The sequence below is a fragment of the Pseudonaja textilis genome, chromosome 15 (assembly GCF_049901715.1).
Source record: "Pseudonaja textilis isolate UNSWEBS1 chromosome 15, rPseTex1.2, whole genome shotgun sequence".
NCBI lineage: Eukaryota > Metazoa > Chordata > Lepidosauria > Squamata > Elapidae > Pseudonaja > Pseudonaja textilis.
In genome coordinates, this window is record NC_142004.1 from 10140827 (window position 1) to 10391714 (window position 250888).

The 250888-nt window shown below is 44.6% G+C and overlaps 1 protein-coding gene across 3 annotated transcripts; it reads right to left on the reverse strand.

Moving 5' to 3' along the window:
• Window positions 1–21158: 21158 nt before the first annotated feature.
• Window positions 21159–230678, reverse strand: LOC113446513 (transmembrane protein 132B). Of its 3 annotated transcripts, XM_087913473.1 has the most exons (9): window positions 230507–230678; window positions 168034–168943; window positions 145071–145217; window positions 77411–77597; window positions 45832–45975; window positions 32726–32931; window positions 27989–28262; window positions 25272–25463; window positions 21159–22902 (listed from the first exon to the last, which is right to left on the reverse strand). In XM_087913473.1, the coding sequence occupies exons 1-9, from the start codon at window positions 230640–230642 to the stop codon at window positions 21769–21771; spliced, it is 3330 nt and encodes a 1109-aa protein (XP_087769599.1). In that variant the 5' UTR covers window positions 230643–230678; the 3' UTR covers window positions 21159–21768. The 3 variants fall into 3 exon arrangements, with proteins under 3 accessions (XP_087769599.1, XP_087769600.1, XP_087769601.1); XM_087913474.1 differs by lacking the exons at window positions 45832–45975; window positions 77411–77597; window positions 145071–145217; window positions 168034–168943; window positions 230507–230678 and adding an exon at window positions 36235–36318; XM_087913475.1 differs by lacking the exons at window positions 45832–45975; window positions 77411–77597; window positions 145071–145217; window positions 168034–168943; window positions 230507–230678 and adding an exon at window positions 36027–36225.
• Between the last annotated feature and the right edge of the window lie 20210 nt (window positions 230679–250888).

The window sequence follows — 250888 nt, forward strand, 5'->3', positions numbered from 1 at the left end:
TAGGCCATTAATTCTCTGCCTGAGTGTAGAGCAAAGCCTTCTGGCATTCGTGGATGAAAGAACCGTATATCTGTGGAGAGTTCCCTTGGCATATCTTTTCATTCCAGCAACAGCAAAACAAAATATTACCACCTGAGCTTTAATTCCCCAACTAATCCAATAAAGAATGGAGAAGGCTGCTTTGCCCTCTACCAATGTTCGTTTTGGGGTGCATTGAAGTTTGCACGTTCCACCATTGATCCGTCATTTTCTTGATGGTCTCCTCTGCCGAGGTAGCCAAGAAAGTCTATCACCAAGAAAAGAAGACAATCTGAACAAGCTTTGGATGAGAAGACCATGGTTCACAAGGCTCAGCAGAATCTTATTGGTCTCTTCTGTTCAGTCACCACTTCCCAAATAGCTTCGGCACCCCGAGTTTCCACATCAACCTTTGATGTAGAATTCAAAGAACTCCAACAGTAGAAATAATAGAAGGATTCTTAGAAATTCTTCTCTGGAACGGCAATCGAGGTGGAAGTTTGTCAGGAGTTAATGATGTCATAATCCCTATTTACAAAGGAAGTAAATGTCTATCTCCTTAGATTCATAGGCCTAGTGGTGGAATTCAGCCAGTTCACACCACTTCAGGAGAACCGGTTAACTTTCTAAGCAGTTTGGTGTACTGGTTGCTGGAAGAAATCATTATGGCAGAGAACCAGTTGTTAAGTTATTTGAATCCTACCATTGCATAGGCCTCACTATCAAGAAAGCTATCTTCACCTGTAGTCCATACCACCTACAGTTTATATTTCAGAAGAGATTTTCAAACATCACAAGACAAGACAAGACAGCTAGATGTTTTGGGATAGGCAGGTTCTCAGGTCCTTGAAATCAGTAGAATTTAAACCCCAACCACTGTAAATGCTTTATATTCAGAGATTCTGAAATCAAAAATATGAGGTTAAAAAAAGTCAACAAATCTACAAAACAATGTTTGTGGAACCGTCTTTGACCAAATCATTAGGCTGAAGATCAATACTCCTCAAATTCTGTTGGATCCAAAGAGAAGCACAACAGTTGGTTGGTTGGTTGGTTGGTTGGTTGGTTGGTTGGTTGGTTGGTTGGTTAGTTGGTTAGTTGGTTAGTTGGTTAGTTGGTTAGTTGGTTGCTTGGTTAGTTTATGTATTGAGGATTGTTTCCTTGCCTTCCTTTGGGAGGCAACAGTAACTAAACCGAAGCAATAAAACTGCCATAGAACTAAACACTGAAGCTGGTGTGGTGATTTATGATAACTTTGCTCAGACTTCAAAACTTTGGAGAATGTATCATTTTCATCCTTGGTTCTTATCTCAGTCCAACTGTGGGGAAATTACCTTCCACTGTCATCCTTATAAAATATTCCCCCGGGGTCTTCTTATTTATCACCCATAGATGATCGCGATTGCAATTGTGTTAGTGTTGGGTTTAGTTAACTACTTGCCTGCCTTCAGAATTGTGTCACGAAAGGTTAGAAAGAAATGAGGACACCAAGCATGGAAAAAAAAATTTCCCTGTCTGCCACCAGTCCTCAGTTTGTTTCGTTTCGGGGTAGGGGCGAGGAAAGCATGCTTTTAAAAAAAAAAAACACAGTATTTTTAATGAACCAGTATTTATGGTTTGCTTTTTGAAGAACATGCATTCTGCCTTTAAAGTAAAACACCAGTAGGAAAAGCAGCTCCTGAAAAAGATTAAGATAACAGCATCGAAGTAAAATAAATCCTGAAAACAGCTTTTTAAAAGCATGCCATAAACTGGACAATTGCAACAGTTTCTAGACAGCAGAAATTAAAAAGGAGAAATAATGTTAATTAAACGTCTCCACTGAAGCATAGCAGAAGGTTAGCAGAATTGAGTGAATAAGAATACGTTGGCCTAGAGCGGGTTGGGTGGGAAATCCAATCATATATAAACCTGGAATGACATTTTGGGGAGGGTATTTCAGCTCTCAGTGGAGCATTATTGGGAAAACTTTTCCCCAATTACGCATCGTGAGAAGACAATTATCCTGACTAACATGAATATATGGGAATAGCATCCTAGGGGTGGAAAGGGACCTGGGGGAGGGGTCTACCTGGGGGAGGGGTCTATTCACTGAAGCCTACTCACCCTGTCCAACTCATGCAAGACAACTCGCCATGCAACAAGAGTTACACTGATATCAAAGAAATGGTGGGATACAATTATTAAAGAAAGGATGCGAAAGGAAGGATGACATGAAATGTGAACGACGAAAATTCAAATATTTTTAAAAATTATTTTAAATAATTACATTTAATTGCGGAATCTCCCACCACAAGTTGTCCCATGGTGAGTTGGCCATGGTGAGTTGGCTGCAGCGAATTTTTTTCATTCCAACCTTGGAAATCTTCTATTCCAACTCCATGCCCAAGGCAGTAGACCTTGTCCACCAAGGATAAGTGGTTGTCCAATCTTTTCTTGAAGACCTCTAGTGATGGAGCACACCCACAGCCTCTGGAGGCAAACCGTTCCATTGATTAATTGTTCTCATTGTTAGGAAATTTCTCCTTATTATCAGATACTAAATCTTCCCTTGATTGAGCTTCCATTCATTGTTTCTTGTTCTATGGAGAATAAACAAACACCCTCTTCTTTGTAGAGGTCCTTCAAAAATTGGAAGAGGACTGTGAAGTCTCCTCTAAACCTTTTCTTAAATAGGCTGAAGTGATCACCAAAAGATTACCAATTCCGCTGTTTCATATTTGATAGGCTGCATAATATTTGCTTTCCAGAAGTTATTATTAGCAGGAGCTTTGGTGAGGAATAGCCAAAGTTTGAATGTAAAGCTACTTTTGAAGGCAATTTAGATTTTGAGAAACATCAAGGTAAGGAGAGTTTTGGTAAACCTGAAGTGTTTTTTCAGAGAAGATCTAGAGGGATTGAACTGAAGTTGTGCCTGGGAGGAACTTTGGGTTCTCCCTTTTAGAGAATATTTTGTGTAATTTCTCTACTCCAGGTATTGATAGTGCTGCCTACAATTCTCAGAAGATTTCTGTACATTTTTGACACCTACATGAAATCTGAAGGAGGCATGAATATTATTCCTTAGGCCAAATATCCAAATAATGTTCAAGTAAAACTAGGGTACAAGTGAAATTAGTTAAATGTCTTGTGTATGTGTGTGTGTGGGGGGCGTGAATAGGAAGGTGAGAAAGGAAAGGAAAGAGAGGAGATGAGAGGAGAGAGAGGGGGCAGGGGGGAAGAAGAGAAGAGGAGGGAAAGAGAGAAGAGAAGAGAGAGAGAAGAGAAGAGAAGAGAAGAGAGAGAAGAGAAGAGAAGAGAAGAGAAGAAGAGAGAAGAGAGAAGAGAAGAGAAGAGAAGAGAAGAGGAAAGAGGAGATGAGAAGGGAAGGGAATAAGAAGAGAAGAGAAGGGAAGGGAAGGGAAGGGAAGGGAAGGGAAGAGAAGAGAAGAGAAGAGAAGAGAAGAGAAGAGAAGAGAAGAGAAGAGAAGAGAAGAGAAGAGAAGAGAAGAGAAGAGAAGAGGGAAACAAGGGAAGGGAGAGGAGAGGAGAGAGAGAAGAGGAGAGAGAGGAGGAAGAGGAGGGAAGGGGAAGGGAAAGAAGAGAAGAGAAGAGGAGGGAAAGAGGAGAGAAGAGGAGAAGAGAAGGGAATGAGAAGAGAAACAAGGGAGGGGAGAGGAGAGAGAGACAGGAGAGAGAAGAGAGGTGGGAGAGGAGAGGCGGGCAGGGGAAGGGAAAGGAAGGGAGAGGGAGAGGAGAAGGGAAATGAAGAGAGAATATCCAAATGGCTTTGCATTTCATGCTGGTATGTTTTACATTCTCCTAATCCTGCTTCCCCCCTCCCCAAACTCCATCTATCATCATTTCTTAAATGCTTCTTAATTTAAATTTCTTTCAAAGAACTACATTCATGAAACAATGGCTTGTGTGGCAAGCAGAGAAGGCATGTTTTAGGAAGATTAAAGGGGGCTGAAAAGCAACAACCATTGTTGCAATCTTGAGAAGCCCTGGCACTATCATGCCTCACTTATGAGAGGAACATGTGATGGTTCACCTATACATTTCCTTTAATGGTGGGTGGGCCACAATTAATACTGTTAATTTTTCATCTTGAACACTTGACAGAGTCAAATATCATTCCAATGTTTCTAGCCACACAAGATTGCTACTCAGGCCTTGAAAGTTGGAGGAGGAGAGAAGGCAAAGAAGAAAGAGGAAAAGGAGGAGGAGAAAGTATTCGTAATTAATCTCATTTATTACTCATTAATCATCACGAATCATTTGCAAAACAAAGGGCTGTCTTTCAGCAGAGCACCAAAGCCAACCTACTACAGTCTTCTAACTAAATCCTGGATTGAATAACGGAATAACGGAATTGGAAGGGACCTTGGAGGTCTTCTAGCTCCAACCTCCTACTCAAGCAGGAAACCCTAGACCATTTCAGACAAATGGTTGTCCAGTCGCTTCTTAAAAACTTTCAATGTTGGAGCACCTACAACTTCTGAAGGCAAGTTGTTCCACTGATTGTTCTCACTGTCAGGAAATGTCTCCATAATTCTAGGTTGGCTCTCTCTCCTTGATTAGTTTCCATCCATTCCTTCTTGTCCTGTCTTCAGGTGCTAAGCAGCCATTTAGACATCAATCCCATCTTTAGTGCAAGAATCCAAATGCCCAAGAACCCAAGATAGAGCTGTCCAGCTTCTCCCTGAGCTCATCTGTGAAGGAACCACATTAACTCCATGAGTAACAGAGACCATGATCTAACTGGCTTCATTCAAAGAATGTTCTTCTCTCAAATGATAGACCTGGGTTTCTCCACCTTGGCAGCTTGAAGATGGATGGATTTCATGCTGGCTAGGGAATTCTGGAATTTGAAGTCCACCCTTCTTCAAGATTGAGGAAAACTGATAGACCATATTGCTGGATCTTGTTCTGAAAACAGCACTTGACTAGGTCTCCCACGTCTTCTCCATTTTCAAACCTAAATGGACCTCATCTTTCCTTGTATAGTTTAGCTTTCAACCCCATCAATATCCTTTCACTTTTTTTTTTTTTTGAGTCCATTCCAGTTTGTCTGCCATCCAAGTCTTCCCAAAGCTTTAATGTTCTCCACCTGTTTTTGATTCGGTTCAGGGATGCTCATTCTTCAGAAAAGAATTGAGAATCACAGAATGATGTTTAATCATCTGCCGTAACAAGACTTTGATGTATGTGGATCGCGGATTGCAAAAGACTCTTTTGTGGTGCCTTCTTCTGGAGAGTCGACCAAAGAAGACAAATATCTCTTTGTCTTCCCTTAATAGCTTCTGAAAGAGCCAAAGGGAAATTAGAAAAAAGTTCACTGATTGAACCACTTGGGAAAGTTGTCCCCTCCTCCTCCTTCATCTTGGTTTAAATAAATTGCAAGGGAGATTGCAATAAGACGCAAACAAATCATCAAGGTCTCCTCATTACAGGAAACAATCTCTTTCATTACTCATCGATTCAAGATGCATTACTCTGTGACACAGGTAAGTTGAAGCTTGTTGCTTTTGCCCGATGGTTGCCTAGGACCATGGGAAATAAGGTCATTTGCAAGCATCCCCAAGAATCAGATGACTTTCCAGACAGGTAGAAAACCATTTCATCATGGCCTCATGCTTTGAGTTTTATTTCCATCTGGCCTGTCTTCCCTGGTAGAACTTAAATACACCGTTCTTTCTTAAGTCAGCCCTTTGAGGTGGGGTAGGTTGGGAAACAGGAATCACTAGGATTCTGGAAATATTTCTTAATATGTTCCTTCTCCATAGCACCTCTAAGCAGGAGAAGAAGCAAAGATTAGATTAGAATAGGAATAGGAATAGGAATAGGAATAGGAATAGGAATAGGAATAGGAATAGGAATAGGAGTAGAGTAGAGTAGAGTAGAGTAGAGTAGAGTAGAGTAGAGTAGAGTAGAGTAGAGTAGAATAGAATAGAATAGAATAGAATAGAATAGAATAGAATAGAATAACAGAAGGGACCTTGTAAGTCTCTTCTTGAAAGCTTCCAGTGATGAAGCTCCAACAACATCTGAAGGCAACTTCTGTTCCAAGGGTTGATTGTTCTCACGGTCAGAAAATTTCTCCTTATTTCCAGGTTGAACCTCTTCTTGGTCACTTTCCATCCATTACTCCTTGTCTGGCCTTCTGGTGCCTTGGAAAATAGCTTGACCCCAATGGGTGGAAGCTCATCAGGTGAAGATCCAACGTGGAACTAAGGAGGAATTTCCTGACAGTGAGAACAATGAATGAACGGAATAGCTTAGAATTGTGAGTGCTCCATCATTGGCTGTTATTAAAGAAAGATTGGACAATGATGTGTCTGGGATGGTTTGAGGACTCCTGCCAAGCCCTGTGATTCTATGATTCTATGTTCTGACCTAGACCTTCCCAAGATCATGAAGCCGGCTCCTCATCCCGATAAAACCCCTTTTATTTAGGTTAAAGGAAATTCATCTCCAGCAAAAACCCGGCAAACAGACTTTTATGAGATTTCACAACTACAGACCTTTATCAGGTTTGGAGTGTTGCCAGGCTGATATCTTCCATATGCCACGCTTGTAGCAGCAATTACTTGGCAAGAAGTCAGGAACTAATTAGGAACTTCGTCCTAATGAATTGAAACTGATTGCAAATACAACTCCCCCTTTCACTCCTCTTTTATTCCCTATGGGAGGGGCCATTGACTGTTCACCTGTTCCTTTACTCCCGAGATGACCCTTGTTCCTTAACTGTTCCCTTCTCCAGGCAGCTCTGCTCATGCGCACTTCGGGAACAGGCTCCAGCTGTTCTTCTGCCCCACTGATCTCCGACTCCAAAGGCAGCTAATAACTGTCAGGCAGAACCTTCCCCAGACTCCAGGACTGGCCCCTGTTCCTCCCCAGTCTCCTCACTGTCCAAGTCTGCCACCAGCTCCACTGGCCACTGGCGGCCACAACAGGTTCTGTGATTCTACATTAGGGTAGCATAACAGAATAAAGAAAGGCCCCTCTTTACCTCAACGTATACAGAACACAATCAAGGCGGCGTTGTTTCGAGTATGTTTTTCACCCTTTCTGCTTTCCCAAGGACCGAGATATCTTCTCTCTAATAGCTTTGGCATTTTCCCCTCCCTTCTCTGCTCAAACCATCATTATGATCAGCGCCTCCTATGCCTACAGGGAATGCCACGGGGAGACCTCAGCTAGTCATTAGGATGCCACACTGCTCTGTGCCAGCCTGCTCTGAAAGTAATAATTTATTCTCATCGCAATGTTATATAGGTTCTCCACCTGAGAAATGCCCTGACCATACTAAGCATTAATCTGACAACTGGTAGTGTTCTAGGGCAAATCATAGCATTTACCTTGTCAGGTAGAAATCAGGGAAATATTGATATTTTTCCTCTGTGGTCACCATTCTTATTCCCCCCATGAAGTTTTCCTTTTTAAAAAAAAAAATCAGGGTAGAAGATGTTGTCTCAAGTAAAACTCCACCCCTTAGCCGCCGGACAAGTCTTGAAAAGACAAAACCAATTAACAAACAGAAATAAATGAACTTCGGAAGATAAAAGGCGTAGAAGAATAGTGAAGAAGATGCTACTTAACCAACAAGTGCAAACAAGCCTGTTAGATTTGTTTGTTTGAAGTGGAGGAAGAAAGTGTAGGTTCTTTAGTGCACTGCCTGTAAAGAAAGATGGACTGCTACTAATTGCTGCTTAATCAGTGGGTTATAGTAATTATAATGTGTACTTCCTACTCTATAGTTTATTACTCTGAGTTGGTTTAGAGAAAATAAAAAGAAGCAGAAAAGCTTAATGCTGGCATATAATTTGTGGAGCCAATGTTAATTTACAGAGTTCTTCGTTGGAAATAGTTTTTGCTTTCTGAAATTACAGCCCACAACGGAGCCCAAAATTCTAAAGTGCTAAAGTGAGACGGTTGTGAGGTAAGTTTTGCCCCATTTATGACTTTTCTTGACACAGCTGTTAAGTGACTAACACGGTTGTTAAGCGAATCTGGCTTCCCCATTGTCTCTGCTTGTCAGAAGGTGTTCTGACCCCAACCCTTGTCCAATAAAAAAAAAAAAACACGCCATACTAAGGAGGCTGCACTATAATACAACTCCCAATTTGGAAGTGCCAGCCCTCCCTTGCTCTTCATATCCTGCATTGCCTTTAAATTTATTCTAGGTTTTTTCCCTTGCCAGATAAATTTTACAGTTATTTTATTAAGTTATTCCCCCCAAAAATTGTGTACTTTGATTGGGATCGTCTGAAATATATATAGGAATTTTGGAAGAATATTCATTTTAATAGCAGCAATCCTGCCTAATAATGAAAGTTGCAGCTTGCCCCATGTTTTTAAATCCTTCTTTGCCTGTTTCATCAATTTATCATAATTATTTTCCTTAAGTGTCTTACAATGTGCTGTCAACCATATTCCTAAGTATTTAGCTTTCTTTATCACTTGTATTCCCATAACTTCTTCTAGTTCTATTTTCTGTTTTTCTGTTAAATTTTTAGTCATTAATTTTGTTTTCTTCCTATTAATTTTAAGTCCTGCTACTGCTCCAAATTGTTCTAATTCATTCATCAATTTTTGTCCTCTTTCTATTGGTTCCTCAATGAAAAAAATCATATCATCCGCAAACGCTTGCAACTTATATTCTTCTTTCTTAACCTTTAATCCTTTTATGTCTGGGTTCTGTCTAATTGGCTTTTGCACAATGTGGGAAGCAGCCTCATGTTCCATCAGAGGAGATGATCATTCAAAAAATTTCAAGTTGTGCAGAAATGGACAAATTAACTTTGGCATTAAAAAATAAAGACACTTCAATATACTACAACAGCTGGAACTGCTGGTACAAATGGATAGACCAAAGATAGACTTCACACTAAAAGGCAAAAGAGGATAGGACAAATCCATAGTAGTGATACACAGATATTAGGTGTGTGTATATGGCATAAAATAAGGATAAAAAAGAGGTCTTACAAACTGTTGAAGATGAGAATGTTTTTAATTGTTTTCTATTTTTTTCTTTCTATTTTCTTCTCCCTTTCTTCTTTTTCTCTCTTTCATTTATGTATGTGTTGTTGGTTTGTTTTAATTGTAAAATCAATAAAATGTATTTAAAAATAAACAAAAAAGCCATGAACCAAAGGGAACCTTTTAATGATTCTTACAAATCCCCGGTTAAAAAGACTGCTGCAAACTAATTAACTTTGATAAGCACGAGCCTTGCCAAAACTGCGTGAGGCTGCCAAGAATAACAGATAAGAAATATTTTACGACACAAGAGTCTTCAAATACCAACTTAAGATACTGCAATGTCCACGAGACTGGAGTTTCAAAATGTTTTTGCTTTCTGCAAAGAACATCCAATTCACAGCTAGCTTTTATCCTCTTGAAGGAGGGGCCATTACCATGCAGCCTTACTCCTGAGTTGCCTGTGCAGCTGCTCTTTCCTGGGAGCAGCCCTGTGCACATGCGCGCTAGGCACAGGCTCCTCGGGAACCTCTTCATCGCTGCTGCCAGTCCCCACAATCTCTGAAGGCAGCAGTCCACTCCCTAATGGTCCTGGCCTCTCATCTGAGTCTTCGCTCTCCTCAGCTGTCCACACCTGCTGCCGGCTAACCACAACAGAAGGTCACAAAAGGGATCACGTAACTCTGGAATGCTGTAACCATCGTAAGTATGAGCCAGTTGCCAAACCATCTGAATTTTGATGACATGACTATGGGGATGCTGGAATAGTCAGATGTGTGAAAAATGGTCCTAAGTCACTTTTTTCAGTGTCGTTGTAACTTTGAACGGACACTAAATGCCTCCCAATGGTGTACGGTCTTCTGCTTAGGCGGAGGGTTGGACTAGATGACCTACTAGGTCCCTTCCCACTCTGATTATCCATAGAACTTATCTGAAAGAGACAAGTTGTTCCACTGATTAATTGTTGTCACTGTCAGGAAATTTCTCTTTAGTTCTAGGTTGCTTCTTTTCTTGATCAGTTTCTATTCGTTGCTTCTTATCCTACCTTCTCCAAGGCACTCGAAGACCAGACAAGAAGCAATGGATGGAAACTAACCAAGGAGAGAAGCAACCTGGAACTAAGAAGGAATTTCCTGACAGTCAGAAGAATCAATTAATGGAATGGGTTGCCTCCAGAATTTGTGGGTGCTCCATCACTGGAGGTTTTTAAGAAGAGACTGGACAACCGTTTGTCTGAAATGGTATAAGCTCTGTGGCCTGAGTAAGGGGTTGGACTAGAACAGGGGTCGCCAACCTTTTGGACCTCATAATTTTAAATCCCCGGGACCACTAATATGGGCAGGTGGGCCAAAACAGCAACAGACATAGAACCAGTTCTATGTATGCTCTCTGTTTGCTGCTTTTCATAGCAACCGGTTCTACAGAAGTGGACAGAACCGGTGGAATCCCAACCCTGGTTAGGAGACCTCTCCACCAGACTGAGACCCTTCACTTCCACTTCTGCCTGAACCCTGGGTGATTATTGATTTTCTTTTGCCCATTTTTTTTTAAAAAAACAGGAAAGCATCTTCTATTCTAAAGAGTCTCCCAAATATGTCATCCAGCTCTGTTCCCCTGACAAGCGATACGCAATTGCTATCTATTTATATCTCACCTGATGCCTCCATGTTTTCAAGAGAAGTGCTTAGAAGTTGGGCTGTCAGCAAAAGTCTCGTTGCCCCTCTTGTGATGAATCGCAATGAGTTTATTCTCAACTTGACAGAACAATCTCACGAAGGAAAGCAGAGAAGCGGGCGAGCAAGAAAAAAAGGAGGTAGAACAACGAAAAGTGTAAGATCTGAAACTTTGGAGTCCAATATACTGTAAAGGTAAAGGTTCCCCTCGCATATATGTGCTAGTCTTTTCCAGCTCTAGGGGGTGGTGCTCATCTCTGTTACAAAGCCGAAGAACCAGCGCTGTCCGAAGACGTCTCCGTGGTCATGTGGTCGGCAGGACTAAACGCCTTTCAAGGCGCATGGAACACTGTTCCCTTCCCACCAAAGTGATCCCTATTTTTTTACTCGCATTTTTTACATGCTTTCGAACTGCTAGGTTGGCAGAAGCTGGGACAAGGAACGGGAGCTCACTCTGTGGTGTGGCACTAGGGATTCGAACCACCAAATTGCTGAACTTTCTGATTGACAAGCCCAGCGTCTTAGCCACTGAGCACCGAGGATGGTCTAAATCAACTTTCTCTCTTGGACAGATTTGTTCAATTCTCTTGGCATTTTGTTCATACGTTAGGTTGCAACAACCAACAGTTGTCCCGTAAAGAATCTCTGGCCACTGGGGCTTCAGGAATTGGGTATATCTAGCCTAATGACAAGAAGAACTAAGCATGACATGATGCATTTCAGTGTTTAAAGAAGAGGGGGTCAAACCTATTCTCCAAAGCACCAGAAGGCAGGACAAGATGCAACCGATGGGAACTAATCAAGAAGAGAAGAAACCTGAAATTAAGGAGAAATTTCCTAACAGGAAACTTCCTAACAATTGACCAGTGGAACAGAAGTTGGCTCCAGAATTCGTGGGTGCTCCATCACTGGAAGTTTTTAAGAAGAAACAGGAGAGACGCTTGTCTGGAATGGCATAGGTTGGACTAGAAGACCTTCAAGGTCCCTTCCAACTCTTGTTATTCTGTTAAGAAGGGCTGGACCATTTCTAAACAAAATTTGGGGTTTTCAATGCTTCAGATTAAACTTGGTAATCCCAGGTCCATTATGATTAGAATAGAGTAGCGTAGCGTTGCATAGCGTTGCATAGCGTAGCATAGAATATCAGAATAGAAATAGAATAGAAAGCAGAATGGAATGGAATGGAATGGAATGGAATGGAATGGAATGGAATGGAATAGAATAGAATAGAATAGAATAGAATAGAATAGAATAGAATAGAATAGAATAGAATAGAATAGAATGTCAGCTTTGAAATTCAGCTGCCACATTTTTTTAAGAGACTTGGAGGAGTTGAAAAGTTCAAGGTTATTCTGTATGGCATATTGAGAAATTCCAGTGGCAGTTAATTGGTTCTCATGATTTATGAAGTGTAGAAGTGGGGGGAGAGAAGGGAGGACAGAAGGCGGATTCTGTGTAACGTGCGAAAAAATTTCACTTTGGGAAATTGCCTTTGACATGCCAGATCTGTTTCTTAATAAACCAATTGGAGAGAAAATGTCTCGGAGCGATTGATATCATGGATACTTTCTGGATGCCTTACATGGAATAGAATAGAATAGAATATCAGAATAGAAATAGAATAGAAAGCAGAATAGAATGGAATGGAATGGAATGGAATAGTTGGAAGGGACCTTGGAGGTCTTCTAGTCCAGCCCCTGCTCAAGTAGGAGAACCTATACCATCTCAGACAAGTGACTATCCAGTCTCTTCTTAAAAACCTTAAGTGATGGAATGCCCATGATTGGACTTACTAGCCCAACATTTCTGTTGTTAAGCGAGACATTTATTACATGAGCTTTGCCCCTTTTTATGATCTTTCTTGCCAGTTGTTAAGTGAATCCCTGCAGTTGATAAGTTAGTAACCCAGTTGTTAAGTGAATCTGTCTTCCTCCTTGACTTTGCTTATCAGAAGGTCTCAAAAGGGGCCCACATAACCTTGGGACACAGTGACAGTCATAAGTACGAGCCAGCTGCCCATTGTCTGAATTTTGATCGCATGATCAAAATTCTACAAAGGTCGTAAGTGTGAAAAATGGCCCCAAGTCATTTTTTTCAGTGCCATTGTAACTTTGAATGGTCACTAAATGAACTGTTGTAAGTCGAAAACTACCTGTATTTATCCTTTGACTATGCAAAACCTGTTTTAATTGGATCCAACTTGTGAATCCAAGATTTTTTGACCCAACACAGGCTTTGACCCTCTGCTCATTATTCAGGTCAAGTTTATTTCACAAAGTTATTAATATCCAGAGCAGAAAAGAAAAATGGGGATGTCCCTATGAATATGGGATAAAAATACCCTAAATTATATGAATGGTACTACTATTCCTGGTCCCTGTCTTTTATAAGCTTCTAAACTTTGAATAACAAAAAAATTATCACACCCTCTGGCGGTCTATAGGAGATGACTATAATTTTATTGGCATGGGAAATAGAGAAGGGCCCAGTCATGTTCCTGTTTGTCCCTCCACTGGTTATAAGAGCTTTATGTAACCACACCTAATTTATCCCTCTTTGGGTTCTCCCCACCCTCCAAAGTTTCAATCCAAAACCGAATTGAATTGCACCTCAAAAGCTCTGCGTGAAGGGATCGATCAACCAGACAAGAAGCTAAATTTTCATTAAGAGTTGACAAGATTCTCATCCAGCTCTGTAGAGAATGAAAAAGCTCTACAAAGAATCATTAAAACTGCCCAGAATATCATCAGGCTCCAGCTTCCAGCCCTGGACAACATCTTTGCATCTTGCTGTTTGAGGAAGCTGCACAACATTCTCAGAGACTCTTCCCATCCTGCTCACAATCTTTGTGAACTGTTGCCTTCTGGCACAAGATACAGAACAATGAAAACTCAGACCACACATTTTCTGAAGAGTTTTATCCCAGACCTATAATTTCACTTAACAATGAATGTAAGGACCACCATCAGTGAGCTGTTGGACAGTATTACTTGGTCTGTTGTGTGGATGCTTGTGTGTTTTTTGGGAGTGGGGCATTTTGGCAGGTGGCGGGGAGCATTTGGGGATTGTCATGTGTGTGTGCATGTTGGGTCTGGTCTCTGGGTATTATGTGAATTTTGTTGTATGTACTGTATACTGTTGTATACACGTACAATGACAATAAAGAATTCAAATTCAAATTCACTTGCTTCCAAGATGGCTTTTTTTGGCAGGAATATTTGGTTGGCCTTTCAATTCCTCCTCCATCTACAAATTCCAGTAAAGCTGTCATACTCAGAGCATTGTTTCCATATATAGCTTTTAAATATTTTTTTAAAAGCGGCAGGGAAACCAGAGTCCAGTCACACTCATTAATTTTTCACATGAGGTTCCCCGCTGCATAGTTGCTAATTAGCAAGTGCTTGTCATAATCTGAGGGTTGGAACACTCATTCCCTGAAATTTATCTTCAGGAATCAAGAGGTTTCTGTAGAAGGACAGGTGGGGGTGGAGTCAAGAGAGGAATCAGCCTGGAATCATTACGTTCCCTCAAACTAGCCTCCTTTGAATTCCAATAACTCTTATGTAGGACCAATTTATTGCTGACCATTAGTTGACTAGAGTCTTGTACATAGGCATGAACAATAAATCAACTTAACTGGGCAGATACGACCTCGTAGACCACCCTCACTCTGTCAAGGACTAGGAGTACTCATTTCAAAAGATCTAAGCCCCAGAGCACACTGTAACAGCATTGCCAAAAAGGCATTAAGAGTTGTTAACCTAATTTTGCAAAGCTGCTTCTTCAGTAACATTGAAAACCCAAGGTATACAACACCTTTGCCAGACCAATTCTCGAATACAGCTCATCTGCTGCCTGGAATCCACACTGTGTAACAGACATTAATACAATTGAACAAGTCCAGAGGATTTCACGAGAAGAGTCCTCCACTCCTCAGCTTGCAACAGAATACCTTATGCCACCAGGCTTGAAATTTTGGACTTGGACAACTTGGAACTACACTGCCTACGGTCTGACCTAGGCTTAGTACACAAAATCGTCTGCTACAACGTCCTACCTGTCAATAACTACTTCAGCTTCAACCACAATAACACATGGGCAAACAATAGATACAAACTCAAAGTAAACCACTCCAAATTCGATTGCAGCAAAATACGACTTCAGCAACAGAGGGGTCAATGCCTGGAACTCACTCCCTGACTCTGTTGTTATATCCACAAACCCGCAAAACTTTAACCTGAAACTGCCTACCGCGGACCTCGCTCCATTCCTAAGAGGTCTGTAAAGGGGCATGCATAAGCACACCAGCGTGCCTACCGTCCCTGTCGTACGGTTCCCATTTATTCGTACTGGTTTATTATGTATATACTTATATCCATTTATATGTTATGTTATACTTATATGTTTATATGTTATGTTCGTACGTACAATTGTTTTCTCATACATGCTTGACAAACTAAATAAAATAAATGAAATAAACAGGTGGTCCAGATTCCTCTTGCCTGACAGCTCCCTTCGTTACTTGTTCAACTTCCTTTCCATCACCCTTTCCATGTCTCCTTCACACACTTTGAAAACTGTCACGTTTATTCGCATCCACTATGTTGCAAAGTTGGGGGATCGACTCCCAAGCCCCATCCAGAATCTTAGAAGCACCAGGCCCGTTATATGGATGTTCAAACTTCCCTGTGCACCAATGGTTATGTCTTTTGATAGCCTTTTTCGAATATACTTGGATATGATTCTTTATTCTTTTTTTACTCTTTAAAAAATGATAAATCTGTCTCGGTGGCCATCCATTTTCTCTGCTGCTGAGCCTAAATTCCATCTGCTGGGCAATGGATCAATCCTTGTGAAGACCCCAGCTGTACCACTCGATGCAATCCTGTTGTCTTGCTGGGAAGTGTCTTGTGGGGGGGCTTAATTTCCACCTTTCTGCTATTTGGATGTGAATCTGGGGGCATTTTTATGGTGTGTGAAACCACTTTGAGCAAAAGGACCTCTCAAGAATTCAGCTTCTCCAGTTCTTCTCCTCTGTTCTAATGTACCAAAAGGGCTGAATCCCAAAGTAAAACCCGAGATACGAATTGGGGACAGGGCTTTTTATACAGCAAAATATCAACAGCCTCGTTCTGATTTCTAGTGAGTTGCGTTTTTTTCCTGGTATACTTCAAGTGTGCTCCTTTGAACTCCGTATGTAATACACCACTCCAAAAAGCGTTCTGATAGCTTTCCTAGGAATAGGTGTTTTTAGGAGAACAAAGCAACATAAAAGCTTTCTGCTTAGCTTCTTTTCAAGGCTTTGCTTTTTAAAAAATAAAATAAAAACCCCTTAATATACATGTTGCAATGGCTTCCCTGCAACTATGGTAGAAGGTGTTATCTCCTAGAGGAATCAAAAACAGTTAAGAGGACGGTCACAACTGTGGACTACTGCCCCCGCCATTAAAAGGGGGCAGGTGTTCTCTTGCATGGTTGGGGTCAACATCTGGATATATATTTTTTCACCTTCTGTTCGGTTTGCCAGCAACAGATGCGGACGGCTGAGGGCTCGGAGAATGAAGACTCAGAGGAGGGGCCTGTGTGTGATGCAGGGATGGGGCCAGGACCATCAGGGAGTGGGGTGCTGCCTTCGGAGATTGTGGAGGCTGGCAGCAATAATGAAGAGATCCCCGAGGAGCCTGTGCCCGGTGCGTGTGCACGCAGGGCTGCTCGAAGGAAAGAGCAGCTGCAGCAGCACGGGAGACTCAGGAGTAAGGCTGCAAGACCCCTCCCATAAGGGATAAAAGCCAGCTGAGAAACCACAGTTCTTTGCAGGAAGCAAAGAAGTTTTTGCACTCAAGCCTTGTTGATGTTCGGACTCTCTTACTTTGTGTTTGGAGACTCTTTGTGTTTGAAATATTTCTTGGCAACTTTATCTAGTGTTTTTGGCAGCCTTGCACAACCTTAGCATGGCTGGTTCTTATGAGAGACAGTTTGAAACAGCCTTTTAACCGGGAAGGATTGGAACTTCGAAAGAATCATTAAAAGGTTTTGCTGTTACCTCTGTCTGGTGTCTGTTTCCTTGGAACAAGGTTTGGGTCAGAACACCTTCTCTCTACAGAATCCTCACCCAATTGCAAACTTAGCTTCCTCTTAAAAGTCTTGTGAGTCTTTTGAGTTTGCACCAAGCCGATCTTCACCTGCCAACATGCACAGAGGTCATCAGAATGCAAACGTTCAATTCGTTTATGAAAAGTTGGTTTTATTCATAATCTCCAGGTGTCTCAGGAGGTTTTCAAAATGGAGTTAAAGCAATCTGGTAAACTTTTGGCCCCTACTTCATATATAACTGCTTAGCCAAGAATTAACTACCCCTTCCAAATTTTAACAATTGCGTGGCTGAAGGTTGCTTGAATGGGTTTGATTTGTCTTGCTTTTTAGGGGTGTGTGTGTATGTTGAGCTGTACGGGTCGCATGTTCCGTCTGAACCCCCAAACTGAATTAGGTCAGAAACCAGGTTCCAAGTGCTGTGTAAATGCAGATTTCAGAATCAAGTGTACTACGAGATTGATGGCTTGAACTAAAAAAAAATTTTTTTATCTCTGGCCGTTTTCAAAATACTACCAAATCATGACAAGACTAATTAAGCAGAATATTTGTAGCTCAGGATTGAAATGAGGAATCCTTGGTGCTCTCTGAGCTTGGTGGTTTTCTTGCAGACGTTTCATGTCTCAGCTAGGTAACTTCAGTTGCTAGTCTGATGATGTTACTTAGTTTTGGCAAGGAAACCACCAAACTCAGAAAGCACTAAAGATTTCTCATGAGAAGACTCAATAACCATGAGGGTTTGGGACCCATCCATGAGAGTCCCAAAGGTGCTTTTTCTGGAGGCAACTGGACTTCCCTGTTGTTGTTGTTGTTTTGAAGATGTTTTGCTCTCCATCCAAGAAGCTTCTTCAGCTCTGACTGGATGGTGGAGAATGGAAGGATTTACGCTCCTTGCAGACAGCTGGTCATTTGCATCCTTTTAGAGGGTTGTTGAGGCCACTTGGAGGTTTATCTGTGTCTTCAGGGTCACCTAAGCGGTGCAAATGGTTACTGTAGTCGGCAATTTCTTTTTTTTGTCTGGAAATTCATTCCAACTCCCATACTATTCCAAGGGTGTTTATCTTAAATTGTGTAGCTAAAAGTCTGCAGATATAATTTGGGATGAACACACTTGGAATGGTGTGGGAGTAGGAATGGATTTCCAGAGGGAAAAATTGCAGACCACAGGAACCATTTGCACCACTCAGGTGACCCTGAGGACACGGATAAACCTCCAAGTGGCCTCAACAACCCTCTCAAAGGATGCAAATGACCAGCTGTCTGCAAGGAGTATAAATCCTTCCATTCCCCATCATCCAGTCAGAGCTGAAGAAGCTTCTTGGATGAGAAGCAAAATGGCTTCAAAAGGAAAAGGAACCTTTGGGACAACTCTGACCCGGATGACTGAGAATCTCTACAGATCATCCATGAGAGGCAGGAGAGGGTCTAAAACCAAGATGGCAGCTGCAAACATGTGGTCAAACCCTGTGGTGCATGTAAAATGGAGCTGAGCCTTGATCCCATGAGCCAAGCCACCATCTTGTCATCACCTGTGTTTAGAGGGCTTGTGTGTAGCTATCCACCCCACCGTGGACCACAACCACTACGAAGCTTCAAAAGAATGCCCCGAAGGGCTGCTAAAATTCTCTTATATTCCCCCATCTTTTTATTGTATATACAGTTCCCTTGTAAGAACATAGATCTTAGGGTTTTTTTTCCCAAAGAAAGAAAATGAAGCAACATCAGGCAGCTACAAAACCAAACTCTGGAGAGAGAAAAAAAAGATACAAATCACGGTTGCTCATAATGCCTTGAAGACAGTGGTGGTCAACCTATGTTAGGAGTTTTCACGGATTCATTCGTGAATGAATTCCTTGCATCAATGTGCACACGGCTCAAAGGACGCTTGTTTTGAAGAAAATGAGGTGCTGCTGCTCTTTTGAATGGCTTAGGAAAGGCCTTCTTACCGAGTATTGGTGTTAAAGGAAAATTCTGAAGGAAAGACATTCACATCGTGTTGATGTGAGCACCTAGATGGGTGCTCCATCACTGGAGGTTTTCAAGTGAAGGTTGATTACAATCGGTCATCTAAGGATGGCATGAGGACTCCTGCCCCAAGAGGAGGAGGAAGGTGGATTAGAACAGGGGTCTCCAACCTTAGTAACTTTAAGACTTGTGGACTTCAACTCCCAGAATTCTGGGAATTCTGGGAATTGAAGTCCACAAACCTTAAAGTTGCCAAGGTTGGAGATCCCTGGATTAGAAGACTTCTTAAGTGTGATGCAAACTAATGAATGTCAGGTTAATAGAACCATTGTTTGGGAGAGATGGGTGCTTTGCTTGTATTGCTCTTGTACCCAGGTGCAACATCTGTGCAGGGTTCAAACTGAGAATAGAATAGAATAGAATAGAATAGAATAGAATAGAATAGAATAGAATAGAATAAGGGATAGGGATAGGGATAGGGATAGGGATAGAATAGAATAGAATAGAATAGAATAGAATAGAATAGAATAGAATAGAATAGAATAGAATAGAATAGGGATAGGGATAGGGATAGGGATAGGGATAAGAATAGAATAGAATAGAATAGAAGAGAATAGAATAGAAGAGAATAGAAGAGAAGAGAGAGAAGAGAAGAGAAGAGAAGAGAAGATAGGGATAGGGATAGGGATAGGGATAGGGATAGGGATAGGGATAGGGATAGGGATAAGAATAGAATGGAATGGAATGGAATAGAATAGAATAGAATAGAATAGAATAGAATAGAATAGAATAGAATAGAATAGAATAGAATAAGGGATAGGGATAGGGATAGGGATAGGGATAGGGATAGGGATAGGGATAGGGATAGGGATAGGGATAGAATAGAATAGAATAGAATAGAATAGAATAGAATAGAATAGAATAGAATAGAATAGAATAACAGATTTGGAAGGGACTTTAGTCCAACCCCCTGCTGAAGCAGGAGACTGTCAGAGTATATTCATGAACTGGAATCGAGCATGGTAACAAGGTCAGCCAATAAACAGGCATAGCAACTAAGTCAGCCAATGAGAACTGTTTGGAAACTGAAACTAGAATTAGCCTAGGCTGGAAACTGAAACTAGAAGTGGCCTAGGCGTGGCTCTATATTAAGCTCTGCAACTCTGAAGCTAGGTTAAGCTCGGAGTCTGTCTGTTAAAAACGAAACTGCTTCTCTCCTCTGCTTGCCTGATGAACTAAAGTGAAACTGGTGTCTGTTTCTGAGCTGCGGAAGTTACTGCTGAAACTCTGCATTTGTAACATGCCTGCTTCTGTCTGAGTTTGTTCCATGTTGGAGAAATCTACAACTGGTTTTGTAAAATCTACTTATTATCTTTATAAAGACATTAAATCAGCCATCTGTGTTTATATTTTTCTGCCGCTGAATTAATCCTCCAAAACTCTGAAGAGAGATCCTAGATATCCTGAATGGAATTAACCCAATGAGCTGCATTGGGGCACATTCCAGTCCTTGAGGGGCAGATCACAGACAAGGGGAGGAGTCAATCCAAAGCACCTGAGAGCAGGACAAGAAGTAACAGGTGGAAGATCATTAAAGAGAGATCCTATCTGGAACGAAGGAGGGATTTCCTGATAGTGAGAACGATTCATCCGTGGGACAGCTAGCCTCCCGAGCTCTGAGTGCTCCATCACTAGAGATTTTCAGAAATAAACTGGATGATCATTTGAGCAGGATGGTGTAAAGTTCCTACCTTGAGCAAGGGGTAGTCTAGAAGAACTCCAAAGACCTTTCCATCCCTAGGAGTCTATGCTCTGTATTATTTATCAGAGAGAGACTGTAGCCTCAGACCGGGCAAGTTCTACATCAGAGGTCTCCAAAGCTGGCAACTTTAAGATTGGTGGACTTCAAGCTGGCTGGAGAATTCTGAGAGTTGAAGTCCACAAGTCTTAAAAGTGGCCAAGTTTGGGGACCCCTGCTCTGCAAACTTACCTCTGCTCAAAATCTTACTCTGCTTTTTCACATATATAAACACCCCACATGCCAATCTTCATAGTCTCGCTCTCCTTTCTCCAGTTACCAAATGAGGAGGTGAGAAGGTCTCTACCAAAATGGAACACAGGTGTTTTATACAGACAAGCAATTTTTTTTCCACCGAAACAAACAAACAAACAAAAAACCCCTGCTGCTTATTCAATCGGGGCACATTTGTTGCTGCTCCCAGTGAATATATATATATATTTCTTTTCTTTTTATTATCAACTAAACATGGTGCTGTCTTCATAGGACTATATTGCAGGATACTTTGGCACAACCAAGATTGAAAAGTCTTCTCAAAAGAAAAGGCATATAATGTACCGGGAAACACACCCACCCTCCCAATCCCATCTCTTCTGTCCTCCCACCCAAAAATTTAAAAGAAAAAATTAAGAAAGCTCTTTAAACAATACTGCGAAACAAATGAACGGTATTAAAATGAAATTAAAAAGGGTAGATTGGCCTGTGTTGGCCATTTTGTTCTCTCTCTCTTTTTTCTTTTTTTTTTTACAAGGAGGGTTGATTCCGGCTACGAAGACAGAATCTCGACTGTGCTTCTACAAAGATTTTCTAGGGGGGAACAAATCAAAGAAATCAATCCCACCCCAACCCAGTCTCCAAAATGTTTTTTCCGACGTGTGAAGACGTAACGGACCAACCTATCTTCTTTGTCTCGAGCTTGAACAGGATTGGCTATCGCAAGTTTCCGGTGGTGTACAAAAAGAAAAAAAAAAGGTTCGTTGTGTTCCTCCGAGATATGTAGGTAGCTGTTTGGTATCCAAATGAAGGAGAAGACAGCCAGGGTTTCCATCTCACGACCATCGTGAGGCCCCCAGATCTCCCCAATCTGGAGAAGTGTTCCCCCATCATTGGCTGGGTTTCGCAGCTCCATCACCCATAAAACAGAAGGCATAAAGGTGAATACAAACATAAAAAGATAATTGTGTTTTGTTTTATATATATTTATAAATGTATAGGTGTGTCTCTGTGTGTTTGTCTTTGTCTGTCTGTCTGTGTGTGTGTTTACATATGGTCCTGAAGTCTTTCCATATAGTCTCTAAATTCCTGGGACTCGCCTAAGTTCATATCTTGGCATACCCATTTGATGTTGTCATCGCTGTCAAAAAGGATGGAGTTGGTGTAAGGGCCACCATCTTCGGGCAGGATGGTGGTGTAGGAGGTGAATTTAACCCTCTTCCGCTTGGGCGCGGGAGGGTTGATAGGTTCATTTCTGAAGTCCTTGTCACAATCATATTCAGAAGACCGAAGGATCTGGTTGTGGAAGCTCTTCTGAGAACTTCCATTGAGGAGGAAGTTGCTTTCTTCGAAAAGCATCCCACGGTCCAGGATGGTGGTGCATTCATCCGAGGGGAGAGAAATGTCCACGGGACTCTCCAACAGCTCAACCTCATTGCCCAGCCACACCCAGTCATGGGAATGGGGAATGTTCCCTTGCTCGCTGATGGTGAATCGCTTGTGACGGTACTTCCAGGCAAACGCCACACAGTTGATTAAGAAGACCAAGATGGCTAAGCAGAAGACGCAAAGAAGAGCATACATCCCAATCTCCAGGTCGGTTAAACCCCTGGAAACCAAGCTGAGATCACTGGGGTTGTTCTGCCTTGGGACAGCCTCTTGGGTGGGAAAGCTTGTAGAAGTAAGAGAATGGTTTTGAAGGTGTTCCTCTCCATGAGAATTAACTGGATGGATGGGAGACTTAGAGCTTGCATTTGGGTTGGCCAACTCATCCCGATTCATGGAAGCATCGTGCTTGGACCAATCCTGCCCTGCTCTCTCCCCTTCCAGGGAGTTTTCTATCAAATTGCTTTTAAGACCACTCTCTGCATCTTTGCCATTCTTGTGCTCGGATGTTTTTCGGCCAAATTTCACCTTGATGTTCCCTTTCCCAACAGCCAAACTGCTCTTCCGCTTGGACTTCTGGCATGCCTCGCTGATCACCAGTTCTATTTTAATCAACGGCCCTTGGCCTTCACCTTCGGACACCACGGTTGGCCAGTCATCTTCCTGGCTTTGATGGACAGACACCACCATTTCATCCAGTGAGGTGACCACCAGGGAGAAATCCTTCAGGTCGTAAATGTCTAAAGGGGTCACGGTTCCGTCGCTAAATAAAAGCCAAGTGCTGAGCACCGCTTCCTACAGTGAGAGAGAGAGAGAGAAAAGGAGCAGAGAAATGTGAGAGGGAAAGAGAATGGGTGACTCTACAACAGGAGTGTTAAACTCAAGATCCAGCCCACGAGGTACTTAGACCTGGCCCACAAGGATGCCCTGGAAACAGCAAAGGACTGGCCTGCGGTGCCCCTGCCAAAGAAATCAGGGGTCCCAAGGGCCACATGCAGCTCTCCCGAGCCCTGTTTTCGCTGGCGGAGGATTGCAGGAGGCTGTTGCAGCCAAAAATAGAGCTCGGGGGCCCGTTTCCACTGGCAGAGTGCTTAGGCCACCACGGACACCCCCAACGTGAGTAATGTCCAGCTGGCCACACCCACTCTGGCCCCCAACCACAACCCTGAGGCAGCCCTCAATGAAGTTGAGTTTTGACATCCCTGTTCTACACAATTTCATTCAGTTCAGTTCAATATAAATGAAGGGGAAAGAGTAAGGCAGAGTTAAAAGAGGAATCAGCCTAGAATCGCTACATAGTCACAAGCAAACTTAGTCCAACCTCCCTTGAATTCCATGGACCCTTATCTAACTCCTAGCTGGTGCTAACCATTAGTTGAGAAGGTTCCTGTACATAGTCTTTTAGCAATAAATAGATTTAATTAGTCCTTCACTTTTGATATTGACCCAACTTTCTTGTCGGGCAAATGGTTATGACTGAGATTAAGCTGGAAACAAGAGAACTGTGGTTGGATCTCTCGGGTTGGATCTCTTGGGTTGGATCTCTTGGGTTTGAGAAATAGCACCCATCACAAGGACACTGAACAGATTTGGGGTTGTGGGGACTCTCAGAGAGTTGGAAAAGCATTGGTGCCATTTGGGGTCTTCTAGACGACCCATTTGAAGGATCTGCTGTTTCTCCTCTTCAGGGAAATCATACAGTCTGCTTTCATTGCCAGTCAAACCACACAGAAGGGCAGGAAGTGAAGCAGTAATAAAACAGATTTTTGCAGTATGAACATTTTAATCAAATTGAAAGTATTCCTTCTTTTCTTCCCCACCTCTACAAAACTCAATGTGAAAGTCAATGTGGTGTTTTCATAGGATTGCAGATAACGTTTTGATTTTTATTCACTTGGGGAGGGGCGATTCCACTGATGATGGAGCAGAATGTTTGCAAAAAATGTGTACATTTGGAGAGGAAAAAAAAGAACCCTTTAGATTACATGGAATTTTGAAAAAAATACAGTATACAGATGCTAAAGTGGATAAGACAGTGATCCCGAAGAGCCTGCTACGCTGGCTTGTTTTTAAAACAACCAACTGGAAATTGCTTTGCACACAAGTGGCTTTTAAAAGAATGAATGCTCAATTTTAACATAATCTTTCCATCTGCATGTCTCAGAATGCATTTTGCCTCTAAGCTATTCCAACCACTTTAATAAACGAGGCATCCTGAAATCAATCTGACCTTTTTGCCTGAAATTACCTGCCCAAATGTTTTTCCTAAGCCTGCCTAATTCTTTGAAATAATGTACCTTTGGTTCCTCTCTTGATTTTTTTTTTGTTTTTGTTTGAGGCAATTATCTGAAAAACTGGGCAAACATTTTCCCATTGATCATCCTGGCTTGTTTCCAGTTTTCCAATCAGTGCACCTGATATACCAAAAATCCATATTCTTGTAGTTCTCACTCTATTTTATGGTCGAATATTGTCATTAGGGTAGAAGGGACAAGGGCTTAGCAGATTTTTTTTCCAACAACCTAATGCTTGAGATGGTTTCACCGCTGCTCTGAACATCTATCTCCTCACTTGTTTGTTAGTCGGAGCTATAAATTATAGATTAACCGAGTTGGAAGGGACCTTGTAGGTCATCTAGTCCAACCCCCTGCCCAAGCAGGAGACCCTACACCATTTCTGACAAATGGCAGTCCAGTCTCTTCTTGAAAGCTTCCAAGTGATGAAGATCTAAAAAGCAAGTTTGCAGAAATTTGGTTGAGAAGGTTTAGATGATACAGTAGTTTTAATTTTTTTAGATACCATTTTCTATTTCAACAGTTTGTTGTATACTGCTCAGAGATCCCTCTGCGATGGGCGGTTTAGAAATATGATAGATGATAGCTAGATAGCTAGATGGAGAGAGAGGGGGGGGGATGGATGGATGGATGGAAGGATACATAGGTAGGTAGGTAGGCAGGTAGGTAGGTAGGTAGATAATAGGCAGACAGGCAGGCAGGCATAGAGATAGATGATAGACAGACAGAATCCAGTCTGGACAATGTACAAGTTTGTCCTTTGCATTAATACACTGGTCACTTCAGGTGCTTATCTTACGATCTCGTTTTCAGAGAAATGTAACATTCCTCGGTGTTTCCAATGGATGATGATCCCTAAATCCTTCCTACCTGTTTAGCTGCATGAAGAATGTCCGAAGCAGAGGCTGTAGCAACCATCAATCTCTTATTCCCTTTATTGGTCTGGAGAGACAAGGACAGGCCCGCCACCAGTTGTACTCCAAGGTCCGTGATGGTCACTCTGTCCTCCAGTACAATCACGGTCTTCTCAGCCAGAATGGAATCGGACAGAGGAGAAAGGACCTTAAAATGTGAATTTGGGGGGGAAAAAAGGGTGAAAACTCACATTGCTCAACCTAAGACAGGCAGACAGTGATTTTTAAGCAAGAATTGGGGTCTTCAGAGCCATCATTCAGCTGGTCCACTGGAGGAAGAAGCAGATTTTTCTCCTCCCAATTAGTGGCCGTTGCAAAACTCAAACTCTCTCAAGTATTTCAACACTGCCCCAAACCTATCACAGGTTTAGCTTACAGAAAAGACTGTTAATCTAAAATCCTCACCTGTCCGCTTGGAAGTCTCACTTGGAAGCAAGAAGGTAGAATGTGGAGGCTTCCTTAGAACTTTTGAAAGTTGAGCATTTCTCACCGTTTTTTTTTTTTTTGAATGCCCAACCTATCTTCCAATTTCAGCCTTCAGCCTTATTACCTGCAAACCTGCTTCACTACCTCCACAGGATGCGATTTCTAAAATATCCCCCAAGTCAGCGGTGGGATTCTAATTTTTTTTTACTACAGGTTCTGTGGGCATGGCTAGGTGGGCGTGGCCAGGTGGGCCCTGCCAAGTGGGTGTGGCCAGTCGGTTGTGTGATTGGTTGGGCATGGCTATGTGGTCGTGTGACTGGGGGGGTCAAAAGTCTTTTTTTTCTTTTTTTCCCGTGCCCCATTTTTGTCCGATTGGGCCTCACGGAAGCTTCCTGGTTGCTGAATAAAGCATTTTGAAGCCTTCCGAGATAAGTACAACTGCAAGGGGGGGCGGATCAGCTGTGCCATGCAATTTAGATTAGCCAGAAAGCAAGAAATCCAATGATTTCCTGCTTTCTAGCGAATCTAAATCACGTGGCACAGCTGTTCCTCAAAAATATTGGTTGGCTGAACTGGTAGCATTTTTTTTAACTACCAGTTCAGGTGAACCAGGCCGAACCGGCAGCATTTCACCCCTGCCACAAGTTCACAGCTAATGTGTCTTCATGGAAACCATTGGTTTGATTCGGCCTTCTAAGCTGTCCTCAATATTCAGTAAGGTGTGGTCTATGTTCTGTCAAGGTTGGGTTTTAGTGTAGTGTATCCGAAGTTTTTCGCCCACGCTATCATCACTTTCTTTCCCCTGTTCATGTTCCATTTGGTAACTTAATCAATGATTATGTATTTTCTTTATTCATTTTTCATCCATCCCTCAAAATATCTGATCAAGTACTGTTGGCTCTTTACAGAATCCACGTATCTTTGCATCTTTCATATATCTTGTTGTATTTGCAAGTATGGCCACATCTATTCCTTGGTTTTGCAATTCCTGTGTCATTTTTAGTTCCCCATCTTCATTTAAGCGATCTTTGTATATTACAATTCTTTCTAAGTTAATAACATTTGGATGTATCAGTGCTTCCATTGTAGAAAGTCGGACTGGTATTTTCCTACAGTTTTTTCTTATTTTTTCCCACACTAAAAGTAATGCATTTCTTACATAATGTCTTTGAAAGTATCTGTGTATCTTTTATTCTTCTCATACCACAAAAAAGCATGTCACCCCAGCTGAAAATCATGTTCCTCCAATATTAATTATCTTCTATGTCTCAGATTTACCCACTCTTTCAGCCAGGTAAGTACCGATGCCTGATAATAATTTGCAGATGATACAACAGTGGTGGGACTCATCTCTGGGGGGTGGTGAGTCTGCCTATCGAGACGAGGTGGACCGGTTGCTTTCGTGGTGTGGAGACAATACCTTTGTCCTCAACACCCATAAGACCAAGGAGCCTATAGTGGACTATAGAAGGAAGAGATCAGACCTCCAGCCCTTGCTTATCCATGGAGACCGAGTGGAGCAAGCGGCCAGTTTTAAGTTTCTGGGTGTTACCCTAAAAGAGGACCTGACCTGGGATGCTCACATTGCAGCCCTGGTCAAAAGGGTCCATCAGAGATTATACTACCTGAGACTTCTCAGAAAACAACAACTGAATGAAAAACTGCTGGTGATCTTCTACCGCTGCACCATAGAGAGCATTTTAACTTACTGCACCTTTGTATGGTTTGCCAATTGCACAGTGGCAGATAGGACAGCATTCCAGAGGGTGGACATCATTGCCCAGAAGATCATGGGTTGCCTTCTCCCCTCTTTGGAAGAGCTTTACAGCTCTCTCTACCTTAAGAAAGTTCAAAACATTCTCAAAGATCCATCTCATCCTGGGAACCCTTTTTTTTTTTTTTTTTGCACAATTACCATCAGGCAGATGGTACGGGATAATAAAAACAAGGACAAATAGGCTGAAAAACAGCTTCTATCCCAGGGCAGTAGGTCTGTTGAATTCTACTGTATAGTGCAGTGTTGGTGTGGGGTCAGGCATTTTCAATTCAATGTGTGGAGTGTGAAAGTTGTGTGTTTGTGTTTATTTTCATGGTCATGATGTACACTGGAGATGGTGTTTGATTTCGTTGTACGAGGTGCAATGACAATCAAGTAAACTAAACTAAAAATAAAGCTTTCAATCTGGTAACCCAAAACCTCCGTTGTCTTTAGATTCTTGCAACAAGGTTGGGGTTTTGCATCATTACCTGGACAGTTGTAATCCCTTGATCCCGACCAATCAGAACTCGGCCCCCTTGTAGCTTGGCTACTTTGGGCTCTTCCACCTTCATGAAGTCAGCCACCAGGTCCGTGATGTCAAACTGCCACTCAGAGCTGAGCATGTAGGTCAGCTGTCCTCCGAGGTCAGAGGATTCTGCCACAAACTGAGTCAGGACACGCACCATGGCGTGCTGATACTGGAGGGTGCAACCTTTGCCCTTCTTCTCGTCATCCTCTTCCTCGTCGCTGTCACGGGTGGGCCTGTCAAGGTAGATGCGCACATCATGAGAAAGGTGTCAGTTATGTTGAAGAATGGCCTGATTTCGTTTTCCCCAGACAGATAGTCCTCGGCTTACGGCCACAATTTAGATCAAAAATTTCCATTGCTAAGTAAGGTAGTTATTAAATGAGTCATAGCCTGAATTGATCAGAATTTATTTGTCTATCACCTGTCTGTCTGTCTATCATCTATGTTTTTCTCTATATATCTGTCATTCTCTATCTATCTATCTGCCTTTCTCTCTATCATTGTCTATCATCTATCTATCTATCTATCTATCTATCTATCTATCTATCCTTCTATCTATCTGCCATTCTCTCTCAATCATTCTGTCTGTCTGCCTTTCTCTTTCTCTATCATTGTCATCATGTATGTATGTATGTATGTATGTATGTATGTATGTATCTGCCTTTCTCTCTCTCTCTATCATTATCTACCGTATCCTATCTATCTTTACCGCTCTCACTCTCTCTTAGTCTGTCTGTCTGTCTGTCTGTCTGTCTGTCTGTCTGTCTATCTATCTATCATCTTCCTCTCTCTCTCTCTCTCAATTCATCTATCTATCTATCTATCTATCTATCTATCTATCTATCTATCATCTATCTATCTATCTTCCCCCCTCTCTCAATTCATCTATCTATCTATCTATCTATCTATCTATCTATCTATCTATCTATCTATCATCTATCTATCTATGTATCTATCTATGTGAACCATGAGGTTGTTACATAAACCCAGCAACTCCAGCTCCTCCCATTGACTTTGCTTTTCAGAAGCTCTTTGGGCAGGTTGCAAATAGTGATCATGTGATCCAAGGATAGCGCAACTGTGATAAATACACGCCAGTTGCCAGCACCCCAATTTTGATAAGGGGACTATGAGGATGCTCCAAGGGTCATCATTGGGAGGACAGGTTGTAGTTCATTTTTTTGTTTTCAGTGCCATTGTAATTTGGATCAGTCGCTTAAAGAAGTGGTTGTAAGTTGACGCCTATCTCTACATCCAAAGGTTGAATTCTTCGACCAACGACTGGGCAGGGAAGAGCAATCTTGCATTGTTTTTTTTTTTTAAAAAAGAGTCAGGATTATCAAAATGTAAAGAGCGTAAAACTGGCTCATTAGCCAGCCCTTATCAAGTGCGAAGCGTTCCTTCTGTCATCTCAGCTCTTGGCCCTGCAAAGGTGATGCAGGAACTTTAACAAGGGAATAATTATCTTCTAGCCATGTAATGAATCAAAATAAATGTCCTTATACAGGCCATCAGTCTTAGCCTGCCTCACTCCCAACTCTGACTTGACTTTAATCTAAACGTATTCATTTCATTTGCTGTGACCAGGAGTGCTTCAGTTCAGAAGCCAGTTTTTCTCTTCGGTGCGCCCGTAGTACATTAATCCTGAGGAGAAACCTAACCAGAAACCAAATTTCCATCTGGGAGGCTACTTTTGCAGGAAATGAATCATAACAAGGCTGGGGGAAAAGTTGGTCGTGAGACGGATGGGACTAGTAAGGACTTCCCAATGTGAGAAGTTTTCAAGTGGGTCCCTGCGGTGGCCATTGCATCAACTAGATCAGTGTTTCTGCATCTCAGCACCTTTTAAGAGACATGAAGCTCAATTCACAGAATTCCCCAGCCAAAATTCTGGAAGTTGGAGTCTACACGTCTTAAAGTGGCCAGCTGGGGAATTCTAGGAGTGGAAATCCCTACATCTTAAAGTTGCTGAAAGATTCAGAAACACTACATTAAATGTCCCAAAGTTGTCAGAAAGACAACTGGACTTTCTTGGGATTGTTTTGTTGTTGTTGTTGTTGTTTTCTTCTTGAAAACATTTCACATCTCATCCAAGAAGTTTCTTCGGTTCTTCTTGGATGAGAAGCGAAACATTTTCAAAGAAAAAAAAAACAAGAAAGCCCAGTTGCCTTTTGGAAAAAGCATTTAATGTCAAATGCTGAAGAAATCAGGAGATTCGGACAGTTAAATGAGCATCAAGATTTATTGCAGGCTTAAGCTCTGTATAAGAATCTGCCCAACTAGCAGTTGGGGAAATGAGCCGGAGATAAGAGAGGCCTTCAAGATGGGCTGGACTTAGATCTCTTGCAGGTGCACAAGGACTCCTGACTTATGGCATGTTTGACCCCTCCCTCGGGCTCAGCCTGGTCATCTTCTAGACCTTTGGGACAACCATGATCTGGATGACTGAGAATCTCCACAGACCTTATACTAGATGTTCTCCAAGACCTCTTTCACCCTGACATTCTATGATTGCAACCCATTTGCTACAATCTGGGATCATTAGAAGTTTTTTTTTAATCCAGAATTATTTTAGGTATTGGAAGAAAGCTTTCCTATTTCCCAGGTTATTTGGGGGCAAGGTTAAATTTATTGAGTTCCCTCAATGCTTCTCTTGGTGCTAATCTCACTTCCCCAATCCTCTTGATCACCAAAATCTTTCTTCGTGTGCATTTCGAAACATCAAAACAGCTTATAGGGGTTCCTTTTTATATTTCTATTGAAGCTGCCCTATCTGGAGCTCCAGGAGTTTAAGTTCTGGACTGGTGCTGGTCTGTTTTGAAGACCTCCGTGTCTGAAATCCATTTATTTGGATTATTTACAATTAAAAGAACAAATTTCTGCAGGAGACCCTTAAAAAGAGAGCGACAGAGAGCGAGAGCAAGCTGGCAGACCACATTTAACTGTCATTTTCACACAACTCTTTCCCATCTCTGCTTTTTGCCTGAACGACAACAACAAAAACCCAAACTTGGCGAAAAGATGTGCCCTGTGGCTTGGCATTATTCGAAAAAACGGTTGGTGGGGACAGTTTACCGGCTTGCAAACAGCACAGCAAGTTTTCAGCTGGCTCGATCGATGCAAGCCAAAAGCCTCTTGGGGTTAAATTTTGAAAACGCGGCATCGTGTTGAAAGTTAGAACACTTGGCAGCCGAATTGCACGGGCAAGGCTGAGTTTATTCCTGCCTTGGCTATCTCGCCACAAATGGTCCAGTCAAACATTTGCAGATGCAAACTTGAAACAATGCGGCAGACGGGCATCTGACGTGATGTATCTTTTTCATCCGCCAAAGGATATATTTGTCTCTATTAAATTTTTGCCAGCCTCAACAATACGTGCTTGACTACATTTAATGTGTTGCATGGAAGGCTGGCGCTCATCTTGTTGACCTGTCTTTGAGGAGAAGAAGCGGAACTCAAAATAACTTTTGCACACGGATGGACCCAGGTTTAAAATCTGAAAGGATAAACAGATATGTGGTGTGTAGACTAGACTGTAGTCAAAAGAGACTACATTAGAGTGGGGGAAAGATCTAATTTGGCGAAGATGAACAAAATTAGGAAATAGATCTGAAGTGCAATGAGATTTTCAGCATCCAAATCAGCTGTTCCTATTTCAAAATTATTTCTGGATGTATTCTACAGACCTGGTCTAAAACAGGATATTAACTTTTTCTGCATCTTTCCATTTATTTTATAATTTCTGCATGCACAAATACATGACATCGCTACAGCTTAAAATGCAATTCCATGATTTGTGAAATACTGCCATTAAAAAAAGCCAATCATTTTCAACAATTTCTAGAGGGAAAACCCCAAATATGGATATGTTTCTTATGAAATCCTTTGCTCGGGCTGTTTTCTCAATGCACAGAAGCCTCTGGATGAAATGTAATTGATGGAATTACATTAACAATTTCTATAAGTAGATCTTTTGCATGCTTCTGCTGATAATATTTGTCCAGGGTAAGGAATTCAAGGGTGTGAAATATATTCAAGAAAAAAAGAAAAGATCAGGAATAATTGGAAACCAGCAAGTTACATAATAAGCATCTTGCTGGTTTTAGACTCTTGGAGATTAGCAAAAGAATTCTTCAAGATTTGTTGGAAGAAGACAATCCGTAGGACATTAAGCCCACTTCTTTAAACCAGGTTTGATTAGAGGTTGGTTCACCCAAGCCTGTCAACTATCTTTGTCCTTAGTTGAGTCAAGTGATGTAGTGGATAAATGGATCCTTCAATTGCCAGTGTCTTCGAGTCAATATGAATGTCCTTGTTAGATCCTAGTCATTTAATGCAAGAAGTTATTAAAACTATTTAAAGCCCACATCTGAACTCAGACTGGCCAATGATTTGGTAGGAATTTAAGTAGGAGATTAAAACACGAATCCATCTCTCTTTTTCTTTTCATTTTCCAATTAAACAAAGCCTGTGTGAAATATTCACTACGGGATGCCAAATTCCTTATTTCAACTGATAACACTTCCATCTACAAGAGGTTGGGGATTAACAGTCAGAGGAGAAGACAATCTTTAACAGGCAGAGCTTAGAAATTTCTGCAAGGCAACTGGTTGGTGGTGTTAGTTGATGGGATATTGCACCAGAAGAAGCATTGGCAGATTCCCAAGAGCCATTTTACAGGATGTTGTTCCCATACCTTTTGTTGGAGGTGACGGGAATTCTCCAACCTTTGATCTGGCTCAGTTCAGTATCAGAGATCTCAATTTGCAACGGGAGCCGTGGAACCCATACAGTGATTTCTAGCTGAGTGGTAAAATGCTGGTAGGTGAAGTTCACAATGGCGTCTACTTTGCTTTTCATTTCCTTCCCATTCACAAAGATGGCGTCGCAGTTGTCTGAGACCTGTTAAAGGAAGAACACAAGCAGACCCTGAAGTGAATAATGAATAAATCCAAGGGGAAGGGGGTTAGGGTTAACCCCACACCAGAAAATAACAGGATTTTAGAAGTCTCTCTTTGTCGGGAGAAGAAAAGCAAGAATAATGCATTTCCTTCAATATAAGAGCAAGCAACTCTGTGTCTTGGGGTTAAATCCTACCAGCCCTAGCCAACATGACTAAAGAATGGTTGGAGTATAGTCCAAAACATCTGGAAAAGACCAGGTTCAGATCTTGGTTGGATCAGTCATGTGGGTAGCTCCCAGCATTAACACATGACTTGCCATGATGACTTACAAATAATGAGTTAGATCAGAACTATCCACACTTGGCAACTTTAAGACTTGTGGACTTCAACTCCCAGAATTCCTCAGCCAGCCAGCCAACAATTCTAAGCTAATGACATGTTTGACTCCACCCCACCCCAGCTCTTCCTGCTTTCCTACAATTAGGTTGATATCCACTTTATATTTACAGCTCACTTAGAGAAAAATGCATATGCCGGCAGAGAAAGAAGAGAGATATTTTGATAATCCTCAAATAGAACAATCATCACTTTCTTTTGGTATGAGAAAAGAGGGTAGGGGTGGAAAAACCCAACTACCGAGAATCTTAGAACCATAACACCATTCATATATTCCTCTAGGCATGGAGGGGGCACATGTTTGAATTCTATTAGCGGGGATTGACTCTGAACTGATCTTGCTTATTAGACTTTTCTTTTAGACAAAAATTGAATCTGCATCGGATTTGTCATCCTGGACTGCATTTATTGGAAAACGAATCAGTCTGATTATCTTGCATTTTCAATTCATGCTGGGCTGATGAAAAAGAGAATTATTTTCCCTGTCCTCCATCTCTCCCTTTTCAAAGAAAGAGAAGATATTGGAGAAATTCTCAGTTTAGATTTTGTTTGTTTGTTTTTAATCTCACTGGAAATTTAGATTGTCTCTACTTGGGGGGAAAATACAATGGGAAAAAATTATTAGTAAGTTTCTCTCTGCTTAGCAATAGCACTTATATACCGCTTCACAGTCCTTCTCCTCTCTAAGCAGTTTACAGAGTCAGCCTCTTGCCCCCAACAATCTGGGTCCTCAGCCTCGGAAGGCTGAAAGGCTGAGTCAACCTTGAGCTGGTCAGGATCGATTAGAGGACAATAAGGCTGTCTCAAAGTCAAGACCCTTCCTTTACTGAGTAAGAGTGGCAAGGTCCTTGTAGGTCTTCTAGTCCAACCCCCTGCTCAATGAAGACCCTATATCATTCCAGGCAAATGGCTATCCAATCTCTTCTTCCCTTCCTTTACTGAGTAAGAGTGGCAAGGACCTTGTAGGTCTTCTAGTCCAACCCCCTGCTCAATGAAGACCCTATATCATTCCAGGCAAATGGCTATCCAATCTCTTCTTCCCTTCCTTTACCGAGTAAGAGTGGCAAGGACCTTGTAGGTCTTCTAGTCCAACCCCCTGCTCAATGAAGACCCTGTATCATTCCAGGCAAATGGCTATCCAATCTCTTCTTCCCTTCCTTTACCGAATAAGAGTGGCAAGGACCTTGTAGGTCTTCTAGTCCAACCCCCTGCTCAATGAAGACCCTGTATCATTCCAGGCAAATGGCTATCCAATCTCTTCTTCCCTTCCTTTACTGAGTAAGAGTGGCAAGGTCCTTGTAGGTCTTCTAGTCCAACCCCCTGCTCAATGAAGACCCTGTATCATTCCAGGCAAATGGCTATCCAATCTCTTCTTCCCTTCCTTTACCGAATAAGAGTGGCAAGGACCTTGTAGGTCTTCTAGTCCAACCCCCTGCTCAATGAAGACCCTGTATCATTCCAGGCAAATGACTATCCAATCTCTTCTTCCCTTCCTTTACTGAGTAAGAGTGGCAAGGTCCTTGTAGGTCTTCTAGTCCAACCCCCTGCTCAATGAAGACCCTACATCATTCTAGGCAAATGGCTATCCAATCTCTTCTTGAAATCCTCCAGTGATAGAGCACCCACAACTTTTGGAGGCAAGCCATTCCATTGGTTAATTGTCCTCACAATTAGGAACTTTCTAGATTGGATCTCTCTCTCTCTTTGATCTTTCACACATTGCTTTTTCTCCTGTTCTCAAGTGCTATAGAGGAAAGTCGGCCTCCTCTTCCCTGTGTCAACTCCTCTAATATTGAAAAGCTGCTATCATGTGACCCCTAGTCCTTCTCTTCATTAGACACACACAGTTCCTTGCTCATGTCCAGTTTAACATTTTTATTGGATTATAAGATAAAATAAGATTCAAAATACAAAAGTAAATAGGAAAGTGGTAGGGCGGAAGAAGGGAAAGAGAAATGAAGGAGGATAAGAAGAAGAAAAAACCACTGACTTCCAATTCTCACTATTGCAGTAAAATAAGGCATTAACATCAAATCCAAAACAAAAGTTCTTATATTTCTTTTCTTTAATTAAAATAGCCAATTTTGCCATTTCAGCCAACTCCATCAGCTTCTGCATCCATTCATCCATGGGAGGCATCAAAGTGTCTTTCCATTTTTGCGCATACAATAGTCTTGCTCCTGTTGACATGTATAGTAGAAAAGTTCCAATTTTTTTTTTCTCCAGGTCTTTTTCCATTAGACACAAAAGGAAAAGTTCTGGTTTCATCTTTATCTCTGTTTTCAAAAATTTTCCGTATTAAAATAAGAATCATACTCCAAAATGGTTTTGCTTTATCACAGGGGTGTCAAACTGGATTTCTTGGAGGGCCAGATCAGCACTGTAGTTGTCCCCCTTGATCTTGCTTTTCCCCCACCCCCACCCCTCTGGAAGTATCATCCAACAAAAAACATCCATTGTCAAGAGTCATCCATCATGCTCTCCAATTAGATTTTTGCAGGGCAGAACTTTCAGTCATCTAATCAGTCTCCGAGGAAAATATGAATGGAATGTACTTTCGATTCCACGCTGCTGCCTGGTCTTTGAAACTCCCCCCCCCCCACCTTCTTTCTGTTGTCAATTATCAAAAGTGTATACAAAATGTTTTATGAGTTGACAGTTATTGCAAAATCCCCATTCTCTCCCCACCTCACTAACCTGCTTTCCAGCTCCATTCTCCTGTGCAAGGCAACCAAAGAAGACAATGGGAGACAGAAGAGATGGGGGCAGAGCTAGTCAGAGGTGGGATTTGCCGGTTCTCCAAACTACTCAAAATTTCCGCTACCGGTTCTCCAGAACTGGTCAGAACCGGCTGAATACCACCTCTGATGACTACCATAGATGATAAAAAGCCCCTTTTCTTTACTTGTACACTTCCAACATTCATTTGACAGTTCCTTGCTCATGTTCAGCCATGTCACCCCCACACCCAGTTCCTTGCTCAAGACCAGGCCACCAATCATCCCAAGGTTAGCCAATCCTCACTTATATTTCAGAAGGAAACAGGGTTGAATAAAATCACCATTGTCATTATCCTCCTTCTCCTCCTCCTCCTCCTCCTCCTCATCATCATCATCATATCATCCCATCCGGATGTTTGGGTAGCCATTGAAAATGAACCGCAAAGACCAACTTGCTACTGGGAGCTAAGAGGGGATGAAGGGTACTTACTTCTCCTTTCATAAAGACCGCTGCTCACTCCAGACTAAGCGCTTTTGATCCTTCCACTTTTTACAGATTAAGCCTTACTGACAAGCATTAGCTTAAGTAAACATCTGCATGGCTCTTCATTAAGAGCAAGGGTCCCAGACGGGATTAAGCATTGTTTACCCAGCGAATCCCCCGTCAGATGGTGCAGCTTTATTTTCCATCAATTTTTAATTGCAAATCCCAGACCTGCTCTGGGGGAATCAGCATTTCATTAGGTGGAACTAGTACAAATGTTGTGTTGCTAAGGGTTGGTTGGTTGGGTTTTTTTTTTTTTTTTAAATGCCTGATTTCCCCTCTCCGCTCTCCCTATGACTGGCGCTCAGCAATGCCACAGGGTATACAGAATTACCAAGATAGTGCGAGTAAAGCTGTCTCAACTTAGAAGATTAGTAGGGGGGGGGTGGTCAGAGGTTGGTAACCCCAGCGTTTCTCATGGAGCATTAAAGAACCTGATCTAAAATGTTTCATCAGTCTACTATAAGCAAACGGCAAAAGTAATGATAGAGGGAGAGCTGACAGACTCTATTAATATAAGAAAAGGAACAAGACAAGGGTGCCCACTATCACCTTTGTTGTTTGTGTTAACTTTGGAAGTGTTAAACAGAAATATTAGAGATGAAAAGAATACAAAAGGAATGAAAATCAAAAAGGAAGAATTTAAGCTGCAAGCATTTGCGGATGATCTGGTTTTCATCTTAGAAGACCCTTTAGAAACAGCATCAAAATTGATAGAAAAGATAGAGACATATGGGAAGGTGGCTGGTTTGAAAATAAACAAAGATAAGACAAAGATTTCGACAAAGAATATGCTATTAAGACAAAAGGAAGAACAGGCAGACCTACTGAAAATTCAAGTCACGAATAAGATCAAGTATCTGGGGATATATTTGACAGCAAGATGTAGCACATTAAAAGAGAATAATCATATTAAACTTAAACAGCAGATAGTGCTAGATTTGGCGAAATGGGAAAACTTACAACTCTCACTAATAGGGAGAATCTCAACAATCAAGACGAATATATTACCCAGAATTTTATATCTGTTTCAAACAATTCCAATTAGGCTTGGAAAAGATTATTTTGAAGATTTAAATAAAATTGTGTTGAAATATATATGGCAAGGTAAGAAAGCGAGAATAAAGTTAAAACTTTTGCAAGATGCTAGAATTAGAGGAGGATTTGGTTTGCCTAATTAAGAATTGTACTACCAAGCTACAAATCTGAGGTGGGTTAAGGAATGGATAACTCTAAGAAATGCTAGATTGTTGACATTAGAAGGACATGATCTGTTGTTGGGGTGGCATGCTTTTTTATGGTACAAAGGAACTAAAACACAGGGGTATTTTAGAAGACATATACGGGAGTCTCTGTGGTTAAACTTGGAGAAGGTTAAAAGACAATGTTATTTGAAAATTCCAGTCTGGTTATCAACTATTGAAGCATTTTCATATCCTATAATATACAAAAAGGAACAAACAGTTAGATATGGTGAAATACTGAATGAAAAGGGTGAACTTAAATCTATGCAAAAATTAGAGGAACAAGGTATGAAGATGAATTGGTTTTCATATGCGCAAATACATTCAAGGTATGATAAAGTTTCTAAAACAGAAGGTTTCTATGATAAATTGACTGACTTAGATAAGATTTTGACAGGTACTGATGAAAAGGTGATTTAAAAATTCCATGGATATCTATTAGAAATTAAACTAGAAGAAGAACAAGTTAAAGAAACTATGATTGCTTGGGGGAAGAATTTTGGATATGGGATTGATTTAGAGAAATGGCAAAAATTGTGGTCTCAAAATTATAAAATGACAATGTCAACAGCATATAAAGAAAATTTGTATAAGAAGTTTTACAGGTAGCATTTTCCCCCGACAAGAATAGCAAGAATGTTCAAGAATAAATCCAAAAAATGTTGGAAATGTCATCAGACACCTGGCTCATTTTAACATATGTGGTGGACTTGTGCGGATGCCAAAAAATACTGGACTAAAAAATCCACATGTGTTTGGTGAAAATGACGAAAAAACATATAGACTTGAAACCAGAGATATTTTTATTGGGAATTTTACCTGAAATATATAGTAAAGACTTGAAATACTTGATTGTAAATGTATTAACAGCAGCTAGGATTGTATTTGCTAAAAACTGGAAAAATGAAAAGATACCATCACAGGAGGAAATCATTAAGAAAATATTGGAATGTGCTGAAATGAGTAGATTGACATTTGAAATTAGAGAACAAAGGATAAACAATTTTATAAAATTTGGGATCTTTTCTATCAATAGTTAGATAATAAAGTACAGTAATGAAATGTGTAGATTTCTAGAAAATAATTAATATATAAAGATGTACTTCTTTCTTATTATAACTACAAAATGATTTTAGGATAGATTTGGGATGATAATATGAACTGTTATATAATAAATTGAGTAAATTATGGTTATCTTGTAAAACATGAATGAACAAAAGTATAGTCAAATGATTGGTTAATAATGATACTAAGGTATTTAGTTTTTGATTGACAATATGAGATTATATGTAATGTAATTGTAATTGAAGACTGCAAAATGGAAGCACAAAACAATTTGTAAACCAACCGGCACACTGTATGTACACCTATGGAAGATAGCTTGATGTTTTTATGTTTTGTTTGTTTATGTTTGTTTTCAAAAACCAATAAAATTTAATAATAATAATAATAATAAAATGTTTCATCAGTCTGAGAGCTGAAGCTCTCCAGGCAGTTTACAATAAAACAAACTCGAAAATACAACCTGAGTAAAACAAAAACAGGTAAGACACTCGAATGGAATACAAAATTAAGTGTCACGTTTCTGTGAAGATTCTCAACCATGCAGGTCACGGTGGTTTTCCAAAATGGGGCTGTCTTAACAGCATTATGGACCCCGAGCAAAGCAGTGTACTGGGGCCCCTACAGCAACTACTCACAGGAATAAAAATGTAAATGGTCGATAAAATTGAACATATATTTGCATGTTAGTATATGTTCGGTGGCTCAGTGGCTAAGATGCCTGAGCTTGTCGTGAGAAAGGTCAGCAGTTCAGCAGTTCGAATCCCTAGCGCCACATAACGGAGTGAGCTCCCTTTCCTTGTCCCAGCTTCTGCCAACCTAGCAGTTCGAAAGCACTTTAAAAAATGCAAGTAGAAAAATAGCAACCACTTTGGTGGGAAGGGAACAGCGTTCCGTGCACCTTTGGTGTGTAGTGATGCTGGCCACATGACCATGGAGACGTCTTTGGACAGTGCTGTCTCTTCTTTGGCTTTGTAACAGAGATAAGAACCGCCCCTAGAGCTGGAAATGACTAGCACATATGTGCAAGGGGAACCTTTACCTTATTAAATAAAAAATGCAGTACAATGTAATAAATACGTTGCTGTATTTATATGATACAAGGTGCATTGAAGGGTTAACACACAGATATTAGTATGGGGGCCTTATGGCTGTGGGGCCCACGGGCAAGTGCCCGTGAGGCCCGTGCATTAAGACAGCCCTGGACTTTCTTGGGTTTTTCCTTGAAAATGTTTTGCTTCTCACCCAAGAAGCTTCTTCAGTTCTGGATTACCACGTAAAGTATTCAAAAGCAGGGAATTGGGAGCCAAGGACAAACTGGGATGTGTTACAACCCAAAACATCCTGAAGTTTAATTGTCTGCTTTATCTCTTGCTCAGTAGGGACAGCTGCAGCTGCCTTGGTATTTATCCACTCACACATCACAAGACCCAAGGATGTCTTTCACTTCTTATAAACTCTAGATTGGCACAACAGTTGCCAGTGAGCGGTTAAATGAGGAGACACAAACTCATTGGTAGCTTCAGACTGCAATGAACAGGGACATGCATTCAATTTCACAGCTACTACAATTGTTGGCGGAGCAGGACAAAAATAGCCAGAGAAATGATTGGAGCCTGAGAGAAGGGCCTCCTTATCAGTCAACAGGAGTGCTGATTTGTCATCAATTTATCAGGTACTTAAGGAGCTGAGGGTGTAGTAGCACCCTCAATCTATGACTTAATAGCCAGCCATCAACACCCTAATTAACAACTAAAAGTTACACACAACCAGGCACCATATAAATACAGTAATATGTAAAACAGTCCATTACACATATTCTGGAGAGACAGAAGTTCCCAAAAGCTTGGAATAATAAAACCTAAAGCCATCTCCAGTTAGATCCTTGCAACAATATTTGCACCTCATGGCAATCTTAGAGGTAGCTTGGCAAGTGTTTAAACCTCCTGCTGCACAATTTAGACAAAAGCGAATAGCAACAGGATCAGGAACCATAATTGTTATGACATATTCTCCACAACTTCTGCATCAGGAGGGGGTGGGGGGGAAATGGAATTGGGGATCTGTCAAAAGGAAAGAGCTTTTATGTCACATAAATTAGCCTCCGCTACTTCAGAATGACATCTTCTTGTCAGACTGATGGCTTGCTGTCGTCAGTGTCACTGATGTGTCCCCAGGGAGCACTTCACCAGCGGTATCACCCCAAAGCAGGTGTCGTAAATTAAGTCCTGAACACTTTCGCTCACGCAAAATTGAGGAGAATCTGATTAGAGCGCCGGTGTGCGGAGCAGAGGGAATCTCACGGTTGATTGCAGCTCCTTGGAAGAGCAGATCCAATAACTCCAGCTGCAACTTCCGGCACATTTGGAGGGCTGGGTCAAGTTAAACAATACAATGAGCTTAGGTGGGAGGAGTGACTCTTGGGAGCCGTAATTAGGGCGGAGTTAGGATTTGGCCATGGAGGGTTCTCAAAATATTAGTAGAAAATTCTTTTCTTTCTTTCATTCTTTTTCTTTCTTTCTTTCTTTCTTTCTTTCTTTCTTTCTTTCTTTCTTTCTTTCTTTCTTTCTTTCTTTCTTTCTTTCTTCCTTCCTTCCTTCCTTCCTTCCTTCCTTCCTTTCCTTTTCCCCTTTCTTCCTTCTTCTTTCCTTTCCCTTCCTTTCTTCTTTCCTCTGCTTTCCTTACTTCTTTCCTTTCCCGTCTTACCTTCTTCCTTTCCCGTCTTTCCTCCCTCCCTTCCTTTCCCTTCCTTCCTTCCCTCCCTCCCTTTCTTTTCTTTTCCCCTTCCTTCTGTCTTCCTTCCTTTCCTTTCCCATCCTTCCTTCTTTCCCCTGCCTTCCTTCCTTCCTTCTTTTCTTTTCCATCCTCCTTCCTTCCTTCCCTCCCTCCCTCCCTTTCTTTCCTCTTCCCCCTTCCTTCCTACTTGCTCCCTCCCTTTCCTTTCCCTTCCTTCTTTCTCCTGCTTTCCTTCCTTCCTTCCTTCCTTCCTTCTTTCCTTTCTTCCTTCCTTCCTTCTTTCCTTTCCCATCCTCCCTCCCTTCCTTTCCCTTCCTTCCTTCCCTCCCTCCCTTTCTTTTCTTTTCCCCTTCCTTCCGTCTTCCTTCCTTTCCTTTCCCATCCTTCCTTCTTTCCCCTGCCTTCCTTCCTTCCTTCTTTTCTTTTCCATCCTCCCTCCTTCCCTCCCTCCCTCCCTTTCTTTCCTCTTCCCCCTTCCTTCCTACTTGCTCCCTCCCTTTCCTTTCCCTTCCTTCTTTCTCCTGCTTTCCTTCCTTCCTTCCTTCCTTCCTTCCTTCCTTCCTTCCTTCCTTCCTTCCTTCCTTCCTACTTCCTTCCTCCCTTTCCTTTCCCTTCCTTCTTTCTCCTGCTTTCCTTCCTTCTTTCCTTTCTCATCCTCCCTCCCTTCCTTTCCCTTCCTTCCATCCCTCCTTCCTTTCCTTTCCCTTTCCCTTCCTCCCTTTTCTTTCTTTTTTCCTTCCTTCCTTCCTTTGTTCCTTCCTTCGTTTCTTTCTCCCTTCCCTTCCCCGCCCTCCTCCTCGTACTCTAGAAGCAAAGACACGCTTGCAAGGATTCCAATAGTTAACAGAGAAGAGCATTTGAATCTTGGCCCACTGAGGTGGACACAAGACAAGCCAATACATGGGCTGCTCTTCTGAGAAGTCAAGGAGGGCTGGCATCAGGATTTCCAGGCCCAGAGACAAATCCACTCGTCTCCTTTCCCAGAGGACAACCTCTTGGCTCCTTTCTGGAGCACCGTCTTCCAATCTACTTCATCAAGATCAACTAAGCAGGCATCAGAGGTCAAGAGCGCCACGCCATCCATTATGGGCGAGAGGACATGGCACATTTCAGTAATTAGAAAAGAACAACAAGGGATGAAATTAATGGGATAAACAAGCACGAAATTAGGCAATTATAGGCAGCTTCCCTGATGGGGCTTATCACCTCAACTTGCTTGGCAAGGGGTAGGAAAGGAAAAGACCAAACACTCCAGATGTAAAAATGAGAGCCAGGATTCGAACAGTTGCCTATAAAAATTGGGTCCTGGATTTTCAATTCCCCAGATAATTTCTTTCTTTCCCAGCTACCTTTCCTAGGTTTATCAACAGCCTTAAGGAACCCATAAGGAAGGTTCACTAAAACGGATAAGCAAATATTATTATTAATATAGGATCATTATTAATGTTATGAATATTATTATCATGGTGATTATTACTTCTTAAAACTAACTGTACCCAGATAACACACTGTTTACGTAGACATCGATCTTTTTCTGTTTAATTTTTTTAAAAAAACAGCCTTTTTTTTAAACTAAGGATCTCACTATTACACAGGTGTTCTTCGACTTATGGCCAGTTAGTGACTGTTCAAAGATATGATGGACCCCGTCCCCCCAAAAGATACTTACAAACTGGATTAAAAGTTCCAATGGCTGCCTTCCCCCCAAAAGTCACATGATTGCATTTTGAATGCTTGGCAACTAGCTCACATTTATGGCAGTTTGCGGTGTTATTTCCCCGCAATTTATGATGTTTTTGGCAGAAACTGATGTTTGCTTTCTGTGGATGGGGAAAAAATAACTCCAATCATTGCAGATAGTGTGTTTGCTTAACAAATGCATTACCACTAACTTGCTTAACAATCGCTGCAAAAAAAAGGGGGGGGTGGAAAGAGTCATAAACTCAAGTCACATAGGTGTCTCAGCTTACAGCCATCAGGACATAAGATGGAAAGTCTGGACTCCATTGTGGTTGTAAGTCAAGGACGACCTGTGTATGTTTTATACGCATGTTTCCAAATGTCCACAAAACATGTCTGTATTATTCAAAAACCCACATGGTAATGGTGGGATTCAATTTTTTACTACTGGTTCTGTGGGCGTGGCTTGGTGGGCGTGGCAGGGGAAGGATATACTGCAAAATCCCCATTCCCTCCCCACCCACTAACCTGCTTTGCAGCTCCATTCTCCTGTGCAGGGCAACCCAAAAAGATCCAGCCAATCAGCTGTGGGTGTGGCTTGGCTTGGTGGGTGTAGCAGGGGAAGGCCATACTGCAAAATCCCCATTCCCTCCCCACCCCACTAACCTGCTTTCCAGCTCTGTTCTCCTGTGCTGGGCAACCAAAGAAGACCCAGTCGATCTGCTGGGACTCAATGGGAGGCAGAGAAGAGATGGGCTTGGGGCCTGTCAAAGGTGATATTTGCCGGTCCTCCAAATTACTCAAAAATTCCACTACCAGTTCTCCAGAACCGGTCAGAACCGGCTGAATACCACCTCTGCTACATGCATGCGAACCAGACAGTTCCACAAGTCTAGAAACACAGCCATTCCCTTGTTTTGCAAAGGTAGTAATATGATCAGGCACCTAATTCTTTTTTAATAGCATTTCCCGAGATGTTTAAACTTGGTGCTCAGTCACACCTGAATAAGCCAGGTTTTTTTTAAAAAAAGGAATTAAAAACTCAATTAACACCACGAAAGGTCCACAGAACGTATCTTGACACGTCCCTCGTTGCCATAATGATGTGATGAGAGGAAGGGAGGAGAAATCCAAGCAAATCATAGAACTTGGGAGTGTGAAAGAAAGCGTTTTGGGTAAGAAGCAAAGATCAGCAGCTGAATCGTGCAGCAACGGAAGAAGTTGGAATGACATCTCCCACTCAGTTCAAGACCTCTTCATTCCCTATGTCAATTTGAATCAGATAATCACATAATTAACTGATCGGTCCCCCGTGGTGACAGACATCTACACTGGAGAGAAAGCCTGGATGAAAATAATAAGTTTTGTCACCATACCAGTGTCAACGCATGCACTTCTCTGTGTCAATGAAAAGAGGCATTAGTTGCTGTTATCATCTTACCTCATGAAGGAATGAGAACTTGGCATGTTTGCACACTATATTTAGACCTGGCTGGGATTAACAATGGTATTAAATTTGTTAGCTGATGTGACTTAGATGTTCAGGGGGGTGAATGGGTGACTCTTATACTACCAGGACATCCTTGGCTTCGATAAATGCACGTTGGTTTCAGTAAGAATGAGAGGAGAGGTAGCAACAAAGATAATGCCTGCAGAAACAGGATGGATGGATGGATGGACGGATGGGTGGATGGATAGATATATTCATACATGCTCTCATTAATACAGATATACCTGCAAAATGTATACAGTGGTACCTTGGTACTCAGCTGTTTTGAAACTCATCGAATTTATTATTCAAAACATTTATTACTCAAAACATTCTGAAGTGAGAATTTTGCCCCAGTACTCATCATTTATTTGATATTTAATACACAATGTAGAACTTGTCGGTGTTGGCTGCTTTATGACTCACTACATTATTCCTTGTGGGAAAAAATTATTTAGTACTCATCATTTTTGGTTCTCATCATGCCTCCTGGAACCAATTAGCATTGAGTGCAGATGTACCACTGTGGGTGAGTGGATGGATGGAGATGGATAAATAGATAGATAGATAGATAGATAGATAGATAGATAGATAGATAGATAGATAGATAGATAGATAGATGCAGAAGAGAGTAAGAGCGAGTGAGAGAGATGAATAGATAGATGGATGGATGGATAGTCAAATTGGAGCTATCCATTTTGGAATTCATATTGACTCTTCCTTGCCTGTGAGGTCCTTGATGCTTTCTGAACTTGCTTGTTTTCTTGTTGACATTTCATTACCCAACTAGGGAACATCATCAATGCTAATGTTGCTAATGTTAAGTATGATGGTGATAGCACTCCCTGCTAATTATATTTAAAAGCAGGAGAGAAGGTGTGTCCTCCATGAAGGTTCTAGAGATAGTGACATACATCATCCAGGGGTTGGTTAAGTAAATTGTTGATTTATAAGACAGTTTCAGCCTTTGATAAGCATCAGACTAAACCATCCCTGGGATGTTTCCAGTTTCAAGAAGCAGCCTTACCTTGAGGACATCTTCATCAGCCGATTTGCATTCAGTGGAGCTGGAGATGTCTCTGATGGATCCATCTTCTTCAATGGCAACCACTTTCACAGGGATGGACACTGGCTTGCCTGTCAGGATGGCTGTGTTGAGGATCTCTGTATCCTATTCAGGCATACAAAGAAGGAAACGAAAGTCCATAAAGGAAGCACCATCAGAAGAGTTAAGATGAAGCAGAGACATAGTTAAGGCCCCTCTATCCAATTTTCATCCTCACAATAAACTTGTAGAACACCTATTGTTCATAATGAAGGTGAGATTCAACCTCAGTATCGTTTGGTAGAAATCATAAAGATCTGGAGATCTTTCCTGCAAGATCTTTGCTAAGTCCAGCAGTGCCCTCAACAATCTGGGATTCTCAACACCACCAGAAAGGAATGGGTGAGATGTTTTTAAAAAACCTGTCGTGCCAGAATCAGAAACTAGGTGTTCGAAGTAACTTCTCCCAATTCTGCATCCATCCACTGATGGAAGGATGCAGAATTCCACTGAGCTGGACCATAGTCCTTTTAAGTCTCATCTCATGTAGAAATGGTCTTTCCCCTGTCATATTTCCACCACCCGGGCAAGCCTGAAGCTGATCTGGCTGTGGCCGGTCCCTTTTCGTGGGGGCTTTTGTTTCTTTCTTTTTTTATATAAAAATATCTTTATATTGTACATTTTTCTTGTAGTGCATTTTCACTCTTGCTGTATCCCATCCTTTTTAAATATACATCATGTTATACACCCTGGTTATAACCAATATTCTCTTAATCATACATTTATAGTCCCTTTTAAGTGCATACTGTTGTACGTCATAGTTATAACCTTTATTTTCATACTTTTGTATAATTATCTCACTCCTTTCCCCTCTCTACTTCCCTCTCTTTCCTTCTCCTCCCTTTTCCTCTTCTCCTCTCCCCCCTCTTCTCTCCTCTTCTCTCCTTCCCTCTCCTACTCCTCTCCTCCCCTCCATTTCCCTCTCTCCTTCCCTCTCCTTCCATTCTCCTTCCTTCTCCTTTTCCCTTGGCTTTTCTTCCTTCTTCTCTACCCCTTTCCACTCCACTCTACTTCCCTCTCTCCCTTCATCTTTTCATTTCCCTTTCCTTTCATCTTTTTATTTTCCTTATTTTATATAAATTTCCATTTCCAAATACAGGGTATTTTCCAGGTATCTCTCTTTCAAGAATGGGAGCTTTTGTTTCTGTCGGGGTTTATTCTCACATGGCTTCAAGTTGACCCAGTTTGGAGTTGAAGGGGGAGAGTAGAGAGTAAAGAGATGGAGTTTTACAGCCAGAACAACATAGCTCTCTTATGAGTCAGAGACATTCCAATGGCTGGCTGGCCAGAGGAGGAGGAGGAGGAAAGAAGTCACCAAGCAACCAGCCAGTATCCCGATTGGACAATGTGATATACTGTTTTGAGAAAACAAGAAACTTTTAATGTAGTAGAAAGCGTGGGAACCTTCAGTTCTGGCTTTCCACCAGTTTGTGCCAAGATGATGTGTCTGAATAAACCTGTTCTTTCAGGAACCAGATTGCCTCGAAGTTCTGTTTGTGATGGGTACATTAATTGGAACCTGACATTTGGAATATTGAAGTTATTGCGAGACTATGAATAATTCTCAAAAAAAAAATTAAATAGTAGTATTTAGGGACTATAAATACAGGGAGCAAAGAAATGTTATTTGTGTTTAAATGAATTAATGGGAAAATGAGAAATGGGTTACGAAAAGAGACTAACATAGTTGAAGTTGGAAGATTAGAATTACACATATTTTTGTATTATTACTGTTGTTTAAAAAAGATGTGACCCAGTCAATGCAATGCCCACAAAATATGTATGTTTATATTGAAAAATAAAAAAAAAACATATTTGAAAAAATAATAATTGGAACCTGACACACCATCCATGGACAATAATGCTAGTTTATTTCCCATATCAGTAGGATTCAGGATTACACAGGGCAGTTTCTCCAGGTTGCCTTTAAACCTAATCCTTGTGATTCTTTGGGACCAGATTATCTCTCAGCCTTAGATTGCTGAAATGGCAGAATGATCACTGGCTTCCTATCTCTCTTATTCTTTGATTTCTAAATTCCCCATTGCAGAAGTTTACCATCAAACTTTTCCCTTCTGTGCCGAAACAACAACTCAGCAAGCAAATCCCACATTCTCTTCTTCCAATCATTGTGGTACCAACAACAACACCGGGGATACCAATTACTAATTTAAAAACACATATATTTTCTGCTTCATCGACAAATGTCACTTGGAGATGTTCTCAGGGCCATGAAGTCATAGATATATATATTTTTCCTCCCAACGTTCTGAAAAGCTATCGATGCTTTTTCCTCGACACATTCTCAGATGCAGCCTGCTAATGAGTCCATTAACAGGGAATTCATTGACACATCACCATGGATGCGATTTGATTAATTACGGCAGCTCCCTGCTCTCATCAGGACGTAGGCAGAGGATGAGAGGTGCAAAATGAAGGACAAGAATCCTTGATAAAAACTTGAATTAAGGCATTTGATCCGGGAAAGCAATATTTGCAATTAAGGCACGGGAACTGGATCTCACGGGGACTAACGATTCTTTTGCAACTCGCTACAGCCCTATCGGTGGCTACAAAAAAAAGAAAAAAAAAGGAAGAACACTCTATTTCAAGTGCCATCTGCCACTGGAATGGGGGAATCAACCCATCCAGCCTATTAAAGTTGGAAAAGAAACAGCCTGGTTTATAAGAGCGCATTGACTCGCATGCCAAGCCGGGCTCCGTTGTGGCATGCGTTGCCACAACAAACAAGGTCCTTGACATGCATCGCTCTTCGGAATAGAAGTCTGGACCAAACATTTGCAAGAGATGCATCCAGAAAGAGGCTGACATTTTGAGGAGGAGGCCCACAAATAAAGACAAATTGCCAATACGTTTGGCAATCTTTTCCACGTATGAGCGCATAACTATATGTGGATGCCTATGTGTGTATATATATCACTGTAACGGCTATAGATATGTGCATCTATGTGTGCGGGTGTGCATATATTGGATTAGATTAACAGAATTATAGGTCATCTAGTATTAATTAATACAGTTGAGTGAGTCCAGAAGTATTTCACGAGAAGAGTCCTACACTCCTCTGCTCGCAACAGAATATCCTTCACCATTGGGCTTGAAATTTTAGGCTTGGGCAACCTAGAACTATGCCGCCTACGGTTAGACTTAAGCCTAGTACACAAAATTATCTGCTACAATATCCTACCAGGTAATGACTACTTCAGCTTCAACCGTAACATTACAAGAGCACACAACAGATACAAACTCAATGTAAACCACTCTAAACTTGATTGCAGAAAGTATGACTTCAGCAACTGAGTAGTCAATGCCTGGAATGCGCTACCTGTTACATCCTCAAACCCCCATTCCTTTAACCTCAAACTATCCACTATTGACCTCCCCCATTCCTAAGAGGTCTGTAAGGGTTGTGCATAACTGCACCATCCTGCCTACCATCCCTGTCCTATTGTCCCCATTTATTTGTACCTATTTCCTGTATTCTTTCCGCTACGGGTTCTCCAGAACTGGTCAGAACCTGCTGAATATCACCTCTGCTTCCTTTCCTTTTGTTCCTCTCTTCCTTCCTCTTTCCTTCCTCTCTTCCATTCCTTTCCTTCCTTTCTTCCTTCCCCTTTAGTGGTGGTATTCATTTTTTTTATTACTACCGGTTCTGTGGTTATGGCGTGGCTTGGTGGGCATGGCTTGGTGGGTGTGGTAGGGGAAGGATACTGCAAAATCTCCATTCCCTCCCTACCCCACTAACCTGCTTTCCAGCTCGGTTCTCCTGTGCAGGGCAACCAAAGAAGACCCAGCCAATCAGCTGGGACTCAGGAGGCAGAGAAGAGATGGGGGCGGGAACAGTCAGAGGTGGGATTTGCCAGTTCTCCGGACTACTCAACATTTCCGCTACCAGTTCTCCAGAACTTGTCAGAACTGGCTGAACACCACCTCTGCCCCAGTCACTGTGCGTTGTTTTGTTGGGCTGTTCTAGGAATACCTCTGTGGAAGACATTCAGGGAGATGCTTCCTAAATAGTCATAATTTCTGTAGCTCTAATGCTGTCCAGTTTACGATGTTCACATGACACATTAAACTTAAGTCTCCTGTTGACCCAGCTAAGCACATCCTCCGAACATAGATGCTACACAATAGCTTTATATCTTAGCTAGCAAATAAAAGGTCCACTTGGATCCTTGGTTCCTCCACTTTAAAGGGTTTAGGGAAGAGTTGCCAAGATGCTGGACACACGAATAGCTTCCTCTGTTGATCATATCCCGGGTTCTGCTACTCTGATCAACGGGAGCCCATTATCTTCACAGGCACTGAAACCCACATTTTGTGTTCCTTTCACGTGCGCTCCCTGCAATCTGCACATCATTTCCACCCCGCCCCATGCAGAAATATGTGGTTTAGCATTTGATTTCCAAAGGATTTAAACATCTGGCTCCAGGCTGCGGATAAATAGGGATGAGCTTTGAAAAGAAGAAGGGTACAAGAAAGGAAAACAAGGCATTCTTTGCTCCACATCGCGGAGGATGCGTACCAGATGTTTCGCGCCTCTTTTTGCTCTTCTCCACCCCACTCCCCAATGCATTATGTTCATCAGGACTTAGGGGGTTTATCCCTTCCCAGCTGACATCTGGCACAGAGAGGACAAGGTTTTTCTTTAAAAAGAAGACGAAGAATGCAAAAGAGGAAATGCCTTGCCATCAGTGGGATTGTTGTTCGCCCGTTTTAATATAGTGGCAGCACAATAAAGAAGTTAGATCTGCATTTCTGTAAAATATTAATATGTTTCATTATCCAGGCATCCAGAAAGCATCATATTTACTCCCCAAGCAGGTTGGTCTCCTTCCTTCCCTCCCTTCTACTTCCTCCATCCCTTCCTCCTTCCTTTCTCCTTCCTTCCTTCCTTCCTTCCCTCCCTCCTTCTTTCCCTTCCTCCCTCCTTCCCTCCGTCCCACTTCCTCCCTCCCTTCTCCTTCCTTCTTCCCTCCCTCCCTCCTTCCTTTCTCTCTCCCTCCCACCTTCCTCCCTCCCTCTGCTCCTTTCTTCCTCTCCTTCCTTCCTTCTTCCTTTGTTCCTTTGTTTCAATCTCTCTCCTTCTAACTCACACACTGTTTCTCATAGACACACACACACACACAAGTGGTATAGGGAGATAAGTAGTACAAATGGAAAGATTATATAGTTCTGCATTTGGCTCCACATGAAAATGGAAAAAGATTGGCTATGACTCATCCTCTCTTTTAAATGAAGTTCACAGAAGTTCTACCTAACTTACAAGACTCTCTCCAGACAGTCTGCCTTTCCCTGGGAACAACCAGGTTTCATGGAACTGCCTCTTGCTCAGGGACTCCAGGCTAGGTCCCCGCTTGACCTGGCTGGCAGTTTCCCGACAGGATTCCGCCAAGGTAAGGAAAGGGAGCTGCTTGTTAGAACACTTTCTTGAAATGCAGACATTTCTCTAAAAGCTTTCAGGGTTCGGACAGGGGAACATCCAGGCAAGAGGATATCATTGAACAAGCTTGGCGAGGATTCAAACCAGTTAGGAAGATGGATAATATGAGCAGCAGAGCTCTGAACAGCATGCGAGTCAGACTTTGAGATGCTGGAATCAAGTATCATGTCATCTCAGTAGGCCGACAGATTGTTTTTACCAACAAACAAACACAGCCTTGATCTGCAAATCTAGGAGAGAGAAAAGAGAGGGAGGGAGGGAGGAGAAGAGAGGAAGTGTGTTGGGGGACCTATGGTGGAATTAGAAATGAATGCAAAGATTTTACCAAATAGTCAAGTCAAAATATTATTTTTGGTCTCTTGGTCTGGGCAAGATTCAGTTGGACATTTCAGAAGCCTTGAATGGATCCATCTGTCCCAAGTTGAAATTTAATTCAAAGCATTTTAGAGACCTGCAAGGCAGCTAGTCCTCAACTTACTGTCAGCCTTGGAAGCCATTTTTCTTGGAAGCTTCGAGGCTGCCACATTCAGTGCCTGGGAATTTGGGAGGGGGGATTTCATAGAGAGGTGGAAGATTAGACTCAACAACATTCCTTTCTCAGAGAGTCAAGGACATGTTGCCCTGCAGCTGGAAGGGAGTGACTGGAGGGATGTCTCCAGTTGGGGTAAAGATTTGATTGGACCATGTGATGGGCTGATGGACACAGGGGGGTGGATCTTGGATTTCTCTTTTGGGAAGGGAAAACTCGGAACTCTCATATTTGGGTTTTCCCAGATGCGACAACTCTAATAAAATGGAACTTTAGGGAAATGTTTATCTTGGAGTTTATTGGTTTGGAGTCATTTAGTTGGAACGCTGACGCTTACGGCATATCATTGAACCCATAATCCTTGCTTGGCTTTGTTCTGTCTATCCTGGCCTATCTCCTAACCCAGTTACCAACCAGCTATAAGACTTCTAAGGGTCGTTTTCCACCCACAGAATGGATAATGTTGCAAGCCACAAGGCAGATATCGGGGAAAGACCAAGGTTCAGGAAGTGGCACATAAAGAACATTCATGCTCTTTGAAAATGATCGACAGAGGGAAAAAATTTGAAAAGAAAAAGAAAGCAAACAGCAGGGATGTCCCAAAGGTTTTTTTTTTTTCAAGAAGCAACTGGACTTTCTGCTTTTTTTTCTCGGAAGACGTTTCGCTTCTCATCCAAGAAGCTTCTTCGGCTCTGACTAGATGGTGGGGAACAGAAGGATTCTTAGAAGCTTCTTGGATGAGAAGCGAAATGTCTTCAAAGAAAAAAAAAGGAGAAATTCCAGATGCCTCTCGAAAAAACACCTTTGGGACAACTATGGCCTGGATGACGGAGAATCTCCATGTACAAACAGCAGGGATTTTTAATAGAATATATTTGAAACGGAAGTGGGACGGAGATTAAATTCATGCATCCAGACTTTGCAGAAGACATGTCCCATAGATAAGTTAGAAATCACAACGAAACTATGTGGTCGGGCTTAGTTATTGGGAAGGAAAATAAGGGGGAAAAAATTGTGCCTCTGCCCATCAGCATCCATCGGTATTCCTCTGGCTAGCGTCCTGTCAGTGTGTGAGAGAGTTGAGGGCTGTTTGGAAACTGAAAGAGTATTTGCTGTGTGAGCAAGGAGGAGACAGCAAGGAGCCTGGGCGTGGCTTAGCTCAACTGTTCTGGACTAAAGCTGCTTGGTGCTGTGAAACTGAGACTCCTCTCCTCTGCTTGTGTTTTGCATTTGGAAGAGATTTCTTTTCAGGTGGGGAGGGGGAGTAGAACTCCTTAGCATCAGAGCGTAATAATAATAATAATAATAATAATAATAATAATAATAATAATAATGGAAATATTAATGGTGTGATGGTCATTTCGAAAAATCCTTTCTTAGTGAGCACCTAGAAGCCAAGATGAACATGCGTGCCAAAATTTCCAGTTTGTAGGCTTTACAGTACTGGAGATTTTGTGATGATGTGTGAGGGGCATTTTGCTTTTATATATGTAGATTAAAAAGCACACTTTGAACATGAATGTATCCCCCAGTCAGAAGGGAGAGGACCAGCCCTGTCCCGCCATAGTAATGACCTCTCTGCTTATTCCTCATTCTTCCCCTGAATGGGGCTGGATTAGTGCTTCGCCGGCCTCTTCTTAATTACAACTGTAACCTGCTAATGATCTTCCTTTGTTGTCTGAAGTCACCTACTTCAGATTCATCCTGGGCTCCATTAAAATTTAATACAACAGCAGGTCACAACAGAACTCGGAAGCCAATGACAGCTGCTTAATTAAAACCTAAAGCTGATTAGACCACCGAGAGGAAAACTCTAGAGGAAGAATGGAGAGTCACCGCAGGGAATAATGGCTTTATTTAAGCCTTTATGGGCACCTGAAGATGAACTGACTGTCAGGTGGCTGCTGCGGTCAAATGGGGCCAGGAGGTTCCTCCTTCCCCCACCCCCCCAAAAAAGAAGCTTTGTTCAAAATCCAATCCAAATGTCGATTGCTTCTCTTCTTCTCCATTAACACAATGGACGGATCAGCCAAGAATCGGGATTACCCACAGTATCTAAACAGAACATTAATGAAGCTACTCTATTAAATCAGCAAGCGTGGCACCAGGCCCAAGTGATCAGGGTTTATCAAGCGCTACTGGACAAGGGGAATTCTGCAGGAACCGTACCGACAACAGGTGGACTAGTGGCTTTGTACAAAGCTGGCAAGATGGACCTCAACCTAACCCACAGCAACCAGGATTAGCTTTGGAGCAGTAAATCAAAATGGCATAGATGCAGAAGGACTAAGGGCCAAGTTCTGATACCTCCCCGCAAAAAACACTAGGAAGAAAAACACTCTATCAAATAAGATTAGATTACAGTAACAGAATTGGAAGGGACCTTGTAGGTCATCTAGTCCAACCCCCCCACCCAAGCAGGAGACCCTGCCCTACTCCATTTCTGACAAATGGCAGTCCAATATCTTCTTGAAAGCCTCCAGCGATGAAGGTCCTGTGACAATTGAGCATGGGGTTACTTCATAGTTCATTGTACTGAAACCGCGGGAAAAGATTTAGAATTGGTTTTCCATCGAAGCCGTGCCGATGTGAGGTACTCAGTGAAGATCTTTGAGAAGGAGCCCAGTCTCAAGTTCGTGATTTGCCTTGACAACTACCATACTTACAAAGACATCTCCTGGTGTGACAACTTGAAGAAGTCAATCAAATAGTGGTCTGATAAAAACCAGATAAAATTATTGCCAATCAAGAAAGAGAGCCGGAGACCTCTCCTATTTAGCCGGCAAATTCTACCACAACGTAAGATGGTGGGTTTTTTTTTTAACTTGAAATAGCTGGTGAAGAAGAGACCTAATGGATCTGGATTATTTATGTCTTACTCCTTAGAGAAAAATGGAATTCTTTCATGACTGTGACATCGACCTATTTCTGTTATGATGGGCCTTTCTTCTGTAAGGTGTGTGTCTAATGAAATGTAAATATGCTGTTTTGTCAACTCGCACAAATAATAGAGGAAGACATCCGTGTGCTTGTGTAGGGGGAGTGTGCGCTCAACTCCCTTCTTTTACTCGATTATTTCCTGCCCTCTGCTCCCCACTCCTGCACCCCTCACGTTCAAAGAGCAAAGCAACGTACATCTGTTAAAGAAGCTTAATATCTAAATTAGATGCTTTGCTAAAATGATAATAAGCCACCGTAATTTCTCTTTAGCGTACTTTCTCCTCTGGGCTGAATGGTGTTTTCAGGATTCAAATCAAACATATTAATGAAGGGCAATTTTGAGCAAAAAGTAAACACACAAAAAAAGCTATATTTATTTTTCTGCCACTCTGACCATTGTGAGCCGGAAGTGGTGTGTACACATTTTCAACTTGCCACTTTGGCCTCTGCGCTTAAACAATTTGCTCTCGCGTGCTGCCAAGATGCAGTTTAAAGGCTGCCACGTTTATTGCCAATAATTGGGGGAATTTATAAATGAGATTATGCATTCATGAAATGAAAAGAAACTTTTTTTTTCCCCCGTCCATGGTATGAAAGGGGAGGGGGGGCTATTTGGTTTAATTGCAAGGCATTAACTCTCGACGCACAGAGGCGACGAAGAAGCCAAAATTGAGTACCAACCAACAGGCTTGGCAGATTACCTACATGGCAACATCTATCTGACTTCAGCCAATTTTTGAAAACTCAGCAAACTCAGAATTGGTTAATACTTGAATGGAAGACCACTACAAAATCCTAGTTATGCAGGATAAACTAGGAACTCAAATAAAACCTGCCTGTGGAAGAGAATTAGAACACACCGTCAAGAAAACTAGAGATGTGTTCATGAAGTCATCAAGTGTTCAGATCGTTCTTTTCCAGAAAAAAAAAGAAAAAAAATATTGCAGAACCAGGATCCCTACTCAGGTGACCCTGAGGACACAGATAAACCTCCAAGTGGCCACAACAACCCTCTCAAAGGATGCCAATGACCGGCTGTCTGCAAATCCTTCCATTCCCCACCATCCAGTCAGAGCTGAAGAAGCTTCTAGGATGAGAAGCGAAGCGTCTTCAAAAGAAAGAAAAAATAAGAAAGTCCGATTGCCTCCTGAAAAAACACCTTTGGGACAACCATGACCTAGATAACTTAGACTCTCTACAGACTGTTGAGATCAGAATTAAGGACAAACCATCATTTTAATCATCTTTGTTTAGAAAAGATTTGATCTCCGAGATTGTTGAGACCTCTGGAAAGAATGACATGTCAGGGAGGGAGAGGAGAAAGCTTTGTTGTTTAAGTGTTCCCTTTATTTATTTATTTTTGAGCAGTGTATATTGGCCCTTAGAAGTGGTTAGGATTTTTTGAGGATAGAAACATCTTTCCAGAACTATTTTTGTCTACCTCCTCTTTAAGTTTCACTTCAACCCATTTGGAGTGGGGGAGCAGAGTGCAGTTCCCCCCAAAGTGCCAATTTCCCGGTTCAACACGTGGCTTTTTAGTTGCATTCTATACTGCAAAATTCCAAAATGTGCTGCTGGCTTGCGCAAACATCTCCCCCGTTATGAGAATTGCAGAAACATTTGGAATAGTTTTGTTCTCTATCCATCAGAATCGAGCTGGAAGGGGCCTTGGAGGTCTTCTAGTCCAGCCCCCTATACAATCTCAGACAAGTGGCTGTCCGGTCTCTTCTTAAAAACCTCCAGTGATGGAGCAGCCACAACTTCTGGTGGCAGGCTGTTCCACTGGTTGATTGTCCTCACTGTTAGGGAGTTTCTCCTTAATTCCAGGTTGCTTCTCTCCTTGGTTACTTTCCAACCACTGTTTCTTGTCCTGCCTTCTGGGCTTTGGAGAATAAGTTGCCCCCCCCCCTCTTCTTTGGGCAGCCCCTAAAACGTTGTAACGCTCCAATCATATCACTCCTAGTCCTTCTTTTCTCTAGAGTAGCCAAACCCAAAGCCTGCAACCGTTCTTCTATCAAACTTTTTCTTCTGTTTTGGGGTGACTCTGATCCTCTCATATTCTTTGCAAGAATCTCCCTCTTCCATCACCTTTATGGAGGAAGGTGGCCCAACCGTATTCTCTCTTTGCAGGCTTTATTTGCAGTGTAGGTTAATTGAGAGTATTCTGTGGCTAAATCAATTCCATTAGCCGGTGACTTCCACCTGAAATAATGCTGAAATAATGCTGCAATCTCCCGTTTGCTAGATCCACCTAAGGAAATATAATTGACCTCTCTCTTCTCTCTTTTTCTATCTTCTCTCTCTCGTGTCTCTATCTTCTCTCCCCTTTCTCTTTCTCCTTCTCTCTCTTACTTCTCTCTCCCTGACTCTCTTCTCCTTTTCTCTTCTCTCCTCTCTATTTTTCTCTCTTCTCTCTCTCTCCTGTCTCTCTCTTCTCTCCCCTCTTTCTTTCTTTCTTTCTTTCTTTTTCTTTCTTTCTTTCATTCATTCTCTTTCTCCTTCTCTCTCTCACTTCTCTCTCCCTATCTCTCTTCTCCTTTACTCTCTCTCTTTTCTCTCCTATTTTTCTCTCTTCTCTCTCTCTCCTGTCTCTCTCTTCTCTCCCCTTTCTTTCTTTCTTTCTCTTTCTCCTTCTCTCTCTCACTTCTCTCCCAGTCTCTCTTCTCCTTTTCTCTTCTCTCCTCTCTATTTTTCTCTCTTCTCTCTCTCTCTCCTGTCTCTCTCTTCTCTCCCCTCTTTCTTTCTTTCTCTTTCTCCTTCTCTCTCTCACTTCTCTCTCCCTATTTCTCTTCTCCTTTTCTCTCTCTTTTCTCTCCTCTACTTTTCTCTCTCTCTCTCTCTCCTGTCTCTCTTCTCTCCCCTTTCTTTCTCTTTCTCCTTCTCTCTCTCACTTCTCTCTCCCCATCTCTCTTCTCCTTTTCTCTCTCTCTCTTTTCTCTCTTTTCTCTCTTTCCTGTCTCTCTCTCTTTCTCTCTCCCCCTTCCTCTCTCCCTCCCTCTCTCTCTTGCTCTCAGTCTCTCTTTCTCTCTCCCTCCCTTCCTCTCTCTCTTGCTCTCATCTCTCTCTCTCCCTCCTTCTCTCTCTCTCCCTCCCTCTCTCTCTTGCTCTCAGTCTCTCCTCTCTCTCTCTCTCCTCCTCTCTTGCTCTCTCCCATTTAATATTAATCTTCTTCTTGCAAGATGAATCCTCCTCACCTGTTATACCCCAGAAGGTTCCCAATGGGAAGGCAAGTGGGGGAAATGTGACGCCAAGAAGGGCTGACCTTTCCTTGGGAAATTGTCACCTGCCGTATTTTGATGGTCCAATCTGTTGAAATGGAGCGCTCTCCATAATAACGCACCATTTGGACAAGCAAGTAAGCCAGGAAACCAGCAGGGAAGAAAACGCAGGAAGGTTGAGGTGGACCATCTGATCTCTTTTTAATTCGTCTTCTGTTCCACACACACACGCGCACACACCCCATAGTGAAACCTGTTTTGCTGAGTAAAAATGAAACGGGCAAATCTTTCGGTGGGCAGGTTTTGCCTTTACGCAGCTCCTTGAAACATTCGCTGCAAAAAAATGTGGACTATTTGTTTATTCAGTTTATAGGCCTCCTGAATCTCCCAGGGACCCTGGGCAGTTTCATAAAAAACAAGGAAACAGCATAAAAGATGTTTTAAAAGCGAAAATGGCAAAGATAAGAATCCTTCAGGACAAGAAAGAAGGTTTTAAAAGGTTTGCCAGAGGGAGAGAGAGAGAGAGCGAGAGAGAAGGAAGGAAGGAGAGAAGGAAGGAAGGAAGGAGAGAAGGAAGGAAGGAAGGAAGGAAGGAAGGAAGGAAGGAAGGAAGGTTGGTTAATGGAGGATGGAAGGAAAGAAGTTTAAAGAAAATGGTGAGAAAGAGAGGAGAGAGAGAATGAAGGAAAGAAAGGAAGGGACGGAAGGGAGAAAGAAAGAAAGAAAGAAAGAAAGAAAGAAAGAAAGAAAGAAAGAAAGAAAGAAAGAAAGAAAGAAAGAAAGAAAGAAAGAAAGAGGAGGGAGGGAAGGAAGGAAGGAAGGACAAGGAGGAGAAAGGGAGAAAGAAGGAAGGGAGGGAGGAAAGAAGGAAGGAAGGAGGGAAGGAGAAAGAGAGAAAGAGAAGGGAGGGAGGGAAGGCGGGAGAGAGGGAAGGAGGAAGGAAAGAAGGAAGGAGAAAGGGCAAAAGAGAAGGGAGAAAGAAGGGAGGGAGGAAGGGAGGGAGGGAGGAGGGAAGAAGAAAGAGAAAGAAGGTAGGAAGGGAGGGAGGGAGGAAGGAACTGGGAGCAAGATTCTGCCCTGTTACAATTGCGAGCTTAAACAAAACCAGCGCATCGCTTGGTCTCTCTCCGGATGGAGCCCCATAAAACCAGCGGGGAATATTGGCTGAGATGTTTTACTTGATCTCTCCTGCTGGTAGATGCTGTTATCAGGCCTTCCTTCACCCTCCCACCCACCCACCCCCGCTCTCTCTCTCTCTAATGCTAAACTAATCCAAAGTGAGAGGATGATCATGATAATTTGTTATTGATAGATATCTTGCTCTTCACGAGACAGATTCCCTAAGTGGTTTTTCCAAAAGCGGCACTGAAATGAAAACACGACCATCCCAATGTTGACAGGGCTGAAATAAGAAAAGGCGAAGGCCTGATAGGGAAATCAGTGTGGTGAGGGTTGGTGGGGGGCGAAAGTCCCCCCCCCCCCGGTTAAACCCTCTTCCTTTTTCATTCTCCCCCTCCCCTTCCAGCCTCCTGTGAACAAAATATTAATGTCAAAGCCTGGCTAACACGGAAGGTCAGGAAATCCTTCCAAAACCTGCTCTCTTTTTTTTGCTGCTGCTGCTGCTGCTGCACCAACTGGTTTTTATTTTATTTTTTCCTGGCTGAATGCATCTTTTTTTTACCTTTCTTTCTTTCCCCCGTCCCCTGTTTCTGGAGGCAGTTTATGAGAATCCTTTTTTTTAAAAAAAAAAAATTATATAATAATGATTATAATGATCCCGCCGGCGACATCCAGAGGGAAAAGCGCCAATGAAATCCAAAAGAATGCAGACGGTGCAAATTGACTTTGCAAGAATAGAGTGACTTTGCTCCCAGGGCAGATTTCGGATTGCATTATCCACCCCCGGAAACGACAGGTGTAAACACCGCCGCCCGCTTCTCAATCCCAGCCAGCCTTTTCCTTCCTCCTTTAGAACAGTCTTGCTTTCCATGGACATTTTCCTTTTTTCTCTTACTTACTTTCACTGCAAGTCTTCCACCTAATTGTTCAAGCCTATTTCTATGTTGGATTCCTTCCTTCCTTCCTCTCTTCCCTCCCTCCCTTTTCTTTCCTCCTCCCTCCCTTTCTTTCCTTTCCTTCCTTTCTTCCCCTCCTCCTCCCCCTTTCCTTTCCTTTCCTCCCTCCCTCCTTTCCTTTCCTTCCTTCCGTCCCTCCCTCTTTCTTTTTCCTTTCTTCCCCTTCCTTTCCTCCCCCTTCCGTCTCTCTCTTCCCTTTCCTTTCCTCCCCTCCCTCCCTCCCTCTCTCTTTCCCTTCCTTTCCTCCCCTCTTCTTTCTTTTCCTTTCCTCCCCATTCCTTTCCTCTCCTTTCCTTTCCTCCCCTCCCCTCCCTCTTTCTTTCCTGTCCTTTCTCCCTTCCTTTCTTTTTTTCCCCTTCTTTCCTTCTCTTTCTTTGCCTCCTCCCTTCTTTTCCTTTCCTTTCTTTCATTTACCTTCTTTCTTTCTCTCTCTCTTTCCCTCCCTCTCTCTTTTATGAAGGATAGCTTCTGTTCACTCCCAAGACTCAAGTTTATTATTATTATTATTTTCCTTACTGATTTTTTTTTCTCTGCAAAACATCAGTTATACTCATCCTGCTTCAGAGTTTGGTCTTCTGGACTTCCCTTCATTTATTTTTTTAAACCCAAGGATGAATTTGCACAATGGAATCAAGCAGAAGGCTTGCTTTTTCTGCATCCATCTCCATTTTTCTTTTAAAAGTGCATGCAATGTATATTCTATCCAAGATGATTGCATATAACTCGTTCCTAAGGTGTTATTGTTGATGTGTAAAGCGATACAATGCTTCAAAGGATGAAGCCTTGTGGCTTTCTCCAACGTGTTCAGCCCCCTCATTATCTTCGCTCCCTACACCAAGCTAAGCTTGGAAAGACAGGATGAAATAATTAAAAGGACGGGATGTGCTCTACACCAAACAGGCTTTGTGCCCAACACTGAAAAGCTATTCTATTGCCCAACTTCTTCCCTCGCTCTTTCCTCCAGCTACTTCAAACTCATGCTGGATCGTTGATAAAGCTAAAAAAATTAGCTCCCCCCCCCCCCACAAACACACACACAAACCCCCCTCGATGTGTGTTTCATCGATGATTAAACGAGGGCTTTTGGTTGTGTTGAATGCATCAAGGGGTAGATTGTCTTTTGTCTTTGAGCAAAACTTAAAAGCATGGGACAGAAAGCCACAGTCCAGAGAGGAAAACATGGGAGCCAGTCGGTTGAGTAAGACAAGGATGTATTCTGAGCCACGGTGGCGCAGTGGTTAGAGTGCAGTACTGCAGGGCTACTTCTGCTGCAGCCAGCTGCCTGCAATTTGGCGGTTCGAATCTCACCAGGCTCAAGGTCGACTCAGCCTTCCACCCTTCCAAGGTCAATAAAATGAGGACCCAGATTGTTGGGGGCAATAGGCTGACATTTGTAAACCACTTAGAGACAGCTGGAAAGCACTGTGAAGTGGTATATAAGTCTAAGTGCTATTGTTATTGTTCTTCCTTTCCTCCCTCCCTCCCTTCTTCCTTCTTTCCATGGTGGCTCAGCTGTTAAGAGTGCAGTACTGCAGACTACTTCTGCTGACTGCAATTTGGTATTCAAATCTCACCAGGCTCAAGGTTGACTCAGCCTTCCCTCCTTCCAAGGTGGGTAAAATAAATGAGGACCCAAATTACTGGGGGCAATATGCTGACTCCATAAACCACTTAGTGCTGTAAAGCACTGTAAAGCAGTATATAAGTCTAAGTGATATTACTATTCTCCGTCCTTATTTACTCAAACTAAATGATACACACACACACATACACACACATATATATATAATCAAAGGAAGCTTGTTTGGAAGAAAATGTATGTGCTATTAAAATTGGGAGTTAGACGTATCTATCATCTGTGCTGTGCTAATTGCACTATTCTGATGGAATGGAAGTGATTTGCAAACTTTAATAATGAGAGATGAGGAGCACAGTGGGAAAAAAATATGGGACTAATATAACGAAGGTCAAATTAGTGACAACAAGTATAGCAACCACCCTTAGAAAACTCTGGAGTGGTGAAGAGCATCTGCCTTTGATAATCAATGATCAACGTTCAAGATACTAGCAATCAAGAAATACGCTGCCAATTAGCGCATGGTAGGACAGCCATTAAGTCCTTGAGGGGGAAAATATTCATCTTCTGTGCTGCATTTATATCCAGACACATCAAAATGATGCAAGCAATGGTTTTCTCTGTGGCCTTCCATGAAATGGAAAGACAGAATTTGAAGGAACAAGGTAGGTGAACAATGATGTTGAGTATTCTTCTGGATGCCATAGACAACAAATGGATCGTAGATCTAATTGATCCGCCATTTTTATCTCCAAAGTCACTCTTTCAAGCTCCAAATGTAATCCTGAATCTAAATGGCCTAGCCCAAGCAAATAATACAGCCCTAGGAAGCCCCTCTTGCCATTCAGCTTATCACACATTCACGTTGTGGGGGTCCTTGGTGCCCTCTGAACTTAGTAGTTTTCTTGCTGGTGTTTAATTACCCAATCAAAGTAATGCCATCAGTACTAGAAGGGAGTGGGGTTTGCTCCCTCTTTGTATACTTTGCCCTTTCTGCCACTGATGATGTTACCTAGTTGGGTCATGAAAAGTCTGCAAGAAAACCCACCCAGCTCAGAGCACCAAGCACTCCTGTCAACAAACTCCATTCCCTTCCAGCACTGATGATATTATGTAGTTGAGTAGTGAAATATCTGCAAGAAAACAACCCTCAGGAAGCACCAAGGACCTCACAGGTCTCTTCCTCCTCCTCCTCCCTGCAAACCTCACTAGCACTGAGGATATTACCTAGTTGGGTAATGAAATGTAAGAAAACAAGCAAGCTTGGTGAACCAGGTCAGAAAGCACTAAGGACCCTAGGACAACTCGTAAAGCATTCCTATGCCTGTTTGAGAGCTGCCATAAACAGGGGGAGGGGAGGATATCTGAAGGAGCGGGGCAGCGGTTTAAAACCAGAAGTGCGTTCCACCATTATCTTAAAAAGATTGTATCTAAGCTACCGGATCTTCTGCCCCTGAAATCCTTAATTGGAGAACATGATTGATGACACCTAGCCCCGGTGCTTCATTGGAACATCTGATATATGATACACCCAGGGAGGATGGGAAAACAGGGTCACAGGTGACTGTAAATTACGTATGCCAGAGTTGGCTTCATAGAGGCTAAGGCCAGTCATATTGCTCTTAATAAATCTTCTGGATTCTGCTCAAGGCTCATTATTTAATTAGGGCAATCACCAGAAGGAGTTGTCCTCCTCCTCCCTGCATAACTCACTAGCACTGATGTTACCTAGTTGAATAATGAAATGTCTGTAAGAAAACAAACAAGCTTTGTGAACCAAGCTCACAAAATACTACGGACCCCACAGCTATCCTCTTCCTCCTCCTCCTCCTCCACCACCACCTCCTCCTCCTCCCTGCCTACTTAACTAGCAGTGATGATGTTATCTAGTTGGGTAATGAAACATCTGCAAGAAAACAACCAAGCTCAGAGAGCAATGACAACCTCACAGTTCAACCCAGAGCTATCAATATTCTCTCTTCTGTTGGTAACACACCGTAATTGTATGCAGGTAAGGCTGATGGATTTCAAGGAGGCCTATCAAATAAAACAGCGTTGGATTGCAATGCAAATCTGGGCATATTTATTCAGAAGTCTCGGGGCATAAGCTGATGTAAGCAAGTTTGGAGCTACAGCACTTGTCCATCCGAATAAACAGGAAGCTGCAGGAAAGAAGCCAAGAGATTCTTCATTCCTTGGGCATCGTCTGTCTTCTTTCTTAAGTAGAAGATGTTAAATGTTAACAGCATTTACTGGGGGTACTACAGATGGCTGAATTCACCCAGGATAAAATCCCAGAAGTCTTTGGGAAAATGTAACCCTTTTAGAAAGCTGTGTTTTGAAGTGCTTTCTAATACCAGCTGAAACAAGACATGAATAAATCCAAGAGAATAAGACAATAATGGCAGGCATGTCAACAACAGCTGGCTTACTGATGAAATTTAAATTCAACTCTGGTCCTATTGAGGGAGAAACCCAATACAGATCCTTAGAAAAGACCTAGAGAATTCAATAACAACCCTTGGGGGAATTATTCCTTGCCTATGTTCACCGATACATTGTTTGATCTCCTTATCTATCAGCATAAATGCTTTATCGTGTTGGAGATGTTAAAAGATCTTTTCCATTGCCAGATCTAAGGAGATTATCTAAAGCAGAGAGGTCAAAAACGCTGGTCAGGGAGTCAGATGCAGCTTAAAAGATCCTCCTTGATATATGACGTGTAGGTTCAATACAGACCAAAGCTCTAAACATGGTTTCTGGGCTTCAAATGGAGCGGCCAGATCTGCAGAGGATTTGGTGAAGGGACAAGAATCCAAGAGCTGGATGAAAGGAAAGAGAATTTCACTGAAACTTTAGGAGACAGAATCCAATAGAAAAAGCTCTTTCACTATGTAGGATCAAATTTCAGAGGGACAGGTGAAAATGTGTTATAGAAGTACCCCACTGGTCAGGTAGCTCTTGCCTTACAGATGCTGAGATTCCACCTTTTTCATCCATAAAACAAAGTAGAATAGGGTAACAGAGTTGGAAGGGACCTTGGAGGTCTTCTAGTCCAACCCCCTGCTTTGGCTGGAGACCCTACATCAATTCTGACAAATGGCAGTCCAGTCTCTTCTTGAAAGCTTCCAGTGATGAAGCTCCCACCACTTCCGAAGGCAACTTCTGTTCCACGGGTTGATTGTTCTCCCTGTCAGAAAAATTCTCCTTACTTCCAAGTTGAATCTTTCCTTGATCAGTCTCCAACCATTGTTCCTTGTTTGGCCTTTGGGTGTCTTGGAAAATAGCTTGACTTCTTCCTCCTCTCTGTGGCAGCCCCTCAAATATTGGAAAGCTGCTCTCCTGTCTCCCCTGGTCCTTCTCTTCCCTAGACTAGCCAGGCCCAGTTCCTGCAACCGTTCATCGTATGTTTTAGCCTCCAGTCCCCTCATCATCCTGGTTGCTCTTCTCTGCACTTTTTCCAGAGTCTCAATGTCTTTTTTACATTGTGGTGACCAAGACTAAAGACCAACCTTCCTTCCTTCCTTCCTTCCTTCCTTCCTTCCTTCCTTCCTTCCTTCCTTCCTTCCTTCCTTCCTTCCTTCCTTCCTTCCTTCCTTGAAAGAGGGTGACTTAAGACTCTGTTTTTTCCAATCTCTGTTTCAGTCGATGTTGCAGGGCAAAATGGCACTGTGGCAAATACCCTACTTACGGTCACTCACGCCCTAGTCACTTCCCATCTTGACTATTGCAAGGTGCTCTACATGGGCCTGCCCTTGAAGAGCATCCGGAAGATCCAGTTGGTGCAAAATGCAGCATGGTTTTGTGCAGACCCTGGTGTGCACATGTATTACCCCTCCTGCGGGAGCTGCATTCGTTGCTGATTTGCTTCCGGCTGCAATTCAAGATGTTGGTTGTCCCCTATAAAGCCCTTCATGGCTTGGGACCAGGTGATCTGAGAGAACATCTCCTGCCGTCACATCCACCCAACCCGTCAGAGCGGGGAGGCAGGGAATGTTACGGGTCCCATCCCCAAGGGAGATACACCTGATGGGACCCAGAAGGAGGGCCTTCTCCGTGGTGGCTCCGTCTCTCTGGAACATCATGCCGCAAGAAATTATTCTGGCCCCCACTCCACACACCCTTCCAGAAGGCACTGGAGATCTAGCTCTGCCAGCAAGCCTGGTGAAACCCAGAGTGGGATGGAGCCCATCAAATGGCTCATGTGATGTGTTGTCGCCAGGGTGAGGGGGCATGGGATTATTTTATGAATTTATTACATGTTTATTCGCTTCTATTGTTTTTATCGTTTTCTATATGAGGTTTTCATCTTCCTGCAAGCCACCTTGAGTCGCCCCATGCAAATAGGCGGCAATGTAAATTCCCTGAAATAAATGCATCAATGAATAAATAATAACAGAGCAAAAACAATAGCAAGCAGATTTTCCAAATACACAAACACACCCGCCCACCCACACAAACACACACACTTTAGCGTGGCCAGCGATTTGAAAAAAAAAAAAACAATCCAAAGACGCAGAAGCTCTTTGCTAAAACAGCAGCTTTGTTTATCTTCTGAGCTCGCTCGCTTCTCCTTACCGGCAAGTAAAGTGGGCCATGGGGAATTTAAAAGGCTTCCAAAATTCTATTTTTAACATCAGATTCATCAGCGTGTAATTTACCATCACATCATCCCTGTCTCTTGACACTTGTTATTTCTATTTTGTGTGCATATCCTGATGTTTGCTGTGAACATTTTTGATTCTACTTTTACTTGTATTAGATTCGGAGGGTGGGGCAGAGGAGGGGGGGGGAGAAGAAAAGACAGGAGTGATTGACGCTCAAAAATTTATTATCTTTATTCCTTAGATCGTAACCCCAGTTAATGATTCGTTGCATTGGTGTTCATATTCCCCCCACCCACCACGTCCCCTGGAAGCTCAGATCTCTTTTGCTCCTCAGAAAAAGAGGCCTCCAAAAATCTGAAAGATAGATTGGACTCAGAGATCTTTTCACAAGCTCTTCCGGGTACGTTTTACAGATAATTAAAGTTGGAAGGGAGCTTATAGGTCATCTAGTCCAGTGGTCACCCACCAGTGTGCCAGGGACCACTGGTGGTCCATGAGAAAATTTTGGTGGTCTGCAGAGAAATGTCATCCCTAAAGCATCCCCCCCAAACAATTAATGTGGAGCGTGAAGGATGTGTGTTTGCGTTTATTTTCATGGTCATGATGTGCACTGAAGATGGTGTTTGATTTTTTTTAAAGTTTTTTATTTTAACAACAAAACGACATAGACATACCACATAAAACATAAACACATCATCCTTCTTCATAAATTTACAAACAGTGCATCGGTTGGTTTACCACTTTTTTTGTGTGCATCCATTTCCTAGTCACTAATATAATTATATTACATAATAGCTCATATTATCAATCAATAATTGTATAACCTAATATCATCACTAAAAAAAACATTTATCTATAATTTTATTAATTCATACTTTATCGAGATAACTATAGTTTACTTAATTTATTTTGCAATAAATCATAAGATCATACCAAATCTTGATAATGTTTTATAAAGATAATATCAAAAAAAAGAAAAAAATGCTATATATGCTATATCTGGTGTTTGATTTTGTTGTACGAGGTGCAATGACAATAAAGTAAACTAACTAACTAATCCAGGCTGCATGGGAACACAAGGCCCATGGGAACACAAGGCTTGCGTCGCCTGCATGGCGAACCACACAAGGTAGCGAGGGGAGTGGGGAAGGGCAGGGAGGAGAACTTGCCCCACTCGCCCCACACATCTCACCTGGCCACCGGGCTGCTTCTTTCCGCTTCTTTCTTCTTCTGCTTTTGGCTACACGCAAGGAAAGCAGCAGAAGTCTTTCTTTCTCTCCCCCAAACTCCACCAGAAATGAGACTTGGGACCCTGCAAGGCCTCCTGCTCCAAGAGGCTGCGCCGACTCATTTCTGGTGGGGTTTGGGGGAGAAAAAGAAAGACTTCTGCTGCTTCTGCTGCTTTCCTTGCATGAAGCCAAAAGTCTCTCCCTCTCTCTCTCTATCCCGCTGAGAATGGAGCTGGAGATGGTATCCTGTGATCCCAAATAAAGAACAATCGATCAGTAGGAAAACAGGGTAGGGGATTTTCCTGCAGATTTTTTGGGGGGATTTTCCCAGGGTCTCTGGTCCGCGGGATTTAAAGTTATAAGTTTGGTGGTCCCTGAGGTCCAAAAGGTTGGCAACCCCTGATCTTGTCCAAATCCTCCCCCCTGCCCGCCTAAGCAAGAGACCCTACACCATTCTTTGAAATCCCAAACAAACTCACCCAATAACTACATCAAACCTAACATTAAAATATCCCTTCCAAAGCCAGAGTCGAGGTGGCAACTGGTCTGGAGAACAAGCCTTGAGCTGAAGTATTAAAGGATCTGAGGAGTTAAGAAAGAATTTCTTGACGGTGAAAACAATTAATCAGATGGGACAGATTGTCTCTCAGAGTTATGGCTGCTCCATCACTGAAGGTCATCCAGAAGAAACTGGACACCATTTGTCCCGGATGCAATAAGGTCTCCTGTCTTGGGCAAGGCGGGGACTAGAAGACCTCCAAAGTCCCTTCTGGCCCTATGATTCTATGATATGTTTCCAGGACTTCTGCATACGTTCAGTTACTTTTATCACCAGTTTCTGAGCTTGTCCAAGAGCGTATGAGGGATAGGATGTTTTAGAAGAACAAAATCTACCCCTCCCCTAGACACACACACACTCACACACATACCTCAGAAAAAAAAGACAAATGAATAAGGCATTAGAGGCATTAACCTTGGGCAACTGTTTGAAGACCCTGGATGGGGAAAGCTCTCCACTGGTCCCATATGTTCGAACAGCTGCTCTGATATTTTTAAGATAATTGTATTTGGCAATTTAATGATTTCGAAGGTAACTGTTCTAAAAATTTGACATATATATATATATGTATGTGTGCCAAATTTTTAGAACAGACGCACACACACACACAGACAGACACACACACACAGACACACACACACACAACTTCACAGCATCAATTTCAATGGCACCAAAACCCCAGCCACAGAATTATCAGAGAAGCCATAGAGATTGAAAAAAGACCTGAAAGCATGAATAGAAGAGATGACTCCACCAGACTGTCAATCATTTGGAAGCCTGCACTCACAAACAAAAAAATCTCCACACCACTAGCCAGGCAAACACCTGGGCACAAACAGATCCTGCCCCCCGATACCTCCAGCTCAAACACACCCCAACCAGGCACCCAGATGAAACCTAGCTTCCTAACAAATGATAGCCGTCCACTTACTACTCCAGACTCCATATAATAACTGCAGCAAGAATTGCCTATGCCCAGAATTGGAAATGTGATACTATTCCTTCTGACACCCTGATAATAAAAAAAGGTTTTAGAAAGTGCAGAGATCGATAGGCTATTGATGGAAGATCTGGAACCTATGATATAACTGATTAGAAAGTAGATGTAAAGTGGATAAACAAAAGAAAGGTAGGAGTTATGGTAAGATGAAATAATACTGTGTGAATAATTATGTAAATATATCAATATAAGCCTTAAACTGAATGCAGAAATAACTGTAACAATACTTAGTAATAACCTACATATTTAGGAATATGTCAGTGTGAGTGAACACTGTTATGAATACTCTGTAATGAGTGGAAATATGTTTTTAATTGTTAAAATATGATCAATAAAAAAAACTTATTTTTTTTTTTTAAAAAAAACCTTGGTTGTACCATCAAGCCTGACGGACCGTGGAATTATTGAAATGGTTCCCTTCTTATTAACCTCTATTTGTCTCATATTTTTGTTCTTGTTTAGCTTGGTTTTTCATGTGGAGTTTGCAGAGAGGAGGAGGACAGAACTGTTGGTATTCTTGATGTTTTCTGAGCTTGGTGGTTTTCCTTGCAGAGGTTTGGTTACCCAGCTACGGAATGTCATCAGTGCTATCAGATTACCCCTGCTCCCTGCTAGCACTGATGATGTTACCTAGCTGGGTCACGAAATGCCCGCAAGAAAACAGCCAAGCTCAGAGGGCACCAAGGACCTCTCATTTCAACCCTGAGCTATAAATATTCTCCTTTATGAATACGGGCTTGGTTTAAATGAATAGCTACTACGGTTTTATATGCATCAGTGTCAGAAGCTCTCTAACGCTTCCCATAAAAATCTCTGCACAAATCAATACTACGGGTGCATTTCCCCATATATGTAGCTTTTGTTTTATGCGAGTGCTGTGCATTCAGAAATGTAATAATGGAGAAATAGCTCTCTTCATCCTTTAATTTTGAAATGCAGAGGGAGACAATTAGCCCTTACTAATAAGGTTTACACACTGTCAGAGATAAGACAGAATTGTCATTTTTACTGTCTGGTCTGTTATTTTCCAAGCCGGATTTAATTCACAATAATGTCGTAATATCTGCAATTTCTTTGCCGGTTTACAAATAATACCCTTTTGACGAGACCTCGGGTTCAGATTTCTGCCCTTTGCTGCTAAGCCACAGAAGTGGAATGCCAAGCTAATTGGCAATAAAACTAAAAGCAACTGTCCAAAAATTGCGTAGGGAGAAATATTATCTACACAGCACCAGCCAAACTCTCGGCCAACTGTTAAGAAGTGCAAATACTTTGGAGGGGAAGGGGTGGCTGAGAAGAGCTAAAGTCTGGGCACTTAAATGCGGTTTTTCTTTACTTTTTCTTTACTTTGGACTGCTCATTTTGTTTTATTAAGTGACTGGGGCGCCTCTAATACAACAGAAATAATTTTCAGGTGAGGTAGCATGAGAACGAAGGGTAGCTTAGCCAGTCAAAAGAACGCCCCTCCACAAGAAGGTCAGCCAGCCAAAATTCCCCTTCAGAAGCCCGATGGGTCGGGTAATTGTATTCGCTTTACGGGCTGACCAACCCAATCAGGTGCAAAGTCGCACAAAGTCATTAAGGAGGACCAAAAGCAAAATATACTTTTCCCGGCTGGTTGGGAAAAAATGGGCCCAGAGGGAAATTAGAGACAATGAACTCACTGATCTGACGCTAGACAGCGCATCAAATGAGAATCTGGGCTGATGCCACAAGAGAGAGAATTGAAGGTGGGGACAATGTTTCAGACAGAGGGGGAGGGAGGGAGAGAGGGAGGGGGAGAGAGAGACAGAGACAGAGAGAGAAACAGAGAGAGGGAAACAGAGAGAGAGAGAGAGACTGAGACTGAGAGAAGAGACAGAGACAGAGAGAGACAGAGACAGAGAGAGAGAGAGAGAAAGAGAGACTTGATAAGCATATTTGTAGCTCAGGGTTGAACTATGAGGTCCTTGTGCTCTCTGAGCTTGGTAGTTTTCTTGCAGACGTTTCAGGACCCAACTAGGGAATATCATCAGTGATAGTGGGAGTGGGGTGTGCAGCAAGGAGGAGAAGGAGGCCTGTGAGGTACTTGGAGGAAGAGGAGAAGAAGGAGAAGAGGAAAAGGAGAAGGAGAAGGAGGTAGCCTGGGTCCTTGGATATTTTCTTGCAGACATTTCATGACCCAGCTAGAGAACAACATCAGTTCTAGAAGGGAGTGGAGGAGGAGAAAAGGATGAAGGAGAAGGAGATGGAGAAGGGAAAAGAGAAAGAGAAAGAAGGACTGGTGTTATCTGAACTTGGCTGTTTTCTTGCAGACGTTTCACGACCCAACCAGGTAGCATCATCAGAATTACAAAGGAACAAGGTTTGCTCCCTTAGAAAGACGACTTGGAAAGAATCTTTGAAAAAGGAGACACATTCCCACATTCCTGTTGTTCCCCAATGGGGCCAGGGGTAAGCTATGGGCGTGCCTAAGTCATCCTTTCTATCATTTTGAATAAACTGGATCAAACAAGGGAAGAGGGGGGAAAATGCTGCGATTAGGAACGTTGCAGAAATGAAAACAACTCTTCCTCGAGCAGTGGAAATTTCTCCGCTTTTTTTGGACCAAAGCCCGCCAGAGCTAGTAACCCCTTTTCATACTCACTCGGGCTATATATCATCAGTGAAAAATATTCTCCACGGGTTGCCTTACCCCCTGAGCAGCGATACCTGGAAGCATTTTGGCTACTTCTGCCCAAATATGCCGAAATTGATGTACTCAGCAATTTTTTTTCCCCCCTTCAGGCTTGAGTTATCGAGAAGGCGGCTTCTTTTAAGGGCCATTTTTCCTGGTTGTTCTTGTCAGCAGTTCAGCCTTTGGGCAGCTTAGAATGGAGTGGAGGGAGAAGGGCAGAACTACCCATTATTCAATTTCCCATTTAAAAGAAATCTTACTGGAGTATAGAAGACCATCCGCACTTCGAAGTGATTCACAATATTAGCCCGCCATTAATCAAAAGAGAGAGCGCATTTGTAGGGAGGGCGGGGGGAACAGGATTCCCAAAGAGAGGGATGAAAAGATTTATGGAGGATGGGTCATCTTCGACATATGACCACAGTCGGGACGAGAATTTCCCCATGTTAAGCAAAGCGGGCGTTCAGTCAGTCCTGCCTGATTTTTACGGCTCTTTTTGCCGGGGTTGTTAAGTGATTCACTGGAATCGTTAAGTGGATTGCCCATGGGTAAAGCTTCTCCCCTCAACTTCCTGTGTCAGAAACCAGCCAGGAAAGTCTCAAAAAGCAATCATGTGTAATGTGATGACCCAAAAGGGGCGTGGCACAAAGGCAACACAGTCAGATAAGCAACAAGAGTTCCTTTATTATCTCCAACTTGCCCCCCCAGCGTCCAGGTTACCTTCTGGCTGGAGAAAAACTCTCCCAGGAACAGCCTTTGACTGCAGAAAATTAAGTCCAAAACATGGTCAACACAAACTGTAACTTAAAATCCAAACAAGCCAAACTGAAGTAATTAGTTTGGCAGGGCAGGAACAAGAATTTCAAGCTTGAAAGCACGGCAAAACTCACATGGTTGGGAAGATGCCAGGAACACAGATAAGCCATGACAACACAGGATAAAGTCACATTTGTTCCCAGCAGCTGCCACACACAGCCTGCCTTTCTTATCAACTGTTTTCCCAGCTATGGCTAATGAAGGGAATCAGGGCCCTTTTCTCCCCCGTAAGCCAAGCAACCCACATTGCTCCCTTCTCCGTTCCTCCCTGCGTGCCCTAGGATGAAGAGGGGGCGGGCCTGGGTCTTCCTCTGAACTCCCTCTCCCTTGTTCTACCTCTTCCCTGCTCTGCCCAGCTTCCTCCATGGCCAACGGAGCGACACTCCCACTCCCTGTCAGCTGTCCGGCTTCCTCCTCAGATTCAGACTCTGACAGGGTCATGACATGCATAGATGCATCCAGCAAGACTGTCATGCAACATGCATGTAGAAATCCAGACTTGGAGTTCAAACGGTGTTTGTGAGTGTGCACGACACACTTGCCAGGAACATCTTAATGCAGGTGCATCTGCTCTTCACACTTTAGGTAGAAGTATAGCTTCGTTCCAATCCTCTGTCCTGAAACCATGGTTTTTACGCTGGATGATTTGAGGTTGACCATTAACATTTCTTCTAAAAATAAGTCAAGAAAGCTATTGGCTGCTGAAATATTGTCGGGCACAAAATTGCCCTTTTGCAGTCTATGGGATAATTGCTAGGCTGGGATATTGCAACTCCTTGGGAATTGATCGGTATGTAGGCCCCACACTAAGAAGATTGGAAAAGTGCTTAGTGTGTTAATAATGGCATATAAGTATCCGGCAGGAGGCAGCCCATTGAGCTGTTAACTCTTGGCTAGGCAATTCAGTGTCAGTTATTCTGCAGTTGAGCTATTTCTGCCAGGATTCAGCCCAATGAGAGTTAATTTCTCAAACAGGTGGTGAAAAACAGCAGGATGGGAGATCTGACAATTTGAAAAACAAAGGAGAGATGGAGACAGGCTCAAAAGAGAAGGCCAAACAACACAACATTACCGCTCGGTGGAGATTCTTCATTGTGTCACAACAGGAGCTGAAATTTCAGGCATTGGTTTGCTACCTTCTTTCAACAAGTATTACTTATCTCTAATTTCGGGATTGTTTTTTTTTTTTTATCAACTTAGTTCCTTCTGGCCTATGACATAAAGCTTGATGGAAGTTTTTGAACGGAAGACTTTTGAAATGCCAACTGGAAAGTTGGAGAACAGCCGACTGGATGGAACAAAGTCTACAACACGTTCAGGAGAAGTTTTAGCTCAGTGTTTCGATCTCTCACTTTCCAGGCAGCAGGTAACAGATAATTAGAGTTAGAAGGGACCTTGTAGGTCATCTAGTCCAACCCTCCACCCAAGCAGGAGATCCTACACCATTTCTGACAGATGGGAGTCCAGTTTCTTTTTGAAAGTCTCAAGTGATGGCGCTCCCACAACTTCCGAGGGCAACTTCTGTTCCATTGCTTGATTGTTCTCACTGTCAGAAAGTTTCTCCTTATTTCCAGGTTGAATCTCTCCTTGATCAGTTTCCATCCGTTATTCCTTCTCTGGCCTTCAGGTGACCCCCTCCTCCTCTCTGTGGCAGCCCCTCAAATATTGGAAAACTGCTCTCATGCCTCCCCTGGTCCTTCTCTTCCCTAATTAACCAGGCCCAGTTCCTGCAACCTTTCATTGTATGTTTGAGCCTCCATCCCCCTAATCATCCTGGTTGCTCTTCTCTGCACTCTTTCCAGAGTCTCAACATCTTTTTTTTTTATAGTGTGGTGACCAAAACCTGGTTTCAGGCTTAGTTCTCTGCACCTACAACTCAAGGTTTTGTTTGAACTATATGGACCAGAAACAGACTATCTTCACACCCTGAACTATTCCAACCACGCCAAAGCAAATAAAGATTATTAGAGGACTAGAGGCTAAAGTGTATGAAGAATGGTTGCAGGAATTGGGTATATCTAGTTTAATGAAAAGAAGGACTAGCGGGGGCATGACAGCAGGGTTCCAATATTTGAGGGGCTGCCACAAAGAAGAGGGAGGACAATCCATTTTCCAAAGTACAAAAAAGCAAGACAAGAAGCAACGGATGTTAACTAATTAAAGAGAGAAGCAACCTAGAACTAGGGAGAATTTTTTTGACAGAGGAAACAATTAACCAACGAAACGGGTTGCCTGCAGAAGCTGTGGGTGCTCCATCACTGGAGGTGTTTAAGAAGAGATTAAATGATCATTTGTCTCAAATGGTAGGGGGTCTCTTACTTGAGCAGGGGGTTGGATGAGAAGACCCCCAAAGTCCCTTCCAACTCTGTTTCTTCTGCCACTTGATGTTTGAAGAGCCAGATGCCGAGTTGAAAAGACCTCGAGAAACTCTGCACTTGACTCTTCCGGATACCAGTTGCTGCATTTGTTTAGACGACAATTAGCATTTGCTGGCACGCGAAGCCTTGCTTGAGATGGAAACGTCTGTTGCTCTGCTCCTGGGCAACTTCATTGCTTCTCTTTCTTGGCAGTCAACTGTCCCTAATAATTGATTCTTTCAACATCTGGTATGCAGATTAACATGTGAGGTCTAATGGTCCCAAAATGGAATGGCAATTCATTTTCATTGGGCTTAATAAAATAACCGAGAGAGGTAAGGGATCCGGAGTGTCAGGAACACTTTAAAAACCAGTTTTTCTCTCCTCCTATAAAGCAGCAAAGAACCCACTGACCACATTATGGATCATTACTTGGCCAAAAGAACTTGCTTCTCCAGAAAGATAATTAAATGTGTAGATAATTTTCTAGCGTATGAGCTCATGGGAAGCCAGGTTCTTACTTCCAGACTGATCTCTAATAAAACTCATTTCATTATGCTTGGTTTAATCCCTCAATGGGAGCCTGGTGCAATTTATCTCTCGCAACATCTATCCATTCACCTTTAGGACATCTGCCCAACATTGTGAAGATGGTTATGGGTCACCAGAATTCCTCTTTTTGATGTTCCTCACCATCAAGATGGCAGCTTTGGAAGCCATATTTCATTTAGAAGCTTCAAAGCTGCCACATTTAGTGCCTGGGAATTTGGGAGGGGGGATTTCATAGAGAGTAGAAGATTAGACTCAACATTCTTTCTCACATGTCAAGGACAAGTCACCCTGCACCTGGAGAGAAGGGCCTAGAGCAGTGGTGGCTAACCTTTATGGGGCCTGTGTCAAAAATTGTACACGCGCTTGCATGCACACACTCACATGCCAGCATCCAGAAGGCAATGTGTGTGCCCCCCATGCCCCCTGCACATGTGTGCACGATTCCCCCCCCGCCACCCCCTTACCTGCACTGGGCACCTCCCAGTTGATTTTCGGCCCATTTTTTGAGGCCTTTTTTGGCCTCCCACAGGCCACGAAATGGGCCCGTTTTGTCACTTCTGGTGACAAAACAAGCCTGTTTTTCAGCCTCCAAAGGCTGCAGAGGCTGCCCTCGAGTTCTGGGAGACCGAAATTAACTGGGAGATGTGCGCATGCACAGTGCAGATAAGTTTGTCTGTGGCTCACATGCCTGCACCAATGGCTCTGTGTGCCACCTGTGGCAGGCGTGTCATAGGTTCACCTTCATGGGTCTAAAAGAATGTCTCCATTTGGGACAAAGATTTGATTGGGCCATAGTGGGTGCAAGCAATGGATCTTTGATTTCTCCTTTGGGAAAGGAAAACCCGGAACTCCCGGATTCGGGTTTTCCCAGATATGCCGATATGACAACTCTAATAAAATGGAACTTGGAGAAAACGCCTGACTCGGAGTTTGTTGGTTTGGAGTTGGTTCGTTGGAATGCTGACATAAGACGTTCTTTGTCTCTAGAGCAGGGGTATCAAACTCAAAGCTGGCGGGCTGCTTCCAGCCCGTGGAGTGCTTATATCCAGCCCACGGGGCTAGCCTGGGTAAACAGCAAAGGACCCAGCCCCTTGGTGCCTCCGTGGGCCAAAACAGAGCTCAGGGAGGACACGCACGTCCCTCCCCTGCACCCCATTTTCAGCTGTGACCGTTTCCTGCAGCCTAAAAACAAAAGGAGAAATATTTCCCCCTTTGCATTGGAACCTGCAAGGAGGGACAGAAAGAGAAAGAGGAAAGACAAAGGGAAAGAAGGCAAGACGGTAAGAGAGCAAGGAAGGAACAAAAAAGAAGGAAAGAGGGGAAGGAAGAAGGAAGGAAGGAAGGAAGGAAGGAAGGAAGGAAGGAAGGAAGGAAGGAAGGAAGGAAGGAGGAAGGAGGAGGGGAGGAGGGAGGGAGGGAGGGAGGGAGGGAGGGAGGGAGGAGGGAGGGAGGGAGGAAGGAAGGAAGGAAGGAAGGAAGGAAGGAAGGAAGATCATAATGAAATTGAGTTTGACACCCCTGCTCTAGAGGAATAATGTTGAGGGAATGAAAGGGTCATGAATCTTCCTTGTTGTCCAAAAAGATAAGATCAATGTTGGGCAAACTCTAATCTGCCTCTAAGTCTGAAGTGCCAAGTGAAATGGACCAAGAGTCTAATTTGACTTACAACCATTTTTTTTTTCCTGAAGACCAAAGACTGGAATATATCACTTTTGTTGTTATTATTATTGTTGTTAGCCTGGCCAGTTGGGTCTGATAGTACTGAGATCCAACCATGAAGAAATTCACCCTTTCGAGATTCTGTCCCTGTAAACTTACAACTGGTTTCATTTCCTAACCAAGTAGCCTCACCAGAAGGGAAATTTGGCAGAAGGGAAATTTGGCGGAAACTTCACAAGGAAACTTTGTTTAAAACAAAACTCTTACCATCGCAAGTGGAACAATTCCCATGAACGTAGATTGGCTGACAAAGATCTCGGAGACCACCAGCTCACTCGCAGCCTCATCTCGAGGGTACTCAACCTGCCAGGTAATTTGTTGGGCTCCAGCCAACTCACTGCTGTTGTCGATTTCAAAATCCATTTGAAAGATCTCATAAGAAGTTATGTTGATCCTGGGAGGAGAAAAAGAAACAGAACAGTAGGACCTGTTTCTCTATTCTTTTTCTTTCTTTCTTTCTTTCTTTCTTTCTTTCTTTCTTTCTTTCTTTCTTTCTTTCTTTCTTTCTTTCTTTCTCTTTCTTCCTATCTATCTATATTTATCATCAGTCTGTCTCTATCTATCTCTGTCTTTATTCTATATCTATCTACCATCTGTCTGACTCTGTCTGTCTATCTATCTCATGGTTTAAGAAACTGAATTTTATAAAAGGACTTTTGTTATCATTATCGTTATCATTATTGGCTGTGATGTGGAGAAAAGGAGAAAAAAATTCAAGTCAAGCTCCCCCAAATGATGGCTTTAGAAAGGCTACTAGGAGAAAAAATAAGAAACATAACCGTATCTCTCTAGCATGCTTATAACAGAGGCAAATTCAAGAGCCTATAATGAAGAAAATTAAAGAGGTGAGGTGTTCCCAGCTAGAAGATCCAAAGGGACAGTTGGGGATAGATTCAGAGGTGGGATTCAGCAGGTTCTGACCAGTTCTGGAGAACCGGTAGCAGAAAATTTGAGTAGTTCGGAGAACCAGCATATCCCACCTCTGACTGGAGATTTTACAGTCTCCTTCCCCTGCCACGCCCCTTCAAGCCACGCCCACAGAACCCACAGGTAGTAAAAACAATTTGAATCCCAGCACTGGATAGATCTTCCTGGAGAAAGTCCATCTATGAGTTGACATGGACTTGGTAGAACAGCATCAACCAGAAGCAGTCATTATGTAAACACTGGAAATGAAGCATTGTGTGAGTCCTCCTCCCACCCCAGACCTCCCTTGAAATAGACACCTCAGCGTTCAGGATACTTTCCCGATACTTTTCCTTTTCAAGAGCACATCCCGTTAAGCCCAGCCGTGATACGGAAGAGAGTTGAAATCACAGGCCGTTCCCAACAGTATGCAAAGTGACCCAGATCAGGAGAAAAGGCTTTCCATGTTTTTCAGCACTCATTTGATGATTCTAGTGGAGGAAGAACAATAGCGATATACATTCCTGATGATTCCAGCTTTAAAGTGCTGGATTATCCGTGCCCTTCTCTCTTTCCCTCTGCAGCCAATTTGCACACATTAAGCACTGCTGGCATTAAAAAGAGAAAGAGAGGAGTTAGTGCAGCGCTTTTGTTCTAATCTCTCTCTCTCCCTCCTTCTCTTTCTCACTTTCCCTCTCTCTCCCTCTGTCTTTCTTCCTCTCTCTCTTCCTCTTTCTTTCTCTCTCTCCCATCTCAATCCCTCCCTCTCTCCCTTCTCTCTCTCTTTCTCTCTCTCTCTCCCTTCTGTCTCTTTCTCTCTCCCCTTTTTCTTCTCTCTCCCCCTTCCCTCTTTCTCTCCCTCTCCCCTTCTCTCTCTCCCACTCTCTTTCTCTCTTCCCCCTCTTTCTCTCTTTCTCTCTCTACCCCCTCTTCTCTCCCCTTCTGTCTGTCTGTCTGTCTCTCTCTCTCTCTCTCCCCACTTTCTTTCTCTCTCTCCCATCTCAATCCCTCTCTCTCTCCCTCTCTGTCTCTTTCTCTCTCTCCCCTTTTTCTTTCTCTCTCCCCCTTCCCTCTTTCTCTCTCCCTCTCCCTTTCTCTCTCTCCCGCTCTCTTTCTCTCTTCCCCCTCTTTCTCTCTTTTTCTCTCTACTCCCTCCTCTCTCCCCTCCTGTCTTTCTCTCTCTCTCTCCCCCGCTTTCTTTCTCTCTCTCCCACTCTCTCCCCATCTCCCTCCCTCCCTCCCTCACCCACTCTCTTTCCTGCTGCCAGGAAAGAGGGGGGAAGCTGCTTCACCTCTCAGAGCAATTCTCTCTAATTAGATATTGTGTGAGAGAATAACTGCCTCGCCCGACTGTTTTAAACCAGACACATGATTCACAGATTGAGCTGGCCTAAGAAGAGAAGCCTTGGTCACCGGAGGACGGACGGTCTTCCATCCAAGGCCATTGTTTCCACCTATCAATTATGCAAACCAATCATTTAGCCTAAGGATTCAGGAACTCCAACCACAACACACAAACAACACACAAACAAGAGGGAAATCAATCTGTGATCTTTGTTCCATATAGTTTCCCAGGTTGTGGCTATAAAAAAAAAACAAATGCTAAAAGCTTCTCAACGTTCTTTTTTTCCTTCCTTTCTCATACCCTATTCCTTCCTTCTTTCCTTCTTCTGTCTCCTTTTCTTTTCCTTCCTTCCTTCCTTCTTCCCTCCCTCCCTTCTTTCCTTCCTTTTTCCTCTCCCTCCTTCTTCTTTCCTTCTTGTGCTCTACGCCCTCCTTCCTTCCTTCTCCCTTTCTTCTCTTTCCTCCCTCCCTTCTTTCCTCATGCTCCCTTCTTTCCTTCCTTTTCCTTTCCCTCCTCCTTCCTTTCTTCCTTCTTGTGCTCTATGCCCTCCTTCCTTCCTCCTTCTCCCTTTCTTCTCCTTCCTCCCTCCCTCCCCTCCTCCCTCCCTCTCTGTCTTTCCCTCTGAAGCTTAGCTTGTTTTTAATGGCTACTTAGCTCTAACCATCACCCGTTGACTCAGGTCCTTTCTAGAGTATTACAAACGATGGCTCCTTCCAACTCTGTCTTGGTAGGTAATTAACTGTCAATTCAAGTCAGGCCTCTTATCAGCTCGCCTGGGAGCTCAGCAAAACCCCTGAATTCAAGAATGACCCAGAGAGGGAAAAATTGGGGGAAACTAAATTGCCTTTATTTTACTGTTCAAGGAAGGTGAAGAATGGCACTCACAGAAAGCTTCTTATGCCAGTAAATATGTTATTACAATCCACAAAAAGCTGAAAGTGTGTGTTCAGAGCCATCCTGGCATATGTCAGAGGAACAAAGGATGAATGTGATCTTCTTTGGTTGACCGGATCTTGTTCTTTCTCTCACAACCGCCCGAGTCAACTAAACTGCCAAATAAAGCATCGGCCACACGACCAAGAGAATCCAACAGTGGAAGACATGGATGAGACCCTCAAAGGAAAGGCCCAACCAATCCAGTCTACAGAACCTTCCCAACTAATTGACCTTCAGGACAGGGGAGGGGGGAGGTTGCACAGAGATGAACGGCGGAGATTCGATTCAAAGGCGATTTGATCGCATCTCTGAATCAAATGAACTTCTGGGATGAAATCAGCAAACCGATCTGATGCATAGAATCAATTCCATTGTCAACATTTACGAGTCAGATCACACTGAATCGAGGTGTCAAGCTTTTTGCTGTTGCAACTATTATCGCTGCTCAGCTTGGCAACGAACTCGTGGGTGAGGGCAGAAGAGGAGAGGGAGATAGAACTTAGGTTTCAGACCTCAAGAGGCCAAGCGTGAGAACCAAGGACGTTTTGACAGGTGTTTATCAGAGCCAGAAAGACTTTCTCATAACAATACCAGGAGATCCAATTGGACAATGTGACCTGCTCTAATTGGAGAGGGGCAGAATTTGAACTTTGACTGTGTGGGTTTTTCCACGGGAAATAGCCAGATCTGGTTTTGCCCTCATCGGTGCCAAAATGATGTACTCAATAAAGTTTTGCATTGAGAGATTGGATCATCTCCGACATCCTTACTTTGGTTGGGTTTGTCTGTCGGAACCTTGACACAAGATTCAAATCGCATTAAGGCCAATTCACACCCTCTTGAGAACAGACAACTTCTTCAGGAGTTAGGGTAGCTGAGACCACCAAACCTGAGCAACAGCTTCCTTCTACAGCAGGGGTGGGCAAACTACGGCCCGCGGGCCACATCCGGCCCGTTGGTCTTTTGAAACCGGCCCGCCAAAGATTGGTACAGAATTAAGGTTTGATGTGAACGATTGAATGATTGCATTCATTTGATTTTGACTTGTAATGACAGGCATTTCGACACCAGGTGGCGGCCCGTCTGTAAAATTTTAAAAGTCAATGAGGACCCCAAGCCAAAAAGTTTGCCCAACCCTGTTCTACAGCATAATAGGGCACATCTCATTCCGTTGGTGCTCTCCAGGGTCCTGATTCTTTTGGTTTCTCTATTGCAGTGGTGGCTAACCTTTTTGGGCTCCTGTGCTGAAAAATTGTGTGCGCTTGTGCGCACACTCTCGTGTGCCAGCACCCAGAAGGCAATGCACATGGCCCCCCATGCCCCCTGGGCATGCGCACGCAATTCCCCTCCCCCCAAAGCTGCCGCCCTCTTACCTGAACTGCACCTCGCAGCTGATTTTTGGCCTATTTGAGGCCTTTTTCGGACTGCCAGAGGCTTGAGGGAAGCCTCTACAGGCTGGAAAATGGGCCCATTTCGTCACTTCTGGTATTTCTGGTAAAAGGCCCGAAAATCAGTTGGGAGGCGTGCGCATGCGCAGTGAGGTAAGTTTGCCTGTGGCTCGTGTGCCCGCACAAATGGCTCTGTGTGTGTGACCTGTGGTTCACCATCACGGCTCTATTGCCTTCTTCCCAGAAAACCTTACTTTGACCTCATATGCAACATTCGATCTTTCTTGTGAGAACAGCGCAACATCTGAAGAGCTGTCAGCTTCAATGTATACCTTCTAGCTAGTAAAGAATTCTTAGCAGAATAACAGAACAGAATAACACAATAATATTGGATGGAATGTTCATGGGTGGAGTAGGGTGTTACCTGCATTGAGTAGGTGGCCAAGGGGGGTCAAAATACAAACATCCAACCAATCACTGTGCAAACTTTGTGCCATGGTCTTCCTGGCTTCCCAGTCTTCTACTCGACCCCAAGTCAACCCATGGACCTCACATGGACCTTTTCGAGAAGCAAACATTCAGAATAACTGAGTTAGAAGAGACCTTGGAGATCTTCTAACCCAACCTCCTGTTCAAGCAGGGGACCATTTCAGACAAATGGTTGTCCATTCTCTTCCTTAAAAGTGTTGGAGCACCCATAATATCCTGGAGGCAAGTTGTTCCAAAGATTAATTGTTCTCACTGTCAGGAAATTCCTCCTTAGTTCCAGGTTGCTTCCATCCTTGATTAGTTTCTACCTTTGCTTCTTGTCCTGCCCTCAGGTGCTTTAGAGAATAGCTTGACTCCCTCTTCTTTGGGGCAGCCCCTTAAATATTGGAAGACTCTATCATGTTCTCCCTTTACATTTATTATGCAAATCTTAGTTCCATTGTAAAACACTTTGTGAGCTTTCTCTGAGCTAGAGTAAATATTCTAAATAAATAGCAATATTCCAATATCTCAGGCGCTGCCCCAAAGCTATTCTCCAAAGCACCTGAAGGCAGAACAAGAAGCAACGGATGGAAACTAATCAAGGAGAGAAGCAACCTAGAACTAAGGAGGAATTTAGCTGACAGTTAGAACAATTAATCAGTGGAATGACTTCCCTCCAGAAGTTGTAAATGCTCCAACACTGGAAGTTTTTAAAAAGATGTTGGACAACCATTTGTCTGGGATGGTACGGGGTCTCCTGCCTGAGCAGGGGGTTGGACTAGAAGACCTCCAAGGTCCCTTCCAACTCTGTTGTTGTATTCTAAATGGGCTTCCAGTAGCTCCATCCACCAAAACAGGAAAAAAACAACAACCACAACCTGTTACTTTGAGTGTTGGGTCAAAGAAAAGCATGTTCCATCCACTCAAAAAGTCTTGCCAAGCATTTTTGCTAATCACAGGCCTCTTCCACCCTCCCTCTTCTGCAAACTTAGCAGAATCCAAGTGTCCTTTTGAGAAAGAGAGAGAGAGAGAGAAGAAAAAAAAAAGAAGACAAAACTTTGGTAGGGATAAAGAACCAAAATATCCACGTGCGCTCGGGCCCATTATTTCTTCCAAGCGATAGGATGCCTTGTAATTTCAGGCAGCTGGCATGCTTGCTAATAAGTCCATTTCTATGGAAATGAGTTCGTAACTATTAATTTCGCCTGCTCCTGATCTATTCTTGATGTGCTTTTCAAATTTAGAAAAGCGATTCATGATTCTCTCAATTTGGTAATTACTGACTCCCTTTGATAAATCCTATCCAGTGTTTCAGACATGAGACATTCATTAGACGTATTTCTTTCAAGGGAGGGGTGGACTGGGGGTGTGGGGGGGTGTGTGGAATAATAAAAAGGGCCACTTAGCTTTATTGCTTCCCCGCAGCCTTAAGTGAGCAGCTCCCGAAACAAAGCCCAGCCGTAGAATTGGATGCTCGATTGTAACTTTTCGTCCCGCTCCCTCACCTCCGAAAATTTCTGCAGAGTTGTTTGGTTTTTTTTGACAAAACTTGGGAGTCATCGAGGCAAACCTTTGCAAAGGCGTTAAGGAGGGAGTTGGAGGAACAACACACTTTGAGTGCCCTTCCAAAACAGGCGTAAATTCAAGAGAGATGGTGTTGGCCTGTGCCGCTCTTGAACACTTACAAATCTGGCTTTCCGAGGAGCCTGTGTTTGTGTCTTTTGTGTCGGTATCGCAACGGCAGCCAAGAACAGAAAAATTGCATTTGGCAAGAAACAGAGAGGTTCAAGCAATGCGGCGTTCAACACTTTGGCCTGCTGGCGACAACTCTGTGGGTATAACGCCGTTTCTTTCTGGACAGCCCATGGCAGCCCAGAACTGTTTTGCAGACTGACAGGTATCAAGCATTCTTAGCCACGTTTGGAAAGAATGCTCACATTCAAGGAAAAAGAATAGCTCACGGGGTGTGCCTCTTTGCAAGCTAAGGATGAAAAACCAGGGCAGTAGGACTTTAGATCTAATTTCAGAAAGGCGGTTTTTAAAAAGGCAGTAAGGCAATCCTGGGAAAAGACACGGCTGCTTTAAAGAGTTGGAGATAGGGGTTACATTTGTGTCTTGCTGGGGTAGGAAGGATTTTTTTCAGAATTGAATGCAAAGCATTGCACAGTCACTTGGATCCTGCCTGCATGCCTTTCTCTCCTTCCTTCCTTCGTTCCTTCCTTCATTCCTTCCTTCCTTCCTGCCTTCCTTCCTTCCTTACAGGATTAGGCCAGTAATTTCTTCTAACAACTGGTTCTCTGAACTGCTTAGAATGTTAACAACCGGTTCTAGCAAATAGGTGCAAACTGGTAGAATCCCACCCCTGCCAATACCTCAGCCACACATGTTCTTACGAAAAAGCCAGCCAATTTGCATCAACTCCATCAACCAATCAAGAAATGACAACACAGCCAACCTCCCCACCAGTATTTATAGGGAGACGGCAGCTCTGATCACGCTTTGCTCGCAGAAGCACGAAGCTGAAAGCACCAGACCTCGTCGAAACGTCGCCAAGATACCCTCAATCTTACACGGGAAAAGACCCGAACATGCCAAGACCTGCATACCTGTACCCGTGAAAATCTACGAAAACAATAGATATAGATATAGATATAGATATAGATATAGATATAGATATAGATATAGATATAGATATAGATATAGATATAGATATAGATATAGATATAGATATAGATATAGATATAGATATAGATGGTGTTCAGCTTTGTTCGGGTACTTTCCCACGTCATTATAGTTGTGCTTTTAAAGTTGTAGCAACGTTTCGCCGAATCTCATCTGCCATCATCAGGCTTGTGTATTGTGTTCGTCTGAATACCATACATATAAATACCCGTGAAAACTTAAGAAAACATATATAGATATAGATATATAGATATTCTAAAGTACTATTGCACAATGTTAGTTAATAAATTACTTTTGATACCAGAATAATACCAGCCTCCTGATATGATTAATAAAGGAACAGGATCTTACAAGAGGCAAAATCTGCTTCCCAAGCATCTGTCGTTAATAAACAAAAGAAATTTTAAAAAAAGGATGGAAAAAGACATCCGTTACAAATCTACTGAGGAGGAGAACAGTTGGCTTACGGCAACAATGACGAGAGAAAAAAAAAACCAAACTTGCAACAACTGTATATTCAAAGGATGAAGGTTGCATAGGCTTTCAAACAAAGGTAAATTGAATAAATGATTTACAACAAGGTGGTGAGGATATTATGGAGTAAAACAGAAATTTCTCGGTAGATTCTGTTTGGCCATTCTGCAAATGTTTTGAGAGCAAAGGAAGAAATAATTTCCCCTCCTTTTTGAAATTCATGGGGAAATCTGCAAAACTGAGTCACTACGCTTTAGAACAGGGGTGTCCAACCTTGGTAACGTTAAGCCTGGAGGACTTCAACTCCCAGGAATTCCTGGGAGTTGAAGTCCTCCAGGCTTAACGTTACCAAGGTTGGACACCCCTGCTTTAGAAGATGGTTCTTTCACCCATCCTTGATTCAAAGGGGGAAGGGGCAAATCTTATTTTTCTCCTCCCCAACAGCCTCACAAGAAGAATAGTTTGCAGCAATCCATCAATATTCTAACGTGGACATCCAGGTGGGAAACGCCATAGGAAGGGAGGATCTAATACATATTTTCTCAAGCTTGTCAAGATGTGTGGACTTCAACTCCCCAAATCCCAAGGCAACTGAGGAGAGAAGTTACTTAAGGATGCCTTGGTTTTAAAAAAACAAAAAAAACACATTCAGTTGGTCTGGACCAATGTTTCTTAGCGTTGGCAATGTGACGATGTGTGAACTTCAGCTCCCAGAATTCCAAGCTGGCTGAGGAACCCTGGGAGTTGAAGTCCATAGATCTTCAAATGAACAAAGTTGAGAAACACTGGCCTAGTAGCAGTGGTGGGATTAAAAAATTTTTTACTACTGGTTCTGTGGGCGTTGCTTGGTGGGCATGGCAGGGGAAGGATACTGTAAAATCCCCATTCCCTCCCCACCCCACTAACCTGCTTTCCAGCTCCATTCTCCGGTGCAGGGAAACCAAAGGAGACTCAGCCAGTCAACTGGGACTCAATGGGAGGCAGAGAATAGATGGGGTTGTTGGAGCCAGTCAGAGGTGGCATTTGCCAGTTCTCCTAATTTTTGCTACCGGTTCTCCACAACTGGTCCTAACTGGCTGAATACCACCTCTGCCTAGTAGGTCTTACAGCTTGAGGACAACAGCCAGGACATTTTTAAAATGTTTTTTGATTGGCTATTGGCTTTACCTCTACTGTATGCCCTGCTGTGATGTTTTGAAAATACCCTACACAAAGATTCTATGACCTGATTTTTGTGTAGGCCACCATATAGTCCCAGCCCAAGGACTTATTCTCAGTTGTATAGTATAGCTGCAAAACCAGACTTGTGACACCTGTTGTGTGCTCAGCTGATGAAAATAATAAACCTGGGTAATAAGAAAACATCGGAAGCACCCAGACTGGTTGGTGCTGCCAATTCGCTTCCATTTTTCTTGCTAACAACCGTACAAGAACTCCCCGTTTATTTGATTTTATCAGCCTCGTCGTGACAAGCCAAGAGGAAAGAAAGACAATTGCATCAATTATTTTTATTTGCTTCCTTCAAGGGGGTGGGATGGGGGGTGAGGAAACTGCTCTTGCTACCAGCATGAAGCCTCCAACGCCGTTAAACTTGAAAAGATGATTCCCAGAAGGAGACACGGAGAGATGGAATTCCCAGTGGGAAATTCTGGATAGAAGTCAGGATAGAAGAGTCAAGGGCAAGTCAGAAGAAAGAATGAAGGAGAACCTCAAAAGTCGAGGTCGGTCAAGGCTCCAGAAATCCAGAACAGCTCAGGATCACCCTGTGGGCTTCCTAAATCAGGAAGCCTTTGGCTGTCTCCTATTCAAGAGAAACGAGAGGACTACAACAGGCAGAATTGGTCCGACTTTTTAAAAGAAGTCAACATCTGAAATTCGGGCCCTCACCACCAGTGATCAGATGGCAGGTACTCCCAATCCATACAGGTACGCTATTGGGAGGGAGGGTGGGCAAAAAGACAGCAAAGTTAGGTTGAGTCCCAACTCTGCTACCGTGTTTCTCATATAATAAGGCCGGGTCTTATTTTTTTTGAGCCCCCCACAAAATGGCTAGGCCTCCTTTTCGGGGGTGACTTAATTCCGCCCCCTCCCTTGCATCTTCGGGTGGGTCGGCGGCGACGGCTTGGATGTTGACCTCGGTGTTGGTGGGGCATTTCGTATCGGGGTCAACGCAGGCAGCACCATATCCGGATGTGCAACAAAAGTACTTCCTAACGGCAAGCCCCCCCGCCATTCCCCCCCATTTCACATGTTTTAATATAGGCCTTAATTTGGGGGGAGGGGCTTCATTTCATTTCATGCCTATAAAGCATGCTGGGACTTCCTATTGGGGGAGGCTGTATTGTTGGAGAAACAGGGTAGAAGGGAGGGGAGACGAGAGGAGAGGAAGACGGACAGAGAGAAAGGGGGATAGGGAGGGAGGGAGCAGGAAGGAAGGAAGGAAGGAAGGAAGGAAGGAAGGAAGGAAGGAAGGAAGGAAGGAAGGAAGGAAGGAAGGAAGGAAGGAAGGAAGAAAGAAAGAAAGAAAGAAAGAAAGAAAGAAAGAAAGAAGAGAAAGAAAGAAAGAGAGAGAGAAAGAAAGAAAGAAAGAAAGAAAGAAAGAAAGAAAGAAAGTTAGTTCACAACAATGAAGAAATTCACAACAGGGAGAATTGTTCTAATCAGGTTAGATAACAACACACTTCAACAATTTTGTCAAAGGACAGATTCATAGCCTGCCATTTGATCCTAGCAAAAGTGACTTGGAAAGGGGGCATTTTGAGAGGAACCTATTTGGGGGGGTTTTAAAACACCGTATTTCTGTCTCTCTGTGTGTTTGTGCCTGTGTGTGTTTATACTGTAAGAACCTTGGCCAGGCCTCAAGTTAGATCCATGCCCAGGTGAGCTGCGGAACCCAGTCAGACAATCCAATTAGACAGGAAGCAAAAACCGGGAGCTCAGCAAAGCGCCAAGGACCCAATCAATAGCTTCCTCTTACAAAACTGGGCCTTTTGTTCTTTAAACTTTGACAAGCCCGCTGAACAGGGATGCCTGCAGGGGGCTTATGTTGATATTCCTGACCCCCACCTACTCTTCCCCCCAACCCAGATACCCTGAGGCTAAATGCTAAATGATGCAACAACCTGGAAAGGAGGAAGAAATTTTCCCTCTAGCGTTCATGTTACCAACGCTAGCTTGTTAGCACAGCGAAACAGGTCCTAGGCAAACCTAGGGAGACAGGAGATGCCAAGTTTATTTTTATTTTATTTTTTAAATGTATTGATGCTTAGATGCCACTCTGGCTGAGTGTGAAAACTTGGTGAGGGTGGTGAATTCAGTAGCTTCGGGAAAGCTTGCGATGCTACCACCCTCCTGCCTTATAGAAATCCATCACGGGGAGGGACTCTGCCTAGCGGAGAGAAATTATATATTCATTTCATTTTGGAGCCTTTTGTGCTTCTTCAGACAACATTTCCCATTCATCCTCCTGACCCTGGAGATGTGTTTCGTTTGGATTGGTTATTACAGAAAATGCTTACGCAAATGGAAACTCCAGAGTAAAATGGTTGGCTTTGTTTTGAAGACGCTAACCTTGCAAATTGCCTCCGGAGAAGAGGAGAAGCATTGAAATTTGGGTCAGAAATATTTAACAGGGAGACTTAAGAGTGTGTTGCCAAACAAGGCTCTCTCAAGGCCCGGCTTTTGTCCCAGCAGAGATGCACGTTGCGATGTTCAGCATGGTTTTTGCACTTTCAGTTGTTCTGCCGAGAGAATTGTGGGGCTGGGTGCCTTTCTAGAATGGAGGTGTTGTTGTGACAGTTATAGTCAAGGAAGGAAAAGATGGAAGGATCCTCCTTCAGACATGGGAGCGGGGAGGGAAGCAGAAAGCTAGTGTTTTTTCACACCGCAATCTATCAAGAATGTGCAAGGCACAGCCAAGGGCTGCGTGCAAACGCCCTGGAACCAGGGGTGGGCTGCAAGGGGTCACAGGGCTTCAGGAGAGCCCCCTAGCTAAGATTCTGCACAGTTTGGAGAACCCCAAATCCCATTCCTGACTTCCATAAGTATGTAAACCTTGTACCCCACCCTACCCCTTACCCAAAACCTCAAAAGATACTCTGAAAACATTGGATCTGCTCTTCCTTCTTCCTGGCCCCTCTAGGAAGTTTGCAAGCCCAGGCAATCCAAACCTCGCTCTCCCATCAATTAGCATTAAGGGTGAACAATGGAAGATTTCTAGTCCACATGAAACTCCAGGCCCCTTCTTGCCTGAGCCACTGATCCTCGGAGCCAATATTTGGAGCAGGAAACTAATGGGAAAACCTGGAAAAACCACATTCTCCTCTTGTGGATCTCCTTCTGACGTTAGGGAGCTGCCTGTTGCCTGCAGATGTAAGACCATCCTACCCAAGTGGTATAATCGTCTTGGCCACGACTTATGAACTAGAAGCCATAAAAAATTAGGAAAACAGGATGGGAAGAGAAGAGGAATGTGACAAGCCCAGGCAGCAGTTGGTGATGGTGCAGCAGTTCAAGTAGCAGAATGGCATAGTTGCTACCTGGGGATTCTTGCCTGCAGTGGTATTCAATTCAGATGGTCATCTGAATTAAATTCACCCATTCAGGTCCATTTGTGCCAACTCAGAAAGCTCAAACTGCCCAGGGAGCTGCTGGTCCAGTTCTATAGAGGAATTATTGAGTCTATCAACTGCACCTCTATAACTGTCCGGTTTGGTTCTGCAACCCAACAGGACAGCCACAGACTTCAGAGAGTAATTAGGACTGCAGAAAAAAACTATTACTACCAACTTGCCTTCCATGGAGGACCTGTATACTGCAAGAGTCAAAAAGAGGGCTGTGAAAATATCTACAGACCCCTCACATTCTGGATATAAACTGTTTCAACTCCTTCCCTCAAAACGACGCTATAGAGCCCTGCACACCAGAACAACTAGACACAAGGACAGTGAATGATGTGCCTCAGAGTCGGCTGCACCCAGGCAGTGCCGGACATGTTAACTCCCAATAAATCCTTTTGAAGTTTTGGAAGTTTGGCTCGAGACTCATGATTTAAATGGGGGTAATGTCAGGAATCCTGAGAAGACATCCATTTTGCCCTCTATAAGTTGGAGATGCTTGCTTCTTTCCAGGACAAGAAAAATGGAGGGAAGCAAGCATTTCTAACTTGGAGAAGACAAAATCCACCACAACTAGCTAGCCTTCTAGATCTCACTAGAATCGCACCTTCCTATCTGCTCAAGTTTTCAGGATCCGCTCATGGGCAGATTCTGCTCCCTCCCAGCATTAGGGGTTTTCTCACTTGGTGGTGGATTTCTGCAGATGATTCTTCCTTCCGTTACTCAAGAGTCCCATGTCCGAGCAAGCTCAGCCACCCAGGAATGTCATTAGCCCGGTCAATATTAAACCCTCCATTTCCCATTGAAATTCCTCTAGCGCTAGGTTAATTTTTTTTTTCCCTTTCCTTCTCTCTCTCTCTCTCTGCTTCCAAACCTCCCACCCCCACCCCAGCAGCATGATAAGACAATAGTTAAATGTCGCCTGATTGCAGTAATTGCATCCAACTCCGTGTTGGAAAAGTCTTGTATTGTATTTCTAATATGTCCTGATAAGTGCATTCACAACATGATTAACGGCCTGCAGACAAGAATGGCTATTATGTTTAACAGAGTGATTAATGAGTGACGGCACGGTGGAGGCAAACTCTACGCTGATGTAAATTGCCTCTTTTTAAAATTACATACACACACACACACACACACACACACACACACACACACATCTTTCCTTTCCCCCCCTTCCACTTGAATGCACAGTTCGGTTCAAGGAAGGTGGGGTTCCAAGACAAAAAAAAACCCTAAGCCAATGTTCATCGGGGCTCGGCAGGATGAGACATGCTCTGTTATTTCTTTTAATTGCCTCCATGCAATTAAGCCAACACATATTTTTTTTCCTCCCTAATTATGCCAGAACTGGTACAAGCAACAGATTTACAGCATGCTAAGGAGGAACGCTGCACAGAAGGATTCTCCCAATTTTCTTCTTCCTCCCCATCTTCCTCTCCTCCTTCCCCTTCCTTTCTCCTCCTCTTCCTCCTCCTTTGTGTGGCTGGCCGTGTCAAATACAGGACTCTGGGTGGCCAGAGAAACTCAATCAGCTTTCTACTTAAAAAGGATTTGAACTCTAACCCTGAACTATTTTTAATGCAGTATAATATCGGGGTAAATTTGATAAGAACAGTATGTATTTAATATTGCATGTCTTGACAGCAGCGAGGATTGTATTTGTGCAATGGTGGAAAAATGAAGAAAAACCACGAGATGAAGAAGTAATGAAGAAGATACTACAGGATGCAGAAATGGACAGACTGACATTATAGATGAAACAGAAAGAAGATATAGAATATTAGCAAAGGCGGAATCTATTTTGTCAGCGGTTGGAGAAAAAAAAAGGGAGGGTAGAGATTAAGAATGTAATATGTATTGTTAAGCAAATTAAATACCCAGACAACACGATGTTTATTAAGCACTAAGAAATGTAATTAATAAAATATTAATAATAAAAAAAGGATTTGAATTCTGAGCTCCGTTGCCACTAGAGACACAAAACCAAAGGAAATAGCTTCACACCTCATGCCAAGCCATGATTTGATTTCAAATGTGGCTAAGAGCCAATCTAGGGCTTTCTTCACCTGGAGGTAGCAGGTAGCTGAGATTTTCTGGAAGCCATCTAGGGTTCCACCACTGCTCTAGGCCCCTTTGGGGAGACATACCAGTCCACTGATTTTGGAAGCAACTTGATAGTTCCTCTCTCTTGTCCCTTTAGCACCTTGTCTTCTTGAAGAGGGCTCATAATGTCTTTGTCACCTTTGGAAGCCATTTTTTACTTGGAAGCTTCGAGGCTGCCACCTTCAGTGCCTGGGAATTTGGGAGGGGGGATTTCATAGTGAGGGAGAAGACACAACAACATCCTTTCTCAGAGAGTCAAGGACATGTTGCCCTGCACTGGAGGGGAGTGACTGGAGGGCTGTCTCCAGTTGGGACAAAGATTTGATCGGGCCATGTGATGGACTGATGGACGCAGAGGGATGGATCTTTGGTTTCTCTTTTGGGAAGGGGAAACCTGGAACTCATAGATTTGGGTTTTCCCATATGTGCCGATATGACAACTCTAATAAATTCTTACTCGGATGAACTTTGTTTCTGAGTGATGACTGGAGATGGGAGTTTGACTGGCACGCTGACAGTCTTCTCCTTCCCATCCTATGAACAAAAACTAGCTGGACTTGTGGTTAAATATTATTTTAGCGCTAGTTATGCTGCACCATAACAGATCTTAGATAGCTAGTTTTGGAGGTTACAAATACGCCTCCCGGGGGTCTATCTTCTAATACTCAAGAAAAAAACCATCTAAAGCAATAGTCCCCAATCTTTGCAGTTTGGCAGCCTGGCAGAAGGGAAAGGAGAACCAGGCCACCTGAGCAGAAAGCTGGCGCACACTGGCGTGCATGCAGTTCCACTGGTCGGAATGGTGGGCCGGCAGGTGCATGCACATGCAGCTTGACTGCATGTCTTGAGCTACACGCACATGTGTCTGTATACTCGCCTGTTGCTCGCACAAGCTGAGCTGTGCACGCACGGGTGTGCATCGATCCACAACCCAGTTGCAAATAGGCCCGGGGGTGGGTTGGAGACCCCCGATCTAAAGAATCCAGGAGGAACACCCAAAGTCAAGTTTGAAGAAACATCTTGGGGATTTTACAAGTGGTGCAGTGGCCTAGAGGTGGAGCTATCACCTTGCAATCAGGAGGCTGTGAGTTCGATCCTAGGTAGAGGTAGATATTTCCCTCTCTGGGCACAATGAGAATATATCTGCTGAACAAAACTCCGCATTGGCAACAGGAAGGGAATCCAGCCAGTAAAAAGCTCTGCTGGCTCCATTCAGTTGCCCAGACTCCACCCCGCAAGGGATTATGGGGTCGTTAAAAGATGATGATGATCTGAGGGCTTCACAGGGAAAACCTTCCCTCTTACATGTTCGGTAAAACATTCAAATGTTCTCAAAAACAGGACGGCTCTAATTTGCACCTTCCTAAAGAGACCCTTTCTTGTGTGGAATGCAAGGCAATTTTTTTTAAAAAAAAGAAATCCTAATTAATATGCTGCTTCATTTGCATGTGATCAAAAAATGAGGGGGAGAAACCGTGACTCACAACAGATGATTATGAGCGTTCTCAGTTTGCAGGTTGCTTGCATTGTGTTCAGATGGTGTTTCTTAAGATGATTATGTGATATGAAGACTAATTACAGGAATTATATTCCCATTCACAATGGAGAGCAAGGGAAAGGAGAAAGAATTAAGGGAATACCTAAAGATGGATCAGAGGCCAGGCATCCAAAAAATATAAGGAAGATCTTATCTTTCAGCAATAGAGATTTGCAAAGATGTTTGTTTAGTCTCTGACAGTTTATTTTTTTTATCTGGATGTTTATTTCCAAGGTTAAAATACAAGATCAAGAAAAACAAAGAAAAAAAATTACAATACAAAACAGAAAGAAAAGAAAAATAGTGTTTCAAAAATAGTGTATCAAAAATAGTGTATCAAATAAAATATCATGCATACATACAAAATACCCCCCTGGGTTGAACACCGATAAATATATTCCAGTGACAGCAATTGTCACGCTGCATTGCAAAATAGGTCCACAATCTATAAGCTTCTACATCTATATTTGCAAAATTGCTATATATAGCATTTTTAAAAAAATCACAATTATAGAAATCTATTAAACAATCAAACAATTCGACCTTCCATCCATCTACTGATGGTGCCGCATTGGTTAGAATGCAGCATTGCAGGCTAACTCACTGCTCACTGCGAGGAGTTTGATCCTGATGGGCTCAAGTTTGACTCAGCCTTCACTCCTTCCAAGGTGGGTAAGATGAGGACCCAGATTGTTGGGGGCAATGTGTTGACATTTGTAAACCGCTTACAGACAGCTATAAAGCACTGTGAAGCGGTATATAAATCTAAGTGCTATTGCTATTCTCCTTCCTTCCTTCCTTCCTTCCTTCCTTCCTTCCTTCCTTCCTTCCTTCCTTCCTTCCTTCCTTCCTTCCTTCCTTCCTTCCTTCCTTCCTTGGAGTGCAGTAGTTAGAAAGCAGTTTTGCAGGCTAACTCTGCCAAGTTTGATTTTCACCAGTTCAAGGTTGACTTCCATCCTTCCAAGGTGGATAAAATGAGGACTCAGATTGTTGGGGGCAACAGGCTGACTCTTTAAATTGCTTATAGAGTGCTGGAAAGCACTATGAAGCAATATATAAGGCTAAATGCTATTGCTGGTGTTATTATTTTTTTAAAAATTGTCCCAACCACAAAGCTAAACCTCAGTTCTCTGAGTTTCTCTGACATTTCAAAGGCAAGACATTCTGGTCTACTCAGTAGTGGGATTCAAAAAAATTTACTACCTGTTCTGTGGGCGTGGCTTGGTAGGTGTGCCATGGCTTGGTGGGAGTGGCAGGAGAAGGATACTGCAAAATCCCCCTTCCCTCCCCACCCCACTAACCTGCTTTCCAGCTCCGTTCTCCTGGGCAAGGCAACAAAAGATCAGCTGGGACTCGGGAGGCAGAGAATAGATGGGGGCGGGGCCAGTCACCATTTGCCAGTTCTCCGAACTACTCAAAATTTCCACTAACGGTTCTCCAGAACTGGTCAGGACCTGCTGAATACCACTTCTGTTTTACATAGAGAGATTTAAGAAATATTCAAATTTAAACTAACCTTTGTGGGGCATGTTTGCAAGGAACGTTTCCAAGACAGCAACCAACGTACAAACCCCTCCACCCCGTTGGCATGCAAATATTTATCAGCCATAACCGTTCATCCAAATTTTAACAGGAATGCAGAATTTAAAAAGACAGGCCATGCTTTTTCCACCCAGTCACGGTAGAAAAACACCACTCTCGGTGAAAGATTTCAAAAGTTGTGTCAATAAGGCAAGATATCATGGCTGGATTGCTTCTGCTACATTGCCCCGTATCTCTTATTTGCAATATTATTTTTACACAATTGACTTCGGGTTTCCTGGACCTTCCTGTGCAGTCACGCTTGGCTAGAGTTAGAGATAGCCTAAATGTTACTTGCAACAGATTTCTTTTTCAGTCTTGTATCTGGGAGGGAAAAAAAAAATACTTTGACATTTTCAGGCCATGAACTAAATATTGCTTCAGAGGATATGTCAGGAGCTGGACTCTAGAAAGTGGGCCAGTGGAAAAATATATAGACAGGGCCATCTCAGAGAAATTCAAAGTCCAGAAGAATATTTCTTTTTTTTTTTTTAAAGAGGAATTCAAAGCATTGCACCATAAAGCACCCTTTTGCCTAAAAAATTCCAAAAAATGCTCCATTTTTAAGAAAACATTGATCCGGGAGTTCTGGGGAAGGAAAGGAGGCTGAAAATCTCCCAAATTGTGAGTTGGTGTCTGGTTAGTTTTCTAGCCATCTGCAGGCACTTATTTAATTAATGTATACCAGTGGGCTTGCAAATTGCAGGATGGCCAAGGGAAATAGAGAGAGAGAGAGAGCGCCGCAAGCGTAAATAAATAAATTAATACTGTACATGACTAAATAAAATCTGTGGTTTGAGCTGACTGCAGGCAGCTGGCCTTATGCCAATTGAGAAGCGTGAGGCTATCGTGGGAATTGTCGTCTGATTTAATGTTCCTCCCCCGGGTGTTGTTTTTAAGATTTTTAAATGCTTTTCTGTGGTTTTACACCGAGGGGTTAGTGAGCCGTTAGCCTCCCTAAATGTGTTTCACCCTTAACACTTTGGACTTCATGTCCTTTACACTCTCTCTCTCTCCCTGATTTTCATATTGTCATGTTAAAGCCCTCTAACATCATTGCAAAAATCTTCCCAACCGAGGCCAGATTCCCAGGAGGTCTCGTTGGTAGCACGATACATACTAGAGACTCATACTAGGTTTTCTTTTCAAAAAATAGACTTATTAACCACACTGGATTCTTTGCATTTCCTTATTGCAGTTTCCTCTGTTCTCTCACTTCCTTTCCTGTCTCAGCCACTGCGTCTAATATGGAGGGAAATCGCTCCATGCAGAAATGAAACAACATGCCACATGCAATCCACTTGTATTTCACTGACGACGTTACCTGGTTTAGTCATGTAACGTCTACAAGGAAACAACCAAGCTCATACAGCACTAAGGACCCCACCATCTTTCTCCACTCCTTCCCCCTCCTCCTCTCCACAAATCCCACTCCCTTTTAGCATAGATGATGTTGCCTAGTTGGGCATTTTATAGGGCGTGTCCAATTTTCCAAATTCCAATTTTCAAACATGAAGGGTGTTCAAAAGTGGTGACATGTCTTTGGGGGATTGTAAAGAGAGTTTTGGTTGCTTTAATATAATTTAGATGCGCTTGCTAAGTAACTACGTAAATATCATAACTTTTTAACATTTTGGTTGTTTCATGGGTAGTGCAACAACCCGTGAAAACAACCAAGCTCAGAGAGCACCAAAGACCCTGCAGTCGTCTTACTGCTACCCTCCACAACCCTCCCTCCCTTTTAGCACTGATGATGGTACCTTGTTGGGTCATGAAATGTCTGCAAGAAAACCACCCAGCTCAGAGAGCACCAAAGACAATACAATCCTCCTCCTCTTCCTCCTCCTCCTCTTCCTCCTTGTCTTCCTTCTAGCACTGATGATGTTACCAAGTTGGGTCATGAAACATCTGCAATAAAACCACCAAGCTCGGAGAACCCCCCAGACCCATGGATGGCTGCTGCCCTCCTCCTCCTCTTTCTCCTCCTCCTCCTTTCTCCCTTTCCTCTATTCCACAAACCCTCACTACCTTCTAGCACTGATGATGTTACCAAGTTGGGTAATGAAACGAAAACCACCAAGCTCAGGGGGCATCAAAAGACCCCACCACAGTTCAACCCTGAGCTACCAATCTCCTCTTCTATTGAGACCATTGCATTTCCTTATCTCAGCTGAAGACGGCGGGTTAATTGGAGCTGAGTGGGAGAGAAGAAGAAGTGAGATAATTCACTCCATGCCAACGGGCAAGGTGTCTACAGCACCGGGTTCTAACTTCCAGGAACGGGTGACCTTCAGAATGAAAATTTCAGGAGAAGAAGCTATCAGGTTTCCAGATCGATCTCCTAAAAGTCAGCTTTCCCAAGGAATGTCTTTGTTTCTAATGTTCTCTCATTTTGTTCCCCCGTCGCTATACATTGCAGTTCTTTTTTTAAAAAAGATAAAAGAAAACTGCATAAGATTTTTTGGCCATTTTCATGTGTATTTCGTAGCTCCTGATGGTTTTCGCGCTGGCTGTTGTGCTGAGAATGGCATTGTAATATGTAGGGAGGGAAACAATCTGTTTCCCCACCTGCAGGATTTGGAATGTGAGAATGTTTTTTAAAATAAGCTCTCTGCAAAACACAAACTGAATTATAATCTCCACTCAGCCTCCACCCTCCCTCCTCGTCCCTCAATGAGCTGAGTTTTCCCAGTTTGCTTCTACCCAGTGAAACCTCAACAGAAACAATGATTGTCTGTCTGGCTTCAGGGGGAAATTAGCGTAACAAAGCTCAGAGATGTCAGCCCCGTTGGGACTGTTCACTTGTAGCTATTTTGCATGTTATTTTTTTACGCAAAATAATATTTCTGAACATGCTGCAATTCTGTCTTTCCTAAAGAAGTCACAATGTTCAAAATGTCAGGAATACTTGGGAGTCCACAATCGGGACTGGAAATTCCAATGCTTAAGATTACAGGTGCACACAAACAGAGCACATTACACACATACTCGAAGCATCTGGAGCACGCTGTGCGATGGCTCAACCTTTCATCTGTGTCTCTGCAAACCAGATTAGATTGCAGATTGACAGAGTTGGAAGGGACCTTCTAGGTCCGTGATGGCGAGCCAACGGCACAGAGCCCTCTCTGTGGGCAGGCAAGCCATCGCCCCAGCTCAGCTCTGCCGCGCATGCATACGGGCCTCTCCCTGGCCAGCTGATTTTTGGGTCTCTGCCATGCATTCGCGGGGTGTGGGGCAACATGCAGGAAATGTGTGTGCATGCATAGTGGGTTGGGGGGTTGTGCACGCATGTGCAGGGGGCCAGGGGGAGTACACGTATTGCATTATGGGTGCAGGCACATACTTTCAGCACGCGATGACAAAAAGGTTAGCCATCACTTGTTCTAGGTCAGAGGTCTCCAAACTTGGCCACTTTAAAACTTGTGGACTTTTAATTGAAAGGGAAAGTGCCGTGCGGAATCTGACTTAAAATGTATATGTGTTATGCAGTTTCTAGGAGATTATTGTAGTTATCTCTAAGGTGATAATTAAAAAGTTAAATGATTATTTGGAATTAAAGAGGAGTTAACCAAATGATATACAAGGTATAGGGGTGGCACACTCTAATTGGTAAATGTGGGGGAAACTTTTGTGAAATGTTTGAATTGAGAAGGAGTTTTTGGAAATGATGAAATAAGAATATGCGATGAAATTGCAAGCCTGACAGATAAAAGTATAAAACAAAATAAATAGGAAGATTATAAGAATTACTTGAGAAAATTAATAGAAAATATGTAAAGATAGGATAGGATATGAAACTAAATGTGAAAGATGAATATGTAATCCAAGTCATATTTGTATGGAAATGTGAAAAACTGGAATCATGCTGTTCACTAAAAAAAAGAGATGTTTTTGAAATGTGAAAAAATAAAAAAACTTTTTACCAAAAAAAAGAAAAGACTTGTGGACTTCAATTCTCAGAATTCTGGGAGTTGAAGTCCACAAGTCTTAAAGTTGCCAAATTTGGGGACCCCTGTTCTAGGTCATCTAGTCCAACACACACACACACGCACACACACACACCGCCCAGGTGCTTGTTAAGTGAGCCTTGCTAAAAGCTTCTTGTGCGGACCAAGAGGGAATCCAGAAGGAGTGTGAAACTCTCCTTAAAGTAGGATATTGCGTGTCAAGTTTTAATCCGGGGCAAATTCTTTAAACCGCCCACTTTGCAAAGTGGCGCTCAGAGTCCTGAACATTGATTGAAACACATCCTGAATGAAAGGAAGGGCAGCTTTCGGTTCTAATCAAATATAATCCCAGGCACTGCACTTATGCTGGTGAGCTTGAGGGAGCAACTGTGAAGAAGGAAAAGAAAGAGAAGGGGAGAGAGAAAGAGAGAGAGATCCGAATGTTAGCTTGATCATCAGCCTAGCAAAAGGGCTGCTAGACCTAAAGACCAGGTCCCGGGGACAGTTGGTATAATAAGCCGAGAAAATTGAGGTAGAAGGGCTGGAAGGGGGCTGTTTCTATATTTAAAAGCCTACAAGATACGAGCAAAAGCAAAGCATCACCTCCCACCGATGCAAGCATGCCGTTGGCAAAGTCAACCTATATGTGTCCAGAAGAATTTTGAAGAGCAGCCAGGTGTGAAATAGCACTGTATCAGAATTCAATCCACATAAAGTCATTGCATGGATTTATTTACTTTTTTTACCCCCTCTCCGGGACTGATAGCAGCCCAGGTGTTGATTTTTGCATATCTGGACCCTGCAGGAAACAAGTTTGTTAGCAATAAAGGCTGTGTGTGTGTGTGTGTGTGTGTGTGTGTGTGTGTGTGTGTGTGTGTGTGTGTGAGGGCTGGCATTCCTCCACCTCCATGTAAGGGCTAGTGGTCATTTTGGGGAAATAAAGTAAAAATAATGCTGGTGGACAGCAAAAGCAGCCTTTGAAATTTATTGCACTGCAATGCAAACCAGCTCTTCAGTTCTCAAAGGAGTCCCTGAGGAAGCAAGGAATTTTTATTTTAAAAAAGAAAAATGATCAGGGAATCTTCAGATCCAAAGAGTGAATAATGCTGGACAAGGATTGCTGTAAAATAAGCCTTGTGGGCATCCGTGGGTGGAAGATGTAAGCAGGGCTGGACAAATGCTCAAGGCCGGTTGGGATGCAGCCACGTAGATATGCTAGTGATTGATAAAATAAATGAATAAAAATATATGAAATTAACAGAAGACAATATTCCTAGTTCAGAGTTGAACTGTGAGGTCCTTTTGTGCTGTCTGAGCTTGGTCGTTTGCAGATGTTTGTGACCCAACGTCATTAATGCTAACAATAACAATAGCCCTTAGACTTATATACCGCTTTGCAGTGCTTTTACAGCCTCTCTCTAAGCAGTTTACAAAGTCAGCCTCTTGCCCTCAATAATCTGGGTCCTCATTTTACCAACCTTGGAAGAGATGGAAGGCTGAGTCCACCTTGAGCTGGTCAAAATTGAACTGTTAGCAGTGGGTAGAGTTAGCCTGCAATACTGCATTCCAAGCATTGCGCGAAGGAAGGGAGGGAGAGAGGGAAGAAGGAAGGAGAATAGCAACAGCACTAGGACTTATGCTTATATATCACTTCACCGTGCTTTCCAGCCCTCTCTAAGCAGTTTACAGAGTCAGCCTATTTCCCCCAACAATCTGAGTCCTCATTTTACCAACCTCGGAAAGCTGAGTCAGCCTTGAGATGGTCAAGATTGAACTGTTGGCAGTGGGTAGAGTTACCTTGCAATACTGCATTCTAACCACTGCATCACTGTGGCTAGAAGAGAGACTGGTTTGCAGAGAGAAGGAGGAGGAGGAGAGGGGGAGGGGGAAGGAGGAAGAGGACCGTGGGGCTCTCTGAGGTTGGTTGGTTGCTTGCAAATGTTTCATTACTCAACTATGTAATATCATCAGTGCTAACGATGATGATGATAACGATGACGGTATTGATGTTAGCCTGATGATGTGTCCTAGTTGAGTAATCAAACATCTGCATGAAAACAACCAAGCTCAGAGAGCACCGAGGACCATCATAAATCAAATTACTCTGTCAATTTACAACTGACCTCAAAGAGTCCAGGAAGCAGAGCTCTCTACAAAGCGTTGAGGAGTCACAGCGGATCCCAAAGCGGGACTCGTGGGGTGAATCCTCCTTCACGGATAACACAGCTCAGCTTGTTGTGAGACCACACTCCGATGCCTTCCTCGGTAACCACGTTCTTCCCTCATTCATTGCAAAAGGAGACCCAAGGTCACTACGGAGGATCAAGATTAATGCCCAACCTTTGTTGTGTTGCTTCCCTGAAGGGGCTCAACTGAGACGCCAATTCGCCAATTCGCCGAGCCAAGGCCAATTCGGAATTCTAATAGCTTGCTTCAAGGAACTCGTTGGCACCCAACCTATTTGCCACTGGCAAATAAATCAGCGCATTTAGATGAAGCTCCTATTTACCAATAATATGACCCTTCGTCTTCTAAATTTACACTCCCACCCCGCTGCTCATTTACTAAGTGACACTAACTTGCCACCTCTTATTTATCATCCCGCTTTCATCTTCCTCCACCTTCCCTTGTTTCATCGCTCGCCCATCTAAAAGAAGGGCTTAAGAAAAGCTATTAAGATATAAGCTCATAAAGAATCCCCTAGCCAGCAGCTCATGTTGAGAAAGTGTTCTCGGTGACACAAAGAAAGATTACACTTGGGTTCCATTTATATAATCTGTAACGCAGCCTTCCCAAGCAGTCGTGTATGTCCCTGGGCATTACAGGGAAAATAGGATTCCTGACCTGGATATACATTTTGAAAATGGCGATTGAAGGCTCAAATAAATGAAATGTCAATGTTTAGGAACCACAAAGCTGTTTCAATTGTCGCAGGGAGCAAATTTTGTCTCTATTTCTGGGCTGGGGAGAATTCCAACTATGTGCCAACGATTGCTTGGTTGCTTTCCCCCTTTTTTTTTTGCTTCTTACCCAAGAAAGATCTTTGAACCCAGAGCCTGTGGAAACCAGAGTCTTCCTTATTCACAACCACTTGGCTTACAATCTGGAAGGGATCTTGGAGGTCTTCTAGTCCAACCCCCTGCTCGAGCAGGAGACCCTATACCAGCCCAGGCAAATGGTTGTCCTGGTATTTCATCTTTCCTAGATCAAGGATTCCCAATTTTTTATACAAAAGGTATGCAGACAAGAACACAACAGCGGTTGCAACCAGAGTTTCATTCTTCCAGTTTTTCTGGAAGTTGGGGGAAGTAAACAAAGGGTGAGAGATTTCCGACTCTCAAGCTGTGAATCCATCCACCCGACTGTTGAATTGCTTATTGGGTTGGTCCAGTTTGATTCCTAACGTGATAGCCGTCTTCCAATATTTGAGGGGCTGCCCCAGAGAGGAGGAAGGGGTCAGGCTGTTTTCCAAAGCACCAGAAGGCCAGACAAGGAACAATGGATGGAAACTGAACAAGGAGAGAGATTCAACCTGGAAATAAGGAGAGATTTTCTGACAGGGAGAGCAATCAGCCAATGGAACAGAAGTTGCCTTCGGAAGTTGTGGGCGCTTCATCCCCGGAGGCTTTCAAGAAGAGACTGGACTGACATCTGTCGGAAATGGTGTAGGGTCTCCTGCTTGGGCGGTGGTGGTGGTGTTGGACTAGATAACCTACAAGGTCCCTTCGAACTCTGTTAAGCTGTTAATCTGATTCAGATTTCTCTAGAACTCCCAGTCTCCTGGCTCAAAGACACCCAGTCAGCTTTCATGCCTAAAACAGCACTAGAACTCACAGTTTCCAGGTGATCGGCCCAAAGTCACCAAGTCAATTTTAATGCCTAAGGCAAGGTTAGGATTCACAGTCTCCCCACTTCAGAGGTGGTCTTCAGCAGGTTCTGACCAGTTCTGGAGAACCGGTAGTGGAAATGTTGAGTCGTTCGGAGAACCGGCCAACCCCACCTCTGACTGGCCTTCAACGTAATCTGAACCTTAGCTTTGGCGTTCCTCGGAGAACCAACAACTTTCAGGCTTTGGCATGAACATGGATTTTTTTATTTTATTTGGGGTTTTTATTTCTTTTTGGCCCTGACAATTGCAAGGCAGGCAACAGAACGGAAACTTCCCCTTTTGACTCCCCCTCAAAGTCTGCAAAACATATTGTTCAATTGGCAATTGGAGAAATCAAATATGTTGCCTTCTAGTGGCTCCTAGTCAGAGATGGTATTTAGCTGGTTCTGACCGGTTCTGGAGAGCCAGTAGCAGAAAATTGGAGTAGTTTGGAAAATTGGCAAATGCCACCTCTGGCTGGCCCCGCCCCAATCTATTCTTTGCCTCCCATTGAGTCCCAGCTGATTGGCTGGGTCTCCTTTGGTTGCCCTGCCCAGGAGAATGGAGCTGGAAAGCAGGTTAGTGAGGTTGCAGGGGGGGGGGAATGGGGATTTTGCAGTATATCCTTCCCCTGCCACGCCCACCAAGCCATGCCCACAGAACACACCCACCAAGCCACGCCCCTAGCTGATCGGCTGGGTCTTCTTTGGTTGCACTGCCCAGGAGAACGGAGCTGGAAAGCAGGTTAGTGGGGTGGGGAGGGAAGGGGGACTTTGCAGGAACCTTCCCCTGCCACGCCCACCAAGCCACACCCACAGAAGCGGTCATAAAAAAATTTGAATCCCAGCACTGCACCACTTCTGGCCTGGTGCCTTTTTAGACCCTTTGATCTCTTTTTCCTCCCATATCCTTAAAAATACCAGTAAAAACTCATGAAAATTCAAGCCGCATCATTCACTGGGGGCAATTTGCTCCTGGAGTCTCTCTCTCTCTCCACCAGCTTTCTTTCTTTTTTTTTTTTTTAAGCCCAGAGCTTGGAACCCTAGGATGAAATCCAAATCGGTCCAGCTAGAGCCCCAGCGACTACCAAGCAGAGTACATTACTCTGCATTCATTTGCTTCTGCTTGAACTAAACTAAACAATCACCTCTCCCCCATTAGCGACAAAGTGGAAAATTGCTCTCCCTCCCAACTTCCCCGCCACCCCAGCCCTGCACTCCACAAATTGAAAAAGGCAGGGGCATCTTGACACGCAACAGAAACCAGCCTGCGTTTTTCTGGCCGTCTCAATTAAGCGCTGGGGCCGCAACGGCAGCTTCATCTCCCAGGGCGCCGGGGGGTGGGGGGCTCGGTGATGCTGGTTTTTGCTTATTGACAGAGACACATTGAGTGCAGCAAGGCAAACAAAGAAAATAAACTACACCGGGGTTTACTTAGGCAAACCTGTAGGCTTATCAAGAAGTCCTTTGGAACTAAATATGGAAAGAAATGGTTGAGCGAGCCGAATGAACGAAGGGGCAGAGGGAACCTGGGATGTTGAAACATTGAAAGGGATGGCTGGGTTGGAAAAGAGCTTACTTTTTACAGTTAAATCATGTAGTGGTCAGAGATTCACAGTTCCTGAAACAGCAGGAAGGGGAAAGATGGTCATTTATTCAGTGCTAATACTCCTCTAAAACCCCATTGCCAAAAGTTACACACGTCCACAGGCACAACGGACAGATTGAAAGAATGCAGATCAGCTTTTGGACGGCAAGAGCAGGAAGTTGTGTCATTTTCAAACCGCGTGAGTTTGTTTCCATGTAGCATCTCTGGAGATAACTCTCGATCGCCCAGGTCATGGCCGTCGCACGGGTGCTTTGCCAAAGGGCAACTGCACTTTCTTGGTTCGTTTCTTTAATCTTTGAAGACATTTTGCTTCTCATCCAAGAAGAAGCTTCTTCGGGGCTGAAGGAAGTTCTTGGATGAGAAGCGAAAGGTTTTGAAGGAAAATAAAAAAAAAAACCAAGAAAGTCCAGTGACCTTTTGGGAAAGCACCTTCCAGTAGTAGAGAGGAAAGGGTGAGAAGTCCATCTGGAGCAATGGTGGGCAACCAGTGGGCCGGGGGACCTCTGGTGGTCTGCGAGAAAATTTTGGTGGTCTGCAGAGAAATGTCACCCTCAAAGCAATTAATCCAGGCTGCGCAGGAACGCAAGGCTTGTGTTGCTTTGCATTGCGAACAACATGAGGTAGTGAGGGGAGGGGGTAAAGGGCAGAGGGAGGGCACTTGCCCCACTCGTCCCACGCATCTCGCCTGGCCACCGGGCTGCTTCTTTCCACTTCTTTCTTCTTCTGCTTTTGGCTGCACACAAGGAAAGCACCAAAAATCTTTCTTTCTCTCCCCCTAACTCTGCCAGAAATGAGTCTTTGGGACCTGCAAGGCCTCCTGCTCCAAGAGACTGCGCCGGCACGACAGGTCTCAAAAAAGACTCATTTCTGGAGGAATTTGGGGGAGAGAAAGAAAGACTTCTGCTGCTTCTGCTGCTTTCCTTGCATGAAGCCAAATGTCTCTCTCCCTCTCTCTCTCTCTCTCCTCCTGAGAACAGAGCTGGAGATGGTATCCTGCGATCCCAAATAAAGAATGATCAATCGGTAGGAAAACAGGGTGGGGAATTTTCCTGCAGATTTCTTGGGGGATTTTCCCAGGGTCTCTGGTCCACGGGATTTAAAATTATGAGTTTGGTGGTCCCTGAGGTCCAAAAGGTTGGCAACCCCTGATCTAGAGAAGATCTACATTGAGATCTTCTGTCATCATGAAGAAGGCAAGACTATATCATGGTTACAAACGGGGTTAAACTTTTAGGAGGATTCTTCTAATCAGGCTATAAAGCTCTAAATTGCCTCATCTGGAAGCAACGTGTCTTGTTTTGGTTGCTGTCCTTGGTCCTGAAACCAAAATCTACTTCACTCAGTTCTAAACTGGGCTGAATTTTGAGGATTCTCAACATCAAATTAAACAGATCCTTCTACACCTCTTGGCTCCATCATGAGGTTTTCATCTTACTCAGTTCCATGGAACTTAGTCCCAGTTAAGCAAACAAAATGCTTCATCCTAACCAGGGTCTTCCAGATGTTTCAGGAGGCAACATCTGTCATTTATGGTCAGGGATAAAAGTTGGCACCTAAAAATAATCTGAAGAATATAAAATTAGGGAAGACAATTTTAGAAGACACAGAATTTCACCACATTCTGCCTTCAAAGAATTCTTCTCTGCCAGTGCGTTGAACTAGCAGATGTTTACACTGAATTAAAAATGAATCTATCAAACCCAATATTTAGGACAATAAAAACATTCACCAGTAACCTTAATTATTATGAAAAAGAGGTCTCCAGTGGCATGTTCATTGGGGAGGGGAAGGAGGAGAAAAGAAGTATTAAGAGGCTTTCTATTTATATCATTTATTTCTAAACTAAAGAGAAAAACAAGCAAATCAAACCCTCTAGTACACATTTATTATCCTCTGTCTAGTGAGGGCAATGAATCATTTTGTTATTCATTTAATGTGTTTCATTTACATATCAGAACTCAAAACAAGGGCAACATTATTAGATCACATTCCCTTTAGTTTTTATAACCTGCAAAAATGGGTCCTTTTTGTTTAGTCATAACAATTAATTTAATTTATTCCACAAAGACAAGGCTTTTGATAAGGTTGTTTATCAACAAATTGACAGGAAAGAGACCAATGATATGCTTTCCCTTGCCCAACCAATAGCCAAAGCAGGATGTGATTTTTTTTCCACGTTCATCCAATTGTGGCCTTTGGTTTCTATGGCTCTACTCTAGAACATTACCAAAATAAGAAAAGGGACATTGACTTGATGACTAACCCAGTTTCAAAAATTTAAAACAAACAAACAAAATAAAAACATGTTATTACAAATTAAAGCATTTGGGTCTTCCCTTATGGTCAGAAGGAGGAGGACTATGAGGTCCTTGGTGTTGTCTGAGCTTGGACAACATTTCATGACCCAGTGAGGTGACATCATCAGTGCTAGCTGATGTTAGCTAGTAGAGTCATGAAATGTCCGTCAGAAAACCATCAAGTTCAGAGAGCATCAAGGACCCCACAGTTGAACCCTGAGCTACAAATGTTCTCTTGTATACCAAATTTTCAAGATTCTGTTATTAAAGGTAAAAATAAAGATTCCCCTCGCACGAATATGCTAGTCGTTTCCGGCTCTGGGGGGGGCAGTGCTTATCTCTGTTACAAAGCTGAAGAGCCAGTGCTGTCCGAAGACGTCTCCATGGTCATGTGGCCAGCAGGACTAAACACCGATAAGGCGCACGGAACGCTGTTCCATTCCCACCAAAGGGGTCCCTGTTTCTCTACTTGCATTTTTTACATGCTTTCAAACTGCTAGGTTGGGACAAGGAACGGGAGCTCACTCCATGATGCGGCGCTAGGGATTCGAACCGCCAAACCGCCGACCTTTCTGATCAACAAGCTCAGCGTCTTAGCCACTTGAGCCACCGCGTCTCTCATTCTGTTATTAGAGCCCCTCAATAAAGTGCAATTCCAGTATTCCTAGGGAGTTGATTTCCTGGTTTGGTTTACCTTACTCTTCAAATAGGAGGCAAAAATGCTGGCTCAGGGCCAAAGCACTTAAAACAATCCTAACTAGCTCACTAAAATATGATTTTATTACCACTGTGTTGATTTGCATTTTTTTTTCCCAGAGGAAGGGAGGGAGGGAGAGTGGGAGGAGGAGGAGGGAGGAAGTGGTGGAGGGATCAGAGACCTCCCATCATCTACATTTTCCACATTATTTCACTGGTGCTGCTCCAGCAATGTTCATTGCCTCACCACCCGGGCTAATTTGCAAAGATGATTTAAAAACAAAAGACACATTAGCCGATATTACAAAAGTGTGCCTTTTGCAAAAGCTCATTAAAAGCAATGCGCTGACGCTAACACTGTAGCAATTCTATTTCACTGCTAAACTGCTGTAATTAAACGGTAGCTGCGCTGTGTTATTTAGCAAAGTAAATAATTGCACCAGGCCCCCGGGGGTTTCGTCTGAAATTTACAATGTCAAAAAACCAAACCACCCCTCTTAAGGCTGTGATCCACATTTTTAGGGTGGCTTCGCCCTTTCTGGTTGCCAAGGATTAAATGGGCATATAAAACTTGACAAAGAAATAAATAAAAGAAAGTAAAACAATGTGAAAAGAAGAAGAAAAAGAGCAAGACCCACAGAAGCTTCTAGAACCTAAACTAAAAATCTTTAACAGATAGGTGACATTAACAGATTAACAGAGTTGGAAGGGACCTTGTAGGTCATCTAGTCCAACACCACCACCCAAGCAGGAGACCCTACACCATTTCTGACAGATGGCAGTCCAGGCTCTTCTTGAAAGCCTCCAGAGATTAAGTTCTCACAACTCCTGAAGGCAACTTCTGTTCCTTTGGTTGACTGCTCTCACTGTCAGAAAATTCCTCCTTATGTCCAGGTTGAATCTCTCCTTGTTCAGTTTCCATCCATTATTCCTTGTCTGGCCTTCGGGTGCTTGGAAAATAGCCTGACCCCTTTCTCTCTGTGGCAGCCCCTCAAATATTGGAAGACTGCTCTCCTGTCTCCCCTGGTCCTTCTCTTCACTAGACTAGCCAGGCCCAATTCCAGCAATCGTTCATCTCATGTCTTAGCCTCCAGTCCCCTCATCATCCTGGTTGCTCTTCTCTGCACCCTTTCCAGGGTCTCAACATCTCAAAATCAAATAAGAACAACACAACTAATACATAATAAAACTGACAATTTCCATTTAATGGCAAAAACTTAAAAATTGAAATGTTGGAGATCAAGACTGACTCCGGTTATAGGAAACAATCAAATAAACAAAGCAAATCAGACATACCACAAGCAGCCGAACGAAAACTTGTTTTTCTAAACGGCCGACAAAAGATTACAAACAGCAAGCAAACTTCAAGCCAGCTAAATCTCCATTACAACTCTCAATGCTTCCACTATGGGAGCCCTTTGCCTTAGAGATAAGGAATCTTAAGCCACCTAGAAGGAACCTGAAGGAAGATACCATCTTGAAAAATTCAGATCTCTTCGAGCTTGAAAAACAAAAAACACTGTCCTTCTGAATCCATCCAATTGGATAGCCAGGTTGGAGTTTTGAAATGTCCAGGAGGTTCAGGATAAGGCAGATTTAAATAACCCATCAAAGGTCAAAAATGGACCTTTGGTAGAAGGCAAGGTTGCTCAGACTCCATTCATGCGGTGTCCTTTTAAAGCAGCTATGTCATTTTGGGCCATCACAACCACTGCCTCTTGAGCCTGATTCTGGGAGGAGAAGCTCAGAGGTCTTTGATGGGGCTCCATGCACCCTTTATCTCCAAAGCTCAATTCTGCAGTCCATCTGAGGTGCCCAATCTAGGGAGTCCTTTTTCGGTGAGCTTTCTCGTTTCTTAGCTCCTTGGAGGCAACTCCAAATGTGAGGCTTCCTTCTGAGTAAAACTAGTCAAAGGGCAAATTGCCTTTTTTTTTTCTTCCTGTTGCCGTTCACCTTTCCTCCTCCATTTTATTATGTTCTCTCATCTTTGCAGGTTTTTTTTTTCCCTGCAGAGGAATTTAATTTTTTCAACCATAGTAAATGATTAGAGTACACTTTACAGTTCAATGTGATTATGGAATGTCCAACATGGAGTTCTCTTGTAGGTGGCATTTAATTTTTCGGCCATAATAAATCTCTGCAGATTAAAAGCAGAAAGAGAAAGAGAGAAAGAGGGAGGGAGAGAGCGAGAGAAGGAGGGTGAAATTTTTCTTTGGCTGTGCAGGGAACACCAAGGTAAATATTGTCATTCTTTCAGTGCGGCTAATTAGTTCTTCCCCAAATCATCTGACTGCTCAATGACATTTTAAATTGCTTCCTGGACTTTTGGCATCCGTACAGAAGAGACACAGTGGCTTGGAGCCATTGTAGCCATGCTAGAAAATTGACAAAGTTTGTGATCTATTAGGTAACAAAACAAAAAATGATAACTAGCAACTCCTTGTTTAATTAACAGGAAAATACACGCAAGGAGATTCTTCTATCTCCTGTTTATTGGGGTGGAAATAATACAGCCAGAATGATGCCACCCAGTTAAGACACTTAGAACCTAGAATGATAAGACTGGAAGGGGCCTTGAAGGTCTTCTAGTCCAACCCCCTGCTCAAGAAAGGAGTCTTTATACCATTCTGGACAAATGGTTCTGCAATCTTTTCTTGAAGATTTCCAGGGAGGGAGTGCCCACAACTTTGGGAAACAAGCTATTCCACTGTTTCATTTTTCCCACTGGCAGGAAATTCTCTCTTTTGAGGTCTCATGAGACCCAATGTCAAGGATGGACAGTATTGTCACCCCAAAACCACAAGACCTCTCTGATCTTCTAGAAGGCTGCCCAATACCTTCTGGTGGTGCCCTCACACCACTGGATGGGACCTAGACAATTTGGGAGCCTCTTTTGGCTTCTAACATCTCTAGGATGATAACTGGGGGGCCACTGGAAGGCAAACTACTTGATTTCTCCAATTGCCAATTGGACAATATGTTTTGCAGACTTTGATGGGGAGTAAAAAGGGGAAGAACCAATTCTGTTGTCTGCCTTGCAATTGTTGGGGCCAAAAAAAAATTTTTTTTTAAATCCATGTTCATGCCAAAGCCTGAAAGTTGCTGTTTCTCTGAGGAATGGCAAAGCCCAGGTTTAGATTAAGTTAAAGGCCCGAAATGTTTTTACTCATCCACCTCTCTCAATATTATTTCCAATCTAGCTTCACCCAGAGCCTGAAAGCTTGGCTTTGCATGCTTCATCTCGGAGAAAATATGAGGTTTTATTCCAGCCCTGTCTCTAAGGCATACCAAGATTTGCAATAAAAGACTTTATACCATCCTGGACAAATGGCTGTCCAATCTTTTCTTGAAGGCCTCCAGGAGCACCCACAACTTTGGGAGGGAAGTTATTCCACTGATTCATTGTTCCTACTGTCAGGAAATTCCTCCTTAGTTCCAGGTTGGATCTTCCTCTGAAGAACTTTCACCCACTGTTTCCTGTCCTACCCTCAAGTGTTTTGAATAAGTCAATCTGTCAGTTTGGGAAGCCATATTGAGACCAGATGCTTCCACACTGACACATTCTTGAGCCTGGGAAAATGGGAGGGGGGAATTTCTTGGAGTGTATTAGTGGTTAGACATAATAGCATTCTTCATCTAAGTCAAGGTCATGTTATTTCTGCACCTGGGTGAGAGGACTCTTGGGACGGAGGGTGATTGGGGCACGTGATGGGTGCAGGGGATGGATTTGTAATTTTTTACTTATTGCAAGGAAGCCCGGAACTTTCAGATTTGGGATTTCCCAGATGTGCCAGTTTACTACCCAAATAAAAAAGAACTTTTGAGAGGATGTCTGACTCAGAGTTATTGTTTGGAGTGGAGGTTTTCTGGAATGCTGACATTATCCTCTCTTATCATGTCCTCCTATACCAAGGATCTTCAAACTTTGCAAGTTTAAAACTTGTGGATTTAGGTGGACAGTCTTAAAGCTGTCAGGTTTGAAGACCCCTGTCCTGGACTCTGGAATAACACAGGAAATGGCCATGGACATCAACTGGGAAACATTGGAACTACCTGGAGAATATTAGAAGGCTGTCTTGTGTCCTCAACTTTGGTTTGGGTTTTTTTTTTCTTTGCCTGTAAGATTTATGTCAAGGGTCTTCAAACTTGGCAAGTTTAAGACTGGTGGACTTCAACTCCCAGAATTCCTGAGCTAACATGACCGGAGGAGGAATTCTGGGAGTTGAAGTCCACAAGTCTGAAAGCTGTCAAGTTGGAAGACCCCTGATCTATCTCATCTATATCTTCTATCTATCATCTATCTGTATCTATCTGTATCTATCTATCTATCTATCTATCTATCTATCTATCTATCTATCTATCTATCTATCTATCTATCTATCTAACTAACTAACTAACTAACTAACTATCTAACAATCTAACTATCTATCTCATCTATATCTTCTATATCTTCTATCTATCATCCATCTATCTCAAGGGTCTTCAAACTTGGCAAGTTTAAGACTTGTGGACTTCAATTCCCAGAATTCCTGAGCTAACATGACCGGAGGAGGAATTCTGGAAGTTGAAGTCCACAAGTCTTAAAGCTGTCAAGTTTGAAGACCCCCTGTCCTAAGCCTTCTCTTCATTAGGCTAGACATACCTAGATTAAATGGTTAATCCTGCGATTCTTACTCACACGGGCACAAGTACCCTCTCTTTGTGGATTAACATATCTCACCACAACTTTGAGCACTCAGCAAGGGAGGTTGGGGAGAAGAGTAGGCTAGCCTAGTAGGTGGTGGACAAGCTCAGCACCTCCCTTCCTTTCCAGTTGGGTGTTGCTCAACAGACAGCAAGATCTAGCTGACTTTGTTGAGATTCTGAAGCTAAGGAGCATCTATCCTGGCTTGTATTTGAATGGGTGACCCGGTAACGATGAAGACACTAGAGGTCAAACTTTACTTGATGGAAGCTCTACTTTTTTTACTTTGTGACACAATCTGAGTTTCTTCTCCAGTATAAAATCCTTTATTCAGAAAGGACGCCATGGTTTGCCTTCCTTGGATCAGCTAAAAAAAAAATCTTCAGGGAGAAGGTCCATATTGATCCCAGACCAATCCAATTTTCCAACATGAAGGTTCTCCTGATGTCTTCCTAAAATTGCCTTTCTCCTCCGCCCCACCCCCGTCCCCACCGTTTCTTCTAAGCCTGCTTTGTTTCTCACCAGGCAGACCCTAGAAGGGATGCTGAAATCCCACGTGAACTGTTTATATTTTTAATGGTTCCCCAGCACAGCCTCTTGACCAAGAGTTACAGACTTCCCTTCGTGATTTTATACGAAATCTATTAGGTTGATGGGGCTGTGCATCACCCCAAACAACAAGCGTCAGAGTGCTCCTTAACGGGAATAAGGTTCCCATCGATCGCTTGGATCTATTCTTCAAGCTTCCGTTTCTTTTAAAAAAACAGAGAGACAGAGAAAGACAGAGAGGGAGGGAGGGAGGGAGAAAGAGACAGAGATAGACAGAGACAGAAAGACAGAGAGACAGACAGAGAGGGAGGGAGAGAGGCAGACTGGGAGAGAGAGAGAGAGAGAGAGACAGACAGAGACAAAGACAGAGAGGGGGAGAGAGACAGAAAGACAGACAGACAGAGAGGGAGGAAGAGAGGAAAACAGAGAGAGACAGAGACAGGGACAGAGAGACAGACAGAGATATAGAGACAGACAGAGGGAGACACAGAGAGACAGAGAGAGAGGGAGGGAGGGAGAAAGCGACAGAGACAGATGGAGACAGAGACAGAGAGACAGAAAGACAGACAGAGAGGGAGGAAGAGAGGCAGACTGAGAGAGACAGAGACAGGGACAGAGAGACAGAGAGAGATATAGAGACAGACAGAGAGAGACACAGAGAGAGACAGAGAGACAGAAGGAGAAAGAAATAAAACATGTTCTCTTTGGGGTCTCTTCTGTTGTGCAGAGGAAAGGTTGAGGCCAAGGATGAGCAACTTTTGAAAGCCAGAGAAGCTCTTAACATTTAAGAGAGGTGAATGAAGGCCAAATGGTAAGGAAAGCAGGTGCATCACCAATGCAAAGGTGGAGTTTTGAGGGTGCTCTGGGTTAAAAGGTGGAGATTAGCCCACCTTTGAAATTCTGGTTCCAGATAATAATCCGAGTCAGGCATGAAAGGTTGAAATGAGCACAGCAGAATTGGGGGCATAAGAAGAAGCCTCATGCTGGGTCTCTAAGTGAATGGTTAACAGGTGGTTAACAGAGGGATTTGAAGATTAGTGCAATGTTTAGCTTAACCTGTTAACTGTTCTTTCTTGTTTTTTCATAGATAGATAGATAGATAGATAGATAGATAGATAGATAGATAGATAGATAGATAGATAGATAGATAGATAGATAGGCAGGCAGGCAGGCAGGCAGGCAGGCAGGCAGGCAGGCAGGCAGGCAGGGAGAGATGATAGATAGATAGATAGATAGATAGATAGATAGATAGATAGATAGATAGATAGATAGATAGATAGATAGATAGATAGATAGATAGATAGATAGATAGATAGATAGATAGATAGATAGATGGATGGATGGATAGATAGATAGATAGATAGATAGATAGATAGATAGATAGATAGATAGATAGATAGATAGATAGATAGATAGATAGATAGAAAGACAGGCAGGCAGGCAGGCAGGCAGGCAGGCAGGCAGGCAGGCAGGCAGGCAGGCAGGCAGGCAGGCAGGATAGATGGATGGATATCTTTTATATATATATTATATTTTTTTCTTTTGTGTGTGTGTGAGAGAGAGAGTGTGTGTATTTGTGTAAAAGATGAGGTGAATTTACTTTTTTTTTCCCCCAGCATCCAGCTGGGGTGGATTCTATATGTTAAATGTTACATTTATTTGATATTTGGAACAACTTTTTCTCTTTTTTTGTACACCACTTATTTGTTATTGTTATTAGTGCTGGACAATGTTTTTGTTTTGTTTCATTTTGCTTGTTTGTTTGTTTCTCTGTTGTGTATTTTGCCTTTTTTTGACCAAATATATATTTTTTTTATTTTGACCTCTTAGGATAAAACAAAATAAATACGCTGAAGCTGAGTGAATGGCTGTAAATCAAGGTCTACCTGTATGGTAAAGGAGAAGCGGCTTTCTCCTAGTTCATCAAGTTGGCAAAAATTTCCCTGGGCTTATAGATGGTTTTGATTCTCGGAAAGGGAAAAGAAGAAAAATAATGGCTTCCTCCTGCCCCACCCTCTAGATATTTCATAACCAGAGCTTCCTAGTGCTATTTTGCTTTCTGTCATGCTTGTCGTTTTTATTTGAATCTGTCACATTATGCGCAGGGACACAGTTGTTTATCACTCAAGCAATGGAATCACATGAGCTGGAAAAAGCCAGGTGTGTGCCAAAAATCCAAAAATCAACATAATCAGGAGGCTGGGAAAATTGTTTTTAATTGTGTGTTTACACAGGCAATTCTCCTAAATTATTTGGGCCGAGAGGTTGCAGATTTGATACTCTCAAAAATCTGCAGAAAAACTTCTATTTCCTGGGAGGAGGAAGAGACGTTTAGTCTCACATTAAACTGAAATGTCGTTTTGCACCAAGTGTGTAGAAAAGATACTTCCAGCCGAAAATGAGAAAGAATAGAATGGAATAGAATGGAATAGAATGGAATGGAACGGAGCGGAACGGAACGGAACGGAATGGAACGGAACAGAACAGAACAGAATAGTTGGAAGGGACCTTGGAGGTCTTCTAGTCCAACCCCCTGCTTAGGCAGGAACCCCTACAGTCATTTGACCCCTTCAGTCAAATGATTGTCCAATCTCTTCCAGTGTTGGAGCATTTACAACTTCTGGAGGCAAGTTGTTCCACTGGTTAATTGTTCTCACTGTCAGGAAATTCCTCCTTAGTTCTAGGTTGCTTCTCTCCTTGATCAGTTTTCATCCATTGCTTCTTGTCTTGCCTTCAGGTGCTTTGGAGAATAGCTTGACTCCCTCTTCTTTATGATAGTCCCTGAAAGAGTTCCCAATAACTCAACACCACCACTAAGATTAGACTAACAAGTGTTAACTCAGATCCTCACAGTCCAGAGAGGCTGAAGAATTAGTGGTCCGCAAAATAATTTAAGTCACATCTAAAGCATTAAAAAAAAAAATTCAAATCTCCCACAAGTTCAGTTCAACATCTGCCAACTTCGTGGATGCTTGCAGGAATGTACTTTTTAGCAGAAAAGCAAAAGTATCTTGCTACTGCCTTGTTCCAGGGCATGTTTTGAGCCACTGCGAACTTTTGAGGCAAACCAAGAAAGGTTTTCGCTCCTCTTTCCTGCTGGAAATTCATTCTGGATGTATGTGGTTTGTTGACCCAAAGCTATACATCGTGGCTTACAATCCCAATGGCTCTGTTAACACAGCACACTCGATCAAAACCAAAGCAACCACTTTAAGATTCATCGAAAGACATGACCTGAAGAAATGAGACTGAAAACCTAGGAATGTCAGATTCTAAGGTAGATCTGGGAACCGAAGCAACGAGGATTTCGAAAAGGTTCCTCGGAAGAACAGAATCTTAAAAGCCTTCTCTCTGCCCCATTTTATATCAAACCAAATCAAGGTGAGGTCACCTTGAGTTTCTTTCTACACTTTTTCGTTCTCCAGGCTGAGTTATCTTTCCTCATCCCTTAAGAGTTCATAAGTCCCACCCCAAGGCCATTCTTTTACGCCCACTTCTTAGAGATTGAGTTTGGATGCCTTAGGCTCAAACAGAAGGGCCCAGAAGACAGAGTTCCTCTTTTAAGCTCCGTGGCCGGCCACGTAGAGCAACAGATCCCACAACAAAGACTACGTTTCATTTCTCTCTCAAATTTAACAACAAAGAAATATCCATTTCTTGACTGTTGCAATGCGCTCTGAATGGGGGTGCCCCTGAAAAGCATCCGGGAGCTTCTGTTGGTGCAAAATGCAGCAGCCCACATGATTTCGTGCAGATCTCGGTGTGCACGTGCATCACTTCTCCTGCGGGAACTGCATTGATTGTCAATTTGCTTCCAGGTGCAGTTCAAGGTGCTAGATGTCACCTTTAAAGACCAGAGGTGGTATTCATTTGAGAGCATCTTTTGGCTTCTAAGCTCTCTAGAATGAGAACTGGGAGCGGTGGTGGGATTAAAAAAAAATTACTACCAGTTCTGTGGGCAAAGCTTGATGGTTGTGGCAGGGGAAGGTTACTGCAAAATTTCCATTCCCTCCCCACCCCACTAACCTGCTTGCCAGCTCCGTTCTCCTGTGCAGGGCAACCAAAGGAGACCCAGCTGATTAGCTGGGACTCAATGGGAGGCAAAGAATAGATGGGGGCAGGGCCAACCAGAGGTGGCATTTGCCAATTCTCCGAATGACTCAAAATTTCTGCTACCGGTTCTCCAGAACCTGTCAGAACCAGCTAAATACCACCTCTGGCTGGGAGCCACTAGAAGGCAAAATACTTGATTTCTCCAATTGCCAATTGAACAATATGTTTTGCAGACTTTGAGGGGGAGTCAAAAGGGGAAGTTTCCGTTCTGTTGCCTGCCTTGCGATTGTCAGGGCCAAAAAGAAATAAAAACCCAAAATAATAAAAAAAAATCCATGTTCATGCCAAAGCCTGAAAGTTGTTGGTTCTCTGAGGAACACCAAAGCTAAGGTTCAGATTACATTAAAGGCCAGTCAGAGGTGGGATTGGCCAGTTCTCCAAACTACTCCAAATTTCTGCTACCGGTTCTCTAGAACCGGTCAGAACCAGCTAAATACCACCTCTGACTGGGAGCCACTAGAAGGCAAAATACTTGATTTCTCCAATTGCCAATTGAACAATATGTTTTGCAGACTTTGAGGGGGAGTCAAAAGGGGAAGTTTCTGTTCTGTTGCCTGCCTTGCGATTGTCAGGGCCAAAAAGAAATAAAAACCCCAAATAAAATAAAAAAATCCATGTTCATGCCAAAGCCTGAAAGTTGTTGGTTCTCTGAGGCTGAAGCTAAGGTTCAGATTACGTTAAAGGCCAGTCAGAGGTGGGATTGTTGTTGGTAAGGTTGTTGGTTGTTGGTAAGGTTGTTGGTTGTTGGTTCTCTGAGGCCTGAAGCTAAGGTTCAGATTACGTTAAAGGCCAGTCAGAGGTGGGATTGGCCTGTTCTCCAAACTACTCCAATTTTCTGCTACTGGCTCTCCAGAACCGGTCAGAACCAGCTAAATACCATCTCTGACTAGGAGCCACTAGAAGGCAAAATATTTGATTTCTCCAATTGCCAATTGAACAATATGTTTTGCAGACTTTGAGGGGGAGTCAAAAGGGGAAGTTTCCGTTCTGTTGCCTGCCTTGCAATTGTCAGGGCCAAAAAGAAATAAAAACCCCAAATAAAATAAAAAAATCCATGTTCATGCCAAAGCCTGAAAGTTGTTGGTTCTCTGAGGAACACCAAAGCTAAGGTTCAGATTACGTTAAAGGCCTGAACGTTAAAGGCCATGTCTCTCCATATTATTTCCAACCTAGCTTCACCCAGAGCTCTCGCAGGCTCCATCTCAGAGAAAATATGAGAGTTTATTCCAGGCCTGTCTCCGAGTCTCACCAAGATTTGCAATAAAAGCAACTCACAAGGGGCGGCAGGAAGAGGAATGGGAGGGGGGGGCTGCTGTGAGGAAGGAAACAATAATAATTAACCGAATTTATTGTGTTGGAAAACCTCTCGTGTTAACATTGGCTTGGCTCCCAGTTTGGAAGTGATTAGCGGAAGCCGTGGAAATATTAATTAACAGCTCCAGGATCGCAGCACCGATAGGATTCGTGTTAATGGGGTGTTAACAAATCGAGGGCCATTGCGTTTGGTAAGCCAAGAATACTGTAAGTTGATGTTAAGAAATCAAAACCTGCTTTCATAGGGCAAACATGATTCCAGAAAACTTGGAGGAGAAAAAAAAAACGGACGTGGGCTACCCAGTGAGTGATTGGCCGATCCTGAAAAACATCTGAAGGACGGGTAGTTTGCATATCAAAGAAATCCCCGTCAAAATATTGTCTTAGCGTTTGCATTTCTCTCGAGTCCAGCCTATCGCTGCTTCTTCAAGGAAGGATTTCATCGGTGTCGTGATGAAGGAGAAACCTGACCATTTTGCTTCCTCTATCAAGCAATTCTTCTGAGTCAACTTAGTCAGCCTCCATCTGCCTTTATTTAAGGTAAAGGTTCCCCTCACACATATGTGCTAGTCATTTCCGGCTCTGGGGGGCGGTGCTCATCTCCGTTCCAAAGCCAAAGAGCCAGCGCTGTCCGAAGACGTCTCTGTGGTCATGTGGCCGATAGGACTAAACACCGAAGGTGCATGGAGGAACGCTGTTCCCTTCCCACCAAAGAGGTCCCTAATTTTCTACTTGCATTTTTTTACATGCTTTTAAACCGCTAGGTTGGCAGAAGCTGGGAACAAGGAATGGGAGCTCACTCCTTTATGCGGCTCTAGGGATTCGAACCGCCAAACTGCCAGCCTTTCTGATCGACGAGCTCAGTGTCTTAGCCACTGAGCCACCACGTCCCACTACTTATTTTATTTAGTAAATGTTAAATAAAATCAATCAATCTCTTTTATCCTGAGAAACACCTTCTTCCAAACCTGTCTCATCTGCAGGGAAACCAAATGTGACCATCTTCCAGAAGTGGCTGTCTAGCCTCTTCATAAAAGCCAACCGTTATTGTTAATCCCTTCTTTCTGCTTTACAGATCTTACTATTAAAAACTGCCCCTTTATATTGATCATCTAGGGGATTCTCAATCATTGAGGTCAAGGTGGACAACCAGCTAAATATGAGCCAGCAGTGTGCAGTGGCAACCAAAAAAGCCAATGCAATCCTAAGTTGCATTAACAGAGGGATATAATCAAGATCCAGGGAGGTACTAAGACCACTCCACAAGGCCTCAGTAAGACCACACCTAAAATACTGCAACCAGTTTTGGTCACCACACTAAAAAAAAAAGATGCTGAGACTCTAGAAAGAGTGCAGAGAATAATGGATGGAAACTGAACAAGGAGAGAGATTCAACCTGGAAATAAGGAGGAATTTTCTGACAGTGAGAACAATCAACCGATGGAACAGAAGTTGCCTTCAGAAGTTGTGGGAGCTTCATCCCTGGAGGCTTTCAAGAAGAGACTGGACTGCCCTCTGTCAGAAATGATGTAGGGTCTCCTCCTTGGGCAGGGGGTTGGACTAGACGACCTATAAGATCCCTTCCAACTCTGTTAATCTGTAAAGCTGTTTCACTTCTCATCCCAAGAAACTTCTTCAGTTCTTCACTGCAGAAGCTTCTTGGGTGGGAAGCAAAACATCTTCAAGGAAAAAGCAAGAAGATCCAGTTGCCTTTTGACAAAGCACTTTGGGACTTTATTATCGATCAGAATCTACAAACAAGATTGTCCTTTGTCATCCCAGCTTGATCTTCTCCACATCACCTTCTTGCCACAGGTCAAAACAAAAGAAAAACACCGACGAAGGAATTTGTTTGGACTTTCCGCACAAGTGTTAAACATCTGTAGTAAGACCTTTTCTATGCCTACCAGCGTCTGCATAAGTGGGGCCACCTTGGAAAACAGCACCTCCAGGACTGAGCTTAAACCAGTGTTTCCCCATCTTGGCAGCGTTAAGACATGTGGAGAAGATAAGAGAAGGGTTCCTGGTTGGACAAGGGTTGGACTAGATGACCTCCAAGTCCAAAAGGGATTCTTTTTTTTTTTAATTTAAAAAATACTTTATTCAAATTCAAAATATTAAAAAGTTGACCAAAATTCAAAACATTAAAAAACGGACGAAAATTTCTATCACAGAAGATGTGCCAGGATCTTTCAACATCATTTTTTGACAGTACAATAAATACAATACAAAGAATTAATACTCGACAGTGATTCATAATATTGGTAATACTAATTCACAGTGCCTTAATAATATTGATTAAAAAGTGATTCATGTTTATAGGTCGTTAGTTCAAAAGAGAAAAAAGTCACGTTAACGCTAATTACACACACATACACATAGAGAGAGAGGGGGGGAGGGGAGAGAGAGAGAGATAAATCTGCATAATTATAATCTACTATGGAATATGGACCTCTAAATATGGAATGGAAGACTTGCTGGACTGTGAAAGTTAAAGCAATTTGCCCGTTACAGAAAAGAACTGAAACCCAATGCCAGAAAGGACAGAGTTAAGATTCGCCCCGCTTTCGGAAGTCCCAGGAGATGGTTAACAAAAGAGGGAAACCAAGCAAGGAGAAGAAAGGAACACAGCAAAACAGGGGAGAATTTAGCTACATACAGGTATCAGCATGAGCTGCTAAAAAAGGAAGAAAAAAAAACACCAATTCCTTTCTTTGGGCCCTGGAGAAATAGATTCAGCCGCAGACAATAAGAAACAAAACCGAGCATGCTAAAAATACATTGAGGGATTTGCCTTTTTTTTTTTTTCTTCCTTCCAAGTGAAGGGGATATATTTTTTTTCCCCTCCTTTTATTTAAAAACTGTCAAAAGCATTGTTATTTTAAAAGAGAGAGCCAGACAGAGGATGGATGGAGAAGAGGAAGAAAGGCTAAAAGAAGCCACGGAGGTTTAGAAGCGAGCTGAGCCACAGAACTAATGAGATCACAGGATTTTAAGAGACCTTGAAGGTCATCTAATCCAACTCCCTGACCCGTGCAGTAATAGAATTTAAGAGAATAACAGAATTCGAAAGGACATTGGATGTCTTCTAATCCAACCCCTTGCACAAGCAGGAGCCTCTAGTCTTTTCTCAAAAACTTCCAGTGTTGGAGGCAACCTGGTTTGACTGGTTTATTGTTCTCGCTGTCAGGAAATTCCTCCTTAGTTTCAGGTTGCTTCTCTCCTTGATTAGTTTTCGTCCATTGCTTCTTGTCCTGCCTTCTGGTGCTTTGGAGGATAGCTTGACTCCCTCTTCTTTGGGGCAGCCCCTGAGATATCAGAACACTGCTATCATGTCTCCCCTAATCCTTCTTTTCATCAGACCAGACATACCCAGTTTCCTGCAATCATTCTTCATGTGTTTTAGCAGATTCTGTACTCCTATCCTAATGAACATTATACATCCTCAAAGCGCTTGGTATTTTCTTGTTTTTTTAATCCATCCTAATTCCAGCAAAAGTCTTGCCTTCTGCCATTCCTTCAGCCACCGTTGAGTGATCTATTCAAGTCAATTAGCTTGGCATGTTAAGCGATTTTTGCATGGGCTCATATATAAAACATGCTGTCTCCGGGAGCAGTTTATTGGCTTTAATTTTGCATTTTCTACATTTTGCCTGTCTCTTCCTTTGCTTTATCTCTGGGGCTGGCCCATCGCCATAACAATAACATCTAATTTAACTATAATAACTGCTGATCGTGCTTTAATCACGGCCGTGTGATATCCCGGGAGTTTTTGCGAGGGTGTAAACGAGATGTGTGGGTATTGTTTGCTGAGGAGTTAAATGAGGGAAAATAAATAGCAAGCAAAAACATCTGGGGGGAGGGGGGGGTAAGGAGGGAGTGAGACATCTTTTCTTGCCAACTAGAGAATTCTGGGAGTTGAAGTCCACACCTCTGAAAGTTGCAAAGGTTGAGAAACAGCGCTCTGGGGGAAATGAAGTTAGCTCCAAAGATCATCAACCGCCTGTCAGCACTGAAGCGGACCTGGCTGAGGCCACCTTTGTGGTTTCAGGGTTGACACAAGGCAGAAGAGGGCACAGGGAGGGGGGAATAGTTCGCTGGGGCTTTGCAGTCAAAACAATAGTTTTTCTTGTGGGAACCAAGGTCATTCCAACAGGGGGCCAGGAGAGAAGGCATGAAGTAACCAAGCAACCAGCCAGCACCTCTATTGGACAATGTGACTGATAACTTGGGGGAAGGGGAAAACTTTTTTTTTTTATCAAGTGAAAACCGCAGGAACTTTCACAGTCGGTTTTCACCAGTTGTGCCAATGTGATGTAACCAATAAATTGCTCTTTGAGGAATATACCTGCCTTGGAGTTCTATTTTTCAATGGGTGCATTACTTGGAGCACTGACACTGCTGTCTTCAGACTGCATTCAGGTCCTTTGGGTCAAAGTACAGCAAGAACTAAACTGGATGTTGTTAGAAACTGTTAACTAGACATTTGTACATGTTGGGGTTAGCTGCCAGCAGGTGCACATGGCTGAGGAGAGCGAGGACTCAGATGAGGGGCCAGAACCATCAGGGAGTGGAGTGCTGCCTTCAGAGATTGTGGGGGCTGGGAGCAGCGATGAGGAGGTTCCCGAGGAGCCTGTGCCAAGTGCACATATGTGCAGGATTGCTCAGAGGAAAAAGCAGCTATAACAGCACAGGCGACTTGGAAGTAAGGCTGCAAGATAATGGCCCCTCCTTCAAGAAGATAAAAGCCAGCTGTGAATTGGACGTTCTTTGCAGGAAGCAAAGACATTTTGAAACTCCAGCCTCGTGGACATTGCAGTATCTTAAATTGGTATTTGAAGACTTTTGTGTTGTAAAATATTTCTTATCTGTGATTCTTGGCAGCCTCGCACAGTTTTGGCAAGGTTTGTGCTTATCAATTAGTTTATTAATTAGTTTGCAGCAGCCTTTTAACCGGGGATTCGTAAGAATCATTAAAAGGCTTCTGTTCCCTTTGGTTCACGTTTGTCTTATTGGAAAAGGGTTTGGGTCAAAACAGTACATGAGCCGAAGTTTTAAGAGAGTAACAGAGTTGAAAGGGACCTTGGGGGTCTTCTAGTCCAACCCTCTGCTCAAGCAGGAGACCCTATACTGTTTCAGACAAATGCATATCCAATCTCTTCTTAAAAACCTCCAGTGTTGGAGAATTCACAACTTCTGGTGGCAAGCTGTTCCACTGGTTAATTGTTCTCACTGTCAGGAAATTTCTCCTTAGTTCTGAAGTTGTCAATTCTTAATTCTCCTTAGTTTAAATCCCTAAGTGTTGATCTATAAAGTCAACTGGTGTGATGACTCAGTATTTATACATTTCACTATGTATCATAAATGCTCAGCAGCAAGAGGTTGAGCACAGAGAATACATGCAATATTTGTAGGGTTGAACTGAGGGGTCCTTCATGATGGTAAGTTTACCTAGTTGGGTAATGAAGCATCTGCAAGAAAATAGCCAAGTTCAGAGGACTTCACACAGCAATATTAACAGTTATCACTCCCCGACTCCTGCCCCTGGAACCTAAGTACACAACAGTACTCCACTCCTCCACTCGCAATGCCTCCAGGCTCAAAATTTGGGGCCTAGACAATCTGGAACTGCACCACCTGTGTCCGATCTAAGCATAGTACACAAAATTGTCTGATATAACATCTTGCCTATCAATGATTTCTTCAGCTTCAACCAGAATAATACACGGGCAAACAACCGATACAAATTCAAGGTACACTGTTCCAAACATGATGGCAGGAACTACGACTTCAGCCACAGAGTGGCTCGACGCCTGGAATGTTCTACTCAACTCCGTTGTTACAACCTCAAACCCTCACAGCTTCAACCTGAAACGGTCTACCATGGACCTCACCCCATTTCTAAGAGGTCCTTAAAGGAAGCGCGCATAAGCGCACCCAGCCTGCCTACCGTCCCTGTCTCCTTGTCCCTGTTTATCTGTATTTACTTCCTGTGTTCCTGATTACGTTCATACTTACAGTTCTTATCCGGTACATTTGACAAACAAACAAATAAAATAAATAAAGAAACAGAAATCGAAAGAGCTGTTTCTAATTTCTATCTAGATTTCCTGTAGCCATCTAAGGGTCGGGTGTGAGTTCAGTAAATCAACGCCAGAGCCACTGCAGTGTCTTGCAGGATCCTGAAACAATTGCAGTTCCTTTGATGAAACAACAGCTATGGAAAGCGCAGCTTCCTGAAACGCATGAGGGCCACAGTGGGCACCCTGGGAGAACCGAGCAATATTTGAGAATACAAGATCCCATCCTTGTAAATTCAGATTGTCAAACGCTGCGGGTAATTATCCCAGAATGAATAACATTTGAGGCTGGCCAGCTAGGGAGGCAAAGAATAAGTAGTAGAAGATCCTTCGTGGCTCTTTCACTGTAGGTGACCCAAACTTCCAGCAATGCATATGCCAAATCTATTCTGCCTCTTTATTTACTGTGCTATTCATGATTTGCAGGGCTAATTAAATGGGATTGAGCAAAATGCAGGGCTTCCTTCTCTCTCTCTCTCTCTCCCTCTCTCTCTATCTGTCTCTCTGTCTGTCTCTCTCTGTTTTTCTCTGTCTCTGTCTCTCTCTCTCTCTCTGTCTCTGCCTGTCTGTCTCTCTCTGTTTCTCTCTGTCTCTCTCTCTGTCTCTCTGTCTCTCTCTCTGTCTCTCTGTCTGTCTCTCTCTGTTTCTCTCTGTCTCTGTCTCTCTGTCTCTCTGTCTCTCTCTCTGTTTCTTTCTGTCTCTCTCTCTCTCTCTCTGTCTGTCTCTCTCTGTTTCTCTCTGTCTCTCTGTGTGTGTCTCTGTCTCTCTGTCTGTGTGTGTGTCTCTCTCTCTGTGCCTCTGTCTCTCTCTCTCTGTGTCTCTCCCCCCCACCCACTTGCACGCACAAACATTCCAAGAGGCCATGGGGGTACCTGATGCATTGGAAGGCAGGAAGGGACACAAAAACTGCAAAACTTAGGAGAAGAGACCTCTCAGCATACAGGAAGTCCTTGAGTTATGACTGCAATTGGAACCCAGAATGCCTGCAGACGAATTGTAATGTAGATCAGACCCGACTTTATGACTTTTTTTTTGCCATGGATTTTAAGGAAAACACTGCAGTTACTAAGTGAATCACCTGGTTGTTAAGTGAATCTGGCTTCTCGCATGGACTTTGCTTGTTGGAAGCCACAACGGTGATCACACATAACTCTGCAACTGGCATAAGTACATGCCAGTTGCCAAGTGCTCCAATTTCAACAAAGCGACAGTGAGGATGCTGCAACCGTCGTAAATGTGAGAACTGGACATCGCTTTTGTTTTTTCAGTGCCGTGGTAAGCTTGAATGGCCACTAAATGAATGGTTGGAAGTCGAAGACCAGCTGTAGTCTGGGAATGCAATCCTATGAGTTGTCTTCCCCTGTATCTCTGCTTCCCTCTGACCTTGATCTCAATAAATGTACAGAGGGATATGAAAAAAAGTCTATAAAATGTAAATCAGAATTTAAGACATGATTGAAATACAGCACAATGATTAAAATATAAAATGACACAAAGATCAAATGCATATATGTCTATATATGTCTATAAATGTTTATATTGTTTCATGATTGTTCTCTAGTTATAATAATGTAAAGACTGATATGTATGTCAAAGAAAGCCCACCACATTCAAGACTTTTTAAATGTTTATTTTCAATTAAAAAAAATTTTTTAAATGCAGAAAAGAGCAACCAGGATGGTGAGGGGACTTGGAGGCTCAAACATACATGCAGGAACTGGGCCTGGCTAGTCTAGGGAAGAGAAGGACCAGGGGAGACAAGAGAGCATTGTTCCAATATTTGTGGGGCTGCCACAGAGAGGAGCTATTTTCCAAAGCACCTGAAGGCCAGACAAGGAATAATGGATGGAAACTGAACAAAGAGAGATTCAACCTAGAAATAAGGAGAAATTTGCTGACCGTGAGAACAATGAACCAATGGAACAGAAATTCCCTTCAGAAGTTGTGGGAGCTTCATCCCTGGAGGCTTTCAAGAAGAGACTGGACTGCCATCTGTTGGAAATGGTGTAAGGTCTTCTGCTTGGGCAGAGGGTTGGACTAGATGACCTACAAGGTCACTTCCAACTCTATTAATCTGAATATCTAAGATGATCAAAGTCTTGGAGGCTCAAATGTACAATGAATGGTTGCAGGAACTGGGCCTGGCTAGTCTAATGAAGAGAAGGAGCAGGGGAGACAGGAGAGCAGCCTTCCAATATTTGAGGGGCTGCCACAGAGAGGAGGAGGGGGTCAAGCTATTTTCCAAAGCACCTGAAGACCAGAAAAAGAACAATGGAAGGAAACTGATCAAGAAAAGATTCAACCTGGAAATAAGGAGGAATTTTCTGACAGTGAGGACAATCAACTGATGGAACAGAAGTCGCCTTCAGAAGTTGTGGGAGCTTCATCACTGGAGGCGTTCAAGAAGAGACTGGACTGCCATCTGTCAGAAATGAAGTAGGGCGGGGATGTCTAACTCAGGGCCCGGGAACCGGAACTGGCCCACGGAGTGCTTAGATCTGGCCTGCGGGGCTACCCTGGAAATAGCCAAGGACCAGGCTACGGTGCCTCTGTCAGCCAAAACAGAGCTGCATTTTAGTTGGCAAAGGGTTGCAGGAGGCCATCACAGCCAAAAACGGAGCTTGGGAGCCCGTTTTCATTGGTGGAGCACTTGGGCCGCCATAGGCGTCCCCCAACACAAGTGATGTCATGCTGGCCACACCCATCCTGGCCATGCCCACCCCCCGGGCCCCCCAAAGTCTAACACAACCCTGATACATCCATCAATGAAATTGAGTTTGACAGCCCTGGTGTAGGGTCTCCTGTTTGGGTGGGAGGGGTTGGACTAGATGACCTACAAGGTCCCTTCCAACTCTGTTAGCCTGTTAATTTCTGTTAAAATGCTGTTCCACAACTGCCCTAAGGCACTTCAGGGCACCGAAACATTGTAAAAGGAAAGCGATGAAAGCCCTAAAGATACTTCAAGGTAATTAAGTCCCCATGGAAGGGTGCCAAGAAACCATTTGACCTGTCTTAGTGATGCATGGCTAACAAAGATCTTAAATGATGAGGCGTCGCGGAGAACAGAAACTAAAGACGATGACATGGAGGAGAAGCCTGACAGTGATAGAAGAGGGCCTGTCTTTGTTATTACCCGTTTCATCTTCTTCCTCACCTAGAGAAAGAAACTATCTTTGTCCAACAAAAATCCAAAAAAAAAAAGTAACTCTTGATCTAACACAACTCTCCGTTGTGCAAACTACCAGTCCCCCCCACCCCAAAAAAGGGTTCTTATGCTACTGTTAGCCCTGCAAGGTAGTCCAGACAAGAAGCTCAGCCAGAGGACCAGCTCCATCTTTATGGCAGGCCTACATTAACTGAGTCTTCCAAGGCGGAAAGTATAATTCTCCCACCATCTTTTGCAGTCGAAGAAACGATGGATGGTCCCTGCTGAACCTCTTGTTCTCCCTTAGATCTTTCCCACCTACTACAGTATTACAGTTGTCTCCTTTATAGGATGAGAAACTAGGGAAGGTCCCTTCTAAACCTCTTTCTCCACCCGTTTTACAGCGGTGGGCTAAGCAGTCTCTTATCCGATCCATCTCCTTGGCAGCATCTCTCGGCCCTGTCTTCCAAGGTCTTTCCCACATGCCATTATAGCCTCATGCTTTACACCTTGAGAAATTAGGGAGGGTCCCTTCTAAGCCTCTTTCTCCACCTGTTATGGTGCTCTGGGCTATGCTGTCTCTTATTTCTTCATCCCCCAGGCAGCATCTCTTCTCCCCGTCTCCCAAGGTCTCTCCCACAAACCTTTACAGCCCTAGAAACTAGGGAGGGTCCCTTCTGAGCCTCTTACCTTGCCCGTTATCCATCTGTGGGCTAATCAGTCCCTTATCTGACTTTCCCTAGGCAGCATCTCTTCTCCCGGTCTCCCAAGGTCTCTCCCACATACCCATTGCAATAGTCCAGATCAAAAGCTGAACCAGAAGGACTAAGTCTATCTTTATGTTAAGGTTACAATAACACATTCCTGCAAGACTGAAAGGATTTCTCTCCTCCTTCCCTTTTAGTATTTCTCCCTCCTTCCCTCCTTCTCCCAAGGTCTTTCCCACATACCATTACAATAATCCAGACCAGAAGCCCAACCGGAAGGACTAAGTCTATCTTTATACTAGCTGGATATCCGTGCTTCACTACAAAAATATGTGATTGGGCTTAGTATTTGGGAAGGAAAATAAGGGGGGAAATTCTGCCTCTGCCTACCAACATCTGTCATTATTCATCTGGCTAGCTTCCTGTCAGTGTGTGAGAGTTGAGGGCTGCTTGGAAACTGAAAGAGTATTTGCTGTGTGAGCAAGAAGGAGACAGAAAGGAGCCTGGGCTCAACTGTTCTGGACTAAGGCCGCTTGGTACTGTGAAAGTAAAATTGAACCTCCTGTCCTCTGCTTGTGTTTTGCATTTGGAAGGGATTTCTTTTCAGGTGGGGAGGGGGAGTAGAACTCCTTAGCATCAGACTGCATTAATAATAATAATATACGAAATCCTAATGCTCTGGTGGTCATTTCGAAAAATCCTTTCTTAAGTGAGCACTAGAAGCCAAGAAGAACGTATGTGCCAAATGTCAAGTTTGTAGGCTTTACGGTTCTGGAGATTTTGTGATGATGCCTGAGTGGTATTTCGCTTTTATATATATTTAGAAGAAGATGATGATGATTAAGGTTACATTAACACATTCATGCAAGACTGAGAGTGCAGTTTTTCACCCCACCTTCCCTTTTACTCTCCAGGAACTAGGGAAGGTCCCTTCTAATATGTTTCCAAGGGCTTCCCTCCCTCCTCCTGTAGGCTTAAATGCCTTTTATTTTACTCCCTGGTTGTCTAGTCTGCGTTTCTCTCTCCTCTCTCCCCTGTACATTGTTTATGGGTTCATAATTTTATCACTTGGCTGGCCAGAAGCATTTAGCTCCCATCTAAGATTCAAGGATGAAGATGTTTTTTTTTTCCTTGTTTAGCCATCAAAGTATTGCTGCACAAAAGCTAACCGCCACTTGATTAGCCCTTTCGTCAGGATTTAAACCCTTTTGATGATCACAGGATGCTGCCGTCCGAGATTGGTGAGCATTTAAAAGCTGTTGCTTTGAATTATTTCATCCCCCAGGATGCCAGATATATTTCTTTTAATAAAATAGCTTGCCTGTTCACTTCCCATAAATTAATCTTGTTCTTTTAGTGTTGTCCTGGCAAATATTCATCATGTACTCTCTGTCGCTCTCTCTCTTTTTTTCTCTCTCTCTCTCTCTCTTTTAACGATTTAAAGAGGTTGAGTCAAATGCAGAATCAATATGGAAATTATATAAATAAAGGCACTTCTTGACTTAGGACCACAACTGGGAGCAGAAATTTCCCCTGCTAAGCACGGCAGTTGTGCCCAATTTTACAACCTCTTTCGCAATGGTTAAACTATCACACCTCATTCAACAAATCCCCATTGACTTTGCTGGCTGGAAGCCCAATGAGAAGGTCGCAAATGGAGATCAGGTGACCCCAGGATGCTGCAGACCGTCATAAATACGTGCTGGTTGCCAGCACCCAAACTTTGACCACGTTGCAACAGTCATAACTGCGAGGATTGGTGGTCAGTCACTTTCATTAGTACAGGGAATCCTCAACTTACGACCGCCGTTGAGCCCAAAATCTCTGTTGTTAAGGGACACATTTGTTCAGTGAGTTTTGCCTCATTTTAGCACCTTTCTTGCCACCGTTATTAAGTGAATCGCCACAGTTGGTGACTTAGTAACCCGGCTGTTAAGTGAATCTGGCTTCCCCCGTTGACTTTGCTTTTTGGAAGGTCGCAAAAAAGGGAATCAACGTGACCTCGGGACACAGCAGCGGTCATAAGTATGAACCAAGCATCTGAATTTGGATCGTGTGACCATGGGGGGACACTGCAAAGGTCGTAACTGTGGGAAACGGTCATTAGTCACATTTTCAGTGCCGTTGTAACTTTGAGCAATCCACTAAATGAACTGTTGTAAGTCGAGGAGTTGCCTGTCCTGCCAAGAATACCGACATAGATGTGTCCACCTAGTCACTAGGAGCCAGCTTGATTCAAAGGAGCTTTGACTTTCATCATCGTATTGGAGACGAACACAACGACAAAGTTGGTTGGTTGGTTGATGTAACCACATTGTCTGCCGTTGAGTCAGACTCAACAGCTCAAAACCCATTGTGGTTTATTCAGTCATGTATTGTTATTAAGCCCATTGTGGCTAGCTTGTGTTGTAGTCTGCCAGTGGCCTGCGGAGCTGGCAGCAGAGTCGGACAGTGGGGTGGAACATGGGCCAGTCCAGGAATCTGAGGAGGGCTTGGACGAGGGATCTGACAGCGATGGGGTCAGGGCCACCTTAGAGTTATGTGCTGACTCTGGAGCCTCCAGAATCTGACATCAGGGAGGCAGAGGAACAGGGGGAGCCTGTTCCCAGTGCGCCCTTGCGCAGAGCTGCCAGAAGGCAAGAACAGTTAAGACAAAAAGGGCGACTTGGGAGTAAGGCTTGGTGGTGATTGGCCTCTCCCATAAGACATAAAGGAGCAGCAAAGGGACAGGAGCCTTTGCAGGAAGCAACTTTGTTCATTCTGGTTGGTTTGAAACCTGAAGCTCCACGTTGAATTTGCGCTCCGTTTGGCCTTGTACAGCTATTTGGCAATCTAGTCGTCATCAGCATTTCAAGGGAGATAAAGGTGGGTGCTTGTCAGACTCATCCCAAAGGACTTTGGCAGACTTCCATGGGACTATTTACAAACTGTTTGGGACTCATTATGGGCTGTGGATGCATATCACTCAAAGCAATTGAAATTTTTAAAAAATGGGTTTTGGGGAATAGCATGTGATGGTTACTGTCTCAGGAAGCCTTGGTCAGAACAGCTTGCATGGATGGAATCCTGACCCAAGGAAAGCCCAATGTTTGTCTAACTTACTTCCGTTGGGAAACACACGATGGGAATCAGCACCCCTTCCCTCGAGATTGTTGGTTCCTATGTTTTGTTTTGTTTTTCATTCCTCTTAAAAACTTTCTGAAAATCTCAGGATTTGCCTAAGACAGCCGCGCTTCAGTGGCTGCATTTTAGCCCCAATGCTGGGCGTGGAAAGTCTCCAGTGACTTCCTCGGGCTCATGGAAGTGTTGTGGCCTGTTGGCCGCCGGCCCCTCTGGCAGCCAAATCGGAGGATGAGGAGGAGAAGGAGGAGGAGGAGGAGGAGGAGGAGGAGGCGGCATGGAAATCGGGATCAGCATCATAGCAACCTAAGAACTCTGAGGGAGGAGAGGAATGGAGCTGGCAGAGAGGATGAGAGAGGCAGAGCCTGAGTCATCAGTCAGCCCTCAGATGGAGAGTCAACAGCCCCCTCTGGAGGTGGCTAATGAGGAAGAGGAGGAACAGCTGGGTCCAGTGCCTGATGTGCAAAAGGCAGAGGAGAGGAGAGCAGTGGAAATCTATGGCCCGGTCCTTGGGACAGAAAAGTCACCGCTGATAGCAAAGCCCCATCCTAGCTCTGGGGATAAAAGGCAGGGGGCGGAGATGAATAGGTGTGGCAGACAAGCCGGGGAGACTTGTTAGCCTGCATTGAGAGAGAAATTTTTTGCCGGGGCTGCTGGCACGCCTAATAAAGGAATCTTTTGAGTTCACGTCAGAGGGTTTATCATGTTTTGGGGGAACTGGGTCAGAACAGAAAGCAAGATAGGTCTGATAACTGTATGGAAACTGAGGCAGACCATAATCAAGAGTTGGGGGAGAGGAGTCAATACCCCCCCTCATTATCACTCAGCCCTTGAATCAGAACACCTGCCATTAAGAGCTCATCCCGTGATAATTTCAGTATTCCGCTCTTAGCGTGGAATAGATTATTGATTGGTAAGGTATCAAGTAAACACCCCTGAAGAGCTATCTTGTCTCTCTCAAGGATGTTGCCTTTTCCAGCCCCACAGAAGCAGCGTGACCCATCAAGCAAACAACGTCACGATGACGGCACAATAACAGCTGGCCTGCCGGTGTGAACCCGACTTCAAATCCCTCCTCAGCAATGAAGCTTCAGGGAGACTCTCTGGTGAACCATAAGGTAAATAGAGAGAGGGAGAAGGAGAGGGAGGGAGGGGAGGGGGGAGAGAGAGAGAGATGGATGGTGAGAAACAGAAGAGAGAGAGAGGTCAGAGGGGGGGAGAGAGGGAGAGAGAAAGATGGATGGATGGAGGATGGATAAGTAGGTAATGTAGATATACTGTAAATGGACACAGAGAGAGGTGGATGGGTAGGTGTAGATACGTAGTAGATAGAGGAAGCTATGCTATAGATCAGGGGTTCCCAACCTGGGGTGCTCGTACCCCCTGGGGGTGCGACACGATATTCCAGGGGGTGCGAGAAAAGTCCAGGTAAATAATACGATATTGGCTATATGTTGGCATTTTTATTTATTATGCAATGGATTGACTTTGTTTTCATTTTAGAGTTAAGTATCGTTATTTAGTGGCCGTCACATACATAGCTGAAAAGATTCAATCCTACCATATATTTAACGCGTTCAGTAGTTCCTAAAGTCTAAATTTCAGGGGGTGCAAGGTTCGAGTGAAATTTCTTTAGGGGTGCGGGGCGAAAAAAAGATTGGGAACCAATGCTATAGATGAATAGAGAGAGAGAGAGATCCATGGATGGGAGGGAGAAAGATGGAAATGTGGGTGGAAGGCATAGGAAAAGGATTTCCCCAAAGTTCTTCCTGACATCCTCCAGGGTGTTGGGACTACAATTTCTATCTAGCTATAACCTTCTTGGAGTTAAATTTTCCCCTGAACCTGGAATTAAGGAGAAACTTCCTAACAGTGGGGACAATTAACCAGTGGAACAGCTTGATACCAGAAGTTGTGGGTTCTTCATCACTGGAGGTTTTTTAAGAAGAGGGTGGACAGACGCCTATCTGAAACAGTATGGGGTCTCCTGCTTGAGCATGGGGTTGGACTGGATGACCTCTGAGGTCTCCCCTTCCAGCTCTATTCTGATTGAAGATCGAAGGTCTATGAAAGGAAGCCGCATCGCCTTCCAGCTTGGCCTCCTGCCACCGAAACAGGTGAGCTGCAGAAGATAACACCGGGAGCGAGCGTTTGGTGGGAAGGGTTGACATTATTTTTCCACCAACGTCTTACCCGTCGGTGGGTTTGGTTGTGTTTTTACGCTCAAGCTTGGAGACACAGCCACGGTGCTTGCGTGGCATGCCTTCTTGTCGCAGGCTAGCCTACCCTGAAATTAAAAGAAATCTCACACCCCTCTTCTTCGTGCGATCTGGCTGCGAAATGCTTCTCCTCCCCTTTCTCCTCCACCTTTGCCCCAACAGCTCATGAAACAAATTAAAAAGTCAAATTGAAATGCAAATCTTTCCTGCGAATAATTAATCCCAAGGTTTCTCAAACGCGCATATTAATTCCACGGGTGCTGATGGGGCAGGAATCAAAAGCGGGGTATTTTTAGTGTTGAGGCTGCGTCAGACTAGCCCGCATCGAGAGAGAAGTGGTTTTGCCTTCAGTTGTGCAGTTTTGTACAGGAACAGCCTCAATGGAGCAGGCCTAGGGCTTCTCACCTGGGACAGGTTATCCTTGACTTATGACCACTAAGTTCCGTTCTGAACAGAGGAGAGATGCAAGCATTTTTACTACCGGTTCTGTGGGTGTGACTAGGTGGGAGTGGCCATGTGACTGGGTGGGAGTGGCTTTTTTGCAGCAGCACCCCCCAGACACGCTCTTTTTTTACCCCCTGGACCTCCTGGAAACCTCCTGGGTGAAGCAGTAAGACAGCGAGGGGGATCCCAGCACAACTGACCATTGGAACAGCCGATCGTCGGGAGGAAAAAAAGGAATATCGGTTCGGCTGAACCAGTAGCTTTTTTTTTATTACTGGTTCAACCGAATGGGAGCATTTTTTTTACTACCGGTTCGCTTGAACCGGACCAAACCGGTAGAATACCACAGCTGGTTCTGAAGGAAGGTGGCTAGAAAATGAGTCGTGCCCAATTTTGAGTCCTTTTGGGGGGGGCACCGTTGATAAGCCAGTCCCTGCAGTTGTTAAGTGCATTCGGCGGTCACAGCAACCCTGTGAGGTGGGTTTGGCTGAAAGGGAGGGACCATGCCCAGAGTCACCCAGCCAATTTTAATGGCTAAGGTGGGACTAGAATTCTCTGTCTCCTGGTGAGTGGCCCAAAGTTACCCAGCTGGATTTCATGGCTAATTGGAACTAGAACTCACCATCTCCTAATGATTGGCCCAAAGTTACTCAGCTGATTTTAATGCTTAAGGTGGGACTAGAACTCACCATCCTCTGGTGATTGGCCTAAAGTTTCCTGCCTAGGGTGGTACTAGATCTTACAGTCCCCCACTTACTAGCCTTGGTGCCTTAACCACTAGATTGAATTGCCTCTAAACTCATAGCCAGGGAACCCCATGAAGTCTTCCTTCAACACTAACATTTTAGATTTTTTCTTTCTCTGTTCTTTCTCTCTCCTCCCATTATAGAAGGTGAGCTGTTGATTCAATGAAATCTCCAGCAGAGATCAAATCATTGCGATCCCTGACTGGTGTGGGTTGAATAAATGACACTTTTGTTGGCCTTCTGCGGACCCAGTTGACAGCTCCCTCCTGGTTGTGCCTACTCAGAGCTGGGGCGTGTTGCCTTTCCATTGCCTGCTCTCCTGTAGAGGCTGATTGTATCTGTTTTTGTTTAGGCTTTTCTTCCCTGGGTTGGTTCATTACGATGATGGAAAGGAGCATTGGATGGAATAATGAAGAAAAAACAACAACTGGGGGATGGAAAGGGAGACCTTTCAGTCTCTCTGACAACATGGAGTACAAATTCCACCAGACAGTGGAGGGGAAAATATCACTGGCTTTATGGAAGGGAGGGGATGGGACGATTTTTAGAAAAGGGACCGACAGAACGGTGAAACACCTTATTAGGAAAGTGAAATTAGTCCCAGCTCCAGTTTTCTAATCAGAGAAGTAAAACATAGACTAACAGGATTGGAAGGTCATCTTGTAGGTCATCTAGTCCAGGGGTCACCAACCTTTTGGACCTCAGGGACCGCCAAACTCATAATTTTAAATCCTGCGGACCACTGATATGAATTTTGACTGACGGTGGCTTGCTGGCATTGGTGGGAAAGTCGGTCCCATATTCCAGAACTTCAGGAGTCACAGGACTGGCTCTTTGGTCATCCCGGAGCAGCTGCTCCTCCACCTGGGTGCACCGGCCTACCATGGACTGGAGGAGCTGCTCCGGGATGACCAAAGGGCCAGTCCTGTGACTCCTGCAGATCTGGAATACGGGACCGACTTTCCCACCAACGCCAGCAAGCCACCCTGGGGCGGATTTACCTCCACCACCATTGGTTTTACCTTCCAGTTCCAGCTCACGTGGCTCTACTCAAGGTAAGGTTTGCACTTGGCTGAACGGTGGGGGCCAGTGGGTGGGCAGACCATGTGGGCAGTGCAGCCTGGATTAATTGCTTTGGGGAAGGACATTTCTCTGAGGGCCGCCAAAATTTTCTTGCGGACCACCAGTGGTCCCTGGCCCACCAGTTGGTGACTACTTTTCTAGTCCAATCCCCTTCCCAAGCAGGAGACCCTGGTTCCTTGTTCTCATTGTTAGGAAGCTTCTGCTTAGTTCTAGGTTGGATCTGTCTTTAGTGAGCTTCGGCCCTTGTCTTGCCCCTTTGATGCTTTGGAAAATAAGTCAACAGCCGCTTCTCTCAGAGAGTCCCCTCAAGTACTGCTATCATGTCACTCCTAGTCCTTCTCTTCAATAGCTTAGGTCAGGGGTCAGCAACCCGCAGGCTCTGGAACCATATGTGGCTCTTTCGTCCCTCTGCTGAAGCTCCCTGTTGCCAGTCAATTGATAGGGCTTTCACTTAGGACAGGTAGAGGGAAAAGGATGCCGCGCTAGGAGGAGACTCTATGGTGGGGGGACTGGATTTCCAGTTGGCAGAGAAAAAAGAATGCCGCGCTAGGAGGAGACTCTATGGTGGGGGGACTGGATTTCCAGTTGGCAGAGGAAAAAGGATGCCGCGCTAGGAGGAGACTCTATGGTGGGAGAACTGGATTTCCAGTTGGCAGAGAAAAAAAGAATGCCGCGCTAGGAGACTCTATGGTGGGGGACTGGATTTCTGGTTGGCAGAGGAAAAAGAATGCTGTGCTAGGAGACTCTATGGTGGGGGACTGGATTTCCAGTTGGCAGAGGAAACAGGATGCTGCGCTAGAAGGAGTCTCTATGGTGAGTGAACCAGACTTCTGGTTGGTTTCAGAACTGAACAAGGGGCTTCCGGTTAGGGTTAGGGTAACCCTTGTGGCTCTTTGAGTGTTTAAGGTTGTCAACCGCTGAGTTAGATGTACCTAGTTCCCTCAATCATTCATCCTGTAGTTTAGTCCCCAGACCTCTTTATCATCTTGTTGGCCTTCCTAAACAATCTGAACCAGACCATGACTGTGGTCCCTCTGCATGTTCTCCAGAACATCTCCATTCTGCAGATGTTCTCTAGAAATTCTTACACCAGCCCCTATAATCTCCTCTCACTCTGATCCTCTAAGCCAGAGGATAAAGAAATGCCAAGGAAATCTCCTTCGGTATAGTCCAGGCCGTGGATGTTTTCTACTGGGCTCCTTCGACAGCATCTAATGGAGCTGAGGTCATGGCCCCCGTGTTGGATTCAGAGTCTGCAAAATCATCAAGGGATTCTTCAGGGAGTTGCTTTCAGCCACTGGTTCAAATGAAGCTTGGAAAACATGTTCAGGATGACTGACCATTAGCCATCTTTTTCATGGGAACATCTAACAGCTTAAAACAGCTTCTCAGAAGACACCGGGAGAGTTCAAGGGTTTTGCGAAAGCCTACGAGAGCGAAGGGAGCAATCGGCGAGTTTGTTCCTGCCTGTCAGGATTTCGATATCTGCCATGTTGGTTTGCCCATGGATATAGTTTAATTTCAGGGAAGGGTAGTCCGTAAAATTAAGGTTGCACGGGTGAAGGAGGCTGCGGAAGAACAGAGTGGAATGAATGACATCAAATCCATAGTATGCTTAAAAAACTTGCCTCGTCGCACGTAGAGTGTCTCTTGATGAGAGGCTGAACGTGATCAAGATAAATGTGACCAGGAAGCCTCCGGTTTCGTGGAAGATGCTCCTGAATTTGATGGGTTGTGGGATAGGAGTTAGATGAATTTCCCGACAATGCACAGTGTATGAACAAAGTAGAGAAATTTCCTGACAGCAAGTGGAACAACTTGCCACCAGGAGCTGTGAGTGCTTCATCACCAGAGATTTTTAAGAAGTGTCTAGACTTATGTGAGGTGGATTATGTGAGGCGAGGTAGACTGGAGGGTCCCTTCCAACTCTGTTATTCTGTTCTGTTAATCTAATATTCTTCCTATGATCACATGTATCATCCTTCCCAACCAGCCCAAAGATAGTCCAGAACGGTATAGGATCTCCTGCCATGGGCAGAGGGTTGGACTAGAAGACCTCCAAGGTCCCTTCCAACCCTAACCGTGGTGGCGCAGTGGTTAGAGTGCAGTACTGCAGCCGACTTCTGCTGACTGCCAGCTGTCTGCAATTTGGCAGTTCGAATCTCACCAAGCTCAAGGTTGACTCAACCTTCCGTCCTTCCGAGGTGGGTAAAATGGGGACCCAGATTGTTGGGGGCAAGAGGCTGACTCTGTAAACAGAGAGGGCTGTAAAAGCACTGTCATCTTCATCATCATCCCTTGTAATAATCCCCCATGGGGTGGAGTCTGGGAAACTGAATGGAGCAGAGTATTTACTGGCCAGATGCCCTTCCTGTTGCCAATGCGGAGTTTTGTTCAGTAGATATAATCACAATGTGCCCAGAGAGAGAAATATCTGCCTCTACCTAGGATCAAACTCACAGCCTCTTGATTGTGAGGTCAGAGCTCCACCTCTAGGCCACCGCATGACGGACTGTAAAGCACTGTGAAGCGGTATATAAATCTAAGTGCTATTGCTATTCCTCTTCCTTTTCTCCTTCCTTCCTTCGCACAATGGTTAGAAGGCAGTATTGCAGGCTAATTCTGCAAGCTGGCCCATTTTTACATCCTTCCATCCTTCCGAGGTGGGTGAAATGAGGACCCAGATTGTTGAGGGCAACAGGCTGACTCTGTAAACTGTTTAGGGAGGGGCTGGAAAGCACTATGAAGCGGTATATAAGTCTAAGGGCTATTGCTCTTCCTAGTCCAGTCCTTTCCTTTCCTTTCCTTTCCTTTCCTTTCCTTTCCTTTCCTTTCCTTTCCTTTCCTTTCCTTTCCTTTCCTTTCCTTCCATGGTGCACAGTGATTACAATGCAGTATTGCAGGCTAACTCTGACTCAGAGTTAGTGCTTAGAGAGGGCTGGAAAGCACCGTGAAGCGGTGAATAAGTCTAAGGGCTATTGCTATGGCTATATAACAAACCGAACATGCTTAGCTCCCAAGATCAGACAAGAACAAGACCATCTCTGGGTCTTGCTTTCGTTCAGTTACGATTGGCTGGGCCACCCCACGTGCGAAGCAATAGTTTGCGAACCCTAATATCGGGATTTGTCCAGCCTGCTGTGACAAACCTAGGTTACAAAGGCCAGCCTCCAGATAGCCAAGCTAACCATCCTGGGTTTAAATGGATCGGTAAATTGCAACTCTTGCGAAGGGGCTTGTGCTCAATGGGGAATTAAGAGGGGGGGGGGAAGCCAGCCTTGTATGTGCTCATTAACCAAGATTTATCGTTCATATGCTTTGCAAACGCAACCCCGTTTTCACATCCAACTGACGAACCAATATCCATCCAGCTTGCGGGTTATTTTGAATTTTAACAAAGGCGTCGCCCCTCTAATCCCCTTATGTTTAGTGCAGCTTATTAGAAAACAAGGTCCCTGATAGCTCCCCGCCACATTCTCCTCTGCAAAATTGCCTATTCTCTCTCTCACTCTGCCCCCTAAATGGTCTCCGGGAACAAAAGGTTTCTATCCTGCCACCGCAGCAAGCTTTTATGTACTTTAAGTTGCTGGGCAACAGATCGCTTTGCCACCCACAGGTATTTGCCTTCAGATGGGCTGAGAAGCAAAACAGAGACAAAGGGAAGGGATAATAAAGCAATTTGCAATGGTTCCTTAAGGGGCCATTAACATTCGCCGGGGGCCCCCTGCCTTTACAGATTCTAAGCTGTTTCAAAGCCCACTTGACTCTTATCCAGGGCCTCCCTTACTACAGGTTGAATCAATCAGAAGAGAGCTGAAGGGACCTTGGAAGTCAATTAACAGTGAGGACAAATAGCCTGTGGAACAGCTTCCCACCAGAAATAGTGGGCGTTTTTAAGAAGAGATCTGATTCACCTGGAAAGGATGGCAAGGATGAGCATGGAAATAAGAAGACTATGTAAAGCCAGGGGTGGGGAACAATGGACACCCCTTTATGACCCATGGACTTCAATTCCCATGTTTGCTCAGGAATTCTGGGAGTTGATGTCCCACAAGGCATATTAAGGGGGTCATCGTTCCCCACCCGTGATCTGAGAAAGACTTGGTCTTCTTCTCTCGAATCTCCTTTTCTATATAGATTTAAAATATAAAGAGGGCAAGAGAAGACGCAAGGGTTGGAAACTAATCAAGGAGAGAAGCAACCTGGAATGAAGGAGAAACTTCTTAACAGTGAGGACAATTAACCAGCTGGAACAGAAATTGCCTCCAGAAGTTGTGGGGGCTCCATCACTGGAGGTTTCTAAAAGGAGACCAGACAGCCATTTGCCGAAATGGGGGCTGGACTAGAAGACCTCCAAGGTGCCTTGTAGCAGGGGTGGGATTCTACCAGTTCACGCCTATTCGCTAGAACCAGTTGTTAACATTCTAAGCAGTTCAGAGAACCGGTTGTTAGAAGAAATTACAGGCCTAATCCTGTAAGGAAGGCAGGAAGGAAACATTCTGGTGTTGCTTACAGAAACTGCCTCTCCGTTAACCCTTATTACTTTCTTGGCAGGACTAGACTTCCTGTCCCTGGAACTTCTCTGAAGTTTTTTTCCCCTCCTTTGCTGGCATTTTGCTTGTGTGGAGTGACCATTCAAAGTCACAATGGCCCTGAAAAAAGTGAGTTATGACCATGTTTCACACTTCCGACTGTTGCAGCATCCCCACAGTTATTAGAAGCGTGCCTCGATGTGAGTGATATTGAATTGGCCCCACCCAGCCAATAACATGACCAGCAAGCCACACCCACCACCTAAGCCACACCCACAGAACCAGTTGTTAAAAAATTTGAATCCCACCCCCTGCCTTGCAGCTCTATTCTACTCATCCCCGGATCTGATCCTGCTTAATTCTTTAAAGTCAGCTAAAATCCGAACTAAATTGAACTCCGATGGTCTGGTTTTGGCAAGTGACTTCCTGAAAACACGAGATCAAGTTCTGGCTGTCCAAACATTATTAAACGACAACACCTGTGATATATATATTGCATTACTCTGGACATTCTGTTCAGGGGAAGGCTTTTGGGAGAGGGTTGTTATGAGGGGGTTGAATCTTCTAAACATAGCAAGATAAAGAGAGCTCTGAAATGAAGGCAGATCAAACATAAATATTTATTCTACAGGCAACAATATTTGCTGTAGCGACACAGATCTTGTGGATCTTTTTTCTTATTTACATTGTTAATCAATCCCAAAACAATTAAACTAACCTTTTAATGGAAAGGGTCAGGGTATTAATTGACTTGAAATTCATTCCAGATAGCTTGAAACAAGGCAGAAATTTCTGTTCGTAATGTCTAAGTTACTGTGACAACTACAATTTTCATGGATTAGCAACATTTCCCGCCTTCTCTCCAAGTTTGCAACTAACTTAGATTTTGCAATGCACTTTGGTTCAACCTTCCCGCTCACCCCCCACCAGATGAAAATTACATTTCAGTGCTGCTTTAACCCCAGGATTTTTTTTATTATTATTAATGTGGGGTGTTGTTTTTTTTCCTAATGCAGCTCTGAACAGAATGTAAGTCGCATAAACAGAGCCTTTGTTGTGAGCCTGGCAGTAGATATACATACATTTAAATTCTCACATCAGAAAGGGATCATAAATTCGCCTTTAAAACTAGAAAGTAATAGCATTCATTGGCCAGCACAAAATACTATCTGTTCTTTTGACCCAAAGAAAGCTATTTCTTTAGGGTAGAGAAACTTATGCAAACTCCGACTGTCTTTGAATGTTGGATTGGATTTCAGCCACAACCAGTCCTTTAAATCCCAAGAGCGTAAAATATACATGCTAGCTTTAAGTAATGCTGCATTTCTTGTTGTTCCCTTTGTGTGTTTGTTATTTTGCTCGCTGCCCAGAGTTCCTTTTGGCAGAAAATAAGTAAGTAAATAAGTAATTCCATTGCACTCAATTCTCAGCCAAAGCAATTTGCTTTTAGACTTGCTGCCTTAAGGGAGAAAACTCTCAAGGCTAGAGAATCATATCATTTCTTTACATTGTCTTTGATAACGAGTAAGATAGCTTGCCTCTTTGAGTGGCGGGTGCGTCATTGCTGGACGTTTTCAAGAAGAGATTAGACAGCCATTTGTCCACGATGCTACAGTTCTACAGGTGTTGTAAGATAGCCAGAGGATGAGACAGAACATAGAATCACAGGGCTGGAAAGGACCTCAGAGGTAAATATAGATTAACAGAGTTGGAAAGGACCTTGCAGGTCATCTAGTCCAACCTCCTGTCCAAGTAGACCCTACACCATTTCTGACAGAGGCCAGTCCAGTCTCTTCTTAAAAGCCTCCAGTGAGGAAGCCCCTACAACTTCTGAAGGCAACTTCTGTTCCATCAATTGTTTGCTCTCCCTGTCAGAAAATATCTCCTTATTTCCAGGTTGAATCTCTTGTTGGTCAGTTCCCATCCATTATTCACTGTCTGGGTTTAGGGTGCCTTGGAAAACAGCTTGAACTCCTCATCTCTGTGGCAGCCCCTCAAATATTGGAAAACTGCTGTCCTGCCTACCCTGGTCCTTCTATTCACTAGACTAGCCACGTCCATTCATCATATGTTTTAACCTCCAGTCCCCTCATCATCCTAGTTGCTCTTCTCTGCACTCTTTCTAGAGTCTCAACATCTTTTTTATAGTGTGGTGACCAAAACTGGATGCAGTACTCTAAGTGTGGTCTTACTAAGGCTTTATAGAATGGTGCTATACATCCCTTGATCTTGATTGTATCCCTCTGTTAATGCAACTTAGGACTGCATTGGCTTTTTTGGCTGTCGCCACACATTGCTGGCACATATTTAGCTGGTTGTCCACTAAGACTCCAAGATCCCTCTCACAGTTCCTGCTATTGAGCCTGGTTTCACCCAATCTATATGTGTACTTTTGGTTTTTCTTGCCTAAGTGTAGGACTTTATTTTTCTCTACACTGGATTTCATTTTGTTCGATAGAGCCCAGTCCCTGTTCAAAGCAAGAGACCTAATACCATCCAGGTCAAAAGGTTGCCCTGTCTAATTGTAAAAGACTTCAATGATGGAACAGCCATAACTCCAGGAGGCAAGCTATTCTATGGATTATTTGTTCTCACGGTCAGGAGATTTCTTCCTAGTTCTAGGTTGGATCTCTCCTTGATAAGCCTCTATTACTTCTTGTCCTCTCTCAAGACCTTCGGAGAATAGGTTGACACACACCCCTTCTTCTCTGTGACAGCCCCTCAAGTCCTAGAATGCAGTTGACATGCCCCCCTAATCCTCAACCCTTGAGCCTTGCTGGCACAGTAGTTAGAGTGCAGTACTGCAGGCCACTTCTGCTGACTGACTGCCATTTGGCAGTTCGAATCTCACCAGGCTCAAGGTTGACTCACCCTTCCATCCTTCCACGTTGGGTAAGATGAGGACCCAGATTGTTGAAGGTGATAGGCTGACACTATAAACTGCTTAAAGAGTATATAGGACTGGGATTCTACCAGTTTGCACCTATTCGCTAGAACCAGTTGTTAACATTCTAAGCAGTTCAGAGAACCTATTGTTAGAAAAAATTACTGGCCTAATCCTGTAAGGAGGGCAGGAAGGAAACATTCTGGTGTTGCTTACAGAAACTGCCTCTCCATTAACCCTTATTATATTCTTGGAAGGTCTAAACTTCCTGTCTCTGGAATTTCTCTGGAGTTTTTTTTTCCTCCTTTGCTGGCACTTTGCTTGTGTGGAGTGACCATTCAAAGTTACAATGGCACTGACAAAAGTGACTTATGACCGTTTTTCACACTTACAACTGTTGCAGCATCCCCACAGTCATGAGAGGCCAGGCAAGGAGATGCATGCCTTGATGTGAGTGATGTTGAGTTGGCCACACCCAGCCAGTCACATGACCACCAAGCCACACCCACCAACGAAGCCACACCCACAGAACCAGTTGTTAAAAAATGTGAATCCCACCCCTGACTGTAAAGCACTCTGATGTGGTGTATAAATCTAAGTGCTATTGCTCTTTCTTTTCTCCTTCCTCCTTCCTTTCTTCCTTCCTTCCTTCCTTCCTTCCTTCCTTCCTTCCTTCCTTCCTTCCTTCCTTCCTTCCTTTCCTGGTGTGCAGTATTGCAGGCTAATTCTGCCCATTGCCAAGAGTTTGATTCTCACTGGCTCAAGGTTTCCATCCTTCTGAGGTCGGTGAAATGAGGATCCAGATTGTTGGGGGCAAGAGGCTGACTCTGTAAAACTACTTAGAGAGGGCTGTAAAGCACTGTGAAGCGGTATATAAGTCTAAGTTATATACCCACTACTATCATACAAGATAGAACCCTCTTTTTTAACTATGTCCTGGAGGATCATAAGGGAGAAATGGCACAAGTATTGATAAAGATAGTCTTGGGTCATGTTGAGAGCTAGAACTAAAGAAAGAAGAACCCTCTTGACAGATCTAGAACCCAGAAGAAAGAAGAAAATTCAATACATTCAGAAAGCCATCCTAGATATTCAGTCGGAATTTACTTGCAAGATAAGAGGAACTGCAAACTAACTTTGCCTCCTGATATTTCTTCTCTCCATCATAGCCACCTTATTTTAAAGGGTGTGCTTATTCCTACAGGATGTGGAGAACCCGCTCAAAGGGGCATAAGGTGGGGTGATTTTGCAATGGGTAACATTGGCCTCTGGTCATGCTGCCCGCATCTTCCCTGAATCATGAGTGAAGCATGAACAAATCTCCGACAAATATCTGGGATTCCAATACAAGAATTCCACATGTCCACAACGTGGCTGTCTGAACGCACCTGCGAGTCAACCCCATCCACAGTGACAAAAGTACAGTCAAGTCACAGAGTCTTTCATGAACTGAAACTCCTACTTTTAAGAGTTCCAACCTCAAAGTAAACACCAGTCACCAAGGATGCTCTGGGCATGCCTGGTTGAAGCCTTACACAGCAGCTGCTTCCAAAGGTGGAATAGGGAGGCCATTGTTGCAAACCACAAAAGGAAAGCCATGTTGGATATGTCCGTTCAAGAGAAAGCAGGCCGACAGATCGATAAAAATTGCTGTTCTCCCCAACTCGGACAAGCACATACTACCTGTGCACACACACACACACACACACGCCGAGTCTTAATGAGAAAAGACACCTGTGGCTGCACACAAGCACACAAGCACACTCGCACACCCAGACTTTCTTACCAGTTCTCGGCATGGGGATCAATGCGCTCGCACACAATGGTAGCAGTCGTCTGTGTCCGTCCATTGTCAACATCTTGTTGAACTTGCCACCGGTGTGGATCAATGACTCGAATGTCGATGATCTTCACACCTGAGGCAGCCTTAACTCTGCCGGGAAAGTAACAGAGATGCATTTAGTCCTGAACAATTAAAGGCAAAGAAGAGAACAACATTTCCAAGTGTTAACAGATCTTTGCGTGCTGCAGGCCCCTGAGCAACAGCTGGAGGGAGCTTTGATATGTCCCTCACTCCTTGGAGAACATGGGACAATTTGTCCAAAAGGAATGAGGTCCTTCGGCCAAGCTTCTCCTAAGGTCCTCTTTTTTTTCATCTGGAGGCTCAGCTGTGAGCTTCGGTTCTGCAGCTACACCGTCATATTTCCAGCTCATGTCGTCCTAAATTTCCCCTTGCAAAGCACGTATTTGGGTATTCTTAAAGTCGATGCAAACGTGGATGAAGGACAAACTTCCCTGTTTAAAAATCTTTGACTTTAAACCCAACGACTCTTCTAAGGGCAGCAGAGAACAAATCAAACAGGACCATGAGATTCTCACCCAAGTAGGAGCAAAATCCTTGGTTCCCCCCTCTTCTTTTTTCAATTGGAAGTTGGAAGGATTTTAAAGGTCAAAAAGGGTTCGTTGACTGCCATGCAGGCTTAAGGCCTTCGTTGTCCCCCAGATGAGGGGAGGTGGGGAAAGAGAGTCAAATACTGGTGAGTTTGCAGTTAATTTTCTATGTTCATGAGCTGTCTTTGTGAGCAGCGTATCAGGGTTCCCAGTAATGCACCCATAGAAATCAGAACCCCGAGGCAGGCAAGTTCCCCCAAGAACAGTTTTATGGGATACATCATCATATTGGCACAACTGGTGAAAGCCGACTCTGAAAGTTCCCATGGCTTTCTCCTAATTAATAGCAATAGCCATAGTCCTTAGACTTATATACCGCTTTACAGTGCTTTCCAGCCCTCTCTAAGCGGTTTACAGAGTCAGTCTTTTGCTCCCAACAATCTGGGTCCTAATTTTACCCACCTCCGAAGGAGGGAAGGTTGAGTCAACCTTAAGCCTGGTGAGACTTGAACTGTCAAATTTCAGGCAGCTGGCAGTCAGCAGAAGTAGCCTGCAGTACTGCTAATTGAAAGTAAAAGTTTCCCCTTCTTTCCCCACCCCCCAGGTTGCTGGTTGGGCTGTCCAATCCAGTTACTAGCCGGTTGCTTAGTTACTTCCCCCTCCTCTGGCCAGCCACCTGTGAGAATGTTCTTGGTTCCCATCGTTTTGGCTACAAAACCCCATCTAACTATTTTCCCCCTCTCTCTCTGTTGTGTGGCACCCCTGAAGATTCCGAGGTCGCCTCATCCAGGTTCACTTCAGGGTTGACAAAATGGAGAATTCTGGTTGGGTTTATTTTCCTCACCTACTTCTCCACCAGTCTTGTTCCAAACATTTGGTCCTGTGGGGTGGTATTATTATTATTATTATTATTATTATTATTATTATTATTATTATTATTTCATCATCATCTTGCTACTTATGTTGACATGGCAAGGATCTAATGTAATTAATCAATCAATGCAAAAACCCAGATCTCCTGAGAAGTCCATAATGCTGAGGAAGGAAGAGAGAAAGAGGATCATCTGGATCAAAATGGATCGAGTCACTCAGAGCAAGTCCTGAAGGGATGTTGGAGGAGTTCTATCTAGGTGTCCTCTAGAACCATTGTCAACTGGATAGTGCATTATCCATCAATAACCTCTCACACTGTTGAGAAGTTTGTAATTCTGGGAAACGTGGAAGAAAAGACAAGAGGACGATTCCATTACCACAGTGATGGGTGCCAGACAAGCATGGGAACTAATCACCTCTGTCGCTAAGATTCACCACCAACTTGATGCTACAGAATCAGTCAATCAATACCGTGCTTAAGCATCCTGCTAAACTATCATTATGAGCCATGGTGGCGCAGTGGTTAGAATGCGGTACTGCAGGCTGCTTCTGACTGCCGGCTGCCTGCAATTTGGCAGTTAAATCTCACCAGGCTCAAGGTTAACTCAGCCTTCCGTCCTTCTGAGGTGGGTAAAATGAGGACTCAGATTGCTGACTCTGTAAACCGTTCGAGCGGGCCGTAAAGCACTGTGAAGTGGTCTATAAGTCTAAGGGCAAATTGCTATTGCTATCTACTAGCTTAGCAAAGCTCTGCGTTCCAGGCAGACAGCATAACCTGGGACCAGGAGAGCAACAAGCATCAACAACATTTTTGGGAAAGCGTGCAAGCAGAAACACTGTTCACAAGTGTCATGCTTCACTTATCAATCTTATTGGAACTCCGGGTAGGAAATTCAATTCTAGAAAAACACCAGCTCAGGCCGGGCAGGTCTCTGTATCTGAAGGAGCCAAACTTAGAGATCCAGAAAATCCTATTGTGGTTCTTTGCGTTCTGCAAACTCAATAAATGTACACAAATTCGCGAATCAGGGAACTTTCCTGCAAACAGGTCAACCCGAGTCAGGATAGAAGCAAGACCTTGGAGAAGCTGGTTTATCCTTCTGGCCCGCCAGCAATTTTTCAATAAATTCCTTGTTACAAGTATGGCGGGGGATAAAAAATAAAAAAAAAACCCCAAGGCTTAAAAGATTTGCTTTCCCAACCAGAGTTTATAGTGGGGGAGTGGGGCGGGGTGTAGAGAAATAGGAAGATCTATTTCTGAAGAACTCCAAAGAGATCCCAAAACAGCCGCTATTGTTGATGTGGTTACTGGGAGATCCGCCTAAAGAGAAATTTTGACATGAAAGTAAGTGGCTGGAAACAGACTGTTTAAATTTTTATGAACCGTCGGCTTCACATTTGTGCACAGAGGTTCGGCTTGTACGAGCTTGTTTTTACATTGGATTTAAGAGGATGGTGTTTCTTTCCAGATGGATTTCTTTTTTTTTTTATCTGCATGGCTCAGGGCCAAAACAAAACAACTGAACTGAAGCAGGAACTGGGAAATCAATCAGCTAGTTGACAATGCTAACAGGATTAGGCTGCAATCTGGTGTCCGTTTACTCTTAACAAGGAAGCCCACTGGGTTGGAAGCTCACTTACTCCCAGGTAAGGGAGTAGGTTGCCGCCATTTATCTATTAATAAAGCACTTATTTGGAAAGCGTAAGCCACTATGGAAAACCTCCTATTTCTAAACCATGAAAAGCAAATGGGTTTTTAAGGAGGATTTATTTTTTTTCCTGCTCCTTTTTAACTTCACGTTATAGTTACAGTGGGACGGTAAATAAATATCACAGCTTTTAGGATAGGATAGGATAGGATAGGATAGGATAGGATAGGATAGGGAAGAGAACAGAAGAGTTTAGAAGAGAAGACTGGAGCAGGAAGAGGAAGAGGGAGGAGAAGAGAAAAACTTTCATTTTGAGACTGTCCACCTCTGCTGTCAATCATACAAAGAACAAGGAAGAATTAACCTTGGCCTAAGTAAGAGCTTTGGTTTCAGAGCTCTTTGATGTCATCAGGATCCCACAATGTGGGACAACCTGTTCAGAACAATCAGGTGAAGCCCTCTTAGGTATGGCACAACACAATTACAGTAATACATCCAAAAACTGAGGCTGTCAGAACCCAGACCATCAAGTACATGAACAATGTACATTAGCATGATTAGTATAAAATGGCCTAACAAAACTACCAATGTTAGATGTAATGTTCTCTCTCTTTCATATGTGTGCCTGTGTGTGTAGATAGATAGATAGATAGATAGATAGATAGATAGATAGATAGATAGATAGATAGATAGATAGACAGACAGACAGACAGACAGACAGACAGACAGACAGATGATGATGGATGGATAGATAGATAGATGATAGATAGATAGATAGATAGATAGATAGATAGATAGATAGATAGACAGACAGACAGACAGACAGACAGACAGATAGATGATGGATGGATAGATAGATGATAGACAGACAGACAGACAGACAGATAGATATTGATATAATAGAAATAGAGAAATAGAAATAGATAGGGATAGATGTATAGATATATGCAGAAAACTTCATCTCAGATTTATTACACCTTTAGCATCTAAATCAGGAGGATTCTGTCCTATAAATTGAGGCTGTTCTGAGCTAATTTAACAGGAAGTTGGTTGTCGAAATGTATAATCACATTTTTAGAACAATGTAATTACACCAAGTGTAATGTGATTTCTTGCCAGTGGGTTTAAAAAGTGCAACATTCACCAATCTTGGGGTCTTGTATCAAACATGACAACCACAGCAAAATTAGTTTTAGGAAGGATGATAGAGCATTCAATTTTTTAAAAAGGACATTAGAGGGGTTGGGGAAAAACAGCAGGACACAGCAGAAAATGCAACGACTGTACGCTGACAATGAATGAGCATCAGTAAGAAGAAAACCTTGCAAACAAATTGGGCTATTTTGTGTATTTTAAACATGAGCTCTTAAAAGCAGCCCTTTAGCCTTTTCGTGAAACAAAGAAGCTATTGTCGGTGTCGATGATTTTAAAACGGATTAATGGTAGAAAGAAAATGCTGTGGATATACCTGCTGCGAAGGGAGGGAGGGAGGGAGGGAGGGAGGGAGGGAGGGAGGGGAGGAAGGGAAGGAAGGAAGGAAGGAAGGAAGGAAGGAAGGAAGGAAGGAAGGAAGGAAGGTAGGTAGGTTACAGTAAATCCATTTTAGGAGCTGTCTGAGGTGCTGAAACTTTGTACAGTACAAGGGTACATTTGCTGGACAGGTAAATAGAATTTGTCAACTGCTTATCACAAAAACTAATGACTGACCATAAAGGGGGCAAGAGAAGTCTTGGTCAATCTGTTTATTTTGCTTCCGCCCGACAGACATGTTTTCTTCTTTGGCAATTAGAGGAAAAATCACTTATGTTACATTTCTTCAAGGAGAATTGGATAGTTGCACCCACAAAGATTCTAAAAGATATTAAAACCACTCTCCTTCCTTCCTTTCCTTCCTTCTCCTCCCTCCCTCCCTTCCTTCCCTTCTTTCTCCCTTCTTTCCTCCCTCCCTCCTTCCTCCTTTCCTTCCTCCCTCTCTCCTTCTCTTCTCTCCTCTTCCTGCTTCTCCTCTGCTCCTCCTCCCCTCCCACTCTCCTTCCTCCCTTCTTTCCTCCTTCCTTCCCTTCTCTCATCCTCCTGCTTCCCTCCTTCTCTGCTCCTCCTCCTCCCCTCCCACTCTGCCTCTTTCCTTCCTTTTTCCCTTCCTTCCCTTCCTTCTCCTCCTTTTCTTCCCTCCTCCCTTCTTTCCTCCTTCCCCTCCCTTTTTTCATCCCTCCTCCCTCCCTCCCTTCCTCTCTCCTTCCCTTCTCTTATCCTCTCTCCTTCCCTTCTTTTATCCTCCTGCTTCCCCTCCTTCTCTGCTCCTCCTCCTCCCCTCCCACTCTCCCTCTTCCCTTCCTTCCTTCCTCCCCTTCCTTCTCCTCCCTCTCTCCCTTTCTTCCTCCTCCCTTCTTTCCTCCTTCCCCTCCCTTCCTTCATCCCTCCTCCCTCCTTCCCTTCATCTCCCCTTCTCTCCTCCTCCTGCTTCTCCTCCTTCTTCTCTGTTCCTCCCCTCCCCTACAGCTGTCCTTCCTTCCTTCCTTCCTTCCTTCCTTCCTTCCTTCCTTCCTTCCTTCCTTCCTTCCTTCCTTCCTTCCTTCCCTTTGTATTTTCAAGTCTTCCAAGTTTAACATAAGAAGATGCTTCCAACTTGAGCTTGGGGAAACATGTGCAAATAAGCAGAATTCCTTCTCTGGGTCTGAGTCATTTATCTAGGCATCTTTTGGTTTCAAACCATTTCTTTCAAAAAAAAAAATCCTCTGGTTAAATATGCACACGAGCACAACTGTGTCCCTCCTCCACTAATGATCAAAGAGGGAAGTTCAGCCATTGGAGGATATGTCAGCAGGATTTACCATCAGAAGTGTTGGGCTCTGAGGTTGTCAACAATTCCCTGGAGGGCCACGTTAACATGCCACCCTTAACCTTGCACCTGGTGGTCTTAATACATCCTGGCAGAATTGAAATCTCCATCCTTCTGCAAGCAGAGACCAGCCACCACGGAAGGCAGAGGGGAGGCCCTGCCCTTCCCCCAGTCACAAGCCCAAGTGAATTGTCACCGCTGATCATGTCCATTTCTTATTCCCAGCGGCCCTCTGTCAGTCACGCTCAAGAAGAGTGTGGAAATTCAATTTGTCAACTGGTGAACCTTAAGTGATCGATAATTACCTGTAATTAAGCTGCAATTTCAATGCTACAGCAAAGAAGCGCTGCCTAGAATGAGAAATTTAGGGCGAAAGAGGCAGCCTGGGAGATCCTATCCTTCAAATCAATTTCCCTGCCTCTGGTCGGTTTAAAAACTGCAGGGGCTTCTGGTCCTGGGTTGGGGTTGGCAACCTCATGACAAGGCCATTTCTCCCGCAAGAGAAAAGGCTGTGCTTTGGACCTGGAATTTAAGATTTGAGGAAATTTATGCAACGAAGAAGATTGCAGAGGCACAGTCATTAAATATGTTTCCTTGTGGAATTTATATTAACAGCTATAAATTTGGGGAAGATTTGGTTGTTTTCTTTTTTCAAAAAAAGTTGTGTTTGCTTGGAAAAACTGCAGAGGAAAATGGTTGAGAACAATGGACTAAAACACTGACCTATTAACCAAAACCCAGTGGCTCAAGTGGACTAAGACGCTGAGCTCATTGATCAGAAAGGTCAGCAGTTCGGCGGTTCGAATCCCTAGCGCCGCGTAACGGAGTGAGCTCCCGTTCCTTGTCCCGGCTTCTGCCAACCGAGCAGTTCGAAAGCATGTAAAAAATGCAAGTAGAAAAATAGGGACCCCTTTGGTAGGAAGGGAACAATGTTCCATGCGCCTTCAACATTTAGTCATGCTGGTCACATGACCACGGAGACGTCTTCGGACAGTGCTGGCTCTTCTTCGGCTTTGTGACAGAGATGAACACCACCCCCTCGAGCCGAAACGACTAGCGCGTATGTGCGAGGGGAACCTTTACCTTTATTAACCAAGAAAATAAAACCACTCCGCTCCTATATCTACTAACATCATAAACCCAGGTTAATTTACCTGTAAGGTATTTCTTTGTACATGTTGGCAGGATTGAACTGTAACAGCTATCTCCTTGCTATATTAGGTGTCCTTTTCCAGACACACAGTTCACAAAACATACTTTTGATCCATGGCAAAAGTCTCACACCAAATTGCAAAACTTTTTTTAAAAATGGCACTTCCATTAACTAAACATGGAAATGCATGCAGGGGGGGAGAAACGGGGGTGGGGGCACTTGATAGCACGTCAATGCTACTCTACCATTTTTCTGTTTATTTTGTTTTTCCCTCAAACAGAATGATTCAAGGGGGTTATTCCGAGTCTATGTAGGAGAAGAACAGACAGAAATCAGGGCAGGTAGAATCAAGAAAGAAATCAGCATGGAGTCATTATATTCCCACAAAAGTTTGGACTTTTGACCTCTGTTGAATCCCATTAATTCTTATCTAAATTAATGTCAGGAAAGAAGAATCAGGACCATACATGAAATTCTAGTTAATCTAATTTATTGCTGTTGCCTACATACAAGAATCAACTAATGGTTGGTGCTAAATTGGCACTAAATAAAAGGAATTTGAGAAGAGTTCGGCTTAGAGCATTTGTGGGAATGTAAGAGCTCCAGGCTAATTCCACACTTGACTCCACCTCCACCTCAGTTGAGACTTTCAAGAAGAGATTGGACTGCCATTTGTCAGAAATGATGTAGGGTCTCCCGCTTGGGTGAGGGGGGTTGGACTAGATGACCTACAAGGTCCCTTCCAACTCTGATTATCTGTACCTGTATCTCTCTCTGTTCTTCAACAGTCCATTACAATGATGGTTAAACCTTTTGGGGCTCCCATCCCAAAAATTGCAGGTGCGCTTGTGTGTGCTTGCTCACGTGCCAGCACCCAGAAGGCAATGCGTGGGGGGGGCACGCCCCCTGCTCATGCACGCATGACCCCCCCACACACACACATGCCACACGCGCTTCTGAGTATGCACGCATGTCTCCTGTGCCCCCTGCACATGCGCACCAGATACCTGACAATTAGCTGGCGGGCAGGCGGCACACACACATGCGCAGTGGGGCTCTTCCAGGCAACCTCTCGCATGCCAGCAGAAGTGGCTTTGCATGCCACTTCCAGCACACGTGCCATAGATTCGCCATTGTGGGTCTATTATAAAGAAGAAGAAAAAACACCCAGCCTTCCATGCTCAAGAACAAGGCTTTAAATAACAAAAAAAAACCACCATATATTTAAACTTTGCTATCAGCTTTACTACAGATTCCCACGCAAATAAAAATAGAGACCAGAATTGCAAGCAGAAAGACTTATTGGAAGCAGCTTAGAGTAAAATAGAAATATTTTCTTTCCATTAAATTGGCCCTCAAAATAAGAGTCACATCTTTGTTTTTTGTTTTAGTTTTTTTGCTGAATGTCAGGAACCACGAAGATGGAAAGTGCACGATTTATTAACGCTGCTCGAGCAGCGAGGGAAGGGGTGTTTTTTTTAATATTATTTTTTAAAATAAGTCTCACCCCAAAGGTCAAACCGTAACATTTTCAGGTAGGATGGGAGGGTGGCAACCTCTATTAAAATGTAAGCATCATTCCTTGCTGAGATTAAAAAATGAAAATGACAGCTCTCGAGCCCAGAATGCAAGATCCGTCTTCCATGGCAAATCACAGCCTGGCAAAGAAGAGGTTAGTTAGATGGTCCATTTGTGGCCCAAGTCTCTATGCTTCAGGTAATAAATCTCCGATGGTAAGAGCGCAATTCTGAATATAATAAAACAAGGCTGAGGGATCTGTGAGTCTGTTAATTATATCAGCAAGTATATAGGATGACAGGTCCATTCAGGGTGCCTCATTTCAGAATATCTGAAGATGTTCACCTGATCTCCACCCAGAAAGGAGGATATGAGAAGTAAGAATTATTCCAGAGCAATGGTAACACCATATTTAGTCCCTATGTAACCTAAGAAACCCTAATGAGATATTAAGGAAGACATTGTGTAAGAATGTTCCCTGTATTACAATAACAAAGACTATAAATGTTTTGCACATTCCGGTCAAACAAATAGTTGGCAGGTCAAGGAAAAATAGCTGGCAGGTGAAGTTGTCCAGTTGTCATGTTAAAATTAATAGCGTTGACAACAGTTGGACTAACCAAGGGGAAGGAAATTACTGGAAATAAATCAACTGATGGGATGGAAGTACCGGGAAAAGGGAGGAAGCTACCTAGAAACCAACCAATGAAGATAAGGGGTAGTAACTGGGGCTGGAACTTGGAAACTACATTTAACCATAATTTATGCCTATGGAAGATGCATACTGTAGCTCCAACTATATGAGCACAGAAGCCCAGCCTTTGCAAATGCTTATAATAAAGAAGCTCTTTATATTGTTCGGAAGTCTCCAGGTAATTTCACACTTAAAGAGTTAAATATCACAGAGGACAATGATGAGCATGGAAATAAGAAGACTATGTAAAGCCAGGGGTGGAGAACAATGGCCACCCCTTTATGACCCGTGGACTTCAATTCCCATGTGAGCTCAGGAATTCTGGGAGTTGATGTCCCACAGGTCATATCGAGGGGGTCATCGTTCCCCACCCGTGATCTGAGAAAGACTTGGTCTTCTTCTCTCGAATCTCCTTTTCTATATAGATTTAAAATATAAAGAGGGCAAGAGAAGACGCAAGGGTTGGAAACTAATCAAGGAGAGAAGCAACCTGGAATGAAGGAGAAACTTCTTAACAGTGAGGACAATTAACCAGTTGGAACAGCTGGCCACCAGAAGTGGTGGTTGATTCATCACTGAAGGTTTCTAAGAAGAGACTGGACAATCACTGGTCTGAAATATATACGTTCTCCTGCTTGAGCAGGAGGCTGGACTAGAAGACCTCCAACTCTATTCTAAAATGGATTTAAACCTTCACACATTTCTGTTTGGACTAAATAAGATCCAAAATCATTCCGTTCCAAGAGGACACCATGTCAAAATACCACAGTTAGCAACTGATCATTCAACCGTTGACCCAAAGCTGTAAGAACGTTCATGTGTCCAGTCTTTAAGATGGTCCCAATGTGTGAACACCAGGATTAAATGTGAACAGGATGCAGGAGGACCCAGTTTTAATGGCGGAATTATGGTTATTTCTGTCAAAAGAGGAACCTAGATGGTTGGGATTTTTTGGCTAGTATTTGTTTCTTCAACTTGAATGGTGCAGTGGTGCCTAGAGGTGGAGCTCTTGCTTCACAATCAGGAGGCTGCGAGTTCGATCCTACGTAGAGGCAGATATTTCTCTCTCTGGGCAGGATGAGAATATATCTGCTGAACAAAACTCCACATTGGTGACAGGAAGGGCATCCGGCCAGTAATCACTCAGCTCCATTCAGTTGCTCAGACTCCTCCCCTCCCCCGCAAGGGATCATGGGGTCATTAAAAGGAGATGGTTTCTTCAAACTAAACTGCCTCACAAGGCTGTTGTGAAGAGAAAATGGGAGGCTGAGCACCAAATATGCTTTTCCGGAACCCACAACAGGACAGTTTGAAAGTGTAAAACAAATAATAATAATTTTATGGTTGGGGGAAAAAAAATTAAACTCAATTTGTCACTCTATCTCCTCTGGATAGAATTAGATTCCTCTTGTTGTGTGTGTGTTTTTTTTTTTAAAAAAAGAGAGACCAATAGTCATTAGCTTCCGTAAATAAGGTCATTTTTACACAAAGCAGTTCTGTGCATTTTAATTTCCTTCTCTTCAGAAGGTAAAAAAAAAAAAGACAAATAGCAATGGGACTAGAAATCGAATCTCCTGGCAATTTTAAACTGTTAATAAGAATGGTTACGCTTCGATCTGAACTAGCTGGAGGGGAAAAGTTGTGTTGCCTTGTGAGGGGATACAACCATGTGGTTTGAAATACAGGAATAGTCATCTGGTACCTTGGCAGATCCTGGATTCTTACTGAAACTTACTTTTACAGGATACTATTTATGTTGTATGCACCCTTGCATAGATTGTAAGATACTATCCTTGTCCAAAAAAAAACCCCCAATTTCCAGATCTGTCCAGACATACAGACTTCATCCTGATGGACAGACAGACAGACAAATAGATGGAAAGATGGAGGAATGGACAGCCAGACAAGAGGATGGAGACTGATGAGCAGACAGACCGGTGGATAGATAGACAAACAGGCTGAGGGATGGATGGAGAGACAGATGGGTTGACAAACGGATGAACAAACAGATGGACAGATAAACAGGCCTGTCAGCATTTTCTGCCTCCCTACTGACCCCAAACCCAGAATTGGATGTAATTGGAGGTTTGTCATCAGCCGGATTCATCCAAACTGTCAAAAAATTTTGTTTCAACCAAATATAGCTGATATAATGTTTATTTTATCAAACCTTGTTTTTAGGTCACTTTATTATGAAAGCCTTTTTTTCACATCTACGCTACTTTTCTTCTAAATAATTCAAAATTCTACTGCTCTTCAAAACGAAGCCAAATAGATTTGGGACAGATTTTTGCAAAAGCTAAGCTCCAGTTGAAAATTTTGAGGGCAAATCCTACTTTAAGCATCTGTGTTGTTCTTTGTTTTTTTTTTTTTTTTTTTTTTGAATATTCATTGGGAATCTTTTTGGGGACAGAAATGCCAATCTTTGTGGGACTTGGGGGTGGGGCAGGGGGTTTAATTGGCTTCATCATTAATTCTACGTATTCCTTCCAAATAATCTGGACTGAAATCAATAGGAATGATGAAGAATCTAGAACCTTCTAATGAAGGAAGGAAAGAAAAAAAGAAGGGAAGAAGGGAAGGGGATGGAGAGGGAGAGGGAGAAGGAGATGGAAAAGGGGAGGAAGAGGAGAAGGAGAGGGGAGAAAGAGAAGGAGGGGGAAAGGGAGATGAGAGGAGGAGGAAGAGAATGAGAGGAAAAAGGAGAGAAGGAGGAGAACAAGGAGAAAAAGAAGGAGAAGGAGAGGGGAGAGGAGAGGAGAGGAGAGGAGAGGAGGGAGGAGGAAGAGGAGAATGAGGGGGAAAGGAGAGGAAGGAGCAGAAGGAGGAGGAGAATGAGAAGAAAAAGGAGAGGAAGGAGGAGGGGGAGGAGGAGGGGGAGGAGAAGGAAGAGGGAGAAGGAGAGAAAGAGAAGGAGAGAAAGAGAAGGAGGAGAATGAGAAGAAGGAGGAGGAGGAGGAAGAAGAGGAGAGGAGGGAGGAGGAGGAGCAGAAGGAAGAGGAGAATGAGAGGAAAAAGGAGAGGAGGAGAGGAGGGAGCAGGAGGAGGAGGAGGAGGAAGAGGGAGAAGGAGAGAAAGAGAAGGAGAGAAAGAGAGGAGGAGAATGAGAAGGAGGAGGAGGAGGAGGAAGAAGAGAGAGAGGAGGGAGGAGGAGCAGAAGGAAGAGGAGAATGAGAGGAAAAAGGAGAGGAGGAGAGGAGGGAGCAGGAGGAGGAGGAGGAGGAAGAGGGAGAAGGAGAGAAAGAGAAGGAGAGAAAGAGAAGGAGGAGAATGAGAAGGAGGAGGAGGAGGAGGGAGCAGGAGGAGGAGGAGAAGAAGGAGGAGAAGGAGAAGAAGGAGGAGAGGAGGGAAGAGAAGGAAGAGGGAGAAGGAGAGAAAGAGAAGGAGGAGAATGAGAAGAAGGAGGAGGAGGAGGAGGGAGCAGGAGGAGGAGAAGGAGGAGGAGGAGAAGGAGAAGAAAAAGGAGAGGAGGGAAGAGGAGGAGAGGGGAAAGGAGAGATCTTTAGTGAGGAGAAGGCAGGGGGTTCCTTCTTAGGAACCTTCTTAGGAACTCCTAGGTGCTAAGTTGGTCCAGCTGTTGTTTCCCACCCAGAAGGGGTCTTGCTTGCTGAGATCCTGAGAAATGAAACCATCCCCCCTTAACTTGGGGGAAACCCATCCACACAACAGCAGCTAATCGGAAACCTCAAACATGTCGTGGGCCAAACACCTTCTCGGTTAGAAGACATTTCTGGTGGATTTCTCTTCCTGATGCTCAAGGGCTTATTTGTCCTCCATCTTCCTTTTCCTTGAAGCCTCCAGAAAACCTCCAACACCAAATTAATTTTTTTTTCCCCTCAAATCAATGCCATCTGTCTCGTTGCAGACCTCTCATTAACTGAAGCAAAGTCAAGAGGGAGAAAGCGTCGCGTACTGGATAATACTTTTTTTTTCCTCCCTCCCCCGTGTGCTGTCTTGCCACACACATCTTTATCCTTTCGGCATACGGAGTCATGTTGGTGAATATTAATTCATAATACCACCCCTCCCTCCAGACTGTAGCGATTGGTACAAGCCAGCACCCTTGTAATGTTGGGCATCTCGCATTAATTTGGTGTAATCTATCACGCCGAAGAGGGAACCGCCGAAGAGGTTCCGTTTCCCACGGTGCTGAGCCTGGAGAGATCGACGGCTAATGACATGCCGGTAGTAAATATTGAGCAGTAATAGATAAGGCGAGCAATGCCTGATTTTTTTGACCTTGCAAAGGAAGGATACGATCCCTCCTGCACAACAGAAGCTGTGCAAACATCTGAGCTTTTGCTACTACCTGCCAAGAATTGCCATCCTTGTGAAGCCGGGTTAAACCAGGAAAGGAAGAGCTTTCTACTTGGATCTGACCAAAGGCCCGTCTAATACAGCTTCCTGGCTCGTGCAGTGGCCAATAAAGTGCCTTCGGGATGATCCCAAGCATGGTTGGAAGTATTCTCTTCTTCCGTGGTGGGTCTCCGGTGGGTTTTTTAGAAATCCCGCCTCTTCCATGGACTTCATTCTCTGAAGCTTCTTATTTTTTTAAAAAAGCAAGCGGGTTTGGAATTGTGGGACCATCACCCAGAAGGTCCTGTGGCCTCAAGATTTCCAGGTTAAACTTCAGATAAAAGCTCTCACCTGGGAGAGCGGATGAGGAACTTGGGTGAAAATAGGGATTGTTGGGGAAAGGAGAGTTTAAGGAAAGGGGAAGGGAGGGAGGAGAAGAAAGGAAGGAATAGAGGGGGAAGAAGGGAGGGAGGAGAAGAAAGGAAGGAGGGAGGGAGGATGAGGAAGGGAGAGAAGGGAAAGGGAGAAGAAGGAAAGAAGGAATAGAGGATGAAGAAGGGAGGGGGGAGGAGAAGAAAGGAAGGAATAGAGGGGAAGAAGGGAGGGAGGAGAAGGAAGGAGGAGGGGGAGGGAAGGGAGGGAGGAGGATGAGGGAGAGAAGGAAAGGAGAAGAAGGAAGAAGGAATAGATGAAGAAGGAAGGGAGGAGGAAAGAAAAGAAGGAATAGAGGAGGAAGAAGGAGGGAGGAGAAGGAAGGAAGGAGGAGGAGGAGAGGAAGGGAGAAGGGAAAGGGAGAAGAAGGAAAGAAGGAATAGATGAAGAAGGAAGGGAGGGAGGAAAAGAAAGATGAAGAAGAAGAAGGAGGAGGGAAGGAAGGAAGGAAGGGAAGGAAGGAGAGAAGGAAAGGAGGAGGAAAGAGGGAGGAAGAAGAAGGGAGGGAGGAGGAATGAAGGAGGGAGGGAGGAGGGAGGGAGGATGAGGAAAGGAGGGAGGAAGGAGAAGAAGAAAGAAGGAAGGAATAGAGAAGGGAGGGAGGGAGGAGCAAGGGAGTAAGGAGAGAGGGAGGATAAGGAAGGGAGGGAGGGAGAAGGGAGAGAAGGAAAGAAGGAATGGAGGATGAAGGAGGGAGGAAGGAAAAGGAAGGAAGAAGGGAGGAAGGAATGAAGGCAGGCAGGCAGGGAGGAAACAAGGAAGGAAGGAAGGATGAGGGAAAGAGGAACGGAAGTGAAAAGGAAGGAAGGGAGGGAGGAAGAGAGGATGAGGATGGAAGGAAGGGTTACAAGCCTCGCCTCTTTCCTAAAAGTGAAGAAAAGACCCTAGATGCACCCACCTTCCTTTTTTTTCCTCCTTCCCCTCCCCCTCCTGATAGAGTTAAATCCATGGCAGGAGGACAAATTACCCTCTAGGATCCAAGATCCCATTATTCACGTAGTTTTACACCACCCTGCCAGCAGGCACCAAAGAGACAAAAAAACCCCACCCTCCCACTACAGCATCTCATAAAAGATTACTTAGTCCCTCCACCCTACCCCACAGGAAAGCTATCTGCATTTTTATCGCTTCCGTTTCGCCTCATCCTGTATGCATGCTGCATTATATATTTATAACCGCTGAACGGTGCCAGCCAAGGAGAGTTTGCAAACCGTGTCTGCATGTTCATTAACATTACAAATATTTGACTATTATTCCATGCACCGTAGTAGTTCGGTTCACTGTAGAGAATCCTAATGGATCTTGTGTGCCTTGGAATGTTCCCGGCAGGAGGGGTAGCCTTTTTTTTTTTCCCTCTCTTTTTCTCTTTTTCTGCTTCTCCCTGTTCTCCCCGAGTCAATATATTAATTTCCCAGATTTTGTTTTAAATAGGGAAGCACCCGAGCGTTAAGGACACAAGATACCCGCTTGATTCACCTCCTTCCAACACGATGACGGGGAGAGAAATGGCGCCCTGGGTGTATTTTTCCTTGCAAAATTTACAGAGGAGGAGATCGATGGAGTCCTTGCTTCGAGTTCTCATTAACTCAGCAATCTATGGCCTTGCCCTAGAGAGAGAGACGTGGCCTTTGGTTTAGAAACATTTTTCAAGCAAAGTAACTCAATGGGACGTAGAGTTGCAGGTGGCGCTGAAATGAGAGGGTGACATCCGGGGGCTGGAATTCCCTACTGTTTTATGCACTGTATACATTGGGAGGGTGAGGAGGAAGAGGAAACGAAGGAGAAGGAGAAGTGGAGGGAAGGAGGGGGAAGGAAGGGGGGTGGAGAAGGGGGAGGGGGAGGATGAGGGGATGAGGAGGAGAGAATGGGGAGGGGCAGGGAAAGGCGAGGGGAGCAGGAAAAAGAAGAGGGGGGGGAGGAAGAGGAAAAAAAGAGGACAAAGAGGAGGGTGGGAAGGAAGAGAAAGGAGGAAGGGTGGGAGGAGGAGGAGGAAAGGAGGAGGAGGAAGGAGGAAGGAGGAGGAGGAGGAGGAGGAAGAGAAAGAGGAAGAAGAAGAGGAGAAGGAGAGGGAGTGGGAGAAGGAGAAGGAGAGGGAGAGGGAGAAGGAGAAGGAGAAGGAGAAAGAGAAGGAAGGAAGAAGAAGAAGAAGAAGAAGAAGAAGAAGAAGAAGAAGAAGAAGAAGAAGAAGAAGAAGAAGAAGAAGAAGAAGAAGAAGAAGAAGAAGAAGAAGAAGAAGAAGAAGAAGAAGAAGAAGAAAGAGGTGGAGGAGGAGGAAGGAGAAGGAGAAGAAAGAGGTGGAGGAGGGAGGGGAAGGGAAGAAGAGAAGGAAAGAAGAAGAAGAAGAAGAAGAAGAAGAAGAAGAAGAAGAAGAAGAAGAAGAAGAAGAAGAAGAAGAAGAAGAAGAAGAAAGAAAGAAAGAAAGAAAGAAAGAAAGAAAGAAAGAAAGAAAGAAAGAAAGAAAGAAAGAAAGAGGGGGAGGAGGGAGGGGGAGGAAGAAGAAGGAGAAGGAGAAGGAGAAGGAAGAAGAAGAAGAATTATTCTTTTTTTGCTGGTCTTGCACATTGGGATCACATACGTGCAACTGGTGAACGAAGGCGCAAACCCCACTTTTGCAAACTCCCCTCTGCAGTAATGTCAAAGCAATAAACATCTGCTGAGACTGATTAATGGGCCCTTCCTTTGCTTTGACCATTAATCAAATGCCATTTACTGAGAAACTGCTACCAACTCATAGATTATTTCCATTATATATAATAAAAACAAAACAGGACACAAATCCCCAGCTGTACACAAAGGAGGAGGAGAATGTAAGGGAGCAGGTGGAGGGGAGGGGAATAACGCAAGCTCTCCTAAAAGCCTGACAGCTTCCTTAGTCAGCAGCCCAAACTTTGCAACTGCACCATTTCGCTGATTTGAAAGGCTTTTCATCTTTTAATGATAAATATTTGTCAGGGAAAGTACCGGCATGTCAACGTAAATCATTGTGTCTACAGAATGGGCACCCTCCTCTCTGCCCTTCTTGAGATGTGGGTCATCTCCTTCGGTTGGCTATTTTTGTTGACTTGGCCATTTGGTTGGCCAGGTCCAAATGCCCTGAGTTCAAAGGTACTGATTTAGTGCTCAAACCTAGGCATAGGAATCTTCTCAATGAAAGGTTTGCACCTGGGTAAACCAGAGGAGATTCAACAACCTTCAAGGAGGGTTGTGTCCTCTTGTGACCATGTTGGGACTCTAAGCTGATTCCTCGTTTGACTCCTTCCCCTGGCTCTGCAGTCTCTCTCCTGCATCGCCAAGGCCTAGGAAGGCAACGCCAGGGGGAGAAGACATCAGATGAAGAATCATCTTAGACCCTCTAGGGCAGGGGTGTCAAACTCAAGGTCCGTAGGCCAGATCTGGCCCACAGGGTGCTTAGATCTGGTCCATGGAGCCACCCTGGAAACGGCAAACGACCAGCCTGCGGTGCCTCTGCCAGGAAAAATTAAGCTCTCCTGAGTTCTGTTTTCGTGGGCAGAGGATTGTAGGAGGCTGTTCCAGCCGAAAATGGAGCTCGGGAGCCTGTTTTCGCTGGCAGAATGATCAGACCACTACAGGCGCCCGCCCCCAACACGAGTGACGTCAAGCTAGCCGTGCCCCCCTGCCCCCACCCCCGAGGTCAAACACAAGCCTGATGTGGCCTGCAATGAAATCGAGTTTGACACCCCAGCTCTACAGTCACAAGAGGACGAGGTCTCCCTCGAACGCCTGTTGAACCTTACCTAGTTTCACCTAGGTGCAAAACTTTCCTTGAGAAGATTCCTAGACTGGTGGTTTGACCAATCGATCCATAATTTTGAAGGCTGGGCATTTAGACCTGGTTCTTTGCGCCCGACTGGACGCTTGGTGTTTGAAACGAAAGCCATACATTTCGATCCTTATCTGCGGCCCCAACCTCCTGTCTGCACAACGCAGTTGCGTGGCTGCGGCAGGGGTGGGATTCGACCAGTTCTCCCCGCTTCAACCGAACCAGGAGCTCCGAAGATCATCTGGGAGCTCCGAGATCCGTTGCTGGACCCACCCTGGTTGCACAGCACAGTGGATTTCCTGTGCCTCAGCTGTTGAAGACACAGGGAGGAGTGCAGGAGTAGGTCAGTAGGGAAAGCGTCTGCGTGCAAGCAAAGCGTGCATTTGCCACGCCAAGCCGCGCCCACCAAGACCCGCTCGTCAAACCGGTGGTAAACCACATTCGGATCCCACCGCTGGGCTGCAGGATGCAAAGATGCCAACGGCAATTCTGAGCGAGGGAGGGAGAGAGGGAGCCCCCTGCAGCCATATCTGGGGAGGATTTAAAGACATTAAATGATCTTTTCTACCCCTGAAAGTGTTTTTTTGTTTTGTTTTGTTTTGTTTTGTTTTCAGTAGAGAAAGCAACAGAACAGCAAAAGGAGCAGAAGAATTCCGTGCAAAACCTGGGTTGTACCGAGAAGTGACATCTGTCAATACAATCTGGCATGAAGCTTGCCATTCGCTGGGAAACAGTTCTAACGTCTTTTACGGATCTCATGTCTCCTTTTGTTTCTCTTCCTTTCTTTCTTATTACTGATAAAAAAAACAAAAAAAAAACCATCGTTCTCCTATATCCTAGGAGCAAGGCATGTACGAACAAGCCGACCTTCAAGGCTTATCTGCATTGATTATATTTCACAAAGATAGATAGATTCTCGAAGTACGTGCCCAAACATGTATTCGTTAAGGCGGGAAAAGTTTGTCAAAACAAGGCGATCCTTTCTGCAACTTTTAATATTTTGAAGCTGGCGTACCAAAAGACACATATGGGCAATCCTCAGCTTACAACTCACTTACGGCCATTTTTCACACTCGCGACGATGGCAGCATCCCCCTGGGTCACGTGGTTTGCCTTTGGATGCTTGACAACGGACTCACACTCACACCTCCCTGGGGTGAAGGTCTTGGGATCCCCTTGTGAGACCTTGTGAAAAGCGAAGTCAACGGGGAAGCCGGATTCCCTTCACAAGCATCTTATCCACTTAACGACCACAGTGATTCATTTAACAACAGGGATGATAAAGGGCATAACATTGGGGCAAGGCTCACTTAACAAATGTCTCACTTAACAACTTACCTTTTGGGGTCAGTTGTGGTCGTGAATTGAGTGCTACCTGTGTTAAAAATGCTTCTTTGTCCATTTGTAGAAATATATATATATATATATATAACAGGTCTGCTTTTTATTTGTATTCCTTTCTTTCAAAATCTCAAGCAGGTGAGGACCTAAGATGAACTGATTTTAAGAGTGGGGGAAGAAAGAAAGAAAGAAAGAAAGAAAGAAGGAAGGAAGGAAGGAAGGAAGGAAGGAAGGAAGGAAGGAAGGAAGGAAGGAAGGAAGGAAGGAAGAAAGAAAGAAAGAAAGAAAGAAAGAAAGAAAGAAAGAAAGAAAGAAAGAAAGAAAGAAAGAAAGAAAACAGCGGGAGGGAGGGAAGGAAGGAAGGGAGAGAGAGAGGAAGGAAGGAAGGAAGGAAGGAAGGAAGGAAGAGAAAGAGGAGAGGGAGGGAAGGGAGGGAGGGAGGAAGAGAGAGAGGAGAATGAGGGAGGGGAGGGAGGGAGGAAGGAAGGGGAGAGAGAGAAAGGAAGGAAGGAGAGGGAGGGAAGGAAGAGAGGAGAGGGAGGGAAGGAAGGAGGAAGGAAGGAAGGAAGGAAGGAAGGAAGGAAGGAAAGAAAGAAAGAAAGAAAGAAAGAAAGAAAGAAAGAAAGAAAGAAAGAAAGAAAGAAAGAAAGAAAGAAAGAAAGAACCCTGTATAAGAACTCTCTTTACCTATTGAACATCTGAAACAGGTTTGCTATTTGAGATTTCTTCCATGTCTTTTTCACGTGTTGCATTTGTGCATTATTTCATTTCATTTTTTCAAAAAAGTGATATTTCTGCCCATGGTGAGAAACAAAGCTAAGGACCCATTCAAAAGACAGGCTTTTGCCCTGTAGAGAATCAGATATGGGGGGGAAACCATGCCCTATTTTGATTTATAAATTCACGTTACTCAAAATGGAATATATTATGCCCCTCTTAACAAAGCAGGCTCATCCATCTGACCAAAAGACAAGAGAAATTTTATACATAAAGCGCCCCCTGGCTCTTTAGAGACATTACTAATGGGCTGAAAACAAATCGGTAGAGGAAGTAAGAAAACTTGCATGTGTTCGATGCCAGAGCTACAATGACATTTATTGCCCTCCATGTATAAGTTCAAGAGTCAAATAAATTAACCCTGATCAAGTTAAAAGCCTCAGGAGTGATGCTGGCTTACTCCCACTTTTTTTTGTGCAGCCAATTTAAAGACTTTGGACAAATCTAAATAATTAGAGCGAGATTTTCCTGGTCAAAATTGAGTGTAACACGGTCACTATGGTGTCACTAGTTTTTATTGATGGTGTCTCAAAGGTGCTTTTTTTTTTCACTTCCTTTGTCTTTATCTGAAGAATTTATTTGCTTCTCGTCCATCCAAGAAGCTTCATGGGTTCCCGCAGGTTCTGAAACTTCTTGGAGGAGAAACCTCTTCTCAAATAAAAATGAAAGAAGTCCAGTTGCCTCTTGAAGACGCACCTTTGGGTCAACCATGACCTGGATGACTGAGAATCTCCATAGACCAGGGGTCCCCAAACTTGGCAACTTGAAGATTTGTGGACTTCAACTCCCAGAATTCTTCCTCCAGTCATGTTAGCTCAGGAATTCTGAGAGTTGGAAGTCCACAAGTCTTAAAGTTGCTAAGTTTGCTGGCTGGGGAATTCTGGGAGTTGAAGTCCGCCAGTCTTAAAGCTGCCAAGTTTGGAGACCTCTGCCCTATAGACATACTGACAGTCTCCTAACCCGAGAGCCGCTAATCGTGACTAAGTTAGGCACGTTTTCACTAACAAATAAGGAAGGCATAATTGAAGATCAAGAAAAGGAGAGGCTTACACTAGATACAAAACTGAAAAGACCAAAGACAGAAGGGCGAATTAAAAGTGCCATCATAAAAGAAAAGAGGCAACATTTTAATAGACATTCTAATGAGGGACCTCATCTTCAAAATTACCAAGGAAACACAAGCAAATTCTTCAATGAAGCCATTAAAACGAGGTCACAGCCATTAAAGGAGGCCGACTTAATCAAGTACAGCTTTTTTTACTATTATTATTAGGAGGCCTCTGTTTCATGAAGATGAATGGCACACGGCGTTCATCAAGTAGCTATCGAGTTACTCGGCTGTCTTCTGATGGCTTTTGATAAGTTGGGTTTCTACAAGGTTTGGTTGCGGGGCTTCAATGAAAACCATTCCGTTTTGGGATTTTGGAAGCGGGAAAATGTACCATGAGAGGATGTTGTTACAAAAAATAATTTAGACTATGCAGAGACGGATAGACTAACAATGAAATTAAGTGACAAAGAAGAGTTGATATATTATAATGTCTGGGATGCCTGGTATGAATGGTTTAAGAATAAAAAGAAATCAAAATGACAATTAGATAAAGAATAAGAAACTATGTAAATCCGTATATCAATATTCATATCTATCTATCTTTATTTATATATTAAGTTGAAATTGTATAATGAAAGTAATGTGTATATAGAAAGGTGATAAGGAAATGTAAAAGATGTCTTGACATTGATATAATGATGTATAAAGTTTGATGTTTTAAAATTTTGAAAACTAAATAAAATTAAATAATTGGGGGAAAAAAGAAAAGAAAACCATTCCACTGGATTTTTGACCTTTGGAAGGTCAAAAAACTACTCTGGAGGACAAAGATCATCAGTAGTATAGGTAGTCCTTGACCTACAACCACAACTGAGCCCGAAATTTGATGTTGCTAAGCGAGTCAGTTGTTAAGTGAGTCTTGGTTCATTCTACACCCTTGCTTGCCACGGCTGTTCAATGAATCCCTGATGTTGTTAAGTTGGTAACCTGGTTGTTAAGCGAATCTGGCTTCCCCATTGACTTCTGCTTGTCAAAAGGTTGCAAAAGGGGATCATGTGACCCTGGGACGCTGCAACAGTCATAAGTACATGGCAGTTGCCAAGCATCTTATTTTTTTAATTAAATTTTTATTAAACATTACGTTTATTATTAAAAAACATTGAACGTGATGGAGTCGTTTTGACATAACTTTTGGTCATCGTTCTACTGAAATATAATAGAATATAGATCTTATATACATTTGTACACACACACACACACACACACACACACACGCAAAACCTATATGCATTTATTCATCCTTACTAGCATCTTCCAACATTCTTGGTATTTTTTAAGTCTCCTGATCACAGATGTCCTCTTAACAACTCTTTTCAATCTTAAACCCTTCCTTTCTGTCCCCACCAACTGTAAAATTTATTCCAAATTATATAATATTCTGATTCATCCTTATTTTTCATCTCTAGTGTTAGCCTATCCCAAGCACCTGAATTTTGATCACACGACCATGGAAATGATGCAACGGTCGTACATGTGAAAAACAGTCGTAAGTCACTTTTTAAGTGCTGTTCGAACAGACACCAAATGAGCTCTTGTAAGTTGGGGATTGCCATTATTTGTAAGGGCCCAAAGATAGTTCCTGCTCCCCCACTGCAGGGCCCAAATTTATATCTCACTTTTTGGCGATGCGTTTCAAAAGAAAGTTAACACAGCACAAGCTTTCTGATTAATAGCTACAACAGTTAATTAATAGCTACAACTTCTAGTTTCTATAAATCTGGAATTCAGGGCAGACATGGAGCTGAACATTTTGGCATAACATTCAAACGAAAACAGTAGGCCAACCACATGGATTGGATTATATCTTGGCTGCTTTGGTTCACCCCAACAATGACCAATCCGCCAATGACATTTGATTCTGTCGGTCAATTTCTAAAGGACTTCTAATGCTTACCTGAGTGTAAACTGATCCACTAGAGAGCCGCTGGTGAGAGAGATGTGAAACATGACCAGATCTCCTTCTTTGACTGGGCCAAGTGGCAAACAGAGGACAAGGTTATTGTCAAGCTTCAGGGATGACTTCTTGAGCTTGTCTGGAGTCGGATAAAGAATGACACTGCCAACTCTTTCCAGAGAGGCCATGGGCCCTTGGGCCTCATCCTGGCCCCCTGGACGAAGAAAGCTCTCCAGATCTGGATCTCCTGAAGGACAATCTTCTTCCACTGCTGCGTACATCCAATAGAAAAGATCCACAGTGATCCCTTCCCAAGAGTCCTCCATTTCTTGGTACTCTGAAGACAAGGGTGTCAATGGAGTAGACAGCTCTGCGTTGAACCAAGCCGGTGGGAACTCCAGTTCTGCAACACATAACCCCAGATGACCTTTCAACCAACAGTTGCCAACAACTACGCGGTCCTCCCGGGAAGCCACCAACTGTACACAAGGTAGGATCTCAGCCGGATCGTGGTCTTCCCAATCTTTGCCCGCCACGTAAAACAAAACCTGGACTTTGGGCCGGTTGGAATACACCGAGCTGTCCAGGACACGGGATTGTAACTTCCAATGAAAAGTGAACTGGTCAGGGAAACTGAACAGAGGCGAGGTCAGCCACAGGCTCGGAAGCATAATCTGTTCCACAGCGAAAGGGCCGTAAGTAGCATTTAAGACAGGCAAGCGGGTGGTTTTGTACACCAGGAAAGGTTCCGTGCGGGATTGCAAGCTGGCGTTCCTCACGATCTCTTGGTTGGTCTCTTTGAGGAAAAAGGAAGCCTCGGTGTTGGAGAGGTGGTAATTCACCGGGAGATAGACCGGTGAGCTGGCAAATCTTTGCAGGCTGTCGACAGTCCCACCTCGGCTCTCCACCACTGCAAGTAAAAAGGGAGAGGAGAGAGAAAGGTAACTAAGGAAGTAACTAAGGAGTAGCTTTTGCCTTTTTTCTTCAGACTGTGCCCCACTCAAAAAGAAGACAACTGATAAACTAAGCCAAAAGTGGACTGGCGCTTGGTGGGACCTATGGTCCAAATGTGGCCTCCAATCGATTAGTTGCTACCATTTGAACCAGAACAATATCCAAGAAGCTGGATGTTATTCTGGAAGGGAACTTGGAGGTCTTCTAGGCCAACCCTTGCTCAAGCAGGAGACCCTTTACCATTTCAGACAAATGGTTGGCCAAACAAGTGTTGGAGCAACCACGACTTCTGGAGGCATGTCGTTCCACTGATTAATTGTTCTCACTGTTAGGAATTTTTTCCTTATTTCCAGGTTGCTTCTCCCCTTGATTAGTTTCCATCCATTGCTTCTTGCCCTGGTGCTTTCAAAAATAAGTCAACCCTCTCTTCTTTGGGGCAGCCCCCTAGACATTGTAACACTGGTATTGTTCTGACCCAAGACTTGTTCAAATCAAACAAACACAAAGTATGCATAAAAGCAAACCTTTTTAATGCGGCGCTATGAATTCCATGCATTTACAGCCAAGAGTCATTCAAAACTAATTGTTCCCAGATAAGAGCAAGCCCTTTCAAGGTTGCAAAAGGCTGCCAAGAATGAAAGATTAATTGCAGATAAATATCCAAAGCCAGAAGTTTCAAAAAACAAACCGGAGTAACCCGGGCTTCAATGAGGACTCTGAGCAAAAAGAACTTCTTTACTTCCTGCAAAGAAGCCAACCCTGAAGGCTGGCTTTTATCCCTTATGGGAGAAGGCAACACCTTCCAGCCTTACACCCGAGTCACCTGTGCTGCTTCAGCTGCTCTTTTCTTCAAGCATCCTTGCACACATACGCACTGAGCACAGGCTCCCCAGGGTCCTCTTTGTCACTGCTGCCAGACTCCACAACCTCTGAAGGCAGCACCCCACTCTCCAATAGTCCTGGCCCCATCCCTGCATCACACGCAGGGCCCTCATCCAAGTCCTCACTGCCATCCGTACCTGCTGCCGGCAAACCACAACAGGTATCATGCCAGTCCTAATCCTTCTTTTCATTAAATTAGACCTTCAAAATGTCTTGCACCACCATCCAAAGAGCCTGCGTCCCCCCTCAACAAAAAACAGGTATGTAAAAGTACCTTTAACAAATATCCATCCATCATGGACAGCCTATCAGTCACTATGACAATTGTCAGCTTCTCAAATCAGTCAGGATACCAGTTAATTTGGGCGAATCTCTAACCCCAAGACACTTTTCCCAGGGAAACTAACATTGGATGGAAAAATAGAGATCTAAGACTTCTTAACTTCCCAAAATAAGAAGGAAAAAACCCACAGGTGCTGGTGGCAGCTAATATAAGAAAGAGAGATTTAGAAGTTGAAGGCCAAACAGGGTGGAGAAAAAAGTCAACTTTTCCAAAATGGCTGCCTTTCCATTGTATGCAAACTACAATTGCACTATTTTCACACTCACTCCAATATCATTTTGACTGAGCTCCAACTTCATTCTTTTTTTTAATGCTATTATTATTGTGCATTGCACAGTCTGCCAGTTGTTCAGAACTGGATTTGGCCTTTTTGTCTACCCATTGAGTCCTTTCCAAGGACCTGTGATAGGCAGGTATGGATTTTTGACGGTCTTACTATTAATACGATTATTTTTGAGGATTAATTGGCCTGTTTATTTTCAGTCACCCACCTCAAAGCTACTTCTCCTTTCTAGATATTGCTCCTGTCTACTCATCCCATCCCATCCTCAGTATTCCTCTTTCTGCACTTCTTAATGAAACACTTTCTGATGTCTAAAAAGTCCTCTGGAATGAACTAATGAGGATGTCCAGGATGGTGAGGAGAAAAGAAATTTATTTTTCAATGCAATTCGTAGACTCTTTGGAACAAAGTCCTTTTGTTACAGGTCGTAAGGTCTCTCAACTGCAGAGCAAAACCAAGGAAGTGATAGTCCCATGGACTGTCTTTAATGAGTTATTGAGTTATATATCTCACTGAGATATATAGCCTTTCTGAAGTTCTTGAATCTCTTTTTCCTAGAACGTTAGCAAGATAAACAGTGTGCCTGACAAGCCTTTGTAACAGGATCTCCAAGTTGCTAATTGTTTGTGTTAAAAGAGAGGTTCCCTTTTCTTTCCCAAGCTCACAAGTTGGTTCTAATTTTGGGGTGGCAAACAGAAGGAATTCTCCAAAGGTCCAAGAATACATAGGCTTTTCAAGCAGTATTCCTATGGATTTTGACAGTGTCTCCACTGAGTTTCTAAAATCAAACTTACTTCCCAACGGAACAGAACACTAAAGCTTAAATTAAGTTTCTTCGCATCCATTCAAGCACTTCTGGTGAGTTTTTTTTTTTAAAAAAATAATTTCCAACGTCTGAAAAGATGCGACCCATCTCAGAGATGCAATCCAAAGATTTGATTTAGATATTGACTGGTTTCTCACATTGGTTCAAATCATTAAATGAAGTTTGCCAGACAAAACTTTAGAAAACCCGAATAGTCATCCTCAGATTTTATAGAGCTCATGAACAGCTGACAGAGACAGTACCTCTCTGGGAAAGAATGACTTAATATATATATATTATTTTACATTAAAATTAGTAGTAGCTCCTAGGTCTGCTCATCACAGCTTTGTCTTTTTATTGTATTGTCCATCTTTATATTATTTCTTTCCTCTAGAGCAAGGGTCTTCAAACTTGACAGCTTTAAGACCTGTGGACTTCAACTCCCAGAATTCCTGAGCTAACATGACTAGAGGAGGAATTCTGGGAGTTGAAGTCCACAAGTCTTAAACTTGCCAAATCTGAAGACCCTTGACTCTAGAGCAGAGGTAGGGAACGATGACCCCTTTATGACTTGTGGACTTCAATTCCCAGAATTCCTGAGCCATAACTGGCTCAGGAATTCTGGGAGTTGGAGATCACACGTCATAAAGGGACCATCATTCCCCAGCCCTGGGAATTCCTTTTTGATGTTATCCTGACAACAATAACCTTGGTCGTTGTTGTGGTTAGGGGCCTCAATGTCTCCAACACTAGGGGGAGACCCAACCCCAGGATTCTCTTCTCCAATAAACCCTCATTTGAATGAGCCATTTAGTGAGATGGCATCTCTGTTCCTAAATGTCTATTAAACCCGCATCAATTAACATCCCTGTCACCATGACATAATACATAATGACACACTTCGCATTGCTGCTACCAGGGTTTAATTACTCCAAGAATGCAGACGGTGACATTTGGGGCCCAATGTCTTGACATGCCATAAAGGGGCACGAATGACATCGATTGATATGAATAGCATAAAGCATCCAGACAGACTTCGTCGGTTAAATGATGGCAATTTTCCAATGGAAGACTTGTCCTTTGTATACCAAGTCCCTTAAGCCGACATCCAGCAACTAAGAGTTCTCTGTATTTTGGAATGGGGGGAAAATAGCACATCGCAAATTCAGGCATAGAAATCATATTAACAATTCATTGCTATTTATAGAGGATGTTGGTAAGACGCGACACTCTGAACTGTTGAATCTCAAACCCAAGCAGATTTCATCAACTCAAGCCAAACTGCTTCCTGGGGAAAACTTTAAACAAGGAATGAAACAAGGGAAAGGAACAAAGAAGGATATTCAGATTAACAGAGTTGGAAAGGACCTTGTAGGTCATCTAGTCCAACCCCCTGCCCAAGCAGGAGACCCTACACTATTTCTGACAGATGGCAGTCTAGTCTCTTCTTGAAAGCCTCCAGTGATGGAGCTCCCACAACTTCTGAAGGCAACTTCTGTTCTATCAATTGATTGTTCTCAATGTTAGAAAATTCCTCCTTATTGCCAGGTTGAATCTCTCCTTGATCTGTTTCCATCCATTATTCCTTGTCTGGCCTTCAGGTGCTTTGGAAAATAGCTTGACCCCCTTCTCTCTGTGGCAGCCCCTGAAATATTGGAACATGATGAAAACAAGAACTCCAACAAGCACGTAAATACTTGTGAACGACTAAATAACTGGATTCTATTAGCCAGGAAAAAAGGTTCACTAAAACATCGGATGAAACTCTTAATCTGTTATGGGGTGATTCCATCCCTAGAACAAAGCTTACAGCTAGGCACACTCTGGGTGTGATGGCTCAACAAGAACACTTCCAACTTTGGGTTTCAACAATGCCTGTAAATCCGTTGCAGAAGCCTGCTCCTCATTGTCTCCACTCACAAGTTTTCTTGTTCAGCGATGAATTTGGGAGGATAAAATAATTTCTTTTTTTCCCAAGTCATGGCTGTTCTTAAGCTACTGAGGGACAGAAATCTATCTGCAGATGGATTGCACTTGGAAGCACACAGAAAGAGAGAAAGAGACAAACACACACACTACCAATGGCTTAACAGAGCTGTCACACTTTCTGCTGGGTCAGCAAAACCCAGCTAAGCTTCCTAAATACCCATTCAGCGTATAAACAAATCTCTTCCTAAATCCACCTAAAGAGAAAATGTCACCATTGTCACCATCTCATTTAGCAATTGGCTCCATCCTGGTAATTGTTATGTTAATGAGTTCCTTGAGGCAGTCCCACACTACATGGGAAATGCCGGTGAATTAGGGAGGGAAAAAAATTAAAATTTTCACCTTGACAACTCTTGATGCCTTGATTGGGGCATCAGCCAAATACCTGGCAGCAGTGGCTAGAGAAAGAAGAAATAGTTCTAATCCTGATTTCCTTTGCCAATCTCTCTCTCTTCCCTCTCTCTTCTCTCTCCTCTCTATCTCTCCCTCTCTCCTCTCTATCTCTCGCTCCCTCCCTCCCACTCCTCCCCCCCCTCCCAGTTTGACCTAATGGTTAAGGCACCAGGCTAAAAAGCAGGAGAAAATGAGTTCTAGTCTCACCTTAGGCCTGAAAGCCAGCTGGGGAGCTTTGGACCCATCACCAGGAGATTATGAGTTCTAGTTCCGCTTTGGTTTGATCACCAGGAGACAATGAATTCTAGTTCCACCTTACAAATAAAAGCCAGCTGGGTGAGTTTGGGTCAATCACCAGGAAACAGTGAGTTTTACTTCCACCTTAGGGCAGAAAGCTGGCTGGGTGACTTTGGGCCAGTCTATCTCTCTCTCAGCCCAACCTACCTCACAGGTGTGTTGTTGTTGGGAAAACAGGAAGAGGAAGGTATTGTTGAAGATGTTTGCCACCTTGAATTATTTGTAAAAATAATAAAGGTGGGATACAAAAATGTAAATATTAACAGTCCCCAATATATTGTTGTTTTTGTTGTTGTTATTGTTATTGTTATTGTTTAACCTTTGGTGAGGTTCGCAGCCTTTGGGGCTGGCTGATAGCTCAACAACTCGAGTCCTAACCAAGAACCTAGGAACTGTTCAGATAGCGTCGGAGGATATAAGCTGTTCCAAATACAGTGGTTTTTTTTGTAGAATCAGAGTATTCAAATCTGATAAATTCAGAATTTCCAAATTGCGAGGCAGCCCTTTAGGTATTGCTCCAAGGGCTCCAATTACAATTGGGATAACACACAGTTTCTTTTTCCAAAGTCGCTCAACTTCAATTTGTAAGTCCCGATACTTTGTGATTTTTTCTTGAGGTGTATCTACAATTCATGCATCACCAGGTATTGCAATGTCAATGAACCAACCCTTTTTCTTTTTATTATTATTATTATTATTATTATTATTATTATTATTATTATTATTATTATTATTCATTTTTTCTTATTATTCAGGTAGTTCATGTTCTGGTTTTGCAGTCATCACTAAAAGGCCCTTCTTCTACTTTTCTGTTCCATGCAAACAACTCAGCCTACCTCTGGAAAATGAGGGATGATGCTAGCAAATCCCACTATACCATGAGTCAAGTAAATGATGTACAATTTTTGTCATTTATACAGTGAGCCATAAACCCCCCGTGACAGCTTGAGGTTTGTCCCGGAATTTGCCTGCAACTAAATGCGATCTCTGAATATAGCAGCATTTTATGAAGCCCTAGGAAACTTTTTAAGGATGCTATTCATCATCCCAAGAGAGACAACCCTCCTCCTTTCTGATTCCAGTTTGGAGCGCGGCTGCATGAATTTCTGCGGGAAAAAAAGTAGTGGAAAATTAGATATGGACAGAGCGTTGGGGAAGCATGATGAAATGTTCATTAAGTCACCTGTTATGCTAACAATGGCAGTGCTGAATGATGAAGATGAAGGGCCATCCGTCAAGCCCGTGCCAAAGCTGTCAAAAAGAAGCTCCCATTAGAGAAAGATGGAGCGACTTTGTTTAATGCAGGGAAGGACATTTTGGGTGCAAATGCAGGGAGCAAAAATGTTCTTTTCTCAAGCCAAGGCGGTGGGCGACCACAAAAGACTTTCATCCTGAAGCTTCACCCTCAACCTCTCCTTCTTAAGGGGACTTTCTGGGCCAAGTAGCAATAGCACTTAGACTTATATACTGCTTTACAATGCATTTACAGCCCCCTCTAAGCAGTTTACAGAGTCAGCCTTTTGCCCTCAACAATCTCGGTCCTCACTTCGGAAGGATGGAAGGCTGAGTCAATCTTGAGCCAGTCGGTCAGGATCAAACTGCTGGTGGTGGGCAGAGTTAACCTGCAATGCTGCATTCTAACCACAAGGGAGGAAGGAAGGAAGGAAGGAAGGAAGGAAGGAAGGAAGGAAGGAAGGAAGGAAGGAAGGAAGGAAGGAAGGAAGGAAGGAAGGAAGGAAGGAAGGAGAGAGAGAGAGAAAGGGAATAGCAATAGTAATAGCACTTATATATCGATTCACTTATATACCGCTTCACGGTGCTTTCCAGCCCTCTCGAAGCAGTTTGCAGAGTCTTCCCCCCAACAATCGGGGTCCTCATTTTACCCACCTCAGAAGGATGGAAGGCTGAGTCAACCTTGAGCCTGGTGATATTCAAACTGTCAAATTGCAGGCAGCCGGCAGTCAGCAGAAGTCAGCTGCAGTACCACACTCTAACCACTGCGCCACTGTGGCTCAAGTATCTGCTCTACTCTAGAGCAGAGGTCTCTAAACCTGGCAATTTTAAGACTTGTGGATTTCAACTCCCAGAATTCCTCAGCCAGCATGCAGGGAGAATTCAGTCAGTAGCCAAACTGGGACTGAACCGCCAAGCAGCTTCTGTACATTAACAGTGTAAAGCAATGAGCTAATACCACTTGACACCTCTGGGGGACCTCCTACCCTTTTCCTTCCCACAATTTCAACACCGAGACAGGGATCCTCTAGAGCAGGGTTATCAAACTCAAGATGCTTAGATCTGGCCCGTGGATCTGCTTGCTCTTGCCTAACACCAATGCATTTTGGCATTTTTCTAGAGCTGATCATCGAAACAGAATCTGTAACTCAAAGAGCAGTGCAAACTCTTTTCAGTCCTTTTAAAATGAATCTTCAAATAATCAAGAAATGCTTTCTAAGGGATATTATTTCATATATATATATATATATATTTTTTTTTCCTGGTGGAGAGTAATGCATTTAGCTGGGTGGTGAGATAGCTGGATTTTGCATGATAAAACCCAAGGATCTAATCCTATCTATTTCAAGAGGAAGTTGCAAGGATCAATAAAAAGAAAGAAAAAAAAACCAAACAGAAACAAAAACCGGCAAGTGATCCGAGGAAGATAGATAAGGACGAAAGAACCAAACTACCCAGATATTAAAAAAAAATAATGCTGTTTAATGGCGGATCGTTAAAAAAAAAAAAGGATACCAAGGCAGAGGGAAGAAAGAATTATAGCTCGGGGCTGCACAAGACAGGAAATCAGGGTCTGAATGAACAAAGAGACGGGGATGAATTGAACAGACTGGTCTGGCAAGCCAATTTTGAGCTTTTGTTGTAAAGGGGGGGAAAACAGAGGATTTCTTCCTGCTAAGTCAGTGTTTTGAACTTGCATAGCAGCAGGCAGGAAATGGTTGTTCACAATTGATCACCGTTAATGACATTTAGCAGAGCCTGAAGTTGCTATGAATTCAAAGGCTGAGTTAATGGAATGATGACAGGATTTAAGCTACACGGCCCATCCTGCTAACAGAATTAAGAATTAACTAACTTGTGTTAGTTCGCTCACTGTAGGGCAGGGGTGTCAAACTCAAGGCCCGGGGGCCGAATCCGGCCCACAGGGTACTTAGATCTGGCCAGGGGCTGTCCTGGAAATGGCGAAGGATTGACACACGGTGGCTCTGCCAGGGAAAATGGAGCTTGGGAGGGTCATATGTGGCCCTTCCGAGCTTCATTATGGCTGGCAGAGGGTTGCAGGAGGCCATTGCAGCCAGAAACGGAGCTCAGGAGCCCGTTTTCACTGGCAGAGTGCTCAGGTCACCACAGGCATCCCCAACACAAATGACAATGCGCTGGCCATGCCCACCCTGGCCACGCCCATCATGTCGTCCCCCGCCCCAAGGTTAAACACAACCCTGATGCAACCCTCAATGAAATCAAATTTGACACCCCTGCTGTAAGGCAAGGGTCTTCCAACTTGGCAAATTTAAGACTCGTGGACTTCAAGTCCCAGAATTCCTGAGCTAATATGACTGGAGGAGGAATTCTGGGAGTTGAAGTCCACAAGTCTTAAAGCCGTCAATTGGAAGACCCCTGCTGTAAGGGAAAGACAGGCAGAGCCTGGGGTGGGGTCAAGAGAGAAATCAGCTGGGAGTCATTACATTCCCACAAGTGGTCTACACCCAACCCCTCCCGAATTCCGTTGACTCTTATGTAGCACCAATTTAATGCTGACCCTTGGTTGGCCAGATTTCTGTGCATAGGCCCGAGCAATAAATCTTCTTAATTAATCCTTCACCTCTGACATTCACAGAGTAAGGGCCAAGGGCTTATTCACATATCCTCGGTGGCTAATGCATTAAACAGCAGGATCGGAGGTTAATTCTATTTCCTTTGTGATAGTATCCTACATCGTCAATGATAGGATCTATGTTGTGGAACAATCAGTCATAGGGATAGAGGGGGGAGGGCGAGAGAGGGAGAGGGAGAGAGAGTGTATTTAGGGGAAGACTTGAAAATTTACTTGCTTATCCTGATTGGTGTTTTATCTGTTTTAATATTCAGATTATTTTAAATGAATTGTGTGTTTTTTCCCAGTGTGTTGCTTTAAATATATTTCTACAGGCCTCTCTGGGCCACTTAGAGAGTGGGTGGCATATAAATACCTACAGAAAATGAATAGAAGAATAAAATCTACCATTTATTCCACATACAACAACATCTCGTATCCCTCACAAGATATAAGATGACAGTGAAGACACAATAGGACAAGGCACTGCCTCAACATTATAATTTATATTGAAGCTGCCGATAAATAATGCAACCGTATGAGATTACTATGAAAGTTTTAAAATAATGATAATGCCTACTCACTTGGAGAGATTAATTTGAAAGCTTTTTTGGTCATATTCCTTCCTGAATGAGCTTCTTTCACAGGGGGGAAAAACTCTCTCTCACACACACACACAAGCACACAAAGAGGAAATGGGAGGATTCCAACTAAAAATGCACAATAGTTGACCAAGTTCTGAGGTGTTTTGTATTCCTCAACACAGATGTCAACTAGGCAATAAGACTGACAGCACGGATGCAAGCCGAGTTCTCTCTCTCTATCACAGAGATAACAATGCCAACCAAGAAAGTCCTTTTATCAGAATCGGTCTTCAGTTAATAGATACTGATCTAAGCGCTAAGGTTGAAAGCATGACGTGCCAGTGCCTTCCCACCACCACCACCCCAAAAATAGTCAGCCTCTGATAAAACTACAAATCACTAGTTACAACATGCCAACTCTAGGATATCCATCAGAAGTTCTCAAAAGCGCCAGGCATTTGACAAGATAAACTGGAATTTCAGGAATGATAAGAGCACCAAGGACAGAGGCCTTTCAGCACCAGGGACAGCAACACAACAATATAGGCCGCTGGGCCAACAGATAGGAGTTGACTGTCTTCGAGCACAGGTTAACGATGGCTTACAATTCAAGGAGATAGCCCCCACCCCACTCCCCATTTCATTTCTACTGGTGGAATTGGTCCACAAAAGTTTCCGTGGTAAGAAAACAAAAAAAGATCTTTCCGCAACAGAGAGAGAAAAATCAAACTAGTGTCTTCATAGAATCATGTTCTAGTAGATCCTGCACCCAAAAGCAGGTGGACGAGGAACTCAGCGGTTCTAATCCACCCAATTGGATCAATTTATGGATCAGACCACTGTGAGAACCCAAAACACAGGCTAATACAGAAATATGTAGCGTTCAAAGTAAATGCACTACAGAAATCAGAATTCTGAGGCCGGGAATTCCTCAAAGAACAATTTTATTGGATATATCACATTGGCACAACTGGTAAAAGCTGACTCTGAAAGTTCCCGCGACTTTCACCTATTTAAAAAGTAAACATTTCCCCTTTCCACCAAGTCACTGGTCACCCTGTCCAATCCAGGTGCTGGCTGGTTGCTTGGTTACTTCACTCCTCCAGCCAGCCCCCTGTGAGAATGTCCTTGGTTCCCACAGGAAAACTTTATTGTTTTGGCTACCAAACCCCATCTAGCTATTTCTTCCCTCCCTCTGTTGAATGGCAAACCTGAAGCCCCCAAGATGGCCTCAGCCAGGTTCACTTCAGGGTTGACAAAATCAATATAATAAAGTTTTGTTGATACAGTTCTCTTGGGTACCTTTGCTACATAAATTTGACCTGATTTACCGACGTTTATCCATCATCAAGTTAAAAGGATACAGTGGGTGCCATATTACTTCTCTTTTTAAAACCCAAATTGCCCTCCTCTGTCTTAAAGATCCTGAGGAATTACAAATAGTCCTCAATTTACAACAGTTCATTCAGTGACTGTTCGTAGTTATAACATCACTGTAAAAAGGGGCTTACATGTTTCACATTTATGACCGTTGCAGAATCCCCGTGGTCACATGATCCAAATTCAGAGGCTTTGGCAACTGGTTCATATTTATGAGGGTTGCAAGGGGTCGTCAACATCCTACCTGTCAATGACTGCTTCAGCTTCAACCACAATACTACACGGGCAAACAATAGATACAAACTCAAGGTAAACTGCTCCAAACTCGATTGCAGAAAATACGACAACTTCAGCAGCAGAGTGGTCAACGCCTGGAACTCACTACCTGACTCCGTTGTTACATCCTCAACCCCACCTAAACTTTAACCTGTAAACTGCCTACCGTGGACCTCATTCCATTCCTAAGGGGTCTATAAAGGGGCGTGCATAAGCGCATCAGCGTTCCTACCGTCCCTGTCCTACTGTTCCTATTTATTTGTACTCATTTATTATGTATATACTTACACCTGTTTATACTTAAATGTTTATATGTTATGTTCAGGCTTGTTTTCTCATGCATGCTTGACAAACTAAACTAAATAAATAAATGAAACGTGAGCATCATCCATGGGGAAGCCAGATTCACTTATCAACTGTGTTACCAACTTAATAATGGCAACAATTCCCTTAACAATTGTGGCAAGAAAGTAAAATGGAGCGAAATGAACTTACTTGCCAACAGAAGTTTGGGGCTTCCGTTGAGGACTGCCTGTACTTACACCTTGTCTTCAGCACTCCCAGTTCTTTCTCCACCATGGTCTTCCACGTTGACCATTGACTATGAGGTGCCCCCACCCCTTGCTACAAACATTAACTGGCTAATCCACCCCTGCTGCTTCACCCAAAGCATTATCGAGTTGTCACTGCCACTGCGAAGGATCCACATCCCTATTATGCTTTGCAGATTAGCCAAATGAAGATCAATGTCCCTATAAAATCCAATGGCATGTTAATGCAAACCTTAAAAAAGATAAAATGCCCTTTTCTCCATCTTAGGAAAACCTAATAAAGAATTAACAGTCCATGAAGCCATGGAATTTTACTCAAGGCTTTGCTTTATACTAAGACTCTCACCTCATTAATTTCTGACAGACAGGGTGCCTTCCCACCTTACGTTTTTTGGAGCAGGCTGGTTACTATTGTATATGTATGTGTGTGGACAGAGAGAGAGAAAAAGGAGGAGGGAAAAAGAGGAGGAGGAGGAGGAGGAGGAGGAGGAGGAGGAGGAGGAGGAGGAGGAGGAGGAGGAGGAGGAGGAGGAGGAAGGTCTGTAAGTATTTCAGAAGACCAGATAAACTCAAAACGTGCCAAGAGCTACTGAATGATAAAGTAAAGAAAGGACCTTTCTGTTCCAGAACCAAGAACCAACAGAATCCTTCCAACAAACTCACAAGAATATGATGGCATCATTTCAAGCAATTTTTCTCACAGAAATGGGAATATGCTAGGCAACCAAAGGATACCATGATATTTCAGAGTCTGGTTGGTTGGTTGGTCGATCGCTTGGTTATGTGCCACCAAGTTGTTTTCAACTCTTAGCGACCACATATTGTACACAGATGTTCTCCATGATGATCCATCCCTAATCTGTTCTTCAAGTCTCCCAACAGGGCACTCAACATCAGCGTAACTGAGCCCATCCGGCTTTGCTTATGGTCATTCTCTTCTCTTTCTTTCCACCTCACATAGAATGCCCATCTTAGTCTACAGCAATTGGCCTCCAAGACCGATAGAGATGGCTCTGGCTCAAAATCTGGGGTGGGATTCTACCGGTTTGGACCAGTTCAGGTGAACCACTTGCTCTGAAGATCAGCTGTCTCTGAACCAGTCCGCTGTGATGACCATGTGGGCCCGCCTGCCCCGCCCTTTCCTGTCCTGTACTTCCTTTGTTTAGAAGCATAGCTGATTCCCATGGCAGAATGCTTTACCGCACCTCCGTTGTTTTCTTCACAGGCACTGCTGGAGAAGGTAAGTATAAGAACTGTTTAAAATGTGGAGCGCGCACATGGAGCAGGTATTTGGCGTGAACGCGCTCAAAGGGCGCAATCACCAAACCAATTGTTACACCAGTGGAATCCCACCAGTAGTGGGTTCTTACCTTGGTCGCTACAGGTTCGGTGGGTGATTGCGTGCGCATGCATGCGTGCCCCTAACATGCAGGCGTGCACGCACCAATCATCTGAGAGGATGGTGAAACAGAAACCCAGGAATGACCCATGCATTTCTTACTTCTTTTATCCTCTCAGCTGATCATTGGAGGAAGCGGTTCAGCTGTACCGGTAGGTTTTTTTTTTACCAGTTCAGCTGAACCGGGCCGAACCGGTAGCATATCATCTCTGAATCCCATCCCTGTTCAAAATCTCTCAGAGATCATTCAGACTGTGGGAATTGCCAGGGCACAAGAGACCTCCAGATAATACGGCAACACTGCAAGTCCTCCCCATGAGCAACCGAGCCACTGCCAAAGGCAACATTTTATGAGAAGCTGTGGCAGAGAATCATCTCCCAAAAACATTAAGAAGACAGCATATTGCTTTTATCACAATGTACCTGGGATATACAACTAGTATAAAACCTAATGGGCATGTTGTTTTTTTAAAAATCCTTGTGTGATGAAGAATTTGGCTCAGAGAATTTGCTGCATTAACATTTACAGCTGGCACTTTGATAGCACACTGAGAGAAAACCACAAACTGAGAGCTGGATCTCTTTTTTACACATGACGCAGTGAAAAATTAGTGTAGGAGGCCTCAATTCAAGACTTTAGTGAGAGTCACCCCACACAAAGCTTTGGCTTAACTGCAGTTTGTTGAATTTAAGATTGGCAGTAAAGTCACAAACTAGGTTTGCTTTAAACCAGAATGGTTGGGTTGATGCAACGCGTTAAGCCCGTGCCAAATGAATAACCCATTGTGCTTGATCAGGGTTGACATGGAACAGCCAAAGAGGTATGTTTCTTTTCATACAATGCATGGCTAACATACAACATCCATTGTGCTGAAAACCCATTGATGGTGGAAGGAGGAATCGCAATGATAACTAACCAACAGTCTGGCCATTTTCAAGACTCCAGAGGAGAACAGTAGATTTCAATTTACATTCCATCCCATTTAAGAGGGAAAGGAACCAAACATCTGACATGGCTGAGCACCAGGTGTGAATATTCTTCTCTCACCGAATCATCTTCTCACCGATAATGTGGCTTCCCTGTTTTTGAACGTCTTCAACCCTAACCCTAATCTCCTCCTGGTGATTCACCCAAAGTCACCCGGTCAGCTTTCATGCCTAAGAAACTAGAAACTCTGAAACTAGAAACTCTGAAACTAGAAACTCTGGAACTAGAACTCACTGTCTCCTGGTGATTGGAGCCTAGAGTCATCAGGCTAGTCTAAAGAAAAGAAGGACTAGGGGTGACAGGATAGCAGTATGCCTGTATTTGAGGGGCTCAGCTTGTTTTCCAAAAAAGGGCAGGACAAGAAACAATGGATGGAAACTAATCCAGGAGAGAAACAACTAGAATTAAGGAGAAACTTCCAAACCATGAGGACAATTAACCAGTGGAAGGAATGCCTTGCCTTCAGAAGTTGTGGGAGCTTCATCACTGGAGGTTTTTAAGAAAAGACTGGACAGCCACCTGTCTGAAATCGTATAGGATGTCCTGCTTGAGCAGGGGGCTGGACTAGAAGACCTCCAGGGTCCATTCCAGCTCTATTCTGATTCTGAGGAGAGAGGCAGAAATGCGTATCAGGACTGGGAGTTTGGGTTCTATGCGGGGGAGGGAGTTAGCAACCTTGTTCATGGGTTGAGACGCAACTAAGCAGAGAAGCAACCTAGAAGTCTTTTTTCCTCAAGAAGTGACTTCTAGAACTAAGGAGAAAAATTCCCAAAAGAGAAGACAATTAACTAGTGGAACTGTTTGCCGTTCAGAAGCTGTGGGTGTTTCCTCACTGGAGGCTTTTAAGAGGAGGCTGGACAGCCACGTCTGAAATGGTATTAGGGCCGGGATGTCGAGTGGTGTGAGTGCCACAGGTGGCATGCAGAGCCCTCTCTGCGTGCACGCCAGCTGTCGCCCCAGTCCAGTACCACCATGCATGAACGCGCACCTCCCGCTGGTCAGATGGTTTTGGGGGTCTCTGCAGAGCATGCACGAAAGGCGGGGCGTATGTGGGGAACACTCGCATTGCATTTGGGGGTGGGGTGTCCCCCCATGCCCTGTTTGGGCGTGGAAGGCCTGCACCAACCTGGAAGCCCAAACGGAGCATGGGAGCGGGGGGTGCGTTCCTGGGAGGCACTTGCATTGCATTTTGTGGTTGCGCGCCTGCACGTGCACGCTTTGGGCCCTCCGCACCCAAACAGTTAGCCATCACTGGTATAGGGTCTCCCACTTGGGCAGTGGGGTGGACTAGAAGACCTCCAAGGTCCCTTCACACTCTGTTGTTCTCTTAAGCTCCAGGAAGAAGAGCTGTGGAAATTCTAAAGAATTCGGAGTCACACCCAAACTTGTCCGATTGGCAGTTGCTTGGGATATTACAGCAGCGGTTTCTTTCCAAGATAGACTGCAAAGAAAGCAAGATCTGGGGGTAGGGGGTGGTTTAAGGTGGGGGTGGGGAAGGCAGAGGAGGAAAAATGGCACCCAGGAAAACTGATCCCCCCCTCCACGTTGCCATCTCTAGAGAATTTTACCCAAAGGCCCAAGAGCAAACATTTATCAGCAGTGGAGGACAAATGAAACTTCTCTCTTTGTGCCTTCACATCTCTCTCTCTCTCTCTCTCTCTCTCTCTCCAATCCCAGCAATTCCGTGACAGTTGCGGGAGACAGGAGGTTAAACACCGAAAGCTGAGTTGAACAGAGGCGGCCGGCTCGTCAATCAAAACCACCAAAGCAAGGCTGCCGAGGTGCCCCTTTGACCTTGGGAATGACCCCCAGGAACGAGGCAGGGCTTGATTGGCTGTCATCCCGGCCGGTTTGAAGGACAAGGCCACGGGCAGATACTCCCAGAACTCAGGCAAAAGACCCACCTGTTCCCCCCCACGCCAGCTCTGACCGTTGTCAACTGAGTTGAGGTTGGAAATTGAGACTTGGAGCATCGGCTGGGACAAGCTGAGAAGCATCTCCCACCCACCCCTCTCTCTCTCTTTGCAGACAACATCTCCTTGGGATGCAGCCTAACGCTAACAAAGTAAATGAAGGTGCTCAGAAGGAGGGTGGACAGTGCTGGAAGGAGAAGCATGGGTGGAGAACGGACCTGGGGGGCTTAATTTGCAATATTGGGTTGGAATTCCTGAGTTCAGTAATACGCTGAACATTTCTATTCATTTTATTCTAATATCATGTTCCCCGAGCTGCATGAAAGCCACAATTAATCAGAACAGATCTTTTCACTTGGGCATTTTGAGTTATATATATGCTGGGCTTTGGTTGAACATTATTTTTAACTGGTTTAAAAAAATATATACATTCTGTGCAGCCCTCATTTCCCCTTAAAAATAGCCCAATTAGTTGAGTTTTAGGCCAAATCTGATTCAGGCTGGTTTCTTGCATGTGCGAACACTTCGCTGAATAACCCACGATTGGTTTGAGTTAATCCAACATGTCTAAACCATAAATCGCCATGGTGTTTTTATATAGCATGCTAAAGTAAAATGCATCGTGGTTTAATGTAATATGTGAATCAAGTCCATTTGGTCCAAATTTGGGCAAAGAGAGTAGAAAACCGCACTCCCTTTGTAGATCCTACATCCAGTGGTTTAACAGCTTCAAAATAAATTTTAAAAAACTCTTTTTCTCTTTTCTTCAGTCAACAGACAAAATCAAGAGAATTGAAGGAAAACAAGCATGCAGTAGATGTGTGTGGGTGTTAAAAAGGTGTCCATTTAAGCTTACTGCTTACATTGACTCAACAATAGTTGTTCTCAAGCTCTATGTTGGCTTATTTAATGCATGAAATGACTGGAGAAAGGAAGGGAAGAAGGAAGGGAGCGAGGGAGAAAGGAAGGAAAGAAGAAGGAAGGAAGGAGGAAGGAGGAAAGAAAGAAAGGAAGAAAGGAAGGGAGGGAGGGAGGGAGGAAGGAAGGAAGGAAGGAAGGAAGGAAGGAAGGAAGGAAGGAAGAAAGAAAGAAAGAAAGAAAGAAAGAAAGAAAGAAAGAAAGAAAGAAAGAAAGAAAGAAAGAGGGAGAGAGAGAAAGGGAGGAAGGAAGGAAGGAAGGAAGGAAGGAAGGAAGGAAGGAAGGAAGGAAGGAAGGAAGGAAGGAAGGAAGGAAGGAAGGAGAGCGAGAGAAAAGAAAGAAAAATGAAAGGTAGAGAGAGAGAGAGAGCAAACAAGGAAGGAAGGCAGAGGGAGGGAGGGAGAGAAAGAAAGAAAAAGAAAGAGGGAGGGAAGGAGAAAGAAAGAAAGAAAGAAAGAAAGAAAGAAAGAAAGAAAGAAAGAAAGAAAGAAAGAGGAAGAGAGGGAGGGAGGAAAGAAGGAGAAGGAAAAAGAAAGGAAGGAAGGAAGGAAGGAAGGAAGGAAGGAAGGAAGGAAGGAAGGAAGGAAGGAAGGAAGGAAGGAAGGAAAACAGAGGGGGAGAGAAGAGGAAGGAAGGAAGGAGAGAGAAAAGAAAGAAAAAAGAAAGGCATGGAGAGAGAGAAAGAGAGCAAGGAAGGACGAAGGCAGAGGGAGGGAGGGAGAGAGAGAAAGAAAGAAAGAAAAAGAAAGAGGGCAGGAGAAAGAAAGAAAGAAAGAAAGAAAGAAAGAAAGAAAGAAAGAAAGAAAGAAAGAAAGAAAGAAAGAAAGAAAGAGAAAGAAAGAAAGAAAGAAAGAAAGAAAGAAAGAAAGAAAGAAAGAAAGAAAGAAAGAAAGAAAGAGGGAGGAGAGAGGGAGGGAGGGAGGAAAAATGGGTAGACTATCCCTGCCTCAAAGAGTTTACAGGTTACATTAGACAAGGAGGAGAATGTCAGATAATTCTGAATATATTCCAACAAATTGTTTTTTTCCTCCTTACTATTTATATTTCAGCAATTTTGTTCATATTACCCCAAAAAGTCTACGGATTGCTATCAGACACCCTGAAAAACTCTCTGAAGTGCGCCCTCCAGCTATTTTGCAACAGCTGCTTGTTTCTTTTTCTTTTCTTTTTCTTTTTAATCATGTTATTCGCTCCTGTCCCCGAAGCCTGACTTACCCTCCGGGAAACCTCAGAACATCTCTTTGCAAGTTCCTGGGGGGAAAAAATCTGCCGGTGGCGTTAAGCTTGCAAGCAAATGAACCTCTCTGCGGTTTTAAAGGGAAAGATTTTGAAAAATGCAGAAATGACATAAATGCATCCAGTTAGGATCGGTTCCGGCCCGGCTGTCAATCAGGGAAAGTGGCTTCTGACAGCTGACATGCTCGGTACAACAATTACGGATTGGTGTGTCGTGCGGTACCAGTAGTCCTCGACGTACAACCACAATTGGGACCTATGTTTCCCTTGCTAAGCGAGGCGGCTGTCATGATTTGAAACCACCGTTTTTGCCATTAAGCCAAACAGTGCAGTTGTTAAGTGAATCGGGAGGTCATTAAGTCGCTTCCCTCCATAGTGTTCTGACCAAGGCTTCTGAGACTGTAATTAAGTACACGCTTAGTCCAAACAATTTGTTTTATTTCAACGCTGGGAAATATGTTCATTCCCAGCCTGTAATGAGTCCCAAACAGTTCCTCGAGATAAGCACCCACCTTTCTCTCCTTTGAATTCCTGCCAACAACTAAGTGCCAAATGAACTGAAAAAAACCAACCGAAGTACAAAGTCCACACAGAGCTTCAAGGATTAATCCAAACAGAGTGAATGACCTTGCTTCCTGCAAAGGGTTCTTCACCTTTGCCTGTCCTTTATTCCTTATGGGAGGGGCTATCACCTCCAAGCCTTACTCCCAAGTTGCCCCTTTTGTCTCAGCTGCTCTTGCCTTCTAGCAGCTCTGCACATATGCATGCTGGGAACAGGCTCCCCTGCGTCCTCTGCCTCGCTGCTGCCAGATTCTGGAGGCTCCGGAGTCAGCACCCCACTCCCAGATGGCCCTGGCCCCATCTCTGCATTGGATGCAGGACCCTCATCCAAATTCTCTCCAGACTCCTGGACTGGTCTCCTCCTTCCCCACTGTCTGATTCTGCTGCCATCTGTACTAACTACCAGCAAACCACAACCCACAAGCCGGCTGAGAAAGTCACAAATGGCAATTATAGGATGCTGCAATCATTGTAAATACAGGGAGTCCTTGACTTACAACAGTTCATTCAGTGACCAACGGCACTGAAAAAAGCAACTTACAACCGTGTTTCACACTTACAATCTTTGCAGCATCCCCAGGATCATGGGATCAAAATTCAGACGTTTGGCAACTGATTCATACTTATGACCATTGCAGTGTGCCAAAGGTCTTGTGACCCCCTTTTGCCACCTCGTCAGTGGGGGAAGCCAGGTTCACTTAACAACCGGGCTACTAACTTAACAACTGTGGTGATTCACTTAACAACAGTGCCGAGGAAGGTCGTAAAATGGGGCAAAGCTCACTTAACAAATGCCTCACTTAACAACAGAAATGTTGAGCTCCATTGTGGTAGTAAGTCGAGGACTACCTGTACACCGGAGGTTGCCAAGCGGCTGAATTTTTGAAGTGGGGGTGTTGCAATGGTCCTAAGTGGAATCGGGGTTCAATGATTAAACACCCCTAAACACCCTCTTCTCCTTTCCTCCGTTCCTTCCATAGCTACATGGAGAGAGAGAGAGAGAGAGAATCTATCTCTGAGATAGAGAGAGAGAGAGATAAAAAATCAGATCTCCTCAAATCAATTTAAAGCCTGAATTCCATGAAGGTTGTCTTTGAACATACCAACAGCTTTAAGGATGCAGGTCATTGCCTCTTCCCTAAACACACACACACACACACACACACACACAACACAAAACCCCACATTCCATCATTGCTAACCGAAGCTGAACTCAGCTTTCTCTGGTCACATCCAGCTTTCAACTCCATGGAGCCAACCGGAGGGATTTGAAATCCTTCAAAAGGTTGATTTCCCCACGCACACACACAACAAACTTGACAACCCTCCCCCGCCCCGGCTAGGCATCTGCCTGTGTCTTCCGACAGAAGGAAAAGCTGTTTTCTCAGATCTGTCCTTTGCACGGTGTCACAAGACGGGCCTTCCTCCCCTCCTCTGCCTCTCTGCGCAAGCCGAGTGTTTACATCCTTTCTTGATGCCTTTTGACAGTCGGCCCATTATGATGGTTTTGGCAAACTTCGGCCGCCAAAATATTTCCCGGATCATTGGAGGCTTTTGAGGGAGAAAGAGAGGAGAGCGGTGGAGAGCAAAGGCTGGCCTTCAGACAGACCGCTGACCCTCAAAAAATAAAAAATAAAAACAAATCCCCATTTTTATAACAGCAGGCTCCTTCTTGAGATATTCCCTTCCTTAGCTTTTCTACGTCCTTTGGGCTCATAAGTTTAGAACAAGATGTCCCGACCAAGGCTTCCTGAGACCATAATTAGGCACACGCTTAGTCCAAACAACTCGTTTTATTTCAACGCTGGGAATTATGTTCATTCCCAGCCCATAATGAGTCCCAAACAGTCCCTCAAGATAAGCACCCACCTTTCTCTCCTTACAGTTGCTGCCAACAACTAAAGTGCCAAATTAACTGAAAAAAACCAACTGAAGTACAAAGTCCACACAGAGCTTCAAGGTTTAATCCGAACAGAGTGAACGACCTTGCTTCCTGCAAAGGGTTCTTCACCTTTGCCTGTCCTTTATACCTTTGGGGAGGGACAATCACCTCCCGGCCTTACTCCCAAGTTGCCCCTTTTGTCTCAGCTGCTCTTGCCTTCTAGCAGCTCTGTGTACATGCACCCTGGGAACAGGCTCCCCCTGTTCCTCTGCCTCACTGCTACCAGACACCGGAGGTTCTGGAGTCAGCACCCCATTCCCAGATGGCCCTGGCCCAATCTCTGCATTGGATGCAGGACCCTCGTTCAAGTCCTCTCCAGGCTCCCAGACTGGTCCCCGTTCTTCCCCCACTGTCCGACTCCGCTGCCGTCTGCACAGGCTGCAGGCAAACCACAACACAAGCCTAGCTTGACTCTGCTTGGCCTGTCACCCCTTTCCTCGAACTAAAGAGAAACTATTTTCTACCCTTCCCCATTTAGGACCCCTGAAACTGGACGGTTTCTGGAGGGTCTGGAGAGCATACCATTCTCACGTGGCCTCCACGGCTTTCGAAAAATGCCCCCAAATGTTTTTGAGAACAGCTGCCAGTGAAAAGCTGGCGTGTCAGCTTTGACACGTGTATTATGGGTTCATCATCACTGCAGTAGTAAAGACCTCCAGCTTGGTTCCCCCTTTGGAAAGGCCGTCCGGGGTCGTTGCAAGAGAGGGAAGGAAGCAAAGAAGCGGTAAAAGATCTGTTGACTAACTCGTCTAATTCTTTTCTTTTTCTTTTTCATTTTTTTTTGTAGGGATGAGTGTTTAAAATGTGTCTCTTTCAAAATGCTCAGCAGAGAGATGGAGAAATGATTGAAGCAGCAGAGAAAACTCAAGCTGTGGTTTGGGGTGGTTTTTTTTCTTTCTTTCTTTCTTTTTTTCTCCAAATGCTGTTTCTGAAGAGGAGGCTACCAATTTCCATGACAACAATTCAATTAAATGTAGAAAGCAAAGCCTGTGTCAGAACCAAACTGATGGGGAAAACGGCAGGGTGAATGTGTGTTTTGCGAAGGAAGAAATGTACCAAGAAAACGAGAGAAGGAGGAAGAGAAGGGGGAGGGAGGGGGAGGCAGGGAGTGACTAAGTAAAGCCAACGAGGTTTAAATGCAACAGCTCAATTATTAAAAACCCATTGGGCGCTCTGAAGCAGGGCTCAAAGAGAAAGGAAAACAGGTGGGAAGCAGGTGGATGAAAGCAAGTCATGTGGCTTTCTCCTCTGGAGTTTGAATTGCCAAGGTCACCCTCAGCTCCAGAAACGGGCTGGTGCAAAATCTGAAAGTAGCAGCATTGAGAGGAGGAGGAGGAGGAGGAAGGGGGGGAGGGGAAAGGAGGGTGGGACGAAGGAAGGAGAGGGGGTGAAGGGAGGGAGGGAGGGAGAGAGGGAGGGAGAGTGGGAGGAAGGAAGAGGAGGGGAGGAAGGAAGGGAGGGAGGGAGGAGGGGGAGAAAGGGAGGGAGAAAGGAAGAGAAGGGGAGGAAGGAAGGAGGGAAGAGAAGCGGAAAGAAGGGAGGGAGGAAGGGAGGAAGGAAGGAAGGAAGGAAGGAAGGAAGGAAGGAAGGAAGGAAGGAAGGAAGGAAGGAAGGAAGGAGCAAGCTTGGGCCTCACTCAGTCTTCTTCTCTTGCTACAACAGCAGAAGGGTCTCATCTGGGAAGGGCAAAGCTTGAAATACAGGCTTCTAAAAGTCACTGGGGGAAAAACTCACATTATGTCTCACTTAGCAACAGACATGCTGGCCTCAATTGTGGTCGTAAGTTGAGGTTCCATCTATCCTGAGGACGCCTATGTCCGTATATACTGCACAGCACCTCTGGCTTTACAGAAGTCTATGTATATTGTGTCTATTGCTTTGCCCTGATCGAGTTGTGTAGTCCATATATTTTTGCCATGTAAGAGTTGCAGATTACAGGATAGTTTTTTTCTGAAACCAAATTGTTTATTAGAGAGTAGGTTGTTTGTCTCTAAGTGGAGGATAATGGATTGGTTAATAATTGATTCCATGACTTTACAGGTGATGCAGCATAAGGAGATTGGTTTGTAATTTTCAACTAGGCTGGGGTCTCCCCTTTTGAAGATGGGGATGGCCGTGGCTTGTGACAATAGGTTAGGCAAGGAGCTGGTCCTGAAAGAGAGATTCAGATTAACAGAGTTGGAAGGGACCTTGTAGGCCATCTAGTCCAACCCCTTGCCCAAGCAGGAGACCCTACTCCATCCATGACAAATGGCAGTCCAGTCTCTTCTTGAAAACCTCCAGTGATGAAGCTCCCACAACTTCCGAAGGCAACTTCTGTTCCATCAGTTGATTGTTCTCACTGTCAGAAAATGTCTCCTTATTTCCAGGTTGAATCTCTCCTTGTTCAGTTTTCCATCCATTGTTCCTTGTCTGGCCTTCGGGTGCCTTGGAAAATAGCTTGACCTCCTCCTCTCTCTGGCAGCCCCTCAAATATTGGAAGGCTGCTATCCTGTCTCCCCTGGTCTTTCTCTTCATTAGACTAGCCAGGCCCAGTTCCTGCATCCATTCATCACATGTTTTAGTCTTCAGTCCCTTCATCATCCTGTTTGCTCTTCTCTGTACTCTTTCTAGAATCTCAACATCTTTTTTTATTTGTGGTGACCAAAACTGGATGCAGTACTCTAGGTGTCATCCTACTAAGGCTTTATAGAGTGGAATTAGTACTTCGATCAGTCACTCAATGAATGGTTGCAAGTTGGGGGTAATATCTACACACACACACTCACAGAAAGAGAGAAAGAGAAAGAGAAAGAGAAAGAGAAAGAGAGAGAGGAGGTGGGGTATCCAGCAAAACCAGCCTGCAAAGCTTTAGCCCAACTCGGATTCCGACACGGAGGAGCTACCAGTATGAGCTCCTATTCTGCACATTGAAAGTTGGAAAAAAGTAACAGAGCACACTCGAAGGACAGGCCCGTCCTCCTCCTCTTCCTCTTCCTCCTCCTTCTTTCTTTTATCTCTCTCTCCCCCCCACCTCTGTCTCTCCCCCCCCACCTTCTTCTCTGTACAGGAGTCATTTAATAAGGCAAAAACTCATTTCATTGCTCCTCCGCGTTTGAGGGCCCCATCGCCATGGCGACAGTTGGTGAATCAGATATCAGTAGAAATAGCCTCTCGCATCATTGTGGGACCGAGTGCTTTTCTGATCCCTTGCCAAATAAATAAATAAAAAGCCCCAAATCCTCCAGAGCCCAGCCATTAGCAATCCGGTTGCATCGAGATTAGGCCCGCCTTGGTTCTTCTAAATGGGCGGTTTTAAGAAATCCACACCGGAACAGCTCGCGTCATTAGGATAATTGATGCAATTTTATTTTATTTTATTTTATTTTTATTTTTTTTCCAGAATGCTGCAGGCAAGAAGATGAGCAGATCCGGGAAGACGCCGGCTTCCCTTCCTCGAGGGCCTGTTGCGTTAGTAGGTGAGAACTAGACATCAACTAGACTGCTATGTTCTCCAAATCGCTTGGCTACTCTTCATGGAAAGATTGCACAACTAATTGCGATCTACACAGGGACCCTCTTAAAATGGGCCACAGACAATCTCTCAGATGCAACAATCCTCATCATCTTTTTATGACCCCATCATCCTTTGCGGGGTGGAGTCAGGGCAACTGAATGGAGCTGAGCGTTTACTGGCCAGATGCCCTTCCTGTCGCCCATGCGGAGTTTTATTTAGCAATATATTCTCATCGCGCTTAGAGAAATATCTTCCTCTACGGAGGATCGAACTCACAGCTTCCTGATTGTGAGGCGAGAGCTCCACCTCTTGGTCACCACACCACTCCTCTCCAATGCAACAATCCCTGACAAAAAAAGGGACATAATTTTTTGTCTCTTCCATTCTTTCCCATTCTCACCTAGATCAGGCTATCAAGCTTTAATTTGGCTTCAGTCTTAACTCAGGATGACACAGTAGTCCTCGACGTATGACCACAATCTAGGCCATGTTTTCTGCTGCTAAGTAAGAAAGTTGTTCGGCGAGTCTTGCCTCATTTTACGACCTTTCTTGCCACATTGGTATTACAGGTAGTCCTCGACTTATGACCGCAATTGAGCCCAAAATTTATGCTGTTAAGTGAGACATTTATTAAGTGAGTTTTGCCCCATTTGACAACCACAGTTGCCCCAGCTGCTAAGGGAACCGCTGCAGTTGTTAAGTTGGCGACACAGTTGTTGAGTGAATCTGGCTTCTCCACGGACTTTGCTGGCCGGAAGGTCACAAAAGGGGATCGTGTGACCCCAGAGTACTGCAACCGTCATAAGTACATGCCAGTTGCCAAACGTCTGAATTTTGACTACGTGACCGTGGGGATACCACAACGGTCATAAGTGTAAAAAACAGTCCTAAATCACCTTTTTCAGTGCTGTTGTAACTTCGGTCACTAAATGTTCTAACCAAGGCTTCCTGAGACTGTAATTAAGCACACGCTTAGTCCAAAAAACTCTTGTTTTATTTCAATGCTGGGAATTATGTTCATTCCCAGCCCATGAGTCCCAAACAGTCCCTCGAGATAACCTTTCTCTCCTTAGAGTTGCTGCCAACAACTAAAGTGCCAAATGAACTGAAAAAAACCAACCGAAGTACAAAGTCCACACAGAGCTTCAAGGTTTAATCTGAACAGAGCAAACGACTTTGCTTCCTGCAAAGGTTTCTCTACCTTTGCACTTCCTTTATACCTTAGGGAAGGGGCAATCACCTCCAAGCCTTACTCCCGAGTCACCCCTTTTGTCTTAGCTGCTCTTGCCTTCTGGCAGCTCTGCGCACAAGCGCACTGGGAACAGGCTCCCCTGGTTCCTCTGCCTTGCTGCTCCAGACTCCCAAGGCTCCAAAGGCAGCACCCCACTCCCAGATGGTCCTGGCCCCATCTCTGCATCGGATGCAGGACCCTCATCCGAGTCCTCTGCAGACTCCCAGACTGGTTCCTGTTCTTCCCCACTGTCCGATTCTGCTGCCATCTGCACCAACTCCAGGCGAACCACAACACTAAAAAAAAAATGCTTGTAGGTCAAGGACCACCTGTATTCTCAAATTTTTACCAATGGTTTTCAAAATGGGTAATAAAAAAAAATTCATAAATTATAAAGACAGAATCAAGGAAATGTTAAGACCTGCCTTTTAGGTACATCCATCCTAAAATGAAAGGCAGAATTGCAACCAGGACGGGAGATTAACAGTTTAGAACTGGGGAAATTTCCATTAGTTTTCCATTTTCTTTCTTTTTTTAAAAAAAAGGGGGGGGGAGTTTTTTTTCGGTACAAGAGAGGAAAAAGCGAAGAAGCATGCACATTGATTACTGGCGCATATATATTTCCTGAGAAAAGATGACAGCACTATAATAAAACAACAATCCTCCATGGCTTTCGCACCCTGGAAGTATGAGTTGACTATTTTTATCTTTATTCATATATAAATATGTATATGTATATGAGAGAGAGAGAGACAGAGAGAGAGAGACAGAGAGAAACAATATGTCTTTATCATTTGAAGGGACAGTAATAGGATGTGTTGAATCAGTAAATAAATCCTGTCTGTTTAATCAATGTTGGGAGGGAAATATTCTTGCCTGGTGTGTGTCTGTGTGTGTGTGTGGATATGAGCGTGTAGGGATGTGTGCGTGATGGTTCTGCTGCCGAAATGAGGATTACAGATTACAGATTAACAGAGTTGGAAGGGACCTTGTAGGTCATCTAATCCAACCCCCCGCCCAAGCAGGAGACCCTAGACCATTTCTGACAGGTGTCCAGTCTCTTCTTGAAAGCCTCCGGTGATGAAGCTCCCACCACTTCCAAAGGCAACTTCTGTTCCACGGGTTGATTATTCTCACTGTTAGAAATTTTCTCCTTAGTTCCAGGTTGAATCTCTCCTTGTTCAGTTTCCATCCGTTATTCCTTGTCTGGCCTTCGGGTGCCTTGGAAAATAGCTTGACCCCCTTCCTCCTCTCTATGGCAGCCCCCCAAATATTGGAAGATGCTCTCCTGTCTCCCCTGGTCCTTCTCTTCCCTAGACTAGCCAGGCCCAGTTCCTGCAACCGTTCATCGTATGTTTTAGCCTCCAATCCCCTTATCATCCTGGTTGCTCTTCTCTGCACTCTTTCTAGTCTCAACCTCTTTTTTATAGTGTGGTGACCAAAACTGGATGCAGTACTCTAGGTGTGGTCTTATTAAGGCTTTATAGAGTGGGATTAGTGCCTCCCTTGATCTCGATTGTATCCCTCTGTTAATGCAACTTAGGATTGTGTTGGCTTTTTTGGCTGTCGCCACTCACTGTTGGCTCATATTTAACTGGTTGCCCACTAAGACTCCAATTCCAACATCCCTGCTCTTTCTGCGTTCCTCTCACCTCCAAAATTCCAAGAAAAACTACAGGTGAGCGGTCAACTTACAATGGTTCATTTAGTGACCATTCAAAATTACCACCTCGCTGAAAGAAGTAACTTGTGACTGTTTTTCACAGTTATGACCGATGCAGCGTTCCCCGTGGTCACGTGATCAAAATACAGCCGCTTGGCAACTGGTTCATATTTATGACGGTTGCAGCATCAGGAGGTTGTGTGATGCCCCCTTTTGCGACTGTCTGATGGGGAAGCTACATTCACTCAACTTTCCTGACAGTGAGGACCATTGACCAGTGGAACAGCTTGCCACCAGGAAGTTGTGGGGGCTCCATCACTGAGATTTTTTAAGAAGAAGGTGGGCAGACGCCTATCTGAAACAGTATAGGGTATCCTGCTTGAGCAGGGGGTTGGACTGGATGACCTCTGAGGTCTCCCCTTCCAGCTCTATTCTGATTGAAGATCAAAGGTCTATGAAAGGAAGCTTCATTGCCTTCCAACTTGGCCTCCTGCCACCAAAACAGGTGAACTGCAGAAGATAACACCAGGAGCGAGCGTTTGGTGGGAAGGGTTGACATTATTTTCTACCAACGTCTTACCCGTCAGTCACTTGTCTAAAATGGGATAGGTTCTCTTGCTTGTGCAAGGGGATGGACTAGATGACCTCCAAGGTCCTTTCCAACCCTATTACAGGTGGTCCTCAACTCACAGAAAATTTGGCATTGAAAAAGTGACTTATGACCATTTTTCACACTTACAACCATTGCAGCCTCCCTTTGGTTACATGATTTACATTTGGATGCTTGGTAACTGACTCACACTTATGATCATTGCAGGATCCCAGGGTCATATGATCTCCTTTTGCGACCGTCTGACAAGCAAAGACATTGGGAAGTCAGGTTCGCTTAAGGACCGTGCTATTCACTTGTCAACCACAGCACTTCACTTGACACACCTGGCAAGAAAAGTAGCAACGTGGGGCAAAACTCACTTAGCAAAACTGATCACTTAGCCATGTAGATTCTGAGCTCGATCATGGTCGTAAGTCCAGGACCACCTGTACTAAGGACATGGGACTGGTTTTCTATTGGCACTCTCTGTTGGGGTTCCTCATTTCAGCTGCTGAACCATCAAGTGCACATCGCTACACACACATATCGGGGTGGAATTCAAAAATCCCAGTTCGTTGCCCGGTTGCTGGGTGAGCATGGCCGTGTCGGGCATGGCCGACCAGAAATTCCTGTTTTCCCACTTCTGGTGGGCCTCCAGAGCCCGGGGAGGCAGTTTTTCATTTTCCCAGAGGCTTCCCTGGGGCCTCTGGGAGGGCAAAAACAGCCTCCCCCAGTGTCAGATCTGTGTATCTGCCATTCTTCAATGGAAGAAGAAAGGGTGGGGTTTGATACAAATAATCCTTTTTTTGATGTAACCCGAATATCTTAAGCCTTGTATTGAATCTGTATAACATGCACATGATATACAACTGGAGGACTGGAGCCCGGATGCCTGGAAACTTGTTACCTCTAGGAGGGATAGCAAGAAGAGAAGGAGCCATAAAAATTTCAGCTCCGAAAGGAACTTCCTGGGAAACTTTTCTCAACTACGTTCCCAGAAAAAAAGAGGGGGGGCGTGTGTGGAATTAACATGTTGCTTCTTTGTATTGATGAAATCCACACCGGACTAAGGGGAGGGGTTCTAACTCCCTTTACCTAAGCTGCATGCCTGGAAGGATATCAGATCCTGCTTTGAACGTCACCTGGATATCTTTTCAATGCAGAGTTCCTTTGGATGTACCCAGATTTCAGAAGTTCATTCTTATCGTTTGAAAAGGAGAGAGCCTGGGCCTCACACCCGGCCTCTGGAGGCCCACCAGAAGCTGGAAACAGGCCCGTTTCTGGACTTCCAGAAGGCCCAGTTTCCCCTCCCAGAGCCTCCATGCGGCCCCTGCACTTACCTCCATCGAAAATGGGCCACGTGGAGACTCCAGGGAGGGGAGGGGCAGGAGGGAAGGGGCCAGCCGGTCGGTTGAAATACCAGTTCGGCGAACCAGCTATAGCTTTAACATCCAGTTTGGCCGAACTGGTCCAAACCGGTAGAATCCTATCCCTGACGCATATCCACTGACACGCACAAACCAGGCAATGATATTTCCCTCCCAACTTTGATTAAACGGATAGGATTTATTGATTGATTCGACACATCCTATTCCTGCCTCTTCGAGTGATAAAGGCAAGCCCACTTTGCCAGCAAACCGCTTAACCTGCCACGGGAGAGGCTGGTGTGGAAGCTGGCAATGAAATCCTTGGCAAAACATAAGCCGTCAATTTTTCTAAAAGAGAGGAAGCCGCTGTCAGATTCTGGAAAAGCGTCTTGAGCAATCTTTTTGAGAGGAATAATATCTGTCCTTTCCCCGTCCTTTGGGACTTGGCCGGTTCCCGGAGATTTTGCCAAGACGGTGAAAAGAAATTTGGGTCCGATATTCAGCAAGGTTCCTCCCAAATCCTGGAAGCCTGCAGCTCTGGACTCATTCAAAGTCAGTAGGCCTTCTCCAAACGGTGTCTTTCTCCAGCTCAAGGCAAAAATCCTGCTCTTTCACAACTGCCTGGTGGGACTTACACACACGCACACTTCTTAGAGAAGAATTATTCATAGTGGGAGCTGAAGGCATTCGTTTCCGTGGTTGGGGCTGTTGCAACGTTTCTTTTGTTCTTCTTTTTACTTCGGCTGCGCTTTTATATCCTACCTTTTTCTATGAAATGAAAAGGGAAAAAGAAAACAAGGCACCAAAAAAATTTTTTTTTTTAAACAAAAAAAGAGAGCGCCAAATGGCAACCATTGGAGGATTCCTCCTCCACGTAAATATGTACCTAAGAATTTTGCACAACAATTTCACTAAAGGATGGCCGTATTTCATTATAATCATCCAGACATCATCTGCATCTGTAAGCAATTTGTTCCTAAGTCACGAGTAACACATCAGGTCTTCCATCTACGGAGTAATTGGACCCATAAATTTACCTCTCCAGTGTTGTTGAAGGACCGACCAGCCTCTTAGCACTAAGGAGAGTGAGGCGAATCCATTTCTTCACTCACCCATTTTCCTATAAGAGGAACATGGCTCAAAAGAAACCATCGACATCCCCAAATATTAAACTCCCTCTCGGAGTCAAATTTAAAGTGGGCCATTACAGCTTTCCAGAACATAACCACTTTCGAACATTTGCAAAACCGTCACTTTTTAGTGAAGCATTAGGAAGTGTGTTTTGTTATTCTTAGCATCTTTAGTGAAGCAACCTCAGCTCGTTTTAAGTTTCGGCTTTTTTTTTTTTACCACTTTGCAAATTTAGATTATCTATCGGCCCTCTTCCTCGGTGACCTTTTTATTTTTATTTTTGTTCTATTCCCAGAAGCATCCTTCCTGGTTTTCAGATTTTCATGAAACTGTCTTACAGAACAGGGCAGTCGCCAAGCCACGGTCCGTGGACTGGCACCGATCCATGGCATGCCAGAAACCAGGTGTTGTGGCCCGTCGGCTGCCAGCAGAGCTAGCTGCAGAGCCAGATGAGGAGGAGGTGGAGGAAGTGCCATGTCTGGCTGTGGGAATTCTGGGAGTTGGAGTCCACCCATGCTGGGTGTGGGATTCTGGGAGTTGGAGTCCACCCATGCTGAGTGTGGGATTCTGGGAGTTGGAGTCCACTCATGCTGGATGAGGATTCTAGGAGTTGGAGTCCACCCATGCCGGATGAGGGATTCTGGGAGTTGGAGTCCACCCATGCCGGATGAGGGATTCTGGGAGTTGGAGTCCACCCATGCCGGATGAGGGATTCTGGGAGTTGAGTCCATCCATGCTGGATGAGGGATTCTGGGAGTTGGAGTCCACCCATGCTGGATGAGGGATTCTGGGAGTTGGAGTCCACCCATGCCGGATGAGGGATTCTGGGAGTTGGAGTCCACCCATGCCGGATGAGGGATTCTGGGAGTTGGAGTCCACTCATGCTGGATGAGGGATTCTGGGAGTTGGAGTCCACTCATGCTGGATGAGGGATTCTGGGAGTTGGAGTCCACCCATGCAGGATGAGGGATTCTGGGAGTTGGAGTCCACCCATGCTGAATGAGGATTCTGGGTGTTGGAGTCCACCCATGCCGAATGAGGGATTCTGGGTGTTGGAGTCCACCCATGCCGGATGAGGGATTCTGGGAGTTGGAGTCCACCCATGCTGGATGTGGGATTCTGGGAGTTGGAGTCCACCCATGCTGGATGTGGGATTCTGGGAGTTGGAGTCCACCCATGCTGAATGAGGATTCTGGGAGTTGGAGTCCACCCATGTTGGATGTGGGATTCTGGGAGTTGGAGTCCACCCATGCTGGATGAGGGATTCTGGGAGTTGGAGTCCACCCATGCTGGATGTGGGATTCTGGGAGTTGGAGTCCACCCATGCCGGATGAGGATTCTGGGAGTTGGAGTCCACCCATGCAGGATGAGGATTCTGGGAGTTGGAGTCCACTCATGCTGGATGAGGGATTCTGGGAGTTGGAGTCCACTCATGCTGGATGAGGGATTCTGGGAGTTGGAGTCCACCCATGCAGGATGAGGATTCTGGGAGTTGGAGTCCACCCATGCTGAATGAGGGATTCTGGGAGTTGGAGTCCACCCATGCTGGATGAGGGATTCTGGGAGCTGGAGTCCACCCATGTTGGATGTGGGATTCTGGGAGTTGGAGTCCACCCATGCTGAATGAGGATTCTGGGTGTTGGAGTCCACCCATGTTGGATGTGGGATTCTGGGAGTTGGAGTCCACCCATGCCGGATGAGGGATTCTGGGAGTTGGAGTCCACCCATGCCGGATGAGGGATTCTGGGAGTTGGAGTCCACCCATGCAGGATGAGGGATTCTGGGAGTTGGAGTCCACCCATGCCGGATGAGGGATTCTGGGAGTTGGAGTCCACCCATGCCGGATGAGGGTTTCTGGGTGTTGGAGTCCACCCATGCAGGATGAGGGATTCTGGGAGTTGGAGTCCACCCATGCTGAATGAGGATTCTGGGTGTTGGAGTCCACCCATGTTGGATGTGGGATTCTGGGAGTTGGAGTCCACCATGCTGAATGAGGATTCTGGGTGTTGGAGTCCACCCATGCTGAATGAGGAATTCTGGGAGTTGGAGTCCACCCATGCCGGATGAGGGATTCTGGGAGTTGGAGTCCACCCATGCCGGATGAGGGATTCTGGGAGTTGGAGTCCACCCATGCAGGATGAGGATTCTGGGAGTTGGAGTCCACCCATGCTGAATGAGGATTCTGGGAGTTGGAGTCCACCCATGCCGGATGAGGGATTCTGGGAGTTGGAGTCCACTCATGCTGGATGAGGGATTCTGGGAGTTGGAGTCCACCCATGCTGAATGAGGGATTCTGGGAGTTGGAGTCCACCCATGCCGGATGAGGATTCTGGGAGTTGGAGTCCACCCATGCCGGATGAGGGATTCTGGGAGTTGGAGTCCACCCATGCTGAATGAGGGATTCTGGGAGTTGGAGTCCACCCATGCCGGATGAGGGATTCTGGGAGTTGGAGTCCACCCATGCCGGATGAGGGATTCTGGGTGTTGGAGTCCACCCATGCTGAATGAGGATTCTGGGAGTTGGAGTCCACCCATGTTGGATGGGATTCTGGGAGTTGGAGTCCACCCATGCCGGATGAGGGATTCTGGGAGTTGGAGTCCACCCATGCAGGATGAGGATTCTGGGAGTTGGAGTCCACCCATGCTGAATGAGGGATTCTGGGAGTTGGAGTCCACCCATGTTGGATGTGGGATTCTGGGAGTTGGAGTCCACCCATGCCGGATGAGGGATTCTGGGAGTTGGAGTCCACCCATGCAGGATGAGGGATTCTGGGAGTTGGAGTCCACCCATGCAGGATGAGGGATTCTGGGAGTTGGAGTCCACTCATGCTGGATGAGGGATTCTGGGAGTTGGAGTCCACTCATGCTGGATGAGGGATTCTGGGAGTTGGAGTCCACCCATGCCGGATGAGGATTCTGGGTGTTGGAGTCCACCCATGCTGAATGAGGATTCTGGGAGTTGGAGTCCACCCATGCCGGATGAGGGATTCTGGGAGTTGGAGTCCACCCATGCAGGATGAGGGATTCTGGGAGTTGGAGTCCACCCATGCCGGATGAGGGATTCTGGGAGTTGGAGTCCACCCATGCCGGATGAGGGATTCTGGGAGTTGAAGTCCACCCATGCTGAATGAGGGATTCTGGGAGTTGGAGTCCACCCATGTTGGATGAGGGATTCTGGGAGTTGGAGTCCACTCATGCTGAATGAGGATTCTGGGAGTTGGAGTCCACCCATGCCGGATGAGGGATTCTGGGAGTTGGAGTCCACCCATGCCGGATGAGGGATTCTGGGAGTTGGAGTCCACCCATGCCGGATGAGGGATTCTGGGAGTTGGAGTCCACCCATGTTGGATGAGGGATTCTGGGAGTTGGAGTCCACTCATGCTGAATGAGGGATTCTGGGAGTTGGAGTCCACCCATGCTGAATGAGGGATTCTGGGAGTTGGAGTCCACCCATGCTGGATGAGGGATTCTGGGAGTTGGAGTCCACCCATGCAGGATGAGGGATTCTGGGAGTTGAAGTCCACCCATGCTGAATGAGGATTCTGGGAGTTGGAATCCACCCATGCCGGATGAGGGATTCTGGGAGTTGGAGTCCACCCATGCAGGATGAGGGATTCTGGGAGTTGAAGTCCACCCATGCTGAATGAGGGATTCTGGGAGTTGGAGTCCACCCATGTTGGATGTGGGATTCTGGGAGTTGGAGTCCACCCATGCCGGATGAGGGATTCTGGGAGTTGGAGTCCACCCATGCAGGATGAGGGATTCTGGGAGTTGGAGTCCACTCATGCTGAATGAGGGATTCTGGGAGTTGGAGTCCACCCATGCCGGATGAGGATTCTGGGAGTTGGAGTCCACCCATGCCGGATGAGGGATTCTGGGAGTTGAGTCCACCCATGCTGAATGAGGGATTCTGGGAGTTGGAGTCCACTCATGCTGGATGAGGATTCTGGGAGTTGGAATCCACCCATGCTGGGTGTGGGATTCTGGGAGTTGGAGTCCACCCATGCTGGATGAGGGATTCTGGGAGTTGGAGTCCACCCATGCCGGATGAGGGATTCTGGGAGTTGGAGTCCACTCATGCCGGATGAGGGATTCTGGGAGTTGGAGTCCACTCATGCTGGATGAGGGATTCTGGGAGTTGGAGTCCACCCATGCCGGATGAGGGATTCTGGGAGTTGGAGTCCACCCATGCCGGATGAGGGATTCTGGGAGTTGGAGTCCACCCATGCCGGATGAGGGATTCTGGGAGTTGGAGTCCACCCATGCTGAATGAGGGATTCTGGGAGTTGGAGTCCACTCATGCTGGATGAGGGATTCTGGGAGTTGGAGTCCACCCATGCTGGATGAGGGATTCTGGGAGTTGGAGTCCACCCATGCCGGATGAGGGATTCTGGGTGTTGGAGTCCACCCATGCCGGATGAGGGATTCTGGGAGTTGGAGTCCACCCATGCCGGATGAGGGATTCTGGGAGTTGGAGTCCACCCATGCTGGATGAGGGATTCTGGGAGTTGGAGTCCACCCATGCTGGATGAGGGATTCTGGGAGTTGGAGTCCACTCATGCTGAATGAGGATTCTGGGTGTTGGAGTCCACCCATGCCGGATGAGGATTCTGGGAGTTGGAGTCCACCCATGCCGGATGAGGGATTCTGGGAGTTGGAGTCCACCCATGCTGAATGAGGATTCTGGGAGTTGGAGTCCACCCATGCTGAATGAGGAATTCTGGGAGTTGGAGTCCACCCATGCCGGATGAGGGATTCTGGGAGTTGGAGTCCACCCATGCCGGATGAGGATTCTGGGAGTTGGAGTCCACCCATGCAGGATGAGGGATTCTGGGAGTTGAAGTCCACCCATGCTGAATGAGGGATTCTGGGAGTTGGAGTCCACCCATGTTGGATGTGGGATTCTGGGAGTTGGAGTCCACCCATGCCGGATGAGGGATTCTGGGAGTTGGAGTCCACCCATGCAGGATGAGGGATTCTGGGAGTTGAAGTCCACCCATGCTGAATGAGGGATTCTGGGTGTTGGAGTCCACCCATGCCGGATGAGGGATTCTGGGAGTTGGAGTCCACCCATGCTGGATGAGGGATTCTGGGAGCTGGAGTCCACCCATGCCGGATGAGGGATTCTGGGTGTTGGAGTCCACCCATGCAGGATGAGGATTCTGGGAGTTGGAGTCCAGCCATGCTGAATGAGGGATTCTGGGAGTTGGAGTCCACCCATGTTGGATGTGGGATTCTGGGAGTTGGAGTCCACCCATGCCGGATGAGGGATTCTGGGAGTTGGAGTCCACCCATGCAGGATGAGGGATTCTGGGAGTTGAAGTCCACCCATGCTGAATGAGGGATTCTGGGAGTTGGAGTCCACCCATGCAGGATGTGGGATTCTGGGAGTTGGAGTCCACCCATGCCGGATGAGGGATTCTGGGAGTTGGAGTCCACCCATGCAGGATGAGGGATTCTGGGAGTTGAAGTCCACCCATGCTGAATGAGGGATTCTGGGTGTTGGAGTCCACCCATGCCGGATGAGGGATTCTGGGAGTTGGAGTCCACCCATGTTGGATGAGGGATTCTGGGAGTTGGAGTCCACCCATGCTGAATGAGGGATTCTGGGAGCTGGAGTCCACCCATGCCGGATGAGGGATTCTGGGTGTTGGAGTCCACCCATGCAGGATGAGGGATTCTGGGTGTTGGAGTCCACCCATGCTGAATGAGGGATTCTGGGAGTTGGAGTCCACCCATGTTGGATGTGGGATTCTGGGAGTTGGAGTCCACCCATGCCGGATGAGGGATTCTGGGAGTTGGAGTCCACCCATGCAGGATGAGGGATTCTGGGAGTTGAAGTCCACCCATGCTGAATGAGGGATTCTGGGTGTTGGAGTCCACCCATGCCGGATGAGGGATTCTGGGAGTTGGAGTCCACCCATGCCGGATGAGGGATTCTGGGAGTTGGAGTCCACCCATGCAGGATGAGGGATTCTGGGAGTTGAAGTCCACCCATGCTGAATGAGGGATTCTGGGTGTTGGAGTCCACCCATGTTGGATGAGGGATTCTGGGAGTTGGAGTCCACCCATGCCGGATGAGGGATTCTGGGAGTTGAAGTCCACCCATGCAGGATGAGGGATTCTGGGAGTTGAAGTCCACCCATGCTGAATGAGGGATTCTGGGAGTTGGAGTCCACCCATGTTGGATGTGGGATTCTGGGAGTTGGAGTCCACCCATGCCGGATGAGGGATTCTGGGAGTTGGAGTCCACCCATGCAGGATGAGGGATTCTGGGAGTTGAAGTCCACCCATGCTGAATGAGGGATTCTGGGTGTTGGAGTCCACCCATGTTGGATGAGGGATTCTGGGAGTTGGAGTCCACCCATGCCGGATGAGGGATTCTGGGAGTTGGAGTCCACCCATGCCGGATGAGGGATTCTGGGAGTTGAAGTCCACCCATGCTGAATGAGGGATTCTGGGAGTTGGAGTCCACCCATGTTGGATGTGGGATTCTGGGAGTTGGAGTCCACCCATGCCGGATGAGGATTCTGGGAGTTGGAGTCCACCCATGCAGGATGAGGGATTCTGGGAGTTGAAGTCCACCCATGCTGAATGAGGGATTCTGGGTGTTGGAGTCCACCCATGCCGGATGAGGGATTCTGGGAGTTGGAGTCCACCCATGCTGGATGAGGGATTCTGGGAGCTGGAGTCCACCCATGCCGGATGAGGGATTCTGGGTGTTGGAGTCCACCCATGCAGGATGAGGGATTCTGGGAGTTGGAGTCCACCCATGCTGAATGAGGGATTCTGGGAGTTGGAGTCCACCCATGTTGGATGTGGGATTCTGGGAGTTGGAGTCCACCCATGCGGATGAGGGATTCTGGGAGTTGGAGTCCACCCATGCAGGATGAGGGATTCTGGGAGTTGAAGTCCACCCATGCTGAATGAGGATTCTGGGAGTTGGAGTCCACCCATGTTGGATGTGGGATTCTGGGAGTTGGAGTCCACCCATGCCGGATGAGGGATTCTGGGAGTTGGAGTCCACCCATGCAGGATGAGGGATTCTGGGAGTTGAAGTCCACCCATGCTGAATGAGGGATTCTGGGTGTTGGAGTCCACCCATGCCGGATGAGGATTCTGGGAGTTGGAGTCCACCCATGTTGGATGAGGGATTCTGGGAGTTGGAGTCCACCCATGCTGAATGAGGGATTCTGGGAGCTGGAGTCCACCCATGCCGGATGAGGGATTCTGGGTGTTGGAGTCCACCCATGCAGGATGAGGGATTCTGGGTGTTGGAGTCCACCCATGCTGAATGAGGGATTCTGGGAGTTGGAGTCCACCCATGTTGGATGTGGGATTCTGGGAGTTGGAGTCCACCCATGCCGGATGAGGGATTCTGGGAGTTGGAGTCCACCCATGCAGGATGAGGGATTCTGGGAGTTGAAGTCCACCCATGCTGAATGAGGGATTCTGGGTGTTGGAGTCCACCCATGCCGGATGAGGGATTCTGGGAGTTGGAGTCCACCCATGCCGGATGAGGGATTCTGGGAGTTGGAGTCCACCCATGCAGGATGAGGGATTCTGGGAGTTGAAGTCCACCCATGCTGAATGAGGATTCTGGGTGTTGGAGTCCACCCATGTTGGATGAGGGATTCTGGGAGTTGGAGTCCACCCATGCCGGATGAGGGATTCTGGGAGTTGAAGTCCACCCATGCTGAATGAGGGATTCTGGGTGTTGGAGTCCACCCATGCCGGATGAGGGATTCTGGGAGTTGGAGTCCACCCATGCTGGATGAGGGATTCTGGGAGCTGGAGTCCACCCATGCTGAATGAGGGATTCTGGGAGTTGGAGTCCACCCATGTTGGATGTGGGATTCTGGGAGTTGGAGTCCACCCATGCTGAATGAGGGATTCTGGGTGTTGGAGTCCACCCATGTTGGATGTGGGATTCTGGGAGTTGGAGTCCACCCATGCAGGATGAGGATTCTGGGAGTTGGAGTCCACCCATGCCGGATGAGGATTCTGGGAGTTGGAGTCCACCCATGCCGGATGAGGATTCTGGGAGTTGGAGTCCACCCATGCTGGATGAGGGATTCTGGGAGCTGGAGTCCACCCATGCTGAATGAGGGATTCTGGGAGTTGGAGTCCACCCATGTTGGATGTGGGATTCTGGGAGTTGGAGTCCACCCATGCTGAATGAGGGATTCTGGGTGTTGGAGTCCACCCATGTTGGATGTGGGATTCTGGGAGTTGGAGTCCACCCATGCCGGATGAGGATTCTGGGAGTTGGAGTCCACCCATGCCGGATGAGGGATTCTGGGAGTTGGAGTCCACCCATGCCGGATGAGGGATTCTGGGTGTTGGAGTCCACCCATGCCGGATGAGGGATTCTGGGAGTTGGAGTCCACCCATGCTGGATGAGGGATTCTGGGAGTTGGAGTCCACCCATGCTGGATGAGGGATTCTGGGAGTTGGAGTCCACCCATGCTGGATGAGGGATTCTGGGAGTTGGAATCCACCCATGCTAGGTGTGGGATTCTGGGAGTTGAAGTTCACCCAGCTTAAAGTTGTCAAGCTGGGGAAACACCACCCTAAAATGTTAATTGCCGCACTGATCTCCACAGTAGCAGCTGCCTGGGCAACGCATGGAACAGCAACTCTTGGAGAGAGCACAACTTGGCAACACAACGCTGAAAGAAAGGGGTGGAACGAGAGGAGAGGAGAAGAGAGGGAAGGAGGCTGAGCATCTGAGCTGCAGTAGATGGCAAAGATGGGCCTCATCTGAAGAACAATTCAGACAGTGGGAGTCCTTTGAGCAGGTTGCTCGCCACAGTCTTGGATTCGAGCCCAAATCGCCGGTCAAAATTAGATCGGGCTGATTGGCATTCCCCTGGTATTTATTAATTGGTAGCAGGGGTATTTCAGAGCCGAAGGAGGGCACCCCACTTTGCCATTCCCCTGCCATTTTTTCAGACAAGGCTTTGGATTGAAGATGTAGCCACCGAGTCTCCTTCGACAAACGGCGTCGCCCACCATTGCTTGAAAAACGAGTGGTTTTGCAACAGAAAATAGATTGTGCCAACCTGGTCCGGGTTTTTTTTTTTTTCCCCTGTTGTGAACCGTGAAAGCAGATAAATATATGCTCTTGCTGCCAGCAGAACACATTGCTAGGTGGGTTGTGTTTTTTGTTTTTTTTTCCTTCCTTGCAACGTTGAAAATACCTTCTAGCAAAGATTGAATTGAGCCGCTGATGGATATGACAGAATGATAAGGCGTTGCATTTAAAGGAGGAGAAAGCTCATCTAAGCTAGGAAAGGAGCTTGAAGTTCAGCTTCTCTCTGGCCACGAAAGGAGTGGCATCCTGTGGCCTTTCAAGGGCTGGGGAAAACCCCACCCTCTTAGAAACAAAGATCAAATCCCTGTCTATATTGCACATCCTGGCCGAGGGCAATGAAATCTCACGAAGACTAAGGAGAATTCCTTCAATTGGGAGACACCCCAAACCAGAAAAAAAGGGTTTCCAGTCCTTACTCAAAGAGCTTCATGGTAGTTCAACCACATTGAACTGCTGCCTGGCTGTGCACCTCTCTTACAAACCAACAGGGTGAGGATAAAAATAAAGGAATGATAGGATCCATTTGTTCACCGCTAAAAGCCTGCCTTTGCCTGGTGCTCGGAGTAACAACAGCAATAGCCCTTAGACTTATAGACCGCTTTGCGGTGCTTTCCAGCCCTCTCTAAGCGGTTTACAGAGTCAGCCTCTTGTCCCCAACAATCTGGGTCCTCATTTTACCCACCTCGGAAGGAGGGAAGGCTGAGTCAACCTTGAGCCACTCAGAATTGAACTGTTGGCAGTGGGCAGAGTTAGCCTGCAATACTGCATTCTAACCATTGTGGGAAGGAAGGAAGGAAGGAAGGAAGGAAGGAAGGAAGGGAGGGAGGGAGGGAGGGAAAGAAGGAAGGGAGGGAGGGGGGAGGGGAAAGAAGGAAGGAAGGGAGGGAGGGAGGGGAGGGAGGGGAGGGAGGGAGGGAGGGAAGGAAGGAAGGAAGAAGGAGAATAACATTAGCAATATCATTTAGACTTATATACCACTTCACAGTGCTTTCCAGCCCTCTCTAGAGTCAGCCTATTGCCCCCAACAATCTACGTCCACATTTTACCCACCTTGGAAGGATGGAAGGCTGAGTCAACCTTGGGCCTGGTGAGAGTCGAACTGCCAAATTGCTGGAAGCTGGCAGTCAGCAGAAGTAGCCTGCAGTACTGCACTCTAACCACTGCACCACCAAGGCTCTTCAGAGTGAGTCAATTCTTCCTTTAAAGGAGAATATTCGCAGCTCAGAGCTGAACTGTGACATCCTGGGTGTTCCTTGAGCTTGTTGGTTTTTCTTGCACAGGTTTCATGACCCAACTAGGTAGCATCATCAGTGCTAGAAGGGAGTGGAGTTTATGGAGTGGAGGAGGAGGAGACAGGAGGAGGAAGAAGAGGATTTTGGAGTCCTTCATGCTCTCTGAGCTTGGTTGTTTTCTTACAGACATTTCATTGCCCAAACTAGGTAACCTTATCAATGCCAGCAATGAACTACTACACTCATGATGTTTGGGTAATGAAATGTCTGCAAGAAAACCACCAGGCTCAGAGAACACCTACAAGTCCTCCTCCTCTTCTTCTCCAGTCTGCAAACTCCAACCTGTTCTAGCACTGACGATGTAACCAAGTTAGGTCATGAAATACCCACAGGAAAACCACCAAGGGGATTTCAGAGCACCCAGGTTCCTCTCGCACATCCATGCTAGCCGTTTCCGACTCTAGGGGCCGGTGCTCATCTCTGTTACAAAGCTGAAGAGCCAGCGCTGTCCGAAGACGTCTCCACGGTCATGTGGGCGGCACAAATAAACGCTGAAGGCGCATGAAATGCTGTGACCTTTATCCTAAAGTCCCTATTTTTCTACTTGCAGTTTTTAAATGCTTTCGAACTGCTCGGTTGGCAGAAGCTGGGACAAGGAACGGGAGCTCACTCCGTTACGCGGCGCTAGGGATTCGAACCACCAGACTGCCGGCCTTTCTGATCGACAAGCTCAGCGTCTTAGCCACTGAACCACCGCGTCAGAGCACCAAGGACCCTTCAAATTCTTCCTTTCTCGTAGAGGCAAGTGGAGAAACTAACCGGCCCTGGGTTCAAAGCTCTGGGTTCGAAGCAGCTTGGAAAATGCAGCCATCCCGAGAGGGGAGGAAACCACGGATGGATGGATCACAGCAGGAAAGAAAAGAGATAGGTCAGAGAGAAAACCAGAAAACCTGAAAGAGAGCAAAGAGTTCAGGAGTGTCTAATCTCTAGCAGAGAGAGGCCACCTCCTGGCCGGTTCAGACCTTTTGCTTTGCTCATTACAGCAACCGGCCAGTTAAGTGAGCAAGAAGCAACTACAGGTTTCTTTCTAACCAACCGCCCTGCAGTTTTCCTAAAACCGATTCCCAAAGCAAGATCCCGTCTTTCCACAGAAGGTCCAGAAAATAGAAGACAGGGAAGAGAACAGAGGGCAGCCATCATGCTATTGCCAGGACCATCAAAGCTAGCAAGGGAGGAAGGGAAAACTTGAAATAAACCCAATTCCCCATAAATCCAAAGAGTGTTCCTCTTCCGAACCTCCACTGTTTTGTAAGTGAGCTCCCAAGCCTGACAACCTGACATCTTTTTCAAACACTGAGGAGGCTTTTTCAGTCTTGACACCTCGAAGTAGGGAGGGGGAAGAGAGAGAGAAAGAGAGAGAGGGAGAGAGGAGAGAGAGACAGAGGCAGAGGCAGAGGCAGAAGAGAGAAAGGAGACACAGACACACACACACACAGAGAGAGAGAGAGAGAGAGAGAGAGAGAAGGAGAGAGAGAGAGAGAGAGGAGAGACAGACACAGAGACAGAGACAGAAAGAGAGAGACTTTCCTCATCTCCAAAATCTAGTCTTTAAAATGAAAGGAGAAAAACATACAGAGAGAGAGAGAGAGAGAGAGAGAAGGAGAGAAAGGAGAGAGAGAGAGGAGAGAGACAGACACAGAGGCAGAGACAGAAAGAGAAAGACTTTCCTCCTCATCTCCAAAATCTAGTCTTTAAAATGAAAGGAGAAAAACATACAGAGAGAGAGAGAGAGGAGAGAAAGGAGAGAAACGAGAGAGAGAGAGGAGAGACAGACACAGAGGCAGAAAGAGAAAGACTTTCCTCCTCATTTCCAAAATCTAGTCTTTAAAATGAAAGGAGAAAAACATACAGAGAGAGAGAGAGAGAGAGAGAGGAGAGAAGGAGAGAAAGGAGAGAGAGAGAGGAGAGACAGACACAGAGGCAGAGACAGAAAGAGAGAGACTTTCCTCCTCATCTCCAAAATCAAGTCTTTAAAATGAAAGGAGAAAAACATACACAGAGAGAGAGAGAGCGGGTGGGGGGTGATATTTCTCGTCAGGGGGAAATCAAAGAGAAACGAGAGTTGCAACCCTCCCAAAAATAGTGCTCCGAAGGAGTGAAGAGATATTTCAGGAAAGGAACACCCTAGAAACCGCAGCGTAAGAGCCCAAAGATCTGCAGTTAGCAACCAAGGATCATCTGCTCTACTGGCAAGGAAATCCATCAAGAGGCACACAGTTCAGATGGCAAAGGCAGAGCGTGTCACATTTCTGTCCGCACTTCAGACGCAGGCACTCCGGCTGGTGGTTTTTAAAAGCGCTGGTTCCAGGAAAGACACTGAAGTATTTGGGGGGAAGTTATAGACCTCAAAAAGAGGAAAACCAAAACAAAAAAAATGTTGGCATGTCAAGTCCCAGATTAGAGGTTGGGATCATTTTTTTTTTTTAAAGGCAAACAAGTGTACATCAGAAAGTAAATCAATGGAAGTATTTGTAGCTCAGGGTTGAACTGTGGGGTCCTTGGTGCTCTCTTGAGTTTGGTGGTTTTCTTGCAGACGTTTCATGACCCAACTAAGTAACATCATCAATGATAGAAAGGAGGAGGAGGAGGAGGAGGACTGTGGGGTCCCTTGTGCTCTCCGAGCTTGGTGGCTTTCTTGCAGACATTTCATGACCCAACTAGGTAATATCATCAGTGTAAGGAGGGAGTGGGGAGGAGGAGAATAACTAAGGAGATTCTTGGTGCTCTCAGAACTTAGTAGTTTTCTTGCAGACATTTCATGACCCAAGTAGGGCCAATCATCAGTGCTAATACTAGCTGATCAGGGTTAACACTGATGATGTTACCTAGTTTGGTAATGAAACGTCTGCAAGAAAAACTACCAAACTCAGAGAGCTTCAAGACCCTTCCAGAAAATAAAAAGGCGAAAATAAAGATGTCCTCTCTAAGTCTAGGAACAGTAAGTTTGATACTCAAAATTGAGAGGAATGAGAGGCTGTTAAACTAGATGCATTCAAGGTTTCCAATACCTTCAAATGTTGGCTAAGTTTATGCTGCACTGATCTGTGATTTGTTTGAGCGATGACACTTTAGCCAATAAACCATGATTGATTTAATACATCCACTGATATGCTAAACTCAACCGGACTGCAAGCCAAGCTCAAACGAGACAAACCACATGAAGTTTTCAAAGCAACAAGTCAAGTTAGGCTACGTGTGAAACGCCAAATATCTTGCAAGAGAAACGAACATGCATGCTGCTGGGCCCATACCAGCTCAATCTTGGCTGCCTTTTAACCTTCCCCAATCTTAAACTTGCTCACCCCACAGAAAAAAATTAAATCAGTGCCTACGATAGAACTTGAACCGGATCCAGCTTGTGTTATCAGTTGATTCACAGCAATGACTTTGGATGCAAATTAATCTTTATTACCATTTAACCGGGCTAATGTAAGCATCGTATGTTCATAAACGCACGGTGCAGAAAAAGGATACCTAGGGCAAGGGAACTACAATATTGTAAATTAATTTTTAAGTACTTCATCTAATCAGATTGCCAGCGAGTTCTTTTAATTACAAGCATTGTTTACCAAGAGAGAAAGAGAAGCACGTCTCTTGTTTAGTAATGAGCAAAGGAAGGGTGGGGAAGACCTATATAGAACTTGGTCGTCTAAACATCCCTTCATTTTTGTGCAGCTCGGTGTCAAATTACTTATGACATGCCCAGAAACTCAAATCGATCACCCAAGAACTGGTAGAACAAACTGAAGGGCAGCTGTCGTTTTAATGAAAAAAAAACAGAATCGGTTTAGCTCGGAACCCACAACGGTAATTCATGAAATGCAATCTCCTTGTCGATATCCCAAACAACGTCAACACACACACGCATACATGTGCACACATCAAGAAAGACACACGGAGGTCTACACAGGATGCTTACATTACGACTTTACTTTTTCAGAGCAGTCACAGAGCATTTTGGGGGGAGGGGACCCTAGTTTCGTGTTCACACGTGCAGGTCTAATGTTGACTCAGAGCAATGTTGCTCGAGCTCGGCTGTGATGACCCAGGACAAGGCACGAAGGCCGCACAGCCAGCTGAGAGTTCAAACTCCCCTTTAATGCTCCAAATTTCCCTCCCACAAATGCTCCCACGTTCTTGGCAAGTCCCAGAGCAAAGCGCGCGCACAGAGACATGGCAGCCTCTGGCTGCGCACAATCCAGCAAAGCAAAAGAACAAGGAAAGAAGTCGGCGAAGCAAGAAACAAACAATGAGTCCATGAAGTCAAGAACAAGGCAATGTTAAACTAAAGAGAATGGAATATAAGGGACAAATATGATACGATACATGAGTATAAAGGACATAGAGAAGAAAAAAGAGATGGATAAAAAGTTAGGTTGTAAATATGTATGTAATTGTAGGTAAATGTAGATAAATTAAATAGAAATAATATGCAACTTGCACTATACTAATAGCATACGGGAAAAACAAAAATTAACTGTTATATGTATTTCTATACTACAACTTGTATGGCCAAAAATGATGGCCAAGAAAGTCATACTGTGTTCAGTTGTTTTTAATGTTTACTCAGTAAAAAATTATACAATAAAAAAAAAAGAACAAAGCAATGAGTCCACGAAGCAAGGAAGAAGGGAAGCAGTCCTGCAAACTCCAGATGTCGGCAACGGCACACAAAACTCCACTAGTTCAGCATTTGTTCCCGACAAACGCCTCTCCTCAAAAGCGTCTCCTTAAATCTCAGTCCCCAGGTGTGCCTAGTGAAGAGGGGTGGGGCACTCTCCTCTCGAGTAGTCGGGTCAGCCTGCGCTGATCCTGCCTTCTCTCCACGCTCTGTGCTCAGGGATCAGGAGGGGCGGTCCTTGCTCATCGCCTGAGCTCGACGTCACTCCGAAGCCAACCCCTCGATCTCCATGGGCTCCAGCTCTGGATAGATTCAGATTCAGGTTCCGATGGGGGCCTGACACTGGCAGCTTTCAGAGGGATGGACTCCAACTCCCAGAATTCCTCAGCCAGATCAGAATTCTGGGAGTTGGAGTCCACCCCCTCTGAAAGCTACGAAGCTTGAGAAATGCTGTTTTAGAGGAATGTAGCTCCATTCCACCCACCATCCAGACAGATGGATGGGCGGGTGCGAATTCTCTCTTCTTTTTTTTTGCACTCCCCCCCCCCTGTTTTGTTTTGGGGAGGGCAGGTTGGAATAATAGGAACATTTGGCAGCTGGAATGGGTCGCTGGGCGGGCCAATTTTAGCTGCTTTCTGTCTTCCCTTTCAAAACATCCCCTGGATTTTGGTGGATAAATTTTATCCTACTTTTGCTAAGGATGCTCTCTGGAGTTTGGGGCCGGGGGGGAGATGGTGGGGAGGTTTGCAAAAATTTCTCTGCGGAGAAAAGAAACTCCGGATGGGATTCAGAGTCTGCTTCAGGTAGTCATTTCTGAATATGGCAGGAGTCAGTTGTGTCAAAAAAGCTAATAGCCCCTTAGACTTATGGACCACTTCACAGTGCTTTACAGCCCTCTTGAAGTGGTTTACAGAGTCGATATATTGCCCCCAACAATTTGGATCCTCATTTTATTCACCTTGGAAGGATGGAAGGCTGAGTCAACCTTGAGCTGGTCAGGATGAAACTGCTGGCTGTCAACAGGATTAGCATGCAATACTGCATATCAAGGAAGGAAGGAAGGAAGGAAGGAAGGAAGGAAGGAAGGAAGGAAGGAAGGAAGGAAGGAGGGAGGGAGGGAGGGAGGGAAAGAAGGAAGGAAGAAAGGAGGGAGGAGGGAGGGAAAGGGAAGGGAGGGAAGGAAGGGAGGAGGAAGGATGGAGGGAGAGGAGGAGGGAGGAAGGAGGAAAGAAGGAAGGAAGGAAGGAAGAAGGAAGGAAGGAAGGAAGGAGGGAGGAAGGGAAGGGAGGGAAGGAAGGAAGCAAAGGACTTAGAAGGAAGGAAGGAAGGAAGGAAGCAGGAAGGAAGGAAGCTGGGAACCGACCTTGGAAGGAAAAAGGCTGAAGGTCAAAAAAGGAAGGAAAAACTGAACAGTAAGTGGGCAAGAGCCCTTAGAGAAGGAATATAACACTTCACAATGCTTTACAGCCCCTCTAAGAGGTTTACAGAGTCAGCCTCTTGCTCCCAACAATCTGGTCCTCATTTGACCCACCTCAGAAGGATGGAAGGCTGAGTCAACCTTGAGCCTGGTGGGATTCGAACTGCCAAATTGCAGGCAACTGATAGTCAGCAGAAGTGGCCTGCAGTACAACACTCTAACCACTGCACCACCGAGGTTCCATACTATCCTTAGTTGTATAAACAGAGGCATAGAATCAAAACCACGTGACGTATTAGCGCTTTGTAAATCCTTAGTAAGTCCCCACCTGGCATCCAGTTTTGGTCACCACATTAAAACAAAAGACGTTGAGACTTTGGGAAAAGTTCAAAGAAGAGCAACTAAGATGACCAAAGGCCTGGAGACTAAAACAGACAAAGAAAAGCTGCAAGATTTGGAATTGGCTAGTCTAGAGAAAAGAAGGACAAGGGGAGGCACGATAGCAGTCTTCCACTATTTGGGGGGCTGCCCCAAAGAAGAGGGGGCTCAACTTATTTTCCCAAGCACCACAAAGCAAGGCAAGAAACACTGGATGGAAACTCATCAAGGAGAGAAGCAACCTGGAATAAAGGAGGAACTTCCTAACAATGAGGACAATAAACCAGTGGAACAGCTCGCCACCAGAAATCGTGGGCGCTCCATCACTGGGGTTATAGCGTCTCCTGATTGAGCAGGAGGGCTGGAGTAGAAGACCTTCAGGGTCTCTCCCAGCTCTATTCTCATTCCAATATAATTCAGTGTTATTATAGATAATCCTCGAGTAACAACCACAATTGGATCCAGAACGAAGCGATATGATTGTTGAGTAAATCTCGTCCAAATTGGTGTCCCTTTTCTTTTCTTTTTTTTGCCATGGCTGTTAAGCTAATCCTTGCAGTTGTTAAGTAAATCATGTGGTCATTAAGCAAGTCTGGCCTCCTCCGTTGACTTTGCTTATCAGAAGCCAGCTGAGAAGGCCAGAAACGGTGATCTTCTTCCCCCAGGGATGCTACAACTGTTGTAAATACACATCGGTTGCCAAGCGTCTGGATTTTGAACTCATGACTGCTGTGGTGGTGACTTGTGTGGACCAGTTGTGAGTCTTTTTCTTTTCAGAGCTGTAACTTTGTTTTCTTTAAAAAAAATATTTATTTTTCAACTCAAAAGACCATGGTGCTTAACCTAAGCAATAAACAATACCCTTAATATCAATATTATTTAAATTATCAATCACGCAACTTTTCATAAAACATACAAAGCCAATAGAGAAAATTTCACCCTTTATGAAACTTAAGAAGAAAGTTGTCTTCATCGGGGCCAACAAGAAGTTAGTTGGTTGAAGTAACTCAAAGTAAAGTAATTAAAAAATATCAAGATCTACCCAGTAATTTAACGGTTTTCCCCATCATCCCAAGAGAAGTTGCAAATCTAAACTCTTCCATTCGGAGATATTCAGTTTGCATACACATTTCATGAAATAAACAATATACACAGCACAAGCAGCTTGTCCTCAGCTCCTGTGAGGACCCAGGGTGGGATACAAAACAAACACAGTCACAGAAAACAGGTGAAGCTCTTTTTTATTCCTTCATTTTGCTTCCAAGCTCCGAATATCCTTGACGGAAGACAAAAATACTCCCACACAAACAGTTACAAGAAGAAGGAAAAAAGCAACACAAACCAAGCAAGATGAGGGCTGGAGGACATCCACAGATAACAGAACACACACTGGGAATGATGCCAAACTCAGAGAGGAACCATAAACTAGAGATATTTCCATGCTTTGTTTCCAGCGTTTGCCCATACACACGTCAGTCCTCTTATTCAGTTGTCACAGCTGCAGCCCATGAAGAGGATCAAGGCCCTCTCCTCCCCAGTAGACCACATCTCTCCCTTATCCTCTCCTCCCTGCGTGCCCTAGGATGGAGAGGGGATGGGCCTGGGTCCTCCTCTAACTGCTCAGCCGGCCTCTGCCCTTCCCCAGCCTCCTCCACAACCTCCGGAGCCACACTCCCTGTCCTGTTGGCCGTTCCTCCTGTCCCTCAGAGTCAGTCTCCACCAGGGGCATGACAGCTCCTCACTCTGCCTTATTGGGGAACTTTTCTCATTTCAATCCCTTGCAAAGGGCCGTTGTATCTTTGAACAGCTGTTAAATGAGCAGTCGCAGGTCGAGGACTCTCTGGAATTATAGCATTTGCGTCACCATCAGTTCTCCCCGCAACTTGCAGTCAAGGCAGCTGTGGCAACAATGGAACTCTGAATTGGCACCTGAAGGGGTGCGGAAGGGGGTCAACCCTGAAGCCCTTTGGGAGCAGGAATGGGAGCGGGGAACAGGGGTAGCCGGGGACTTGTAGCCAAAATGAAATTCTTTGTCCTGGGAACCAAGGACGTTCCCGCCAGGTGCTGGAGGGCCGTGGACTGAAGCCAGCTGGAGTTGGGACTGAAACCTGGTTGGGCTTGTCAACCGGGGCAGAAGATTTCTACTTTGGGTGGGGAAAACCTCAGGTCTTCAGAATCAGGGTTTTCAACCGGACGTGCCCATATGATGTGCCTAAGACATTTGGACTTTGAGGAAAGCCTTAGCCTCGGAGTTTCGGTTGCATCACATCTGTTACTTGGAACCCTGCTGGGGGTTCGCAGGGGTTCAGGACAGCCCCCTCACTAAGATTCTGTGCGGTTTGGGAGAACCCCAAATCCCAAGTTCAGGAAAGCCTGAAATGGGCCCGTTTCCAGCTTCCAGAGAGCCTCCGGAGCCCGGGGAGTCAATTTTCACCCTTCTGGAGGCTCGAGGAAAGCCTCCGGAGTGTGGGGAGGGCAAAATCGTGCCCCCCCCTGTGGTGCAGGAGGCCAACTAGGCCACGCCCACCCAGCAACCGGGCAGAGAACCCGTTGCTAAAAATTTCTGAAGCCCACCACTACTTGGATCCCTGACAGAATGTTTAGACTTGGGCTCAAGCAGATGTTTACCTCGCCATGAAATCACTCGCCAACATCTGCATGGTTGTCCTGGATTTTTTTTTTTTAACCCTTCTCTCAAGAGAGAACCAAGATTTATGGTCCGTTTTAAGTGCCAAGGGTTGGTCACAGGTCCTCATTGTTTTATGGACATAGTAATAAACCCATCAGCAAGGATTTAAGCCCTTCCTCTCCCTTGATTGGAAAGAGAGCCAGATGTTATTTATGGCGTGAAAACGTTTTAAGGTGGTGAAAAAGAGAGGTGGTGGCAGGAGTATGTTCTTCAACAGCTGCTGAGCAAATACATTTAGGTAGATGGTGGCCCAGATGTCTTCCAGCCCATCACTGGGACTTGTGGGACTGTAGAGTCAGAGACACCCCCATGATATCTGGGTCCAGTTTTGAGAGCCACGCCATGTTCAGACAAATTGGAATGGGTCCAAGGAAGCCTAAGAAAAAGGATTGGAGATACCTTTGAAGCAGAACCGCCTGGATCAAAGCTAGTTGAGAAGACTTAAGGGACTGTGTGGCCTGTTTTTCTTTTTTCTCTGATAGTTATGAGCCTTCGTGTTTCTTTGGGGATCCTTGTTGCTCTCTGAACTTGGTGGTTTCCTGCAGGTATTTCATGACCCAACCAGCTCAACTAGTTGGGTAATGAAATGTGCGAGGAAACCACGAAGCTCAGAGAGCAACAAGGACCCCACAATTAAAATCATACCCCTCCTCTTCCTCCTCCTCTCCACAAACTTTACTCCCTTCTAGTACCGATAATGTTCCCTAGTTGGGTCTTATAACATCTGCAAGAAAACCAACCAGCTCAGAGAGCAAGAAGGAACCCACAATCTTCCTCCTCCTCCTCCTCCTCTTCCTCCTCCTCCTCCTCCTCTTCCTCCTCCTCTCCAGAAACCACACTCCCTTCTGTTACTGACAATGTTCCCTAGTTGGATCTTGAGACATCTGCAAGAAACCACCAAGCTCAGAGAGCAACAAAGCCCCCACAGTTTAACCCTGAGCTACAAATATTCTCTTTTATCGGTGCATATTTCTTTTAAGTTCTTTTCTATGGTTCCAACAAGGCATGGCATCAAGAAATGTGGCCTCTCCTTCCCTGAATACCAATATACCCACCTCGGTATAGAAAATCAGCAGAAAAATAATCCATAGGGAATTTTGCAAAGCCTGGGGAAGAAGATTCACAGAGCAGAAATTCCGCATGTATCATTAACATTATTTATGTTCCACATCCATGACGGCCCTATCCTATACAGTGTCCTGGATGACTTGCCACCACCAGCCCTTGAAAGTGTTCCTCCCAAACATATAAATTATATTAAATGCAGGCAATTAGCATTATAATTAGCTTATTCAATAATTACCAGTGTTAACAGATAATGTACCCTCATTATTTCATTAGGAGGAATAATACCTTGCCGTAAGGGATTAGGAGGGAAACAAGATGTCAGACCTTTAAATGGAAAAGCCAACTTTGACCAAAATTAATAATATTTCTTTAAAAAAAAAACTGTAGGCAAGCCAAGAATATTTTGAAAGAACGGAGAGAGGGGTAAAATCCTGACTCACTCATCTCCAAGTGAGAGACGAAAGTTTAATCAACGCTATTTAAAGTGACAGACAAACTGAGGTTGCACTGAGTAACGTGGTCTGGGGTTTTGGAAGGAGACATAAATATTGGTTAAAGCCAACTCACATCACAGGTAAAATTGGGCTGTAATTACGTCGTCTTGTGCTCCAGAACAGCCCAACCGTTGAAAGGACAGTAGAGATGCCCTTTCCACAAGACAGAATTGGGAATATATATATTTTTTTTAAAAAAAAGGAGGAGGTGGGAGAAAGATAGAGAAATATCTCTGTGAAATTGCAAGCCAATCAACCTTTGTTTAACCTTCTGTCAAGGAGGTAGAGGAAGAAATATAGGTAAGAGGCAGCAAGGGGCGAAAATAAGCCTGAGAGCTGAAGGTCTCTTCATGTGTAGAGAAGGGCTGTTGGAAATTGGTTTGCACCAGGCGTCCCTTTCATCCAAGGGTGGCTAACTTATCTCAAGGCCCAACCAGCTCAACACCTTCATACCACTGTGTGAGAGTTCTAGATGGATGCCAGGTGGAGACTCGTGGTGCAGCTGGAAAAGATGGGGGGAGAGGGCAAGGCAACATGGCAACAGGGGTGTCCATGTGGGGGTTAGGAAGGAGTCATAACCATGTGATCAAAGCCATAGAATAGAATAGAATAGAATAGAATAGAATAGAATAGAATAGAATAGAGTAGGGTAGGGTAGGGTAGGGTAGGGTAGGGTAGGGTAGGGTAGGGTAGGGTAGGGTAGGGTGGGTAGTAGGAATAGAATAGATAGTAGAGTAGAGTAGAATAGAATAGAATAGAATAGAATAGAGAATAGAATAGAATAGAATAGAGATTAGATTAGATTAGAGTAGAGTAGAATAGAATAGAATAGAATAGAGATTAGAGTAGAGTAGAGTAGAATAGAATAGAATAGAATAGAATAGAATAGAATAGAATAGAATAGAATAGAGATTAGATTTAGAGTAGAGTAGAGTAGAGTAGAGTAGAGTAGAGTAGAGTAGAGTAGAATAGAATAGAATAGAATAGAATAGAATAGAATAGAAGAATAGATAGAGTAGAAGAGTAGAGTAGAGTAGAATAGAATAGAATAGAATAGAATAGAATAGAATAGAATAGAATAGAATAGAATAGAATAGAATAGAATTCTTTATTGGCCAAGTGCAATTGGACACAGAAGGAATTTATCCTGGTGCAAAGGCTCTCAGTGTACGTAAAAGAAAAGATACAATTGTCAAGAATCAAGAATCATAAGGTACATCACTAAATAACAGTCATAGGGTACAGTAACCAATCAAAGTACTGTATTTATGTGGGGTAGAGAGAAAGGGTAGGGCTTTGATTGGATGGTTGTGGTTGTTGTGTTGACTTTTTTGCCCCCGAGGCCCCTGATCACAAGATGCTGACAGAGAGAAAATCTCTACTCTTATGGTTCCATCAAGCGTGCAGACTAACCTTCCTTCCCTCCTCCCTCCCCCTCGTTTCTCTTCTTTCTTTTTTCCAACCTATCTCTCCTTCCTTCCTCCCTCATTGCCCTTCCTCCCTCCCTCCATTCCTCTCTCTCGTTTCTCTTCCTTTTTTCTAACACATCTCTCCTTCCTCCCTCCCTCCATTCCTCCACTCTTACTTTTTTCCAACCTATCTCTCCTTCCTTTCGCCCTCATTACCCTCCCTCCTTCCTTCCTCTTTTCCTTTCTTTCTCTCTCTCTTCCTCCCTTCCTCCCACTGCCTTTCTTTCTTTCTTTCTTTCTTTCTTTTTCTTTCTTTCTTTCTTTCTTTCTTTCTTTCTTTCTTTCTTTCTTTCTTTCTTTCTTTCTTTCTTTCCCCACCTGCCACCTCTTCCTAACGACCTCCTTAATCTTGCAGATAGATCCCTTTTCCTCAACGACACCCTTGTCACTCTACCCAGGGTTTTTCCTCCTTTTTAAAAGGAGGATAAATTTACTCACGTTAAGTACTAAGTGGTACAGAATTAGAGATAGGAAATCAATTAGCCTTTCTTGCTCTAATTATCTCACTATTAACTCTGAATTCACAGCCACGGGCATCAGGGGCACTCTGCTCAGAAGTGGGGTAACAGACCAGGATTCGGTGTTTAAACAGTGCTTAAATCTGACTCCAGCACTCAGCTTCTTGCAGGAGGGATTTGCCTGTTTGTTCTCCAAGGGGCAAGTGTGGCTCTTTTTTGGGGTCTTTGGTTTTCTTTTTCTTGGGGCGAATCCAGACACCTGCAGCTCTCTCTCAATGCTTTTATCACCCAGGCAGCAATTTTTTTTTTTAAGCAAAACTGCTCTTTCCCAATTCTATCATCTCCCAATCATGAAATATATCAAATCCAATTTGAGCCCCATTGATTTTTATATACATATATGCACACACAAAACTATTTGGACCTGGTGAAGGGATATCGATCAGCAAGAGTCACATGTGAGCCAACTGTGCTCGGAGACCAAGCGTGACAAATTGAAGATGATAATTAAAAAGAAAGAAAATGAAATGCCCTGATGAAGTGGATTGTCTCTCCACCTTCCCCCCACTCCCCCCCGTTTCTAGAAACTGGCAGAACTAGATCTGTTTATAAAAAGAAAACATGAAATTTGCCCCATGGATTACCAATAGAGTTCTCCCATGTCCTCAGATGTTTGATGGCCAGCCTTTAAAAGTAGTATTTCTCAGTCGTGACAACTTTAAGATGGGTAGACTTCAACTCCCAGAATTCCTTAGCTGGCTGGGGAATTCTGGGAATTGAAGCCCACCCATCTTCAAGCTGCCATGGTTGAGAGAGCCTGCTCTATAAAGCAAGAGTGTGCAGGGTGTGTCTCTTGGAAATACCACTCATGTAGAACATCTAACTTCCAAAGACCCCACGCAAAAACAGCTGATGACGCCACTTGGCAATGGCCAAGCCACACAACAGAAAGACACAGGGAATATTTTCGTCCCTGTGAGCAGGCAAAGAACAACGCCCACCACGACTTCTTCTTTTTTTTCACCATGGTAGCAGCTACCCACATCCGAGGAGGCGAAAAGCAATGGTCAGAGGAAGAATGACTGTTGTGGGTTGGAAAATGGGGCACTGAGGGAGGGAGGGAGGGAAGGATGGATGGAAGGAAGGAAGGAAGGAAGGAAGGAAGGAAGGAAGGAAGGAAGGAAGGAAGGAAGGAAGGAAGGAAGGAAGGAAGGGCTAAGAAGGACGGCCCTTGAGGACCCCTTTCAAGAGAGGCTTGGCCAAGCTGGAAAAGATTGGCCCCTTCAGGCTTTGATCCTATCCCAGGAGATCGGACTGACAAATCTCCAAGGAAGGGAGCAAGCAGGCAAGACTCACAACTACTCTTATAGGATAGTCGAATCAGAGTTTGGCCTACGATGGTCCTGCAAAACTTCGCAGTTGGATGGAGGCTTCTGTCAACCCTTGGCAGAATCCTCGTTGCTCTCTGAGCTTGGTGGGATTTTTTGCAGACATCAGATAACCCAACAACAGTAGGTAACATCATCAGTCCTAGTACTGTAGCACTGATGATGTTACCTAGTTGGGTAACAAAATGTCTGCAAGAAAACCACCAAGCTCAGAGAGCACCGAGGACCCCACAGTCCTTCTCCTCCTCTTCCTTCTCCTCCTCCATTCCACAATCCCCACTCCCTTCTAGTACTGATGGGGTTACCTAGTTGGGTATCGAAATGTCTGCAAGAAAACCACCAAGCTCAGAGAGCACCGAGGACCCCACAGTCCTTCTCCTCCTCTTCCTTCTCCTCCTCCTCCTCCATTCCACAATCCCCACTCCCTTCTAGTACTGATGGGGTTACCTAGTTGGGTAACGAAATGTCTGCAAGAAAACCACCAAGCTCAGAGAGCACCGAGGACCACTCAATCCAACCCCGAGCTGCAAATATTCTCTTTTGTTGGCATCAACACATTCCTGGTTTAAGACGGATACCGTCTCCCAGCCACCTCCTCCCTCATGTTGGCCCCTCCCGTTGTATAAATCAGGTGCAACTCACTTCATTGCCTAGCTTAACAACAGAAATCTTGATCCCATTTGTGCCATAAATCAAAGACGCTCTGTATTCTAAGTTCTCTTGAGTTTTTCCTCCCTCTTTAAGAAGAGTTATCTCATGCTTACGATGAAAATTAAGACTTATGCACTTAACCTCTCAGAGGGGCCTCCTTCCCCATCATCCCTGGCCTCCCACCTGGCTAAGATGATAAGCGAGTAAGTGGCCACATTCCCTTTGCTCCGTTACCCAGGGAGAGTTTGATTAAAACCCACCCGCTCTCTCTCGAGAAAGAGAAAAATGTAATTTGTGGCTCGTGCATCTACGAATTTTGCCGCAATATTTGACGATTAGGACAGTTCCTCGTGTGACACTCCTATTACTTCTCTTTCTGTATGTGCAAAAGAGCCAGTAACACAGAGAGAGGCATGATTTTATCACGTTAAGCCAAGAGAGTCTTTGGAAGAGTGTCGTTTTACTTTTAAGAATAAATAAATCCCTACGGGAAGGGTGGGGCATCTACGTTTGAGAAAGCCAGAGAAAGGCTTACGCTTGTTAACGCATCTTACTAAACCGTCACTTGACTTAACCATGGTTTGTTGCAAAAGGTCCAGATTCACACATGGTATCGCACCCCAACCCATCCAGAATTGCTGCACTGAAACATCGCACGAAGCCTCCCCAAATAAACATCACGGACTTGCTCACTTGGGATGCAGGTACACAGGAAACAAATCCCTTTTCCTGACAAGCGGTTTTTGCCATCCTTGGTCCAGTCGCAGGACTTAAGCAATATGGCCTCGATGCAGAACCCAAAGCAGTTTATACGAAGCAGCAGGGCAGTTAAATCACAGCGGATTCCTGCCCCTCCCCCCACCCACCAGCAAAGGAAGAAGCTGCTGCTATCAGAGAACCAGTTTCTCACTTGGTTTCCCTTGGAAGGGCCTACCCTGTTGAGTTTTTGATTTTTTGTTTTGTTTTTTTCCTACGGAGAAAAAGCCATTAGCCCTTAAAAGAATTTGATTAAAGTAGCAAAATGCTCACTCACCAGCCAATGTGGCCTTCCGCTATTTTCATTACTTTAAAGACAGAGACGAGAAAATTGTCAACATTGATCAAGGGAGTTTGGCTATGGAAATTCCTTACCGGAAAAAGAAAGGAAAAAAAAGAAAGAAGGAAAGAGGGGAGGAGAGAAGGAGGAGAAGGAGAAAGAGAGCCAGCCTGCTGAGCTTAGCCGAGCTCTTCAACTCCACCCAGAAATTAGGCAAGAAGCCTTCACAAAAGCGAAGAATTCGGTTAAAAGATTATCCAGCACCAAAGAAAATCAATTTTTTTAAAAAAAAAAACAAAAACGTTTTTATTCATGTTGACTTCTACTCCATGTAAAACCAACGCAGAAGGGGAGATCCAGAGGCGGTCAATTGGTGGAGTAAAAAAACTGGACATAAAAGGACCGTTCACCTATACTAAGGCACAGACTGAAATTCTTAACTTCAGAGCCCAGCCTATTGATCTAGTTGGCTTAATCGTGGCTTATTAAATAAGCCCAGTTGGCTGGTTTCACCCCAAGTTCCGACCATCCCCAAATAGCTGGATGGATACCAGGGGGTGGGCTGGTCCAACAGACTAAGGCTCTGAACAAGCTAACAACACCTCTGTTTATAGGATTGAATTAACTATCGCTCTCCCCTCTGTAATTAAACCAGCTTCAATCTTATTTACCCACATAAAAACCCCGTAAGGTAGGCTAAAGAGACGGTACTGAAGCAAAGCCACTTGCTGAGTTTGCAACTAAAGCAGGCTCTCCTTGATCTGAAATACAGATCCATCTACATTTTTCCAAGAATCTAGGTCTGGGTTTCTCTTTCCTCCCTCCCCACACCCCCAAAATCTAGAAAAATCGCTTTGCTCGGCTCTCCAAAATCCAGCAATTTTTTTTTTCTCCAGAGATAGAACTCCAGCTCAGTAAAATATATATACATATATCGCTCTCCTGTAGCATCTTGCCAAGCAATGAAGCAACAATTTTTTTCCTCACCTCTCTTTTAGAACAGATCCTAAAAATAAAAGTCCCATTTTGCAATCTAATGAACCTTTCTGCACTAATGAAGACTATTCAATTGCTTTTGTGAAACCAACGGCGGCTTATGTGGTTGTAAGCTGGGAAGCTGCAGATTGCTTAGAGACACCCGTGAGGGGGTGTAAAAATGTTGCAAATATATTCATAAATAAAAGCTTAAGCATCCAGAAACACAAACAGCATCCTTCCCTAAATGATGACAGATGATGAAAATGCGAGCAGATTGAACCCTGAACTCCGATAAAGAGAAAAAGGACAGGAAAAGGGTTCCACGTTGACCAACCCTAAAATAGAAGGAAGGGCCTTTACTTCACTACATGAAATCAGTTGCTTTTAGGATCTCAAGATGATATCTGGAGATCCTGCTACCCTTCTGCATGAATCTGGAAACAAACAAGGCCAGGCCAGAGACTCCTTAACAACCAGGAGATGATTCCACCGCTGCCGTGCGTTCAGCATCGCTCAAAAGCATTGGGTTTACTCCAGTGGAGAATTGCAGAAGGGTTCTCCAATGAGGCTCTAGACCAAGGGTCTTCAAACTTGGCAGGTTTAAGATTATGGACCTCAACTCCCAGAATTCCTCCTCCGGTCATGTTAGCTCGGGAACTCTGGGAGTTGAAGTCCCCAAGTCTTAAACTTGCTAAGATTGAAGACCCTTGCTGTAGAGCAAAGGTCTCCAAACTTGGCAACTTGAAGACTTGGGGACTTCAACTCCCAGAATTCCCAAGCTAACATGACCGGAGGAGGAATTCTGGGAGTTGAGGTCCACAAGTTCTTAAAGCTGTCAAGTTTGAAGACCCCCTGCTCTAGAGTCAGGACCCCAGCTCCTTGGACACCCCGGAGGAGAGGAAACCCACGCAACAGACTTCCGCAGGACGTCAAAAACCATCTAGAAGCTTCAGCGTTGCCCTGTTCTAGATCAACCTTCTTTCCAGATGCATTGACCTTTCAGGCCACAGTTCCCAAATGCACCTAAGGGTGTGATTGGTTCTGCCAGCCACACTTAGCTGATCTTGGCTGATCCTGCAAACACCTGGTTACTCCATGTCTGGGACACCATACAAGGAGGTCTCGTGGAAATTGGGAAGAAGGCCAACTGAGAACGATTTACATATTACAGCCAAGGACACGACAATGACCAGTAGTCACACTTGGCCTTCAATCAACCGATCAGAATAGAGCTTGAGGGGACTTCAAAGGTCTTCTAGGCCAACCCTTTGCTCAAGCAGGAGATCTTAGACCTCCCTATAGAGGGGGGGAGGGGCGAGGCCTTGTACGCCTGGAATAATTGTTCGACACTCAGCCCACCGTCCCCCCCTTCAGGTCCTGACCCATGCTGATGTCAGGCTGTCAGCTCATGAAGTTTGGATAGGTGAGATGTAGCCATGACCCCGAGTCTCCCACAGGAAGGGGGGAGCCAGCCGCCCCCCCAAAAAACCTCCTTTCTTCCTGATAAGAAGGAAGGATAACCTTCCTGCTTATCAAGTCACACTTCTCTTCATCTAGGTGTTTTCAGACGGCCAATGCCATCCTGGGTGTTTCACATCCTCTACAACCGAAGGACTGAATGGAGAAACTTTTCCATGTTCTCTCAGAAGCCATTCTTGAATTCTGCCTTTACAGATTAACAGAGTTGGAAGGGACCTTGTAGGTCATCTAGTCCAACCCTGCCCCCCCCCCGCCCAAGCAAAAGACCCTACACCATTTTTGACAGGTGGCAGTCCTGTCTCTCCTTGAAAGCCTCCAGTGATGAAGCTCCCACAACTTCCAAAGGCAACTTCTGTTCCACGGGTTGATTGCTCTCACAGCCTTGAAGAAGAACTGAGCTACGACTGGTCAAAACATATCAGTAATTCCAAAACAGACAGATGGGGGAGGTTTGAGGGCTTTTCTTTAAGCCAGGCCGTAAAGATGCAATTAGTTAAACAAATAATAACAGAATTGGCGCAGGCTCTCACAACTCCAAAGCTAGCTTCTTATCCCGATTCCAACTTCCATCCAGGAACAATTCAGTTTGCATCTTCTACCACCTCGGAAGCCAAAATCTAAGAACCTTATTTGGCTGCCAGGAGAGCAAAGATGCCAAGGCCCAGGGAAGAATTGAGCAGATCTTAGCGATGTTCTAGCCAAGAAATGTTCAGGGAGATGCAGAGATCGACAGCAACTCGGGAAGACAAGCCATCACATCGGTAGCTTCATACCTCCTCCCGAAATACGTTTCTGAGTCCTCCATCATGTCTGTAAAAACCCTTTGGAGGTCCGCTTTTTCTCACGACATTCCATCGTGGTTACGGCACGAGATTTATTTCTATTCAGCTTCAAGCACCACGGATGAAGGAATATCTTAACACACACGTGCTGAAGAATACACCGGCACTCCTTGGCTTACAACCACAACGGAGCCCAAAGTTTTCTGCTGCTAAGCGAAACATCTATCAAATGAACGTTGCCTCATTTTACTACCCTTTTTGGGCACTGTTGTTAAGCAAATTGCTGGAATTGTTCCGCAAGAACAATCAACCCATGGAACAGAAGTTGCCTTCGGAAGCTGTGGGAGCTTCATCACTGATAGCATGAAGAGACTGGACCGCCATCTGTCAGAAACGGTGTAGGGTCTCCTGCTTGGGCAGGGGGGGGTTGGACTAGATGACCTACAAGGTCCCTTCCAGCTCTGTTATTCTGTTAAATTAATAACACGGTTTGTTCAGTGAATCTTGGCTTCTCCGTGGACTTTGTTCGTCAGGTTGCAAAAGGAGACTCCAAGGCCCCAGGACAATCCAACCATCATAAATATGAGTCAATTGCTGAATGTCTGAATTTGGGGGGATGCCGCAATGGTTGTAAATGTGAGAAAAGGTCATAAGTTGCTTTTTTCTGCACCGTCGTACCTTTGGTCACTAAATGAACTGTTGTAAGTTGGGGACTGCCTTTTATCTGGGTCATTGTAGTGGCACCTTATTCTTGACCGGATCGAGCCGCCTAAACAGCCTAGTCTGGGACGCTGCTGCTTGGCCTCGGTTTTTCCCTTCTGCAAAATGGGTGCAGGCTTGGCAGAGCGCACTGTTGAAACCGACTGGGCTTGCAGCCCAAGCCAACAAAGGCAGACCAGAATGCCCTTGGGATTGCAAAAGCCAACCGATGACACTGTGTTGTGCCTTCTTCTATGCCCACACGTTACAGATACACATTACAGATGAAAAGAGTTGGAAGGAACTTTGTAGGTCATCTAGTCCAACCCCCGCACCCCCAAGCAGGAGACCCTACACCATTTCTGATGTTCCCTTCTTTCTGCAATTCTTTTCATGCTGTGAATTCCTCAACATGAAAAGAATACAACTTTAAAGGATTGCTTTTTTTAAAAAAAAAAAACATGGCCAGCGACCAAACTCAAAAACAGACATCCTCCCCCACCACGCCCAGCTTGCCAACCAGGACAACAGGCGAGGGGACTGGAGAGTGCTTCACCTGGTGAACTGCTACCCTACCAATCAAGCAGAAGCCTTGAGGGAGATAAGGATCGAGCTCCGGGATCGCGACCATCATCGCTCCTGGCGAAGACAGGGAAGAAGCCTGGCTAATTTAAAGTTCCTGTCCTTTGCAACTACGCCATGGTGGGATATCAAATATCACTTCGCCTAGAATTATTACAGCCACAGGAATCCAGTCTCAAGGAAAGAACACTTTTGACTAGAGGACAAGAGGAGGAGGAGGATGGAAGGAAGGAAGAGGAGGAAGACAAGGGAGGGAAAAAAGGAAGGGAAGGGAGGGAGGAGGAAGGAAGGAAGGAAGGAAGGAAGGAAGGAAGGAAGGAAGGAAGGAAGGAAGGAAGGAAGGAAGGAAGGAAGGAAGGAGAGAGGGGAGGGGGAGGAGGAAGCAAGGAAGGAAGGAGAGAGAGAGGGGAGGAGGAAGGAAGGAAGGAAGGAGAGAGGGGAGGGGGAGGAGGAAGGAAGGAAGGAAGGAGAGAGGGAGGGAGGAGGAGGAGAGGAAGGAAGGAAGGAGAGAGGAGGAGGGAGGGAGGAGGAGGAGGAAGGAAGGAAGGAGAGAGAGAGGAGAGGAGGAGGAGGAGAGGAAGGAAGGAAGGAGAGGAGGAGGAGGAGGAGGAGGAAGGAAGAAGGAGGAAGGAAGGAAGGAAGGAGGAGGAGGAAGGAAGGAAGGAGGGAGGAGGAGAGAGGAAGGAAGGAAGGAGAGGAGGAGGAAGGAAGGAAGGAAGGAGAGGAGGAGGAAGAAGGAAGGAAGGAGAGGAGAAGGAGGAGAGAAAGGAAGGATGGAAGGATGCAAGGAAAGGAAGGAAGAAACGGAGGAAGAGTGGGGGGGGGAATGAGAAAGAAGAAAGAAGAAGAAGAAGAAAACAACTTGAAGCTTAAGTGACCAACTTCGCAGCCTTACCTCCACCGAGCACGGCCAGCAGCAGGAGCAGCAGCAGCAGCCCCGAAGGGCGCAGGCTTCGGCAGAATAGGCTGGTCCCGGCCGGAGAAGCAGCCATGGTGCCGCCTCCGCCTCTTCTCCGGCGCCAGCGGGGCATCCCGAAGCCTCCAAGCCCCTCAAGCCCTCCCGCGCCCCGAAGCCGCCAGGGCCGGTGGAAAGGAGGAGGACGGGAGTAGCAGCAGCAGCGGCGGTCCCTGCCCGCGACGCCCAGCTCGCCGCCCGCCCAGCCTCTCGGGCCCCGCGCCGGGGCACCGTCCCCGGGACTTCTCCTCCTCCTCCTCCCAGCCGGGCCGGGGTCTCCCAGCCAACAAGACCCAAGGACCGGCGACGGGCAGGGCGCCGGCAGGAGAGAAGGAAGGTGGGCGTCGCATCACCTCGGCTCTCGCCAGCAGCTGGAGGGGGGTGGGAGGAGGTGTTGGGCGCGGAGGGGGTTGGAAAGAGAAATTGGGGACCGGGGGGACCCTATTTTTCCTCCTGGGAAGGCAGGAGAGACAGGCCAAACAAAAAGGGGGTTTCCCAGACAGACAGACAGACAGACCCCCCCTTCCTGATTTGATGTTCCAAAAAAAGGCCCCCCCACCCCACCCCAAGCCTTGGCACCCTCGCAGCCCTCCGGTTCCCTCCGGTTCCCTCCGGCGCAATTGGCACCGGAGCTCCGCCACGCCGCTCTGGAGTAACGGGGGGGAAAGGGGGGGATGTTCCCGGGCTCAGGGAGGGAGGGGGCCGAGCTTCAGAGGGGCGCGGGGGCAGCTCAGCCTCCTTTCCGGCTGGCTGAGCCCGGGCGCCGGGGCTGGTGCCCTCCTCGCGGCGGCGGCGGCGGCGGCGGCGGCAGCATCGTCTTCCATGCCGGTCCCATCGCCAGCCAGCCAAGCGCGCCCCCGCGCGCGCCCGGGAAGGAGAGGAGGAAGGGGAGGTGGGCAGTGCCGGTGTCGGGGAAGGGGGTGGGTTGGGGGTGGGGAGGAGGAGGAGGAGTGGGGGGAAGAGAGAGTCGGAATTCCAAGAAGCTCTCAAACCTCGCAAGAAACGCGCCCCCGCCCCCAAGAAGAAGTGATGGGAGAAAGGAAGAGAGGAAGAGAAAAAAAAAGAGAGAGGAGGAGGGAAGCGCCCCTGTTTCTTTTGCTGGCGCAAACTCTGTGCTCAAGCCTGGAAGGGGTGAGGAGGAGGAGGAGGAAGAGCGGGGATTGCCAAACTCTGCCAGCCAATCCCTTGGGGGAGGGGGAGAAGGATGGAGAGGAGGGCAGCCTCTCTCTCTCTCTCTCTCTCTCTCTCTCTCTCTCTCGTCTGCCCGATTCCCTCGCTGCTTTTTAAATTATTAGTCTTTCTTTCTTTTTTTTTTCAAAAGCAAAAGTAGCCGGGATTATGAAATCAAAACGGGAGGGGCCATGAAAAGGGAAGAGTTTGCTTCCTTTTAGGGTTGGCGCTGCTGCGTGGGCCGTGGGGCACAAGAGCAGTGGGGGGTGGGGGGGTGGAATATGGTGGGTGGGAAGAGAGGATAGTTAGAGAGCTGCCTCCACACAGGCTGGCTTTGCTCCTGGGGCTAAGCCACGACTTGATTAATGAGGGTTTGTTTCTAGAACCGGCTGGGTTCGTTCGTACCCCCAGACTGAGCTATAAATCACGGTTTGCAACCTGCTGGACTTTCCCCCACCTTCTGAGCCACAAATGAGCAAGAGTACAATAATTCGGCTCAGCACCACGGCCTCTGCCAGGTTCAAACAAACAGCCAGGTTCACTTGTCGCACTAACCCAGAAGAGACCCGTTGTTTTTAAGGCTGTTTTATCCCACTGCTGGGTTGTAATTGTCATTTGGAACTGTGTGAACTGTGCCTTATTGCTTGGTTCGGGAAACCAGGATGCAAACAAACTATGTTTTAGCAGCAGGCATGTACGCAGCTTGGATGAAAAAAAAAAAAAACTGGCGGATTTGGTTTCTAAGAAAATTAAGAGCGAGGAATTTAACTCCCCCGTAATCCACGTGGATGGCTATTCATGTAGGCTTGGACTCTTAACAGATGCTTCATTGTGTGAAGAATCGAACAATGAAATAAGCAAAAATCAGAAGAAGGTGCCACGGAGCACGTGCAGAGTGCCTTTCCTTCAGCACGGAAAAAGGCCCGCTCTCCAGGGGTGGGATTCTAACCAGTTTTCACCTATTTGCTAGAACTGGTTGTTAACACATTCTAAGCAGTTCAGAGAACTGGTTGTTAGAAGAAATTACTGGCCTAATCCTGTAAGGAAGGCAGGAAGGAAACATTCTGGTGTTGCTTACAGAAACTGCCTCTCCGTTAACCCTTATTACATTCTTGGCAGGACTAGACTTCCTGTCTCTGGAACTTCTCTGGAGTTTTTTTTCCCTCCTTTGCTGGCACTTTGCTTGTGTGGAGTGACCATTGAAAAAAGTGACTTATGACCGTTTTTCACACTTACGACTGTTGCCGCATCCCCACAGTCATGAGAGGCCAGGCGAGGAGATGCGTGCCTCAATGTGATATTGAGTTGGCCACACCCAGCCAGACACATGACTACCAAGCCATGTCCGCCCAGTCACATGACCATCAAGCCACGCCCACCACCTGAGCCACGCCCACAGAACCGGTTGTTAAAAAATTTGAATCCCACCGCTGCCTTTCTCCCCTTCAAGAGGTTGGATGCCCACTTTTTAAAAAAGTGACTGATGTATAAAAATAAGGAGCAAAGAGGAAAGTGGAACGCTGGACGTTATGGAAACGAAAATACTTTTAAGATGGAAATCACTCTGCCGTGGTACACGTTGATATCAATACATCTAATGTTAAATTTTGTATTAATTCTTCCCCAGGAACCTCCAGAAAGATTCGTGTTTCCTCTTGGCCCGTGAATGGTCTCTTTTATCGACATAATGAGCCCCGTATTGGTTTCTGTGGTCACATTGTTTCAATGCTTGGAGGGCGTTAAAATTTCATAGACACCCCCCCCCACACACACACACACACTCCCAGGCGGAATCTGTGGGTCTATTTAGGGAGGGCTCATTAAGGCAGACAAACTGTTTCAGGAGTCTCGCTCTCCGTCCGCAAGAACCCGTTTATGACTAAGAAGGTGAGAATCAGAAACTCTCGTCTCCGAAGCGGGCAAGGGAGGTCCAAGATTGGACTAACTCCAGAGGTGGGTCTTCAGCCAGTTCTGACCAGTTCTGAAGAACCGGTAGCGGAAATTTGGAGTCGTTCGGAGAACCAGCCAATCCCGCCTCCGACTGGCCCCGCCAACCCCCATCTCTTCTCCGCCTCCCATTGAGTCCCAGCTGATCGGCTGGTGGGTCTCCTTTGGTTGTCCTACCCAGGAGAACGGAGCTGGAAAGCAGGTTAGTAGGGTGGGGAGGGAAGGGAGATTTTGCAATATCCTTCCCCTGCCACGCCCACCAAGCCACGCCCACAAGCCATGCCACACCCACAGAACCGGTAGTAAAAAAAATGAATCCCACCACTTGGCTAACTCTTTCGGAAGGAAAACAGGAGACCTGGAAAGTTGAGGGAAGAATCTTCGCTTTGGTTGAGGAATTTGTAGGATTTGGGAAAGTGGGGAAGCATTTGGCGATTGTGGTCCAGCAGACAAAAATTCTCTGATGTTTCACTGGTAACTTTGGCTGACATCTTCAGTAGTCTACAGGCAACTGAACAAGCCAGGTATGCCGGTTTCTAATTTCCAATTGGCGCAAGTTTTGGTGAAGGCTCACCTTAGATAGGATTTCTTATCCGATCGTTGGCCAAGTCTAACCCAAGATCTTTAACAGTCTTAGCTTAGCTTCAAAGAAAAGATCTCTTCAGGTTGAATTCCTTCCTTCCTGAAGAGATCCCATGATATTTTTTTCTGGACTGGGAAAATGTCTGGCATTGACTTTTTTTTTTCCAGGATTGATGGGTCCGATTGGATTTTTAAAGCCGCCCAATTTCAAGGATTCTGGGCAGCTTCCATATATTTCAGAAACATCGCTGAGAAATAGGTCAGGTCTGTTCTAACAAGAAAGGAATAAGAAGGGAAGATATACAAGATACCTCAGTACAAGCCTGCATTCGACTTTATTTTTATTTATTAGATTGCTATCCTATCTTTATTACTTTATTAGTAACTCCAGGCAGCAAATAGACCTATTAGCCCTTTTTCCCCGCAATAACCCTCTGAGGTGGGTTGGGCTGAGAGACAGGGACTGGCTCAAGATCACCCAGCTGACTTTGATGGCTAAGATGGGACTAGAACTCACCATCTCCTGGTGATCGGCCCAAAGTCACCCAGCCAGTTTTCATTGTCTTAAAGCAGAATCAGAACTCACCATCTCCCGGTGATTGGCCCAAAGTCACCCAACCAGCTCTTGTGCCCAAGGTCGGAATACAACTTTCCATCTCTTGGTTTCTCGGCCAGCATCTTTAACTGCTACACCAAACTGCCTTTTTGAAAGTTGGTGGGGTGGACTGAGGGCAGGTGAGGGCAGAAAAACAACCTTGCCAGATTGGATGGTGATGTTTATATCTGACCCTTTCCAAACCTCAAAGGATCCTGGTAGACCTTTGGAGCCCAGAGCTGGCACCAGCTGAGGGCAAAAGGCTGTGTGAATGGAGACCGGGGCCCAGCCAGGAAGCACGCCAGAGTTCTTGGGATCTTAAACCCAGACCAGAATCTGGAAGAGCAGGCAGGACATTGAAAGAGGGGGCGGGGGGGAAACCCTGCTGATGAGCCTGATTTGAGAGGAAAATAAATTTGGCTGCAGAGAGGCAGGAAGGAATGGTTCCATTATTTGTCACCGCTTTCTAAAGAGGGTTGATCAAGTGGCATCAATATTATGCAGACATTATACGGGGAGAATCGAAGCATTTTTCAGCCTTCGCTACCGCTGGTTTTGAATTGTCCTTCTCTGCTGGAAGAAGACTTTCAGAGAGACAGAATGCAAGCTTCCATCTATCTGCCAATTTTTTTTTTAATGCCTTCCTTTTCATGAATTCTTAATATGCTCCGTGGATGTCACATTTTGTACCGAGTTCTGAAGGAGAGGCTGAATCTCTTTTACAGGATGATTAACATCGCTGGTCTTTCCTCCTGCGGGAAAGATTTTGGGGCGGGCTTACTCCTGATGCCAGGCACCCAGGAAACCAAACACTGCAGCATGTTTATTTTTTCCCTTAGATACAGATAAGTTGGAAGGGACCTTGTAGGTCATCTAGTCCAACCCCCCAAAACAAGAGACCCTACACTATTTCTGACAGATGGCAGCCCAATCTCCTCTTGAAAGCCTCCAGTGATGAAGCTCCCACAACTTCCGAAGGCAATTGGTTGATTGTCCTCACTGTCAGAAAATTCTTCCTTATTTCCAGGTTGAATCTTTCCTTGATCAGTTTCCTTCCATTGTTCTTTTTCTGGTCTTCAGGTGCTTTGGAAAATAGCTTGACCCCTTCATCCTCTCTGTGGCAGCCCCTCAGTTATTGGAAGACTGCTATAATGTCTCCCCTGGTCCTTCTCTTCCCTAGACTAGCCAGGCCCAGTTCCTGCAACTGTTCTTTGTATGTTTTAATCTCCAGTCCCCTCATCATCCTGGTTGTTCTTTGCACTCTTTCTAGAGTCTCAACATCTTTTTTATAGTGTGGTGACCAAAACTGGATGTAATATTCTAGGTGTGGTCTTACTAAGGCGTTTTTATTTTTTTACTTGCAGGGAGGTTTGGTGGTACAGAAGCATTTTTTAAAAAAAAACAATTGAAAGTCATTGAAACATGCGATGTGGGTTCACCATCACTGTTCTAAGGCTGCACCAGAGAAGAAAGAGGAGAAACTGCAGAGAAGAGCAACAAAGATGATTAGGGGAATTGAGGCTAAAACATACAAAGAAGGGTTGCTGGAATTGGGTATGTCTAGTCTGAGGAAAAGAAGGACCACAGGTGACATGATAGCAGTCTTCCAATATCTCAGGGGCTGCCACAAAGAAGAGGGAGTCAAGCTATTCTCCAAAGCAGGACAAGAAGCAATGGGTGGAAACTAATGAAGGAGAGAAGCAACCTAGAACTAAGGAGAAATTTCTTAACAGGGAGCACAATTAATCCCTGGGACAGCTTGTCTCCAGAAGTTGTGGGGGCCTTTTAAGAAGGGTTTGGACAGTCATTTGTGCAGGGTGATATAAGGTCTCCTGCCTTGAGGGGAGGGGTGAAGTAGAAGCCCTCCAAGATCATTTCCAACCCTATTATTCTATGTTCTAAATGCGAACTCTGCTTGCTTTCCCGTCACCACAACCCCCGCCCCAAGCACGCCAAAGCCTCCTCAATGAATCTCCATGACTCTCAGGGAAGATCTGCGAATGACTGTAAAAAACCTCTTGCAATGGTGCAGGGTCTCCTGCTTGAGGAGGGCGCTGGACTAGAAGACCTCCAACGGCCCTTTCTGACTCTGTTGTTCTATGTTCCAAGGGAGGGACGAAAAGAGAGAGAGAGAGAGAGAGAATGAGAAAGAGAGAGAGAGAGAGAAAAGGAGGACGGAAAAGAGAGAGAAAAAGAAGGAAGGAAGGAAGGAAGGAAGGAAGGAAGGAAGGAAGGAAGGAAGGAAGGAAGGAAGGAAGGAAGGGAAAGAAAAGAAAAGAAAAAAGAAAAGAAAAGAAAGAAGGGAGGAAAGAAAGAAAGAAAGAAAGAAAGAAAGAAAGAGAGAAAGAAAAACAAAGAAATAAAAAGAAAAAGAGAGAAAGAAAGAAAGAAAGAAAGAGAGAGAAAGAAAGAAAAAGAGAAAGAAAAACAAAGAGAAATAAAAAGAAAAAGAGAGAAAGAAAGAAAGAGAGAGAGAGAGAGAGAGAGAGAAAAGAAAGAAAGAAAGAAAGAAAGAAAGACAGACAGACAAGATTATTAGGAGAACTTTCTCTCCCTCCCTTCTGGCAAATTTATTCAGTCTTTGACCCAGGGAGAGAGAAAAAAAATGACAACCTGTGTGTGTGTGTGTGTGTGTGTGTGTGAGTCTCTCTGAAGGCACACAGCTTGGTGCCCGTCTCCAGCTGGGGAGAGCATGTAGCAAGATGTTTTGAAAAAAATCCTGCTGTGCAAACGCCATTCAGGAGAGGAAAGGGCATTTTGGTTTCCACCTCTGCAGGGCGGGGGGACCCCCGAAGAGTCGCCACGACCTGGAAAAGCTTCCCTTGCAGCAAGCAACTGCCACCACAGGCCCAAGGTCCACTGCAGGTCCACTGGAAATATTTGCCTTGTGGTCTCCTCCTGGATGGATTTTCCCCTTACCTGATGGGCATCACTCCGTAGATGACAGGCAGTTCTCGACTTACCAACAACAACGGAGCCCCAAATTTCCGTGGCTAAGCGAGACGTTGGTTAAAGTGAGTTTTGCCTCCGTTTTTACGACCTTCCCTGCCACTGTTGTTAAGTGAATCACTGAAGTTAGGGACACGGTTGTTAAGTGAAACTGGTTTCCCCCGTGGACTTTGCTCGGCAGAAGGTCGCAAAAGGGGGAGTCACGTGACCTCAGGACACCGCAGCCGTCATAAATAGGAGTCAGTTGCCAAAAAACGGCCCTAAGTCGCTTATTTTGAGTGCCATTGTAGCTTCAAACAGTCACTAAATGAACTGTTGTTAGTCAGGGACCACTTGTATTATAAAACAGGGGCCAGAAGGATTATGATCCGGGACAGCTCCACCAACTTCTCCCAAAGGTTCATTTACTTTGAATCAGGAATCTCTGATTACTGAAGAATTTTGGGGTTGCTGAAGAGAAAAAGGTCTCAGATCTAGTTTACTGTTCCTTCCACGTCTGTCCTGAGATGGATGGATGGATGGATGGTAGGTAGATGATAGGCTGGTAGATGATAGGTAGGTAGGTAGATAGATGGACAGTAGATAGATGATGGATAGATCAATAGATCGATAGATGGTAGATAGGTAGACAGAAAGACAGATGGTAGGTGGGTAGGTAGATGATAGCTAGATGATTGATAGAGAGATGGTAGGTAGGTAGGTAAGTAGGTAGATAATAGATGATGGATGGATGGATGGATGGTAAGTAGATGATAGGTAGGTAGGTAGGTAGATGGACAGTAGGTAGATGATGATGATCGATAGATCAATAGATCAATAGACAGATGATCGATAGGTAGACAGACAGATGGTAGGTGGGTAGGTAGATGATAGCTAGATGATTGATAGACGGTAGGTTGGTAGATATTAGATAGATGATGGATGGATGGGTGGATGGATGGACAGTAAGTAGGTAGATGATAGATAATAGATAGGTAGGTAGACAGATAGATGGTAGTAGATGATTGATAGAGAGATAGACAGACAGTTGGTAGACAGATGATGGATGGATGGACAGTAGGTAGGAGATGATAGATAATAGGTAGACAGACAGACAGATGGTAGGTAGATAGGTACTTAGGTAGATGACAGCTAGATAATAGGTAGGTAGGTAGGTAGACAGTAGATAGGTAGACACGTAGACAGATGGTAGGTAGGTAGATGATAGACAGACAGTAGATAGATATACTCACACACATTTCTTGGACAATGGGTTTTGGTTGTTGAGGGGTTTTTTTGGTGGGTGGGATTAAAAGAAAGATGCACATTCTTAATTCCCGACATCTGGCCTTGTTATCTAACTGCTTGAAAACCCCATTGTTCCCCCGCATAATCTCCAACCTCCTACAATCCGGTCCCACTGGAAGCCTCCCTTCGGATGTTTTCAGTGAAAATTAGATGGAAAATCAAGAAAAGCGAATCCCTGCTCTCATCAGTGGTGTTCGGGGTTAAATCTGCGTTTCTCTCTCTCTCTTCCGAGGCTGTGAAGGAAGATTTGGGGTGTGTACGAGAAATAGGGGGGATTCATCCAGATGTTTTCCAATCTTGGCCACTTTAAGATGGGGTGGGGGGGAACAGGGACTTCAACTCCCAGATGGAGGGACTTCAACACCCTGAATTCCCCAGAGAGCAGGGGTGGACTGGGGAATTCTGGGAGTTGAAGTCCCTGTCCCCCCACCCCATCTTAAAGTGGCCAAGATTGGAAAACATCTAGATGAATCCCCCCTATTTCTCGTACACACCAGGATCTCTTCCAACTCTATGAACTCCCAGAATCCCCCAGTCTATCCATGCTGGCTAAAGAATTATGGAGTTGAAATCCACAAATCCTATAGTTGCCAAAGTTCTGGATTTCAACCCCCAGCATTCCCCATGCTTCCACCCTGGAGAACAGCTGCCTGATTTCTGTCATGGATGCTGACTTAAATCAGGGGTCTCCAACATTGCCAACTTTAAGCCTGGAGGACTTCAACTCCCAGAATTCCTCAGCCAGCAAAGCTTCTGGGAATTGCAAGCCCTTCAGGCTTAAAGTTGCCAGCGTTGGAGACCCCTGATTTAATGGGATGACCTGGGGCGTGACACAAAAATAACAAAGTCACAAAAGTAGAATAAATTCCCTTTAAGGCCTACAACTTGGCCCCCGGTATCCAATTATCCTCGGCTGGAGATCAAACTCTTCCAAAAACAGTCTACGAAGGGCAGAAATGCAGTCTGAACCCAAAGTAAAGATAATCAGGAATTTAAAAAAAAACAACACAAACCACGCTGAAGTAATTAACACAACAGGCTGGGATGAGAAATTGCAGACTTTCAAAGGATAACGCAGCACCCACAGTTGGGAGGATGCCAAAACCCAGATAAGCCTCGACAAGGATAATGCACGCTTTGCTTCCACTTATATCCTGTTCTCCCAGCTGCAACTAATGAAAGGGATCAGGGCCTTTTCCTCTCCTGTAAGCCTTGTTGCTCCCTTCTCCGTTCCTCCCTGCGTGCCCTAGGATGAAGAGGGGGTGGCCCTGGGTCTTCCTCTGAATGCCCAGCAGGACTGTGCCCTTCCCCCGTTTCTTCCACAGCCACGGGTTCCAAACTCCCACTCCCTGTCAGCTGCTCGACTTCCCCCTTAGAATCGGACTCCAACAAGGGCATGACACTTATACAGACCGACACTCACTCCACGCAAGCCTGCCATCTCCTACATTCTATAAATTTAATAAATTAAATAAAAATATCGGGGAGCGGGGAGGTTAGGGGAAGATCTGCCCTGCACCCCTTTTCAAAGTGACTGGAAAAGAGAGCTTTCGTTGGCGTGCCTCTGTTATTAAAACCGTGGCAATCAAATGAAATCCGCTCACTTTTAAAATATGCTCTTGCAAAGTCAGAAAGAAAAAAAAAGCGGGCTTTGTTTGTTTGTTTGGCATCATCTATCACAGGAACAGTAATATCAGTTCAGTTGATTTTATCTTTTTTTATAAAAAAAAAAAAAGTCTTTCCGAAAGTGCAACTTGTTGACAAAACAATAGCAAGACTGCCCTCTAGTGGCTACACCGGGCAGAGGGGAAACTTGTCATCTGGCAAGAAAATGTAGTTTATAGCTCTACCAATATTTGATGACAGCTGTTTGTCGAAGGCATCGCACAATATGGCAAATAACATCCCCGATCTTGACCGTTGACTCTAATGGGTTTTAATTTCAGGATAAATAGAACACATCCTTCAAAGGAATGAGGATTTAACAGACTGGATAATGCAAGAATGCCGCAAAAGACTCATTTGAATCTCTTTTATCCGTGTAGGGGATTTTTTTAATTTTATTTTTTTTTATAACAAAGCTGGCAGGGCCTTTTAAATATTTGCAAGATATGGCACCTAATTACCTGTCTTCATTTGCCTTCAGAGAGTTTAGTACCCAGCCATGTTGTACAGGTTGGACTGAACGTGGTTTAATAAGCCAACTTATTTTCACTCTCCGTGACCGCATTGCAGATCTGCAATTCACTCATTCTATCAATGTCGGATTTAATTTCCTGGGGTTGCGATCACATCCTCGGGTTCAAAGTTATGCTTTTGAGATGGGATGCTCCGATAAATGGCTGACCAATCATTTGGACAAAATCTCCAGTAATGGAGTACCCACAAGTCTAGTAGACAAGGTGTTCCATTGATGGATTGCTCTCACTGTCAGGAAATTTCTTCTTAGTTCCAGGATGGATCTTAGAGTAGAGTAGAGTAGAGTAGAGTAGAGTAGAGTAGAGTAGAGAGTAGTGTAGAGTAGAGTAGAGTAGAGTAGAGTAGAGTAGAGTAGAGTAGAGTAGAGTAGAGTAGAGTATATAGAATATAGAATATATCTTCTGCAATAGTTTGAATTCAATTTACAGAATACAAATTAGAGAACCCTTTTCCAACAGTGACCACAACATGACTGACTTTTGTCTCAACACACGTCCACACAAAAATCATCATAATGACAGGATCCCCAATTATAACTTCAAAAAAGGCAATTATGATCTTATAGACAATGATCTCTCATCCCTTGATTGGCAATTTATATTCACTGGATGCAATACTGTTGAAGACCATTACAACATATTTTTACTTGAAGTCAAAAGAGTCATCAAACTATATGTACCAACAACAACTCCCCAAACAAACAAAAAAAAAACAGATTACCCATAACAATAAGGAAACTTCAATCCAAAACAAAATCACTTTGACGGAAAAACAAATCTGGTCACGTTGCCAACTTCAAAAGCCGATACAAAAATTTATGTCACCAGATAAAGACTGAATGCACCAATTATCACATTAAACAAGAAGAAAACCTTCTACACACCAATTCCACCCACGCTTTCTACAATTTTGTAAACAACAAACTAAAAGACTCAAGGTCCATCCCACCCCTGAAAGGACCTAATGGTAAAGACTGCAATGACGACACCAACAAAGCCAACCTCTTTAACACATTCTTTGGCTCAGTGTTTGTAAACAGCAATGGATCATGGTCAGTATTTCCTAATTGAACCACAGACAACTACAATGATCTAATACATATCGATTTTACAGAAGACATTGTTGAAAAATCACTCCGCAATCTAACTATTGGACCGGACGGAATATGTGCCTACTTCTTAAAAAAGCTATCTGCTGCCATAGCCGAACCTCTGAGCATAATCTTTGAAAAATCTTTCAGGACCAGCTCCTTGCCTAACCTATGGTCACAAGCCACAGTCATCCCCATCTTCAAAAAGGGAGACCCCAGCCTAGTTGAAAATTATAAACCAATCTCTTTATGCTGCATCACCTGTAAAGTTATGGAATCAATTATTAACCAATCCATTATCCTACGTATTTTTTTCTCTGGTAATATCACACTACTAACTAGAGCATACAAAACATTTGCTAGACCAATACTTGAATACAGCTCATCAGTCTGGAACCCACATTATGTATCTGATATTGACTCAGTTGAGAAAAAACAGAAATATTTCACAAGAAGATTTCTCCACTCCTCTACTCGTTGCAGAATACCTTATGCCACCAGACTTGAAATTCTAGACCTAGAAAACCTAGAACTATGCCGCCTTCGGTTCAATCTAAGAATAGTGTATAAAATCATACATTGCAATGTCCTACCTGTCAATGAATAGAGAATAGAGAATAGAGAAGGGTAGGGTAGGGTAGGGTAGGGTAGGGTAGGGTAGAACAGAACAGAACAGAACAGAACAGAATAGAATAGGGAATAAGAATAGAATAGAATATGGAATAAGAATAGAATAGTAGAGTGGAGCAGAACAGAACAGAACAGGAATAGGAATAGCTGGGCTTTGGATCTTGGCTGCATATGCGCTAGGGGCGGGACACAGGTGTGGGGGTCATGCGTGTATTGTATTTTAGGAATGCACGTGCACACTTTGGGCATTCTGTGCCGAAAAGGTTAGCCGTCACTGGTATAGGATTTCCTGCTTGAGCAGGGGGCTGGACTAGAAGACCTCCAAGGTTCCTTTCAACTCTGTTCCACCTCTGTTCTGTTCGGTCAGCTTCTCTGCAATCTTGTTCGTCTGCTTAGCTGCTCCTCCGATTGCTATAACATCTTAAAACCTTACACTACCCCTTCCCTTGGTTTTGACACTCATTGTTCTGACCTAACTCCCAAAACATGACACACCTTCTGACATGAACTCAAAAGATTCCTTTATTAGGAATGCCAGCGGCTCTGGCAAGAAGTTGATCTTGCAGGGTAACAAGTCTGTCTGTCTGTCTGGAAGATGAATAGTTGTCTGCCACACCTATTCATCTCCACCCGCTGCCTTTTATCCCCAGAGCTAGGCTGGGGCTTCGCTAGCAGCGGTGGCTCTTCCATCCCAAGGACCAGCCTATAGATTTCCATTGCTCTCCTCTCCTCTCCTCTGCCTTCTGCACATCCATGCGTCAGGCACTGGACCAGAGGGGGGATTCAGCAGTTTCTGACCAGTTCTGGAGAACCAGTAGCGGTAATTTTGAATAGTTCTGAGAACCGGCCAATTCCGCCTCTGACTGGCCCCGCCCACCCCATCTCTTCTCTGTCTCCCATCGAATCCCAGCTGATCGGCTGGGTCTTCTTTGGTTGCCCTGCACAGGAGAACGGAGCTGGAAAGCAGGTTAGTGGGGTAGGGAGGGAATGGGGATATCCTTCCCCTGCCACGCCCACCAAGCCACACCCACGGAACCAGTAGTAAACGTTTTTGAATCCCACCACTTGCACTGGACCCAACTGTTCCTCCTCTTCCTCATCAGCCACCTCCAGACCTGGGGGCTGTTAACTTTCCATCTGAGGGCTGACAGACAGTTCAGGCTTCGCTTCTCTCTCTCTCTCTCCCCCCCCTCTCTCTCTCTCTCCCTCTCTCTCTCTCTCTCTCTCTCTCTCTCTCTGCCAGCTCTATTCCCTCTTCCCCCTCGGAGTTCTCGTGTTTTATTTATTTTATTTATTTTTATTTATTTATTTTGATTTGTCAATTGCTTACAAGATAACAGGTATAAGTATATGCATAGGTATGAATACATGAAATGGGTACGTATAAGAAAAATAAAAGAAACAATAGGACAGGGACGGTAGGCACGTTGGTTGCCTTGATGCGCACCTGCCTCCTCTAATTTGGATGCTGGAAGGGCTGGTGGCCAACAGGCCACAACACTTGCAGGACCAGAACTTAAAGGGGGAAGATGTACCGTAACATTATCCAATTGTGGGTGGTATATTTGCAGAAGCAGCTCATTCAGGAGGCAGGAGGCAGACAACAGGAAAGGAACCAGAGGGGGGGAACTTGTTGGTGGTTTTACATTTCCTTAAGGAAACCTAAGATTAATTAACAACATCAAGATCACCTTGTGTGTGTGTGTGTGTGTTTTCATCCTTTGTGCACGCTACACTACAACAACGTCACGGTGCATTTAGCAGCTAACTCAGCTCTAATGAGCAAAAGTAAGTTTAATTATTTATAATACCTGCCATTCAACGTCCCCCCCCTTTTTTTTGCAAAGGAAAAAAAAGAGTCCTAATAATTAATCAAATGTTAAGAAGAGCCTTTAGTTACAGATCCCGATACTGTAATGAAGAACATTGTGCTGAAATGAAGATAAGAGCTCAGCCTGTGAAGCAACGTAAGAACGGTTGAATGGTTCTCCAGACAGGAAAATCATGGTCTTGTGCTTCGCTTTCCCCTTCAAAAATGGTTTTTGAGGAGTTAACCAGAAAGAGAGAGAGAGAGAGACCAAGCTACACATAAAATCCGAGCCATTGGCCATGGCACAGAAATAACTGCAACCAATCGTTTACATATTAGGAGTAGCAAGTGGCAACCCGTGAAAGGTTTTGCAAGGAGACAGGGATGGGTGCAGTTATCTTCCCAACGCTTTCTTCCTCTTGGAAGCAGGAGTGGGAATTAAGGGACCCTTTATAACCTCTGGACTTCAACATCCGGAATTCCTGAGTCAGCCAATGCCCTGATGATGTCATCTAGTTGGGTCATGAAATGTCTGCAAGAAAACTACCAAGCTCACAGAGCACCACAGTCCTTCTCCTTCTCCTCCTCCTCCTCCTCCTCCCTGCAAATCTCAATCACTTCTGGCACTGATAAAGTTACTTAGTTGGGTCATGAAACATCTGCAAGAAAACTACCAAGCTCACAGAGCATCACAATCCTAGTCCTCCTCCTTCTCCTTCTCCTCCTTCCTGCAAATCTCACTCACATCTGGCACTGATAAAGTTACTTAGTTGGGTCATGAAACATCTGCAAGAAAACTACCAAGCTCACAGAGCATCACAATCCTAGTCCTCCTCCTTCTCCTTCTCCTCCTTCCTGCAAATCTCACTCACTTCTGGCACTGATAAAGTTACTTAGTTGGGTCATGAAACATCTGCAAAAAAAGCCACCAAGCTCAGAAAACGCCAAGGACCCCACCCTTCCACCCTGAGCTACAAAGAATCTCTTCTCTTGGTCAGACATCATAGCTGTAAGCAGGTAAGTTTGATGGATCTCAAGGAAGCCCGCCTTCGTCAATGTCTCAGCACACCCTTGCCTACTTCAAAGCAGGAAACGTTGGTGGGGGGACCCCGATTTCAAACTGGAAAAGGGGACCCTTCCAAATATTGCCATGAGTTCTGGAGGGAAGATAAAGCAAAGCGCGCTACGCCCCACTAAGCATCAGCGGTGGAAAAACAAGCCATCATCCAGTGACAGCTCTCAGCGGGCACCAGGGCCGCAGCTATGGGTGGAGAGCCTCCTTCAGGAAATGAAGTGAGAATCTTGTCTTGTGGATGTCAGAAAGCACAGAGGGGGCTGAGAGACCCGTCCATTTGGCGTCTGAAGAGGTCATGGCAGGGAGACCTCTTGGTCAGCACCGTGGAGGCAGAATAAGTACCAGCTGTGAGCCTGTCGAATTCGGCCCATTGTTTGAGAATCAACAGGCAAGGAACAAGTGGAAGAGAAGACATTGAGGATGCTCCCCAAAGTCACATCTCCTGTTCAATCACCAGAAAATGGACATTTTTGAGTAGATGCAGGCCTTCTCCAAAACACCTGACATCTGGTTCATCATTTGAAAACATACTTCAATCACCGTGTTGGTGGGGGCAGGAATCCTTGGCCACAGATGCAGAATTTGAAGGAGAGTTTGTCACCAGAGCGATTGGCAATTAGTTCTATTTGCATATAAACTAATCCTTTGCTTGGTTTCAAGTTATCCCCACTTCCTCGTGATTTTCCTATGCCCCTCAAAGGGCCGTCAACCCAAAGGATACCGATTAATAGAGTTGGAAGGGATCTTGTAGGTCATCTAGTCCAACCCCTGCTCAAGCAGATCCTACACCATTTCTGACAGGTGGCAGTCTAGTCTCTTCTTGAATGGCTTCAGGGATGATGAAGCACCCACAACTTCCGAATGCAACTTCTGTTCCATCGGTTGGTTGCTCTCACTGTCAGAAAATTTCTCCTTGTTTCCAGGTTGAATCTCTCCTAGTTCAGTTTCCATCCATTGTTCCTTGTCCGGCTTTCGGGTGCCTTGGAAAATAGCTTGACCCCCTCCTCCTCTAATGGCAGCCCCTCAAATATTGGAAGACTGCTCTCCTGTCTCCCTTGGTCCTTCTCTTCCCTAGACTAGCCAGGCCCAGTTCCTGCAACCGTTCATCGTATATTTTAGTCTCCAGTCCCTTAATTATCTTGGTTGCTCTTTCCTTCACTCTTTCTGGAGTCTCAAAAAAAATTTCATAGTGTGGTGACCAAAACTGGATGCAGTACTCTAGGTGTGGTCTTACTAAGGCTTTATAAAGTGGTATTAGTGCCTCCCTTGATCTTGAAAAAGGGGACAAGATACATGGAATTAGTTTAATTAATTAAAGAAAGACCCAACCTAGAAGGAGAAATTTCCTGACAGTTGAAAACAAACGATCGACGGAATGGCTTCCCTTCCTAACAGTTATGGTTACTCCATCAACGGAGAGGTTCAAAAATAGACTGGACAACCATTTGACCTCGATGGCTCCTGCCTTGAACATGGAGGTGGACTAGAAAACCTCCAACGTCCCTTTTAGCTCAATGATTCCATGTTCTACTAGAGGGGCTGTTCAAGAATGTGAAAAGCAAATAAATAAAATGTTTGTTTGCCTCCAAACGAAAGGATCTTGAGTTTCATATATCAGCATAAAAACAGGACCGCTCTCCTTTGCCTAGTTCAATCAATTCTAATACTCCCATAGTTAATTGTAGGTTCTGTCCTCAGGTAAAGGGACTCTAATAAGGGGCTATGATTCAAGCCAGATGTTCTTCTTGCTCATTATTAAGAATTAGCTGGGAATCATTAGCGTGCTGAGCGATCCGCAAGGAGGTTCATATGCCATCTGGAAGAGTTACTTGCCACAGCCCAGGAAGCAGATGGAGGCAGCTTTGGGGAAATTGAACTTGTAGCATTTTCGCCTCCTGATTTTTTTGGGGGGGTGATGGAGATGTTAATTATGATTTCTGTTTTCACTGCTGCACTTGAAGAGTGGAAATGATGGGCGCATAATGGGAAGGCGGCCGTGTTAACTGAGGCTAGGTATAATGTCTTGGTTTATACCATGGATCCGTGTCTCGGAGTCGCGGGTTGGATATGGGCAACTATATGAAATGGATGGACAGATGGATCAATGGGTAGGTAGGTAGGTAGATGGATGGATACATAGATGGAGGGAGGGAGGGATGATAGATAGATAGATAGATAGATAGATAGATAGATAGATAGATAGATAGATAGGTAGGTAGATAGATAGATAGATAGATAGATAGATAGATAGATAGATAGATAGATAGATAGATAGATAGATAGGTAGATAGGTAGATAGGATAGATAGATAGAAAGGAGGGATGGACAGAGGGAGGGAAACATACCAGTTTATACAGAGAAGTGCTTTATGCTGTGGTCTGAATATCCAGTGGGAATTCACCAGTCTGGATTCCTTGGCTTTGTAGTTGCTTTATGCATGTCCTCTGGACATTTAGGGCCAAGGTCATCTTCAGGAAGACCATCTTGGCTTTTCTCCGTCTTTGGACCAGAAAGGAGAGCTGTGGTGAGGATTTGGCACAAAAATAGCTTCTGAGCCTCTCTGTGTGTGTTTACCACCTCTCTCCAATCTGCCACCTATATCTCTTGCCCAAGAACAAGAATTCCTGAAGAATGGAAAGAGCACTAATGGAGTAGGCCAATAGAAAGCTTCTTGAGAACTTATCAGTCCAGCTGAGGGATTTCTCAGAGGAAGATGCTTGGGACGGAGAAGAAACCAAGTGGGGACCAAAGTGGAAAATCATTCCGTTCAATGCCAGCCCAGGACTAAAATCAAAATGGCAGCAGAGGGAGAATTATCTCATGGGTGACTTGATCAGGAGCATCTCATCATTGGCTTTCCTGGGGCATCCTTCCCCATTTCTTCATCCTGATCTAGACCGGGTCTGTCAAGCTGAGGAAAGCACCAGCCACCATAAGTGGTTCAAGCCCACCAGGATTGCGCAGGAGGCTTGTCAAGAAAGCTTCCGCAGAGCCATTTAATTTTAAAGCAATTTGGCCAAGTTCCTTGATTCAAATGGAGCAAGGCAACTTGCGCTGCTTTTTATGTGGACTCTAATGCTTCTGTGGCACATGCAGGCCACGCAAAGAGGCACCGGTGGCCTTGAATTGAAGTGAAGCAGATTGGCGCCATCTTGGTCGCTGGCTTTCAAAGCAAAACAGAACATGTCCATTTGGTCCAGCCTCCATGCTTCCCCACTAAACAACAGAAGGCAACTGCCATCTCCTTGCACTCTTTGCAAGTGCCCAGGTGAGGCAAAGCAATAAGAGCATCCTATGGACCAATTTGCCTGCCATGAAATGCCCACTAGGGCTGCCATTTTGTGCCAAGCCACCTCACTTCAGGAGAGCCTTCCAAATGGTCTCACAAAATGGTGGCCGGGTTGCCACCGGCAACCAAAGGTGGAGGATGCCAGCCCATTAACGCCAACATACCATTTCTGAGTAGCCAATTGGATGCCAAGGCCCCTGAGAATTCTGGGAGATGCAGTCCCCACCAGGCAGCTGTTTGATATTTATGGATGGAAGCAGCAGTCTCCACCTTCATTTGTGTTTTTAAGCAAAACTTAAAATTTATTTTTTCCCCTCCTCGCTCCTGCGCAGGCTTGATAATATAGCTGGTTAAATATTACCTTTTCTTTTTTTTTTTCAATTTAATTTGTTTTAGTTGAACTGCTGCACTGACTCAGGCGGTGTTTCTAGATTGCTAATGTTATTTTTATAATTGTAATGAGATTGTTTTAGCTCTATTTTATTATTTTAATGGGATGCAAAGCTGCCTTGAAGAGTGCCTTCTAAATGCTGGAAGTCAAGTCTATATCTCGAAAAATGACTTTAAACACTTGGAGATGTTTTCAGTGTGCTTAGCATTTCATCCATGTGTTTTAAATCTCAGTTTGCCGTTTATGTGATAGACATATTGCTTTAATCGGTCTTAAGCAGGGACACAATTGCACACACACAGCAGCAATTTGGGGATAAATCTTAAGCAATGCTAAGTGTGACCGACTTGGCAGAACTTATAAAAATAACTTTTTGCTACCCAAAAGGCCAAGTCCTTAACTCACCTCGTTTAGACTTTTTTTCCCCAAAGTGGCACAGCCAATCTTAAAACTCATATAGTAGTTGTTGTGGTTCGCCGGCAACCTGTGCAGACGGCAGCGGAATTGGACAGTGGAGAAGAACGGGGACCAGTCAGGGAGTGTGGAGAGGACTTGGACAAGGGTCCTGTGTCCGATGCAGAGATGGGGACCGGACCACCTGAGAGTGGGGCGCTGACCCCAGAGCCTCCAGAGTCTGGAGCAGCAAGGCAGAGGAACCAGGGGAGCCTATTCCCAGTGCGTACAGAGCTGCTAGAAGGCAAGAGCAACTGAGACAAAACGGGCAACTCGGGAGTAAGACTGGGAGGTGATAGCCCCTCCCCTAAGGGATAAAGGACATGCAAAGGTAGTGAAACCTTTGAAGGAAGCAAAGTCATTCATTCTGTTCGGATTAATAATTGAAGCCCCGTGTGTACTTTGGTTGGTTTTTTATAGTTCATTTGGCACTCTAGTTGTTGGCAGCACTTCAGAGGAAAGAAAGGTGGGTGCTTATCTTGAGGGACTGTTTGGGACTCATTACCAGCTGGGAATGAACATAATTCCCAGCGTTGAAATAAAACAAGGGTTGTTTTAACTAAGTATGTGCTTAATTACAGTCTCAGAAGCCTTGGTCAGAACAGTAGTCCTCGACTTATGACCACAATTGAGCCCAACATTTCTGTTGCTGAGGGAGTTGTTAAGTGAGTTTTGCCCCATTTTACAACCTTCCTTGCCACAGTTGTTAAGTGAATCACTGCAGTTTAGTCATCCAGTTGTTAAGTGAATCTGGCTTCCCCATTGACAGCTCGTAAGAAGGTCGCTAAGGGGGGAATCACTTGATCCTGGGATACTGCAAGGGTCACAAATGTGAGTCAGTTGCTACATGTCTCA

What these genes read in the sequence shown, in the direction of transcription:
- LOC113446513 (XM_087913473.1), bottom strand. Translation starts at nt 230,642, where the DNA reads ATGCCCCGCTGGCGCCGGAGAAGAGGCGGAGGCGGCACCATGGCTGCT. An exon ending in CTGATGAAGATGTCCTCAAG is followed by an intron (nt 32,932 to 45,831) that starts GTAAGGCTGCTT and finishes TTCCTTTAACAG; the next exon opens with GTCTCAGACAACTGCGACGC. An exon ending in TTCTTCATGCAGCTAAACAG is followed by an intron (nt 22,903 to 25,271) that starts GTAGGAAGGATT and finishes CTCTCACTGTAG; the next exon opens with GAAGCGGTGCTCAGCACTTG.